General features: G+C 39.6%; 5 protein-coding genes across 28 annotated transcripts; 4 read left to right on the plus strand and 1 right to left on the minus strand.

Moving 5' to 3' along the window:
* Positions 1 to 8,557: 8,557 nt before the first annotated feature.
* On the plus strand, positions 8,558 to 16,062 carry LOC131695536 (chloride channel protein 2-like). The gene is made up of 7 exons (XM_058984063.1): positions 8,558 to 8,679; positions 8,748 to 8,911; positions 8,966 to 9,599; positions 9,675 to 9,773; positions 14,305 to 14,539; positions 14,601 to 15,749; positions 15,817 to 16,062. The coding sequence occupies exons 2-7, from the start codon at positions 8,881 to 8,883 to the stop codon at positions 16,051 to 16,053; spliced, it is 2,385 nt and encodes a 794-aa protein (XP_058840046.1). The 5' UTR covers positions 8,558 to 8,679; positions 8,748 to 8,880; the 3' UTR covers positions 16,054 to 16,062.
* Positions 16,063 to 26,206: 10,144 nt separating this feature from the next.
* On the plus strand, positions 26,207 to 202,812 carry LOC131677666 (chloride channel protein 2). Of its 21 annotated transcripts, none has more exons than XM_058957590.1 (12): positions 110,991 to 111,108; positions 122,150 to 122,441; positions 122,521 to 122,725; positions 183,202 to 183,309; positions 183,588 to 183,753; positions 183,815 to 184,445; positions 193,031 to 193,132; positions 193,198 to 193,432; positions 193,495 to 194,832; positions 194,899 to 194,995; positions 201,186 to 201,465; positions 202,216 to 202,812. In XM_058957590.1, exons 2-12 carry the CDS (start codon positions 122,242 to 122,244, stop codon positions 202,253 to 202,255), a joined length of 3,402 nt encoding a protein of 1,133 aa, XP_058813573.1. In that variant the 5' UTR covers positions 110,991 to 111,108; positions 122,150 to 122,241; the 3' UTR covers positions 202,256 to 202,812. The 21 variants fall into 21 exon arrangements, 20 of the variants coding, with proteins under 20 accessions (XP_058813581.1, XP_058813580.1, XP_058813582.1 ...); XM_058957587.1 differs by having other exon boundaries at positions 110,997 to 111,142; XM_058957592.1 differs by having other exon boundaries at positions 110,999 to 111,142; positions 122,177 to 122,441.
* On the minus strand, positions 133,730 to 134,795 carry LOC131677668 (non-specific lipid-transfer protein-like 1). The gene is made up of 2 exons (XM_058957606.1): positions 134,599 to 134,795; positions 133,730 to 134,529 (listed from the first exon to the last, which is right to left on the minus strand). The coding sequence occupies exons 1-2, from the start codon at positions 134,723 to 134,725 to the stop codon at positions 134,339 to 134,341; spliced, it is 318 nt and encodes a 105-aa protein (XP_058813589.1). The 5' UTR covers positions 134,726 to 134,795; the 3' UTR covers positions 133,730 to 134,338.
* An 18,124-nt stretch (positions 202,813 to 220,936) lies between the features above and the next one.
* Positions 220,937 to 231,558, plus strand: LOC131677669 (lipid storage droplets surface-binding protein 1). Of its 3 annotated transcripts, XM_058957608.1 has the most exons (7): positions 220,937 to 221,101; positions 228,108 to 228,232; positions 228,323 to 228,508; positions 228,565 to 228,772; positions 229,263 to 229,693; positions 230,121 to 230,231; positions 231,298 to 231,558. In XM_058957608.1, the coding sequence occupies exons 1-7, from the start codon at positions 221,098 to 221,100 to the stop codon at positions 231,505 to 231,507; spliced, it is 1,275 nt and encodes a 424-aa protein (XP_058813591.1). In that variant the 5' UTR covers positions 220,937 to 221,097; the 3' UTR covers positions 231,508 to 231,558. The 3 variants fall into 3 exon arrangements, with proteins under 3 accessions (XP_058813591.1, XP_058813590.1, XP_058813592.1); XM_058957607.1 differs by lacking the exon at positions 220,937 to 221,101 and having other exon boundaries at positions 226,716 to 228,232; XM_058957609.1 differs by lacking the exon at positions 220,937 to 221,101 and having other exon boundaries at positions 226,727 to 228,232; positions 231,288 to 231,557.
* A 13,893-nt stretch (positions 231,559 to 245,451) lies between these two features.
* Positions 245,452 to 249,705, plus strand: LOC131677670 (BTB/POZ domain-containing protein KCTD3). Of its 2 annotated transcripts, XM_058957610.1 has the most exons (8): positions 245,452 to 245,758; positions 245,830 to 245,919; positions 245,978 to 246,213; positions 246,269 to 247,285; positions 247,345 to 247,464; positions 247,967 to 247,984; positions 248,418 to 248,686; positions 248,751 to 249,705. In XM_058957610.1, the coding sequence occupies exons 1-8, from the start codon at positions 245,703 to 245,705 to the stop codon at positions 249,330 to 249,332; spliced, it is 2,388 nt and encodes a 795-aa protein (XP_058813593.1). In that variant the 5' UTR covers positions 245,452 to 245,702; the 3' UTR covers positions 249,333 to 249,705. The 2 variants fall into 2 exon arrangements, with proteins under 2 accessions (XP_058813593.1, XP_058813594.1); XM_058957611.1 differs by lacking the exon at positions 247,967 to 247,984.
* The last annotated feature ends 6,054 nt before the right edge of the window (positions 249,706 to 255,759 follow it).

Raw genomic sequence — 255,759 nt, forward strand, 5'->3', positions numbered from 1 at the left:
GAGAAATACGGATTGAAGCTTCAGCCAACAAAGCTGCGAGTGTGCACGGCCGACAACACCCAGTATAATTGTCTGGGTTATTTAAACATCCCGTACACTTTCAAAGGTGTCACGAGAGTAGTTCCGACCGTCGTAGTTCCCGAAATTTCAAAACCAATATTAGGTTGTAATTTCTGGAAAAGTTTTGGCATTACTCCTATGGCCGACCTGGGACACGGACCAGAACCAGTAGGTGATTTCGGTAACGTTAACGAGCTCATCGCTTTTACGTTAGAGCCGTTAGGCACGTTACCACCTCTACCGCTAACAGGCGAGGATATAACGCTGGACGTTCCCACATTCGACGTACCGGATAACGCCCAGGTCCCAACTGAGGATTCGATCGAGGTGGAGCACGAATTGACACCTAACGAACGTCGAGAATTGGTGAAAGTTGTGAAGGACTTTGCATTCACATCCAGCGAAAAACTCGGTCGAACCAATATGATCGAGCACGAAATCGTTTTGAAGGAGGGGGCGAAACCTCGGAACCAGCCAACGTATCGCTGCTCTCCTAGCATACAAAAGGAAATAGATGCTGAGATTGAGCGATTTCGGAAAATGGATGTGATAGAGGAATGCTACAGTGAATGGACAAACCCGCTGGTGCCCGTGAGGAAGTCGAACGGGAAAATACGAGTTTGTCTCGATTCCAGAAGGCTGAATGCGATGACGGTGAAGGACCAGTACCCAATCCGGAACATGCTAGAGATTTTCGGCAGACTAGAACACGCGAAGTTCTTTTCCATCATCGATTTGAAAGATGCGTACTTTCAAATTCCGCTGAAGGAAGAGTGTAAGAATCTGACCGCTTTCAGGACCTCGAAGGGCCTGTTCCGGTTCAAGGTCTGTCCATTTGGAGTAACCAATGCGCCTTTCACTATGTGCCGACTAATGGACAAGGTGATTGGCTTCGATCTCATGCCAGCGGTATTTGTCTACCTGGACGATATCGTTATTGCGACCAAGACGTTGAGCGAACATTTTCGTCTCTTGCGGATTGTAGCCGAGAGATTGCGAAATGCAAATTTGACTGTTTCATTAGAAAAGTCAAAATTTTGCCGGAAGCAAATTAAATATCTCGGATATTTGCTGACAGAAAGAGGTGTAGCAATCGATAGTTCCAGAATCGCACCGATTTTGGACTATGCGAGACCGAAGAACGTCAAGGACGTAAGACGACTGCTGGGATTAGCCGGATTTTATCAGCGGTTTATAAAAAACTATAGTCGGATTACCGTGCCGATAACCGACCTGCTGAAAAAGTCCAAAAAGAAACTCGAGTGGACCGAAGAAGCGGAACTGGCATTTACAGAGCTCAAATCAGTTCTAACGTCGGCACCGATACTGGCAAATCCGGACTTCAACCAGCCTTTCACCATCGAATCAGATGCGTCCGACACAGCCGTTGGAGCAGCATTAGTCCAGAGCATCGACGGGGAAACACGGGTGATTGCATATTACAGCAAAAAGCTCAGTAGAACGCAACGAGCGTATTCAAGTGTCGAGAAGGAATGCCTCGGAGTGCTGCTCGCGATAGAGAACTTCCGACATTATGTAGAGGGGTCGCGCTTCAAAGTAGTCACGGACGCACGAAGCCTCTTATGGCTGTTTACCATCGGAGTTGAGTCCGGAAATTCAAAACTCCTCCGATGGGCGCTAAAAATACAGTCATACGACATACAGCTGGAGTATAGGAAAGGAGCTTGCAACATTACCGCCGATTGCCTTTCAAGGTCCATCAATCTCCTCGATCTAACGTCCCAGGATGACGAATACGAAGAACTGGTAGAACAGATTAAAGCGAATCCAGCGAAGTTCGCCGAATACCGAATAACGGACAACGTAATCTACCGTTACGTTAAAAGTGAAAGCCGTGTCGACGATCCACGATTCCGATGGAAAATGTTCCCGAGAAAAGAAGAGAGGGTACCAATCATTCAGACCGAGCATGATATTGCGCACTTAGGAGTAGAAAAGACGCTGCAGGCACTGAAGCGTCGCTACACCTGGCCAGGAATGGCTGAAGAGGTAAAAAAATTCTGTCGCGAATGCGTTAAATGCCAGACCTCAAAAGCCAGTAACATCAACGCAACCCCTCCGATGGGAATGCAGAAAGAGTTCGTTGAGTATCCTTGGCAGTTCGTTACGCTGGATTATGTAGGGCCGCTTCCAGCATCGGGAAAGGGTAGACACACGTGTCTGCTGGTTGCCACCGATGTTTTTAGCAAATTCGTCCTGATACAGCCATTTCGAGAAGCAAAGGCGAATTCGCTTGTCGATTTTGTCAAGAATATGATCTTCTTACTCTTCGGCGTACCAGAAGTGATTCTAACAGACAACGGTACTCAGTTCACGTCGAAAATCTTTCGCGATCTGTTGGCAGACTTCAACGTGAACCACTGGCTTACACCGGCTTACCACCCTCAGGTAAACAACACTGAGCGAGCGAATAGGGTAATAACAACAGCGATTCGAGCCACGATAAAGCAGCACAAAGATTGGGCAGACGATCTGCAAACGATTGCATGTGCAATCCGGAATGCGGTTCACGAATCGACGAAATATTCGCCGTATTTTGTAGTCTTTGGTCGAGAAAGGGTGTCTGATGGTTTTGAATACCAGAAAATACGGGATCAGCCAACCGCAGGTCCAATGCAGAATGACGAAGCACAGAAAAGAAGAAAAAAATTGTTCGACGAAATAAAAGAACAATTAACGAAGGCTTATGATCGTCATAAAAAGCAATACAACCTTCGGTCAAACTCAGATTGTCCCACCTATGCTCTCGGGGAGACTGTTTTGAAGCGAAACTTTGCGCTTTCAGACAAAGGGAAAGGTTTCTGTGCAAAGTTAGCCCCAAAGTATGAACTCGCCGTAGTCAGGAAAATATTAGGAAAACACTGCTACGAGCTTGAAGATTCGACTGGGAAGCGACTTGGCGTCTTCTACGGGAACCACCTGAAGAAGATGCATTTGCCCAAGAAGTAAAAACATTCTCAGCTATGAAAGTCTTCGGAGTGACAAAATGAACTCGTTTCATAAAAAAACACCTTCGGGTCAATACTGAAACATTGTTATGAAGTAACAACACCCTATTCTCAGCTATGAAACTCTTCGGAGTGACAAAATGAATCCGTTTCATAACAAAATACCTCAAGGTCAATACTGAAACTGTGTTGTACAATAACAACACCCAACAATTTCCAGCTATGTAGCTCTACGGAGTGACCACATTACACTTCCAAAGAAAACACCTTCGGGTCAGTATTGAAATCGTGTTGTAAAATAAGACCCACTTCTTCCAGCTATGAAGCTCTACGGAGTAACTACATGCACGTCATAATAAAACACCTCCGGGGTCATTATTGAACAATAAAGAACAACACCACCCATTCATTTCCAAGCTATGTATCGTGAGAGACAAGAACTTCAAAAAACACTTCAAGAAAGGAAACCCACGAATACTACTTGAATCATTTGCTTTGAGATAGCCAAAGAGGAATCTGTGCGTTGATTTCAAGCAAGTAGTAGGATTGATGAATGATAAGAACGAGCCAAGGCGATGACCTGTCAACAGTAGTTAACAAACGAATGTTTAAAGTGAGCCTGGCGATGACTTCGAAAAACAAAAACGTATATGTTTCCTATAAGAGCGAGAATGAGCACGACTCTGAAGCCATCAAAAGTCGATTCTTGGAGTCATTCTCTAGGAAACTTGCTGGCCTTCTTCGATCACAGTAAAACGTGATCAGACCTCACGAGATGGATTTCGAGCTATGTTTACTTCATCTAAAGCAACTAAGAAATTTAAAAAAAAAATCCATCAAAAAACCCAAACGGAGAAGAAATAATCAATCAACAAAGAGGACTTGCTTCCCCATGTAAATACTGTAAATTAGTGATTAGTACGCGCCTAACGCCCTACGTTAAATGTATTGTTAGTTTAAGTTTCTGTTAGTTAATTGTTCAAAGACTCACGATTAATTCATTGTTCTTCTTCTTATTTTTTATCCAAATCATTTGCATGCCTTCAATTTAGTATCTCTTCTCTTCAGTTTTTTTATCAATATTTTCTCTCCGTTGTATTTATTTTTGTCCATGATTATTTGGTTGCATGTTACGTTTTTTGTAGTAGATGTATTCGCATTTTAACCATCGGTAGAACAATTTCCGGCAAGTTACCTGAAAACACAGAGGAAAAATCGCCGGGTTCCTGGAAAATAATTGCTCAAATGAGCAAAACAACGACACGACACATAAATAAAAAATACTTCCCTAAGTTTTCGGCTGGATTTTCCGTGGTTTTCCGACGAAAATTTACGGAAAACCATTCCGCAACAGTCCGGGTACTACAAAAATAAACAAAGCCGCCATCACTGTAGTTCACTTTGACATTTGTTTTTCATTTTTGTTCCGTTTTGTTGGCAATGCACTAGGAGTGAATGAGTTACGGGAGTGAGTGACGATTTGCTCCCAGTATGCGTGTGAGTGATTGAGAAGTAAATTGGTATTGTTAGTTTCGTCGAAAATATAATATTTTCGATTTGACGTTTTGTGTTTATGATAAACAGTATTTCGGATTATTATTTCTGGAGGGTTTTTCATAGCGCAAGACGAATTTATTGTGGAAAATGAATGCAATCAGAGTTTCGGAGTATACTCTGGAGGGATTGCCATTCAGGATTCACAGGTTTATTATTGTGGAGAGTGAATACGATCAGAATTTCGGGATTAATTCTGGAGTGATCGTTATTCAGGATTTGCAGGATTATTTTTATCGTTTATAATGTGGAAAACGTACATGATCATTAATTCGGAATTTATTCTGGAGTAGATCATGATTCTGGATCCACAAGTCGCGGGTTATTTTACAGATTATTGTTTTCAGTGGTTCGGCTAATTCGTTGCTGAAGTGAAAACAATGTTCTAGTATTGTTATTTTCTGGAATTTTCATAAATTTCAGTAAAGTAATGTTTTTATAATTGTTGAATGAATGTTTTTTGTTGCGTGTTGATGTTTGAATGAGTTTGCTTGTCATATTTATTTTGGAATTTCATTTCAATAGCCAAATTTTTCAATTCAGTAAAATTAAACCCTACGAAAATTTGATTGAATTTTGCAATTCAATCAAATTTTCGTACAATTAGTAGGGGATGATGTAGCATGTTCACCTTTTTCGTAATTTTTGTCATTATTCGTTCACTACGCTCACTATGCCAAAACGCATCACATCAAGAAATATTCAGACGCTTGTGTACAAATATTCCCTTGCATGCAATTTTAGCCTATTTCGGATGAACTTTCAAAATATTCCGTCTCACCGAAACCCAAATGCGCATTAGAATGAAATGGATAGATACGAATGTGTTAAGAGGAAAGAGTATTCTTAAAATTCAAGCGAGAGAAATGGTTGTCGAAAGAGTAGTATTTGTAAAAATACGTACTTCCGACTACGAATACTCGAATCACTTGACGCCTATCTGAGGATCTACAGAACTGCAACTCGTCCATTTCGATCCTGATCGTGGAAGAGGCAGCAGTGTGAAGTTCTTTTTTAGTATCGCGGTGTGTTTTAAAAGGTAGTTTGTTAAAAATGTGAGAAGTTCTTTTAGGATTAAAATTATTAAAAAAGTTCCTTTCCGATAGGCATAGCTAGTGCGGTCAGTGAATTGTGCGGTCAGAAATACAAATTTGAATTCGCTACATTTCGTGCGAACTTGTGTGTGAAAAGAAGGTAAGATTAAATAATTGAGTTGTGTGATAAAAAGCTTCAAAGCGTCGAATAGCCAATCGACGGCTTCTTCTCTTTTATTGAAAGTTTGGAGATTTTTCGCCATCCGTGTTCTAGCGACGCATACGCTCGGCACGCCGCCCGTCTCGTTTACCACCCTGCTGACCCCACGTTCCGGCTTCGAAAGTTCCCGACGCTTTTGGCAAAAGGTCGGAAGGAAGCAGCAAATCATCAACGCGCTTCGTTAGAGCGACGGCCATCTTCATCGCCGAAAAGTTGGCCGAATTCAACACCCGGTAGGCAAAGGCCTAAATAGCGTCATCATTGCGACGCCATTTTAGACGCCGTTCGTCACCATCGCTGAATAGGTTTGCGATAGGAAGTCGGTGCCGAAGCCGCAATACCAGTCGGCACCCAGCTGAGATGCAGCTCTACTAGATCGACGCTGTTCCAGAAATAACACATGTGAGTAAAAATAGATCATTGATCCGTGCACGTAGATCCATACACACACAACACTTAAACCTTCGAAAGCTTTCTTTGCCGCTCGAAAGCTAAAGCCGAGCGCGCATTTGTACTGCTCAGCGCAGCTTTATCCGCTAGCAGGAAATTTTGACCGCACATAGGTAGACAGGAAAGGGGAAAGCTAGAAAGGGAAGGAACACGAAAAATGTAAAGCTTAATGAATATATGAAACCTAGGTTAAGAATAAAATGCCGTATTTTAATCCGTCCAATAAAATGTTTTCCTGTTAGTTAGTGTTACCTGAAATGTTTGTATTTTTTATGTTGATTAGCTTTCCCATGTAGTGAATTTGGTTCGAGAAGATTTCTCACGTTTCGCGTCGTTTCCGTAGATTTGAATTTTCTTTGTGTTTGTTTTACTCCGATGGGCTATCGGGAATTAGTCCCCACTACTACTTACGAAGCGAGAGGGAAAGAGTGTTCGACTGAGTTCTGCCTGTGATGATAACTGATCGTTTTTTTAGTGCATGAGCTTTCGAGTTGGTATAACGATCATTTCTCTTGCGTCTTTGCTAAACATAGTAGTGGCTCCATCTATACGCGAAACGGAGTGCATCTTTTCACATTTTGTGTTTACCTACCGTTCCTTTGCGCCATTTCGGGATCAATTTCTATAACCTGCCCTGAGGTTAGGTTTCATGCTGGGCAATTCTAACCTGACGAGTGGTCCTCTTCGGGGGTGGCGCTAAAGCTACTCGTTTAAAACGTCCTGAGGAGCGTTTTGGTAGACGGAAACCGTAAACGGCCATTTGGCCCGCTACAATTCTCAGAAGCGCTCTCTTCCACCTGTACCATACACCCACGATGGTTTGAAGCGACTCCAAGGCGACACAAAACACCCCTGTCGAATGAGCCAACAAACACGGGACCTAAAGCACGAACATCACACGCACAACTCGAAATGTAGCCGATCAACATCTGAGCCGCACTACGAAATCGTCTGGAGAAACCCCTGCCATCTCGAGAACGACCACCCGGCGTCCCAGTACATGATTCTTCCTGATGAAGACCACCCTGATTCTGTAATCCATCCGTTGATCTCCCGAAGTCTGAAACTGAAATAATGTTCTCCCCCTGCCATGTTTGTCCACCCTACTTCCCCTGACTCTTATACACAGAAGTAACACCCCTTCCCCCCCCCCCCCCCCCCCAAATATCTTCATGAAGCATTTAGCTCTTCTTGCCTTTTCTAGTTTTAACTATTATATTATATGATCTCGTTGAAAATGCCCAACTCTACTACCACATAAAATAACTCTAATTAATGTCTCCGAATCTTTACAAAATTTAATCACGCCCTCTAATTATTTCTACTTTTAAGATAGTCGTAAAAATTTTCCCCCTTAGTTAAACATTATTTGCTCCAATAATCTCATTGCTAAAAATGTCAAACCATATTGCCATAAAAACTAAATGACCCCTCTAATCTTACGAAAATTATACTACCCCCTTGTGTATATGTATAGCTATAAATTAGCCTTAGTTTAATTTCAAAAATCAATATGTAAGCCCCTAGTTTTAAGTAATTTAAAATGTAAAACAAAACAAAATTGGCACCTTTAAGCTAACGCAAACCTGCCTTATCAAATAAACGAATTGAAAAAAAAAAAAGTCAATGTTTGTATGTATATGATTTACAGACTCCCAAACGGCTTAACCGATTGCCGCAAAAATTTGTACATAGTAGGCGTTTGTTATGGGGTGTGTTTGTGTACTATTAGTTGGAGATTATATGCCCGCCAGATGGCGCTTTGGAACAAATTGTGTTTTCCTCCTATTTCGTTGAAAGTCGCAGCAACGCGCGATGGGTATTAGCTAGTTATATATAAATCTATATGAACCGCTAACCAGGATGAATAGAAAATACCGAATGTGAAATTTTTATTTAAAATTATAAGCTATAATCTTCCAAGTTTAGCTAGAAAGCTGCTGGTGTCCTAAAATATTTTCTTTTGATTTCATGAGTTTATTAAAACTTGAGTATATCAATAACGATTGCATACTATAAACTACTATAATATAATTATTTACACTCCCAAAAATCCAGCTGGTTCCATGAATTGAATTCAACTAAAACTATCCCACGATGAGCGACGAAAGTACCGAACCACTTACCGGATCCACTAATAACAACATCGTTGAACCGGTCGCCAAAGAGCAGGTTTCGAACGAGAAAAGCAATGTTTTGGGTTACACACCAACAATGGTAAACCTAAGCTTTCGGAACTAATATGTAGAACTAAATATCATGTTGTAACAGACCCCTTTTATAGATGTGCGGAAAGTATACTCGTGATCTCGGAAAATATGCCAAAGGGGAAGCACTGAAACTAAAAAGTTTCGACTGGAAGCGGAAAAGTATGGACGAACCATGGCGCAAGGTAGCTAGCTCCCTAGTGGCTTTGTAGTTAAACGAGTTAATTCAAATTGTCTTTAATTTACGTCTTAGGAATTGAACGATATGCGTTCGAACGGTTGCTATCAAGTACTCGGTAAGGTATGGCGGAATACCCTTGGCCGAATAGAAGACGAATGGATGTTAATGGTAATGTTAGGTCTGTCTACGGCTGCTATATCTTAGCATGGATCAACTCATCTGGTTTATACATGCCAGTAAGTATTAGTCACCATGAAGTCTTTTGAAGATAACCGTATTCGTATTTGCAGGCCGACTGAAAGTGTTCAGAATGGTTCCGGAGTATGGGTTTCTTCAGTATATAACCTGGGTTTCGCTACCTGTACTGTTGATAATGTTCGGTTGCGTTTTTGTGCAGGCCGTTTCCCCTCAAGCCATCGGTTCGGGATTCACCGAGATACGTGCCATTCTGCGGGGGGTTGTCATCAAAGGATATCTAAACTTTAGCACCTTTGTGGCAAAAGTGGTTGGATTGACGTTAACTCTAGGAGCCGGGATGCCCCTAGGCAAGGAAGGGCCATTCGTGCACATTGCCAGCTGTCTTTCGCAGTTATATGGGAAAATGGTGACCTCGATCGGGTCCGAACCGGAAAATGATAGCCACAGTCTGGACCTGCTATCTGCAGCAGCAGCCGTTGGAATAGGTGCTTGCTTTGCGTCCCCTGTCGGTGGAGTACTGTTTAGCATAGAAGCAACTGCACCATATTTCGCAGTACGAAACTACTGGCGGGGTTTTTTAGGGGCGGTTTGTGGAACGCTGCTGTATCGCTTGCTGTTCGTTTGGTACGATTCGGAAACCGTTACCTTCGGAGCACTGTATGAAACGAGTTTCACTCAGGATGTTCCGTTTTGTCCGCAGGAGTTGCTTGTGTTTGGCATGTTTGGGTGAGTATTGGGTGTTTTTTTTTTATAAAAGTGAAGTGGGGCATTTTCAGCTGCAACTGACCCTATATATTTCAGAATTTTATGCGGCGTTTTGGGTGCCCTTTTTGTGTGGATTCAGAAAGTTTACATCGTGTGGATGAAATCTACTCGTATTCACAAATACCTACAGAAAACGTAAGTACAAAGCGCCATTAAATTAAATGAAAAGTGTTGATATGTTTTATGTACTCAGTAAAATTTTCATGAATCCCACCTTAGCAAACTTGGGGTTGGTTAATGGGGTTATCTTTCAATGTTTTCATCGCTTATCTTAATGAATTGTGGGATAGGGTGTATCATACTGCAGTATGAGTCCCAAAATGGTCACTCCACCTCTGATCTAAAATGCCTATTTTATACCTCACCGCGGAGCCAGCTCGAGTGCGAGCCACCTTTGTGACAACCCTATCACGAAACAACGTGTGTATTGATCAATGCCAAGATAACAATCTTATTGCGATATCGAATCTTCAACCAACAACCATGAAACCTAAAAATGAAGTTACAGTTCCAATTGGCAAAGAACATGGCAATATTTAACGGAGGCTGATTGGAAACATGGTTCTTTAAAGGTCAAAACCCTGTTGTAACCTGCGTGTTAACGTGCTGGAAAAAAATGAAGGTTAAGCTATGCAGGAAGTTCGATAGTGCGACACAGACGGACAAGAAAATTGCACAGAAAACTCAACAAGGTCGATACTCACCCACATGTCGCTACGCCCGACGATATGAACGACTAGCTCCGTGAGCGCCTAGACAATACCTACGGAGTGTGCCCATAACATTATGAAAAACTCATCATCGGAATCGCAAATGCACGGCATGTAGGAAATTAATTCTTTCGGCCAACTATTGGAATGCAGAGTCTCCGATCGATCAGTCAACTTCATCGCCGTACGATTCGTGAGTTTTACCAGGAATAATGTGCAAAAGTTTTACAAAACGATTAACAACATGCGGAGTAAAATCGCTCCGGTAGCGATTATGACCTATGGGCGGAACGGTAGTCGGTTGAAAAAGCATACAGTAGTAGTAGAAATTTAAGCTATTATTGAACAGACAAACAAGTAAAAAAAGCAGAACTATTGTCTATCGTTGATACTTTCTGATGTTCTGTACTGCCATGAACCATGGTCGATGAAGAAGACAGGCTTTCGAGTGCTCGGTGTGTTTGAGAGAAGAATTCAGTATTCAACGCTTAGCGGCACAACAGAGAATGCCGCAGACGCATAAACCACCATCAAATGTAGAAACTGTGGAACACTTTAGTAGCCCCTCGTGCGCAAGAACCACCTACCGACCACCTAGAACTTTGGTGGAGACGAAAACCGGATCTAGGACACCTCAGAATTTTTGGGAGCGTTGTTACGGTGCTCGATGTGAACTAGCCGGAAAAAGCACACAATCTCACATTCATGGCGTACTCCATGGAGCCTAACGAGTATTGATCCGTTGATTGAAACACTGAAACACGCCTGGGCTACTGCGCTGATATCAAAACGGAACTGGACGAAATTCACAAGCACGTTTCGCCTAATGGCTGTTCGAGTCGCGAGTACGTACAGAACGATATCGTCGGAGACGGTATGCGTAATTGCCAGGCTGATGCCCATCTGCATCACTCTGGCTGAGGATGTGGAATGCTACCAACGGAGGAATGCACGAAATGCAAGGAGACTGGTCATAGCGGACTAGTTGACATCGGAGCGTGTGGTCATTGAATACCTCAGGTTCGAAGAAGTTCGAAGGGGTACACCTGGAGTAACAATTGACAATATCGTCGAAGAGATGTGCTAACATATCTGGGATTCTATCAACTCTCCGAGCTGCAGAGAAAGTGGCGAACGGACCAACAAACGCCACCGTGCAGATTAAGTCCACCGCCGGGGACCACTTGGGTAAAGCGCGACGTAGCACTTGGTTCGGGTCATCGGGGCGCCAGCTAACCAGACGTCAGACTCCACCGGGTTTCTCGTGGCTAGGCTAGATCCACTGCCGTGGATTAGCGCGAGTAGATCGCGTCGAAAAGCTAGCAGTGGGTCGCTGGGACGAGAGCTTAATGGCGTCGTAATACATGGAGATGGAAAGTAAGAGAAGTGTCGATAGTTAAATGGCTTAAAGATCGAGCCGAAGATCATGTGAGGCTCCGAGATAGCTGCATAATACTCATGGAGGTCCCACGACGTCATGGGGCAACCACCCGGTTCTATAATTCGTGGGCAGGAGAAGTTAGTGTGCTGTTTGAAATGGAGTATTTATGGCCTTCGCCAATCGTCTAGATGCTAGTACAAGAAGCTGAACAATGTACTCATGAAGCTCTGTTTCAAAGCAGATCAATGTTTGTACGCTAAAGCCAGGGGTGGAAAGGTAATAATTTTGCCGCTAACTTGGACGTTGGAGGGAAATGTTGTAGACAGTTTGTGTAAAAACTGTGCTGTGCTCTGCCGATGGAACTAATTACCAGCTTCTGACGATGGCGGGAAGGCGATGATTTTTTCCGACCACCCGGGACTCCAACGGCAGTGTTTTCCTACTGGTATCGTTGGCTGCTATCCCAGCAGTCCTTTTCGATTAGCAAGGGATGTGAGCAAGGCTCTTTTGTTGTAACCTCCCTAGCAACAGGGCTACTAATCGCCGGGTCCAATCACTTCCCGTGAATGGGACAGGTAGATGTCGCAGTAAACTAACTCAGATAGATCCGTTGTCCTACTTGTTTCACCCTCCTTTACGATTAACTGTGTAGGAGAGCTATGTTCGTTAGGCTGATCCTCCTCAGTGAGGGCGGCGTGATATCACTGGGTCCCTTGTGTTTAGCCGGGGAAACGAGTGTCTCCTTTACGTTTAGCTTTCAGTTTCGGCGGTCCAATACCACAACACTCGAGTTCCCGAACCACGACCAAAACTTTTCGCCAGGATTACTTGCCGTCGCACGCGCTTTTAACTCGCTGCCTAGTGGCCGGAAACTGTCCCCAAAATAAACACCGTTTACGTACGTCTGTTATACGCCGTGGTTCGTCACTTTCTGAGCTTTTCTACGATGGCCGCCTCTAGCACAATGTAAATAAACATATACCAGCCCAATCGCATCTGTCATTGCCGAAGCGCAGCATTATCGGCACAAATTTTCAGCAAAAGGAGAGCGGTCGCCTTTCTAATTCCTATGTTACTAATTCACAAAACAAAAAAAATATCTAACCTATCTGCACGAATAAAACCGTTCACAAACGCGAAAATGAACAAAAAATTACAACTAAATGTGAACTGTACCGTACAGCAGTGAGCATAATTTTACGTAAACAAATACACTCTACGAAGTGTGTATACACAAAAATGGTAGGTATACTTCCACCCAGTGCTAAATTGTTACCCTGACGGGTTACATGATGATTGGACCGCTGCCAAACGAGTTTTAAGATATTTAAAGGCAACAAAGCAGTGTTATCTTCGCAACGATTAGTCGGTTACTCCGACACAGATTGGGCATTTGGTGGCCTGTCAAGAAGCTGTATGGTTAAGAAGGCTATTGGTAGATTTCGAAAAACACCATGAAAAACCAACGATGTTCAAAGAGGACAACCAACGACGTTTTGCTTTCGTAACCTATCAGTACGAAGGAGAAATTCATCCATGACCTAAATGAAGAAGTTGATATTGTTTCAGAACATTATCTTACTGATATTATGATCGCTGACGTCATGAAGAAACCTGGGACGGGACATGCGAAGACGGTCTTCTTTTTCCCTTACGATATTGATGTTATTTTGCAGGGAAAAATCCGCATGTAAAATAATTTCAAGTAAATGCCGATGATAGTGTTGTGCCGATGCGGCATAGATTTCTGCCGATGAGGTATTGATTCGTGCCAAAAATAATAGAGCTTGAACATGACATGAATTATGTTATCATTTGTCTGAACTGTGTAAAACAACCTTAACCATAACTGTCGAACAGAATAATAAAATTGCACGTGCCTTCGGTGCATTTTGCATATATGTTTGTGTGCATCCACACGCATCTAAGCAACATGTAAAATATGTTTTCTGTCCATTCCAAGAAAATGAAAATCGTCAAGAAAGGTCCGGTTCGCAATGACAGGCCATTGCCGGTTCGCGGTGTCAGTTACTTTTTTTCACTTTGCACGTCCCATCCTAGGAAGAAACCACTGGGTCCGGCGAAACATGGGCGTTTCTTCAAATTTTTGGGTCTAGAGTAGTTGTAATGAAGTGGCAAAGAGTTGAGGAGGGGCGTGGAACAGTGCAGCGGTTACCATTTCATTAGCAGATAGTGACAAAGAATTCATCTAAAACGGAAGTCGCCATCTTGGACTTCAAAATGGCTTCATACATCCATTCCTGTCATGTATTATCAGCCTCATATTGTTAAAGTTACAAAGAATGTATCTAAACCGGAAGTCGCTATCTTGGATTTCAAAATAACTTCAGATAACGATTTCCATTTTTGAGGATATCGATCATGATGATGATGATGATGATAGTATCAATAGTAGTACATATTTCAGGCGTAACTCCCAATACATACATAATTTGTCGAAAACATTTCGATGAATCTCTCCAGTAGGTATACTTATTTTCTAGACTTTTATCGAATTCCAATTTGACAAAACAAACACACACCCATTTTTTACTGTTCTACATGTTTATTATAGACGTCTACTATATCCGGTAATTATTTCGTTCATCATTGCCACACTGCAATACCCGAACGGCTTGGGACGGTACACCGCAGGCGAGCTAAACGGCCATCAGCACTTCCATCACTTATTTTCCAACTTTACCTGGAGCAAATCAGAGCTGGACCCCAAGGAGGCACAGATTGTAGCCCAATGGACAACACCGCACACCAGTGCCATTGCCAACTTGTCCATCTTTCTGGCATTTTCGGTACGAATCTCAAACTACATTTTTTCACATGTATTTCTAACCCACCTTTCCACCACCACAGTACTTGTTCAGCATGATTGGTTCAACGATGCCCATTCCTTGTGGAATGTTTGTTCCGATGTTCAAGATCGGAGCCGCCTTTGGTCGGCTTGTAGGCGAATCAATGCACGTGTGGTTCCCATTGGGGCTTCCGTATGGAGTCGGCCTGTTGGCCCCGATTGTTCCCGGTGGGTACGCCGTAGTTGGGGCAGCTGCTTTTGCTGGAGCCGCCACACACACTGTTTCCGTTTGTGCGATGATCTTCGAGATGACCGGACAGATAAAATACCTAGGACCGGTAATCGTTGCGGCACTGGCGGCAAACATTGTAGCTAGAAAATTGCAACCATCGTTGTACGATATGTTGGCATATATCAAACATTTGCCCCACTTACCGGATGTTTCACCATCGTCCGAATCGGACATGTACAACGTCTACGTTCAGGATTTCATGGTTGGGGATTTGCTGTACATCTGGAAAGGAATCACCTACCGAGAGTTGGTTGCCATTTTAGAAGCTAGCGCGAATCTCAGAAGTCTACCTCTTGTGCAAGATCCCGATGAACCAATTCTGCTGGGAAGCGTAGAGCGTGTCCAGCTTCTCAAGCTGATGGACAAATGCATGGGCAGAGTTGCGCGGCAGGAAGCTGCTGCCAAACGGTGGCTAGAAGAACAAGAACAGAGAAATCGTAGACCATCTGTGTTTGAAATTTTTCCTGATTCCAACCAGAGTTCGGAGAACCTGGACGAAGAAGAGAAACCTTTGAAAAAACGTCCACTTCTGAAAAGATTTCACTCTACTCCAAGTGGAAATGCAGCTCAAGAATCGGACCAAATTCCCAGGTCGCGAAGTTACCGGAACCTCTTTAAAAAAAATTCTTCCGTACCCAGATTACATCTCGATCCGGAGATTGGTGCGGTATCTGCCAACAAAGTGTTCATGACTCCTGATCGTCATTTCGATTTTCTACCAGACGAACGAATACTCTGGTTAGAACAACAAATGTCGAAACCCATCGAACTACACCTTTTACAGATCGACCCGGCTCCAGTGCAGCTGGTTGAGAATACTTCTATTTTCAAAGTGCATCGGATGTTCTCCATTCTAGGAATAGACTCAGCGTACGTCACCAACTTTGGTTGCTTGGTTGGGGTAGTTGGTTTGACGGAGGTAATGTTGCGTCTGGATTCTGATTTGACAAACTACTGATTTACAACTTTTTATTTGCTTATTTTAGTTGAGAGCAGCCGTTGAAGCTATCAACAAGGGCTCATTGGCTATGGAAGCTCTGCGGGAGAAACGTGAGGAGGAAGCTCTAACGCAGCGTAGTAAGAAATCGTCTGTTCTGGTAACACCTGTCACTGTAAGCAACAGAAAAAACTCAAACACTATTGGACTTTTGGTGGATTTGCCATATGTGGACGATATTTTGGATGTTGAAAAGTTCAGCGAAACTCAGAGCGTTGAGCAGTAGCGATTTGAAAGTCGGTTTATATCCGTGACCTAGATAAGTGATTAATAGGTGATCTATTGGTTTTAATTTATAAAAAAAATAAATATTATTATCTTAGGTTCTGTGAATTCTGTTCCCAATTCTGAAATCCGCATGCTACAAACTTTTATAGCTCCTATGTTACTATGTTTTAATTGCCGCAAGGCTCTACTGTATCGATTTTGTTGGCTAATTTCGGTTAATTTGAGACTAAGAGAAACGAAAGCAATGAAGTAGAAAGACGCATAGGTATTATAGGGCGAATCAGTTATAAACTTAGAACAGAAAACTAGGCAGGCTCGTATGGCCATGATCGAAAGGGAATGTGAAGAGTTTTTGCCTTCTGTTAAGTAGGAGTTGGGCGTGGCACCCAAGTCTACCGCATGGTCATTGATAGAACATAACTCATCATCATGTTTTACTGCCGACAAAAGAAACCTTACAATAACAGTGGAGGCTCCGACGGCAGGAGATTGTGATCCCATCTGCCTGTTTCCCTGGCGATGCGAATGCAGCACCACCTTCTAAAATCGATGCCCTCATAAAGTACTGCAGAACCATAAACAAGCCCTTTATCATTGGATGTGATGCTAATGCACGTCGTAACAGGACTTGTGAGGCATCACAGAAACTTGCCTGTCGAATTTTCACATCATCTCTAATTAAATGGGTTATCAACCCCTTCGAACCCCATTCTTCCAATATTTCTACAAAAATCGGCAGACATAATTCTTCCGAATCTACTAAACATCCTGAGATCCAGTCTTATGCTCGGGCACACACCTATAAGCTGCAGAGAAGTTAGGGTAATATTTATTTCAAAAACAGATAAAAAGACTTGACACTACCCAAGGCCTTTGGACCTATTAGTTTGACATCAACACTTCTGAAACTGATGGAGAAACTGGGGGACCACTATATTCGAACGGAGCACTTATCGAAAGTTCCGCTAAACATATACCAGTTTGCATATCAAAAGGGCATCCACGGGAACAGCCCTACATACTTTAGTCACACTTATTGAGAAAACCCTCGATTTCAAGGATATAGCAATTTGCGCTTTTCTTGACGTCGAGGGTGATTTTGATAACACGTCCTATATATCAATTCACAAGGTTCTGGCAAAAAGAGGAGTGGAAAAATCGATAGGGGACTGGATTCTTGCAATGGTCAGGAGTCGAGAGATAACAGCAACTTTGGGAGACACGAAAGTAACTATAACAGCCCATAGAGGCTGCCTCCAGGTAGGCGTGCTACCACCCCTGCTCTGTTCGCTAGTGGTGAACGATCTTCTCAATGATCTGACTGAAATGGGTTTCGAGATTGTTGGATATGCAGATGCCATTGTCCTGAATGTGAGGGGAAAACATGAATCTGTACTATGCAATCGGATTCAATTAGCCCTGAACTTCATCATGACATGGTGTTTCAAACAGGGACTCAGCGTGAACCCTGCCAAAACGGTTATTATACCGTTTTCCAATAGGAAAAAAACTGAAGTTGGTTCCCCCAACGCTCAGTGGAACTACAATCAACTACGCAGAAGAAGCGAAACACCTAGGTGTTATCCTAGACAAAAAAACTGAATTGGACCTCGCACCTGACATACGCCAATAATAAAGCAACAACAGCACTGTGGGCGTGCAGTAAACTCTTCGGGAAAACTTGGGGTCTCAAACCGAGGTTGGCTTACTGGTCCTACACGACCATCGCCACGATTAACTTATTCCTCCATTATGTGGTGGCCCAAAGTTAAGCAAAAGACCGCCCAAACTAAACTAACTAAAGTTCAGAAGCTAGCCTGCCTCTCTATCACAGACACTATGAAATCAACACCCACTACAGCCATGGAAGCCATGCTTCATCTACCTTCATTGCACAAACATGTTATGAGGGAGGCGAGACTTAGCTCTGAGAGTTCTAAAGGGTAAACCACTACTTGATGGGGATTTTAATTTTCACATGAGTATAATAAATGAACTCAAACTAAACCCTGTCTTGACTACAGTTCAAGATAAAATGGAGGCTTAACCGAACTTTGATATCTCATATGAGGTCCACATAGTGGATCGTCAGATTTGGGATGTAGAGGGTCCCATACTACCTCATGATACAATATCATTCTATACGAGTGGTTCTAAAATGTGTGAGCTGACTGGCTCGGGAGTCTACGGACCAAGAATTAAAGAAGCGTTATCAAAAATATGAGAAAGTGGCCTGCAGTTTTCCAGGCAGAGGTATTGGTATATGCAATATACACCTGCTCAGAGGTCTGTAGGAAACGAAACTACAGGTCGTCGAAATGTGAGACCAAACTGGTTTGGGAGTGCATCACATCTTAACAACAACTGACACCTCGGAATAAAGTAATGATATTCAGGGTACCTGGCCACCAAGTAATCGATGGTAACGAAGTGACCGATGAATTAGCCAGGCGTGGTTCATCACACATGTTTGTTGGACCAGAACCATTTCTAGGTATATCTACCTGTGCAATCAAACTAGAACTTTCGGCTTGGGCAAGAGACCAACTATTAAACGACTGGTGTAACATAGAAGGCGCTCGACAAGCTAAGCAATTCATACATCCAGATACAACGAGAGCCAAAAAACTAATGGATCTAAAACGTAGAGATTTACGTATAATCACAACTTTATTTACGGGACATTGTCCTGCTAAGTATCGTCTGAAAAAATTGGCAAAAGTCAAGATGACAATTGTCGATTCTGTAACTACGAGTCTTAGAGATCGGAACATATTCTCTGCCATTATGCAATCCTATTTCTTAGAAGGGAGCGATACTTCGGAAGGCATCTTATGACGCCTCACGAGGTATGACATACCTGTCCCAAATGGATCATTAGCTACATTAATAATGTACTACCCGGTTGGGACGATGCATGTGGACAAACAAACAACTCGCTTCCAACTGCATTGGATTCGGGTAATTTGTAACATGTAGAGCAAACATGGGCAGCCACAAAAGATAACCTGAATAGTGGTCGCAATGACGAAGTTTTCCCTAACAAAAATAAAGGTCGAATCCTCGGAAACATGGCAGGAACCATATGTTGTTGGTTTATTTAGTACAGATATTACCTAAATTTTAAGGTTATATAATCACTTTGAAAATCATCATCCTAACCCCTAATAATGTGCCATTTGACTCAGTTCGTCGAGATAGGAAAAAGTCTGTATGTGTGAGTAAGTGTGTGTATGTGTGCGTATGAGTGTTTTTTATAGTAAGGTTTTAAAACCTTCAAAAGCCTGGCCTGTAGTGTATTGGCACTGTGTGGAACTCACGACTCACGTTCGTGTCTAACCACTAAAACTCTTCTTACTCTTTTTACGCCCCCATGGAACTACGTCAAGATATTACTTAGTGGGGGGACACGTTGTGCCTTCGTCGCACCTATTTCTTCTGCTCTATTTCGAAGCCTCATTTGGTTCATGAAATGGCTTGACCTTTGAGCTTTGATCTTAACTCTCGAGTCTTCTCTAGGTACTTTTCTCCATCTATTACAACGCCGTTTAGCTCTCGTCCCCGTGATCCGTTTAGGTGCTGATTCGTTGAGCCATTTAGCTCCTGTTTCCATGAGTCATTCAGCATTCAGCCTTATCACAATCTACTTGGATAGTAGACCTCTCCACTAACGTAACAATTTCTCCCTACACATATACCCCCTTTCTTGAGCCATTAGCTCCCTGTTTTATCAATATCAACTCGGCTATTATCCTACTCCGATTGAGAGTTCCCCGGCAACGGAATTTCTCTCGGTACCGGTGTTTGTTTCGTGAGGCAATTAGCTCCTATTTTCGCCCCAATTCTGTCAGGTAGCCCACAGCGGCGAATCTACCCTACCATGAATTCCCCGACGATATATTGCTCTCGATATGTTAGTGTCCGTGAACCATTTAGCTTCCTGCTTCGCCCTTGTATACTCCTCGGTGGTGGACCTAGTCTACTCAACGGGCCAGCCAGTAGGTGCTGAGGTCTATCCAGCGATTCCGGGTGGAGCGTAGCTTCCGGTTCAATGGCGCTCCAACGACCCACTGCTATTCGACGAGATCTACTCGGTCTAATCCGCGTTTAGTTTAATACAATTATCCAGAGCTTCTGCCTTCGCTTACCGGGATATCACCTGGGATAAGTCACTTGCTTAGACGTTCACATATGTCGTGTGAACTGTTTGGAATTGTTTATATCTAACTAGTGCTAACTTGGGTACTAGTTTAGGTACACTGTCTAACTAGACACCCAGTTGGTGCTAGTTACTGACGAGATAAATTCGAAAATTTTGGGAATTAATTTTGCATAGTTCCTCGATTTAATCGGTAATGATTTCATGTACTTTAACTGATTCTAATTTTTTCTTCTGCTTGAAGAGTTCAACGTTTACCGCCAGAATGTTTTCAAGTTTTGGTAGCCTAGCTTGCTTGTGAGTAGGCTCGCCATCGTCGATCTGTAGCCATTCTTCCTGCTCCGGTTGATTATTTTCTGCAAAACAGATCCCAGGAAAAATTCGTTATCTGAATCAATATATTGTTCCTCTTCGAGAAACTTCAAAAACATTTCGTCCATTTCTGCTGTATCCATTTAAATTCAAATCAAAAACGTAATTCACAAATTTCACGCTGATATTTAGTTACCCATTACAACCAAAAGCACTTATATTCATTCACAAAGAAGTAAAAGAGGCAACTGACCCTAAGGTTTACTCTTCTGCAATCAAAATCAAAAAGAAGTAAAATTTGCTATCTTCATCTGACATTAGAACTATAATATACCTACTTATTTCAATTTTTTACTCGGATACTTTCATTGATTTACGAGAAACCGGACCAATATGGTTGGTCATTTATGAAAATAAAAAAATGTATTCAGCAGAGTTGTATGAAATACAGTCGTGATTCGCTGGTTGGACACTTTTTAACTGGACTGCTTTTTAGTTGGACCTCCGCTGGTTGGACCATTGTCCAACTAAAAAGCATCTGAACGCCAAAATCTTTGTCAAATTTACTTTGACAATCAATCTGACAATATTTAGAGATGTGAACAGATGCATTTACACTGCCAACATCTCTTTTGGAGAGTTTTTGACATTTGTCAGTCGGTCCAACTAGCGAATCAAATTCGTTAGTTGGACAAGGCTGTGGCCCAACCAGCGAATCACGACTGTATAATATGAAACAATTTTGCTGAAGAGATTATGTATCTATCTTTTGGTGTTAATAGATATTTGTGGCGTTTTCTATGATACATCCCTGAAAATCCTTTTTTTTTAAAAAAACTTTTCTTTGTAATTTTTAGAATATCAAATTGTTCTAAGATTTTGTCCGGCATAAGAAATTTATTTTTATTTCTTATATCTGTGGAGTTTTCGAGAGTTTTAGTGCCCAACATTTTGATATGAAATAAAATTTCAATCCGCAAATTTCCGCTGACAAAGCCGTATTCATTCAAATCTATAAAGCAAACGCTATCAAATCCAGGGTTTACCATCCAAAAATTACATCACACAAAAAATTAGATAAAAAGAGGAAGTGTGAAGCACGTTGTTACATACTGTAGAGGGGGTGCTTTAACATAGCTTACCCACTAGAAAAGGGAATCGAACATTGGAAATATTCCAATATTATTTTTTTCAATACTAAAATCTTTTAATTTGGATTAAAATTATAGTAATCTCCACTTGTGTCGCTTTCAGTGACTGTGTTGTAACCTGGCCCGAACAAAAGATTTTTCGCATTCTTCCCGACAACGGAGTAGTGTTCCTCTGATTTATGAAATTAGCCCGCGGATCAGATGTCTCCAACAATCAGAGTACTACACCTGTGTTGGTTTCTACCCTGCAGAACTTTCGAGTAGTCAGTAGTTTCGTATGTCTTAGTTCCTAGATTGCTGGGTTTCTACTGCCAATTGACCAATAGGAATGAGGAATGACAAAACCACTTTGGCCCCATGAATTAGGATTATATGTATCGACGCCGGCAATCATACAGATCAACGATAATTTGCGCGGTTTTAAACGCATATTCATCGAACTTTCTACGGTCGATTTCACACCCTGAAAATAATAAATTATATTCTTAATATTATCACAAGAATTAAAAGCATGTGTTTATCAGAGGTTAATGTTTCAAGGATTATATTAAGTGTGGAATGGTTGGTCTTGTGAAAGCTACCAGGAAAAGCTTGTGGTTGCCTCCAAGGCTTAGCTTTCTAATTATGTGTTGTTTCAACAGCAAAATACTTGTTAACCCTTTCATGCCCAACTTTTTTCTAGTGTGTGTAGGGTTTCAAAACTATTTTTTCTTGGAAACGGTGGGGTCAAAAAACACGAAAAACCTTTTCTCATAAAGGTAGGTGTTTCCCTTGCAGTGCTAGAAGCTGCTCACTGTACCGTATTCCAACTATAAATCTTCGCGATTTTATGTGGCGTACAATCGACACTTCAACAGGAAATTTGCCGTAAAAGAATCTATTTTTGCTTTGACTGTCAGGTTGTCCTGAGAGCACTTAGCTCGGCAGATTCGAGATCGAAATTAGTAATCGCATGTCGAACTCAAGTCGAAGAACTCAGCATTTCAAATGCTATCTATCGTCTATGAGTACCTAGTCTTTCCGGTATTACTGGAAATGAATGCTCGGATGAATTGGCTTGAGCGAGCGCAGCGACTGACTTCGTTGGTCCTGAACCAGTTCTATAACTGTCGATAAGTTGGATAAAGCACAAGATGCGCTCTTAGGCTTCATCCGAACATGCCAGCCATTGGCGGATCTTGAAAACTTGCGTTCAAACAAAAACTTTTCTGCCGGATGTGAGTCCGAAAATGTGACAGAGTTTGCTGCATTTTTCCAAGCACAATTGTAGTATTCTAGTCAGGGCACTGACTGGACACTGGAAACTCAGTTATCATATGGCTCTTATGCAGCGTGCTGAATATTATTCGTGTGATCTTTGTGAATACTTTTATGGAACTTCATTTCATTTGATATGTAACTGCCCTGCAGTACTGCAATTGCGTATCCGGATTGCGGCACAGAGAGCTGAAACTCAAGGATATTTATTGTTCCTAACCCAGTGTGGTAAAGAGCTATAGATTAAGCTGCATTTGAATATATCTTCGGGGGTGTTGTCGTTCTTTTATTTCAATATCCCCTCACAGGTGTTGATATATATGTTCTCTGTGTCTTCATTTTACTTATCCCTAACCTTACCACTTCCCCAATTCTTCCCACCAAATCTCCGATCAACATGGTGAACGTGCCATTTGATCCAATCGCTGCTGATTCCTAATTCCTGAAAAAACTGACTGGTACCGAGTGATGTTTCGGTTAGCCAATCACAGAAGCCCTGGGTCGCTGACGAGTATAGGGAAACGAACTCCGAGGGGCAAGCACTAAATCTTCAATACCACGCAGTGCCAAAAATCTTACACAATTAGTTACTTTAAGTACCATAAAGTACATTAAGGTTCAACTGAGAAAGCTGGGAAAAACGGCCACTTCGAAAACGAAAAAAGCAGTTTTTTTACACACCGCTGCAAAAATCTTCATGAAAATCAATCAGTGATATTCTACCAACGCTCCGAATACATTGATTCATTTTCATGAAAATTTTTCCAACGGTACGAGAAAAAACTGCTTTTTTCGTTTTCCCAAATGGCCGCATATTGAAGCGTTCTCAGTTGAACCTTAAGTACCGCAAAGATTTAAAAAAGTACGCATCACATTCATTAATCAATTCAAGTTCATGAAGTAATTACTTTAATTACTGAAACGATTTTAAGTACAGCGCCCTCGTACTTTAAATACCCAAAATATTTTTATTGCCGTCAAGATGTAATTTAAATACTTTAATTACGTACACATCGACATTAACTAGATTAAGTACCTTATTAAGTACAACAGAAGTATGTTTAAATACTTTCATTACTTACTTTAATTATATTCAAAATACGTTGGTATTTTCAATACGACGCACTCAAACCTACTAGTGCTGGCCCCTCGACGAACTCTGTCTTTTTGGCATGAGAGCCGAACGCCAATGAGGTATGCAATTTTTTCTCAAAGGAAATATAATGGATTTCAAATTTTGTAATTATTTTAAAAATTGTTTAGTGTAACGGTTAATTCAAAATATTTCTTTCCAAAAACTGCAGAATTGAAGAGGTTAAAATCGAAGAAATGGCAGTTTTGCGATCTAGTTGCTGTTTTGTTTTTTCGCTATTTTTGCTTAATGTACTGGATTCTAAGGTGTGGCAATACAATTGCTCTCTCGCTCGGTCTCTGTAAAGCACGTGGACAACAGATATATAGAAATAAAGTCGAAATTTATTACGTAATAAATTTACAGAAATTGAGCGAGAGAGCAATATAGCATTGCCACACCTTAGAATCCAGTAACCTTGATTTCCGGTGCTAACCGCAATATAAAATCCCAAATAAACTATTGTTTTCGGCACCGGCGAAACCACTTAAACCACCGTATTGTTTTGATTTCAAGCGGAAAATTGAATTGCCTTCAAATGGCCTAGGTTTATGAAAATCTATCCTGATCTACCGCATAGCACTTCAGGATTGAATCAAAACGATCATTGCGATGCTACCTGCACAACTATGACCTCCTTGATAGTGCACTGACTGGTAGATTCAGCTTCGTAGGGCATCGCATGAAAATTTTTAACCTACCCTTTTGGACAGTTCAGAGAGCTTGTTTACATCGACCTAAGCCTTTTTTGAATTCCACCACAGTACGAGAGACTGGGTTGGAAAGGCATTAAAATTCTAACACATTGTAAAGAAACTTGCTGAACGGTGACTTTTTCTTCTTCGGCGACGTTTTTCCTTCTCCTACTTCACACAACGATTTTGGACAGGGTCGGTGGAAGCCTTGTTGGGTCTATAGAAAACTCTACGCCTGAAAAATACTCAAAGTATTTATTTTATTTTTAATTGAAATCACCTGTCACTTTAGAGATTTATTACGATAACTTTCAAAAGGATTAAGATTTTTGCTTTTTTTAAATAGTTCATATTAAAAAATTCATTTAATTCCTATTTTGTGTACAAGAAGTGACTATTTTCGGACTTTTCATCTTTCTTAGGCTACCCCTCCCATCATACGCTTCACCCTTTTAACCCTCAGTCTTTTACTCCACACGTGGGTTCAAGTTTCGTCAGCCCTGCCTTCGAAATAGGTGACCATAGACTCGACTTGTCCCTAGCTTCAAAACGACTTCTTACAGACAGATGTAATTGGACATCAGTTCTTAGTGGTTCTGTAATGTCCAAGGAGTTCGAGTAACTTACTTTAACATAAAATATTTTTAGCATTTAATTGTCAATTTCACTGGTGAGGCAATTGGCAAAACTTTTTTTAACAAAGTTTAACAACCTTTTACATTGACGTAAACTGAATCCATCACTGGTCATACTTTACCACAGAGAACAGCGTTAGTGTTTTGAGAATTCTTCAATCAAATGCCTAAATAAGTAAATTATTTTATGTTTTCGAAGATGGAATTCTGTTCCCTGTGACTTTACTTACGAAAATCATTAAAATACTAATGACTACTATGTCTGGTTTCGTATTTAGCGGTGTCTAAATGTTATTGTTTATGAATTATCCAAAGAAATGAAGGACTAGGTTAAGCCTTATTCAAATCAAACTAGTTTACAAATATTCAAACAAATACCCTTCCACAAAACTCATTATCAACTATTGAAAAACAAATGCGCTAAAGATCGCTTTAGCATCATCTGTAACATCAGCTTTCTTACAGCTTATATCCGCGTCATTTCGTAGTAAAATTGTCTCCTATCTCATTCATACCTGCAGCCATAACCGCAGCTCTAGCTGTTATTCCTCAATTTTTGAATGAAGATGGTAAATCAGAAATGCTTACCAAAACAGAACACAAAATGGCGGACTCAGCCAGAAATCGATCACAACGGAACGTGGTACACAGTACTTTCCCCCATCGGCCCGTGCAGACCAAACCCACAATCAACGAACATTCGGGTCTTCATTCGGGTAACAGGGCACGATCGATCCGATCGCACGAATATACCGAAGTAGAGACCAAAGAACTTTAGGTTTTTTTTCTCGGATTCACTTTGCCTGCCTGTACGATGAGCAGTAAAGCAACGTTCGTCGGACGTTGGACGATTGTGGCAATTTCGCTGCCAAATCGCCGCTCGGAAGTAGTTCCGGAATATTCCAGATCAGCTGGCGGTGCATTCTCAAGTGGTTTCCAAATGTAGCGTGGTCGTCTAATTCTGCCGGTTATCGTGTCTCAGTACTAAGCCCGCTTGTCGGACGGTGTGTTTACAAATAAAAGAGAAGAGCCGGGACGGAGTGCTTGTCTGTGCGAAAAATAGATACCGATGCGGTTTGCTTACCGATCGGTGCGAGTGTTGTGTGTGAAAGCGAGCTCTGGATGTCCCGTCATCCGTATACAGTTGATGTGGTTGTCTCTAACGTTATCCGAGAGTGCAGTGCGATGATCTAGTTGTCCGATAGGCCGGATGGAAGAGGCGCGGCGGAATGACATATTATCGCGAATTGGAAAATGTCACCGAGGCCAAGTTCAGTTAATTACCGACAAGTTGTGATGTGATTAAGTGCCACTGAGCGGACCTAGGGAGGTGTTAAGTGGGATAGGCGAAAGGTAAATTAGATGATAAAGAATTTTTTATTCGTTTTCACTGTATGTTCTGACCAATGTTATGAATTCAACTGGAAAGCTGACCTTGGGACCTCTTAAGGTTGCACAGAGAATGCGCAAAATTCGCAAACGAAAAAAGCAGTTTTTTTCCACACCGTATGTCAGATCTTCATAAAAATCAATCAGCGTATGTAGAATGTTGTTACAGTACTGCTGATTGATTTTCATGAAGATCTGACATACGGTGTGGAAAAAACTGCTTTTTTCGTTTGCGAATTTTGCGCATTCTCTGTGCAACCTTAAGTTATTAGCAAAATAAGTACTGTTATAAAAGCGATTCTAAATTCACCATCATCGCTATTATGTACTATTAGATTTCTCCTAAAAGCAAGGTCTTGAAATTTCAGTAGGGGTTCGTGAAGCAGATTGAAGTAGAGATCAGTAGGGTGAATCTAATCTGCGAAGGATCATTCTAAACCATTTTATTTCATCTCTCTTCCACATGATTCTCATTATGTTATATTTTGTATGTTTATATAGGGTAAATGAGCCAGTTATGACGGCATAAAATTTCCTCGCGTATCATTTACAATATTAGTAGTACGACGTACTACGGAACGAAGCGGGAAGCTCTACTAGTACAGCCACTCGAGCTATGGTCTTGTCGTGAATGGAGAACTATACTCACTGAAGCTCTATCAAAGGCAAATTTGGAGCTCAGAACAATGGACAAGCTTGACGACACCAATGCGTACTCTTTGTAGGGTGAGACTCCGTTGTATGGAGAAAAGTGAACTTGACCACATCGAGTGAAAGCAAATCTTTTTTGGTTGCACACAAATGTGTAAAACATGGGCTCAATTGTTTATATCGCATTGCGATTCAAATTTGTATTCAATCTAGATGGGAGGTAGGTAGGGTTCTTTTTAACATTCTTATTTCTAAAACCCATAGTTTCTCGCTATAATATGCAAGCAGTCCTATGGATGCATAGTCTAGGAAGAGCTTTACAACTTTGCCTACGAAGTGTGGGTAATGAAACATGTTATGGATAAATATTATACTTTTTCTGCCAACACTGGCAGCACACCAATAGGAGTGTGGGGGCCCTATTCTCACAGTCACGTCACCTAGGTACTAGAAGGAAATTTTCTTCTAGTCACTAGGTGACGTGACTGTGAGAATAGGGCCATGGTTTGAAACTGACATAATTTCGTATTTTTTTGCTTTTGTGTGTTCAAATGAATTTAAGCATTTGTTGATTTCATAAGTCCTGAATTGAAATAACATTCATGTTTCTCATTTTTTTGAGTGCTGGCAGAAAATATTATTGATGTTCTCCAATTCTCTAACCAAATTTCGAGCAGTTATATTATTTTTAGAGATATTCTATCACAAGACTTCCTGTTCTCATAGTAATTTCCATACAACTTTCCAATGCAATGCGGGACGCAAGATCATAACTAACCGACTTTAAATATTGCATAGTTACTTGGGATTCCAAAAGCAATCAAAAATCGTAATTCTGAAAAAATCACCATGTTGTGCCACCTTAATACAGATTTCCAGACCCAAATCTTATGTCCTTACATTATTGGATTCAGTTACTTCTCCATAACACATATTGTACATTTTATATTGTGCCAGTTTTTTGAGACAAACTGTCACAGAGTGCGTCTAAAGTCAGTTTCTACCCGTTTACCACACCTCCCCCCCTACCGCTGGAATCTCACCAAGGAGTGGCGGCTTGATAGGTAAATTTGTCATCTTTATGATTGCGAACTTATCAAAAGAATTCGATTGTTCCTCATTTTACTCACTTTTCTCAGAAATGGCTCGGCCGATTTCATCAATATCAGACTCAAATCAGAGGTGTAACATCGCCATATTCTGTTATTGAATTTAATTTGGTTCGTGGTTATGGTTGAAGAGTGCGGCCACACAGCAAATTCCTCGCAAAAGTTATTAAACTATTTTCTAAACTGCTTAGATTTGTGATTCTAGCTGATTGACGTACAACCCTCTTTGACGACTTTAGTCACCTATATCGGAACAGGAAGCCTTAAGGAAGTGACAAAGTCCCTGAATTATATACACATCACTTTTTCCAGGATGCCTAACCGGGCCAGGATTTTCCCAAACTTAGTTTCAAGCGAAAACTACAGTTACTGTTATCGAATTTTATTTAGATCAAATTTTTGGTTCCGGAGTTATGTGAGTGGAAGGATGTGATTACTAATGAAATACCCTAAAGTTTTTGCCTTTTCGAGACAAAGAAAGGCTATGCAATTACTCTATAAATCAACTTTCCAACCGGAGAACCGTGTGCCATATATCATTCGAATCAGGTCGTCGAGATTGGAAAATGTCTGTGTGTACTTGTGTATGTGTGTGTATTCAAACTTTTCAAATGCTTGTGACTGTCAAAACGGTCCATCAGGAACGGATCAATAGATTGGTTTGTATTGTCTCTACTTCCGTACTCGCTTGAACCAATATTTTCAAACAATTTTTTTTTTGATTCGGTATATTGATGATCATCATGAAACATAGGGTGAAGTGCCAATATTCACCATACTAAGGAGGGTGCCGCACTAATTCATTAATTACTCGGACTACAATCAATTAAATGCGTCCAAATTGGCATTGCTTCGTTGATAAGAACCAAGATAATAACACAAATGCGCTGAAAACAGTGAAATTCTCGTGTTTGAGCGCAACGAAAACTCGACTCGAGTGCCCCTATTGTTGCGCTACCATTTGACTCAATGCGTTGAACAAAGATGACAGACGCTGCTCTAACCAACGGCTTCAAATGGGTAGGGTGACAATAGACACATGGCAAAAATGGGTTCAACACCCTAAATAGCATAGAGATTTTAGATGCGAAACATTTATTTTCAAATGCTCTCTCATGAGTGCTCGTTTAAAAAATAAAAAGATTCGGGTAGTTTGCAAATCTGAATAGAAGAAATTTTATACATGAGTAAAAATTACAATATTTGAGCTTCAGAAAATATGACGAATTCTAGCGATACAAAGGTAAAATTTAGTACAGTTATGTGTATCATCCATTCGTATCACGAAGTAAACTCAATTACTACAAAAAGAGACTGGGTGTTGTGTATCGTAAAGAGCGCCGCAAAAATGGTTGGGTGTGACCAGTTCAAAACCCGACCCGAGTCCGAAAATTCCGAATTCGAAAAATCCGAATCCAACCCGAACCCGAAAGTTTAAAATTACAAATACCGGACCCGACCCGAACCTAAGAAATTCAAATTTGAAAACCCCGAACCCGAGAAGTTTAAATTTACCGTACCAGAACCTGACCCAAAACCCGTTGGGTTCGGGTCGGGTTCTGGTTTCGGGTCCAAAAACCCGAACCCGACCATCTGTATTGCACGGTACCCGATTCCTCCCCAGCACTATCTTACGGCATCACATGGGAGAGGTTTTTTATGTGCATAGAACACACTATAATCCAATGACATAGTAATTAGTTGCTTCAGAAGGGAGGTAAGCTAGCTGTGGGTAGAGAATTAATGCTCTTCCCATACGATGACAATCTGGGTGGTAAACTCCATATTGTTTACTTTATTGAGCCCTTCGGTTCCCTTGTACCGCTCAACAGTAGGACTCGTCTCCTTTGTGCCGTTTAGCACCGCAATTCCTTTGATCCATTTGGCTGTCCTCTTGTACCATTTTCTCGTTGAATTCTCGACTTGTTCGAGAACTACTCGGTCTAGTCCCCGACGATTAACCTACGCTGACAGAGAATTTTCTGAAGAGAGGGGTTCTCCCGAAACCGAGTCTACTAGCCAGGTGCCTAGGTCAGCTTGGCGACTCCGGAGATACCACCAAGATATCGTAATGACGCAAAACCTATTAAAAACGGGTGAAAAGTTACTTGGATTTGTAGTACTACATCACAAATGATGAACCAAAGTCACTTTGACCACATTGACCACTAATCCAAACAAACTTCCATAACAAACAAAAGGAACTTGTTCCTCTGTTCACTTCTATTCTTTTTCTTCATTTAATAGTAAGATAAAGCAAGTTTTCCTACTTCTGTTGGTATTATCGTGTTCTCATTGCGATAAAGTATATATTGCGGCGCAACGTACGTCGTGGACGCTCCCCTTCTAATATCATCGAAATTGACAGTCAGCTCTTTACTCACATCTAGGTAATATTAAATATGTACGTTAGTGTAAGTACACGGTGCAATACTTGACAGTGTCTTGTATCCGTTAAAATGTAAATGTTCCTTACAAATAACCATTGTACTCTAAGTTCGACCACCGCCATGCGCGGTTGGTTTGTTTCGGTCGTAAATAAATCGATTTTACCAAGAAAATATGTCGACTTAATTACGCGACGTGTCCTTGAGCCGCCAAGAATTGTACGTATATTTCGCTATTCTTCGCCGTTTCTACAGCCTAAAGAGGCACAAATGAGTGTCGACTGGTAAACCTACCATCATGCCTGAACCAACTAAAACACAACGTAGGACCTATCACTGGCGCGATCATAATGGTGCCGTGACCAGGATGTCCAGGAACCCGCAAAAGGACTACGCATCTGGCATAACAACAATCGCCCAATATCACAAATTTATACATTCGTCATTTCATAAATGAATCAGTTATCGAACCGACCCGCCAAAATTTAACAAATGTTGCACAACCGCCATTTTGTAACCTATAACATTAGGTGAGTCACAATGAGTTTCTTCTACTATAATGTTTTAAACTCGGAGCCCAGCCCTCCGTGCATTGATCGGAACCAAGTTCCCCACCCGTCGGAGCCAAGTCCTCCATTGTTCGGAGCCGAGTCCTCTACCCGCAGGAGCATAGTCCTCCACTGTTCGGAGCCAAGTCCTCCATTGTTCGGAGCCGAGTCGTCCACCCACCGGAGCTTAGTCCTCCATTGTTCGGAGCCAAGTCCTCCACCCGCCGGAGCCGAGTCCTCCACCCGCTGGAGCATAGCCCTCCACTGTTCGGAGCCAAGTCCTCCACCCGTCGAAGTATCGCCTTCCATTTGCCGACTTACCTTCCATACCAACTTCCATCGCATTTACTTTGGCAGTATCCTAATAGGAACGCAGGTTTCGGACTCTACGAAGTCAGGCTTGGGTTGCCTCGTGCGTATCAGCGAGCAACCACCGTAATCCAGGTCGTCTCCTAGTGGCAGTTATTTCTCACCGGAATCATCTTATTCATAAACCAATGGTTTGTTGTCGCAAAGCAGTTCCACACCATACATACCATCATCATTATAGATAGGAATCCAGTGTAAACAATCGTCCAGTTATCGTTACTTAAATTTTGGAATTGGCACGAATCATGAAAACCTAAATCATCCCGTAAAATGCATACATTAAGTGCAGCAGAATGTAAGCGGCAATCGATTCCAGAAAGAAAACATCTTACCGAGTGAACCAAAATATCATATCAACAGTTCAAGTGAATGACGTCCCCAACCTCCGTCACAAGGTTGAAGATTCAAATTTCGCAACGCTTCTGAAGCGGTTGGATGATCGTGTATTTAAAACCGTTGGTTTTGGCCGGGGAGTATGTTGCGGCGCAACGTACGTCGTGGACGCTCCCCTTCTAATATCATCGAAATTGACAGTCAGCTCTTTACTCACATGTAGTTAATATTAAATATGTACGTTAGTGTAAGTACACGGTGCAATACTTGACAGTGTCTTGTATCCGTTAAAATGCAAATGTTCCTTACAAATAACCATTGTACTCTAAGTTCGACCACCGCCATGCGCGGTTGGTTTGTTTCGGTCGTAAATAAATCGATTTTACCAAGAAAATATGTCGACTTAATTGCGCGACGTGTCCTTGAGCCGCCAAGAATTGTACGTATATTTCGCTATTCTTCGCCGTTTCTACAGCCTAAAGAGGCACAAATGAGTGTCGACTGGTAAACTTACCATCATGCCTGAACCAACTAAAACACAACGTAGGACCTATCACTGGCGCGATCAGTATATATTGGACAGAAAAAGATGACAATGAAAACTCATTTTATGGAACATGCCACAAAAAAGCCAAAATCTCCAGGAAATCTATAAACAATCTAGTGTGCCTTGCAAGATAAGCGCTTGAAATACGATTATATGAAAGTTCAACTTAAATAGGCACGTGACAGTCACAGTCACCTAGGGTAATGTGCATATTATGGTAGAGAGCCTATTGTGACCATTTTCCAACCAAGCAATTTCCGCCTCATATCTCGTTATGTCGCCACAACTGTATTAAACATTCCACTGATACAATTCTCAAAATCACCGTAGCACCGTGTAATCAATTATTTCAGTTATTTTATTTTCATCTGTACATAAATTTTGGCTCGGGACAATGCAATGTTTGCTGTGAAACTAGTCATTACCAGTTGTTAGCCTTCGTATAATCATTTTCTTTGAGTGCAATACTAGGCACTCTTCCTCTAACAGCTGATAAGTTTCTTTCATGTGCGTGATGTTTACGTTTATTTTGATCCGCTGAACAAAGTAGAACAATTTTTTTACAAATCATGTGTTGGCGTCCATAATTTGGATACATAGTTGAAATTGACGCAAATGGAATATAAGGCATTCAAGCAGAGTATTTTTTGATTAGGTGAAATTTGGCACGCCCGGGAGCCGATGATTGGGTCGTCGATGCACATAATAAAACATTTATTTTCATTAATGCGCAAAATAGATAGCTTAAGAAACAGTATACTGATTAGACCGGCAACAATTTTGACTTTTTTGGAACACTGCTAATTCAAACGGCAATTGGATACAAAGATCATATGCTAAATATGAGCTTTATTCGATAGCTTTAGTTCACCCACAAGAGGTTTCCAGTTTCTATAGTAAAATATATGGAAATTCTGAAATAACTTAAAATCCAATAAAAAATTCCACAGTAACTCTGCATACCTCAAAACTTATGGTCACGTAGCTTATTTTATTACAAACAGCTTTGTTGAAGATCGCATATTGATTGAAGGGTCCACGACAAAGTTATTTAACTTTAAAGACTAACCGTTTTTTTTAATTTTCCTATACTAAGTATGTGCGAGAAAGAGAGGCAACACATAATTTCATATGAGAATATCATTCTACTGCAACATCGGATTAATTTGCAGTCTTCAGAAATGTTGCTTCTTACACCTTAAGCTATATATCTGCAGATTTTGGGATGCACAAGATGATACTGTCATTTTGTACTGAATTTATTGTTTCTATTGCCTATTTTTCATATATTTTCACATACAAACTTGAAAGCTCTTGTGAGTGAGCTAGAGTTTTCGGAAAAAGCTCATATTCGAAAAATAGCATGTGAAGTCAATTGCAGTTCGATTTAACAGTCTTCCGACAAAAAGTCAAAATTGTTGCCGGTCTAATACTGATACTTTATTCCGAAAAAATTTGTAGATAATATAGCTTCATTTAAAAGTTGTTCAAAAAATAATGCGCTAACAGTACCAAAATAGACTCATTACCAAGCTCATTACCCTATTTGGAGGAAAAAATCGAACACTGTGCGCATTTGGAGGCAACCAAATCACTTCTGGGTTTAAGGCACGAGCAGATGCATAAAAATGGAAGATCTCAGTTTACGTTTTTCCCTTTTTTATTTCGACTATGTTAGTCACATTTTCTTTTTTACATTGTAACGACATTCAATTAGCTAGAGATTACTGGGTAAGCCCGTACGATAATAAGCATGTTCTAATGACCTTGCCACTTCTAGTTTTCCGATCTGTTTACTTCACATCCTTGCTTTCACTTGAGTACTATGGCTCTAATTTTCATAAATTTCTCAGTTGACGAATAGCAAACGTTAGATATCGCAATAGAAATATTATACCATTTCAGATTGATTAATTGCTCAAAATTAATAGATAAACATAAGCCATAGAGATATGGCTTATAAAAAATATAATAAATGACATAGTTATATGCTAAAATTATTCACTTTTTTCCATAGTGCCACAACATTCACGATCGAATAAAATCCAGGCTTCAGAACTTGGCCCTTTACTCCCAGTAGAGATGATTAAAATAGTCGTTCATGCACGTATATCCACACGTGACAATTTCCGACGCGATAATCTTCCCTAGCGAATAAATTAAACTCATTTATTAATTCTACCGCTGTTAGCTATATGTACCTAAGTCATCTATAAATGGTAGCACGATTAATGGTAGCACGATACTGCTATAGAACAAGCTTCTCCTATGAAACTCACGTGTCCACGATGTTGTGATTTTTTCACATTTTATAATAATTCTGCCCTACAGCTTAGGATAAAACTTTTCACAAGGCGCCGATCGCACAAAGACAATCGAACGAAACATTTACATACACGCGGCTTCGGTATCATTTCTTGGAAGAAAAAACACCTAGAATCTAGATTTCTTGGAGCACGAATGTCCCACGGGCAGGTTTGTCTCACCGCGATAGAGAGGAGCACAGTCACGAAAGGGTGTTTCGTTCTATTAGCCATTCGGCGAGGGTGAAAGAGCACGAGCAGATCTTCGCAGCTGTCAGCTACTTCAAATTTTTCCAATAGCATTTTTACTACTTACTACCGGTCGTACGAGCTATGCCTGTGCTTACTTTCCCTGTATTATCCAGATCATTTACGCGAGTTTTTATTGGTTCGCGCCGGAACTATTATCACTTCCTGGAACATTTGACGTTGGAGCTGCAAAGTTTAACTGAAGGCATCGATTGTCAATGTTTTTCGCACTGGGGAAAGAATACGGATGCAAGTAATTAAGTTCTAATTCTGTTTATTTATATATCTAATTTCGCATGTTTTTTCAAGTTGTTTCTTGAAAAAACAGCTAATCATTTAACAAATTGTAACGCAGTCATCTTCACGTACTTTTATTAATTTATTTCCATTATAAAGCTATGAAAATAACTTACTGAGTAATGTTCTAATATATACCAATTAATAAATTTTAGTGCCTATTTATTTATTGAAAAGAAAATAATAAACATTACTATTTTAATCAATTAAATTCTCAATCTCTATAATTAAAAGCGTTATAAAAGTTTCTTATGAGCTGAAAAACTCATTAGCTAATTATCCAGTGGTCTTATTTAGCGGGAGAGCTTGAGTAGGGGAAAACGGGGTAAAGCCGCCACTCTAAAATACCAAATGTATTACTTAGAATAGGTAAAGAATTTCACATTCTGTTGTAACACATATAAGTAACAATTAATTTAACAACCGCCAAACATTGTACTTGAATTTTTTTTGCGATATTGTTCATGAATTTTTTAAACCATGAAATATTTGTCGTTTTTTACAGGCGGGAGAAGACGGACTACCTACGAATCGCAGGGAACCGGATGAATATCGCGATCCGTGACTCTACTAAATTTGGTTATGTAGTCCTCCATACACTACGTTCAGATCGTAAACTGAAAAGTCCTCATATTGGGTTTACAGCTTAGATACTAAGCTACCTTTGAAAATTTTCAGTAAGGTATGCAAATTAAACGACAAAGCCACCAAAAAATATAGTGTAAATTTACGTCTCCTGACCCTGACATATACGAGCATCAAAAATGACTTAGTTTTACGTTTGATTTTAATTTTACATGACGTTTAATTTCGTAAATCATGTAATTTTACTCCACATACAGCGTCTGTTCTGAATGGTAAGAAGTGTAATTTTATATCATTGCGCATGTAAAGTATATGTTTCATGTAAAATTGAATAGAACACGGTAATGTTCCGCCATTTCGTAAAATTACGGTTTGTTAAATTGTGTCATGTTTGCAATTACGTCAACGATAAAATTCAGATTTTTTTGGTGTGTAAGTACAAAGTAAGAACAGATACACTTACCGCGTTATAAGTGGGCTGTTTTACCCCTGTAGGGTGCCGCCTGGTTAGAGAACTGACACGTGGGCGTCTGTCCAGGGTATGTGCATAGGGTTCTTTCCAATATTCAGGCCTCGAATGTCAAGTAAGATGCTGTAGGTTGGTTCAGCCGTACTCGCACCACAGGAACACCGTTGAGATTGCCAGGGAAGAAGTTTCTCAATATGTTGTTTGTGGCGGATTCCACTTCTTTACACTTCGACATGCATCTTTTAATATATTTCGTGCTAGCACAAGGTGCGAAATCGTGTAGGCGAATTTCCGTCAGATTATGGAATTGGGGCTCTTGGTTTCGACGTTTTCATATTTGACGTCGTGTTGCACGCTGTTCTTTACTACGAAGCTTTCTGCCTCGGTTAAGGAGTTGAACGTCTCGTACTTGTCTCGTTTTTTTCGTGCCCCTTTTCAAAATTTCGGCAGAAAAGTCGTGTAAGCATTGGAACGTTTACTTCTTTTGTTGAACTGATTGGAATTAATCAATTTCTTCACCGTTATGTTGAACATATTTTTATTTATATTTTTGAAAAATCTTTCGGGAACGGCTCGAGAAAACTGAAATTTTTCAGTTTATCTCGGTCAGAGCCATCAATATAGTGCACCAATCGAACAATTAAATAATGAAAAGTTTTAAATATAGGTCCACAACAAATTTGTTTCCATTATCAGTCGTATTAAGCTACTTGAAGCGAACAGAGCATCTCCTCGAAGGACTGTACAATACCGGATGGTGGGGGAAAGATGACATTCGTTTTGGTTATGCTAGTATTAGTAGCCGAATGGAAGGGAAAGGCACATGGCGCGAAACGAGCGAAAGAGAAAGAGCGATACTAGAGCGTATTCGCGCGACCATACAAAATATCGGTCGGTCGATTAGTTTAGTCTCACCGTCGTTGTATTATCAGCATAAGCAATAGCAGTGTTATGGTTACACTTCGGACATTTTAATAACTAGTAAAGGATATTCTGCTTGGTAAAGAACATTTTATTTATAGTAAGGTTAAAGCTTCAAAAGCCTGGCACTGTGTATTGGCACTGTGTGGGACTCACGATTGACATTCGTGCTTAACCAGTGAAACACTCCTTCCTATTTTTTTCACCATTCTTCCCCACAGAACTACATCAAGCTATTACTCCATGGAGGGGCGGGATTCGTTGTGCTTTCATCGCACTCTTTTTTTTACTCATGAGTTTTCCGCATCTATTTTGGGGTCTCACTTGATCCATGAAATGGTTCGATCTTTGAGCCATTTAGCTCTTCTCATGCTTTTCGTCTTAATCTATTACGTCGCCATTTAGACCCCGTTTTAGTGAGCCGTTTAGCTGGGCATAACCAATCGAACTTCTTCGAACCTAGGACATTCAAAGACCACGTGCTCTGGCGTCTCTTACACGTTCACACACTCCGGGCAAAGGGGTGGTGTAGCATGTCCAAACCGATGCAGGTATTTCCGGAAACATCCGTGCCCGGACAAAAACTGCGTCAAGTGCAAGTTGACCTCACAATGCTTCCTATGCACCCACATCGATACATTCGGAATGAGTCGGTGGGTCCACCTTCCTTTCCACGCGTTGTCCCACTTTTGCTGCCACTTAACTAACGAGTCCACGCTGACCAGTCTACTTGCATTTCACATATTTCTCCGCTGGTAGCATTCCACGTCCTCAGCCAGTGATGCAGATGGGAATCATCCCGGCAATGACGCATACCGCCTCTGCGGATACCGTTCTACACGCGCTCGCGACGCGAACAACCATTAAGCGAAATATGTTTGTCAACTTCGTCCGGTTCCAGGCCGTTATGCCATACCACAGCATTGAGGATGATATATCCGCCTGGAGACGTCTCGTGCTGCATCTTGCTCTTCCTATGTTCGACATAATCCTTGCCAATACGTTAGTTGTCCTCGCAGGCTTTTCGCTTACATAATCGATATGGCTGTTGTAATTTAACCTTTCGTCGACTATCACACCCAGCTGCTTCAGGGCACGTATCGATGGAATTGAGTGTCCGCCGACGATGATCTCGACACGCTGGATTTTTTTCAGTTGCTGATTAGAACTACCTCCGTCTTGTGGCGAGCCAACTGCAACTTGACATCTGTCATCTTGGTTTCCACTATGACTATTGTGTCTGCCGTCAACATATCCACGTCTTGGGGGTCTCACCAGTTATCATCAGGACAATGTCATCTGCAAAGCCGACTATCTCGACTCCCCTGGGCAGTTTCAGTGTTAACACTCCATTGTACATCATATTCAAGAGCGTTGGACCGAGTATGGAACCCTGAGGTACTTCCGCCGTGACCCTAATTGACCTCTGCCCCATGTTCGTCTTGTAGACCAGTACTCGGTTCTGAAAGTATCTTCGGACAACCTTGCACAAATATCACGGGACCCGCATTCTGTGCAGCGCTACGACGATAACCACGCAGCTGGCGCCGTTGAAGGTGTTCAAGGCATCTAGAGAGCTGCCATGGTGTAGAAAAAAGGCTTACCTGTACCCAAATCTGTTCAGGACGACGTTGCAGAAATGCATCGATGTAGATAGTTTCCTCGATAACCGGAAGCGACAGAAGCTAATGAAGCCGGGAAAACCTCTCGAAAACTCTTCATCGTATAGGCCAATATGTCTGTTGTATACGGTCAGAAAACTGTTAGAGAGAGAGAGAGAGAGAGTAATTCTCAACAAACTTACCAAAAACGCGAAGAGTTAAACAGCCTATCCAACATGCAGTTCGGATTCCAGGTCTGCAATAGATGCCAGATATGGAAGCTGCGGAAACAGTACGAAAATAGCAGGGAAGGCAATATCGCTATTGCGCTGTTAGATATAAAGAATGCTTGCAACAGTGCTAGCTGGCAAGCAAATGCCCAATGGTTGCACAGGATAAAAGTTCCTCTGCAGGATATTAAAGAGCTGCTTTCAGAACCAAACACTGATCTATGCGATAAACAATGGAGAGAGAGAAGACGTTCAATTACCGTGGGTGTTGCTCAGGATCCATCCTCAGTGCGACGCAGTGGAACGCGTCTAACGATGGAGTTTCGACAGTCACAACGTTTTCTTTGGAGAGAACATCCAGAAGATACACCACAGATTTATGTGATGGATGTTAGTACCTTCGAAGCTACGTGTTCACCATGTACAGTACATTACGTAAAGAACCCGAAGTATTCAGAGGCAGCTGCTGCGATCCACGAGAACGACTTCCTTGACAGTCGTAACATGGAGGATGAGAAATAGCTCTCGATGATAAGCTTGTGCATTCCAAGGCCGGAAACTGGCTCTCTAACTCCGAACAAATTCTTCGGCAGGTTGGCGAACATAATCACGACGGAGTGAAGAATTTCCTGATGGACAAAGGAAACACGGCAGAACGAGTTCTAGGGTTGGTTTGGCGACCTGATGAAGATGTGCTTTCCTTCGACGTAGCTTTCAGGGACGATTTGCAGACTTTGATTGATGCACAAACCATCCCAACGAAACGGCAAGTACTCCAAGTGGTTATGAGTCTGTTCGATCCGCTTGCGTTATAGCTGCATTCGTGATTCATGGCAAGATTATTATCCAAGAGATTTGGAAGACTAGGATCGGCTGGGACGATAAAATTACACTAGAGATCGCAGACAAGTGGTGCCAGTGGATATGTTTCTTCAAACAAATCCATTTGGTCAAGATTCCCAGGTGCTATTTCCAAACTACACCCCTGAAAGCTAAAAGACGTCACAGCTACACGTTTTCGTAGATGCAAGTGAGTCCGCCTATTGGTGTGTCGCATACTTCCGCATCGTGGATGCCAGATAACCAGATAACCTAGGCTGGCATTAGTGGCATCAAAGGCAAAAGTTGGTACTTTGAAACCACTCTCAGTTCCGCGAATGGAATTGCAAGCGAGAGTGCTAGGAACTCGCCTGGCAAAAACGATTGGTGAGAGTCATAATCTACATATTTCTTGTGGACGGATTCCACAACAGTGTGGACGTGGTTGAGAACGGACCCACGAAGATATCGACAATGTGTCACGTTTAGGGCTGGAAAGATTCTTTCGGAGACGACCTTGAATGAGTGGCGATGGTTACCGACAAAGTTGAACGTTGCTGATCTGGGAACTAAGTGAGGATCTGACCCATCTTTTGATCTTGATAGCAGATGGTACCGCAGCTTAGAATTGTTACTCCTAGGTGACGATGAATCTTGAACAAAACACACTGGGCCAATAACAGCTACACAATAGGAACTACGAACGACTCAAGAGCACTACGAACTCGTCCACACGACGGGGTTTAATGTCGCGCAACTACGACGAGTTGTAAAAAGGGTGGCGCGACAATGTATGTGGTGTCGTATGGCAGCAACAAACCTCAAACACCACGGATGGCCCCTCTTCCTGACTTACGATTGAAGCCGTATATTCGACCATTTACCTACGTGGGCGTAGACTATTGTTGTCCATTTGTGATAAAGGTAGCAAGAAGCCAGGCGAAACGTTGGGTCACCCTTTTCACGTGAGGGCGGTGCATTTGGAAGTAGCTCAAGGCCTGTCTACTGACTCCTTCAAAATGGTAGTACGCCGTTTCATTTACAGACAAGGATCTCAGCTGGAAATATTCAGTGATAACGGGACAAACTTTCAAAAAGCGAGTAAAGAACTGGCATTGGAAATTCAAGCAGTGAGATCTGGCGGGGACATTCACAAACGCCAACACGAAATGGCATTTTAACCCACCAGCGGCACCCCACATGGGTGGCTGTTGGGAACGACTGGTGCACTCAGTAAGAAACGGCAATGGCATCCCTAGGGTTTCCCAGGTCTGCTAACGATGAAATGTTTTTGACATTGGTTGCGGAATCAGAAGCAATTGTAAACACTCGGCTCTTGAGTTACGTCCCATTAGACAGCGTAAACCAAGAAGCTATCACTCCAAACCATTTCCTGCTTCTTAGCTCCAGTGGAGTCGGTCTGCCAGTAAAGGAGTTCGTCGATGCCAAAACTGCTATGAGGGGCAACTGGAACTTAATGCAAAATCTCTTAGGACAATCCTGGACACGTTGGGTGAAAGAGTATTTGCAAACTTTAACTCGTCGCACCAAATGGTTTCAAGACACTAAGCCGATAGAGATTGGAGAGCTTGTCATCATTATCGATGAGAAAAAACGGAATAGTTGGTTACGAGCAGACTTTCCAAATGAACATCGAACACCATGTTCGCTCTAGTTCTGTGCTCATCTTAAACCAACATTTCGTGTGCAAACTCAAACGCGCTAATGCGTACCAAAACACGTACACATGTTCGTTTACTCAACCGAACCCCATGTACGTACGCGGTGTTCGTACACACAGGTTCTTGACACTAGTTTTCTCTTTCTATCGCTCATCATCACTAGTGTTGACTCATTCTGTTTTGTGTGTGCCTTTCTTGTGTACGCACACGGTGTATGTACACGGTGTTTAAACCTAATTTTGCACATCGTTCGCTTGGGTTCGGTGTTCCAGGCAAACCTGTACACAAAGGTAAAGCAAGTTTGAGGTTGAACGGGTGCACGAAATTTTTTTTACACAGGTGCAAACTTATCGATGTTCATGGGAAGACTGGCTACGAGGACGAGTCGTGAGGACTATACTTGGGCGAGATAGGTGGGTACGATAGGTGGATGTGCAAACAAAATCAGGAATCGTAAGAAGACCGGCGACTAGGCTAGCTGTATTAGATGTGCTAAAGAGCTGTAAAGCCGAAGCTAGTTCGGGGCGTTACGGGTCGGGAAATGTTGGCGCACGGTGTAATGGAGTAGATGAAACCCCTCGTTTGATTTCTGACAGACACCGTCTCCTAAAACAGAACGCTAGCACAGTCGATATAACTCTGGTTAAAGAGAATACTTCAAGTCAGCTGGTGAGTAAACTCAAATGTGCTAAATAATTGTTATTGAATTATAAGTAGTAGTAAGTAGCCTTAAATTCAATAAGCTGAACTATATATTAATACATATTATTTAGGAGCCATCCCGAGTTGCTTGTGGAACCATTAGGCTGATATTTCTACTGTGTTTCGGATAGACACGAAGATCAGTTTTTGTAAGATCTCAAATAAATTTATTGATGTGGAATTAAAGAATTACACTTTCAGCTTTGAGCTGTCTTTACAGTAGGACTGCTACTAGAACTGTCTTTTCCCGAAACCCGAACACTAGTCAAAACCACCATCTTTCAATCTGTGCTGTAAAATAAGTGAAAAGTGCTATAGTGACGCCGAAAAAATCGAAAGAGAAAGTAAACAAAGAGCGTCACTCATTGTAGATATGTTATTTTGAATAAAAGCTCTAGATTTTAGTTCCAGTTAGTCACTTGACTAAAATGCTCAGTTTTAAAAAGCAGCAATCATGTTAATTATTGGCCATTTTCTAGAGAACAGGAATACGTTCCAGAAATCATGACTGAATTGACCTGTATACTTTGGCGTAAAAAAATAGAAAGACTTTTGCAAAGGTGATAAATGTCATAAGCGCCAAAATATTGTCTCAATGCAGTACGTCACAAAAATCCCCAAATTGTAAAATCAGCTGTCGCTTAAAACGAGTGTCTGATTCCGTTTTCCACTGAGTCCCACGTAGATTCGTATGATGTTCTCTAATTCTTTTTATATAACAATTTCAAAAATCGAATCAGCGCGTAGATTAACAATTGATGAGTCTTCATGGTATAATTATTTGTATCGATAAGCAAGGGATCAAAATCTTTATTCTACTATCAATTCCGACAATAATGCCTTAGCTTTTGATCCCACACAAATTCAGATAAAGCTTACACTCTTTAAAAAAATGAATATTACATTCAACGTAAATAACATAGCGACGGAATTTGCCATGTGATAATTAAGATTTGACATATTCAGATATGTAACATTAGATATTGTGACTATTTTTAAAACTCAGACTGAATGACCTTGGGAAGGGCGGCTGACTCACATTTTCACATGTTAATAAATGTAAATTTGTGTGAATTGGGACGCTCCTTTTATATGCATCTTGCTAGACGCAAATTTTCATTTTTTTATCTGTTTAATGAATTTAAAATGTATCCCAAGCCGGCACTCAGGAGCGCCACCATATCGGGATTTGCCGTTCCCGTAATAATTCCACGCTCGATGCACCGTGAGTACTTGGTTGAGAAGCGGCGCAATTGTAATCAAGACGCCGCGGATCTTGATCTCCTCCGCGCAGCACATTTGACATCAAATGCACGTGCTTCGCACCCGAACAATCGATCCATATCGTCACTACTAGTCGCAGCAGTTAGGGAAAAACAAGTGCCCACACTTTGCCGGTGAAGGTAGGCTCCTGTTGAATATACGATACCGATACGGCGAGGCGATACCTGAGCACTCGAAACCTCTCTATCTCTCACTCGCTCCCACACTCGCACGCAGCGTGCGCTTAGTCAGCAGTAGTAGTCCCTTCGCAGCTGACCGTCAGCCAGCCAGCCAGTCAGTTAGTCAGTCAGTCAGTCAGCGCGTCCGTCGTCGTCAGTTAGTTAGTCCGGCCGACTCAGTCGGTTAGTGTAGCACTTTGGAGTGGTCTGGAATCACAGTCGACGCGCGCATTTCACCGTTCGGACTGTCATCGTCATCGGCATGCATATTCATTGGACCGCTCTCTAAGTGTCGGTGTTTGCCATTTTTTTCGTTTCTTCCTACCTTTATCGCTTGAGCTAGCACCTGTTGAAGAAACCAGCAACGACTGGTTCATATAGCAAATGCCGGTGTTTCATCCGAACAGCTGATCAGCGACGTCAATTTGCGGTCGAACTATCCCCGGGGACCACGGAAAAACCGATCGGATAATTGCTCCACTGGCTGTTTGGTGTCAGGCCCGTCAGAGTGGTGAGAGGGTATTCAGTTCTGCGGTGTAAATTACATTTACTTGATGCATAATTACTGTTCGGGCTCGATTCTAATTGTGATTGTAATCAGTGTACTTAGAAGTGCCGTAAAGTCTGACAGCCGTGCGCATACATACATGAGTGGAGCTGTCGCTGTCGTTCGGTCGGGTGTTCCGCAAAAGTTGCTGTTTTGAGTTTTATTGTTCCGCGCAGAGCAAGGAAGTGCTGTGGAGTGACCAAGGTTTAGCTACCGCTGAGGTTAGTTGCCGTACTTAAAGCGCATGGAACTGGGTCACTGGCGTCTGCTATTCGAGTGATAAGAAATGTAAACTATTGGACGTGTTTTCTTTTCCGATCTCGTTAACAACTGTAGCACTCACAAACAAAACAGAGAGCTATTCGAGAACCCGGCTAATCTCGACTGGTGGCATTTCGCTGATCTGTTTCAGTGCATTGTATTTTTTGGTGGTTGGTAAACAAGATTAGTTCCGGACGTGATTCGGTACCAGGTAGTATAGCTTTGAGAGCTGTTCTAGTAAAGAAAAGTGTACTGCGTACTGGGGAAATTGCCGACTGTGTTATCCGACAGAACAGTCGAATGATATTTGGTATGTACATTCCAAGCGCTTAAAACTATTTTGTATTGTACAAGACATTTCATCGTGGCGAAGACCAATAGGGTCAGTACCTATTTTCAACCTATTTCTCTTGTCATCTTATCATTGCTAAGGGCAGCACCTGCCATCTTTGTTCAACGCATTACTCAAATGGTAGGGGGTGAAAATTGGAGCACTTGATTCGAGATTAGCGAGTATTTAGCCATTTTTTATACTGGTTCTAAGGAACGAAACAGATATTTTTATACCAATTCACAGGTATCCCATCAATTGATGGCTAAGTAATTAACGAAATAGTTCGAAATCCTCTGTAATAAGCCAAATTGGGTACATTACTTTATATATTTTGCATTTTAGATAGCGGTGCAGTCGTCAGAAAAGCCCGATTACTCTCATAATAACACAAATAATTATAAATAACATGTTATTGTTAACAAAATTCAAGAAATAACGGTTTGCGGGTAAATTTCGTATGAACCGTTACTCGTCGAGTAACGGAGGATCGATCGTAGTAGAATACTAAAGAAAAAAGGTGTTACGTTTCGATTCAGTCTATCATAGTATAGCCTATAGAGCAGAATAAACCAATGGGGGACGGGCATAGCGTAGTTGATAAATCGATTGCCTTGTACGCAGCTCACCTGTGTTCGAATCCCAATCCCGTACATAGGGTTCGAGGTTTTTCTTAAGACATATTTCTAACCTGAAGAGACGAATGACCTTAAGGTTAAAACCTCTATAATCGAAATAAAAAAAAGAATAAACCAATAACATATCAAGCAAAGCGTGCAAAGCACCAAGTGAGCCCCTCGCTTGAAAATCTAGCAACACTTCCCTACCTTGAGAATTGGCAGCTGTCAGCCCAGCTTCAACCCAAAAACAAATAAAAGCAGAAAGTCACACCAGCAGTAGAGAGCAACAACGTTTTGAAACGACATCTCCACTTTGGCATGAGCGGTAGCAACAGTTTGCTCAATGAACCGTCACCAGAGGCCTAGGACAACTAGTAGTCGCAGCAAGAAGCTGTCGAGACGCAAGGGACGGGATTGGACTTCTGCAAACCGTAGGTAAATCTTGGGAGAAGCTGGTAGCATCATTGGGTGTGCTCGAGAAGAAACGCACATGGAGCTGGCCGTAGAACATAACCTACAACAAGCACGCCGTTTTCGGGGTGGCGTAGCCAAGGGGGGGGGGGGGGGTTGGGGGTTAGAACCCCCTCCAAACCAAAATATTTGAATTGAAGAAAAAAAAGTTTGATGCTGACTAGTTTATTAAATATTCAAATAATAATTTTGGAAGTTTATTATCTGTTCATTACCTTGAGAACTTAATGTTTTAAACGTTATGTGCACTTTTTGTAAATTGTGAGAATGGGATCTTATAACTAATATTTTAGTGAGGATCCTATAGTTGATAAATCATGTAAATATCAAGCAAAATAGCTCAATGAAAACGGCTACATAAAAACTGATGAAAAATGGCGTTTTACGTTTGTCTCTAACAGGTCAGAATCGGTTTTTATGTGCATTTGATTTTTTTTGGATTATCACTTATATAAAGTGCCACTAGCTAAGATTGGTAATAAAAAATTGAAAATTCACATTTTTCGCTATTTATGGTGTATATTTGGGTATCGAATTGAGTGGCGCCAAGATTCCATAATTGGAAACCATCAGCTTTTGGAGGTTTAGTATTTAGCAGCATAATTTTGATCATTAATTTTTCCAGTTGCATGCATTACTAATTCCAATCAAATTTAGTGTCTTCAGCAAAGTTTTCAAGAATGTTATTGCTAATAGCTTGGTTGAAGATATGAATGCAACCCGTATTTGTGCATTATAGGCCATATTGCACTACGAATTCCCTTACTAACATTTATAGGCGACAACAAAGAATTTGGGAGAACACCTTGTAGATGACGTTTACTATCCTAGTATGCAAAAGTGACTTCAACGCCACTTTGGTCAAATTTAACTTTTTCGTATTTTTAAGTTCACAATTCGCATCTTTCAGTGCAAACGACTTCAAATAAAAAAATAACCTTTTGAAATGCGAAAAGCAAAGTGTCGAAAGCATGTTTGTACCCGCACCATGCAAGATTTGAAAATTGATTTCCTGAAAAATATACTCGATGGCATTTATGTCACCTTTGCATACAAGGGTAGTTCAGTAATGTGATTAATCGGTAATTAGTTGCAAAAATCCCGCCTAACACCATTTTTATAGATGGGACATACTACTCCCTACATCCTATACTTCGGTAAAATCTCCTTCCATATCTTCAAAAGCACCCAGTGGAGTGCTCTAGCCGGTTCAACCGTATTTTTTCATGAATCTTAGGTAGATCTGGAATCTGTCGTCGACTGCGCACGTCTCCAAGCTGATTCTTGCAATACTTTTGTCGTCTACTGCTTCGCTATATAGGTGTTCGTTATAATATAATTATCAATCGTGAGAATTTCTGCACATTATTTATAAGGTGTACAGACTATCCTGTGCGATATCCGGTTTATACAATGTCCCGGCCTATCAGGATGCTTATGTCACCGATGACGAGCTTAACATTCCGCCATAGGCAGCTATCATAAAATGCATCTTTCTCGGCTTCGTGAGGTCAGCGCACATTGATAATGCTCTAGTCGAAGAAATGGCCTTTGATCCACACTACACACATCCTGTCGCTGATCACCTGCCACTTGATCACGCGTTGGCGCATTTTGCCCAGCTCTTGTGCCGTCCCTCGATCCCCGCATTTCCACACCTTCTAGCCCGTCTATCAAAGCTCTTCAAATGCTATGGTTTCGAAGTTGCGAGTTTTCAGCTCATCTTTTTCTGCTTGATTGTTAGTAAAGTGGTGTTTTGGGCCACTCGTTGAACTTGGCCTAACCTGTCTCGTAGTCCGCCACCCAACATAACTGACACCTGCGACAGGTATTTAGTTCTGCCTACGGTAGGGTTATAGCGCCCATGCCCGCTCACATCATCCCATTTCGCTATTACTGCAGAACACAGTAGTAGCCAGTCGATCGCGGCCTATAGATTAAATGTCATCAATAGACCGCCAACATTTTTGAAAAATCTAAGATTTTCGTCAAAACCCCCTCCAAATCAAATTTCTGGCTACGCCACTGCGAGATAAACCGCACAACGAGCGAAGCAACTCCAGCTTCAGTTGCTGATAAAACGTAGCGTGTTGCTGAACGACGACCACCAGCATCAGCCCAAAGACCTCGACATCGGACAAATTGTCGATGAACTTCAATTCGGTGGATACTCAAGCCCAAAACGGTTGGAACTCCCCTACGAAAAGCTGGGGAACGTCGGCTGGAGAAGCATACAAAAAGACCCTCAATAAGAGAATTCTTTTTCAGAGCTTTCTTTTTCAGACGTTTCTTCTTGGGATGTGGCTAGACTGTCGAGGGGGAAATGAAAACCTCGATCAGCCCGGACAGCTCGTAAAAGGCACACAGGTAATTAATTATTCACAAACATAAACTTTGTTGATTCAGCATAGCCCTTCTCTCTTCGCTCCTTATTTCACTCTACCTTTCCTTCTCTCCTCTCTCTAGACTACTAGCTTCCCTCCCATCTCTCTATTTTCTATCTCCTCTCTCGACGGCGACAATCCGCTTCGTAGCTGGCATACTAAAATCTACTTTACTTGACATTTTTGTCGAGCCTGCCAGTCGCCTTTGCACGGACATGATCACCAAGCGGATAAGATGCTGGAGAGATGTATACCAGTTTATACCGATGTATACACGTTCTGCACACTTTCACCGCCAACCTTTTGCGTCCAACACTCGAACTGCACCGCTGGTAACCATTACGATGTACTTATAAGGCTTTCCTTACTGTGTTGTTGGTCTGCCCGTGCTCCAGGAAACAAGTTCCGAAAGCGAATCCCGAGAAGAAACGTCCGAAAAAGAAAGCTCTGAAAAAGAACCCTAGCACGATTTCGTTAGCCCTTGCTCACGAAATGATTTGTGTATAAGTTACCTCTTATTGAGGGTCTTTTTGTATGCTTTTCCAGCCGACGTTCTACGGCTTTTCGTAGGAGAGTTGCAATTTAACTTGAGTATTCACCTGTCAGGTTGAAATCGTCAGTGCCAATACGTAATTGCAATCACGGTTTGCTCAACGAAGTGATTTTCATCGACAATTTGTCCGGTGCTATATCTTCGGGCCGATTTTGCTACTCCAATCTTTCAGCAACACGACGTTTCATCAGCAACTGGAGCTGGAGATGCTTCGCTCGCTGTACGGCTTCTCTCGTCCCGAAAACAGCGTGCCTAGGTTTAACGGGTATTCCCAAAGACTGAAGTTCCAAGTGGTTTGGATGAAGTCATGGATAAAAGAAAGTCACTCGTAGTAGCAGCATGCAAGTGGCTTGTCAGAGTTATGGCTGCTTCTAGAGGAGCTGCTTGGTGTAATGCCGAAATTGCTAGACTCAAAAAGTTATGTGGATACTCGTTTGATGAAGACTGTACGGAGTCGTCGTAGAAGACGAACTCATTTTAGGTACCTCCAAGTCTTGAACATTTGCTCATAGAGTTTGGTTCCGGCTGTTCGACCATCTATGGAGCTGTCCTTCAATGTCAGCTTCCTTCTCCGAACAGCCCAGATAAGCCATGTAGTGTCGGTAGTGGGTGTTTCAACCGGCTAAGAATTACACTACGGACTACCCGTATCGGTGGTAAAAACCCACCAAACAGGGAACTCCAATTCCATAGTGTCATGCGACCCGTGCTATGGTTAAAATGATTTAGGGGGTTTAAAATATTCCCAATGGCGAACTCCCCAGTATTCTGCATTACGCAGTGGAACGTTCGCTCTATGCATCAGAGGCCGTGTGGCATCCGGCCAAAAATTGAGCAACTGAGTTCCTGTTTCCATGTCGTAGGAGACGAGTGAAAGCAGGAGCTCCCAAGTGTCACAGTTACCCCGACTGTCAGTAACATAGACAAAAAGTCCTATGCCTTTGTGTACCGGTTTGCCTCGAACACCGAACCCAAGCGAACGATGCACAAACCTAGGTTTAAACACCGTGTACGTACACCGTGTGCGTTGACAAGAAAGACACACACATACAAAACAAAATGAGTCAACGCTGGTGATGATGAGTGGGAGAAAGAGAAAACTAGTGTCAAGAACCTGTGTGTACGAACACCGCCTATGTACATGGGGTTCGGTTGTGCAGACGAACATGTGCACGTGTTTTACTAGCGTGTCCAAGCTTGCAATTAGAGCGGGCTGGCTGGCAAAACCAATACACTAATTTCTAATTTAGTATATTGGGTGTTTAGTCACAAGTGGTGACTTTTTATCCTTATTGTTTACATGATTCAGTTAATTATTATTAAGATATAATATGCTTAAGTGATTTTTCCAGTTGGAAGTTTCAAACTATAAAGGGAGCTAATCGTTTCAATTGGTGATTGCAACGATTTTTGTCGAAAGTTGCTTATAATACTGTCCGTCATAAGTATGTTTTTAATCGTAAATCAAACCCAAGTATGTAACTTGATTTGACCACGTTAAATTGAAACCATTAAGTTTAATAATAGGACTATGATTTGGTTTAAGAGAAGAAGCTCTTGGCTTATGCGGAAACACAATCAATTGTGTTTTTGCCGCATTAGTAGAAATTTTCCATTTTTTCAGGTAGGGTAAGGTGGGGTAAATCCGACCTAGTAAATGGTTTTGGCTGTAAAATGCTCGTTTTACATCGTATCAAGTCGTTTTATATACCAAATTAAAGGTTAGACTCCTGGGCAACTTTCCATATATAGCATTTTTTCGGATAATGGGAATATTTTGAGATACAAGCTTTTAACGAAAATGTTCATTTTTACTGTTTTCAAAAATGGTGGGGTAAACCCGACCCCCTATGTTTTTGGTTGATTTAGTGCAGATATTACCTAAATTTTATGGTTTTTCAATGATAAATCAATGAATGTTGTGTTATTGAATTGTAACATGAAGAAAATGGAGTTCAATGTCAATCTTGGAATGCTAAAATCACGAGCAGTAGCACGTAATGATATTCCCATTTGCATCAGAGCAATTGCTTGACGAATACTATAATCATCACGTTTTTGTGTCTTTCGTTTGTAATTATGAACCATTTTTCATAAAAATAATATAAAATAACAATAAAAAAATATTTCAATTTGATAAATAAACATTTTCTTAGCAAAAAAGGCGGTCGGATTTACCCCACTATTTAGAGGTCGGATTTGCCCCACCGCATCATTTTTCATTACGATGCAATTAACAAAAGTTATGAAAAAGGTTGAACCAAATTCATCTACGAACTTTGTAGGACTTTATTCAAAGAATTTAAATCCACTTACATTTTTTATGCAATTACTTTAACAATCAGAAATATCCTGTAGGCAATAATGTACAAAAGTCAAATCAAAAGTTGTAAAAACACACATTTTGTCGTTTGAGCATCTCAATGTAGATTAATAAAATGCTGTCATGCCACCATTATGATTATTTTCGATGCTCTACACGACACCATTGATATTAGTTCGCGCAGTGCTTCTAATTTTCGGTAACAGAGAGAGGTCGGGTTTACCCAACGGTCGGATTTGCCCCACCTTACCCTACTTATTGAACATATTTAAGCTTCGCTGCAGTGCAGATAATTCGAAGACTCCTACCTGTGACAGAGATGCTAATATCATCCCAAGAAAGAGACTTTTTACAGCTTGCGGGTTGTTTACAACATTGAGAAGGCCTTTTCACTCAAGCAATCTAGCTTTGGTGTGTTCCTAGATATTGAAGGTGCTTTTGGCAATGTGTCCTTCCAGTCTATTCTGGAAGCGACGCGTGGTCTTGGGTATTTACATGTATCTCAGGTTGGATAAACGCAATGCTTAATAACCGTATTCTTTGTTCGTTACTAAGACAGGCAGAGATACGGAAGTTGAGTATTTGCGGTTCACCTCAGGGTGGCGTTTGTTATGGAACCTGGTTGTAACCGTTGGTTCCAGTTACAACTTGTGACTCTACCACAAGAAGCCATATTTAGCCCCAAATTGCCTTTTTATGTTTAATCCCTTGATCATACCCTGCAAAACAACCGGACAGTAGTTTGTGAGCGTCTTTCTCTCGAGATAACTCTAGATATACCCACACACACTGATGTGGCACGAAAATAAACATGTATGGAACGGGCATTCGTCAGGTACAATATATACCTCTACACCGTCCACGGTCGGGGCTGTTGACCTGCAGGGGTGGAATACAAGTTTGGGAACTGTTAGATTATTACCTTTTATTCGGCTAAATTCGGGCCGTCAGGTTCTGCTCACGAATAATATTAGCTTCTCGAATGCTTGGCAAGAGGCAATCGGTCTTTCTGTCCGTAGCTTTCAATTTAACTAGTAGTGCGCGCGGAATTTCCAATTATTAAAGTTTGTACATGAGGTACTTATTAGGTGATGTAAGTTAATTAAATTTTTGTTGCTTTTGTTCTAGTTATTCCAAGTTAACGCTATTGAATCGTCTACGTACTAAACAAGACGAATTAAAAATACACCCAAAACGGTGAGCTCAGATTTTCTGTTTTTGGGCTCACAATCTCATTCCCAAAAGCAATCCTTTTTGAACATTGAGCTGTTCGCGCACAATTCGGGATGAGCGCAACGCTCACGCAAAAAAAACGATGACAGACACTCACACACAAGGAAACTTTGTTAGTATTTAGTTTCGTATCTTTCTTCTACACCTTACATTCCCCCCACCCAACTACCACAAGCAATCTCATCACCATTGCTGCTGCATTGCATTTTGTTTTGTTTCATTCTTTTCTTCGCTGCTATAAATAGCTCGTGACCTGAAACTTCTAGTAAAAAAAATCTTATATCAGATTCAAGATTAGAACCGACAAACTTCTAATCGGTAAAAACACCTCTTTATTGTCCGTACCATGACGACACACTGGTGGAGTAGTATAATGGCGTATATAAAGCTTCACACTTATGATGAGTGAGATAATATCGTTTGCATCTCGCCGCCGCGTCGGTATTTCAGCATCGTCATTGACGCATTTTGCTTTGTACCATTTCCCCGCTGTTATTAATATTTTGTTCGTATGTATGTGTTGGGAACTAAGCCTTACTAGAAAAAAAAAGATTAACGGGTAGCATCAAGACTGGAACCGACAATCATCCACTCGCTAAAACGCCTGCTTTACACCTTAGACCATAACGACACATAGAGGCCAGTTGTTCGAATGAGCTATATAAACTTCGCATCATTGCAACAGTGATCACAAATGGGACAGTATGGAGACGATGGTATGTGTTATTCAAGTTATCCCTGCACTACATGAACCAACAGTGTGTAGCTATGGGGTACGATATTGTATTCCACAAGTATGAGGTTGGTTGAACACTAATGCATCGTTTGGGAGCTTTTCGCTCACAGTTCGAGAGCGAAAAAAACAGAATCAATTCCGCTCTCAACGATTCGTTTTGGGTGTACTTATACGTAAACAAAAGTCGCGCGCTCATACGTGTCATAGGTGTGTATTGATGACAAAATTTGTATGGCGTATCATAATCGTGCATGGAAAATTTTCCATAGAAAAAAATCATCAATTATTAACTTTTATTCATATCTTTGGTTTCATTTGATCTATAAATAATCGGCGAGATGCATTTTATAGGAAATAAGTCAGGGAATCTAAAAAAATAGTTATTTTTGGTTACAGTGTTGCCAAATATGCTATATTTCCAGTTAAATTGCATTTTTCTCCTAGTTCGTGCATTTTTAGTTTGAAAATGATTATGCCATTGTGTTTCTCAGATAGTTTTACATATAAAAACATCTTATACATCAAGATAATTTGAGCCAATCCCCAGACACAGTCATTTGAAGCAAAAAATTAAAAATTTCTCAGCACGTTTCTCGCTATATCTCAGTGACCAAACAGAATGTCAAAATTCTCTAAACGCCACTTTGTAGAGATTTTTTAGACAGGTAATGTGTCATATCTAACTAAGTTTACCCCAAAATGACGTTTGTCATAAGATAGCACAACAGCGACGATGTGTAAAATTGTAGTTAAAAAGGAGGCAAGAGAAGAAAAACTGCTATTGTGAGTGACGTGAAAATTGTTAAAAGGGGAAAAAGTGAAAATTATTATTACAAAAAGCCTGTTGAACTTTGAGGACAAAACCAAATCGTGACGTCATATGTGCTAATACCTATTGTAGGTCCATGTCAGGGCCATTTTCTCTTCCATTCTCTTTTCGAAAGCTTTCCAGTTTACCTTCCCTCTGGGAGGCATCCCTGCGGACAGATTGGGAGCGGGATCGCAACCTTTAATATCTCTAACCGGACAGAAACTCGCCATTTTGAGACTTAGAGTGAACTCCGACCGACGCCGAGGTCGCCGGTGATCCCTGGTATATTCGATTGCTATTCATGTCTGGAGACGGAATTAACCGAGACTTCTCGATCCGGTCCGCTTCGTGTTCCGGATTACCATCATTAAACGGAACACACCGGTAGATGGTGACAATATTCAGTCATCCACAGAACTGCCAGTGGGTCAGCTAAATGGTTTTAAACGTGCCCGACAATATCGCACCATAACTAAGATCCGCTGCATCATCAATTGCATGATTTTGCACGTTGCTGATGAGTTCCCGATTGCTGGAAGGTTGGTCCACCGAATCAACAGATGCGCGAGCGGCTAAGTTAACATCAACCGCATGCACGCTGCAACCGAACTCGAGTACGAAGGTATAATTGTGACGTCACAAGCGTAATTAATGTTTAAGGGTCCTTAGAATTAAGGTTAAACTCAATAGTCAGGTTAGGATGATCAGTTCATTACAACAACAATTAATTAACTTACAAAATATTTCTCTTTTTACGTTTACCGAGCCATAACGGTGCGATCAACCTTCGTGGAATTGAGAGTTCGCCCTTTGGAAGTTCGATTTCTGTTGCTTTTGAGCCACCCTTCTTTGTGAGAACTTGTGGTACACCCTCCGGTGCAAGAGAAAGTCGGCGGACGGGTGAAAGTATCTATGTTAGTCGGTTGCACTCTCTCTCTCTCTCTCTCTCTCTCTCTCTCTCGCGAGTGTCTGAGATTAGATTTTATAGCAAACAGCTGTCAGGTAAGACGACCATGTGAGTCCTTTCTCGATGTAGCATAAAAGGTTTACATGGTTTGCCGATGGCTTGTTGAAGAAACTCAATGAGCTTGGATTTCCAACCTACGGGATTGCTGACGATTACCAAATACTAATTATTGGGCTTTGCATTGGAACAATAGAGTGCCCAGAAAAATGATAAATTTTTGAAAACTATCGGCCCACCCCTGAGTCGATTCCTAGTCCTACTAAGCCTGGTACATTGACGGATCGCCGATGGAGGGACATATTGGTGCTACTGTCTACTGTCGTGAGATGAGATTGGAACAGTCTTACTTGCTAGGTAGATACTCTACTGTACGGTCCTTCAACAGAGCTGGTCTGGCAAAGTTATAAACTTCTGCTCCGATAGTCAGGTTGCGATCAAGGCCCTTAGCTCGGACAAATCACGGTCCAAGTTAGTGATCGCGTGCTGAACCCAAATCGAAGAACTAAGAATTGTCAACGCTATCTACCTTGTCTAGGTTCCCGGAGCTTTCGATATTACTGGAAATGAATTGGCCAGAGCAGGTGCAGCGATTGACTTTGTTGGTCCTGAGCCAACCCTGCCAATTTCGACAAGTTGGATAAGAGCAAAAATACGGCCCTAGACATCGAGCATCGCAATTCTTGGAGAAATATTCAAACGTGTCACCAAACAAAGGTAGAAACAACTATCGTTCCCAGTGATTTCGAAAAATCTCCAAATTTTTCGAAACTCCACTGCTGCATGCTGACCAAGACTTTCGCACAGCAAGCTCAATTATTACAAGCGCGCTGAATCATTTTCATGTGATCTTTGTGAATCCGACTACCTAATCTCATATTATATGCAACTGCCCAGCAGTACCACAATTACGATTTCGAGTTTATTGCCGTCCTTACATAGATAATGCCGTGTTTTGACGACTGAAACTCAGAGACATACTAAAGTTTCTTATCCAATGCGGAAAAGAGCAGTAGACTTACTCGCAGGCGATATAAATTACTTGTGATTTTAACTTACCTGCTCTTTTTTTCTCAATTATTTTCGTTTATTTGTTTCTTTTTCATGCGTTTGTTGAGTTGATTTCATTGAATTTATTTGGTTTCATTCATTAAACTTTTGTTTACTATTATTTTTTTTACGCTTTTATATATTTTTCATTAAATCTAAAATTTAAATAGTATTTATTTATCTGCTCTTTTTCTATATTTTTCATTTTAGGTCTCCCTCATTAGCTTAAGAAACGACTTTTCTATTTTTTTCGTTCAACTTTTTTTATGTTGTGAATTTTTCTGTTCTGTATTTATCAGTTTTGAAATTAATGCTTTTCTTTTGTGTGGATTTTTTCAATATTTTCCTATTTTTCTTCATTTTATGTTCCATTACTTTTAACATTTTGCTTTTTTACCCATTTAAACAATTTTGAATTCCATGTTTTCTATATTGTTATTTTTTCATTTGAACATTTTTCCATTATTTTATTTTGATCTTTTTGCGTTTTGTGAATGTTTGCTGCTTTCCATGTCATCAAATTTTATATTCTTTCTACTTTTACTTTGTATAGATTTATTTAATATTTAACATATTTATTTTTTTAATTTTCTATTATTTTTCCATTTCTTCAAGCATTTTATTTTTTGCCCATTTAAACCATTTTGATTTTACATGTTTTCTATGATTTCACTTTTGTCTGTTTTTGGACTATTTCCACTTGTTCTTGTTTTCAATTTTTTTTAATCTATTTTGTCTAAATGTCCCCATTTATTTCAATTGCTTTTATTCCATTGCACTTATTCAATTCTAAATAAGTTCATCTCAAAATAATAACTTGTCCACTTTTTGATTTTTATAGCTGTTTTATTTTTATACATTTATTCCATCCATATTCTTTTGAAACATTTTCCCATTTTCCTGTTTTCAAGCTTATCATTTTTTATTACGTTGCTTATTTTTATATTTCAAACATGTTGTATTATTGTTATTTCGTTTATTTCTATATTCGTTTACTTTTTTGTAGTCTCGATTTTATATTTTTTCTTATTTCATTTCTCTTCCTTTTGTCGTTCTGCTCATGATATTTTTTTCATTTTGATGTTTACCCATTTTTCATTATTTTATCAATTTTTCAATATTTTCTATTTCTTCAATTTTTGTTTAATATCCTTTTTCATTTCCTTCGCTTATTTGGTTGTTTCAATTGTTCAATCTCTTATTTTGCCAATTCTTCAAATTGTTTACATACTTTTAAATTTTAACTTTTCCATTGTCTTAATTTTGTCCATTTTCAGCTGTTTCGCTTTGATTTTTTTCTATTTTAGGATATTGGCAGGCTTTTGACTACTTGCATATTATTAATCGTTTTCCATTATTTTATTTGTCATGTTTTAGCTTTCTCGTTTTGTATCATTTTATCTATATATTTGTTTTTCCTGTTGTGTTCCTTTTTTGTTTTTTTTTTCTCTTCAAATTCTACCTCCATTGAATGTTTCTTTTGTTTTTTTTAGATTTATTACACTCCCATTTGGCTACTATTTTACACATGTTGTTTAATGTTTTATTTAGAAGTTATTCAATAATATTGTACCAAATATATAAATGAAGGACTCGCAACAATCACTTGAATCAGTTCTCTCCGAAACCAAAATAAGTCAGCTACTCTATCGAACAAATGAGATGTTGTATTTTTAGAAGTTGGCGATGTTGTAGCGCGCCGACTTGGCCGAATAGGTTGTTTCTTTAACGAATTCTGTGTAGAATCAGACAAAGATATGACCAAATCCATGCAATGCCAACACCTGGATAAATATGAAAATATTGATAAATCGGCTGCTTTCAAAGCCACTAAAAATTTTGATATTAAAAATGTTTTACGATCAAAATTTGGTCGACTTAGCTTGACGCATTTCTTTGCACGATATTCAACAAATGTGAAACCCCCTAATATGCCTGCGTGCAGAAAGATGCCGATTTTTTTTATTTTGTCATTTTTTCTTCAGTAATAAAAATGTTGTTCAAGCAAGAGCAGCAACACAGAGAAAATTTTGCTCGAATATAGCCTGAATCCGAACTACTTGCACACCAAATTAAGTACATCATTAAAAGTGACCAAATCAACTGTCACCGGCGTAATGGCACCCGGAAGGAATAGTGACGGATATTTTCAAGCGTATGAAGCTATCGAAGTTCACACAGAATTATCTAGTTTGGAAGGCTTTCTGTACCTGTGGTTTGAAAAGCGACAAGAACCCTCCCAACACACGAAAACTCGGCCAAATCGTGGAATGCTGGTCCATTGTCAAGCGGAACCTGAAAAAGATCCAAAACTGTGTAAGTAAACTGGCGCTGGCGAACTAAATGGAAAATTATGGAAAAATTGATTTTTAATAAGAAAAAAATATCATTGCTGTTTGATCAAATTTTGACCATGGACGGCGCCAGTGGTTGAATGGTAAGTGTGACCGTCCAGCCGAGGTCGTTTTGATTTTCTGAGGTGAAAACTCAGTGTCACGTCTTCCTTCGCCAGGGAAGTAGAGTCGTTGGTCCCGATCCATGTATTGATGAACCGATATCTGGTTGTGGAGTCACCTCTCTGGCGTCGGTGAGACGCACTCAGCACGGACAGAGGCCGGCGGAACACAAAAGAAAAAAGAAAATTGACCGTAACACCCTTTGAAATGAAAAAAAAACATTACAATTAACGGCACTAAGAGTATTATTCTATAGTTCTCCACAAAAGTTTCTATCCATTATACATAATAGCAGAGAATTAGTTTTTCCAATGGATTTCGAGCTTAACTGTTTCTGAGTTCGAAAAATCTACAATGATGAGGGGGCCCTTATGCTGACCCCCCGGGCCAATAATTTATGTCTACAGGCCTGGCTATGTAGATACCCGTTTCAACTGCCTTTTTGACACACACTCTCCAGGCTGTACGGTGTCATCATAGACAACAAACTCTTTTTAGGTAGTTCTAATTCTTGGACATTTGCTCGCAGAGATAGATTAATCGAATCAAACAAATGAGTGCTTGAAAGTTTTACTACGTATAATCCTACGGGAAATATCGATACAGAGCAATATTCACTCTTAGGTTGCGCCCTAACATGCCAACCATAGGCGTAGTTCACAAACTTGCTTTCAAACAAAAACTTTTCTGCCGGATGTGAGTCCGAAAATGTTGTAGAATTGTATTTTTCCAAGCACAATTGCAGTATTTCTAGGGCCCTCCCTTGCAGTGGACATTGCAAGGTGAATTATCACCTGGCTACTATTCGGCATGGTATTATTCGTGTGATGTTTGTGAATCCGATTACGGAACCTCATATAATTTTCGACTTTACTTTGAATCTTGCGAAGTATTGAATATGTATCTCGTTGTAAATGAAGAAAGGAAATCATATTCAAACTGTACATTTTTCGAAATACTACAGCCTTTCATATATCGGGAATATAATCTGTACAGTGTACACTAAATTACAGAGTTGGCTTAGTTCATCTTACTCGGGGATATCCTGTTTAGGCGCACCTCCCCTACAGCTAGTGCTGTTCAGCTCATCACCAAACAGTCGCTGTAGCTCGAGGCAATAACCGGGGTTCTTCAAACTCAAAGCTTGCATGGATATCAAGGCAGCGAATGATTCAGTCAACCGAAACCAACTGTGACGATCAATACTAGAATGTGACCTTCCGACAGAGCCGAGTGGGCAATTTCATTCGGCGCTCAATAAATCTAAATTGGGCTTCAAAATATCATTCGAATCGGAATAAGACTTATAGCTATAGCACGGCATTTTAAGTCAAGTTCCTACAACTAGTCGACATTTGAGGTGTTGATGTTGTATAAGAATATGCCATGCCAATGGTCGTTCCATTTTCACTCTATTTTCGTAAAAAAAAGGATTTCAACACGATTGCAAGCAACTTCTTTCTACTTCTACATCGAATTCCAAACATATGATGCTGCCACCCGAATAGAAAATCATAGATCAAACCGCTGCATAACTTCGATTTCGACCTGCTTCTGAGTAGCTATTATGGTTTTCTGCGGCATTTGTCTCGCGTTTCCTTTAGTCATGAAACAGTTTGGAGTGGAAAAAAATTAAGCTAATATGTTTCCCCTTTTAAACGCACATTAAGGTATTTTATTTTTAGCTTTGCGATGGCAGAAATTTCATGCGTAGCGTGTTCCAATGAATTACCGTGCCGAGCCCCGTCCACCGATCACCCCTCATTCAACTATCATATTGACACCAAAATCGTTTTCACTTGTATTGAGAATGAAATTTAGAAATTATAATTAAAGCGGAATGGAAACGGAATGTACAACATCAATACAATATATGTTTCAGTATGTATTTTTTTCATTTCGCCAAATAATTATTTTGAATGTCGAATCCAATGCAACACCATTTTTGCGCAGTCATTTTTGTCATTTATAAGCAAACTTAAAATTCAAGGATAAATAAAACTGTTTAAGGTTAATATTTATAGGTGATTTATACACAAACAAAATGAACAAGTAGCTTAAGTTTTGGTCTAATTTTTCACAAATAGCAAATTATAAATCTAACATTTACGGGAAACGAATACCTATTATTTGTAATGAACGGTGAATAGCACTCTAGAGTTGTTAGACATTTCAGATATTTTGCACTATGTGCAAATTCTTTTGTAGTTTTTTGTATTTTTTCTAAGTTGAAAACGAAAATTGTCTTGAAATATTTTTTAACATATTTTTTTTGATGGCGTTGGATGTAAAAATGGCTGCTAATTGATCGGTATATGGGTCTTGCACGGTAGTCGTGAAATAATGTAGTTGTACAGAAAAAATTTAAAAAATCAACACACTCATTTGGTATAATGGGCTTGAATATAACTTTTTGCTGCTTCGTCTGTTTTATTCCCGATCAGGAAAAGTCCCCCGTATCAGTAGCACTAAACCATGGTAAGCTAAGAATCGGCTGTGAAGCCGATTCCCGTGGTCGTTTAACTTCTTGTTTCAACCTATGTGACAACAATTCATTATTATGAGCGGTACTTGAGATGGATAGAATGCTATAGAAAAATAAGCAAAAATTTAATCAATAATTTGACCTAAAAAGACATTTGAAATTGCCCAAAACCTTACCCTGGCTGCCAGGCAACCTTTTCGGTGTCTCTATTGCCAATCCACTACTGTAACGCCAATCAATCACCCGGGAGTGGTTATCTTCGGTTGGAACTCACCCCTTATCACCGCGGCAGCACAATGTCAATACATCATGGTCGCTTGTTATCGTTGCGATGGAACCTCCAAACAAATTGACGCGTCGCCGTCGGTTGTGCGTCATCTGCGTGCACTGTTGGTGGAAACCGTACTCGGGCGGAACGAAACGGCACACACGCAACGAACCTACTACATACACTCAACTCAATCGGGTACTGTTAGGATGCATATGTGACACTTGAGCTTAAAGGTGGTGGCACGCGAAACCGAACGCTTATCGTTGCTTTGTATTGGCTATCTTGGGCCGCCTTGACAGAGGCATTGTTTCGCATATGTTTTGTGGGTAATTAGCACTTTCAAGATAGTGGCCAAATTTGCGGACAATGATTGCTATTAATAGGCTTCAGTGGACTTGAAAGCGAAGCCTCGGTACTACATTGGCTTGCGGAACTTGACTTTTTGTTTCGAGAGACATCACAAGCAACCGACTCTTATGGCATATTCGTTTTTGACAGTGCACTACACCGGTGTAGTCGGTGCTACACTCATTCAAACTTGGATGTAATCAGTCTTTCTCTTTCTTTGCACTACACCGGTGTAGCACCAAGAAAAAAAGAAAACGCCATTAGTATTAGTAATTTGAAGGCTAGTGAAACGACGCAATTGACCACTAAGAAACCTTCCTGGCTGGGGATCGAACATACGTCGGGCGGCTTATGAGATCATGGGGACACTGCACTTATGAAACTAAAATCTAGTGTTCAATATTCATTAGCGGCGTTAACCCTTATATGCATGATTCTGAGTGGACACGATACATGCCTCTTGTTGATTCGGTATGTTCCCAAATGTCAAAAGTATGCATTCAAAGGTCAAACTTCTTGATTGGAGTTGATAATACTCCCAAGTCAATTTTTTTTATCTCGAAATATAAAAAAATCTATTTGCTACAACTATTTAACTGTCCATAAAAGTCTGTTTTGAGGATAATAACCCTTGTCGTCCCTTGGCTACTGTAGATAAATATTTTGAATAAAGACTTTCACAAGTTCATAGGTTCCACGTATTCATTACCGCCATCTCCGCCGAATGCATTACGTTAATTGATTCAATAAACTTGATAATTTATGCTTAACGTCCATAATCCCAAATGTCTCTATGCTTAACGCCCATTATCTCTAGCGTCCGTATGCGTTTATGCCTAATAGTGCACACCCGCTCCTGATAGTGTTTCGAATCACTTACATTTTATTGGAGCTGGTGTTCTTACAGACGTCATTTGCCAACTCCGATGCATTGTTGATGCATTCGGTGGTGACGTTAGGTGGTAAGATGATTGCACTTTTTTGAAGAAATATTTGATCAAATAGAAGAAGCAGACCGAAAACTTATCATGGGGAAATTTGTTGCTATTTAAGCATGGAAAATACAAATATACTTCGACAAGTGTTACATACACGTATCTTGCAATTGTCCAAGAATTTGAATTTTAACATGAAGGGTTTGTTTTTATGAAGAATGACACAACATTTTTTTCAGTGTATGTATTTTTCGTAGAAAAGCATTCATTCCCTATAATTCGTTCTCAGATAGTTGTGCTGTTTAAAATACAGTTTTCGAAAAAAAAAATTGTTGTAAGTGATGCACGCATAAATTTCTACGCCTTTTCGAAAAATTGCTCTTGTATCAAAATATTCCAATTGCCAGAGAACTGAAAATTAGAAAATTCGAAAAATCGACAGATCGAATTTTTGAAAATTTCAAAGTCCCTTTCAATAATAAATTCGATAATTTAAAATCTCAAAGCTTCGCAAATTTAAATGTTTAAACATTTGCAAATTAAAAAATCGGATAATTCCAAAATTAGAGAGTTTAAAACTAGAGAATTTGTAAATTCGAAAACTCAAAGCTCCGAAAATTCGAACAAGAGGGATTCCATGAGAAACTGGCCGACCGCAAAATATTACCATCGTCGATTCGAACGAAACTTTGCAGTTGTGTTCAGTTTATGAATCTCCATGATTTTTTCCGCCAATTGCAATATTTTGATACAAGAGCAATTTTTCAAAAGGGCGCAGACGTGTATCTTTGACAAAAAATAGTATGAATTATGAAAAAATATGTCAAAAGTTGTTAGGAAAACTTTTTTACTAAAAGCTTCTCCATGATCCAAATACACCGAAAAAGTTTCTTTCGCATCTTTAAAACGATAAACATTAGATTGTTAATATTTTAGAATGGGGAAACGCGAATTGCTCATGAAAAGAGCATAATCACACACATTAATTGTTTTTGTTGCAGCAAAATTCCGAATATCTCGAAAACTATTGCATTTTGGAAGATTGTTGTTAAATGCATTTTGATTTTAAATGATACTTAGAATTATATTCTGTAATAAAATTACAGTTTTGTATGTCAAATAGTATGAAAATTAAAAACAAGTTTTGCTAGAGAAACTTTTTGCCGATAAGTTCTCCATCATGCAATCACAATCAAAATGTTTCTTTTTGCTTTGGCTTTTTATTGACAAAACATAAACAAATTAAAGAAATGAGTCTTTTTGCAACTTAAATTTTTAACATAAATTTTTGTTTTTGTGATAAATGCACAACATTTTTTTCAGTGCATATTTTTCGTACGGAAGTATTCAATCCCTGCTACTCGTTCTCAGATAGTTTTGCTGTATAAAATACGGTTATCAAACATTTTTTCGAAAATGCTGCATGTAAAAACGGTTACGCCCTTTTAAAAAAAAAAAGTGCATGAATCAAAATGATCTTATTGACTGTGGAAAGTGTTTAGTCTTCTATGCCGGTGAAACGTGAAAATTTAGATCGGAAAGATGGTCGGTCACGATTTTAACAATTTTCGGACGGATGTTCGTGGAATTCCTCACAATTTAAAATTCAAAAATTTTATAATTTGTTAGTTTGAAAATTTAAAGATTTGAAAATTCCAGAACTCGAAATTTTGAAATAATTTTGAAATTTAAAAATCTCGAAAATTCCAATTAAGAAATTTGAGAGGTCAAAAATTGTAAAATTGTAAAATTTGATGAATCAAAAATTCAAAAAGTCTAAAAATTCTAAAATTCAAAAATTCGAAAAATTTGAAAATTCACAATATTTAAAAATTTTAATATTCGGAAACTCGAGAATTTGAAAATTTGAAATTTCGAGAATTCGAAAATCTAATAATTAGGAAATTCAGAAGTTCATAAACTTCGAATCATTCATAATTTTGAGCAATTGAAGGTTAAAGAGTTCGAAAATTCCAAATTTTAAAGATTCAAAAATTCGAAAGTTCAAATATTCAAAATTTGGAAAATTTAAAAAATTTAAGGATTCGAAAATTTATAAATTTGGATTGAAAATTAGAAAATTCTACAGGTCGAATTTTTAAAAATTAGAAAATTCAAAGATTCGATGATTTGAAAAATTATAAATTCAAAAGTTAGAGAATTTGAAAATTTCCAAATTCAAAAACTCAAGCATTCCAAATTTTTAAAATACACAAATTCGAAAATTTGAAAATTTGAATTGAAAATTAGAAAATTCAAAAAATTAACGGTTCAAATTTTTGAAAATTCGAAAATTCGAGGATTCGATATTTTAAAAATACAGGATTTTGAAAATTCATGGGTTCAAAAATTTGAAAATTCTTGGAAACGATTTCAGAAATTCGCAAATTCTAGAATTCGAAAACCCGAAAATTCAAAATTCAGAAATCCGAAGATTCAAAAATTCGAAAATTTAAGTATTCGAAAATTCGTTGATTTGAATATTCTCAATTTCAAAGTTTCGAAAATTTGAATATACACGGAAACAAAATATTTTGTTATTTTAAATTTATTTTAATGCACTTATTTGGATCATGAATATAACTGCAAAATTAAGTTCCACCTCAAATACACACAACTTGTCGTGCTTTCTTCGACAAATTTTATTGCAATTTTACATATTGATTAAAAATTACAGTTTCATTAAACAGCAGACAAATGCACCTTAATGTATTTTTAATCCAATATTGCTGTAAAATAAATGACATGTTATATCATACGAACTAAAGTGTAAAATCATATGCTTTTTGATGCCCCTATTGAGTGCATCGAATTCAACTAAATTTACAATCAATTTGTTACATTCATTTTAATTCACATATCGTTATCAATATGTTTACATTCATATTAATTCACATATCGTTTTAATTTTACTATTTTTTGGTGTGTACAAACATCTAAAAATTTGAAGATTCGAAAATTGCAGAATTTAAAAATTAGAGAAGTTGAAAATTCGCGAAGTCAGAACTTCGAAAATTCGAAAGTTCTGCAGCTCGCAATCGAATCAATTTTGAACATTTAAAATGCAAATCTACCGAAAATTCGAATTAAAAAAATTAAGAGGGCAAAAATCAGAACATTTCAAATCTTAGAAAATAACGAAAATTCGGAAATTTGAAATTCTAAAAATTCGATATTTCAAAAACTTGACGATTCGAGAATTCAAAAATTCGGAAATTGGAAAATTCTTTATTCTGAAAATTTGGATATTCTCTAAAATTTAAAGATTCAATAATTGAGAATTCCTAGGTTTGGATAATCAAAAATTCAATAATTGAATTCGAAATTTTAAAAATTCGTTATAATAGGAAAACACGGAAATTCAAATATTCAAAGATGAATTGGAAATGTTTCGTATGGAAATGTACGATCTACCCGAAATAAATTCGAAAGTATTTTCATACCTTATGCCAAATGGTACTTATACCACAGACTAACAGATATAATACTCGACCACAATTCTTCGCCAATGTTAGCGGTCATATTGAATATATATTTTAGTTGGGACAGTGATCGCATTTACGATTATAATCCATGTATGGCGCCACTGATATATGCGCAAGTATACGGGATAGACCAGTAGTAAAAAAGAGTTCTTGGGTCTGTGGGTTAACTAATTTGTAAATGAGTGGTTGGAACCGTGTATAGTGTTTGACGGATCGATGTTTTTAAGGAATTAATCATACTGTTATGTCTGTTTGTCTGTGCTTATGCTTCATGACTGTTAGGTCAAATGGCCAACTACTATATAATGTCTTATGTTAGACGATGTTGCGCCAAAAAACTATGCCGAACAGGATAGTTTTGCTCAAAAGTTGGGACAATTCTTGAAGTGTAAACTGGGCAGACATAAAGATCACAAGTTTGCGTGCAAGAGTTATTTGGCATGAAAATTCAATGAACTGCTCATGTTTGAAAGAAGGGATCAATTTGAGTAAATCGGGTAAGCGATTGGATAACTGGCTTACTTGCGCGGAGCCGCCGCTTTCGGCAGCTCATACTCAGCAGCCTAACACCACATCACTTCAATTACTTCGAGAATGCACAAAGTTTTGGTTTCACCATATAACCTTACTTACATAGCACTGTTTCATTTTTTGAATCCTAGGAAGGGGCGCCACCGCTTACTATGATTGTTGCCAAATGTCTCTCAAAACACACCTGTATTAGATTCTGAAATTTGTTCTACATGCTTCCTGGATAATAGTTCTTTCTGGGGAAAACACTCCGGTATTTTATTTTGTGTGCACGAATCGAAAGCGAAGAATATCGTTTGATGGAAGTGGGAACGAGTACAGTCGTGATTCGTTGGTTGGGCCACAGCCTATGACCAACTAACGAATTTGATTCGTTAGTTGGACCGACTGACAAACGTCCAAAACTATCCAAAGGAGACGTTAGTAGTGTAAATGCTTCTATTCACATCTTTAATTATTTCCAGTTTGATTGTCAAGGTGATTTTGACATGGGATTTTGACATAAAGATGCTTTTTAGTTGGACAATGGTCCAACTAGCGGAGGTCTAACTAAAAAGCGGTCCAGTTAAAAAGCGACCAACCAGCGAATCACGACTGTAGAATTCTGGGGAATGGCTTTCTGGGGAATGACTTTCGGGGGAATAGTATAGACGTGACTGGGGCTGGTTGACCTAAGGGGTAGGTTGGCCGAGTACCTTTTATGGAAAGGCTATTATGTGCAGTAGCGACATCTATAGTGATTTTGGTGGGGAATTTGGTCACCAATGTGCCGACGTCATTTCAGGTATTTTGGTGGTCTCGTTTGTACAGGAGCACGTTTGTTTTTTTTCGGCACTGGTGAGCAAATTTCTGTTTCTGAACAATAATATGTGTAACGCGAATCAATTTACATCCGATTTCCAATAACTTTGTACTGCTGGAAAGGGTATTGAAAACCCAACAAAATGGTATAACGGTTACCAGTGTAACCTTATATTTGTTTGTGTAAATCGTGCTTGTTCTCGAAAATATACATTGGGGTAGGTTGGCTGAGTTCTGTGCGGGGCTGGTTGGCCGAGTTGTAAATTTAGTGTAGAGAAATGTGCACTTTGATATTTGTGAAATGCCAACCTTTTTCAAAGCAAAATTTGATATTATGCTAATATTGATGATTATAAGGAAAATATACACGAGAAATAAGTAATAAAAATAATTTAAAATTATTACCAAATAAAAATAAGAGATTAGAAACATTAAATGTCGGAAATTGTTTATAAAAAAGTTGATTCCGATATTTTATGAATTAAATGCTAAGCAGGTTTCAGAGTCTCTGGCGTGTGCCGCTTCAATCCTGAATTTTTTCCTCCTGAGGAGTTTCTGGCAGGATTTGTCGCAGATCGACCCAACCCCGAACAAAACTCGTCCATTAGCATAGAATCTGCTGCAGATGTAAGCTTCTCTGAAGACGTCAGACCTCTTCCCAAGGCGAGTGCAGGATCTGATTCGAAGAAGTTAAAAAGACTGAAAAGTGAAAAATTCGAATTAAAAAAATTAAGAAGGCAAAAATCAGAACATTTCAAATCTCAGGAAATAACGAAAATTCGGAAATTTGAAATTCTAAAAATTCGATATTTCAAAAACTTGACGATTCGAGAATTGAAAAATTCGGAAATTGGAAAATTCTTTATTCTGAAAATTTGGATATTCTCTAAAATTTAAAGATTCAATAATTGAGAATTCCTAGGTTTGGATAATCAAAAATTCAATAATTGAATTCGAAATTTTAAAAATTCGTTATAATAGGAAAACACGGAAATTCAAATATTCAAAGATATGAAATTTCGAAAATTCAAAATTTCAAATATTCGAAAATTCGGAAACACGGAAATTCGAGCATTCAAGAGTTTAAAAATGAAAAAAAATGAGAATTTAAATTCGAAAATTGTAAAATAGTAATATTGAAAAATTCGAAAATCCGAAAACTCGAACATTCGAAATTTCAAAGCTTCAAAAAATTTAATATTCAAGGATTCAAGAATTCAAAAATGCAAAATTCGGAAATTCTAATGTTAAAAAATTCGAACATCTGAAAATTTTAAAATCCGAGCATTAAAAAATTTGAAAATACGAATATTTGAAGATTTAAAAATTCAAAAGGCAGAAAAGTTCGATAATTTGAAAATTCGACGAATCAAAAACTCAAAGATTTGAAAATTTGAAAAAAGGATAATCCAAAAATTCGAAAATTCAGAAATTCAATATTTCAAAATTACAAGGAATTCAAAAATTCGACAAATCATAACAAAATTCAGCAATTCGAGAAATCGAAAAATCAAAAATTCAAGAATTGCTAAAATTTACAAAAAAATGAAAATTAGAGTATTCGTTGATTAGAAAAACGTCATTAGATTTAGAAAATTCTAAGATTCAAAAAATCGATATCCTAAAATTCAAAATTCCAAATTTTAAATTCTAAAATCAAAACTCAGATTTCTAAAAGTCAAATAAATATATTCTAAATTCTAAGCTCTAAACTTTAAAACCTGAACACAAACTCTAAACTCCAAATTACAAACTCCAATCTCAAAACTCAACACTCAAAATTCAAAACTCAAAACTCAAAACATAAAACTCAAAACTCAAAACTCGAAACTTAAAACTCTGAACTCTGATCTCTGAACTCTGAACGCTGAACTCTGAACTCTGAACTCTGAACTCTGAGCTCTGAACTCTGAACTCTGAACTCTGAGCTCTGAACTCTAAACTCTGAACTCTGAACTCTAAACGCTGAACTCTGAACTCTGAGCTCTGAACTCTAAACTCTAAACTCTGAACTCTGAACTCTGAACTCTGAACTCTGAACTCTGAGCTCTGAACTCTGAACTCTGAACTCTGAACGCTGAACTCCGAACTCTGAACTCTGAGCTCTGAACTCTAAACTCTGATCTCTGAACTCTGAACTCTGAACTCTGAACGCTGAACTCTGAACTCTGAACTCTGAACTCTGAGCTCTGAGCTCTGAACTCTAAACTCTGAGCTCTGAACTCTAAACTCTGAACTCTGAACTCTGAAATCTGAACTCTAAACTCTAACTCCAACTTCCAACTTTCAACTCTCAACTTCCAAATTCTAAATTCTGTATTGTCAGTTCTAAATTCAAACTTGGGCAACGTGTCATTTGAGTCAATTTATTCGGGTGCATGATGGACATCTTAAATCTATTATCCTCCAAAGATAAACGTATTCGTTGCTTTTGATCTTGAAGCTCGGGTTGACTGTTTCTTATTTTTGATTATGCGTCTCTTAATTTGGCGATCCGCCATTTGTCAAAGTCAGTAACTAGTTGCAAACTTTGGCAATTGTGAAGAAAATCAAAGAAATGACAATCGTTTCGATCCTGAAAGATCAAATAACAGTCGATTATTTCTTAATAAAAATAGTTTGTTTTTGCTTAAACAAAATGCAACCTATTCATAGCATAACGAGGAATATGTTTTCTCAGTGTATATACGATAAGTTTCAATACTGGGATAACAATTTTGAGCGCTTGAGATTTGTCATTTCAGCGAGAATAGAGTTTTCACCCTATTGGGCGATAACTTATTGCTGATACTAAAACACTATCCGCTGCTACTACACTCCATCCACAAGATTTTCTGCTCTGCCGCTCATCGGAATCGCGGAGGACACCTCCAAGATCCGATTGCAGAGTGATCAGTACTCGAACTCGCATACAATTACCACCCTGCTGGTTGGTTATCGAACATGTGATAAGGTGATACCGCCGATGCCGACGTATATTCCGCTTGATTAGAACTGCCAGAAGCAGTCGGTTGGTGATCCGCAAACAACCATTGTATCATTAGATTGTATTATTTATTAGATAGGAGAGCTTTGGTCTCAGTTTGTCCGTGAATTGGCCGGTTGTATTTTATCAGTTCCGATTTCGATTCGTACCACCCTTCCTGACCACAACACTGACTGACATCGATGGCTACCTGTTTGAATAACTAATTTACAAATCTACCTTGTTAGGGAGTATGTTCCTGATAGGCATCTCGAACACCGTTATTAATTGAATCCATCTCGTGACTGCAAAATGTTTTCGCTTCATACACGGAATAGCCCTCGATTAGTAGCGTTTCGTGCGATCCCTGTAATTCCGTTACATCATCACTAATAAGCTTGTCTCTTCTATTTTTCTCCAATAGGAAAATCCAGTACGGTGGAGGTTTTCCGCGACGATCAGAAGTTTTGCGCTCGTCCGGTTTTGAATGGTTCCAGCTGAGAAGAGTTTGTTCTCCGTGTGCTTTGCTCTATAGGAGTGAGGGAAATTGTTGTGTCGCTGACTATGCGTGATTACTAGTGAAACGATCCTCGTAGTGTCCAGCAGTGTTTAGTTTATATTATTTGTAAGGTGTTACGTGCAGTAAAAAGTCAATCGTCAAAATGTACAACGGCACGAGTCATGGTGAAATGGACCGACTAACGGTCCCAACGAAGATAATACCCACGAGTCAACCACTGGCGGCAAAGGATCTGAATCTGGATGAGGATGACCATGGGCTGGGTTACACTCACACGCTGGTAGGTCACATTTGAAGTTTACAGCATAAAAATATCATTTTGCTATTATAGTATCGCTGAGCTGTGTCATATAGAGCCAATTATCAAGCCGGTATTAATTAGTTTGGTGGGTGGAGAGTAGTTTCATCTATCGCTTGAACAATGGGTGTGTATGATTTTTTTTTTGAGTATTAAATTTATTCATCAAATGTTCAGATTAAAATCTAAGTCAAGCTGTCATATCAGGAAAATTTTCTTAAACATGTTAAATTCGATGGAATGTTTTACTCATAATCCCAACGGGAATTTAGATCACAGCACGCAAGCTGACAACACCAACCGAGCTTCGATAGTCAACAAGATGCCAAATATTTGATTCGTGCGGCTTCTTGTTTGCGAACTGACAGATCACCGTAGATCTGCGTTCAAGCTCACGCTAGTTCGGTAATCGATGCTAATGACTGTGAACAATAGCCTATGACAGACTTGCAAAAATCCGAGAGAGCTATATGTCATGCAGTCAAGGCGGTATGATACATCAACAGAGGAAACCGACTTTGTGGCGTGGGGGATTGTTTTTATAACTTTTTAGGACTACTCTACCTAAACAAGCTTATCGGACATGTGCTAAAAAGTAGGCCCCATTTTCGGGAATCTGTAACACTCGTACCATGACTAGAACGACGTGTGGCCCAGTGATTTTAAAACTTTACACTATATCGGGTCCGCCAGTAGTTTTGGTGGTCGGCAAGGATTTACGATGTGTTCGGAAAAGGTATATTTATTTAGGGAGTGTATTGACACAGCAAAATATTCCAAAACATTAGGATACGACGGTAGCATGAGTGTTTATCTAAGGCAGTGTGTTGGGATTAGAACACGTGTTCCAAAACTATGAAATTGGTTGGAATACGAAAAGCATATAAATTTGCCTCAAGTGTTCGAGAGAGAAGATTCAAGAAAATGATTGAATTCCTAAAAGGATATAAGTTGTAAATTCATAGTTTGTTCCAAACAATGACCACAAAATTTTCGACATCTTGTGAATAAAAATATGCTATTCTTAAATATACGTACCTATTTAGGCACGGACCCTGGTAAGTTATATTGTTGTACCAAAACACCAAAATACTCCGATGGGTATATAAGTAGACAGTGGTATTTATACATGTTTGAAGCGATCTAATGAAGAACAGTTAATGATGGATGTAATCATACGCGGCTCCAGCCGGATGGCAACAGGGGTACGCCTACTTGGAATAATGTGTCTGATACGCGATTTATAAAATGAAATTTCGAATCTTGTGCCGAGCAGATAGATGCTATAAGAAGTGCTGGTAACTCCTTTTCTAATCTCAAATTACCTTTACCTGGAGCTACTTGCTTCGGTTTTGCGCCTTGAACGGTTAGCGAATCTTGGGAGATGAATATTCTTTCTCTTTCTATTGCTTCTAGGCATAACAGAAGTTAGTCCCTCCTGGGGATCATCAGAGTTGCATTTGACAGTAAACAAGTTAGTCATGATATTCGTAGTGGCCGGTGTGGCGTAGCTCTCATTAGTAATTCTACAAAAGACCGCTTATTCCTCCACAGTGGAGACACTTTTCCAAACCATTCTACCGGAACCATCCAGTGGCAGCACAAGGGAAGGGGGGTGGGTTGATCGAAGGGGGGGTGGCAGCCGAGGGCAGCATTTCCTGCTCAACAAATTGCACTTTCATTTTTTTGTAATTGTTTAAACTTTAGTATTTTTTCTCGAGAGTTGTGCTACTGGAGCTGTGGAGCTGGGTTCTTGGAAGGGCTCCCCGTCAGAATCACCCACTAAAATTGCAGACGAGACAGACAATGTCGCCCACTAAAACACCGCTTAATTGCAGCGGGCCGTGATACTGAATGTGATATGCTTGTATGTCGCGTGTGCTAACATGTACATAACTTAGCGTTTATAAATTCTGTTTTATAACAGTGTGCCGTTCGCATATTCGTGTGTGTTCTTGGATAATCGCGTGCAGACCGTAAATCTGATAGGGTGACGAGCCTATTTACGCCATGTTTCTATTATCACCCTACCCATTTGAAGCCGTTGGTTAGAGCAGCGTCTGCTATTTTTGTTCAACGCATTGAGTCAAATGGTAGCGCAACAATAAGGGCATGCGATTCGAGTTTTCATTGCGCTCAAACGCGAGAATTCCACTGTTTTCAGCGCATTTGCGTTATTATATTGGTTCTAAACAACGAAGCAAAGCTGTTGATGTCAATTTTTACGCATTCCATTGTTTGTAGGCCGAGAAATTAATGAATTAGTGAGGCACCCTGCTTAGTATGGTGAAAATAGGCACTTTACCCTACATAATTTTCTGTGTACGGTTCAGATGCAAGAAAAAAGTGAGATCTTCCATATAACCAGAGTTACCCAGAGTTGTCTAGTGGATATGAGCGTTATTTTTTTATAGGTCCAACTGAATGTTGGAATGAATGGACCCAAGTTTGTAGGACGGAGGATAAAGATTTCCGAACGTGGCCGATCATGATCGGGCGAACGCGGACGTTTGTAGGTTCACGTTTAAGACCGCGTTTGAAAATTATAGTATAGGAATAGTATGCTAACATTAAACATCAGTCGAAAGCAACGTCGTTGGTTCATGCTGGAAATATCCCCATAAAACTCAGAATACCCAGGTTCAAATCGCTATAACCACAAATAACAATCAGCGTGTCATATATTCGTAATAACAATCAGCCAACATGTATGTAATTATTCGACCAAACTATAAAAAGCTTTTGTTACATGAAGCTTTTTACTTCCGAAACTTCTTAATGTATGCTGTATTTTTCTATTCTATTCTATTTTTAGACCTGCACGCTAAATTCGTTGATACTATACAATAGCTAATACAAGATATATTGGCCGTGGGAGAACCTAACAAAATTTGTTATAATTCTGATAAAAGCCTATCACAGGGTGTCATATTTTTGATATACACTAGAAGAATTTCTGTTATGTTTTCTGTTATTTTACCAACTAACGAGACCAGAGTTATAACACAACTTGTTATGATAACAAAGTAACACAGTCTGTAATAATTTTGTAATTTCTTTCTGATCGGGGCACGGATCACATTCTGACAGGGAGTGTGCTACCCCATATCACTAGAGTTCCCGGTAATGTCGCCATGGAATTGGTCCAATTAAAGGCATGGACCTAGACCGCTAGTACCGAAAGTAGAGAACACAGGAAGTTCACGCTTGAGACCGCGTTTGAAAATTTATAAGTGCTGAGACGTTCACCTTATCACCGGGATGTTTGCGAGCTCGCGGGTGTAGGTTGCGTGGATGATCGCGTAGGGCTCAAGCTTAAGACGATTTAGTTTGTAGGGCTTTACCTGGAGTTAGTAAGTGGCTGGCAGGATTTGTTGTCGAGGATAACGGGTTAGGGTAAGCGTCCAGAAGAAACCCACACTTCGGAGTGGTTGGTGGAAATCACCACGGACTATTGTCACATCGTTTACATCTGCCTGTGAGGAACCGCGTTCTATAGAGTCTAAATGGAGCTGCGTAATAGTGCAGTACAGTCGCTTTTCTGCAGAAATGTAAACAGCTCCAATAAAGTAGTTCTTCGTCGACGTAGTAATCTTCGTCAAAATAGCTTCAATGCTTGATGAAATATCCTCACCAAATTCACAGGAAGCAAGTGCGGAAGAAACAGCGATCAAAACGTCCCCGCCGTGACCATGGATGCTGTTACATGCGTTTCGATCCGCACGATAAACCGCGTAAGAATCCCCGAAGCGCTGCATCGATATAATACGATCATTAAGCCAAGTTTCTGCCAGAACGTAAATATCGTAGTCGCCGTTAACAGCAGCCAAGTAAAAGTCCTCGATTTTCGTCATTAGCCCTCTGACATTTTGGTAGTACAACCGTAAACCATCTGTGCCACGTGCCAAGCGTCCCGACATATTGCAAGGACGTGATTTACCCAATGGCATGCTAGAAACCAAAAGGTTTTCAGGGAGTGGGTCGTCATATAAAACAAAATACTCGCCTGAGAAGGGAGTTCGGAAGACCCCCGAACGCAGGTCCGGGACGACTGAGCTGATCGCCGGCTGGTAGCACGACTGCGTCGGAGCGCTCGTGGGCTCCCGTAGTGTGGTACAACGGGCGTCCCGGTGATGATAGCGCAGTGTGAATTTGTTTGTGCAGTCTACGCGATGGTGACATAACACTGCCGCGAGCGTGTATTAAATCAACAGAGCTGTTATGTAGATAAATGAGAGAATGTTATGGAAGACCCCCGATCCATCACAGAAATCAGAACTAGAGGTAAAGCCAAAACTTTGGTGTGCGATACTGTTAATGTGCCAAGAGATGGTGAAGCAGGCACACCAGTACCATGTAATAGAGATGAGACATCAGATTTAGCCCCATCTTTCTTCGGGAAAAGACGACGAGCTTTGGTACGACTGGCTTCGGGAAATAGACGTTGAGTAGTCTTCGGTGTCAACGAATTTGAATTTATAAGGGCCGTAAAATTCGAACGAATCTCCAACTTCAACTCTGTTAGGATTTCACCCTTAAGTTGCTAGACAATTTTTTTTTTGTGTGCACCTACCACCTCTTCTTGTCCAACCTCATAAGCAGTTCGTACAGCTTGCCAATAACGCGTATCGGGCATCAGATTAGTACAGGATTTGCAAAGCCAAAATATCTGCTTATTTCTCATTACATCATCAAAGCAGTTTTCGGCAATCCCGCTGAATTTGGGATGAAGAGTAGCACTTCAAAAACCAGAACAAGAGATGTGCGTTCCCGCCATGTCATTTGCATACGAGTGGCACAGCAATGTGTTCATTTCCATTCAATCACACCACACACACCGCACATAGCCGAAGTGTTGTGATTGCACGTTTATACGAACAATGCCGCTCCATAGGCTTCTGCAGTCTCGTAAATGAGCGGGTTGACACGGCAGAAATAAATTTGATTTTCACGATTAATTAAATTGCAACTTTTTAACGGATAACACTATATTCGTTCGACCGGCACATCACGGGGTCGTAACACAAATAACAAACGTAAACGAAACATGCAGCACGTTAAAAAACGAAAAAATTCGGGAGCGTTGTTTACTCAACACAGCTTATAAACAACAGCGATGACGATGCTTGCGAGATTGTGGGCGTAGGTGTGCGTGGATGATCGCGAAGGACTTGAGCGTTTGTATGATGACGTTTTTGTCGCGTGTGCTAGCGTGTTTGTAACTTCGCCTGTATACATTATTTTTTGTGGCTATTCTTATATTTGTGTTTTCTTGAATGAAAGTCCGCGGATCGTGATTATACTTAATTTTTAGTGTATGGTACAGATGCTAGAAAAGAGTGAGTTCTCCCATTTCACTAGAGTTCCCGGTTGCCATGGAACGTGCTGTCTAGTTTTTTTTTCTATTTGTCCAGCTAAAAGCATGAGTTTGAGCTGTTGGGATCGAGAGTAGAGATTTCCGGACGTGACCGATTCATGATTGCGCGAACCAACCAATCCCAAGAAGGACGACCCGCTATTCTATCATATACACCATCACTCCAACTGTGAGCCTTGCTCACAAAAACTGTCATTAAGCTGTTAAGCAATGTCTACAAACACAGACCACTGATAATCGACCACGCCAGTGTGCACAGACTGTTTGCTGACCGCTAGTTTGGGCTGGTGTAGAGTACAGTCGGGTCGCCTATTACGCGGATTCCTACTGCCCGGATTCCCACTACGCAGGGCCCGCGTAATATGAATCCCATAGCTTATGGAAATTTTGACTAATTGGGTACAGCCCCAATATTTCGTCTGCATCAACAACGTCTACAACCTGTTGTGCTTACTTAGACCTACCATTTAGAGTAATTGGATATCCATTTAGTTGAGAACTGTACCGCCAGGGGTGCTTTAAAAGAGAGTAAATACATGGAGACTCTCATCGTGAATGTGACTTTCATTGGGTGGGTTTAACAGGAAATATATCGAAACACTGATTATTTTGAAAGATGGTGTCACAGGAAGATTTGTCCAGAAAGTCAAGAGCTTCCGGATGGTGGAAATAATAACTCGGGATTGTCCCACCAAAATCATTCCTTATCACAATAATGAGAATATTTAGAGGAGTACTGTCTTTAGTAAAGTTGCTCTAGAAATCAAAGACTACCAGATGGTGACGGATTAGTTTGGGATACTCTCACTATGTGGCACTAGTGACCGTACCACCTTTCAGCACATTATAGAATATGATACATCTCAAAAGTCTAATAACTTAGAAAGATGGTATTTTCGGCAAAGATCTAGAGGTGGTCAAGGGCTACGCGATTATGGACAAATAAAATTGAAACAGATCCGCCGGGCGGCGTTAGTGAACAGGAACTATTTTTCAAATTCTATATCACTAGATCAAATTCAAATTCTATGACGAGGGATTCCATGAGAAACCGGCGGACCACAAAATATGACCATCGTCGATTCGAAAGAAACTTTGAAGTTGTGTTCGGTTTATGAATCTCCATGATTTTCTATGACAATTGAAATATTTTGATACAAGAGAAATTTTTCAAAAGGGCGTAAACATTTCTACGTGCAGTAATTTCAATTTTTTTGTTCGATTACTGTATTCTATACACCAAAACTTTCTGAGAACGAGTTACAGGGAAATAATATTTCTGGACGAAAAAAATATACACTGAAAAAATGTTGTGTCATTTTTCACAAAAACAAAAATTTTTGTTAAAAATTTAAATTGCAAAAAACCTTTTTTTCTAATTTTTTATACTTTGTCAAGAAAAACCTAAAGAGAAAAGAAACATTTTGAATGTAATAGTATGATGGAGAAGTTATCGATGAAAAAGATTTTCTAACAATAACTTTATACATGTTTTCAAATTTCATACTAATTGACATACAAAACTATTTTTTACAAAATATAATTCTAAGTAACATTTTAAATCAAAATGCATTTAACAAAAATCTTCCAAAATGCGATAGTTTTCGAGATATTTGGAATTTTGTTCTAGCAAAAAAAGTTAATTCGTGTGATTATGCCCCATTAAAAAGTTACCCCATCATAAAATGTCAAAAATCTAATGTTTATCGTTTTAAAGACGTAAGAGAAACTTTTCCAGTGTATTTGGATCATGGAGTAGCTTTCAATAAAAAGTTTTCTTAACAACTACTTTTGACATATTTCTATAATTCATACTATTTGCAGCCAAAAATATATTTTTCTTTTTGAATATAATTCTAAACGCCATCTTAAATCAAAATGATTATAACAATAATTTGCGGAAATGTAGTAGTTCTCGAGATATTTTAAATTTTGTTTTAGTAACACAATTCTTTTGTTTTATTAAGACCTTTTCAGAAGTTATTCGCGTTTCTCCATCAACAACAATAGGTTTTTCAAAAGGCCCATAAAATTTCCTGTAACTTCTCTTTGGATATCAAGGCGATATTATGACCCATTTGAAAGTTACATGACACAACATTTTTTTCAGTGTATATTTTTTTCGTACATAAATATTCATTCGCTGAAACTCGTTCTCAGAAAGTTTTGCTGGAAAATACCGTAATCGAATAAAAAAAATTTTAAATTGATGCATGTTGAAATGTCTACGCCTTTTAAAAAATTATTCCAAAGTCAAAATAATCTTACTGATTGTAGAAAATGTTTAGTCTTCCATGCCGGTGAAACGTGTAAAGTTTCATAGGAGTCTAAGATGGTCGGTCACGATTTTCAATATTTTCGGACGGATTTTCGTGGAATTCCTCAGTGTCTACGGCAATATACATCAGCAGGTCGAGTGCTGCCGGAAGGCGAATAGATAATTTCAGATTCCAGCCACTAGGCGACGCACAGTGTCGCCTAGCCGGACAAAACCTCAAAATTTTATTTTTGATTTTTCATGATTTAACATTTTTCTCTGTTTTTTAATAGGTTGAATAGAGTCTTCTCGAAATATTAAGTCCGGAGGACGATAGTTCGATTTTTTACATGACTTCAAAGGTGAAATAGATAATGAATTCTGAAGAAAACTATTTTCAAACATAAGTTCTTCAAATGAATATATCTTTTTAGTTAAGATTCCGATTGGGATCAAACTGATTTCATGTGAAAGGTTATTCGCTGGACTTATAGCTGCCATTCGAATTAGTCGATACAAGCCTTTCTTCTCGCTCAGACATGGAAAACAAATAGTAAATCGAGCAATAGTTTAAAGTTATAATGTACAAAGTGGCTGTACTTTTTTTTGAAACGGTTCGAAAAGATCGTTTCTTGTTCATAATACTTGAAAATTAGTGTACTTTCCGAAAATGAATATCTTGTTTTGCCCCTTTCTGCCCCGAGGTATGAAAAAAGGTGATTTTTCATGATACGTCTGAAGGAGACGCATAGTAGCCTTTGACTACCCAGGGTTCCCAATATAATTTATAGATGTGTCTTATCATTATCAACAATTGAAAAAATGTGTATTCTGCTAAAAAAATCACCGCACCTAATTTTTTGAAAATGAATTTTCGGAAATAGTGCACTTTATATTCGTAAATGTTGAATTTCGAACCACCCTAAGTGCCAAAATTTTGAGGTAATGAAAAACATAAAATAAACATCAAATATGAATTCAGCATCACAAAATTACCCTAATGTGAAGTTTTCATCAAATTCGGGCAACTTTTGAGGTTTCGTCCGACTTTTGTATGGAAGGTGATCACTGTGCGACGTTTGGGAGAATACAACCAAATACAAATAATTTGTATTTAATACAACTTTCAGTACATGTTAGGTGATGTTTTGTCACGGAAGTTTCAAAAAAAATTTGGAAAATTTTTCAACAATATGCAAATGAGTTTTATTTTAAAGGGTAATTTGTTGGCAGATGGAAACCAATTGCTTCGAACATTTTCAATTTGCAGTGGGTTCGTCGATGTGTCAGAAAAGAACATTTTTCAACATTTTGAGGATGAATTTTATATTGAAAGGCAAATTAATGACAGTTGAAAATCAATAGCTTAGGACATTTTCAATATACATGGGGGCTCGATTAATCAAAATAGAAAATTTTTCAATTTCATGGGCGTAATGCAAAACCACTTGAGGCATAATGCAATAACCATCTTAAAGTAGTTGTCTGTCAGAGGTTCTTTAAAACTGATGCACAAATATGCTTGATGATGTTTGTAATACCGTCAAACCCGTCAACCTAGGGGCGGGTTGAGGCTTTTTAAACTTTATGATATGAAAAATACAAGCGCACACAGTCCTAATCGTCAAACTGTTGCAATTGGAATTTGAAATTCGGCCTCGGTTTCGGAAAAAATTGTCGAATCCTATACATTTCTTTTTATGAGAAATAGAAACGTAAAAAACATAACTACTTACACAAAATAACCAAATAGTAAAGCGTCAATATGCTCTGACTTCATGGGAGCACACTGTAGTTAGATTCAAATTATCATCTGTCGCCTATATCGAAAGCCACGCCATTCGCGCAATCCTTGCAATCCGCGCCACCATTGCTACCCTGTAATAGAACACAATTTCTAGTCACAATTTGAGCTCACATTATTGGCACAGTTGATTTGCAATCGCTCAGCTTACATCCAGACACTACGCTGATAACCGGTTATAGCCAGCATTCCGTCCGTGGCAAGCAGTGTACATCACCGAAAACCGGAACGCACCGTGCATCTTGTAACTCCTGTAGATCCGTTCTTCGATAGCCTTAATCATCCGCGGCGGCGCGATCTCGCGGTAATCACGTGACTTGAGAATTCAGTGAAATTGCCCATAAATCCGGAGGAGATGGGGATCGACAGAAATTACGCAACGAACATAAAAATTGCCCAAAATTTGCTCTCCTCTTGTCTTGTATGTCACAATTTATCAAAAATATTGTAATACGCCCTTTCTTCTTTTTTATCCATTAACACATGTTATGTCACGTTCTAGTTCAGTCCCACTCTCGCATATGTCACAAATTGTAACATGTGGTCAAACCATCCACCTCCTCTTCCCATAAATGCAATACTCAATTTATGAATGAACCAATATGATAATTTATATATTGGCGAGACGCACAATAACTACCTTGTATCGACCTCTTGCTAGCAACGGTTGTTAATTCGATTGGCAATGTCTAAGTGGCTTCGGTGACATCTAAAAACTTTGGGAGGTTGAATAGGTCATTAAATTATGATAAGAAAAGCGTGTCTCTTTCGTGTTTATTTCTGGTGAAGCTAAATAACAGCCGATGTGCCGAGTTCAAACCCTGGTCGGTTGCACACTACACGAGATCTTAATTCAGGTCCAAATTTTGCAAGGAGTCGGTCAAGTTCCACTTGAATCGGATTTACTATCGAAGGAGAAGATTTCAATAACAAACCAATCACCGATCGACGACACGTGATTCTTATTTACTGTGTTCATTCTCCGGCATGATAAATAATCACCCACATGCGATTTAAAAGAAATAACAATCCCGTGATCAACGATAACGGCTATTCTCCATGGTGATTTGGCAAATCATTGCTGTAGGATTAAAGAAAATGCACGTGATTCTGTGACCCCACCTTGAGCTGCAGCGAATGCATCCAACTTTTTAGCTGCTTGCTTTAGCTTGACAGTAGTTATCGCGTAAAATGCAAGGCACGGTCCGTATTTTACAGGACCTGATTTCATTGTTATTTTTTTGCCGCTTATGGTGTTCATTAGGAGGGCAGGGCAACCAAAGTAAGCGTCGTTAAGGTTTGCACGCACGTCTTCCTCGATGCACGGACAGAGGTTTGGCTAAACACGTTGTCAATGAGGGCTGCGCTCCAGCAGCACGTGCCTTAGGAGCGTATGCAAATTGAGGGTGGGTTACAAACAGCAATGATTAATCGATATATGGTTGATGCGAGTAGGAGAAGTGATTTTTTAGTAAATTAACAAAATGTGCGGTCAAATATCGAAACTTTTTAGAAACCATAATAGTATTATACTCATGATCCGAGGACAGAAATGCTCGTTAAAAATTATTTGAGTCGATATCTACAGGCCACGTTCAGATCACAAAAGATGCAGGTTTTTAGCTGGACTAATAATCTATTATTTATGACGATACCGGTGGTTGAGTGGTAAGAGTGACTTTTTCTCACCCCAGTAGGCCTGGATTAATTCCCAGCCGAAGTCGTTGGTATTTACTGAGATGAAAGATCTTTCTTCGTGTAATCAAGTTCGTCGTTCATGTGGTTTGATGTTGATTGGGTTTTGTGCAGGTAGTGGTTTTGCGCACTGCACTTGATAATAGAAACTCAGTGCGGATAGACACCGACGGAAAATACCTAATTATAATTTCATTTTGCAATCTAACAAGATTCGAAACAACCGGCTTCAACCGGTACCGTTCTAAGTTTCCGTCGCTGCAATCGAGCCACCTAGTACGGCAGTAATACATACGTTAGCTTAGTTATCGCGAAATATATGTGCAAACTCCAAATTGAACTGGTTTAAACCACTCCCAGTAATCTTTTTTCGTAATGTTGGGAATATGTGTGGAAATATGTGGGTATGTTTAGAAGGTTTAAGGTTCAACTGAGCATACCCCAAAATGCGACCATCTTTGAAAACGAAAAAAACCTTTCTAGATGAGAAAGGTAAAAAACAATTTTTTTCGCTTATCTTCACACAATCTCTATGAAAATGAATCAATGCAATGGGGGGGGGATATTGGTAGTGTACTACTGATCGAATTTCTTTATTCTTTATTCATTTATTTTCCAACTGACTTTGTAGTCTTATTGAAATTTCCTTATAACTAATTGGTAACATAACATTGAACATTATACAACGATTATAACGATTTCATGAAGGTTTGTTCAACGATGTGGAGAAAAACTGTTTTTTTTTGTTTTCAAAGATGGCCGCTTTTCCAGAATTTCTCACTTGATCCTTAAAGCAAACAAAACATCTCGACGTTATTTTTTTAATTCGTTTATTTGGCACGGCTCAAGGCGTTAGCTTCACGGAGCCGTGGGTCTTTTATATATTTACATGATGTAAACAATAAAAATAACAAACAATTAATGCTAAGATCGATCCCGTACGCGCGACTTGCCATTGCGCGCGGAGATCCGTTTTCGTGTCGGGGAAATCCTTGCATTCACGTCAACTATATCAAGGGGGTCATTTGTATCTTTGTCGTCTTCGCACATGTCCGGGTCATCATCGGGGTTACTGCCTTGATGTTCGCGATCAGGTGTTGTTCCTAACTTCTTTCCCTTTCTCCCTCGTTGCTAGAATTAGCTCCCTCGTTGCTAGAATTAGCTGTTGAGTTTGTGGTACTTGACGCGGCTTTCGCAGTTGTCATTATTGCTTGAACAGCAGCCACACAAACTGGCAACCGTTTGTGGCTCAGGGAATGATATTGGAGACTAAGTGTTGGTATTTCTCTCTATAGATGAGCTTTTCTTAGCGGTTTCTGGGCAGGGTTGTCCGTAATGTGCCGTTTGTTCACAGAACTGGCACGTGTTAGTTTGTCCTTGATATGTACATAGAGTTCGCTGTATAATGGTATCTGTTGTGTACTGCAGGGTAAGGTAGGAGGGAATGGGTTGGTCTACACGCATTCTCACTACAAAATCACCATTTGAAATACCTGGAAAGTAGTTCCTCCACGTATCCTCCGTAATTGATTCCACTTCTCCGAAATACGACATGAATCTTTTAATGGCCACTTTGTAATTACGTGGTGCCAAATCATGTAATTTAACTTCCACGTTTCCGTTATCCATATACACAGGGATCTTGATTTTTGCGGTGTCACAATCCAGAACGTGTTTCAAGTTGTTTTGCGAAATGAATCTTTTTACCTGGGCGAATTTGTTGAACGTTATCAGCATCTCGTGTCTGACGTGCTCCAACTGAATGAAACTGACGTCTGAAAACCGATGCTGCATTTTCTCCTTCAGCTAATGTTCCACATCACCAATACTCGGTCTTATGCGGAAAGACCGGAAGTCAATGGCCACCGTGTTGGCCCGAAGAATCACATTTTGTTGTCGAGACTCAGTCATCTTGATAGAATAATAGTAACGGTTCCCTTTGTTCTTCAGAAAAAGCACACAAGAAAAAAGCAACTGCTTACGCTGGCTTGGGTAGCAGCAGAGAGCACACGGGTATTGTGACTGATGCCTTTGGTGGTTGAGAATAGACCCTCTCGACGTTATGAATCAGTACATTTGTTGATTTTCAGTATTTGGATTTGTATTCTTTTAATTTTATTTATTTAATGCGACTAAATGCATAAGCTGGCGTCTTTTAATATAAATGACTATATTTAATTTAATGGTCTAACCACCTGATCTTGTCTTCGCGATTTGTTACTTCGGGTGGAGACTAGAGCTTCCATTCCGGGAATTTATTTCCCGGGAAATTTGGATTTCCCGGGATTCCCGATTCCCGGGAAATTGTGTTTTCCCATTCCCGGGATTCGGGAAAAAAGATTTTTAATTTATTCCAAAAGGCTTAGGTTCTGCGAAAGAAATTGTGTAGGAAATATCTTTACCGGCAAATATTTGGAGTGAGTAGTGAATGCAGATTGTGCTTTTCCAACTGATTTGCAGATCAATGGACTATATATCTTTAGGCTCACTGATATGTTTTCGTGATTTTGTAGGTATATAGTCCAAACCTTACTCAAAACACTGCTAAAGAATGTTGATATTTTCATGCAAAAATGGATTAATTTGCCGGCCGTTGTACCGAAGCATTTCCTTATAGTAGCTATCTCTGCAACCGATGAGCCGATTGATCAGATTTTTTAACAGTGCTTTTAATAGTTTATTTTAATAGTTAGATCTTGAATGAAAGGGCTTGCAATCAAATTAGTAATGGAAAGGGCGGTAAAAAATCGATGCGTGTTTGTTTCAAAACTTGGGATGGTTTGTAGAGATATCATGCTTAACTCAAACGTTATTTGAAATAAGGAATGTTGCTAGAACGTCTGCAGAAATATTTGGTCGGTTCATCGAACGCATATTTCGTCTAATTTGTTATACCGTAACTGTAATATTTGCAAATTTTGTGATGTATAAAAAGAAATACATTTCATCTTTTTCACTCATAACTGCGTAAAACACAAGGATATCAACCAAAATAACGCATTTTCAAACATTTTTATTCTTTTATCCCATAATAATTCAAATATTTGATCGGAACACGAAAATATCGACCACTTGTCAGCGAGGTTACCAGGCTCACATGGCGGAATACATGACTTAAGTTCACAAAACAAGTCACCAATTCTCGCCAAACAGCAAATATTAAAATGGCGAATGAAGAATCTAAAAACGCAGTTATTGTCGCCGCTTCGTCGACGGATTAACGAGAGAAACAGCGATGAATATTCTTTTGCGGTACGGCTTGAAATATGTGTAACCGAAACAGTACCAACAAGAACGTGGAATATTCAAACCGCTGGATATTCGCTTTCGCCAAGAAGATCTGTCCGGACTCTGTCCCGATACAAAAAACGTAGTGCGCCGCGTCTCCTCACGATACTGCAAACGAAACACCGTTTTTGATGGTAGAGTTCTCTCTTGGTCCCTCACCATGCAACAATAACGCTCCAGGGTTAGACAGAATCAAATTCAACTTACTGAAGAATCTGCCTGACACTGAACAAGACGCTTGATGAATTTATTTAACAAGTTTCTTGAGGGTAACATTGTCCCTCATGACTGGAGGCAAGTGAAGGTCATCGCCATCCAAAAACCAGAACAACCAGCCTCCTACCACAACTCGTATCGACCGATTGCAATACTGTCCAGTATTCGGAAATTGTTCGAGAAACTGATCTAGTTTCGCCTCGACAATTGGGTCGAAGCAAATGGTTTAAATTAAAATTACAGTTGACGTAAACAACATTGCGACGTATTTTGCTGTCTAATAATGGAATTTTACATGTTTTGACATGTGAAATAAAATATTGTGTCTCTTTTGACGTAAAACTCGGTTGAATAGAGATGGAGAATTGTGAACAAAGCCCGTTTTTACATGTTCCTGAATGTAAATTTAAGTGAATTGTGACGCTCCTTTTATGTGCATCTTGTGAGATGTAAATATTTTTAAGTGTGCACACTTTAGTTTCCGCAAAGGCAGATGCCACCAGTCTTCTTGGATATTAATGCGGCTTTTGACTCAGTTTCTATCAATATTCTGTCAGAGAAGCTTCACCAGTATGGTCTTTCACAGATTTTAAATAACTTTTCGCTAAACATTGTCTGAAAAGTACATGCACTTTTCGCATGGCGATTTAACCCATTCATGCCCATGTTGTTTGTGGACAACAACGCTTTTAAACAGCTATAACTTTTGATTGAGGAGAGATTTGCTCACAAAAACAAGTAAGGCTCATTAATGTGATTGTTGTCTTTAATTTGAGTATTAACAGTTACAAGGATCAGCTCTAGAACTGATGTTATTGGAATTAGTCTGATTGGATACCCATGGAGCAGTGCTGCCAGGGACAGTTTACGTTGACGACCGAAAATGATTTTTTCAAATATCTTCGTTTTGGTGCAATATTATTGAAAACTGATAAAATTTATCAATTTAGACCGTCGTTGGTTACGTTTTCCATGTAATTGGACTATTGTAATTATTCTAGGAGAATTGTATTGAGCATTACAAGATAAAAATTGTCCAGCTTTTAGCACTGCCATGGAAGCACCTATCTTTATGAAAATAGGCTTTTCGTGTTTCTTGACCCCACCGTTTTCAAGGAAAAATAGTTTTGAAACCCTACATGCACTAGAAAAAAGTTGGGCATGAAAGGGTTAACATCATCGCGATTTAGCTACATGGGTCTTCCCCAGGGCTCATGTCTAAGACCCTTATTCTACAATTCTTACGTGAATGACATTGACGATTGTCTTGCCAATTCATGCACGTTAAGGCAGCTTGCACACTGATAGAATATATTCATAAATCGCTAGAAATTAGATTCGCACAGAAAATTTTTATAAAATATACGAATTTTTCGTACATATAATGAATCGTTCGTAGTTCTATTGAAACACTTTTATTTTTTATTTCGAGTTTTTCGTGAAAACCACGAAACGACTTTCGTTGGCTTATTACGAAACGGTTTCATCAGGCAAACAAATTGTTCACTGCTATATACGAAAGTCTTAATAATATTTACGAGCACCATTCGTCAAACCGTCAACGTCAAAAGAGCTTCAATAGAGGTAGAATATGGAGTCCTTGTTGCTATACGTCAGATAATTGTTGATCATCACGACAGTCTCGGTCTGACTATTTAGTAACCGTATCCGTGTCCGCCGGTTTCGGGAAGTTTTCCTGAACCTCTTTCGCATCTAGTCTATCCAGAATCCGGAGCAGTACGGATTCAGTTGAGGCATCGCGAACTACTGGCTGGTTTTGTATGAAGAAGTTTGAGTTTTTCATTGCAAGAGCAATGACAAAATAATATGCTATTAAACACGAAAAATTCTCTTAGATGAACGAAATGAATTCGTGCGACCAATGAGGTTGTTCGTAATATACACAAACGTTAATAAAATAAACAAAACATGTCGTTTCATTCACGAAAAATAATGTCGTTTTCAATGACGACATTCGAGCAACGTAAACTAAATAAGTAAATATTACTAAAATTATCGTTCATCAAGCGGCCATTTCTTCATACCACAATAAAATCGATTTTGCTAGATCTGTTCCTTTAATAAAAAAAAATCGGTGTTGTCAAACATCGATTCCAAAAGATCGAATGAAAAAACAAGAGGATAATAAATACGAAAACTTTTCTAAGATGAACGAAAAGAATTCGTGGGACCAACGAAATCGTTCGTAACATATATAAACGTTTATTAACATAAACGAAACATTTCGTTTCATTCACGAAAAATGATATTGTTATCAATGATATCATTCGTGCAATGTGTACTAAATAAGTAAAATATACGAAAACTTTATCAAGCTGCTATTTCTTCACACCACAATAACATCGATTTGTCCACATCGATTTTTTCCCAAAAGATCGACTGAAAACAATAAATACGAAAACTTTTCTAAGATAAACGAAATGAATTCGTGCGACCAACGAAATCGTTCATCATATACATAAACATTTATATAAATAAACGAATCGTTTCGTTTCATTCACGATAAATGATGTCGTTATCAACGATAATATTCCTGTAATGTACACTAAATATGTAAAATTTACGAAAACTTCACACTACTTCACACCACAATCTTTCTAGTCCCCAATAGAGGTGAACAGGTTGAAATAAAATCGATTTTGCCAGATCGATCCTTTTAGTTAATTAGACAAATCGTTGTTGTTAAACATCAATCTTAACTTATCGATTGAAAAAATAATATGCTAATGAATACGAAAACTTCCCTAAGATGAACGAAATAAATTCGAGTGTGCAATGAAATCGTTCGTAATATACATAAACGTTTATTAAAATAAACGAAATATTTTGTTTCATTCACGAAAAATAATGTCGTTATCAACGATTACATTTGTGCAGTGTACATTAAATGTGTAAAATTTACGAAAGCTTTCGTTCAACAAGCGTTCATGAAATGAACGAAACCCAATATTTACAATGCACGAAAATACTTCGTTGCAGAAAACGACATTGCATGATCGATTTCATTATATTTACGAATTTATATTATCAGTGCAGGCGATGGGATGGTCTCTGCTACAGGGTCCTAAGCTACCGATTTGCAAGGACCATTGCAAGATACGTTGGACAATTTGTCTGCTTGGGCTTTTCAGCTGGGTATCGAATTCTCTACGGAGAAAACTGTGTTGGTTGTCTTTTCTAGGAAGCGTGAGCCGGCGCAACTCCACCTTCTATTAATGGGTGTAACGATCAATCAGGTCTTCACATTGAAATATCTCGGGGTCTGGTTCGATTCCAAATGTATCTGGGGATGTCACATTAGGTATCTGAAACAGAAATGCCAACAAAGGATCCATTTTCTCCAGACAATAACTGGAACATGGTAGGGTGCCCACCCAGGAGACCTGATCAGGTTATACCAAACAACGATATTGTCGGTGAAGAGTACGGTGTTTCTGTTTCCGCTCTGTTGCGAACATACACTTCATCAAACTGGAGAAAATCCAGTATCGTTGCCTGTGCATTGCCTTAGGTTGCATACACTCGACCCATTCGATGAGTCTCGAAGTGCTGGCGGACGTTCCTCTGCTGAAAAATCGATTTTGGGAACGCTCATGTCGATCGCTAATCCTATGCGACATTCTGAACCCGTTGATGATTGGCTCGTCGAGCATAATTCTCAAACACGATTTATGTCCTTGTACTACATGTGTATGTGTTAGACTGCCCAGAAAAACAATAAATTTTTGTACACTCAATCGGCCCACCCCTAGTTGTACCAGGAGTACTTGCTCCAAATTTGAAGCAAATCGGACAAGTCTAGCTACCGGACCAACGTGCCTGAAGTTTGTATGGGATTTTTCGACAATTTACATGGAAAAAAACCAACTAGCTCGCATTTTCGCAACTAGGTGGCACTGTATGCATCGTATTATCACTGTAAGTAAAAATATGAATAAGAAATTTAATTGTCTAAACTTTGTCGAAGACTGCTAGTCAGTCCGGCTTTGTTGAAAGAAGTTATTGAATTTTTAATGAAGTGATATCTGAGTTAGTTGTGCATGGGGCCTAGCAGCGCATGGTTGTGTATCAGTACTCGATTCCCACGAGCCATGTGATTTTTGTAAAATAATGATTAGATTTAGCATATTAAGAAGAATTGTAGTACATACACGAGTTAAGTTTTTCTTGGAAACTTTTAGTTCCACCTGTGAGGGCGCATGGATCTTAAGGCGGAATTTGATCGAGTGGATCATAGACTTCTCCTTAAAAAACTCGAACTACTCGGTATATCAGTGACGGCTGTGGCTTGGTTCAGGTTCTGTACAAGTTCAAATTGGATCGACAACGTCAGAATCTTTCTCAAACCGATCCAAAGTGCCACAAGGTAGTAACCTCGGTCCGTAGCTGTTTTCACTTTTAATAAACGACGTCTTCACGCTGCTTCCACCGGGCTATCGTTTCTTTTATGCGGATGACACGAAAATTTTCAAAATCTTCAAGTGCCTTTCGGACTGCTTGGAGCTACAGAATATGCTGCATATATTCAAGGTATGGTGCAAAAAGAGCTTTATGTGTTTAAGTGTCGCAAAATGTAGCATTATTTCCTTCCATCGAAAAAGTTCACCAATCGTGTACGATTATGAAGTTAGCGGAAACCCACTTACACGAGTAGAGTACATTAAAGATCTTGGCGTCACTCTGGACCGTGAAATGACTTTTAGACCTCACTACGACAATATCCCGTCAAAAGCAAGCCGACAATTGGGCTTTATCTTCAAAATTGTTGCAGAATTTCGAGACCCTTTATGCTTACGATCATTGTACTGTTCACTTGTACGCTCATTGCTGGAATCTAACGCTGCACAGAGGAGTAATTGGGGTCGAATCCTGGCCAAAATTATTTGCTGCTGCAATTGTTGTTATTATGCCTTAATATGAACTAAAAATAGACAATTACTAGTTTTTGGAACAATTTGGCATCTACCCACCTACCAGTGCAGAGGTCAATTTTCTATATCCTTTCAAATACTCGTAATTTCTAGGTGATCTTTGTGAATACATTTATTTTTCCAGTTGCATAAACATTTGATCAGCGGGAAACGGAGAAGAAAATGGATGCCTGTGCATATTTTCATAGAGATACATGTTGGCAAACATAATATTTGGCCCTACAGCATTTCGGTGTACCTCAAATTAGTCAAAATTTCAATATTTTCAAATCGCTTGGTATTGGTGAATCGGACAAGATCGGAAGAGTTCGAATATTTTTTGTATAGCTGAAATCTTGTATTGCAATACTGCTTCAGCAACTTTGCCGGATCTAGCCGTATAATGTAACTTTTTTATAATTCAAATTTGGAATAAAATGTTAAAACAAGGAATTTTTTTAAGTTGGTGCAATACACAGCAAGTTTACTTTTTTTAGTTAGTTTTAAGCTGAAGTTAAACAAACGGTTGTGTTGAACTACGTTTGTAATAATATTATCTTATTTAATACAGTCATCATCACTAGAAAGCGATTTTGCTGAATATATAACGAAAACGATTAAAATATCCCTTAAAATATCACCATTTGGCATACATGCAAAAATTCTTTAACAATTTTTGATATACTCCTAATTTTGCCACGTTATACAGTAGGTTCTTAGGTATGTAAAAAAAATATAACGAAACAAAAAAATCGAAAAAAAAATATTTTGGTTTTTGGCCAAGAATTTGTTCTAGTTACTCCTCTGTGCGCTGTTGTATGGTGTCCTTACCATGCTAATTGGATCGCCAGGTTTGAGAGTGTTCAACGTAAATTTGTAAGGTACGACTGCTCTGCTTTGTTGACTCAGCTGAATGTGTACACTGCTGAGAGACCCCTTCGTCGCCATAACCTGCTGTTCCTGGAACAACGCAACACGCAATATGGTCAGCATGATCCGCTTCGATTTGTTTACGCGCGGTTCAACGAATTTGCGGAACTATTCGATTTTAATGTGTCGTCCAAAGTCTTTCATCAGCGACTACTTGACCTTTTTGATGTTGTTCGTGACAATTTGTTTTAAGTTTTTTATTCTTTAAGACAATATATGTCAGATGAATGTTTAATATACAAATATAGAAATAAACAAATACAGAAATCAACAAATACAGAAATAAACAAATACCCGCCAGTCCCCCACAACCCCGCATTTCAAAATATGTTAGCATGAAGCATGTTTCAAATGGATGAACGTCATAGTGTTGCTCATCAAGTTCGTGGCAATCGTAACTTATATATATATATATATATATATATATATATATATATATATATATATATATATATATATATATATATATATATATATATATATATATATATATATATATATATATATATATATATATATATATATATATATATATATATATATATATATATATATATATATATATATATATATATATATATACTCACCAAGTGTAATAAGAATGTGATAATGTTTTATTGAGTTAAGTGATGTCGACAATGTTTTATTGAGCGATTAAGATTAAAACAGGTTTTTCTGATGCAGCTGACATTAAAGATACATAATCCAACTTTTGTCAATTTAGTACGCAAAATAAAAATAAAAATAATTTTATGAAATTGAATTATCACGACCACACCTTCCATTGAACTCCTTTTGCTATGATAACTGTCAAAAATGGTAACACACGTGGCAAAATTCACTGCCAGGGAAAATCGATTGTGTCAAACGAGAACATATGTACATTTTTTTAGAAAATCAATTAAAAATTATTCTGAAGTTTTAAAGGTTGAACATATATAATAGAATGGCAACAATTTTGACTTTTTTTTCGGAACACTGCTGATTCAAATGGTAATTGTCATATGTTAAATATAAGTTTTTTTCGATAGCTCTAGTTCACCCAGAAGAGAGTTCAAGTTTCTATAGTAATATATATGGAAACTCGGAAATAAAAACTTAAAATCGAATAAAAATTACACAGTAACTTCCCCTATAATTTCTTTTCACACTTCTGACTTGTGCTGGCAAGTTCTTGCCTACCAGCTAGTGCAATCGCCAAAAGTTAGGCAATTGATGCACGACACGACGCTGCTATAAACCTTGCGAGCGGAATGATGATAAGCTCTCGGTGGTGCGTGCTTCGCGTACATATGATACCGAGGTAGGTACCGTGCTACCAATTGATCGAACGAAACACACGTATCATGCTAAAATTATCAACCACGCGTCCGTCCACGCAGCTGCCTTGCGTTAAAAATTAATTTAACACTTTAATCTTACCGGCGGCGGCGGCACTGTGTCTCGCATAGTCAGTTAAGTTGCGTTGCCCGGAAAGCGATATTACCTGTTTTTTTTAAAGTCAATATTGTCAATGTGTCCTGACAAACAAATCAGAAAAATTGGCGTTGGACTTTTTCATTAAGTCAATGTGAACTATTGTATCGTTAAAAATAATTTGCTTATTGAACCACTATCCAGAATATTATTGTTTAAACACATTGATGGCTTGAACAATTTTCTGTTTGATTGTCAAAGCCAACTTCGCATGAGCTTTCAATACACCTGCAGGTTCAATTAATGCGGTTGCCAAACAGTAAAGCAGGCCAGCTGTCAGAACGTTACGTATATTTCTAATGTTTGAATTGGAGCGGTTGGCCTGCGACTTGTAAAATCTGTCCAATTGGAAAGACTCCGTCTACCCTTTTGTAACATAAGTTTGAATTATATGAAAATTGCAACAGTTAGAAGCCGAATTGATATGCGATAGAATGGTGTGGTGCAGCTGAGGTAGACCAAATTTTGCTTTACCAAATAATGAGCAGCATTATCAGTCACTATCCGGTCACCAAACACCAAAATCGATTTGAATGGAATTTGTAGCGTCATGTAAACTAATTAACCCAACCGGATGGATCGCTTACAAATCCATTCATTCCCTAAACTTGTAACAATATCCGAGTATAACCGAAACACTTCTTTGAACCAGATTTCACCAGCTCGTGTCCACTGTCGGCCAGCATGTGAATTGTTCACTCTCAGCCATGGCCATCCCCGGGCTCCGTCAATTTTTTATCATTTTATCATTTTAGATTTTTCTCCACTGATAACACACAAATTTAGCAAAATGCTTTTTCCCTGTACCTACATACATATTCCAGCGGTTTCGTAGGTGGGCGATTTATCGATTGTGCAAATTTTAGATTTCGGCAAAGCTGCTCTCGAAACACGAAAAACACCCGCACAGTCAACGGTCGGTTATCGCTTGCAGCGGAGTAGTCGGTCACGCGGGGCCAGTGAAATCGAACTGGCTGGCTGTGGAAAATTCCCCCTCACCGAACCGAGAGAGTGTCCTAGTTGAAGCACCCAGCCAGCCACGGTGGCAGCAGCACAGAGTGTAGTGTGATCTTTGTTTTTCCCGCCAGCAACAGTGGTACATAAGGCAATGACCCTAGCCCAGATGAAGCGTCGACGGAGGCGACATATATCGGCCTCCAAGGAGAGGCGGATAAATCAGCTAACGCTGGAGCTGCTGGCGGAGGTTGGCTATCAAGGACCGGGAGAAGGAGTGGATAGCAATGACAACACTGTAGGTGGTAAACGCACTATTTGACATTTTTAAGTAAACAAGTTGTAATTTATTTATTTATTTTTTTTTTTTTGCTTGGAATGGAATGAGCGCAGTAATTAGTTGTAGAGTAAGCTATTTATGTTGTGTAAGCATTTATCAAAACTAACTTTTTCTTTCATCTCAACAAAAGACTGCTGGACCTTCACAACTATCGTAATAAACTTCAACATGCTCAGACATCCGAGTGCTATTTTCAGAATGATATTCGTAACGCTTTAAACCGATATCTGTTTCTGGATTTGTAAACAAACACGTGAAAGTTCTTTTTTTCACCGAACGCATTACTTTGTCGAGTTTTTAACGTTTCCATATGGATCTATTGATAGGTTTTAAGCCGTGGTTAATACACATTTTGGTTTACTTTTATAAATAGTCTACTAGTGTATACTCGTTACTAGACGATTCGGAATCAAAACAAACCGATAAAAGGTGCTTGTTCCACTATTCATCTTAGCTTCTATTAGCATTTCTTTTTCTGCAGATGAAGATAGATTCGTGAATTGAAAAACTCACTCTTACAAATAGTAAAAAACGTTCATTTTAGTTGTCTCAATTTGAAAAATTTATCCCCGCTCAGAAAATTTCGATACATGCAATATTTAAATTTTAAATCAGTTTTAAAATTCGTGTTTTTGTATTGTTTACGCGCCATCTGTTAGATGGAGATTGGTTGATTGGATATTGTATTATTGGGCAATCTGAGGCTAAACTATGTCGCCATCTTTGAAACAGAACTCCTATCCAGTATAATAGTAGCGGAATTATTTTATGCATCAAAAAATTTAATATATTCGTGTCTAATGGTTTTAATTCTCTAAGTTCCTTTGGAAAAAGTTACCTTCTAATAATATTTTATAAGTTTATAAGCGACAGACCACCTATTAAGGAAACGGATATCGGGATATCTATACCGGGAGAAATTCCGCCGCAGGGGAGCTCTCAGTCAGAGTAAGGTGAGTTCACCTCCGTGGACTATCCGAGTAGATCACGACAAGGCTGGTATCTTAATTTAATAGCTCACGGAAATCGTCGCTTAATGGCTTATGGAATCAGCAGCTAAATGGCTTGAGGTAATTTGCCACTGTATAATATGTGAGTGAAGTGGCTAAATGACTCAAGTACTCAGAGGATTGAAATGACGCAATAGATGGAGATAATGACGGAAGGCAAGAGGAAAGTGGAGAGCTAAATAAATGGATCAAAGGCTAAGGTTCCCAGTTAATCGTGGAAATCGTGAGTGTTTTTAGTAGTTAGGCGCATAAGTGAATCTCATACAGTGTCAAAATACTACAGCCCAGCTTTTTGAAGCTGGGTGCTGTATTGTACACCTCCCGATAACGTTAACAGGGTGGTGGATATGGCAAGGATAGTTAAAATACAAACGATGGCCGGTTTTCCTATCCAAGAGGTGGCGGATAGCTCACAAGAAAGCTTCGCGATCGCCAAGATCAACGGTGTATTCGCATATAACTGTTTTGCTCCCCAAGGTGGACACCAGAGCAGTACAATTGGATGGTGGACGCACCAACCGACCGAAACCAAGTCGGACGAACACCGGTTGTTATAGGAGTAGACTTTAACGCTTGCGCCGTGGAGTGGGGTAGCAGACTGACCAACGAAAGAGGTTATAGCTTGTTAGAAGCCCTGGCGAAGCTGGTTGTAAGACTGTGCAACGAAGGTTCCGCTAGCACACTCCGTAAAGACGGTAGGTGATCCATGATCGGCATAATGTTATGATGGAATGGAACATGAAATGCTCACTAGCACACACATAACGACGAGTTATACTGTAAGGGCCGAAGCACTTCGAACAGACAACACCGCTCCAATTCCAAACGCCGATAAGCTCTTTCATGGAGAGCAACGATTTTCAATAGAGTTCAGAACTTTCGGACATTACTGAAGGGATGTACAAAAAAAGTTACGAATAAGGTGTTGACGGGTCATATTGACCCCGATTTCGAACTCAGTTTTAAAACACAATTTCAGCCGAATCTATATAAACTTGTGCCCAAATTGTTTGTTAGAGTATGAATTTTCAGTTTCTGGCCTGGTTGGCCAGTGGGAATCGGTGCCGAATGGGGTCATGTTTGGCATACAAAGATGTATACAGAATCCTTATTCCAAATCAAAGATTTATGGACAGAATACTAATAATAACCACATACGAACAAAAATATAAATGCAGATGACAGTTTTGAACATGATCTTGGGAGTTCCGCATTACGGTTCCGATACTGATTCCGACGGTACAATAAATACTGAACAAGCGACACTGTGGTTAATCAATGAAACTGATCTCAAAGTTTTTTTAATATTCTTGAAAGCTTATATAAAATCCCATCTAAAATTATATCGATACTCTGATACAAATACTGATCCTGGATTCTACGTGAAAATCACCCGTCCGGAAGATCCCGAACATCCGTAAAACTGGCTCATGAATCTAGTTCTAGAATTCTGAAGATTTTTCGAAAACATTTGTTCACGTTCAATTGGTATAAATGCGTAGTTCCGAGTGAAAAATTGATCCTATTGGTCACATAATGACCATCTGGAAAATCCGGTACATTCGCTGAACTAATCAATTCTTAGAGTTTGTCTTAGAACCAGGTGTTTTTTAGTGTTTCTTGAATTCTCATTTGAATGAGTTCGTATTTATAACCTACACATGTATTTGTTTTGGCTACATAATGACATTTCGGAAGACCTGGAACAGATGTGGAACAGACCAATTCATGAACCCTGTCATAGAACTCTGGGATTTTTTCGAAAATAGTTTTCGGAATATCATTCACATAAATTCGTACTTATGACTGAAGTGGAGACTCCATTGGTAACGTAGTGACCTTTCGGAAGATCCGGAGCTGGATCTGGAAGTCTGTAGTTCTCTTGAAAGATCGGTAGTATCATGTACAAATTTGATAAATACATTCTCATTTTGTTTGTTTGTGTTTATTATTAGTATTCTGTCAATAAATCTGCGATTTATGATGACGGTTCTGCATACATGTATGCCAAACATGATCCCATTCGACACCGATTCCCAGTGGACAATCAGGTTAAAACGGTAATATTTACCAGAAACTGAAAATTGAAAGTCTAACAAACAATTTGGGTACAAGTTCATATAGATTTGGCAGAAAATGTGTCTTAAAACTGAGTTCGAAATCGGGGTCATTATGACCCGCTAACACCTTATTCGTTACAAAAAGTTATCACCTAAAGAAGGTTAAACGTGAGATAGTGTTGAACAAGTCCACGAGCTGTGCAAATAAGTAAACGCCAACCCTGGGACAACGCTTACCGTGTCGTATTGGCCAAGATCAAGGGTCCAACGACACCAGCTGAAAAGTGCGCTGACAAATTGAAGATTATCGTGGAGGATCACTTACCGAAGTACGACTCAACCGCATGGCCGCCTACACCGTACGTATATGCAGACAGTGGAATTATTGGTGACGGTTCTCCAACGACCGGTTCCTTACAGTGGAAAAAGGACTTAAAGCGAAAAAAGCTCCACAATCCTGGCGTTTCTGGACATGTCGAAGGCAGTACTATAGAAATGCCTACCAGGTGGATCCAGAAGATGGTGCTGCTACCAAAACCTGGTTAATACACTTGGTAAACTTCTGGAAAGGATTCAATGGAAAAAAGTAGTATTGACAATGTGCATTTCAAATGGGATTGATGTATTGAAGTAATATCATCAAAACTGTGTATTGACAAAAGTATTGTACGTGTAAAACGGCCCTTACACGTTGAATATTTTTGACAATACTAGAGAGTATTGTAATGAAAAAAGTGGTATTGACGATGTGGATTTCAAATGAGATCGAAATATTGTAACAATATCGTCAATACCGTGTATTGACAAAAATTGAAAGTGTAAGGCTTAAGAATCGCTATTCATACATTTTGAGGTTGGAGCCAGACTCAGTTTCATTTCGAGCGGGAGCGCGTCGGCACGCTTACTATTTTGCTGAAATCGGCGGCGGGGCGCACACCTCTAGGCTCGAATCAAAACCCGTCCAATGTAAACAAAATTCATTGTGTAGCAGCGATACCATATTTGACGACATGGCTTTATTTTGAAGGCATTTGAAAGGGTGTGTAGACAGGTTTTTCATTTTGAGGATAAATTTATCCGGGTGTCTTGACTGATTTCTGGTAAAACTCTGGGTCAAGATCAAAAACCTATTCAGAATCCTGGTCGGTGAAGTTAAGATATTTGTTATGAAATGTGAAGACATTTCAAAAATATACCTGGTATCCCTGTCGAGTAGTGTCAAACTTGTGCCAGGTGGCGAATTCTTGAAGTTCAACCAAGGTCTAGGAACAGAAGGAATTAAAATAAAATGTAAACAAGGATTCACTTTCTGGATGAACTTATTGTCAGTCGACATTTCGACGAGTATTTATTCGTGCCAACATTAGGGGCTGGATGTTGTTGGCTCGAATCAAAACTTGTCGAAAGTAAACAAAGTTCATTCCGTGGCGAAATTAAGTTCTACAAGATGACGACACGAATGAATTCATGATGAATGAAATTCTCGGTGGTTTGTTTACTTTGTCAATTGCTTGAGTTCGAGTGCAATGGGTGCTCATCTGTTGCAGTCACTCTCACGAAACTCCCATGTAAACAAACCAACGAAAATTGTCAAACTAAGTTCATCCGACTCATTTTGTTGGGTTAAGAGTGTAGAGTTCAACGGGATGCCGGAGCGTTGCCAGGAAATTTTTGTTTTTTTTTTCAAGATTAAATTTTAGAAAACTTCCCAGTGAGCGCAACCGGAATGCTGGCAGCTTCTAATTCGTATTCCGGCTCCAGTAACACAACCGATTCTAGTTACAATCGGTTGTGTCACTAGAGCCGGAATACGAATTAGAACCAGCCAGAATTCTGGCTCATTTCCGGTTGAACTTTACTGGGTTCCGGTAACCATGCGATACGCTTCAGGAACCTCTGTTTAAGATGTACTAGTACGATGCGACTTAATCGCATAACTGAGTCCTAGGAACCGAAGCGGCGCAAAGCGTAGAAATAGATCGTAGACCTTTGAGCGGAAGGATCACCGGGATTGCCTTCAAAAGGTCTGATAGGTTTCAATACCTATACTATGCATGCGCAGTAACGGTTCTGTATACACAGCGTTTCAGTTTATACTTAGAATTCAATGGGAGGGCCAATATGTTGCATTGATTGACAAAATAAATTTTGGTATCTCCTCGTATCTAAATATGATTTGCCTTATAGAATTTCTCCCAATGAACATGAATCCATAGATTTTCAGTTTTTTTATGTTTGTGGAGTTATTTAGAATTTGAGAAATATTCGACTTTTTTCTAATAGGTACTTTAGGTCTAAACAAAATGATCGATTTCTTGTTGTAGACAATTGAAGACAAAAATTCACCGTCGCTCTGCATACACAATACGAAATCACAAAATAAGGCCCAATGTCTATATTTTTGATCTGGACTACATTTTGTGATTTCGCTTATTGTCCGGACGATAAGCGTTTTTGACCCCAATTTTCGCAAAATAAGCCGTTCGATTTATTGAAATTACTTTAATTTAAACTACTGAATATATCTAGAAATAGATATCTATTACAAAGTTCTATTACAAAGTAGTTCAACCAGCTATTAGAGTTCGATTTGGCCACATTGGTCAACCAAAACTTGAAATATAAAAAAAGCTAACAAAAAATTAGCCCAAATTTGCAAAAAAATATTTGTTCATAACAATTGAAAGACACATAAGTTGACTTACAAAAAAATAAAAAAAAATCCAGTGAGCTCATACGCAAAGGCAATTTCTGTTAATTGAAATTTTTTTTCATGCATACAATAGTTTACGAGTTATCAGTGATTGAAAAATATTTAAATATCACATAAAAAAAACAAAAATATGTTTCGATTATTTCAAGCGAGCAATTTTTTAGAAAATTATTGGAGTTCAAAATTTTTAGAGAGACAGCTACACAAAATATTAAGATTTAATTTTTAATTGAATTTTATAATAAATCCTTGTCGGTATATTTGTCGGAGTGTTTCTTCCAGCCCCGGGGAGAAATACTCCGCCCCACTCCCGCTTCCACTCGACGGCGTTGATTATCTCATTTTTACACTACGCTACCAGCGTGCTGGTGTGATGCAGTGCTAAAACGAAAACGCTTTAAAATGATTGTTTGAACTTTGCGTACCTATTAAAATTCGCCCCATGTTTAAACCGTTAACTCTTCAATAATATGCATTTTTCATCATGCATAGAGCAATGAGCCTATTTTCGTCGTGTTTTTATTATTACCCTACCCATTTGAAGCCGTTGATTAAAGCGGCGTCTGCCATCTTTGTTCAATGCATTGAATAAAATGGTAAGGCAACAATAGCGGCATTCAATTCGAGTTTTCGTTGCGCTTAAACACGAACATTTCGCCTTTTCAGGGCATTTCGTCGCTGTTGTGCGACGAAAAACGATTTTTAAAGTTTGACATTGAATATCGTGAAACTTATAAATGGTAGAAACAATTCAATGAAGACAATTGATGCTTCAATCTATTCTGCAATAATCTCTCAAATATTACGAAGATCGGTTGACTATGTTTCGAGTATTTACTAAAAATGTAAACAAAAGTCGCACTCACACGTGTCATAGGTGTGATGAGAAAATTTGTATAGCGTGTCATAGTCGTGCATGGAAAATTTTCCATAGAAAAAAATCATCAATTATTAACTTTTATTCATATCTTTGGCTTATATTGGTCTATAAACAATCGGTGAGATGCATTTTGAAGGATATTAGTCAGGGAATCTAGAAAAATAGTTATTTTTGGTTACAGTGTTGCCAAATAGGCTAAATTTCCAGTTTAAAACTAAAACTGCATTTATCTCACACTTCGTGTATTTTCCTTTTGAAAATGATTATGCCATTGTATTTCTCAGATAGTTTTACACATAAAAACTTCTTATGCCTCACGATAATTTGAGCCAATCTCCAGACACAGTCATTTAAAGCAAAAAAATGAAAATTTCTCAGCACGTTCCTCGCTATATCTCAGTAATTAAGCAGAATGTTAAAATTGTGAAAACGCCACTTTGTAGAGATTTTTTCGACAAATAATGTGGCATATCTAACTTCGTTTACCCCAAAATAGTGTTTGTCATAAGATAGCACAACAGCGACGATTTGTGTTACTATCTCGGTTCTGAACAACGAGGCAAAGCTATTGGTGCCAATTTGTACACATTCCATCGATTTTAGGCCGAGTAATTAATGGATGAGGTGAAAATATACCCTTTACCCTACATATAGGTATTGCTTAAAATATCTTAATTGAGAGAAAATTTGTTGCGTCCTTCAATCTTCCAGATAAAGTAAGTTAAACTTACCGTTAGCTTCACTATTGCACACCAATACTATAACGACAGTCATCATCATGAGCTCTCTTGTTTATCATGACAACAGAATACTTCTCACCTTCTCTCGCACCTAACCAAAACGTGCCACGATTCGATATTCAAAACCCAAACAAAACCGCGTCTAACCCCGGTTCGGAAAGTCTGTTCAATCATGCATCTGGCTATCCGTAGCAAGTGATGCGATGTTGCCTCTACACAGTTTGAGAATTTTTCAAATTGACCCTGACGTTGCGACAGTGCCGGTGCATTCTGTTTGGGCATTAGGAAAACCAGCGGCTTCCCCCGCATAAGTTAGTGGCACGCGCGTGTGACATATCGACGCGCCGACCATTCGCGGAATGCGAACAGAATGTTATTGCTATGTATGTATACATGCCTTGCCCGGTTATCGTATTCACAGCATGTTGTTTTGCCCTTGACATTGGCCGAAGCGCGTACCGCGGAGTAACGGTGCATCGATGCGACGCCTTGGTAATGCAATGAAGTGTTGTAGCAGTGATTCGGTTATTGTTCGTAAATTAGCAACTAGTCGTAGACAGCTTGGTGGCGAATAGAGAGATTGCGGTATTTCCGCGTATCTGTTGTGTTACCAACACCTAATTATAAACAGTGTACCCTGCGAAATATAATTACGGTGTTTACATATCTTAATTTCATCTGGAACGGTACCACACCATGTCGATGTTTATACTAGTTTAATAAACTTCGTTTTTTCTCGCATGGTTTTTTTTTCTTTTTTTTACCCACAGAACACAAAATATATATTTTTCACATTTTCTAAGTATAAACCTAGTACTACAGTGAGACTACAGTTGTGAAAATATACAAATCAGAAAACTATTGATGGCCGAAATGAATATGAAGAATAGACTTGGTATATTTCGTAAACTAAACTGGTAATCTAAATTGGCAGAGATGTCACAGGTATTCACAGACTACAGACTTTATTCTCTGTACAGCGCCACTCAATTCATCGATGCAACAAATCTACGTTTTCTCAAAGTTTACAACGTCCACGGACAACCCTTGTACTGTAATGGCGCGATAATGATTCCTGGAACAGTCCCGATATAATTATATCTTTTCTTCTAATCCCCTTCAGAATGTGAGTAATTTCGGTTTCTGTTATTGATGGAAAAGAAGCACGCGCTCGATTACGTTTTCGCCTTTACCACAGCTGATGGGCGAGCGTCGTCTATTGATAAGAAATGTGTTCGTTAATCCTGTTCATTCAAATAAACGGTATCTAACTGAAACTAAACAATAGTTGGAATAGGCTTAACAGTTAATTATGTTAGATATGATATCGAATGTTGGAACATCACCAACAAAGGGGCCGCTGTGGTTTCAAAGATACCAAAGTTATTTGATTTCTTGAAGCATAGTTTGGCAAAGAGCCTATTTTGGCTCTATTACGGAACAAAGATGTCACTACCAGAGTTAAAAATAATCGAAGCTCTTTTTTGACGGCTGAAAATGAACCTGATGCGACTCGCGGTGAATAGAAAAAATATTCATTCAAATTGCCTTGTTATTCATTCAGTTGAATATCGTACAATATATTCATTTCACTAATTATATAGGAAAATGTTTTCAAATATCGGTAAAGCATATGAAACAATAATCATCATCGCATACATTGTGCCAGGGCCTACTTTGATGCGTTTGATTCGTTGCTGCACGGCCGCTTCGTGTAATAATTGTAGACGAATGAAAATCTGCATGGATAAATGGGAAGTTTGTTCGTTTGACGTTTTCAGCTGCGTCACTGAATATTGAAAATGAATGCGGCTGAATATGATCAATTTTTATTCAATGAATTTGAAGATTTTTAACTCTGGTCACTACGAACATAGATGGCAGACGCTGCTCTAACCAACGGTTTTAAAAGGTTAGGCTCATTACCCTACAACATAATTTTAATACGGACAGAAGTCATCGGCATTACTATCATTACTTTGTTTGTGGAAAATAGAACGTAATACAAGTTTATTAAAAAGGCATTATTTGTTTTTCGGTAAAAGAACGTAATAATACAACGGGAGGTAAAAAGTACTAGTTTAGCCGTTACTCAGGCTCAATAATTTTACATGCAATGAAGCTTCTTGCAATTTTTGCACATTACTAGAACGCTTACAATTATCGCTCGTATTTATTGCATAAATGTAAGCGATTCTTACGGTGTACTTTTTGGATGCATACTCGTCAAAAACGGCCTCGGAAATCACCGCAGTAAACTTACCGAGGGTATCCTTTATCCACCCGCTTCGTTCTCCTTGACGATTTTCAGTGGAGAATAACGAGAACGGGGAGTGTCTCGATTCCTTTTCGTTTAATCTTGAAGCAACAACAATACCCTTACAGGTAATTTCGATCGGTATTTCTACTGTTACACACGCCCGCTTTACCGTATTCACACTGGTGAATCGAAACTGTTCCGAAACTTGATATACTGATACTACTCATTTTACCACCGTAGTCCTCCGTTTTCTGGTCGCTTCTTTTTTTATCTCGCGTGAACAAAAAAGCGTGATCGCATAATAACCGCATTTTTCAGCTTGAGGAAAGCAATGTCCTATCTGAACAAAATTATTATTTTAATCCGGACTAAGCAAGCTCACATACAAAAACTCAAATGTACACCAATCTTATCCAGAAGGAAACCAAGAACTTCAAGTTTTTACTAAAACTAAACAACTTAGCCTTAGGATGTCTTCACGAAAGTTTTCGTAGTTTGTGAGCCCCTTCTTTTTGTTGAAACAACAGTAAGGGTGTTTTCTATTATACTAAGATCGAAAAATTTAGTTTATAATAATTCTAGATAGAGCCATACTACTTTCAGTGAAGTTAGAGAAAGACAAATTATAGAAAAGTTTACTGAAGACATGTAAGCTCTATCTGTAATACTTTATATTTTACAAGAAATACAAAATCAAGATGAAGGGTATTTTTTAGAAAAAACTGTTTTATTCATATAACCTTATGTGATATTGATTTAAAACTGAAGTAGTCCTCGGACAACTTTAAGATTGTTTTAGGGCGAATACTTTGTTTCATGACCAGTGGTGTACCAAATCGGGTTTTTATAATTTTGGGGATTGGGTTTTTTTTGCAATTTTTTGATATTTTAGTAATTGAACATTAATGTATTGCTATCCCAACATTTTTAATTTTTTTTAGCATTATTGTCATAAAGTTTTGCATGTACATGAATTCTGAATGGTTTTCCTCGATTGAATCATTGTTATAGGGGTGATCCAACATTTCTTTACAAATATTGTGGTTAAATAAGTGATGAAACTTTTCAACACGTTTTGGGCTAAGTCGATTGCGTTTCTTACTGTGAATCCACCTAAACGTACTAAACATTTTTTCTACTGTTTCTGATGTAGTTGATGCCGAAAGAATTTGGATTGCGATTTGTGAGAGTTCTGATAACTGTTCATACTAAAGACGAATGTCAAGGCCACTCCCTTTTTTGCATATTACTCACTTTTACTTTTCACCGAACTAAATAGGTATTTTCTAAATTTTGTGTGAATACCTACCTTATTTCGGTAAAAGTATAGAGACCTCTTAAATGAGTAACAAGCAGAATAAAAGTAGTTCTGGTATCACACGATTATTCTAATTTTCACTAGTCAGAGTAATAATGACTATTGTTCCCAGTATTATATGAAACAAGTTGGAATATGGAATGCACCGAAATCAAAGTAGCGGGAACAGAAATTGCTTCGTAAAACCCGTTATAAATATACTAGAATGCGAAAAGTGGATTTGAACTTCAAGTTTCAAAATCGGACAGGAGCTTTTCGATTATGTCCTATAGAATAAAAACCGTAAAAAAGTACATCCGGTTCTTACAAAGGACTTTTCTTTATCCAACTTTTAATCTTGAATGTAACGTTGTACGGAATTTCCTGTGAGCGAATTATACTGGAGGTTCATACTTGCCGACTTTTTCGGATGAGAATATTCTAAACGATTCTCATGCTCAAGGATCTCTGTCCGATTTTTACGCTTGATGTTTATATTCGATTTTTACATGCTAAGATATCTGGAGTGGGTTCTACAAATTATGTTTTATCCTTGCGACTTTTATTTTCGGTCTCTCAAATGTAAATGCAAGATTCTTTAATCCTCCAGAAGTCGCGCTTATGGCCCACTGAACGAGCAGCCGCTGGTGCCCTGAGACGATTTCGCTAGATTTTCAGAGCAGCGTGCACTCAGTGCACTAGTGCGACTGTCGAAAGGTTAAAAAACATTAAATGAACATCATACATTCAATAAAACGAAAAAAAAAACATATTTCGTACGAGTTAAAATGATTTGGGAAAAAACCCGGTTAAAACCCAAAAATAAAAACCCGGGAAGATGGAATTTTTCCCATCGGTACATCACTGTTCATGACACCACATATCTAACTATCAACTTTGAAAAGTTATGAGCACTTCTTCGTCGAAAATGGAATTTTTTGTAGAAAACCTATATCACTGCACTATACTTTCTCCATTTTTGGGGGTAATGCTAGCTTAGTCCTGTCACTAAGTTAGTGTCGGATTCTGATGAGGCGAAGTCGAATCGCAAATTCCATAACAAATTTACGTCTGGTATCACTGACGGATGCAATCAAAAACTTGGAGACCGAAATAAAGCAGTTGTCTAGCTCAACTCCATCCGTTTTCGATAGTTAACCGTTTGCCTCCAATTGACTCTCGCCGAGCAGCTAAACGGTCCCGTGGACCAGATGTGGCACTAAAAGCATCAGAATGCCTGTCTGGCTCGAAACAGATAGGGAAAAATGTTGTATCCATCCCAACATCTGCGAGGCCGGCGAATAAATTCTGGCTTTACTTGTCCCGTATACGACCAGATGCCACCAACGACGAAATTATCGCAATGGTATGGGCCAATCTAGATATGACGCAGAATCCGGAGGTGGTTAAATTGGTTGCCAAAGGAACGGATATCAGTAGTATGACATTCGTCTCCTTCAAAGTCGGTTTGGATCCTGGCTTGTAAACGATCCTTTGACCTGGCCGGAAGGGATTTTGTTCCGTCAATTCGAGGAATATTCTGCTCAAAAATTTCGCAAACCTCTCGTTGCGAACCTAACACCAACACCTATAGCCTCGCTATGAGTAGAGGCACATCAATAGCCGAGTATAACACTAAATAAACGCGCTATTCAATGGATGGTGGGAGCCATCGGGTTCCCATCTCAGGCGAGTATTACACAATTTTTTTCACAACCCCGTCACCCATTCAGTCCGTGTTGCGCTACCAGCCTGCGATGAGCTCAGTCGTCTCGGCGCTGCGTTCGAAGATCGTCAGGGGGTCTTCCGAACTCCCTTCTCAGGCGAGTATTTTGCTTTACATGACAGTTCGCTTTCTGAAAACGATTCGGTTTCTAGCGTGAGATCGAGTACAATACTTTCGAGCAATCCGTCGTTTCTTTAACAAAACAGCAGCCATCATCGGGACTACATCTACAAAACTCACGCTGCGCTGCCATCACCGGGACGCTCGTTATACAGTCCTACAGAAGCCCCCGAGCGCTCCGACGCAGCTACCAGCCAGCGACCAGCTCAGTCGTCCCGGCCCTGCGTTCGGAGGTCGTGAGGGGGTCTCCCGAATTCCCTCCTCAGGTGACACACTGTCGCATACAGCACATGTTTTCCTGTCCGTCTGCTACCAGAACGTTCGTAGAATGAGGACTAAAATGCAAACCTTTTTGCTTGCCCTCACTTCCTGCGACTACGATATTATCGTTCTCGCCGAAACCTGGCTACGTGATGATATATTAAACGCCGAGCTATCAACGAACTACGCAATCTACCGATGCGATCGCAATTCTTCTACAAGTCATCTGAACTGCGGTGGTGGTGTTCTTATAGCGATAAAGAAAAATCTAACTGGACCTGTACTAAAATTACCTGGATGTGAACATTTGAAACAAGTTGTCGTACGCGTTTCACTGCCAGGCCGATCTTAATATGTTTGCTGCATTTATCTGAGACCGAACAGCGATCTTGACATGTACAACTTTCACTTCACAGCGGTCCAGAATATTCTTTAGCAGACCAACCAACAATACAATGTACTTGTTGGAGGCGATTACAATCTTCCTTCGATGACGATCTCAAGTGCTACATTCCTGAAAATGCAACATCGGAACAAGACATGGCTACCAAAGAAACGCTGGTCGCTGGTGGTTTGTATCAAATCTGCTCTCTTAGCAACGTGAATAAACGGACCCTTGAGTTAGCCTTCGTCAACGACACGGACGTGCTTGAACTGATGACGTACACAAGTTTTCTGGTTCCAGCTGTCGAGAAGCGTCAACAAGTGGACGCAATATATTTTGATTTCTCGAAAGCATTCGACAAGGTGCCCCACAACATTGCTGTTTTGAAACTGGAGCGATTAGGTTTTTCTGGATGGGTAACCAGATGGCTACATTCCTACCTCTCCGAGCGATTCGCTTTCGTTAGAATTGGTACCACACGTTCAAGCGCGTTCGAAACGCCAACCGGTGTACCTCAAGGAAGTCACCTAGGGCCACTTATCTTTCTCGTATTCATCAACGACCTCTGCACCTGCATGAAGTCTGGGAAACTACTCTACGCTGATGATCTAAAAATCTTTCGTTCAATTGCCTCAGGAATGGTGCTTACTAAACGGCATGCAGATCGACGTCGATAAATGTATGGCGATAAGTTTTGGACGCTTGGCAATTGTAAGGCATTTCGAATATAGGGGGAACTGGGCCAATTTGGACCTAGCAAGAGTTTATGAGCTATAGAACTGGAGCATGTCAACCAATTCAAAAATAAATATTTATTCCTGAAAAGTTCATCAATTCTGCACATTTTTTTCTAAGGCAACTTTTTTCAGTGTTGTACTTTTCCGAAATTAATAATAATAATGAAGAAGACGCATGCTAGTGTTTGATTACCCAAAGGTAATTTTCAAATGATTCGGGAAACTTTTTAAGTTTTGTCCGACTTTTGTATGGAGGGCGGTTCCTGTGCGCCGTGACCAGAGCTGAGATTTTTCATCATAAGACGCAAATCAAAATGTCATCTTCTTCGAAAATCTGCCCGGTAACAACGCAAATCAAATTTGAGATTTATCAGTAGAACGACGCAGTATAAGTAAAAACACAAGTCACGACAATAGAGTTGTGGTTGTTTGTCTCCCATTCTCCACTCCACTATAGACACTCACAAGTATCTGTAGACTGTGTACTCAAAAGCAATATGCAGTTTGTATGGGAAATATTGTGACTGAATCATATATTGCAAGTGTTAGCAAACTCATATACGGCATGAAGCAATCTACTTAGAAAAACAGCGAGAATTTGAAAGGAGAGAGAACTGTTCGTAAAGCTATCTAAGCCGTCAGACTCTATACAGTGTGTTGTTTGAAGCTCACCAGTAATGCACTGTAAACCATCTCAATCCTTCTACCTAATAAAAATAGTTTTAAAGCGTTCTAGAAATAAGAACAGGAAGATATAAAACTAGTAAAACTTAGCAATATGACTGTTTTGTAAGAGTTTTGTTGAATCATTGGTTTTATGTTTTGATTCAATGAACGAGTGTACCTTAAAATTAACATTCTTACCTCGGTGATCAACCTACACTCAAACGCTTTCCCTGCCCAGGTCCGTGTTTGGGCGCTTACTCTAGATCTTATGAGCTAAAAGTGTTTGTGTACCCATGATTTTTAAACTACTACCGTATCAACAGCTTAGGAAATAGGGAATAAGAAATATAGTTGATTATTTCGAATATGTAATTCCATTCCTGATTGTTCCCGTCGAATCTGCTGTGATTCAGATTCACCACGTTTGTTGTGTGCTTTTACCCTTACTCATTATGCGATAAGAGAAGAAACACACAAACAAACCAAAAAACGCTCCAATGAACTCGTCAATCAACATTTCGACTAATTGAACAGGACTATCCGGGACTATGTGGCGCATTGACATTGTGCTTGGCGTCACGTGATTTGCGTCGACGGCGGCAGTGGCGCGAAAAAAAGAAGGTAATTGTTATTGGCCAGTCCAAACCACCATCACGATCCAATGTGTGTTTTGTTCTACTATCAAAGCGAAATTTGCGCTGATTTTATCTCCGTAAATATTGATAGTAAAACGATGTTTAACATAAGATCGGCTCGTACGTAGCTTTGCACGGAGCGCGTCACTGGACTTTCGCCGGTGTATCTAGTACTCGACTAATTAGAGCAACTTAAAAACCTATATTTACACCTCGATAAGATCGCCAAACCGAAGGTTTCGCACTTAAAAGCGTACGGATTCCGTTTGCCGAATCTATAAAACACTTCGGATACCGATTGGGGTTTTTAGTTACTTCTGGTAGGATCATTTGTGCTTACTAGTTCCGGGGGCGAAAGCTCATCCAAAGCCGCGCTCACCATGGTGCACATGGAGACGCTAAACAAAGAACGCACCAGGCGTCCCCATCCGCTACTCTGGGATAGTAAATATTCTACCATTGAGGTTAGTGACAATGCACCAAGAGATCGAATTAATCTAAGAGGCACTGGCATGCACCGACCGGGAAGTCGTCCAGTCCAGTTCACAGCTCTGTTGTCATCTATGTGTGTTCAAGATGGTCTATAAGTATATCGCTTTGCAGTAATTTACCCATTAAAACTAATTATTAAATTGATGCGCCCGTCTGGTGTGCGATTCGTGGTTGAGGTCCTGCTCGCTCTGACTTGATACCGACGAGTGAGTGAGCGAGTGAGAGAAGGCCGAAATGGCGGTTAAAGTACGCCGTGTTTCGCGTAGACTGCCAACTGATTGTGTCTACACTGAATAGAGTACCGGTCCTAGTAGATCGAGCATACTTCAGTTCAGTTCTTTGAATTCGTTCGCGGCGGTTTGACGGATACTGATGTGCGATAACCGACTGTATGATCGTGATGAACTTGAAAGTAATATGATCGATATAACATTGAGTGGACATGTACTGGTTAGTGAAAAGTTGGAGAGTGGAAATCGATATAGTTAGTGTGTGGATGTTAAGACATCTATTATAATACCGTCATTGTAGTGATCAATCGTCAGTTGGATATCTGGATATGAGTTTGGGTTCCACAGTTATTAAATATCACAGGAAAGATACATCACCATTTTTTGGTTGACTATCTGAATGTGTTTAATATGTGTAAAATGTTACTCAACTTCCGAAGTTTAGCAAATGTATTAGTTTGGACTACAAGTACACAGATAAAAACATTTTGTAATTTTAAGTTTATTTTCATGCACATATTTGGAGCATAAATATAAATGTAAAATTAAGTTTCACCACAAATACACACGACTTGTCGTGCTTTCATGAACAAATTTCATTATAACTTTACACGTGGATTGAAAATTACGGTTTCTTTAAACAGAAAACCAATGCACCTCAATGTATTTTTACTCGAATAATGTTGTAAAATGAATGACATATAATATTACACGAATGAAAGTATAAAATTGTATGCTGTTTGATGCTCCAATTGATTTTAACGTAATTTTCAATCACATTTTGGATTCAATCGTTCTATGTTTACATTCGTATTGATTTACATGTCGTTTAAATTTCATTATTTTTTGGTGTGTAATTATTTGAAGATTCATCAAGTACAAAGACAGTATATAACCGTAGTGTAACACACGAAAACGTAAAATATAGTAATAAAAATCAAACACAGTGTAATCGTCAATCGAATTAAATATAAATATTACACCTTAATTAATCAAAAATTCCGCTACGAAATTAAACTGAATCAATTGACGTTTCCACGTGATCGTGACGATTGAGCATTTACTCAGATTTTAAACCATATTTAGATCACACCACGTACTAAAGCTCTCCAGTACACTTTGAAGAAATGCGACATCGGTTTTATCCCGTATTTGTCAAAAAAAATCCATGTCATCGGCGAAAGAAATGGGGGGCTCTTTTAATTTAATACTGACATTATTAAAATAGGGGAGAAATATTATTGTGCCGAGATGGCTTCCTTGCGGGAGGCCGGATGTAGCCCAGAATCGTGCAGATAGACAGTCCTGGAATTGCTTCCATCGAGGTGGGAACGAAAGCAGCGCAGAAGTTGTCCATGAATACCGAGTTTGTCCAGCTTCGCTATTGCAATATCATGTTTTAGTTGGTCGAAGGCCGCAGATATATATCCATGTAAATAGCCAGATATATATCCATGTAAATGGTCCAGAATGTAAATTTTGCAAGAATTTTAACTTTTTGCTAAAACTAAACAACTTTGCCTTACAATATGTTTAGGAAAGTTGTTGTACTTTGCAAGGCATTTTCGTTTAACTAGAATGTAGGATGGTTCTAATTTTAGCAAGACTTAAAATTGACCTTTTTAACGGTTCGAGATAGAGTTTGATTGTCTTCGATTGAGTTCTAGAACAACACATTTCAGACAAATTTGCTGAAGACACGCAAACTCTATCTTTTATACGGATGGTCGGCTTTTTCGGTCATAATCCTGTTCTTATACAGCTGTTCTTAGGGTGTTCCTTAAAAAACCCTTTGAAGAACAAAATTTAGAGGGCACTATTTGTTTTTAAACACCAACTACAGAACATTTTTCGTTTCAAAGTTATGAGAGCATTTACATCAAAATTTATCTTTTTCAAATATTATTATCCTCGATTAGGCAATTCACATTAAACACCGTTGCTACCTTTATACTTTGTTGTATAGATCACCACGAAATGACCATATTTTTTATGTCTTGCAATATTTACGTAAAAAATAGTTTGTTTTTAGTAAAAAGAATGTATAACTTTCTAACGAAAGAAGCTAGAAGTTTAGTATAGTGAGACAAATTATTCTCCTTCAAAATATCTTAAAGTATGAAAGATGACTTTAGATTTTAATTAAAAATCATAACTGCAAAAGTTATATAAGAACTATGTATTAACCCAAAACCAGACTAATCACGCATTATAAACTAGTTTCCTCTAAAGATGGTGCCACAAAGCATCGAAACGTCGGACAAACATTAAAATTCGTTCTATGATTTCTCAAAAGACTGACAAAGCCGTTAAAAGAAAGTTTTATGTAGTTAAGAATTTTAGAGAACGTCATCGCTGCTTCGTTCGAGTCGTCATTGTTAAGATTCGTAATCCCGGGCACTCACAAAGCAGAGGTCCGATTCTCGTTGTTGAATTATTGATTTGCCGAAGAGTTACGCTGCTGTAGCTGTCCAGAATACACACCACCACCTGATTTCTTGTTGTTGTAGAGGGCATTGCGACCACATTGGTAGACATCGAGTGTTTAACGAAACACTTGACGAGACAGAGTACGGTTGTCGAGCCACGTCTCGGTCAAAGCGATGACGTTGTAACAGCAGCCTGTGATCGCGAGCAAATAGCTGTCCTTTGGTGAACTTAAGCCACCAACATTCTGATAGTAAACCTCGATGTTGTTGGAGGACAGATGAGATTCAGCAGAGAACCGTTTGAGTGCGTTGGAAGACAAAGGGTCAATGCTACGAACAGTATCGAAACAGCTGACGGTCGCTTGGTCGACGCTCTTATTGCTGTAGGGAAGGACACCACGTATCAGAGAGAAAGGTGGAGTTCCGTTTTAGGCCGGTAGGAGAAAAACAGAAACCATCATAAGCGGAAGGAAGAGAGAAAAGTGGAGCAGTGCAAGAAAGGCAAACCTCCGGCTCATTAGAAAGCGCCAACCCAATGACGCGACGTCATGTGCAGCGCTACTCAAGAACGTCAGAGTTGATCCGGTACTGAGGGATTTAACGGAAAACGCGATAAGAGCCAGGCGTAAAGGTGAGATGCTCTTCTAGTTGATTAACAGCTCGGCAATGCCTCCTACACTTTTTACCAAATCACAAGGTGAAGAGACAGAAATCAAAGTCTTATTTCTGGGGACGGCGATTGTGTGTAAGGACCTGTATGAGATAATGAAAAAGACGAGCTGAGAGGTGCACTGAAGCAACAGTGCAACCTGGGCAAAGTGCACATAACGATCCGGTTAAAGCGGAGAAATTCTTTAAGTGTTTGGGCTAGGGAACTAGGTGGCGGATAGATTGGGAACGGCTGCGATACACGTTATACGCAGATTCCCCATTCAAGAAGTGATTGAACGCTCATATAAAGGCTTCGTCGTCGCGTCCTCGAGTGCAGCTGTTAAGCTACTACATAGTGGAGAAGTATGCTGGAGCAGCTGATAGGTTGAAATCCCGTAGTCATAGGAGGCGAGTTCAACGCCTGTGCTGTGGAGTGGAGCAGTAGACTAACCAGCACAAGAGGGTATATCCTGCAGGAAGCTCTAGCGAAATTAGACGTACGATTGTGCAATGAAGATTCCGATAGCACATTTCGGAGTGACGGCCCCTGACTGACGGCGAACAAGGATTGGAAAGTATACGAGAATTATGCGCGTAGCGACCACCAGGCGATTCGCTGCCGTTTCGGCCAACGGAATACAGCACGGAGAAGGATGACCGGCGAGCGATAGTGGAAGACGAAAGCCTTCAACAAAGACCTCTTGTTTGGGGCATTTCGACCAAGCGGCAGGACCGAGAACGTGGATGCGGCTGATCTGACAAGAAGGATTGTGACAACTTGTGACGCCACAATGCCGCCAAAACTGGCTCCACGCAATAGACGGCGTTCACCTTACTGGTGAGCCACAAACTCACTTATCTCAGAGTCAGAAGAAGGGCTCAGAAAGCAATATCGGAGCCAGATATAGACGGGAAGCTAGGGCCGCTTTAAAACGGAAGATCAAGCTTAGCTGTGCCGAGAAGTAGACACCAATCCAAATGAAGGGCCCGTCGACGCCAGCCGAAATGTGCCCGGGTAAACTGAGGGCCTCTCCGAAGCATGATTCAACTACCTGGCCACCGATACCGTACGACGAAGAAAAAGGAGCAAGCATGGACGATCGGCAAGTGACTAACGATAAGCTCGTAGAAGCACCGAAGCGACTGAAATCAAAGAAAGCCCCCGGTGTGGATGGAATACAAAACATGGTATTGGAAGCTGCGATCCTGGTATATCCGGACATGTTCCTGCCAAAGCCATGGAAGCCACCGGGAGATCCTGCCTCCCATAAGCCTATGCGTTTCCTATATACACTCGGAAAACTCCTGGAAAGAATCATTCTTAACATGCTGACGAAATGCACGGACATCGAGCGTGAACCGTTCAAGATTCAGTTCGGATTATGCAAAGGAGCATCGACAGTGGACCGGACAGTGCTCGAGAGTGCGAAAAGGCAACTATACGAAAGTGAAGAGGAGAACAATACTGCGCTGTAGTCACGATAGATGTGAAGAATGCATTTAACAAATCCAGTTGGGCAGCCATCGCCGCAGTGCTGCGCAGAATGTGAGTCTCCGACTATTTATGTCAGATTCGGAAGAGCTACTTCCAGAGCAGAATGCTGCTGTACGAGACGACCGAAGGTAAGAAGTCAATGCGAGTCACAGCGGGTGTTTCTCAGGGCTCCATTCTCGATCCAACTTTTTAGAATGGTATGTACGATTGACACTACGGCTACCCAGGAAAGTGCTGGGTGAGACATTTGAAGAAGTGGAGGTATCGGTAACGGAGACAATAGACGCAATCGAGAACTGGATGAACGAGGTCAAGCTGCAGAAAGCTCACCACAAGACGGAGGTGTTGTTGGTCAGCAACTGCAAAGCGTTTTAGTGGATTCAGATCGACGTGACGTGACGTGATTTCATCGAACCGTGCATTGAAGCAATTGGGAGTGATAATTGACGACCAGTTGAGCTTCAACAACCACGTCGACTACGCCTGCGAAAAGTCGACGAAGGCAACGAACACAATAGTGAGAATCATGCCAAACGTCGGTGACCCGAGAAGTATCACGAGATGTCGGCCATCTAGTGTTTCGTCATCGATACTGCGATATGGGGTTCGTGCCTGGTGCGCGGCGTTGAAAACCAAGCGGAATCGTGAAACATGCAGATTGTTGCCCGTACGCGTCGCGAGCGCGTACAGAACAATCTCGTCGGAGGTAGTTTGCGTTATCGCCGTGATGATTCCCATCTGTTTTACCCTGGCAGAGGATATCGAGTGCTACAATCGGAGAAACATCAAAAACGTGAGGAAGATGGTGGGAATCGATTGTACAACGTGGTAGCGGCAGGAATAGGACAATACGGAGAAGGGAAGGTGAACCTTCCGGTTCATCCCAAACCTGTTGACGTGGGCCAATCGAAAGCTCGGAGAGGTGAACTTCCACCTGACACTGGTCCTGTCGGGCCATGGTTGCTACAGGAAGTATCTTCATCGGTTCGGGCACGCAACGTCACCTTTGTGCCCGGAGTATGAGAACGTCGAGGAAACACCGGAGCACGTGGTCTTTGAATATCCGAGGTTCGAACCGATGCGGGGCGATGCTTAAAACGTGCATCAACTCGAAGAATGTCATCTACAGAATGACAAGCGACGTAAATAGGTGCAACGCGGTGAACAGAGTGTTGATGTACATCATTACTGCCTTACAGCGAAAATAGCGTGATGACCAGCAAGCAACGTTGTCGGTAGAGCAATCACCACCGGGTAACTCTCCAACGGAAGAGGTTAAATCCATCGCCGAGGACTACTCGAGTACACTACGACAGAGCACCGGGTATGCGTTGTCAGGGCGCCAGCGAACTGGACGCCATGATCCATCCAGAATCGCCAGCCGGACCACGGCACTCTACCGAATGACGCGATAGAAATACAGTAACGACCCGTTTTTATCAGCCTCTTGGCGAATTTTAAGCTGATAAAAAAGGGACATTGATAAAATCGGGACATATATTTTTCTGTCTTTTTAATAAACCGAAGCTCTTAAAATATTCTTTTTTGCTTCTTAGATATAGCCTAGCAACCTTTTCTGATTATTTACTTTAAGTTCCCCTTAAGGGGGTCTGACAGCGCAAAATTAAAAAAAAAATAATATTTTTATTTTTTGCATTTTTTGGATCTCTAAGATAAGAAATATATGTCCAAGAAAGGATTTACTCGAATTCAACTTGGTTCGTCTGCTAAACTACCAACAATTAATTTTCATATGAAGCTGATAAAATCGGGACAAAACGCTGATGAAACCGGGGGTAGATAAAATCGAGTGCTGATAAAATTGGGGGCTGATAAAATCGGGTCTCCACTGTATAGCGAAACCCAAAGAAGAATCGATATCGGAAGAACTTCTGAAGGAACTCTCCGTCGTCGTAAGCTAAATTTATTCGCCGGGGACTAGACTTAGTACATTGCGACGGGACACCACCAGTCGCTGGGTGTCTGAACACCAGCGAACCGGACGCCCTGCTCCACTGGAATCACCGAACTGGCCTCGGCACCAGGATGGTTGGCTCGGTTTCTAGAGAACTTCTCTTACCGGTGAATTCTCCGTCGGAGTAGGCTAGGTCCATCGTCGGCGGCTAGACCAAGTAATTCGCGAACAAGTCGGGAGCTCAGCGAGAAAGTGGTGTTAAATTGCACAAGAGAGCCGAAGGGCTCAGTGAATTAGACAATCTGAATTTGTAAAAATGTGATGTATGATACCAAAATGGTTCAATCTCAATGTTATGTGAATTGGATCGGGCTTTTTGTCTTCTTAACTCCGAAAATCAGTCTGCAAAATTCTATCGAAGACACCAAATCATTGCGATGAAAATATTCTGAGATATTTAGGATTGAAACATAGCTGTTGATATTTGCAGTATTGAGAGAATGAATAAATTTCTGCGGTTGATTTAACTCTTCTATCTTAAAATCGTAATAGCAATTAAAAAATATCCTAGCTAGTTACGGTTTTTGGCAAAATTGTTAAGTACATTCTTGTCAAATTTGTACAGGAATGGTTTTTCAATTCTAGTGAACTAATGATCTGAATTCGCGGGATGCAAAAAATAGTGTTTCCCATACTAAATTACATACAAACTGTAAACGCAATGCGCAAATCCGGGGTGCAACTAATCGCCCCCAAAATTTACACAAACCATTGGGACCACAAAAGGAACCCAAAAGTGCTGATCTGGAAAATGGCATATGTCGAACCAATCTAGTGCACATCGGTATGAAATTCAGGCGAAATCATTTTCACAGTAAAACCCACCCGGAATGCGGTTGCAGCCAAAATTCCGTCACATTTTCCGGTTGGTTTAACTACCCGATCAGAAAGAAATAACAAAATTATAACAGACTGTGTTACTTTGTTATCATAACAAGTTGTGTTATAACTCTGGTCTCGTTAGTTGGTAAAATAACAGAAAACATAACAGAAATTCTTCTAGTATATATCAAAATTATAACAACCTGTGATAGGCTTCTATCAGAATTATAACAAATTTTGTTAGGTTCTCCCTCGGCAAATATAGCTTGTATTACCTATTGTATAGTATCAACAAATTTAGCATGCTGGTCTAAAAATAGAATAGAATAGAAAAATATAGCATGCATTAAGGCGTTTTCGTTTGGAAGCAAAAAGCCTCTTGTAGCAAAAGCTTTTTATAGATTGGTCAAATGATTGTATACATGCTGGCTGATTGTTATTACGAATATATGACACGCTGATGGTTATTTGTGGATTATAAGCGATTTGAACCTGGGTATTCTGAGTTTTATGTGGATGCTTCCTGCATGAACCAACGACGTTGCTTTCGACTGATGCTTAATGTTAGCATAATATTCCTCACATCCGTCAAGGGCAAAACGATTATAGATGCATCTTGTTTCCAGAACGCACACATTGAACTTTGCCAAAGCCTAAGGACTGTTTGTTTTCCTTGTGTCATACGCTTTGTTTTCATGCAGTTTTACTCACTACTACAGCTGCCTATATTACGATAGACTGAATAGCTTTATAGTATCTTTGCAGATTAGGAAAGTGGGGCTATTTTTAGATTCTGAATAGTGCACTTCGGCGCTTCTCTTGTACGTTATCATGTTTTACACGATTTATAGTAATAATGTCGATGCGATATGGTAACATTGAGCGGATAATTTACATACATTATTTAACGGAGAATACGACAAATGTTATTTATGATTCCGAATAGATTCAAAGAAACAAATATCAAAGTTTTGAGGTTTGCATTTTGAGATTTCAAGAAAAGTCGCTTTTGAGGTTTTGTTATTAGCACTTTTAATATGGGGAAGATTAAGCAAACCAGTATAATTATCTCAACCAACCAATAAATTTCTAGAAATACTAATCTTTTACGGTAGGGCAATGTATCAACTGCGAATATTATAACAGATAATCAGAAAATTCGAGCAATTGTTGAGGACTCTTCGGTGTGGCGAATTCTGGAATAGTTCATGTTTTTTCTAAAATACATTTTCCATTCTAAATTTTATTTTATTTTAAGAAGAATTATTCAATGCTTTTACCTTTATTTTATTTAGCTATTTCAAGCATTATTTAAAACACATTTAAATTATAACAGCGAACAATAATACCAGCTGGGATATGTATATAATCAGATTTCTAGGCCATTTTGAAATATTAATAGCTTTATGCAGCATACTCACAAATATTAATACTTCAACAATTTGAACAGGTCGCCTTATTTTTTTAACTATCTACAAAATGAATCAAGTATCTTGATTATTACGAAAATTTGTTAGCTCCATGATTTTTAAGAGGAACGAAAACCATCGAATACAGCGGAAACATTAGAACATTGCGCATTCAAAGCAATTGTTAGTTCAACCGTAAAATGTCAAACTTATCTTACATGGAATGAAAAGATACAACAATCAAGTAAATTCAAACATTTTTTTGCGGGGCTTAAATGAAAAAATTGCAATGCTTTAGTAATTCGGAAAACGCACAAACTGGACAATTTTAATTGTTTATGAAAAACCCGCATAAATTGGAGAAATCGGACTGAAGATCCTCGAAGATCCTCAAAATATATAACGATATTGTAGATGCTTTTTTATTTCAATTCGCGTTTTATTATTTCATCTGGAGTGCTCGATTCTTCCTGCATCTTTTTCAAAATAAGTTTTATATGAAAATTATAATCTTTAGAATATCTTGATGATAACTTTACGATTCCAAAACTTTTTGAATAAAGGCATTGAAATCATTGGCCCCATATTCGAAATTGTGTGTCAGACGAGTGTCTCAGAAAATAAATAATCTGTTAATCAAAATGCAACCAAGTAAGTCGAACACCTTACTGACAAGTTTTCCGACCACTTACATCTAAAACTTCGAAAATTTGCTTTAAAAAGTTGAATAACGACGCATGAAAAGAAACTTCAGCGTATTAGTAAATAGACGGTCATTTGTGTAATGTAACAATCATTCACAGTTGATTGATTGATTTGTTTATTGGGGCTTTAACCAAATGGTCATTTGCCCGCTTTACAGTTTACCGTTAGCGCTCAAAGATAATTGTGAAAGAACATATGTATAACTTATTATAACATCATTGTTATATGCGTACATTAATATCATATTAGCAGTCCAGTGATATCACCAGAAGATATAATCTTGATGTATGTTTGGTTGCCTTGCTGATTGGGATATCACAAAGATAACACAATGAGTAATAAATATCAACATGAGATATAAATTTGATAGCTTTCTGTTATGTCGTTCTGATCGGGTAGGTTAGAGCTTCAGACGATCGCTTAAATGTGAATAATGTAGCGTCTGCCGAAGCTCATCTAATCACTTAAAACGAGATGCTTAAGTAGCTCTCTTATACGAGTTTTTGGTTGCTCGGAAAGGTCATCATTTCGAAATGTCTCGATGGATTTTGAGAAATTTTCACTTAAGCTGCTACTCTAAAATAAAACGTGGATGTCATAACCAAACAAATTATTTTTCATGAGTGTGTCAGTTACCAATGAAATGTGGACTCCATCCTCATTTATTAGTTGTTTTTTGAATACTACACCATTTATGAGATTCATCTGGTGTTTATTTTTTTATATCATCTCTAGCTTAAAATCGCAATCTGTGCTTGCATCTTTTTATTGTAAATGTTGATTGGTTCCTGTTCCGATATGATAAGGTTAGCATATAATCGAGTATTCTTTCTTTGCCAAACAATAGGGTTTGTAAAACTTCTAGTTAAACTTCAAGTACAGATTTTTTGCACAGCGAAACAGATTTACAGATTTTCATTACAAAATATAGAAATTTAAATGAGGCAACTCTGTATATATGGACCAATGTGCATTGGTTGAAACCAGTAAATGCTATCCAATACTGGCTATATTTTTTTTTCTTTTTTCAATCCCGAAGTTTGTCAGCTCGTGGAAAAAAATATACTATCTATTCACACGAAAGTCGCGTAATGGTTACCGAAATAAGCAGCCAATAGACGATGTCGCTAGAGTTTCTGAACAAAGCTTACACTAGCGCGACTTTCTGTAGAAATGCAGCTATAGAGCGGTTAAGCGTTAAAAAACACTCACAAAGAGGAGAACTGGACGAATATTTGCAATATTGCATTATGGTCACTGTACATCACCGGCTGTAGAATTTATTCATGATTTTTTATTAGCGTCTAACATATATCGTTCTAGAAAGTTATTAGTGCGCAGTTTGCGTTTTAGAATTCCAATGTTTATCTCCAACAAGTTAACAGTTGAGAAAAAATATTCATCAACTCGGAAGTTTGTCGCGAAAATCTGCTTTATGTTCGCGACAAAATTCCACGCTGATTATTATTACTCAACAGTGCACCGGAAAATGTCCCCAGCATTCACCACTTATCATGGTTTCACTTACATCTTGGTTCAGTACCGAGAGCCGGCCTTTCATTCATGACAATCGCACCACACAAACTTAACTCACACTGCCACGCGGTCACACTGCCAATCTTAGATTGAGGTAAATTGCTTCAAATTAAATAAGTTCCTGTATAACTCAGCTGCTGTGATCGAGGCTAATCCAGTCACTTTCCAACTGACTGACACTGATGATGATAGCGCCGCGCATTCGCGAGACTTTACCCCGATGCTCGAACCTTTTTTAGTGATTTGCAATAAGTGCTTTCCGGCAGACGAGTGACAGAACAAATGAAGTGCTAGTGTTCGATAGTTAAGTGATAGTGTGCAGAATAAAAAAATGAACAAAATGTGGAAGAAGAACGGTGACGTGCTGAAGGATCGTGGTCGATCTGGCCGCGGTCCAATCAACGATGGTCTCGAGAGAGTACGCGTCAACAGTACAGATTACACCGAAAGGATTTTCCACGACGAAGAGTTCGGCGAAGAAAACGTAGAACTGGTCGATGAAGAGTGGGCCAGCTTCGAGCGGGTGATGAGGTAATTACATTGAACTTCTACCGATACAATTTTTGGCTGGGAGAGGCTGGTCTTTTCAGTGTGTCTGTAACTTCCCCAGAGAGTTTCGCGAGCGTCGCCTGTTGAACGCTTCCATGGAAAACATGCAGCAGAAGAAAAAATCCCGCCGACGGCGGAATCACGCTTTCTACCCGATGCCGATGCCGAGCATGTCGGACACGGTTGATCGGGACAGCATCTCGACTAGCACTAGCGACGAGGACGAAGCTTATGACACGGATGAGGACGGGTACATTACAACCCTCGTAAGCCGGATTCGAATTATTTCGTTTTTCTCGCATCACTTTCTTCTTCCCTGTTTCTGAACGGTGTTTCCACCGGCGCATGGCTTATTAGTGGTCGCTGTAGAATCTGTCCGCTACTCTATAGTGTAACAATAAAAATAATAATTGCTATGATTCCGCACCGAGTATTTGTAGTTAGCACCAGCATCAGCAGTGCGCTTTGAATGCATGCCAGAACGCTGTTTGAGAGAAGGTTATGTTGCACCACTTTGCCTACTTTCTACCTGTACAGTCATTATTCTTTGATTCAAAAGCATTCGCAACGTACAGAAGTTTTTACCAGTGTTGCCACATTTGCAATTTTATCTGAAGTTAGGGAGCAAAAACTTTTTTTTCATTTGCGGAGTTTCAAACAAACAGATTTGCTTGAGGATGGGCATATCATAGTCGGTAAATCAATTGTCCTATACGGAGTTCACCTGGGTTCGGATTTCTCGAACATGAAAGAGTTTATTGACCCCAACAGCTATTTTTATCAACAAGAAAAAATGTGTGTTCTTTTTCTTTACGAATGTTAAATGATCACAAACTATTGGACTCGGCCCTATGGCAATTTGACAACAAGCATGCTTTGACAGTAGTCAACATATGCAGGACCTAGGCCAATAACAATCAAGATTTGATTTCGGCACGGTACGGAAGTTAACATTTCCGATGGAATAGTCTGTTATCATGTTCTTCACTTTTTTGGAAAAATTAGATTTAACAGATTCGCACAATTCAATAATAAAACATTGATTTTTCGGAAATTGTCTGAATTTTCATATAAAATATAAAGAAGTATTCAAATCTTACGATATAAAAACCGATATGGGGTATTGTGTTCTTAATAGCAGTAAAGCTAGCCTATATCACACCTCCTGTCTTCGAACTAAAAATACACTGATACCACCATTTCCGAGTTCTTTTGATGTAATATTCAATTTACGTGCCTTTTTCAGGAGATAAATTTGAAAAATTTATTTCTTTTTTAGATATATATCACAAAAAAATACCAAAACATGGTAGTCCCATCCATATGATTCAATGAAAATGTAATTCTTGAACTGCGTTTTTCTCGGTTTGCTGTTTTTCAATACGGGACTCTTATGCTTTTATGGGAAGTGTGTGTACAACAAAAATTTATAACATTCCATTGAAACAAACTGGATGAGCAGGTCTTCCCCTCTGGCAACACCAAGTATGAAATTTCCCAGTGGAAGTAACGTTTCGGTTGACTTATCATTTTCTCACACAATTGGAACAGAAAGTGGAATATGACGCCGATGGAAAATTAAGCAGAGAAATTTTAACAAATTTTGTTTCAATTTCAAAGTATGTATTACCGAAAATTTCCAGCCTATTTCGCGCAAAGACATCAACATAGAGCATCTTTAGAACACCAGAGGTATTCATTGTGCTCAGTTCATGATTTTCTCTGGCAATTGCAATATTTTGATACAAGAGGAATTTTTCAAAAGGCCGTAGACGTTTCTGCGTGCATTATTTTCAATTTTTTTTGGTTGCTGCATTTAAAACAGCAAATCTATCTCAGAACAAGTTACAAGGAATGAAAACTTCTGCATGAAAAAAATCGTTGAGAAGTATTCATTCCCTGTAACTCGTTCTCAGATAGTTTTGTTGTATAAAAGACGGTAATCGAAAAATTTTTGTTTGCGAAATCGCTTCATGTAGAAAGTTTCACACCCTTTTAAAAAATTGCTCTTGAGTCAAAATAATAGTATTGACTGTTTAAAATGTTTAGCCTTCCATGCCGGTTAAATGTGTAAAGTTTCATAGGAATCTAAGGTAACGATTTCAAAAAATTTCAGCCAGATCTTCGTGGAAGTCTTCATTAAAGCTTTTGTGAAATTGTAAAAATAAGTTTATGATTTTTTTCCGGCAGACTTTAGATGTACAGTTTCTGGCCATATTATACATCAACGAAATGGAATCTTCACTTTATTTGCATGGTTTTTTTGAATGTTTTGGAAGATTCGCCAGGTTCAAAAATTGATGGCAACACTGTAAAACACGGAAACATACAATAAGCTAATAAAAATCAAACACGGTATTTTTTAAACTTATGTATAATAATATGGTGTTGGTGAATTAAACCCGTCTACAACAATTCGAAGAATTCATTTGAATATTTGTTTCTTCGCCACCCGTTATGATTAATGGTTGGAAACTTATAATAACACTGCAAAACCAGATCTCCAAAACATTCGACCGAGGTACGTTCGTGTTCAAATCTTGAACTGTATATTCGCGAAATCGATTGACGCTACGTGTTTGAAGGCAATGGATGGAAGGTGGGCGTAGCGTAGTTGGTAAATCGATTGCCTTGTACGCAGCGCACTTGGGTTCGAGTCCCGACCCCGCACATAGGGTTAGAAATTTTTCATAAGAGATTTTTCCAACCCGAAGAGGCGAATGACCTTAAGGTTAAAACCTCTATAATCGAAATAAAAAAGGCAATGGATGGATCATCTACGTAGAAGGCTGTATATCAAGGCCAGTGTACTGAGGAGACAATTTTTATGAGTTGTGACCTGCCAAATTGTTTATTGATTACGGTGTGAATCATCAGATTTGAATTACCAGTGCAAGTGCCGCCAGGACCTTCCGATTATGTTTCGGATAATATCCACCCATGCTTTTACACATGCGTGTGGAACAAAGATGCTTTTATGATCTGTTACACAAAAAGGTTATGCATTCTTCGTGTCAGTTGCTGAGAAAATCAGTAGCCTCTGGCCAGAGCTTAAAAAATTGACATCACTGCGTGAGTTGACAAGAGAAACGAATTTCATGCTAGCCGCGATGAGTGAACCTTTTGGTTCGTTTCCTCGTCATTCGTTCTTTCGATGCAGCGCGTTCACGTTCGCATTTGTTCAGTTTCAGATGCAAACTGATTTTTTATGCTAGCTCTGAGAGGGATAATCGAGCCTTTAAACTGTCCACATAACAACAAATGAATGCTTTGGTCGGTGAATGAATTTATATTTCCTCTGCACTCAAGCATTCGATTCTGCATGAAATTTCAATCAGTTGGGAAGTGAATGAATGAGCCAGCCGTTGAAACTGGGCGTTGGTTTCGGTCAATTCAACCAGAAATAGGCAACACCAATTCAGTTTCCACTGCCTCTGGCCATACATCGAGTGCAAATGGGAGGCCACATTCTTGCTTTACTATCCCCAACTCATTTTTCAATTTATTGTATCTCTCGTCATTTATGTCTCTTTCTTTGCAGTCTTAAAGTTTTCATATTGCGTCGGGCTGTAGGCCCTCGCACAAATGAACTCTCCTGGAAGGGCCTAACTGATGGTGAAATACATATCGAACAAGATTCGCCATCAAACTTCAATTTTCCGCTTAAAATCAAACACATTGACATTGATCGGACCATATCTGATCTCATTTCAGATCAAGGATTTCTAAAGAACTGATGCAGAACTATTCAGTCGGGACAGATATCTAGCAGGTTCGCCATGACAAGCTCTGTAATACTCTGTCTAAAATAAGCAAATGACATTACTGGCGACAAATCGTTCATGAAGAACTACCGTGTCTATATGCCCGCTCACAAAGTGGAGATTGTCAGTGTGGTCACCGATTCGAAATCATCTTACGTGGATCTATTAAAACATGGGGTTGGCTCTTTCTTGCTTCAGTAAGCGAATATTTTCAATGGCAATCGCACTGGAGGGGACAAAATTTTATGTCCCTTCAAACTCGTATCGGGTATTAGTAAAACTGCTTCGCCTAATTACGTCTTCTTCGCTGCATTACTCTAAATACAATCAAGCTGCTTAACGCCGTCGCAAGCAAGCTGGGAGTGTCATCTAGAACCGTGCATCTAGCTAAAAAACGAGCCGGACAAGTCGACTAACTAGACGATGGTGACTTCAAATCGTGACGATAAGCAAAACAAGTCGGCCAGAATACAATCGCGGAAGCTGTACATGAAGATTGCGTGGTACAAGATGACGAATCCTACGTCAAGGCAGACTTTAAACAGCTTCCTGGACAGAAATGTTATCGGTCTACTGGAACAGGAATGGTGGTAGAGATTTTCCAACACATTAAGCTGTCGAAATTCGCAAAGAAATATCTCGTATGGCAGGCCATCTGTTCCTGTGGCTTGAAGAGATACATTTACATCGCAACCGTATGTTACCTTTGTCGCATGAGACACTATTGTTCCATTCTCTTTTGACCGATTCATACAGATTCTTGTTTGAGCAATCGTTGATCGTAATACCAATTATACACGGTTCAAAATTAGAATGTAACTACAAACCACACAAGCAAATTCGATGTGTAATGTAAATGGAGAATTTTTTTAGTAAATACGCATTAATAGACCGCTATTTTGCGTATGGAATTTCATGCGCTAGTGTACAATAAAATGAATCAACACAAAGTCACAAACGTCTCGATGGACAATTTTAGCAGTGTGTACTGTTTTATATTAAATTTGACAAAATTAAGAGGGTAGCCTTGCGAATAATGAATACGTGTAGTGTTATAAAAAAGTTGGGTAGGTAATGTCAGAGGCATAACCGCAGTGAAGTAGGCTAGGCACTTAGGCTGTTAATTCGAGGCATAACCGCAGTGAAGTAGGCACTTGGGCTGTTAATTCGAATGCTACAATTTTTGCTTTCTTCTACATTAAAATCAGCCAGTTCGATATTTGTTTTGATGCATTGTGCCCGTTGATGTGGTCCATTTTACACCCGCACATGTGCGTTTTGCCCTCCTGTCCATTTTTCAAAGAGCAATTTATAATGATTTTGAAAAATTGAATATTTTTATGTCCCTGAATATTTTGCAAAGTGATTGTGATTTCAGAGTAAAATGTTGGCTAAATGATATCATTAATTATATTCTCCCAATTGATGTAATATATGATTATATTTTCTTAAGGGTGTATTTTACCCCATCTACCCCTACATACTCTTGCATTACATTCACATAAATCACTTGCGATGCGTTTGTGCAAATGGAATCTTGGTCATACCTCGAAAATATCAAACGTGCACCCGAGACACATGCGTGGCAAAAATCAAATGTTAGGTTTTTTTCCAAAGTTTCAAGTGGGTAATTAGCAACTCGATTATTTTCAAGTGGGTAGTACTAACTTTACTACCCACGTTACCCACCGGCCCTGATTATTGAATATTTCATTACACATGTATAGTGGGATCAAAATGCATTCGTCTTGCGAATATTTTTCAGAAATAGGCCACTTTAAAGTAATGTACAAATAAAGTAAGTCAAGGGCCAAATCGGATAACAAATAGTTTTTGGATTTACTGTAAGTTGAACTTACTCTACAGTTAAGAGCTAGCAGAAGGGCATTTGCGCGTGGAATGTCAGCATTAGAGAGTTAAGGTGAATGCCCTATACATAATGTGCTCAAAGCTTCACCAAGCAGGTTTATTAGCGTGGAGTTTTCACAATAACCTTGCAATTGCCACGTATGATAATAACCGACAACGAATGTAGTACCAGAACATTACTTTTAATGGAGCATTTCACTAGTTGAACTGCGAAATAAGTAAAATCATTTAGCCGAACATAAAATAAACCGGTCTTAATGTGTATGTACAAATCCCGTCATACATGCAGCAGTTATACAATTAATCTGGTTCTACGGATCGTTATAAAACTGTATTTATAGTAGCATATACATAGATGATATGTAACAAGTTGTCCCAGTTTACCCCGAGTATCAAATCAACAGCAGAAGCATATCATATCAGTATCCAATAAGCCACACACAACACAACAACCAATGCTAATCAAACCGTCATCGTCAATCGCACTACCGCTTGCCAAAAGAAAATTAACCAAATTATAAATTTATCTGAGCCCGCCACACATAATTTAAAGAGCAAGAGAGTGGGGCTCTCGCACGCGCGCACTTACAATCCGTTTATTGAACTCCGAAAAAAGAGCGTTCTGCTTTTTCTGCGATGTGTGCTGATCATTGTATGCATGAAACTGGCACGCCTGGCGGCAGCCATTGAATATAATCTAACCGAAGAGTTTGAGCTGACACAAAATGTAGCAGCTGCTACGAGGTCAAAAAGCAAACCGACGATTTTTTTTATGTTCCGTTTTTATACCTGGCGAAGTTCATTGGATAACAAAGGGGCAGTCCTAGTAACGCTCGCTGCTTGGTTGAATTGTACGGACCAATCAGCGTAGTTAATTACCACCTTTAGACTTTTGTAACCTTCCGCCTCACATCAAACGATTGATTCCGAGTCAGAATCAGCTGTAGCTGGAATTCCGGCTCAAATTTCGCGACTGGTTTGACGGGGAGAAACTGTACAAAAGAAAACTTTAAAAAACCTGTACCATTCCCGTTGAATGTGGCACTAGTTCTTACTGAGTTTTTTTTTTATTTTAGTTGTAGAGGTTTTAACTTTAGGGTCATTCGCCTCCTTTCAGGTTTGAGAAATCTCTTTTCGAAAAAATCTCTAACCCTATGGGCGGGGTTGGGAATTGAACCCAGGTGAGCTGCGTAGAAGACAATCGATTTACCAACTACGCTATGTCCGTTCCCTTTCTTATTGATTCGAACTATAGTTTCTGTACTGTGAAACAAAAATATTCTCATATGTTCTATTTACGTCTATTTTATTCTGCAGCGATTTTTATGCATTTTGGAGCATATACGTATAGTATGCATTCAATGTGTGGATAGACCAAATATGTGTCCAATGTATAAAATTTACATTCAAAGAAAAGAGAGGCAAACAGCAAAATATGCTATCGATGACTACATAAAGTTCTCCGTGTATATTCATACAGGGTGATTCAACATGAGGTTTTTTCAGGTCATTTTCTAATGATTAACTGGAGCTATCAGCACTGTCAAGCTGTTGTTGTTCGGTAAAGTTTGCCATTTCATATTGGAACGACTAACACTGGCTCATCATCCTCAAATTTTTCAACTGCTTTATGTTAATTAACGCTAAATCAGTGTTAGGCTTTTGAAAATATTGACAAAGAACCCTAGTTTTCGGCCAATATTCTGTTCAGCGATGAAACCCTTATCTGGATCAATGGTTACGTTAATGAGTGAAATTGTCGAATCGTGTCATGTTAACAGGCTGATTACTGTGCGAACTTAATGCCGACAACATTTGTTTCAAAGAGAACGGCGTCACACAAGTCATGTAATAATGACATCTGGGTTCGATTCCCGAGGATCAGGATATGGACTTTTCTCAAGTAATTTCTTTAACTAGAAACAGAGACGAATGACCCTAAGGATAAAACCTCTATAATCGAAACAAAAAATGTTCTTACTAGTTTTAAAAAACCTCATAATGAATCACCCTGCCCTGTATTTAGGTGGAGACGCTGACGGAAGAAAATTAAACATGTCAAATGCCGGAGCCAATTGGGCATGACGTCACATAACGTCACATAACGAAGGTCTTGGTCAGGTCAAAGAGAATAGGGAAAGAGACGAATAGTGTGAAGCCAAAAATACCTTATTAAGCAGACCAATCGTGCAATGTAAATAAACATTACTCATGCCTGAGTTGGAGGAGATAAGTATTGTACATCTATTAAAAAAGAAATTTCAATTTTCGTCAGAATTTGGTTCAATCGTGATTGTGAGGTGCATTCTAGAGTATATGTATGAGTAAAAACAAGCTTTAGAATTATTTCATCTCTTTGTTTCGAAATGCCCATCGTTTGATAAACAAATCCAACGATCGACATACGGTTTGTTTTCAAAATATAATAGGAGTCATTTAAAGTGCTGCCTGTGGAAGCGGTTGCCAAAATTCTAGTGTTGAAATCATTATAAAGGGAGTGTTGCCGTTTTGACTGATTTTCACTCTTCGTCTCTTTCCCTATTCTCTTTGGGTCAGGTTAGTTTAAAAAACCTCATAATGAATCACCCTGTATTTAGTTGGAGACGCTTACGGAAGAGAATTAAACATGTCAAATGCCGGCGCCAATTGAGCACATAACGTCACATAACGTCACATAACGTCACATAACGTCACATAACGAAGGTCTTGGTCAGATTATGGTTGTAATAGATATATTTGCACAAGTATAAAAATGCAACACATCTTCGAAATAATTTCGCTAAATGTACATGTAAGAACTTGATTAAGATGTTGACAGTGGAAACATTCCGATAGAGCTTGAACATTTGCATGGAATGCCAGTGTTTTATTTCTGAAATAGGAGCTGCAATTTTTCCAGCTTTTGTGTTCACCTAGCTATTAATATACCAAGTATATTGTGAACGGGATGCATTTAATTCCGCCAGAGTACCAAGGCGCCAGCATGCTAAGATGTAGTACGATGCCGATGAACTGCGAAGCCTTGATCTTCGCACACGATGAATTGTAGATTCGAGTACAAGTCTTATCTCACAGCGAAATACATGAATGCTAGGAAACATCAATGACCGTCTTAAATTTCGTTTGTTTATTTGTGTGCTTCTACTGTAGCCCGTTTTAAGCGATTTAAAGCGAATCTGTACTGACGTGCATTTATAATCTAATCAACAAAACAGCATTGCTTCGTCATAGAATTGAATTGTGGTAATTTTTATTCTTGGAAGTGTCCTTGAGCAAAATATGCATTTCCGGGCAGTGATTTGAGAACGTAAATATATGCTTGAAGAAACCATGTTTTTGAAAACAAAAACACCAAGAAAATGTGTTGAAAGTCAGACTACAATCATTTCGAATGGCTACTTTCGATGTGACCCAGAATTCCAAAGACAGGAAGACTCCATCAACCGAGATACTATCCATATAGGGTTAAGTGGATAATAAATAAGATTATAAACACATTTGTTTCGGCGACAATCGTCTTCTCCCTCGGGGCAATTCCAACTCGCGATTGTGCCCTGAGCATTGATTGGGAACATAGCACACTGCCCTGTTTTCTTTCCATTACCCCCGAAACATTCGATCATTGTTAAATGTTTTTGTTGTAGACAAGTGCAACGCAATCATTTTTATTTTAATTGATTCAATCAAACTGATTGATTAATTTTATTACGATGTCCAATAAGCGATAGCCGCTGAATATGATTTGTATTAAATCGCGCCCACTGATTGATACGTTTTGTTACGATAACTTTCTTGTTCTCGTTGTCACGCAGAAAAGTTGGACCCTCAATGATGGCGTGCAGAGCACCCTGGATCTTGCTGAAAATGATCAAGGTTTGATATTTCTGTTTGTAGCCTGAAACGGGAAATGCATGATAGGTAGCTAAATAATAACAACAAAATGGGTGATGGTTGAGTGAAAATCAAACCGAAGGTGGATCATTAGAGTGACAGGAAAAAATTACCCCTATCGGCCCATACCTGAGTCGATTCCTAGTCCCACCAGGAGTACTTGCTCCAAATTTGAAGCAAATCGGACAAGTCTAGCTACCTGACAAACATGCCTAAAGTTTGTATGGGATTTTTCGACAATTTACATAGAGAAAACCCACTAACTCGCATTTTCGCCGCTAGGCGGCACTCTATGCATCGTATTATCACTATAAGTGAAAATAAGAAACATACTTTAATTGTCTACAACTTTGTCGAAGACTGCTAGTGAATCCGACTTTGTTAAAATAAATTATTAAATTTTTAACGAAGTGATGTCTGAGTCAGTTTTGCAAGGGGCCTAGCAGTGCATGGTTGTGTACCGGTACTCGATTCCCACCAACTATATATTTTTGTGAGATAATGGTTAGGTTTAGGTCAATAGTATGTTCAGAAGATTTTAGTTCCACATTTTACCGTATAGAGGGCGCCAACACTAACTTTTCAACGGAGAGAGATAGGGATTAAGTGTCTTCCACAAAGTTGTAGAACAAGTATTTTTATATAATTCTTCCGAACATCTCGATACACTATCTCACTTCTATGAAAAGTTAGTACTGGCGCCCTCTATACGGTCACAGGTGGAACTAAGATTTTCTAACCAAAACATAACTCGCATTATGTACTACAATTCTTCTGAACATACTATTCAGCTAAATCAAACCATTATCTCACAAAAATGTATAGTTGGTGGGAATCGAGCACTGATACACAACCATGCATTGCTAGGCCCCATGCAAAACTCACTCAGACGTCACTTCGCTAAAAGTTTAATAACTTCTTTTAACAAAGTCGGATTCACTAGCAGTCTTCGACAAAGTTGTAGGCAATTAAATTATCTTTCTTTTTTTCACTTACAGTGATAATACTGTGCATACAGTGCCGCCAAGTGGCGAAAATGCGAATTAGTGGGTTTTCTCCATGTAAATTGTCGAAAAATCCAATGCAAACTTCAGGCACGTTGGTCCGGTAGCTAGACTTGTCCGATTTGCTTCAAATTAAGAACAAGTACTCCTGGTAGGACTAAGAATGGACTCAGGGGTGGGCCGATTGAGCTTTCAAAAAATCATCATTTTTCTGGGCACTCTATGGATCATCAATGGGCATAACTAACAATTATTGGAAACGTCTCCAAAACTAACTACCTCATGTATTGGAAAACTCCCAAAGTTCTCCTGCATGTTTCTTAAGGAAAAGTCTGACAAACTGCCAAACCATGCTCTCTACAGCTAGCGAGGTAACATTGAAACGTTTCAAATTGGGCCTGACCCTGCGTCAGCGACGGAGCATTCTGTTTGACACTATGTTGTTTGTAACTTGTTAGAAAGTAAACTTCTATTAAAAACAATTCAACTGATAGTTGTTGAGTAAAATTTTTGACATTATTGCCGGGTTAGGGAAATCATGCATGTACAATATATTATACATAGTTAGCAGACATGAGATTTGCCTATTAATAGTAATAAATGGAAAAGGGACGGCGAACATAGAACAGTGTGTAAGTCGACTGCCTGGTACGGATATTAAGAGGTTCAGTTCACAACTCTCTTACATAAGGCTTATTTCTTTTATAACTCTAAAAGGAATGATTCCAATGTTAAAAAATGCTGTTTTTGCCTTTGCCCTTTATCTAAAATATTAGTAGGACAGCGAAGGACGTCCAAGTCCGAGTTTTACGGTTGAAGTTTATAGCTAACTTCTACATAGTAATAAATTAATGGAATTTGCCCTTATGATTTACTTTCCTCGTCCACTCATCTGAATCCTGTCAATAATGTTATTTTTTTCGTAACAACATTTCTACACAATACAACACACATCTTTGGAACAATATTACTTTATATCATATCAAAAAGTCTGATTCACTACATTTTTATTCCGTTTTATATGATACTCAAAAATGTAAGAAGTTTGTGGAATCAAAGCATAACCAGTCGATTATTTTAATGTTCATATTTAAATTTATTCAATAACTCTGATTTTAAAAAGTCGTATATTTTGAGTTTTATTTACATTGAACAATGATGTGTGCTACAATCAGCTACAGCTACATTCAATCATTCTGCAAATTTAGAACTAGATACATAGCTTGCCTTAGTTCTTCATTCGCCATTTATTTCGCGTCATTATCGTCCCAGAATTAAACACATCTTGATCAATTCGATCCACGTTGAGTGCTCCCGTCGTACCGTTGAACGTTTCTCCAGCCGCAACTTTTTAGATAGCATCCACCAGCGCTTGGAAGAGAGCCTCATCTCCGGTTATCTTCAGCTTGCCTTGCTCGACAGCTTCGTGAACCGAAATAGCCTTGGTTCCCACAGCAATGAAATCCTCATCCTTCAGAACGATCACGACATCAGCGTCGGCGACCTTACCCTCGGAGACCTTCAAGTTCTTCAGATCCACCACTGTACCAGCACAAGGAGTAAAACGTTTTAGTTGGAGGTACACTAATTAATGTTTCTCAAATATCTTACCAAGCTCGTGGCTACCGTCGGCAGCTTCGATCGTCAGCTGGAACACTCCAAGAACCTTACGGGGTCCTGCGGCATCGATTCCGGACACACGAGCCTTGATCTTTTCAATGACTGCGTCGCACTTCATTGTTCTAGTTGAGTAGCTAGGAGAGCTGAACTTGTCTTAATGGGATATGTTCGATAACTGATGAATGGGTTAACCGTAAGTGGAAGCATTTATAGGAGCTCTGGCCGGCGCAAAAGTGGTAGACGTGTCATGCTACATTCTCGGTACCATTGACAACATAGATACTATAAACCGGGGGGCTAAACTTCTTAATCTGAACTGACTGTCCGATATCGAAATTACTTCCAGTTGGTTTGCTTTACCCAGATTAACCGATTAACCATTGGACAAGCAGCTGGCGTTGGGAGTCACGATGAGCAGTGTGTAATTTGTTTTTGTTAATTAAATTCGTTCATTTGATACGGCTTAAAATCAGTGTCATTGATGAGCACATGTACTACAGCTTTCGTAACACATTTCACTATCTGACTATATGAGGTGTTCAGTCCGTTTTCACGATGTTTCTTTTCAATGTATGGTGTTGAGTTCTTTTTCTCCATGTGCATTTTATCTATTGTCACCATTAGAGCCTGTGAATTAGAGCAGCGCACTATGTCCGGCCTTGTTATTGCCTACTTTTTGGGGTTTTTATTATTTTAATACTAAAATATGGTTTCTGATGAATTCATACCAAATTGAGAAATTGACTTGTACTCCATTTATAATTATAACATACAACGACAGATATGAGACAGTTTTTAATACTCTGATGTTCCACTATCCTTTTATTGGAAGTATTTTCTAATGCAAAATTTACTCCCTGAGGGGAAAAATGGATAAAAAGAATTCGCACTTGACGAGCATAACAGCTAACTGTACTATACAATATTTCTCCTTAGTAGAGGAACCTTAGTTAAAAACAATTTTTTCTACAGTGAGGAGAAAATTGTTTTAAACCGGTTTTGCGCGTTTACGTCACAAAATCTATAACTAAATTAGTTATGGAATTCGCGTTTCGACTTTCAAGTTTTCTTCTCCCACTTCAGAAATTCTCATTAACATAACCAGAACTTCTTTTATTGCGGGACATCGCGCAGTAGGGGTGTGTTTTAGTTTTTTGGAGTTAGCGTAAATCCAGCGCAAGCTTAGTCCTGTCACTAAGCTGGTGTCAGATTCTGATGAGACGAAGTCGAAAAGCAAATTCCATAACTATTCTTGCTCTAACTTAGATAACGTCATATTTTGTGTTTCGAATTAATTTCGTCAGTTATTAGCAACGACCTAAGACCAGCTAGACAATAAATCCCATATTTCTGGACACGTCCCTCGACATTCTGAACGTTAATAAATAGCCGAAAACGCTTCGGCAGTATCCCAGAAAATCTTTGTCCATCTTTGAGACAAAAGTTCGCAGTCCGCAGCTGAGTCGGTGAATCTGTTTTCCGATCATTTTCGAGGTGTGTTTACCAGCCCTCCTGGCGATCCATCCCAACAGTATTTTGAAACATCACCAACCTATAATATCAACCTCCCCCCCCCCCATCATAACGTAAATGATGCGGCTATGCCCAGCGTTGACCCGTTGAAAGGGCCTGATCGAGATAAGTTGCCATCCTTATAAAACATTGTACCCTAGCGTCCTTATATAACAGTAAGCATTATATTCATGCGTTCAATCACGGGAAATGTTTTCTCAAATGTATGGAAGCAAGCTACTATAGTTCCTATTCATAAGGCTGAAAAGCCTAGCAATATTGAAAATTACTACAGGTACTGAAATGTCTGTCAAAAGTTGTGAAATAATTTGTCTATAATCCGATGTCTTCCAACATAATTGACGCACTTCAACAAGGAATTACTCAAGTTTTCTAGATCCGTCTGGCGAGAAGTCACATCACACCAACAACAATGATAGCTTTTGCACATTGGCCTTGTTGGAACGGAACGCTGTTGATTTCGTGAGCTTCTACACACTGCAATCTATATACTGCGCAGTGATACGGAGCATCTTGGAGTATGCTGTACCAGATTGGGCATCACACAACGCGGTTCAAAGTAACCGATTGGACAGAAAGGTAACCAGAGGGTGGGCTAGGAGGATAGCAAATCCTCCTCACCACCATTCAAAAATTAATTAAAGATGAAAAATGTATTTCAGTAACTCTTAACAAAGTTGTATCTCGATTAGTTTGAACAAATTATTAATAAAATGTTGAAGAAAATTTCCATTTCCAACCATCAGTGACAATAGTCACGATACTCGGTGTGCTTTTAGCTTCTGTTTGAGCCAGCGCGAAGCAAACGACAAAAACAATTGCTTTATATTAGGTGACTTGTCTGGAGAACGATAGAAGCTGTTACTTTAATACTTACCATGGTGATCTGTCGATATGAGTGACTCACAGAAGCAAGAAGTGGTGCTTCGGCCAAATACGGGGGCTATTAACTTCCGGTCTTTTCGCATAAGACTTAGATTTCGTGATGTGAAACATTTGCTGAACATGAAAATGCTGTAATTTTTCTATTCAAATATATCGACAAACGACTCGGTGACGGAGCTTTTTGTACAACGTCTCTGGAAAAAACATGATTTGCGGTGTTACTTGCCATTCTAAAACTGCTTAACCGATTTCTTTCAAACTTTGCATACTCATTCTATGTTAAAAATACCTAACCCCTACGTAGAGTTTTTGAGATAATTTTTCATTTAAGGGGGTATTTACTCATAAAAGGCGAAATTTTTCGTGAAAAATTGTAATTTGTATTTAAAATGAGTAAAACACCCTCTTAATTGAAAATTTATCTCAAAAACTCAACGTAGGGGTTAGGTATTTCAACATAGAATGTGTATCGGTTAAGTAGTTTTGGAATGGCAGGTAACACCGCAAATTATGTTTTGTTACGGTATACTGGAAGATATTTTCAAGACTAGATTCATAAAACCAATTATTCCTTAGACGAAAGAGGCCCACAATTAAGAAGGTTCTCAAGAATATTGTCCAAGAGTCTCTTAAAACTTTTTGGTTTCATCTATGCATTCTTATAATAGTGTTTACGACCTGCCTAAAACTATTCTAAAACTACCATAAGTGATGATAGTTTTTTGTTTTTCTTTTTAGTTTATAATTTAGAAAACTTTCATGGCATGATCCGTTTTCCGATAGGGTGATGAGCCCATTATCGCTATGTTTCTATTATCACGTTACCCATTTGAAGACGTTGGTTAGAGCAGTGTCTGCCATCTTTGTTCAACGCATTGAGTCAAATGGTAGCGCAACAATAGGGGCACTCGATTCGTGTTTTCGTTGCGCTCAAACACGAGAATTTTACTGTTTTCAGCGCATGTATGTTATTATCTTGGTACTTAACAACGAAGCAAAGCTATTGATGCCAATTTGTATGCATTCCATTGTTTGTAGGCCGAATAATTAATAAATCAGTGAGGCGCTCTCCTTAGTATGGTGAAAATAGGCACTTCACCCTATTATGCAAGATAAGAAAAACACAATGCGCCTTGGAACAATTGCTAAAACTATGTTTTTATAAAAAAAGACAAGCTAATACCTGTCGCGCGTTGCTGCGACTTTCAACGAAATAAAAGTGAAACACAATTTGTTCCAAAGCGCCATCTGGCGGGCAGATAATCCCCAACCAATAGCACACAAACACGCTCCATTTCAAATACCTACTATGTATATTTTTGACGGCAATTGGTCAAACCGTTTGGGATTCCATAAATTATATACATACAAACATTGAATCTTATATATATATATATATATATATATATATATATATATATATATATATATATATATATATATATATATATATATATATATATATATATATATATATATATATATATATATATATATATAAGATTCAATGTCTTTTAAAACTGCTCACAAGAAAAACTGCTGAAGAACTATAGAACTGCTCTTATTAAAAATGAAATTTTATGGATGATGCTTTCAAGTGTTTTAGGAACACTCTTAAAACCCGACAATTAATAAAAACTTCATGTTCTTGTCAAAAACCATGATAAAACAAGATTTACTCAGTCAAGCTTTGATGAAACTGCCATATAACTTAAATAAACTCAATTAACCCTGAAGCATGCTCGGCAAAAAAACATATTTCAATTTGTTGAGAATGAAATAGTCGAGAAGACTGTTTATGAGTTCGAGTCATTTTAACCCAATAGCATTTTTATTGACAACCAATTTTATTTTTATGCACGCGATGCGTTCTGTACTAAAACGCTGGTAATCCGGACAACCGTACTATTTTAGCAATCGTATGATAAACTTTAAAAACGTGTAAAAAGCTAATTTTTAATCGGAAATCTGACAAGTTCCTTCGAAGTGAACTGGAGATCTTTCGTACATGGTGTACTAAACAGAATGGTTTGAAACCCGAGTGCTCAATTGTTATGTTCACGCGGAAACGCCATCCGATTCAGTTTTACAACCATCTCTTCGATTCAAGCATTCCAAGACACTCTCACAACAATGATCTCGGAGTCATCATGGACTCAGCACTAACGTTCAAACCACTTACTTCATACATCGTGGATAAGGCATCAAGACAGCTTGGGTTCATCTTCCGAATTGGTATTTTGCTGCAAAGCTATATTTCCTTCTGCAACATCTCCAGATAAATAGTGTGAACAGGGTGGATGTTTGTGTGTTTTTCATATCTACACTAAGTGATTTGATATAATTTTTGATGTTTTTCCTTAAATACGTGAATAATGGACTCAGAGTGGAAGAAAAACGATTTCGAAATTGATTTAAGAATATTTAATGAACCCATCAAAACGAAACCAATAAAAGTTCACTTTTGGTAAGAATTAGCTCTCATTTCGAGCATACACAGTTTTCTACGAAGTGTTTTTATTACGGTTCTGAAAGTAAGATTTAAAAATTCGCGACAGTTTCTCTCTTTTGTCGACAAAGTCTATGCCATCTTGAAGAAAATTAGTTTTCACTTTTAGCTTTTTATACGAATATGGTCAATTTTCTCAATGCAAAAATTACATAAACTTTTGAAATTTTTCTACCAATTTGACGGTTCATACACAAAATATCCACCTCAAGCATGTAGCGCCCCCTATATATTTTCTGCATAAAGATGCCAATAGCGAACAACTTTTGAAACGGATACTATTTAAAATCACTCAGCGCGCAATGGTTCGCTATAATATTAGTCATGGGTGCGTTTCGACTTCATCTCTTCAAAAACCTCTGCAATCTATCCCGACAAAAAGTTAATGTCGGTTTCTGAAGAGACGAAGTCGAAACGCACTCATGACTAATAAGTTAGGATTTGTTTCCTTCATACACAAAGTCTGGTTTACCAAAAAAATTTCGCTCTAGTGAGAAATTTTGGTGTTTACCCAATTTTTCTACTTAGGGTGAAATATAGCATAGTAATATAATATTGTTCTGTTGTTTGGAATCCGTACTACCAGAATGGCGTTGACAGAATCGAGGCCGTCCAACGTCTTCATGGCAAAACAGATTTCAGCTGCCGAACTACGAAAACCGTTATCAGTTAATACAACTCAACACTCCAGGCATCCGGAGGGACTGCTCTCGAACCCTGTTCGTCTCGGATTTACTTTCTGCCAGCGTGTATTGCCCTACAATCCTCGGACGTCAGGGTCTTCAAGCCCGCTTGGGAGCAATAATGCAATAACTCTCTGTTGCGATTTCCATTCAGGAGAACTATGGTCGCCAGAGCGCTGTTACCGAACTGCAGCGTATCTTTAACAGCGTGGCAACGGCTTTTGACTTCAACCTGATGACAAATTCGATAAAAGTTAAAATATTTGCTATCCTGAAAAGAAATTAGCCAAGGGCTCTTTCGGTGAAGATACAACAAATAAACAAATAAACAACATTGGAGGTGTCTATCATTTACGCATCATTTCCCAGCAGATAATGTACCTGGATGCAATGTAGAAGCTGTGGATCCTGTAATCCACTTCAAAAATCCATTTCCCTGATAAACAATTTTCAAAACACTGTGATCGAAAGTTTCGTAGCGCATTTCATATCGACATTATCATCAAACCGATGAAAATTGGAGGTTTCTATCAGAAAGGATTAATAAAGCAGCTCAATCGTATAGAAAATGAAACAAAACAGCTCCGAATAGACGCCCCGAGACTAGAAGAAAGCGAAACACAGCTGATCTTAAACGTTATATAACTATACGAAGAGAACTTTGTTTTCGCAATGTAGCATTGCGTTGTTTAATATTTTCATTGATTCTACAAATAAACATCGCCTCTTCAGTTGTGTAAATAGTAGGAGCAGTGCAAATTATCACTGTATGAACATAAATGGTCTCATGTGCATGCAGTTTTCCTCGCTATCAGCTACTAGCCTTGAAAGAACAAGATAAGCATTCATAGATCATATGCAAAAAGCGCAAACCGGTTCGATCACGATCCAAGCCCAATTATCTGATAACAGCTGGTGTGTGTGTGAGTGTGGGGGGGGGGGGTGATTGAAAGACTAACGATTTGCATATTTCAGCACGATGCAAGCCAATGATGCAATTTACTACCGCACCTCATGCGTTTATTGCAACGGTGGCTCCCTTCCGACTTACTATCATCAATATGTTAATCTACTATATGTATATATAAAAGGCCGACGATTGGTCGATTTTTAGTTCGGCTAATAATTTTCCTGCGCTACGAATTGTTGGAAATAAATCAATCGACTGTCCGCCTCCATCGCGGTTGCATTGGCGCGTGGAAAACCTATCGTTAATTTAAGTCTGCCGCCGTTTTGTTGCGTGTTTGCTTTCTTTCGCAATATTAGATACTCGTCGAGTGTTTATTCTCAACGAGTATTGGTTCCGTAGCAGATTGAACTGGATTCAACGATCGCATCTTTTTACATTTCTTACAAAAGAAATGTATAGGATTCGCTCAAACTTTGAAAACTTTTACCGAGGCCCGGAGGGCCGTGTCTCATATACCAATCGACTCAGCTCGACAAATTGAGACAATGTCTGTATGTGTGTGTGTATGTGTGTATGTATGTATGTACAAAATGTCATGTAATTATCTCAGCAATGGCTGAACCGATCTTAATGAAACTAGTTTCAAATGAAAGGCCTAACGTTGCCATTTGACACTATTATTTTTGATTTTCGATATGTTGTTTACTTTCTGAGACATGGGCGATTTTGTCAAAACACAGCAGATTTTTCGCAAATAACTTTCGAACAATACAGTATTGTCTTACAAGCTGCACAAAAATAGAAAGCTTTTAAAAATACCTTTCTAACAAGCTATAGATTGTCAAAATCCGTACACGAGCGGCGGAGATATTAAACATTTTGTATTTTTAGCCCTCGCTTACCAATTTCCACTAACTAAAAATGAGATTGTTTCATACAGAGTATTGCTTTACTGGCGTTTTAGGGGCAAAACTAAACCGATTTTGAATATCGGGGTATGAAAACACATCTACGTGATTCAAGGAATTCGATGTTAAGAACATTTTGCGAATTACTTTTATAATAAATTAACTATTTCTCAAAAATCAATATATAAGTTCATTTCAAAGACAAAATAATGTGTTGATAAAGAAACAGTGAGTTCTAGTATTTATTCCTTGGATTAGGCATTGCGTTCAATCATGAGGTAAATGTTGGATATACCAATACACAGATCAACAAGTAGTTCACCTAGTAGTGACATAAAAGATTTCTCATATAATTATACTCGTGGCGTTACCGAAAACATACAATTGTTTGAAGCCCAAAAATCTAGCGAAAATTTAGCTCTTTTGCAAGATTTAGGTTATACTGTTTATAACGCAAAAATTACTACTTACATTATTTATGATAAGAATGTAAGAAATCAATATATCATAATAATATACCTATAAAAATAATGTCACTGCATTAACCATCATTTTCAATTCCTCACACGCCCCCCCCACCTCTCTCTCCTCTCTCTCTCTCTCTCTCTCTCTCTCTCTCTCTCTCTCTCTCTCTCTCTCTTTCTTTCTCTCTCTTTCTCTCTCTGTCTCTCTTCTATCGCATCTATCTAGCTATTTCTGTATCCATTTCTAAGTTGTGTGATAAGATCTTCTGCCAATATAAAATATTAATTGTAATTGCGAAGGTTTGAGAAAACAAAACTATTTTTTGTCTGCTGCTACATCAACTCAACTTTAATTCAATTGTATTCAAAGCCTGTATCTACACTATAATTAAGGAAATTCATGGCTATATCAGAAAAATATTTGGCTTAACTGGGTAATATGAAAGTTTGACGATGAAATTTTTCAAAAGAGACATTCCACTTGCGATATGTAAACTATTCGTATCTCTATTGAATTTAGAATGAAATATATGCTCAAAGACTGAAAGCTGAAGCCAGTAGGATTGGACTTGCCATCAACGTTTCGAAGACAAAATACACGAGAGGAAGAAGTTCTAGAGACGACAATGTGAACCTCCCATCCCGAGTTCGGATTGACGGTGACGAAATCGAGATGGTCGACGAATTCATGTAATTGGGCTCACTGGTAACCGACGACAATGATAACAGCAGAGAAATCCAGAGACGGATCTTAGCGGGAAATCGTGCCTACTTTGGACTCCAGAGGACACTCCGGTCGAACAAAATTCGCCGCCGCACGAAGTTGATTATTCTCAAGACGCTGATTAGATCGGTGGTCCTCTACGGCCACGAGACCTGGACTATGTTCGTGGAGGACCAACGCGCCCTTGGAGTTTTCGAACGAAAGGTGTTGCGTACCATCTATGCTGGCGTGCAGATGGAACGTGGCGCAGGAGAATGAACCATGAGTTGTGTCAGCTGCACATTCGTTGTATTGGTACGAACTTTCATGATAAATAACGGATCAAAGACCAAAAATATCCACAAATTAGATCCAGGAAAAGAAGTCTCCCAAAGTACCCACTCTCGATGGGGGATGCAACTACAATGTGTCTTCTAACTTATCGTCGTCCGTATCTGGATATACTGAGTAGTTTGAACCATTTTTTTTTCACAGTATTGATCTGTGTAGGACTTATTTATCCATATTTCCTGCACGAGAATTCCGAACGAAACAATATGATTATTGCTTTCATGAATGAAATGGAAAGAGACTGCATTGCAATCAACTGACTCTACCTGTCTCATTCACGAATCGCATTCTCCCTGTCGTTCTCTGTTCAAGAGGCTTGAAAGCACATGTGACCTTGTCTCACTTAACTATATTCAATTGCGCGTTAAAATACTGGACCAGTAAATTCTATTCTGTACATAAATCTTTTTTACGGGAATATGTGACCAAAAAGTAAACTTCGAATTCCAAAGCAAATTGAACGTTCCAGGTTCCTGATAACTAATTAAGGTCCAACAATAAAGTAGAAACACCAGATAATCTTGAAACGACGCCGTCGAGTAAAGAAGCATGAAAACAAAAAGAATAAAACCAAAAAAAGATGGAAGCCCTAGAAAGTCCATTGCATATTTATAAGCCTTTTCTCAGAAGATTGGATTTTCAAAAACAATACAAAAACTTGCTGATGCAATGGTTCTCAAATTCGTACAATCCCGTTTATTCATTTTCTTTATTCAAAAATGTTTTTAGCTTCAAATATATAACCATTTCATTTTAATTATTTCATTCAGCATCTTTTTATTCGTTTTGTTCATCTGCGTTCATTTTACTTGTTTTATTCGTTTCATTCTTTGGATTCTCTCTGATCAGTTTATTCTTTTTGTGCATTTTACTCATATCATTCATTTAACTTATTTTATTCCTTGTTTTCATTGAATGCATTTTATTCATTTTTTCCAGTTTATTCATTTTGTTCAGTTTCTTCATTTTAATAATCTGACTACTTTTTCAGTTTTAATCATTTCATCCAAATAATTTATTTGATTCAATTTATTTCTTTATATTAATTTATAACCTTTTACAATTGTTTAATTTTTCATTTAAATCAATGCATTTTATTCTGATCATTTTCTTCTTTTTATTCATTTTTTCACTTCAGCTCATTTTGTTTATTTGATTCGTTTGTTTCATTTATGCATTTCAATTATTTTTTACTTTATTCATTTTGCTCATCCATTCTTTTTATTCATTTGATCCATTTCATTAATTTGATTCATTGTTTTCACTGGATGAATTAAATCAATTTGATTCATTTAATTCATTCGATTCATTTGATTCATTTGATTCATTTGATTCATTTGATTCATTTGATTCATTTGATTCATTTGATTCATTTGATTCATTTGATTCATTTGATTCATTTGATTCATTTGATTCATTTGATTCATTTGATTCATTTGATTCATTTGATTCATTTGATTCATTTGATTCATTTGATTCTTTTGATTCATTTGATTCATTTGATTCATTTGATTCATTTGATTTATTTGATTCATTTGATTCATTTGAATCATTTGAATCATTTGAATCATTTGAATCATTTGAATCATTTGAATCATTTGATTCATTTGATTCATTTTATTCATATTTTTAATTTTACGCATTTCTTGTTCAGTCATTCGGTTTATTTCATTCAATTTGTTAGTATGAGTCAATTTATTCTATTAATCTTATAACTATTTCTAAATATAATCTTAATTTTTATGTAATAACCTAATCTAATTTGATTCGTGTATATTATAATTTTGATTTACATTAATTTTTCTACTCATTTTATGAATTTGAAAACCTATTGTTTCATTTTTTGATTTACTTTTTTATTTCGGTCGTTTTGTTGATTTCTATAATTTATTCAGTTTATTCGAGATTTTATTCGTGCGCGACTAGAAACTGTTTTCATCCCACCTCTAGTTGGGTGCCTACTTCTCGTGAGTTCTGCAAACTAATCCAATAGTGAAATGTGTAAGAATTGGTGGATTAAATAGGTTTTTTTCGTGCGAATAAATTTTTCTGAAGATAGAAGCGATCGAGCTGAACTGAAACAACGAAATGGAAATGCACTTACCACGTGATGAAAAACTTGGTTTTGAGTACGCTTCTACCAAATTATCATGTTTCATGAATCTGCTGGGCACATCACTTCGTTATGTGGCCAGATAAAACTTTTTTTCGGGAACCTGCTGGAAATCCACCTTGCCTTAAGTGTCATTCAGAAATTACGTAACGCTGTTAGGTGAGGAGGGGGTATAATCAAATGTTACATTTTGTGACATATGCGGGAGATTGGGCTAGAACGTGACCCAATGTTTTCACGGAAGTAAAAAATTAAACACTGGGGGAAAGCAAAGACATAAGGGAGAGAATAATTGTAAGATAAATAAAGAAGAGATAAATTTTAATGCCTGAAACAACACTCCTAACCCCAAGCTTTAACCCTCCGGCACTCGCGCCGTTGTATTTTGTGCAACACCTTCCGAAACTCTAGCGAAATCTTCTTCCAGCACCAGCGGCTGCTCATTCGGGGAGCGATTCGCGCGAATGCCAGAGGGTTAAAATTAGTCGTAACACTATTTTGAGTTTCTGTATCTCTATGTTCGCCGACAGATCCAAAAAATTTTGACACATATGGATAGTTACAAGTTTTTAGATGTGTTTTGATGCCATAAATTTGAAAATCGGTATTAATTAGCGACAAGAAAAATCAATTTCGTTTTTTTTAACACACAAAATGTGGAAAATGCGTTGTGCATTACATGTAGGCAGTAAACAAATTTTTCGATTATAGACGGTTTATCCTTAGGGACATTCGTCTCTTTTTTTGGGTTGGGAAAATCTCTTTGGAAAAATCCGTAACCCTTTGTGCGGTGGTTGGGAATCGAACCCAGATGTGCTGCGTACAAGGCAATCGGTTTACCAACGGCAGTGAATTTAGAGGGTAACAAACTTGCCAAGGGAAACTTGAATTTCCATTCGTATTATAAACCGATGTTCAATATAGTTGCAACTTAACACATCGACAAACTTGGGGCTATCGATTATTATTATATTTTTAGGATACGTTAGAGAACGATGGAGTTATAACAATTCATATTAGCGTTACGACTAATTTTGAGGCTTGGTGCTTCATGTAACTTTTTTGGGCTTGGGGATGTGATAAAATTCACATTGCAAAAAAATAGTAGCTTTGTTTTTAAGTATTCAAAACTTAAAATTCATGCTTTAGCGAAATTTTTGAATCACCTTAATTACCGTTTGAAAAAATAGTACGATCCTTCAAAGTACAAAATATTGGATTTCCCTAAGGAATATGGTAAAAACCCACTTTGTGCATAATGACACAAAACCTACTTTGAAATGCATGGCGGTCAAGACGGCATGCCATGAAGAGCGGAACGCGAAACGATAAAAACAATTTCAAAATATTAATCCTGTTAAGACAGATGTCTTCCGTTTAATTCCACTATAGAAATAATAATTAAAAACTGTTGCATTTCACTATAAATCAGATACTAGTATTTCAACTATTACTTATAGTCTTCTTCAACTTCAATTTGCAGTGAAAAGCAACCGTTTATCATTATTGTTATTGTTGTTTATTTTTGGCTTTAACCTCTGTGGATCATTCGCCATTTTTTTTCATTGTTATTTCTATAGTGGAATTAAATTTTGTATCTTCAATTTTTACAAGTATCTTCATCTACTAATAAACCTATCCAAATCGCCTGTTCCATTTATCTTCCTTATTTATTCTATTTATTCTATTTCTATCTATTGCGACAATAAATTTCGAATAGTATTATCGTATGTGCGGAAATAGATCATGTAGTAGTACCTCGATTGCGTTATCTTCATAATATACGGGAATTTCGACCGTAATACTGTCACCATCACTCAAATATTTCTTGTTGTTACAGGAAACATATTCTTCTCTATAGTCGTAATTGCTGAGTTTTGCCAGAGCGACATTACGTATAAGTGAAACTGTATAAAATTAACTTACATTTCATCGTTATCCATTTATCTTCCAGCAAGCGGTTCACTTCTCGTATAAGTTTCATTTCACAACCCCGAAAATTCACTATGACCGTTCAGTGACGCCGCATCTCCTCACTATCACTAAAGACTATCTCGATCGAAGTAACATGATATACAGTCGTGATTCGCTGGTTGGACACTTATTAACTGGACCGCTTTTTAGTTGGACCTCCGCTAGTTGAACCAGTGTCCAACTAAAAAGCATCTAAATGTCAAAATCTTATGTTAAATTTACTTTGACAATCAATCTGACAATTATTAAAGATGTGAATAGATGCACTTACACTGCTAACGTCTCCTTTGGAGAGTTTTTGACATCTGTCAGTCGGTCCAACTAATGAATTAAATTCGTTAGTTGGACAGAGGTGTGGCCCAACCAGCGAATCACGACTGTACTGTCATTATTATAGTAATCTGAGTGATGTTTGAATAAACAAAAAAGAAAAAAAGTATTCACGTTATTGAAATCATGTTGCAATTTGCTGGAATAAATGGTAACACTGCATCTTTACAGGTTGGTGGATTCTGTAACAACTGTCAAATCATGCTTTATTCTCATTTGGTGTTGAGTGCTTGTAACTGGCCAGCCGAACCACTCCCCGCTGTTAAGTGGGTGATTTAAGCGCCATTCTCTAATTGAGAGACCAGATGAAGGTTTGCCTGGCCTGATACCTTTCAAGGGAAGGTTCTATTTATCCCCCTGCCACAGTCGAGCCATTGCATCCAGCGTTCACCAGTCGTCCCGGTCCTGTGTGCAGGAGTGGTGAAGGGGTCTTCCAAATCGATACCAACGGCAAATACGAACCTGATTTTGTTAATGCAAGCATTGATCAGCTCCTCGCTTCCAGTCAATCGCGGCATTCAAACCTACACATATATTATCAGAATGCTGGCGGTATGAATTCAGGAATCGACGATTAATTAATACCATGTTCGGATGAATGCTTCGACATAATCGCCCTCACATTGAAAGCGCAACTGATTGACGATACTTTGGGGGTCTGTGTCGAGCAGATGTGGGTGCGAATCAAACTGGCTGGCTACGCACTTTTTCTTTGCGTAGTTTATCTTCCACCAGACCGCACTCGCGATTCGACAATGATTAATTCACATACTGAGTCACTGGAACGGATTTCCGCTCAAGCAAGCCCGGTTGATGAGATCCTGATTGTTGGCAATTTCAATTTCTCCGGATTAAAATGGCGCTCTGCTTCTGACGGATTTATGTTCGCTGATCCCGAACTGTCATCTTTTTATGATGGTATCACCAGTTTGCTTGACTGCTACAGTCTAAATCTGCTGCGCCAAACGAATAATGTAGTGAACGAGAAAAACAGAATCCTTGATCTCTGTTTTTCGAGCAAATCTGACTACGCGCCAAATGTTACCGCAGCACCCCTGGTAAAGACTGTTAGACACCACCCTCCCCTGCATATAGTGCTTGAAGCGATTCGAGTGAAGCATGACTGCAATGCTTCTGACACCGTCAGCTATAATTTTAGAAAAGCCGACTATAATAGGATTATTGACTTCCTGTCGAATATCCACTGGACTGAAATTCTCGACAATGATGATGTCAACGTTGCAGTGCAGACCTTCTCCAATGTTATGAGCTATGCTATCGATCGCTATGTACCCAAAAGAAGTGGCCTTCAATCTAAGCACCCAGCGTGGCACACTGCCGAGCTGAGACGGTTAAAAGCGACTAAAAGAGCCGCTCTGAAGAAGTACTCCAAGTTTGGGGGCTACGTGCTGCGACAACACTACGTTCATGTTAACCAAGTCTATAAAAAGACATCGAAGCGTTGCCATGCCGATTACTTGCGAAACGTGCAACGTAAGTTGAAGTCCGAACCTAAAACATTCTGGAAGCATGTAAACGAGCAAAGAAAGGAATCCGGGTTGCCTTCAACGATGAGCTATGGAGGACGTATGAACTCTAGTTTACAGGAGATTTACCAACTATTCTCTGAAAGGTTCGCGAGTGTTTTCTCTAACGAGAAACTGACACCGACCCAGGTTTCACGCGCGGCTCTTAATGTACCTCAATCATACCAGTCTTTGAACTCTATCAATATCGACAATAATATGGTACAACTGGCGATTGGCAAAATGAAGGCTTCAACTTCGGCAGGCCCAGATGGTATACCAACTATTATTCTAAAAAAATGCTCCACCGGTCTAATTGAACCTCTTTGTCATCTGTTTCAATTGTCGCTAACAACGGGAGTATTTCCCGAACTCTGGAAATCCTCCTTCATGTTTCCAGTTCACAAAAAAGGTGATAAAAAGGTAGTTGACAACTACCGTGGTATTACAACGCTAAGCGCAGTTCCTAAGCTGTTTGAAATGGCTGTGTTGGAACCCATCTCCAGCCACTGCAAACAGTATATCTCCGAGACTCAGCATGGATTTATGCCGAAACGTTCAACATCTACGAATCTTCTGTCGTTCACAACATACGTTACAGATGCCATGTCGGACGGACTTCAAACTGACGTTATCTACACGGACCTTTCAGCTGCCTTTGACAAGATTAATCACGCTATTGCAGTGACAAAGTTGGATAGACTTGGCTTTGGTACTAATATTCTCCGTTGGATGCAATCGTATCTCAGTAATCGTCGTCTATCAGTCAAGATAGGTGATTGTGTATCCGAAGAGTTCTTTGCTTCATCTGGTATTCCACAAGGCAGCCATCTCGGTCCATTGATTTTTCTTCTGTATTTCAACGACGTCAACTTTTGTTTAAAAGGACCACGGTTGTCTTTCGCCGACGACCTCAAGTTCCATAGAATCCGGAATACTGATGATGCAGCTTTCCTGCAACGCCAACTGGTAACCTTTGCGGAATGGTGCGAGTTCAACCGAATGACCCTAAACCCCAAGAAAGGTACGGTCATTACGTTCTCGAGGAAAAAAACGCCAATTCGATTCGATTACTGTCTAGCTGAATCCACGATTGACAGAGCGAATTGTGTCAAAGATCTCGGAGTTTTTCTCGATGAACAACTGACGTTTAAACAGCATATCTGCTATATTGTTGCAAAGGCATCACGCTGTTTGGGGTTCATAATGAGAATATCTAAGCACTTTTCAGATATTTACTGCTTGAAATCTCTCTACTGCTCACTAGATTAAGAAATTATCATTAGGAGCACACTGTGTCTGTTCATATCAATTATAAATAAATAAATTATCCCTAATAGGGGAAGGGAAGCGAGCTATCTGACTCAAAACGTGTCCGATGTACTCGACCTAAAGACCTCAACTGTATACAGGATGTCCGTACATTTGAATACAACGTCCGTCGCCACGGGTTTTCTCATCACTGACAAAGTACAAATCCCACAACAGACTAACAAAATGAAAAGAATTGGGATTTGTCCCAATTGTCCCAATTTGTGTTGTTCTCGGAGTCACACACCTAGAAAAAATAGTGTAAATTTACGTCTCCTGACCCTGACATATACGAGCATCAAAAATGACTTAGTTTTACGTTTGATTTTAATTTTACATGACGTTTAATTTCGTAAATCATGTAATTTTACTCCACATACAGCGTTTGTTCTGAATGGTAGGAAGTGTAATTTTATGTCATTGCGCATGTAAAGTATATGTTTCATGTAAAATTAAACGGAACACGGTAATGTTCCGTCATTTCGTAAATTACGGTTTGTTGAATTGTGTCATGTTTGCAATTACGTCAACGATAAAATTCAGATTTTTTTGGTGTGCAGCCTTAACTGTATTGATTTGCTTTTTGAGATCTTGTTTTATATCGTCTAGTTTGGCATTTAAGTCAGTTTTCATGGAGTCAATTTTTGCGCTAATTTCATCGAATCGCTTGGTTAACATCTGCATAGCAATTTTCTAAGGTAATGCCAACGGCAACATCTGCTTCGGTCTCCTTCCTCATCACCGAAGTACTGCCAGTATTGCTTCTAAGCCGCTTCGTGTTACGTTAATCTCCAGACATCCTCACAACAGTTGATTGACACCACACAACACAGTTGTAATAGTTACCGAGTGTAAGTAGTTGTATGGAACAAACGATCGCCAACACAGAAGACCACTTGCAAATGGCGCCAAATACTCGTTTCTGCTACTTTTAATGATTCATGAAAACTCACAGATCGGCAATGTTTGGTTCGAGATAACACGCGATGGACATCCAGTTAAGTTTAATAAACCAATGAAAGGTTCTGCTTCTTACGAAAAAACAACGGTGTGCACTTATCGCTGTTTGATGCTATAGCGGCTATTAGCTACGTATTACCTTTGGCATGGTTGCCAGATTACACCTCTTCTCTCCCAGATCGTGCAAATGTCGGACGATTCCTGCATACTTAAGTAGTCAGATTTGTGCTACTTAAGTATGTATTCCATCAAGTCGGTGCCTCTCAAATTGATATCAGCCCAAAATATTAGGTGGGATTTTGCATCACTGCCGATTATAGCTGGAAACCCATTTATGCCACAGTATGATACAACTCATTTGGAATCATCAAAAGGTGATGATTAATTATGCGTCAAATATGCTGGACAATAGACGTATTTCCTGTGCATGTTATCTCGATAGTCACATTGACTGTTACAGCACAAATATCACAAGTTATGTGGTCGGATATAAGATACATATGTGTCAATTCACATCCCCAAGGCATTTCACGTGGATTTGTCATGACGTTTTGGTTGAAAGGCACGAAGACGGGGCCTAGTAGTTTTCCAACATAGAAGTTTCCTTTATAGAAATACAGTACTTGAACCAAAGCTATGGAAGCTTTTGCTTCCTGCAAAAGGCAGTTTCTGGACGTTTATGCTGAAAATTAATTTATGCTGCCCTTACCATACTCGATCACAGCATTTCAGCATCAGCACATATTGTACAGTTACAAGAAGAACCCCGAAATGGGTATTGGGGACACGGCCATCATTCGAATCCCACAATTTGCGAAGAAACCAACGTCCACGGTGCCAGAGATTCACTTATAACAGCATCGGTAAAACCAACGAAACTCCGTTCGCGGCTGGCACATTTTAGTGATGCCAGCCATTCAGTCCTCGGCGCGGAGAATCACCCCAACTTGAGGATACCTATTTTAAGACGCTTCTTGCGACATGAGAGCAGGAACCCAGTGGATCAATTCTTGACTGAGATACTTGAACATGCCGGATGCCACACGGCCTTTAAAGCGAGATTACACACAACCGCAGCTGCCACTCAACACATTTGATCTATTTATTATGATTTTCCTATGCAAAATTTATCTTTAATGGAGAAAAATTTGAGAAAAAAACTTATTTTTCTCCACTAAGGAGAAATTTTTTTAAAATTACTTCTTTGCGTAAAGGATCCAACACTTATAATTAAACTAAATATTGAAGAGACGTTTCGAGTTCCTCTCGTCAGAATCCGACACTAACTTAGTGTCACTCCCCGTAAATTCATGTTTGGTTCCGACGTGGTCATGATGTGGGTCGAAAGTCAACAGTGCGGACTATCCGACTTATATAGACCCGAGAACTCTAATACTTCTTCTCGGTCTATTTTGTTAACCAACACTTCTGTGGTTGATGAGAAAAAGTCAAGTTTTAGACGGAGTTCGTAAAGTTGATCGCTTACAATGATATGCTTAAGTGCGAACTTACGGATCCCAAAAGTGGTGGAACGATTTCAGAAAGTTTGCGTATACTTGGAAAAGTCTGGCAAATAGAATAGTATTCAAAGCTTGATTAGTAACGTTATCGGTTAATCCACAATTGGTCGATGTTAAGTCAAACCGGACTCTATGACGTTTTATTGATTTTGGGAAAAAGGAGTTTAAAGTTTGATCGCTGCATACTTTACGCTATAATTTGAAATGAATTGATACCATACAAGTAATCTAGCTGAAGAATTGTGTTGTCTAACGCTATTATTTTCTCATTGTTTAATATTTTTCTACTTAGTCCGCTCTGACTCACCACAGACCAATTGAAGCGCGGAAAAATTTCCAAATCTTGACAACTTGTATACGCCGTTGACGATTGCCATGTGCGATCTTTTCCCAAAGCAATATCAATAAACTGATTTAAAAAGGGAAAAAAAATCTGAATCAGCACATTTCACACTATTGACCGAATTCTTTTATAACCATATCACGCGCTGAAAACACATCCCACGGTTGATAAAGCCGTATCAATATGAAGGCAGCAGATGCTTTTAATTAATACGTTGTATTCGTATTATCACGAGATATATAATTGACCGATTCAACAAATGGGAGCTCTTCGCAGATTGATGTATCCAATCGCTTGAAATCAACAGATGAACTGCTTCAAAACCATTTAGCATGTATCACCACATCAAACAGCATCGGTGCTGAAGAACCGACGATCTCTTTCTGTTGCTGTGTTGTTTATCCTTCCGTATAGTAAACAGACGGTCCAGACACTAAGTAATGATCATGCGTAACAATTTGTTTTCTTTCAACCCAACAGCCTGTCTCTGCAAAAGCAAGCACGTTGAAGTTGTCGGTCATAAACAGGATAATGACGCACACCAGAAAATGTTTCCCCTAATCGAACCATGGAAGCGCATGGTATTTCATTGCCTAAAAACAACCGCGCTCTCCCATCAACACAAAATACCCCGCCGCATATAAGTTTATCCATTACAAAACACCAGATAATGTTGCAAGGTTGCGCTTTTCTCGTCGCATCTTGACCGTCATCCGACCGACGATGATGTATGCAAGCAGTGCAATGTCATGCCGTACCGTGCCGTAGGTGGGCAACATGTGATGGGGCGGGAAAAGCGTGGCAAAACAATACACACGACATAGGCAGCAGCGCTAGCTGTTCATCGTAGGTAATTGCCATTGTTGTGTAGAAGCCACCGCCGCACCTCGACTCGTTATGACGGAATGATGACACCCGATGAGGGGGTTGGTTGTTCATCAGAATGAAACATCTCTGCCTGCCATTGCTGGCCCGTTTGGGAGAAGGACTGGTCGAAGGCGAAACGGGTAGTAGCAGTTTTCCCCCAAAATGAGTCTGTCTCGACCCGTTCGCTCAGTCGAGAGGCGATCGTGGTGCGGTCCATCTGACGGCCATTGTGTGCGCGCTTGGTCAGTCGTCGCGAATCATCCCGGACGGACGGGTAGTGCGGGTGGTTTATTGTTTTCTCTTCCCGTTTGGATATAGGTGAGCATCTCGTCGGCAGGTGTTTGCAGGAAAATGCGATCGATCTGCCGATCCGGATACCGGATCTGATCGGTTGCGGTGAATGTGGTGCAAAGCGCGTGAAGGTTATCGTTATTGCAAAATTATGGCAAAGGATCCGTTTGGCTTGACTGGCTAGGGTCGGAAAAAATATCTGCGAAAGAGAGTGGATAGTGTGAAAAAAGTAAAAATAAATCTGACAAGCGAAAAAGGAAGCCGAGGAAAAAAAAGCTAGTACAGCGTATGAAAATTCAATTGTTTTCCTCCCTTGTACGAGTAGTGTGAGATAATGCCGCTGATGGTGGTGGAGATGATGATGGTTGTTGAATATCTCACGCTATCCGATATAACAAATGCAGGTTGGGTTAAGAACATGTGATCGACTCATTTTTTTCGACTGCCAACGTGAGTGAGAGGAAATATATTAGCTCGCGAGTTCATTTCATCAGAAAAGAAAATCGAAAGTGATTACGACGTGCATTCTCGCTCGACGAGATTGATTGATTCCCATCGTTCTCCAGAAAGGATTTTCAAAAAAACCTTTTCACTATAAACAACAGCGATCAAACGGATTCGTAAAAAAAAAATGCCGCGCGAGTGACAACGGTTACTTTAACCTTTAAGAGGGTCGTCCCAAAACTACACAGAGGAATATGATTATTCGTGGAGGCACACAAAAAACTATTTGTCGTTGACGTAATTTCAAACATGGCACAATTTAACATACCGCTATTCACGAAATGACGAAATATTACATGCAAAATATACTTTCCATGGGCAGCGACATACAATTACACTTATTATGGAATATGGAGTTAAAATACGTGATTTACGAAATCCAACGTCATGTAAAATTAAATTCAAACCTAAAACAATGGCATTTTTGATGCCAATTTTTTCTGTCTGACTTTTCTAAAAGAGAAAGTTAATAAACTAATTCATTACTGTCGTACCAGCCACACATGACACTAGTAGTTCAATAGGCTGGTACATTCAGTGGCATTTCAAAATGTTCCATCATCCTACAATTAAATGAAGTAAAAAAACAAAAGTTAAACACGGCAGGCAGAAAAAGAACATTTCTTTTATCGATACCATATACTCTAAGGTGTAAGCAAAAAGTCATTCTAGAAATCGCAGTACTGCACCCTGCAGCGAATGTCACTCCAAATTATGCAAAAATGACTGTCACCTTTGAACGAAATCGGTTAACTCTATTATTATCGTATTATCCATAGAACTTTTGTGCAATAAACAATTCATACGAAAATTACAAAGTGCACAACAACAGTGATGTCCTCTGTAATGTTGTAATGTAATATTGATCAAAGACCTTCAGTTTGGTGTTATTTATCCTTGAAGTGAGTTGATTTTTTTTTTACTTTGAAGGTACGAAAAGAAAGATAATGTCTTCCGGAAAGTCGTAGAACTTTTTGGCGAATATCTTTTCAGAAAATCAAAAAATATTATTCGTGAATGTTATATAGAAATTACATCCAAAACTAATCCTCTGGAATGCATATATCTTTTTTCCGCTCTCGAACTGCGAACGGTGTGTTTCTGAATAATTTGTTAGTGTTCAGCCTAACTCATACAATTTTGAGCCACATGATTACATGGCGTTGATAAACATATACTACCATCTCCTTACTGTTCCACTCGGTAAGCTTGTGACAAATATTATAAAATAGCAATATAGTTTACTTTTGCTTGCATTTCATACAAGACACACACGCACCGTCGTTGCACAAAAGGTTACCAGTTCACTGTAAATTTTGCTGTAGGGGAATTATGGTTAAAACCGACACCTTAAGCTTAACACTTTTTCTAAGTTGCCACAAAACCAATAAAATTATAATTTTAATGCACAATTCTTCTTCAGAAAAATCTTAACAAGACTTAATTTTTTCAGCGCTTCGAAAAATTAATTTCATTAAAAATTATTGGTTGTAAAACTTGGAAAACAAAGTGATTTTTTGTAGGCACTAAGGGGAAAACCGACACCCTATAGAGGTTTATTTTCTCTCCACTTTATTAAAATCTTTATCTTTATTAAAAATAGATATATGCGTGATTAATAAAGTGTATGTATAATGCAAAATATTTGCTTTTTATTGCTTCATCATGTAGTGAGGAGAAGAAAGTTCGAAAGCGTAGTACTATAAATAAGAGTATTTTATTCTATAGGATTATTTATTGATATGAGTATTTCCAAATAATCCTTGCGCACATCATTGCAACCTCCAGTGTCATTTTATTTTGTAAAAGAAGATTTGCAAGTGTTCTACGTTCTGCTAATTGGATTCATTCACTTATAAGTGACACACACACACACTTCTTAGTAAAACTATCTTTTTCAGATTTGATTTTTCGGACTCTGATTATCAACGATCTATTGGGCTATACATAATATCATTGTCTCATTGTGATAAAGTTCGTCTATGGCAAATCAAGAGAACACTAGAAATTCGGTTTGATGAGCTTTTTGCAGAAATAGCAAAAGCTTCGATAGAATTAGATAAGCAAAAATTCCAATTTTTGATTTTTAAAGAGAGTTATAAGAAATAAACACAATAAAAGTATTTCTGTGTATTTCAGCTATTACTATAGTGTGCTAATAGTGTAATTGAAGTGTCACAAAGATCCCCAGCCTTTTTCTAATGAATCGCAAGTAAACACAACCATCTTAACAGTGTGTCGGTTTTACCCTAACCAAAGGGTGTCGGTTTTACCCCAACAGCGCACATTTTTTTATAAAAGCAATTAAAAATATTGAATTTCTCAAACTCGTCTTCAATGCACCTAGTTGATCATAGGAAAGGCCGATAATAATAGGTACTGAAAAATGGAGTGATTTGAAAAGCTTTTGTTCGGTTAAAACCTTAAAATCTACCAATGAAATTTTACATCCAGACGAGTATGAACGCTGCTGTCGTATGTTTTGTTTATTTTTATGACATTCGGCGCACTAACGTAAATCCAATTTTTCTTCAAATGCTCTACATAAATGTACTAATAATAATGTATCATTATGAAATGAATAAAAATTTGATTTCTAGGAAAAGTTGTGGGGTGTCGGTTTTACCCACAGTGTCGGTTTTTCCCAAAATTCCCCTACGTAATGACAGTTCATCAACAGTTGTTACGGCATTTAATTAGCAAGGGACTGGAAGGTGAAGTATATTTTTCAATATTTAGAGCCATAGTACTCAAGGGAGAGCAAGGAGTTGAAGGGAGAATGTTTAGAAAAGCGTGGAAGGATCATATATGCAAGCTTAGAGCTCACCGGCGACTTAACTTTTTGTCTGCACCTGAGTCTACGGCATGTCCGGACAAGCGTAAAGTAACTTGTTACTTCATGCTGTCGGAACCGAAAAGTTAAGTCGCCGGTGAGCTCTAAGCTTGCATATATGATCCTTCCACGCTTTTCTAAACTTTCTCCCTTCAACTCCTTGCTCTCCCTTAAGTACTATGGCTCTAAATATTGAAAAATATGCTTCACCTTCCAGTCCCTTGCTAATTAAATGCCGTAACAACTGTTGACAAATTGACTCAATAGGTCGTTAACAAAAATGGTTAACAAAAAAATGGTAAAAATGACAGTTCACATTACATTATAATACATTGCGACACAGGTGGCAATATTTCTCAATGTGTGAATAAAATAGTTGGCATTTATTTTACTTTCTGAGGAAACCTACATGACGTCATTTTAATGATTGTATTATAAGACCTACAAGGAGAACTATCATTACGTTGTCTGCCTAGTTTATAGAGAGACATAGTTTACAGGAATAAACAAACAAAATATTATTTCACAGGCGAAAATGTTTTAGTGGAAAAATGGAAGTGATTGTGAACCCGTTCATTCACTTACGTGTATTGGGAATATGTTTCCTAATAAAGTTAAAGAAGCTTGTGCTAGTTTGGAGATATTATTTATTCCGTCCAGATATCTGTCATCATGTCCATTAGAGTGACAAGAAAAAAATGACCCCTATCGGCCCACCCCTGAGTCGATTCCTAGTCCCACCAGAAGTACTTCTACCAAATTTGAAGCAAATCGGACAAGTCTAGCTACCGGACCAACGTGCCTGAAGTTTATATAGGATTTTTCGACAATTTACATGGAGAAAACCCACTAGCTCACATTTTCGCCGCTAGGTGGCACTGTATGCATCGTATTATTTTTTTTTTATTTTTTTATTTATTTTTTTTTATATCGTCTTTGGTGTGAAACACCATACAGACTACTGCTTAACCTAAAACAATTTAAACTACTTTGCTATACATTTCGAAACAAATCACTTAGAACACACAAAGCAATACACATTAAGAACATTGCGAAATTTACAGTAAACATTAATAATATTAGGGCTCCCAGACGTCGAACTGTTCGTGGAATTCCCGAAAACAAATTCCGCGCGGCCATGTACTCGGAGATAACGCAATGCGCTTTAACTTCACATCGATCCCAACCTTGAACGATATGAACGGCATTGATGCTGCATCCTTCCACTCGGGTGCCAACTTTTTTACAATGATAGAATCAATTCCTAACGCTCCCGCAACCATATCGGCGATTTCTTTCTCACTAACGGAGTTCTTGATTCGTGTGAAGAAAAGCCAGCAGAGCGATGAAACAGAAATTTTCGAGTGGTGCGAAACACTACCGGTGCCTTGCTGTAGTTTCGTAGAAGACATCGGAGATGACTGAGCGGGAGGAGAATTATTTTGCACGCATGTATCATCGAAACGTAAACGGGAAATCTCAGCAATAGAGTCCTGAATATCGTTTATTTGTTGCAGCTACAGATGCAGGGCGGATTGGTACAAAACCGTCAGCGTCGGACAACGCTTGCCGTTTATCTCGGAAAGTTTCCAAATGTCGAACGTCGTTCATTATTTCAATACATGGGTTGCACATCCACCAAATATTTCGATGTTTGTTACAGCTGACGACCTCAGGAACGGTCAGCGACACACAGTCGGCGTGATATTGGTCGGAACAAAAGCCTTCACAAATGATTATATTCTCTCCTGGCACTATCACAGAGGCACACTTCTTGCAGATCATCGTTACAGCGTATGTGAGTTATGGCGATCCGTTTAGAAATTGTAGACTAGTTGATTTTCGACGGCAAGGCACTAAAACTTCGATTCATTGACTAATATCCGTAAATATTCTTTCGACGTGTCGGTTTAATAAATAGTAATGCGACAAATTTCACTGAAATTCCGGAGCGGTCCACAGGCACGATCAGTACACGAGCGAAGTTGACAGTTTAATTATCATATATAAGTGAAAATAAGCAAGATAATTTAATTGTCTACAACTTTGTCAAAGACTGCTAGTCAATCCGGCTTTGTTGAAAGAAGTTATTAAACTTTTAACAAAGTGATGTCTGAGTCAGTTTTGCATGAGGCCTAGCAGTGCATAGTTGTGTATCAGTACTCGATTCCCACGAACTATACATTTTTGTGAAATAATGGTTGTTTTCATATTGTTGTCCCGAAATTGCACAATACTTTTAAAAAACAAACATAACAATGCATATCGCTATAAAGGTTCATCTTCTTTCCAGAACACTGAAAAAATTGGAAATAGGTTGAGAAATGACTGCTTAGCTAATTTTTTAGTACCGAAAATCTTGAAACACGGCTTTTTAAGCTAAAAACCAAGATTTTGGGTATATAATATTTTCCATACATTATTTTGTGTTGCATTTGATGAGATCTACAACCTATATACCACCTACACAGAAAAAAATATATTGCAATTTTAAATTCATTTTCATGCATATATTTGGGGCATGAATATGTAAAATTAAGTTCCACCACAAATACACACAACTTTTTGTGCTTTCTTCAACGAATTTTATTATAAATTATTGCTTCATTAAACGGGATACCAATGCACTTTAGTGTATTTTTAATCCAATATTGCTGTAAAATAAATGACATGTATTATCACACGAAAGAAAGTGTAAAATCGTACGCTTTTTGAGTGCATCGAATTCAACTTACTTTTCAATCAAAATGTTGATTCAAGCTTTGTATGTTTACATTCATATTGATGTATACATGTATCGTTTGAATATCATTACTTTTTGGTATGTATACTAATTCACTTAAAAAGTACACAATCACTATAGCACCGTGTTACGAGTGGTAGCTCAATTCAGTCACAGTATGATACAACCCTTTTTCAGTCAAGTTTTCAGAGAAAAAAAGCTTTACAAATTCTCTGACATTTTTTAATTGATATTGCGATCGATTTAGTCTAACTCCTACTTAGCATTGACATCATATTCACATTCATAGAAAAAAAATGATAAGTCGATAAATTGGACGAATCGAATTAGAGCAGGGTGGGGGTAATTCAGAACAGACGCAATTGGTCGCGCTTTCAAAAAAATAAATACTTGCAAAGCGTTTGGCACGTTTAAGTTCTATAGCTAATAAACCCTTACCAGGTCCGAACCGGACTAGATCCCCCACAAATATGATGAGAAATTACAAAATACTCCAATCATCTAAAATGTTAGAAAACAAAAAAGGAATACGATAAATACTAAAAACCAAAAATACAAAAACCCAAATTTCGAGAAAATAGTAAGATTCCAAAACCATCACAAGAGGATGGACATGGTAAATCTTACCTTGAACGCAGATCACTTGGGTTCGACTCCCAATCCCGCACAATGGGTTAGAGATTTTTGTAAAGAGATATAGATATAGATGCCCGTAAAAAGAGGGGGTCATTCGCCTCTTTTAAAGGTCATCTTATTTTGAAACCTCTATAATTGAAATAAAAATATATTATCATATCAATATTACCAGAAAAAGAAAACAAAAATATTGAGAATAATGAAAATTCCAAAAACATCAAAATTATCAAAAATTACAAAAACATCAAAATTATCAAAAAATACCAGGAATACAAAAATGCCATTCTTATGATTAAGAAGAAAATTTACTTTTGAAATAATTAAGAAGTTTACAAAATGGTTGGGATCAGTTTGCATTGCTTGGATCAGTTTGCTTTGCTTGGTATCATAAATTTAGGCTCTGTACACAAATTATGTATTTTTTTAACACTTCTCGAATCCTCCCTCCCGCTAGCTCCAAAAAATGGAGACACATTTTGTGTTCCTGAGTAAACCCCTAGCTAGCGTGATGTCCCGCAAGAGCTTAGTCCTGTCACTAAGTTAGTGTCCGATTCTGATGATACGAAGTCGAAACGCAAATTTCATAACTAATTAAGCTATAGGTTTTGTGCTCTTCACTTTCAAAGATGGTTTTAAACAATTTTCTCCTTAATGGAGAATGAATAATTTTTACCAGAATTGTTCACCATCTAAATTTTCTCCTATTTAAACAGATACGAAAATTCAAAACAGCTTCCAAACAAAATCTAGTAGTTATAAATCTTTCATATCTATCTCCAGTGAAGTCTATTTTTGGCGGAGAATAGGTATCCATTAAATTTGAAACCGGATACAGCATTCCTACAAATTCGTGTGAATTTTAATTTATTTCTCTTAGTAAAGTAGATAAATTAAGCTGTTTTTCTTTGATCGATGTTTACTGATATCCTTTAAAAATTAAGCTTAATGCTACGTTGCACAACTACTGACCCTACCCTATCCCTCGTCGCACCATCATGCTTCGTCATTTACGTATGGCCCTTTGCTGGTTACCAACAAAATCTTCGATAGGGGGTGGGCGTAGCGTAGTTGGTAAATCGATTGCCTTGTACGCAGCGTACCTGGGCTCAAGTCCCGACCCCGCACATTGGGTTAGAAATTTTTCATAAGAGATTTTTATAACCCGAAGAGGCGAATGACCTTAGGTTAAAACCTCTATAATCAAAATAAAAAAAGCTTTGATACAGTTTTGTAAGGTGAAACATATATCAAAACAAATATCTGTTCAAGTTGAATTCCAAATTTGATAACGTTTTCGAATTTTAGAATTTTTGTGGGTATCTTACGAAAAATAGCACAGACAATAAAAAATACTAAGCTGCCTCTTTTGCGTCATATTTTGCACATGGTTTTCGGACGACCCTCAAACAAGCTAATTAATCTGTCCGTAATCTCCCCAAGATACCATAATATTAAAATCCCGTGTGAATGGTGGTAGTGGTGTTAGTGCACATATGTCTAGCAGTGACCGTGATTTTTCCCAACATTCGACACCGTGCAATTTTTAGCAAGGCGACAGACAAACCACGCGGCAAAACCAACAAATAGAATGAAACGGTAAATTAAGCTGAAAAGTGTGACAATAAATGGAACTGGGAAGCAGATGCAGCAACGGGAGGCATTGAGCAAAGAGAAAGTTCTTGGCAAATTATGCGATTAGTTTTATGTGAGTTGGCAACTGACTGGGGCTAGAAAGTCACAGCGCGCGGGACTACCCAAGTGTTTTGGTGTTTAACGGATGTCGTTGGATTGCTGTTGTTGTACTAAAACGATCTACATTTGATTTCTGCACTTATTTCTTCTTTATTGAATGTATATACTATCCACTATGACTAATAAAAATCTTCTTCGTCTGACGATCTGTGTGTTCCGTTTCACATAGTTAGTGGAAATAACGTTCGGTTTACTAAAATTGACAAGAAGCGTAGTCTAACTGAGACGACTTAACAAACACATTGCGTTAATTTTCTTCCAATCTCCTCCAGATGGAAGTGGCCAAATTATGCATACGTGCTCCTACATCGTTTATAATAATAGTAGATTATTTCTAAGTTCAATTGTGCATGGTCACTGTCTATTTCAACGATATTCTTCCAGTTATCAACATTCTGGATGTATGACCACATCGCAAAAAGTGATTGGTGACAATTCTCTAAAAAATACTAAATCGAAAACGACTATCGCCTACTACCAGGTTGGCACTGCAACAATGCCCAAACCACACAAAAAAGACTGGCGAATACTCTATCTGGCCTGACAGCGGTTGGAGAGTACGATAAATGAACCTGCACGACGACGATGATTATGTGCGCGATTTTTCCTTCGAGCCGGAAATCATCTTGAGACGCAAGGACTCGCTCAGTACACAGCGGGAAAAGTACCAGCATCGGAAGCGACAGAAACGACGAAAACAAATCAAACTGCAGCAGCTAGCCTATCTCTCGCAGCCCCATGTCCTTCCGCCTCCCAGTACCAGCTCCGTGGTGTCCTTTAGTGATGACATCCCAGCAACGTCCCCGGCACCACCATCCGAATTTCTTGCGGCTGACGACCTACTGGACTCGGACGATAAGGACGAAATCCAGCGCAGCCCCGTTGACATAGAACTAGAAGAGTTTTACTACGTAAGTCGGCGAGGCTGCTAATTAGGTGGCGCCGTGCTTGTTGAGTTTTACTGCTCCCTTATCAATGAGAGACATTTGGTTTTGCGCTATTCGTTTGACATAGACTTCCGTGTCGTCTAATTCATGTGTTGATTTTTTTTTCTCTTCTATTTTTACATCCCGAATACATGGTTTGATAGCGGAACATCCCACCATTCACCAGCTTGCCTTGCACACGTACACATCAGACATCTGGCGTAAAATGCCACCAGACTTTTCACGCTTTCTACCATGCTAATCTCTAAGTGAATATGTGCCCCTCTCTAGGGAGGGCAGTCGCAGCGCATTACAGACGCAACCAAAATAAACAACAGAATAAATTAGATGTGTCCATTGTCTAATGTCCACCATGGGGTGTGTGATTCAAGCTTATTTCATGTTGTTGACATGTGTGTGTTTAATTATTGCTACTGCTATTACCGATGCTTTTTGCAGGTTCTAAATAGATTGTATTTCTCCTGCGAAACCCGTCTGCTCAATCATTCCGCAGCATTGTATTTATATTTATTTTTATAAGTTTACCATTACAATCAACCTTGAACCTGCAGCAGTGAGGTCTCGGTTGAATGTTGAACGTCGCTTGGCAGCCTTCGGAGGTGATTTCCCGGATTGACGCACACTGAAAATTGTATGCTTTCTCGACGCATTCCGCAGTCGCAGTTCGCTTCTTTGGTTATTTCTGCGAGGTTGGTGTCAAATCTGTCTCGTGTTATAGATACAGACTACAGAAACACAGTCTACATTTTGAGCAGGCCTAGAGAGAAACAAGAAGGCACAATCATAATTATTTCAACACGTAGCTTGCAACGAGCGTCAATTCGGTACATGAGCGTTTTTTATCCTGATTTATGAGACTTCGATCTTGGGATCCACAGTAAGAATGATTGGAAGTCTGGAGCACATGTTCGAAGCAGAAAAAATATGGAAAAAACTTTCTCCTGCGAAGTACGTAGGATTTTATTTCTTTATTAAGTCGTTTTTTTTAATGATCATAATTGTGCCGATCTTTATGACATTTTAGAATGTGCTCCAGAGAAAAAAATAAAAAAATCGAGAAAAACACCACGTGCGTCGCTTACTATCGTTCTAAGGTATCGAAAAAGTTTTGGGTTGTTGGCTCTACGTCAAACATTACGGGAGATAGATTTTCTGCCGTGGACCCTTTGCAAAAAAAACTCGCCAGCGAAAACATGGGGCTCGGGGTATCCTAAAATGTCATTCTTGTTCCCTGGCCACGGGCGATTTCCTGAGTACCAAGTGAAGTGTGGTGGAGGGCCAGCAGTGGGTGTGGGTTGCTGGTTGCTTTGTTGGCCGATTGGGTTGGTCCATGGGTGGTTTCTTCAGCGCAATGGTGGTATTGTAGAGTGCCATAGTGGGTTGGGTGGAGAACACAAGTTGAGGTTTGCTTACTGGGTTGGTGTGTCGTTGCGTTTGATTGGGCGACGAGCGAACTTTCCGGCAGTCGGGGAGTGTGACGAAGAGCCCGCACTGGTTCTTGGGATCATTGATGTGGGTGTGGAGTTTAGGCTTAGATGTTGTCAAAAAATTCGACACCTTTCAGAAAGTTAAGAACGGCATCTTCCCTTACAGGGTCGCTGGCCAGGATGTTGTGGGTTGAGAGCGGGAGGTCGTATCATTCTCGAACGCCCTAGAGATCAAGCCAAGTGGAATGAATGTGTTCAATTGTCTTCCGGGTTTGGCATATGGTTCATATGGGAGGTTGGGTGTTGGATATAGTGTGGGCGTGGACATCTTGGTGTGTCCGATCCGAAGTCTAGATAGGACCTTTGGTTCTCTTCAGTCTTCGCGGTCGTCTTGGGTTGGATGTTGTCGGTGATTGGCGCTTCTTTTGTTATGGTCCTCCCTACCAGATGGTTGACGTCTACGTTTCCCCGTATGTTGCAGTGCCCAGGGACCATTGACATTGCTGTTTTTTCGGTTTTTAGGATTCAGCTAGGGCGATTGCAGCGGCTTCGGTGGAGAAAACGGAGCATTTAGATAGTCGCCGGAGAGAGGTCGTGAATTTTCGGCTTGTGACTCCGAGAATTTTCGGCTCCCTACAGTACGGGATCGGTGTACTGCTAATTTGGATCGGACGGTCGGTTGCTCGGTGGTGGGAGTTGCAGAAGTGTGAATGAAAACTTTTCTGGACTGAAGTGCGGAAACCTACGGATGTAGCCCATCGGGAAACGGCGTTAACTGCTGTTTGCAATTTAAGTCTTATTCGGTATTTGGTCTTTCCGGTAACTGCCTGGACGATGTCGTCGGTGTATAAGAATGTGTAGATTTGAGGTGGCGTGCAGCCCAAGATGGATTGCATGCTGATTAGGAAGAGGATGACGGCCAGGACGGATTCCGTTCTCCTCGGTGAAGAGGATTCCTCCGATTTCGACCCGAAATTTCCGGGTTTGAAGGAATCGTTGTATGTAGTTGAGGTTTACGCATATGCCCCCACAGTCGAGTTGTTGGATGACACCTTCCCGCCATACTGTATTGTAGGCCTTATCGATGTCCAAGGTGTGAAGGCCTTCGTTTGTTGTCTGGCCTAGGATCTCCTCGGGGGATGCAGGGTGGGACCCGATTTCTTTTCCTTTCCGGAATGCGTGTTGTCTGTTGTCTAGTACAGTGGTTTTCTACCGGGGGTGAATTCACCCCCAGAGGTAAATTAGACTTTTGCAGGAGGTGAATTTTGCGGGGTAAATTTAAACCCGTTGAATATTTGTCTTTATCTATGGTTTCAGTGTGTCACAAATTAAGATACTGCTTGAGTGTCTCTAGGACCAGGTTTCAAATAGGAAAAAGTATGATATTCATCCAAATGCAAATTATTCTGACGAAGTAATGGTGATAAATAATTTTCAGAAAGGGGTGCATATGGAGTTCAATATTCGAAAGAGGGTACATGGTACAAAAAAGGTTGAAAACCACTGGTCTAGTAGTTGCGCTCTTCAAGGATTGTAGTAACGCTTCCATTGGGCATTCGCGTCAGTGTTTTAGCTATACCGGGAAGGAGGCTGATTGGCTTGAAGTTCTTTGGTGTGCGTGTCCCTCAAGTCCTTTTGGGGATCGGTATTAGAAATGCAGTCTGCCAGATGTCTGGGAGCGGTGCGCCGTTCCATATTCGGTTGGAGCTACGAAGCAGTGCTTTTTGCCTTGGGAAGGTAGGTTCCTTAGTAACGGGTAGCAAATGTTGTCGAGTCCCGTGGCTTTTCGACGCCCGCGGGAAAGGGCATCGGTGAGTTTGGGTCCGGAGAAAAGTTGATTTTACTCGGGTGTTGGTGCGGGGAGGAAGGTTACAGGAGTTGCTTTGAGAATAGGCTTCTTTTTCAGGAAGTCTGGTGGCAGCGATATGGTTACGGAAAGGACTGCGAGGTGCCGTCTCAGTTCGTTAGCAATTTCTTGGGGGTTTGTGATTACGATGTTGTCAGTTTGGATGGAGAATCTATTGTTTCGACGTTTCCCACTGAGGGCTTTAACTCTTCGGTAGAACTCCTCCGTTGGAGAGTCGGGGTGGATTCGGTCCAGGAAGTCACCCCAACTTTATGCTATGGCTTCCTTGCTAAAGGATTCTTCGTAAAGGGCCCAGTCGGCTTATTTGTAGAGCCACTGGCACCGGCGGGATGTTGCAGGGGAGGTGTGTGTGTAATCAGGATGGGGTGGTGGGCGTTCAGGACTCCAATTATCAGGTATGGAGGCGGGATCAGTTCTTCGTGTTTCTTGCCAACCTGCCAACCTTCTTCGGTCAACTACTAGTATTTCGGTGTCAAATTGGATGTTTTCTCTATGGATATCAATTCGAATGGCCAATCCTATCGTTTGGAAAATGTTTCCTTCAACCCGTAATTCCCATAAGTACCGGTTTCCTAGCCAGGTGGAGATGTTAGTGTTTTCCGGGGTGTGTATTTCTTGAATTACTAGGACAATGGGGTTGTGGCAAGCGATGATAACCTGAAGGTCCCCGAGATTCTACCTTAGTCCGTTAGTGCATTGCATTGGAGCGCTAGTGGACTGCGGTCAGTGCATGAGGCAGACTACGGGCTGACGGATAGATAGGAATCAGTCCTGGAGCAATTTTCGACGTGTTCTTCCTCGGTTTGGTGCTCGATTGGACGCCTGGGTAACCCTAGGGGTGACCGCGGAGCGAATAGCAAGGAGTCCAGGTGGGTTGTAGGTGTGCTCGTATTCTGCTGGGTTACCGAAGCGATTGGGTTTGGTGACGGTGGGGGTTTCCGTCTTTCAGGAAACGTCGCTCCTATGTCGGCTGTTCGTTCGTTGTATGCAAAGGAGTTACGGACGTTCAGCTGTTCTTGGCTTATGGATTTGTAAAGGGGCCTTCACTGGAGGATAGCCTAAGAATTTGGCATCATAAAAGTGAAGCTCCAGAAAGGCGATTTATAAAAAAACCCGCTGGGACACCAGACCTCGACGTTTCATGCATTTCTAAGACTTTTCAACGGAACGAATTCAAATACTGAAATTTCAAAAGATGGTTCATCTATTTTTTTAACTTTAACTATTTTGCAGCCCCCATAATTCATGTCCGATTGGGCTCAAATTACGGCTTTGACTAATGTCCGTTTTGATAATTCAATGGTAATTTTGGATGACCCTAAATCAATTATTCAAAAAAGCCGTAATAGATCCAATCCAAGTTTATTTTAGGGATTACCCCACACAAATAAGTGCTCTGGCGTGTTGCATCTGTTGACCGCGAACTATCAATGCTCTCATGATGACCCAAAATTAGCAATAGGTTTTATTAGTGACTGCCTGAAAATGAGTCACTTTAAGAATATTGACTGAAATAACGCGGCGACTCACTAGATTGATCATCACGGTTGCCAGATGCTAATTGAATTAACGTGTCTTCACTTCAATGTTGCTATTCCGATAAAATCGATGATTTTAGAGAGCGAAATGGATTGATTGGATTAATTAAAAGCGGCTTTAGCCTAACCGGTCATTCGCCGCTTGTTTTGAGAAACTGCATTCCATACGGGCTCTACTTCGTAGAAAGCATACACAAGTATTTTTTTCTGCCAATCTCAGCATTTTTTGTAACTTTTGCCGAGATTTGAACAAGCGTGCACTCGGCAAATTCATTTTTCGCTGAGATCTCAGTAAAAACTACAATTGTTTGTTGAGACTCGGTAAATATTTTGTTGAAAATCAGCAATCAAATGACACTTTTTCGAGATATCAGTAGAAAAATTTAAATTACGGGAAATTACCGAGCTCAACTACGTGTGTACGTCACCACGCTGTTGACGCTAGTTGTAATAGAAGTCTTTTTCAGCAAAGCGCCAATGATAAAAGTTTCTTTTAATCTACTAAAAGTAGGTTGGCATCACTTACCAAGCATTTGTTATACTGTACACATTCTTACTTAACAGATTGTAACTTGAATATTATTTCAATAATGACTTCTATTAGATAGTTCCTTCTTTTTACCATGAGCAGTTCGTTGAAATTAAAATAAAATTCGTTTCTTTCTTATATACGTGGCTTGCTGCTGGATTTTGTTCGTGCCCAAGTAACCAATAAGCCCGAAAAACAGCCCTTAATGCCATTTAAAAACCGCTTTTACCAAAATAAATGTTGAATGTACCTCTTTTTTTTACAATGGAGAAGACCTTTATGTCCTAGCCCAGTACACGTGCTATTGGTAGGGTCCAATCTACCGCACGGGGTGCACTGGGGGCGTGTCGGACTCAAATGGTGACCAGCCATTAATACCGACTAAACTCCATTGGGCTCCGCCATCATTCCTCCCAGGAACTACCTCTCGGTATTACTTCTGGGGGGATGGCTGTACTAAATGTACTCATTCACTCTCACTCACGCGTTCATACATCCTGTATGAGGCTTACTTGGGTGCTCTCTCAATCGCACTTTGATTCACTCTCAAACACTCCCACATGAGGCTGACTTTTGTGCTCATCTTTTACGTTCCATGCGAGGCTGACTTGTGTGCTCACCTTACTCGTTCCTTGCTAGGCTTACTTTTGTGCTCGCCCTACCCATACCATGTGAGGCTGACTTGGGTGCTCACCCTATCACCTGATTCACTCTCAATCGTGCCACTCTATTGTACCTTTGTCACTCCCTCTGGCATCCCATGTGGGACATTTTTCTTAGGCCCCACTTCTGACATACCATGCGAGGCTGACTTTTGTGCTCACCTCTTTCATTCCTTGCTAGGCTGACTTTTGTGCTAGCCTCTACCAACCTGTGAGGCTGACTTTTATGCTCACCCTTAACATGCAGTGTGAGACTGACTTGGATGCTCACCCTTTCACTCCTCTGCCACGCCATGAGGCATCGATAGCTTAGTTCCAACATACTACGCTACGACCCTCCCGTCTTGGCATGAGGCAGTCCACTTATACGCCTATACACTCACTCTTCTGTCTTGCTTCGGGGTGGCTGGGTTTACTGGCAATCTGGATGGTAGCAGCCGAGACTGCGTTCCACTTCTCCACCGTTTGACACATCCGCTGAATAAGGGTATCAGGGGTTGTGTCCCAGCCACAGACGTCAAGCATTGCTCTTCTTTCGACGTCGAACCGATGACATACGAACAGTATGTGTTCGGCAGTTTCATCTACACCTGGGCAGTCCGGGCAGACTGGGACCTCCGCGTGCCCGAATCTGTGGAGGTACTGACGGAAACAGCCATGGCCTGACAGGAATTGTGTCAGGTGGAAGTGAACTTCCCCATGGGGTCTTCCCACCCAGCTCGATATGCTAGGTATCAGCCGGTGAGTCCACCTACCTTTCGAGGAGTTGTCCCATTCACGCTGCCATCTGGCGACCGAGGTCGCCCTGGTGCGCTCGCGGGCTCCCCTATTTCCACGTAGCTCAAAGCACTCCTCATCTTCCCGAATGACCAGCCCGACTGGCATCATGCTCGCTATCACGCAGGATGCATCGTGTGATACCGTGCGGTAGGCAGATATCACTCTGAGGCACATCACGCGGTAGGTGCTCTCCAGTTTCTGTAGGTAACTGGTTACCCTCAGTGCTCTTGACCATGACGGGCCGCCGTACCTGAGGATAGATACGGCAACTCCTGCCAGTAACCTACGTCTACTGGCGCACACCTTTGAGCTGTTGGACATCATTCTCGATAGTGCCGCAACAGCAGTCGACGCTCTCTTGCACGTATAGTCGACATGGCTGCCGAAGGTCAGCTTGTCGTCTATAATGACTCCGAGAGACTTCAGACTTCGCTGTGAAGTGATCGCGACTTCTCCCACATGGATAACTGCATATTGTGCCGACTTGCGGTTGTTGACGATAACTACCTCCGTCTTATGATGAGCGAGCTCCAGGCCTCTCGCGCTCATCCATTCCTCCACCGTGCTAATCGCGTGTTCTGCGGTTAGTTCTACCTCAGGAATTGACTCCCCGTAGACCTCCAAGGTTACGTCGTCGGCAAAGCCGACGATCTTGACCCCAGGAGGGAACTTCAGTCCCAGAACCCCGTCATACATGAGGTTCCATAGCACCGGGCCTAGGATCGAGCCCTGCGGGACTCCGGCGGTAATCGGAACCCTTTTCTGACCGGCATCGGTCTCGTATAGCAGTACGCGGTTTTGGAAGTAACTTTCCAGGATCCGGTACAGACCCACCGGTAGGCTAAGCCAGTGTAACGAGAGCGCGATGGCATCCCAGCTTGCGCTGTTGAATGCGTTCTTCACGTCAAGTGTCACTAACGCACAGTATCGAATACCTCGCCTTTTTCGTTGGATCGCTATCTCGGCAGTATTTATCACTGAGTTGAGAGCGTCCACTGTGGACTTACCCTTCCGAAAGCCAAACTGGTTGCTTGACAGACCGTCCGTACCTTCCGCGTACGGGGTGAGCCTGTTGAGGATGATCCTCTCAAGCAGTTTGCCAGTCGTGTCTATCAGACAGATTGGTCTGTACGCCGATGGGTCGCCTGGCGGCTTCCCGGGCTTCGGCAACAGCACCAGTTTCTGCCTTTTCCATCTATCGGGGAAACGGCACTCGTCAAGGCATCTCTGCATAGCTAGCCTGAACATGTTCGGGTTCACTATGATCGCTGCCTTGAGAGCGTTGTTTGGAACTCCATCCGGCCCTGGAGCTTTGTTCATTGCTAGGGATTTAGCCACTGCGAGTAGTTCTTCATTCGTCACTGGAGCCACCATTTCGACCGTGCCCGCACTGTCTCGTAGTGCAGGTGGCCAGGGGCTTGTGGCTCGAGACGGGAAGAGTACTTCGATAATCGTTGCCAACCGGTCCGGAGACCGTTCTGGGGGTGAGGAGCCCCCTTTGGTCTTGGCCATCACAATCCGGTAGGCGTCACCCCACGGATTCGCGTTGGCACTCTCACACAGGTTGTCGAAACACGCTCTCTTGCTGCTTTTAATAGCCTTGTTAAGGGCTAATTTCGCAGCTCGAAACACTTCACGGCGGTTCTCTCTTGCATCCTCGGTGCGAGCTCTTTGCATCCTACGTCTAGCTCTGAGACAGGCTGACCGTAGAGCTGCAATCTCGGCACTCCACCAGTATACCGGGCATCTACCGTTTCTTGGCAGTGTTTTTCTCGGCATAGTGGCGTCGCACGCGCGTGATAGAACAGCTACCAGCGCATCCCCGCTTAGACTGTCGGTGTTGGCCTCCAGTCCCAGGGCCGCGGTGAAAGCTTCGCTGTCGAAGTGATTGGACTTCCACCCGCGTACCTGACAGGGATCTCCCGCCCTCGGGTGCTGCACACCATAGTTGATCTTAAAGCGGATTGTTAAATGATCGCTATGGGTGTAGCCTTCGTCTACCCTCCATTCCATGTCTGGAGCCAGACTCGGGCTGGCAAAGGTCACATCAATCCACGCCTCCACTCCGTTTCTACGGAATGTACTAGCGGAGCCATCATTAGCTAGCACAGTATCGAGTTTCGCAAGCGCTTCCATTAGCGCTTGACCCCTGCTATTTGTACAGCGGCTGCCCCACTCCACTGCCCAAGCGTTAAAGTCTCCCGCTATTACTACCGGTTTCCGGCCCACGAGGTCCGACGAGAGCCTGTCGATCATCTGGTAGAACTGTTCTATTGGCCACCTTGGTGGGGCGTAGCAGCTGCAATAGAACACACCATTGATCTTGGCAATCGCCACACCCTCGGCGGAGGGGTGTATTACCTCTTGAACCGGGAACCGTCCCGTTGTACAGATTGCCACCATTCCAGACCCGTCCGACACCCAATTGCCGTTGCCGGCAGGGATGCTGTACGGGTCTGATAAGAGGGCGACATCTGTCCTCGACTCCGAGACCGACTGCCACAGCAGCTGTTGGGCTGCTGCACAATGGTTAAGATTTAGCTGTGTGACTCTCACGGCTTCTTCTTATTTAACTCACCGAAGGGACACGAAGGTCCGCCCATAGCATGTTTATGGGCTTGCTTCTTAGCGGTGCAGATAAGGCACTTATATGCCTTAGTGCACCCCCGCTCTTTATGTCCCTCCTCGCCGCAGCGACGACATAGTTTACTCCTATCTATGCCTTTGCATTCGTATGCTTTGTGGCCGGATTCAAGGCACCGATAGCACCTATCCACTGAAGGCGGCTGGGGTATACTAATAGGGCATACCGACCAGCCGATCTTCAGCTTCCCTTTCTCGGTTACCTTTTTGGCATCCGCCTTCAGTAGCCTGAGGTAGGCTACTTGGGTGCCAGAGGGTCCATCTCTCAGTCGCACAGAGGCCCGCTCGATTGTGACGTCGCAGTGCTCCTTGACGGCTGCGACGACGTCTTCTGCGGTCGTGAACTCGTCCAAGTGCTTGCACTGGAGAGTTGTTTCCGCACCTAGCGACCTGATTTGGGCGCCCTCACCAAGGACCTCTTGGGCCAAGGCCTTGTATACTGCACTTGATTGTGCGCCTCGCTTCAGCACCAGGAGCATCTCTCCCGTGTTGGTGCGTCTTACGCTACGCACATCCTGCCCAAGGGCCGAGAGGCTTTCGGCCGCCTTCATCGATTTAAGGACATCGGCGTATTTGTCCTTGTCGGTTTTTAACCACAAGGCTTCGCCTCTGTCCTTGGCCTTCCTCGCAGGCCGCGGTGCCGGCTTTTTCTTGGTGACCAGCGTCCAGGGGTTTGAGCCCCCCTGCCCCGGTCGTGCCGGGTTGCTGGAACCATCGCTCTCCACAGCGAGGTCACTCTCGCCCTCGCTTACCTCACCCAGGCGGCGTTTGACCTTGACGGTTGCACGCCGAGTGGTGTCGGTTTTGGCACCCTCGCCTGGCGACTTCCCAGGGCGCTTCGCATTCGATGCCGTCTTGCGATTGCCCTTTCCTTTTCCCTTCGAGGGGAACTCGGTCGCCGCTCCGATCGACGTGGCTGCTCCGTAGAAGGTAAAGGCCATTGTCTGTGAACCTCTATCGACCTTCTCTCTTTCCTCCCTATTGGAGGCCACTGTCTGGGTTTCTCTGTCGGGCCTCTCCCGACATTCCACCCTCTCAACATAGGCCTGCTGTTCCTGTCTTGCGACACGAACAGTTTTCCGGAGCTCCAGGAGGCTCAACTTCAACTCCTTGGCTATATTCTGCTTTGCGCTAGCGAAGTCGATTATAGAATCGAGTTGCTTCGCTACTTTGCGCATCGCAGATATTGGCCCCTCCGATGCATTGGTAGGGCTATTGCCTACCGCCGCTGGGGGGTCACTGGTGCTTTCGGATGCAGCACTCATCGCTCCACTACTCTCCCCACGGGGGGGAGACCTCGCCAAACAACCTCTAGCGAAGGGGTTTGGCACCTCCGTTTGTTTTGTATATTTATTTTTGCTCTCCATATCAAATCCCACGAGTCGCGCGAGAAATAAATGTCCGCCACGCCAGAGCTCCGCATTAGCGTGGTAAGGGACGCTTACTGTGGGGATTGCCCAGGTAGCCCACAGGCTCCGTTAACGATCGAGCATCTTTTTCACCCCCTCGATCACTCATCCCTCGGCACGGGTCGCTTCACGCCTTGGAATTGGGGTTATGCCCTACCTTGCTTTACGTGGTGATCTCGGCCCGGATCATCACAACCATCCTCCTTTACCAGGGCTTTGGACCTGTAGCTCTGGTTCTCAATAGTTCCATGTACGTATGTTATTACAGACATGCTACTATTGAGATCCGTCATTCGCTAGCGGAGTTTGAATGTACCTCTAACCCAATAGATCGTGCAACTAGCCACACAAGTCTGTGGCCCCAAACGGTTACTGCCGATGAGTACACCTGCTCCCAGCGACGTTACCCTCACGTGTAGTTTTCCTTTTAAAACTTTCAATGGGAGAATTACTCCTCGCGAAGCATGGCTGTTTGGTTGAACGGAACGAAAACTTGAAGAATACGTAGTTTATTATACTGATGGTTCTTTGTTGGAGGGCCGAGCCGGTGCTGGAGTCTATTATCGTGAACCATTAAACCAATCTCATTCGCTTGGCAGATACAGTACCGTATTTCAAGCAGAAATCTTCGCGATTCTGTGGGGCGTACAATAGGCACTTCAACAGGGAATTTGAGGTAAAAGAATCTATTTTTGCTCTGCCAGTCCTTGAAAGCCCTTCGGCAGATTCGAGATCGAAATTGGCAATCGCATGTCGAACTCAAATCGAAGAACTTAGCATTTCAAATGCTATCTACCTTCTATGAGTACACAGTCATTCCAGTATTACTGGAAACGAATGGGCGGACGAATTTACTGGAACTGGCGCTGCGCCTGACTTCGCCTAACCGTTGGTCCAGAACCAGTTCTACCACTGTCGATAAGTTGAATAAAGCACAAGATTCGCTCTTGGGCTGCATCCGAATATGTTCACCATTAGTGTAACTCGTAAACTTGCGTTCAAACAAAGACTTTTCTGTCGGATGTGAGTCCAAAAATGTCACAGAATTTGCTGCATTTTTCCAAGCACAATTGCAGTATTCTAGTTGGGGCATTGACTAGACATTGCCAACTCAATTATCACATGGCTACTATTCAGCACGCTGAGTATTATTCGTATGACCTGTGTGAATCCGATTACGGAACTTCATATCATTTGATATGTAACTGCCCAGCAGTAATGTAATTGCGTATCCGGATTTTTGATTCTCCACGCATAGATGTACAGAAAACTGAAACTCAAGGATATGCTATTGTTCCTAACCTAGTGTGGTAAAGAGCTATAGTTTAACATGTTGTTTCGGCAGGTGTCTGGCTTTGTACTTTCGAGTGACTTCTTCGGTGTCCTCGTCGTCGCCAGTGTGTCGAATTTTTTTCATTCCGGCTCACGTGGTTGATTAGCTGTGAGACGATCAGTAGTGCCCTATAGTTCCCCCAAACGACTAGCCTATCGTGCCCCCAAGCGTATGTTTTATGTTGATGTCCGTATTTTATCAAAAACAAAAATATCTAAAACGCAACAAAACTCGTGTTCAGCATTAATTTTCACGTAAGAAAAAACTCACTTGACATGTTTCCATTGATTAAATGGACTGTACAGAGGACGAAAGACAATGCGTTTTCGCAAAACAACACGCGAAAACATAAATGACGCCGTAACTAATATAACTGGTCCACGGTAACAGCCGAAATGACAGCCGTCAACGATGTTCTGTACCGTGTATCTAATTCACACAAGATGAGCGACCTCTGAAATAACATAGCAAAGACAATGCCCTATACCTAGTACAGTAAGATTCCGTTTTTGGCACGTTCCGTTTTTGGCATGCTCCATTTTTGGCAACAAAAAAGGTCCGTTTTTGGCAACATTTTTGTTGTACATAGTAAATCTTTTACAAAATGCTCATACACATTTAGTTGTAATAATTAATATCACTTTTGACTTTTTTTCCAGACATGGAAGTCATATTTACTACATTTTATGGGGCGGGCATAGCAAATAAAATTATATTTGCTGATTTTCTTCTATCATTTCATTTCATATCACATATTCTTATATAATTACTGTTGTTGTAACATTTATGATGTAACAAATTGAAAATAAAAGCTTTTAAAGTAAGGTTCCATTTTTGGCACGGTTCCTGTTTTGGCAACTGAAAAAAAATATATTGTTGCCAAAAACGGAATCCTTCTGTACCCCCATACCTATTTGACCCCATTCATTGTTCTCTGAAGATCATATTTCTAGTTTTCATGAATGGACCACATTTGGGTTGGGAAAGCAATCCTTTTGCTGAATCTTGTCTATTCTTTCAACAGATTTCGCAGCCGGTTATCGGCGAACAGGATAATTTGTTATGATTCCGACACTGAGAATTCTTTCTGGTTGGGGTTCTAACAGTGAGTGGTGTATTTGGTATTGCAGACATATCCAATTTGTTGTGAGTTGTGTTGTTAACTGATTTGATGATGAATGCTGTTTGCTTTATCTAATTACAATAGATGAGTTTTCTTTGGCGGCTCCTTTGCAGAGTTTTTCATTATGTATCGACTAATTACAGAACTGTCTCGTCAAAATCTAGCCTTGATACGTATATTTTACAAGATATGGGATTTTATTTCGCCTCGAATTTGATATTCTTGGGTCATATAAGAGGGAATTGGTCAAGTCACTCACATTCTCATGACACACACCGTTGGTAAAAGGATTCTTTGGGTTACAAATGTAATAGATTTCACCTCTCAGTATTGCTTCTTGATGCTTACATAGAACTAACTGATAGTACATGGTTACGTATCGTGTAGTCGTACCTCTATTTTGTAATTGCCCATATAGAAGGGGATCTTAAATCAAACATTGACATACTTAACGACATGTTCCAGTGTTGTACGCACAATATTTTTCTGACTTGGCTGAACTTTTAACGCTATCAGTATATAATTTCTATATCATATACAACTTAACTACTGAGAACTGACGTCCAAGTGAAATTTTAAAACATAATCACCAGGTAGGTAGCCACTTACAACTAGACGGCGCTAAGATCGGCCTAGTGATGTATTTTTTTACTCGAATAATGGAAATAATCGATTAATTTCTTAAATAATCGACAAATTAATAATCGATTAGAAGCTTTTGGTATAATCGAGTCAATCGATTAACTGATATCAATTAATCGGCAATATAATTCATGAAGATATTGTGCTAACGCTAATATTAAAACGGCAAAACAAAATATACAAGCGACTCATTTCTAAATAGACCCAGCGACCTTTTTTTGGATCACAAACTAAGATCTACTACTACTTAATCGATTATTGATTTTAATCGATTATTTTGGCCGATTAATCGAATCAATTAATCAAGCTCTCAAAAATTATTCGATTAACGGATAATCGATTATTTGCAAAAATCAGACATCACTAGATCGACCCGCTATCGTTATAAGGCACGGTGTCTTTGTCGAACAACTTTATTCAAAAAATTCGGCATCTGTAAAACTTCGGGATATGAAAGAATGGACTTTTCCCTTCCATTTGAAAGTAAAATTAAAATATTCTGTCGGGGGGTCTAGAACAACTTTTTATTTTAAAGTTTTTTGATTGAAAACTTAAGTTTTTAATGAAATTAACTCGTATTTTGCTACTAATTGGTACTATAGACATTCAAAAAATACTAAAAGTGAGAATCTAATGAACAATCCAGGGCCGGCGGATAGCGTGGGTAGTATGGGTAGTACTACCCACTCGAAAATAACCGAGTGGGTAATTACCCACTCGGAATTTTGGACATTTTCATGAATTTGAAATCTGTCACGTATGTATCTCGGGCACTCATTTGAAAATGTCGATGTACGACAACTTCATTTGCTCAAACACACTGCAAGTGATTTAATATAAATGTAATGCAAGCGTGTGTATTGCGAAAATGAGACAAATCCCTATTCTGTTACCCTCACCCTATGCTTACTACCCACTCGTGCTAAAAGTGTAACGCCGGCCCTGGAACAATCTCATTGTATACAACTTCGTACAATGCTATAAATCGATGTAAAATCACCCGAGAAAGTTATTAAAATTTAATCAGTTTTTAGGTGTGCGCGGGGCATATGGATTAAGAAGTCGAATAACAAGGATGTTGGGTTTAAATGAACAGTAAATTCAGATAAATTTAAATGTATAAAAAGTCCCATTCTCAGCAGAAAAAATATATTTTCAGATTCCTCCGGATCTTGGGCGAAAATGATACTTTATGAACAAGGTGGTGTGGAAAGGTGTTGATCAAATTTATACGATAATCTTACACTTTTTCAAGATCTTGATTAATGTAGTAAAGGATTTTATCATGCCTTTTTCATTTTTTTCTCACTAGGAGATAGCTAATGTAAACTAGCATGACCCTTCTTCCTGATCCTGTCCTGCTTGGTAAAATACAATTGGCTTAAATTCAAAGCTTTATATTTGAATGTAGACAGTTCGAGTCATTGTAATAAACGAAGGATTCTATTACAACTTTGGGTTGAGAATTCTGTTTGTCTTTATCAACATTAAATGAAAAATAATTGAAAGAGAAAAAAGCTCTTCCCTACTTCTTACCTTTTGGGGTAGATTCATTTCATTAGAATGTATAGATGTAGATTATTGATTGTCCTCAAATTTTATTTCCAAATCGAACACACTTCATATAATCATAAAAACCGAGTTTCATAATTTCCTTTAAGAAGAAATTTCAGAGTCGCTACTCGTTGAACATGGAGCACAACAGAAAATAAACAAGAAAATGTCAGGCTGGACCATGCATTCAGTAAATTGTCAAAGTAATACAAGTCTGTTTATTGAAGATTTCCCTCATAATATGGGATAAGAGCAATGACAATATATCAAGAAGACAGAGTTGCCAGCTCAGTTCAGAATCTGAAGACATTAACTGCAACACGTCATTCGGGTAAAGGTGATACTTTCTATATCTACTTTTATATTGAGATCGCTATCTTCGTACAATAGACAAAACCTTTATTTCTCATTTACTATTGCGATTTCTGTTCAATGTACAGCGATTCCCAAAAGTTAACAAACTTGAACATATATCTCATCGAATTATTTTTCTATCCTTCATGAAACTGTCAATCAGGATTCTCAATCGAAATCAAATCAAATGACTGAATATCTAATCGAGGTTGATCAAATATAAAGTAAAGTTTAGGCCAAATATATCCCACAAGATGCTACCGAGCAAAAAGGTTGATTCAAGATTACATCAAGCATACTCCAGAATGAGTGAAGAAATAGAAATAAGAAACAGATATATCTGTGACAGAAAAAAAAAACTGTTTCATTTTGCTGCATTATCCAGCATCTTTCAAAAGAGTCTAAATTTCGTTAAAATTTTATTTACTCTTCTCTATATCTCCTTGCTCCTAAATCATTGGTGCGCATAAAACCGTGGAATCTGGAATTATGTTTTTCCACTTAAAGGTGGGACTTTGCTAGCATTCAGGTTCTTCTGAGCACACTGTTAAAATGTAGCAATCCAATTTTTACAAATGAAAATGTTTTTGCAATAAAACTTCTTAACCAATAGGCCTCGTGCGAATCTAGAAACTTTGATAAAAATTTAATAGCTTTCTCTGGCGATTTTAGATTGCGATGTAGTTTTCTACAAAGTTGTACACAATGAAATTTTCCATCAGATTCTCACTTTTAGTAATATTTGAATGTCGAAAGTACTACCTAGGGGCAAAAATGCGAATCAGTTTCATTGAAAAACCTAAGTTTTCAAAAAAAAAATCTTTAAAATAAAAAGTTTTTTTTTATCTTAAATACGTTTATTTAGGCCCAAATGCTTTAGCTTAACGAGGCCGACAATTCATTTTTTTTTTATTACATGTCACATGTTAGTGGGGGAAGGGAAAGCCGTATTTAGGGGCGACTTGCTCCCCTCTTATGTAAGTAAAGGAAAAAGGTAGGAAGTGGGATACCTATTGTGTAATTGACATCGTCGTTTGCTGATTGATCATTGTGGCGGATATGCACACTTTGTTGTAGTGTTGTAGTTTCCAGCCTGTAATCGCAGGGGCGAGGGGAGGGTCGATATTTCGGATAATTATTGGCACTCTGATGCTGTCATGATGTTCTCTATATCATCTGCATGTGAGGTATGTCATGATGTTCTGGGTAGACGGTTATCAAGAAGGGTATGCACTGAAGACTCGTGAAGCAATGCCATATTGTAGATACAGGGATAGGTTGGTGAGATTCTACTGTGAATGAGAGAGGGGAAAATGTATTAAACTTGGACATCAATAGTTTTCAAAAAGATATAGATAAGAAAAATATAGGGGTGGTCACGGCTTGCCAGGACGTCCCGGACTGGCACATAGGGTGATCTACCTAAAATAAAAAGTTGTTCTGGAGCCCCCGACAGATTATTTTAATTTTACTTTCAAATGAAAGGGAAAGGCCCATTCTATCACATGCTGAAGTTTTAGGGATGCCGATTTTTTTCGAATAAAAATGTTCTACCAAACACTACGTGAAGGGCTAGTTATGAAAAATTCAATTGATTATTTGTACAGGATTTTCGACAAAAAAATTCTCTAGCTAGGATATATGAGACAACCAGGTAGAATTTGATCAATAAGGCTGTTGCAAGCTCAAACATCATTTTCACCATCTCACTCGCGAACAAAAGGATGAATTCAACAACATTGAAAATCAACAATTACAGTTTTAAACCCAAGAGTGTTCGCACTTTGATGCAGAGTCTAATAAATCTCACCTCAAACGACCACCACCGCAAGAATAATAGTAACGGTGCCGATCAAGATGATTGTTATTTATCGATTGTTCTCCTTAGTTATTACACTGTCTTGGACAGATATTTGATTGGCTTGACTTCCCAAAACAAAATAAACTAACCTATTCCATTTTACGTCATATTGTCTTGTCCCGAAACAAATCGCTTCATAGGTACGTAGGACCAAACACAACTGCTCACTATGGTAACAAAGTAGTTCATTGCCACCGATGGCGCATTTGTGACGAGCGTTGGCAACTGATCAAAACGCAAGATTGAAGTAAACAGTGAACTTACATCCCACCCGCTGTCTCTTCCCTGTCTGGTTGGGGTAGTAAAATGATACATTACCGAATAACCTGTTCATCATTTCAAAATACAAAAAGTTCCTATTACCATCCGGGGAAACGTTATACAATGCGATTTTCATGTTGTTATGGGTAACTAAGTCAAACTAAACAAATAGGGTAAATGATCTTGTTATTAGTCAGGATACTATTTTATTAATTACTCGATCATCGCTGCAAAGAAGAAGTTTAATAACAAAACTGGTTTGAAATACATAAAATAAATAAGACTCAGGGAAGGTAATATTCAAATCGAAAGTTCTGTTTCTCACCCTACTATTTTAGTGGATACGTTAAACAGATATATTTAGTACTGCTCTAAATAATGGCTTTAAATGGATAGGATGAACAGAGTAGTTATGATGAATTAGGAGCCAATTACCCTCATTTTTTTCGAAGACCAATTATAATCCTCTGTAGCCAGTCGGAGAAGGTTAAGATATCTATATCTGCAAAATCCGGCTTCGAAAATAAATCGTCTACTACTTACAAATGTTTATGCGATTCATTTTACAGATTTTCTGACAAATATTGCTACTCTCCCCCTCTTCTGTATTTTACTGCCTGCAAACAAATGTTTGAGACTAAAACTAATGATAATTGACAGCGCTCACGTGATGATGGTATCAGAGTTGTACGTTAATGATTATGGCCGACGCCCGGTGCGACCGGCATCGATCGGCACTACTCGCGTTCCCAATCAGTGTTGCCAGATGATCGACTTACATGATGTGTTGCCGCTTTCGCGCGGCGATTGGTTTGTGCTCAGCGATACGTTAGGTAAATGTTTTTTTTTTGTAACTATGATCATTGCATGCACCTTCAACAGAGTTCGGTTGTTTAATCCTCCTACCGTACAGAATGATCTGTTCGTATGCACTCTTTTGCATGATCCTTAAGCTAATCACTAAACGCATAGATGTGGTAGTAAAAACATTGATACAATGTTCGTATAATTTCAGATGTATGGCCGCTACACCAAAGATTTAGGAGAATACGCCAAAGATGAAGCGCGAAGACTCAGGCTTCTTGAACGAAGAAGAAAAAAAGACGATAAATCAAGAAACAAGGTAACTACAAACCGTTTAACCACCCCGCCACGAACAGTCCCCTAGGGTAGCATTGAACCGTCATTCTCATCTCCAGTTATCGGCATCAATATGATGATATATTTTTTTCTTCTTCCCTCGTTTTGGAAAACTACACAAATAATACCGACACACGCTTCCACCGAACGAATTTCCAACAATTACGAAATTTGTACAATTATATCAAAATCCATACCCGTCTCCGCAAAAAACAAAAACAAAAATCTTAAAAATATACAAACAGATGGAAATCGTTTCAGGAACTGTTGGGAGTGCGTGATAACAGATTTTTCAAGGCCGGCTCATGGTTCTGGCGGAATACATTCGCCAGGCTGGGCGAAGACTGGGTGTTTCTGGCCCTACTCGGTATCATCATGGCGTTACTGTCCTACGTTATGGATAAGGGTATCTCGATGTGCACGAACTGTAAGTTTCACGTTTTTCTACCTCGAATCATTTATTTAAAACAGACTCCCTCTACTTGTAGCTCGAGTATGGCTCTACAGAGATCTCACCAACCATCCGGTGGCGCAGTATTTGGCCTGGGTCTCCCTGCCGGTGATCCTTATACTCTTCTCCGCCGGTTTCGTTCATCTGGTGGCACCGCAAAGTATAGGCTCCGGGATTCCGGAAATGAAAACCATTCTTCGGGGTGTTGCGCTGAAAGAATATCTCACCTTCAAGACACTCGTTGCCAAAGTGATAGGCCTGACGGCAACCCTGGGATCCGGTATGCCACTGGGCAAGGAAGGCCCATTTGTACATATAGCTAGTATAGTAGCTCAGTTATTAAGTAAAATCATAACATCATTCCAATCGATCTACGAGAATGAATCCCGCAACACAGAGATGTTGGCGGCGGCGTGTGCCGTAGGTGTGGGAGCCTGCTTCGCGGCACCGGTCGGTGGTGTACTGTTCAGTATCGAAGTCACCACGACCTACTTCGCGGTGCGAAACTATTGGCGAGGATTCTTCGCAGCAGTCTGCGGTGCCACCGTTTTCCGGCTGCTGGCGGTGTGGTTCCAAAAAGCGGACACCGTGACGGCCCTGTTCGCCACCAACTTCACTGCTGACTTCCCGTTCGATCCGCAGGAGCTGTTCGTCTTTGCACTGATTGGGTAAGTAATGCGGTAATGTTTAAATTCGATTGTCGACAAACTGTGTGATTTGTAGTAGGGAAAGCAGCTTCAGATATGATTAGTATAGGATGGGATTCTATTTATGTTGCATTGCGTTGCGTTGTGACGATGATTTTGCCGGTTTGCATATTGACTTTATCATGTTTGACTGCTGATTGTCTAATAAGGGTTGCTTGGGAAGTGACAAATAGGAATTTATACCAATCCGACCCACATTAAAACCTCAACAGCATGATTGCCACCATTGCTGGGCGCCCCCATCTCCATTGTTCCCGTGGAAGGATAAGGATACGGTAGGCGGGCAGTGTTGATGCTCTACCTACTTAGCAAAAGGACGACGATTAATCAGATTCTTCGATAGGTGTCACAGAGTTAGAGGTCGTCAGTATCTATATTTATTCAAGCCCATTTCATCGGATCTAATCACAGAGGAGGAATGGTCGAGAAATTTAGTGCTGATTATGGTCTTGCCGTCCTTAATGATGGATGCCATACACGGATCAATTTAGTCGACGAACTACAATAGCAATCAATCTCTCGCAAGTCTCTTGACAATTTTTTTCCACGTTCAACTGGCAGATTGTATAAGACAATCTCGGTAACGACCATTTTCCAATCAGGCTGGTTACTAGCTTTTCGACGGCAATACGCAGCAAACTGGACCTGACGAAGAAATACACGATTGCCGAATTCAATCAGCTGGTATTCGAACAACAGGATCATCAGGACCGAATGATTTACTGTTGTGAAACGAAACAGTTAAAAAGGCATAAAAATGGAGAAGAAAAACGCATCGGGCACTACGATGAATGGATAGATCAAAACACAAGGAAAGAGGCACTGTAGGACTTCCAAAATGCAAGGTCTGAAGCAAGAAGAGCGATAGACAAAGCAAAGAAAGCCAACTGAGATGTAGGTGAAATCAACCTGACCGCCACATCACAGAAACTATGGAGTAAGGGTCCATCCATAAATGACGTAGCATTGTATAGTGGAGGGGGAGTTTTGTATTTTGTGATGGTGTGACGACAGGGGGTAGGGGGTCATGTCATGCTACGTAGCTTTTTTGAAGGAGAATAGGAGTTGACCTGATGTCACGACAATCTTACCCGCTTCATCTAACTAACATCGTTTTTTTAATTTGTTACGGGAACAAGGGGGGAGGGTTACCGTCAAGCTACGTAATTACCAGGGGGTATTTAGAGGTTTGTGGCGAAATGTTACGATGGGGGAGGATGGTGTTAAAAATCACTCAAAAAATGCTAGGTCATTCATGGGTGTAGCCTAATACCAACGCAATAAGGGCCGATTTCCTGGTTTAAGCGCTAAGCGAGGGTCAAGAAATCGGTCCTAAGTGGAAAAGGGAGGAATAATAAGAACTACATCCGAATCGACGGAACAGTAATCGACGGCTGTAGGCACCGAAATAATACTGTACGTCGATTACCTAACTATACACTCAGGTTTTTTTTACGCGGGGGATACGAGCCGCGTAAATGAAAACCGCGTAAATTTCAAAATCCGCGTAAATGAAAACCGCGTAAATTTCCAAATCCGCGTAAATGAAAACCGCGTAAATTTCCAAATCCGCGTAAATTAAAACCGCGTAAATTTCAAAATCCGCGTAAATGAAAACCGCGTAAATTTCAAAATCCGCGTAAATGAAAACCGCGTAAATTTCAAAATCCGCGTAAATGAAGACCACTTAAATTTAAGAATCCGCGATAAAGGGAACCTCATTGATGAGGACCGCGTAAATTCCAAAATCCGCGTAAATGAAAACCGCGTAAATTTCAAAAACCGCGTAAATGAAAACCGCGTAAATTTCAAAATCCGCGTAAATGAAAACCGCGTAAATTTCAAAATCCGCATAAATGAAAACCGTGTAAATTTCAAAATCCGCGTAAATGAAAACCGCGTAAATTTCAAAATCCGCGTAAATGAAAACCGTGTAAATTTCAAAATCCGCGTAAAAAAAACCGCGTAAAAAAAAAACCGCGCAAAAAAACCGCGTAAAAAAAAACTTGAGTGTAATTGCATTGAGCAAGTTTCCATAGCGTTTCCGAGCACAAGCGCAAACCGCGCTATATAAAGTGATAACCTGGATTGGGCAGCATGGATATTAGTTTTCGACCGCAAACTCCCAACTATTACACGTTTGTGAACAAATCGGTAATTAGCGAAGATATTCGGAGTTCATGTGAACTTCGAATCGAAAATTTCTTAAACACGCTCATGAACTTGCCAAGAACTGTCAAAGTCGCCTAGACCGATTAGAGAAATGCCTCGTAGAAGATGGATTTAAGTTTTGGAAAAGCGTGGAGTAGGTCATATGAGCAAGCATAGAGATTCCCGGCTACTTAACTCTTTGACTTCTGCAGAGCAGGAGTCAGGATCTTTTGGCATTAAATGCGAATCACCTGAGTCTGCGGCATGTCCGGACAAGCGTAAAGTCACTTTAATGGCTTATGCTGTCGGAACTCAGATTCAGGTGATTCGCATTTAATACCAAAAGATTCTGACTCCTGCGTTGCAGAAGACAAAGAGTTGAATAGCCGGGAAACTCTAAGTTTGCTGATATGACCCTACTCCACGCTTTTCTAAACTTTCTTACTCCAAATCCTTGCTCTTCCTTGAGTACTATGGCTCTTAATATTGAAAAATGTTTCACACCTTGCAGTCTCTTGCTAATTAAATGTCGTTACAATATAAAAAAGGAAAAAGAGTCCCACTCTAAGTCGTTAATAAAAAAGAAAAAAAAGATGGATTTAAAGGTGGTTAGAGAAACGCCGTAGATGATGCATTCCTCTGTCCTATGGTTAGGAGAGAATCACAGTGACTAAAGCGACTGACAGATAGAAAATTCCTTTGATCAGCCTTCTTAGTATGTTTGGAACGTAGTTGCGCCCACAATCGACTGGAGCATAAAACAACAACTTCGTGTCCATGAAGCTCCATCTAAAGCACAAACAATGTTCAACGAGATTCAGCGAAACCAATTCTCAGCATCAGCGAAGTGCGGTGGCGCTTACGTTACTAATAGCTTCGGAGAATGTTCCAAGTTTCAGCCGCACAGTTGTCTTCAGGGATACAGCCATTAGGCAAACAAGCACTTGGAACAAGGCAAGTCTCGGCATCCATGGATACACGTGGTGGAAAATACTCGAGCAAACAAAAACATTACTTTCTGCTGCAGCCATTCGGACATTCGAGGGAACGAGAAAGCGGATCGTCTAGCTAGAGAAGGGCGACTGATAGAATGCCGGTTCTAATAAAATATTTCAACAAATCCTCCAAATTATTGCTACGATAAACCGGAGAGGTTATGTCGAGAACGTGCGATAAATTAACGCTGAGAATGAAATCAACGACCAAGACAGGGAAACATTAGTGTGATGCCTTGGAGCGAACTGCCCTCAGCAGACTTTGGATTGGCCATACTATGCTCACTCACGCGTATAAATTGGACCGAAAAGAGAAGTCTCAATGCTGTGTGGTCTCAGCAACAGCGCGATCATCTGAGTGTTTGATACAGAAGGATATGCCGGTTCCGGAAGACTAGCTGACCTTAGTTTCGATATATTTGTGTAAAATTTTATTCCGATATGTTAACGTTGCCCAAAGAAATATTTGTAAATACCGTAAAACATGTGCTACGAATTTTTAGATGGAGAAATCCACACACATTGTGTAGGATTCTATTCTCGCAACAAGGTTTCCGTAGGTCCTGGTTTTGTTTGAAAACCAGGACCTACGGAAAAAGCCTGAAAAGCCTTATTAGCGAAAGACCGTTTCGTAAGCCTGTGTCATATACTGGTTTGAAATCCACAAGCAGATTATGTCCGTAAGTTGTATTTCCGAAATTTATCCAGGATTTATCGCATCATTGTTAACCGCTTTCTCATTCAGCCAACGAGCGCAGTCCGCTAAACAGAACACTAGAGAGTATACTACAGGCTACACTGGAGTTTACGGCCTTTCTATAACGAATGCAAAAAAAACGATTGAAGCTCCTAAAAACGAAGGAATATTTTTGGAACATATGCTGTAAATGAAGGACTTAGAACAAGAGTGGGTTAAAATATTCTATTACATTCTATTACATTCTAAATGGTATATTTATCACAAGCTCAGGCAAACGTGAGTCAAATATTAATTAGTGCAAAAATAGTTCGAGAAAATTTTCAGGGCAAGAAAGGTATAAAATATTAACATGATTATTGCGCTAAGAAAATAATACATAAGTCCATAACAGCAGGGTCGGCGGTACACATTTTTCCCGAGGGGTTAAAAATATTCGACGTAATTTCTACCCGTCGTGACGAAAGTTCAAACATGGCATGTGTAGTAAAAATTAAAATTTCCGGATAATAGCTTGCGGCTATTTGGAAACACCTTTTGTACTGAAGCCCGCATGATAATATTGATTAATGGGAAGGTATCTCCGATGACCGACATCCCCCTCAGACTCGATACAGGTCGATTTGAATATGGTCGATTGCCTAATATAATGATGATAAGTCTCCTTATCGATACAAATAAAATCCGTTTAATAAAACCGGCTCCGGGTTTGTCTATTTCCGGGCCAAAGATAAGCCATTTAACATCATGTATCGCGTGATCTAACTAAACAACATTCAGCCATGTACGAAGAGGTGTCTTGTCTACGTCACCGCCTGGGAAGTAGAGTTTTATGGTGTAGTCCCCAACAGGGGTCTTAAGTGCGAAGTATGCGATAGGCTCCTTCCAGAACTCACTGTTTCAATCAGTTAAAATTCTGGTATGCGAACAATTGCGTTCAGCAAAAATGCAAGAGTATAGGAGAACAACTCATTTTCCATCAGCCTCATTTCGAGCCTATCGCTGGATCGGCTCTTCTAAACTCTATTGGACGTGGCTCGACTGCCTGTTCGCCTTTTTGTGTTGCGGGCTCACAGTGGATCCACTCCATACAAAAGCTGAACAAAACCTCAAAAGTAGTTTAAAATGTCATCTAAGGGGAATTTTGGTACGCTGAACTCGATTTTTATTAAATGAGGACGCTAACATGAAAATTGGACAGCCTAGGGTGGTTCTAAAAGTTTTTTTTTTTTTTAAATTTCGCAAAAGTGAATTTTATTAACTTCTCAAGATACTTCGTAAGTGAACAGAAACATTTTGATTTCCTGGGATAGTCCTTAGTAACGAGTTAGCTAGGGTGGTTCTAATTTATCGAAATCTGGTGAATAAAAAATGATGTAATTTTATACATTTGTTTGTAGATCTTCAGTCCAATCTGAATATCATCGTAGAAAAAATCATCCCTTCATAGCTCTTTAAGAGATAATCCTTATGTACTAATTTATTAACGTATGCGTTTAGAATAGTTGTAAAAGATAGCATATCTTAAGGTGTTTGATAGAATGCCTTAAATTTTTGTTTTATTGGTTTATTTATTTATAGTTATCGCCAAAGCTATTAAAAGATAACAGGTTTATTTGATTATGACGAAGATCTCAAATCATGCCCTACTATGCTCTATTCACAGTTGGTCATACGATGCATACTGCAGCTAAGCCTCTCAATACTTTTCCATTGATATTCAATTCCAATGATGATATGAATATCTCTCCTTGTGGGTACTGACTTGGTTTTTCGTACGAAAATATCCTGAGCATACTTTGCACTGTATGTGTATGCTTTGAAATAGAGGCGTGAGCGTTTTTGCATGAAACTCTCACCAATTTGGAAGTGAATTATTGAGGGAGATTTTGAATTTGACTGTTGATTATGATAGATTCAATAGGGAGTTTGCACTTGAAAATAAATGTTGCATTACTGGCCAATAACTAAAAATCGGGTAAAAAGAACATTTCCCACACTCACGTGTTTACCTTTCATCGGCCACCAGTAAAGCTAACGACCAATACCTACCAAAGAGATAAGATTCAAGTGAAGATATAATAATAGTTGCAGTTAGTTTGCCTCGTTGGCTTCTATATATTTGAATTTTTCTATACTGTAGATAACTGTAAAAATGTAGAAACACGAGTCATAATTGCAAGACGGTTAAGGCATACTTATATTTGTATCAAAGAAATCGCCCCAAACCCTGAATTTACAAACAGCGTTCAGAAAAAGAAATCCACCGGTGAATAATAATGCAAAACTTCATGAAATCAAGATATACCATGCGTCTCCATGAAAAAACTAATTTTACAAATGTCCAAATATCAACCTTCGGCGCGAAACGGCGCAAGATGGAACTATGATTTTTGAAAACTAGATAAAATTCTACGTCAGTTGTACTAGATGAGATCCTTTAACACGCTTTTACCGATAAAGAGATGACACTCTGAATGTAAATAAGTCCGCGTTGAACAACATAGTTATATTGATTTTATTGGTAACTTTTGAAATACTCATTATTTTTCAAATCGAATCGAAATACACCATTGAATTCATGAGATGATTTTCTATTAGAAATGCCAATATGTGTTGTTAAATTATCATTGTAGTACCTATTAAAGCGAGATGAATTAGAATGAACAAAAACTTTTTGTCACTCAAATTCTTGCAGATTTTCAAGACCCTGTACGGTTCAAAAAAATGTAGCACTTATATTTTTCAATCGATTGACTCAAAAATTTGGCGAATACAGCTTTAGGTAATGTACATTTAGGAAAAATATAAAAGGTATGAAAATCGACAATAAATTTTGGAGGTTTTGACCGGCCCGGCCCCACTGTGGGGCGGAGCATGAACTGCGTCATTACAAACAATTGAGCCATACAGCTACCCATTGTAGAAACAAAGCACGGTGTTGAGACTCTGCATGAACTCTCGACATATATCGCATATAAATTATGTGGGGAAAAAATTAAGCGCTCTTTTAACAGTTATGTGTAAAAAAAACACCTTTAACAGGCCGACGAGGGTACCCGAGTAACCATAAATTGAAAAGCTCATAACTATTGCTTTCTCGGATTTTCCGGAGTAATGTTCAAGTGCTAGGGTATGATTTGTAAATTTTAATAATGGCTTAGCCATATAAGTATCAAAACTCTTCAAATTGTCTCGGAAGTCTGTTATTCATTGATACGAGACCATGTGGCAATTCGACGTCGGAACGGGAACCTGCTTCGGAATGCCCGTTCCCGGGGTCAAATCACCAAAACATTCCGAAACCACGAGATACAGCCTGCCTGAATCTTTTAATGGTTACGTTACAAGTAAGTGGTATTAGTTCTTGTAGCCAGCCGAACATTGGTTTTCATTATCCATATATATGAGGATCAACCAGACATTATAAGTTATTAGTCAAAGCGACTGATTTCACGTGGGGTAATTTGTTAAACGGTATCAGCACTGAATGCCTGACACGGTAGAACTCGTAAAGGCGACTTCCGTGAGTATAACCTCCATTTTCACCTTCAGCAAATGTTTCATATCACGAATACCTTATGCGTCTTATGCGAAAAAGCCGGAAGTCAATAGCCTCCGGAGCACCAGCTCTTGCATCTGCGACTCACTCATATCATGAGCTAGAATGCTAGAGTGAAAGTAACATTACTTATTTAGATACGTAATCAAGTTTGTTGAAGCGTTGCTGAAGACAGCCAAACTTGAAAACGTCATCGAAAGCCAACAAATACTTTTGATCGACTTTTTCGGATTAAAGACGAGTGTGTGGCGGTGACGAAATAGCATCGGATAGACTAGCAAGTAACCTTCCAGGATCATCGCAGTAAACATCTCAAGGGACACCGGGGGTGATCGGGTTGGTTCCGGGTCGGTTTGAAATTAGCAGAATGCGCAATTGGCTTCCTGTACTAGCATGAGCTACGAACCATAGTAGGCACTATTGACGAATCATGTAACAAGCATGAAGTCATTTTCCACTTAATGCTAACTTGTTATCCTTGCAAATCTTGTAAATCTGCCAATAGTGTTATCCATTGCTCTGGGTATCAGGCTGCCCAGAGTTTTCGATAGAGTTAGAGTTCGTTGTATTATTTCAAATCTTCTAGGTTTTGTTAAATAAGTAATATTAAATCCAGACAGCCGACTAACGAGAGCTTAAACATGGTAAAATCTCATTTTTTCCTCTTTTTCATTCCGACAAAACACGGCAATAAAATAGAATGTGATACTATTTTTTTACTATGTAGAATCAATTGACACATTATCTAATATATTCTACTAAAAAGAACAGTTAATTAAGTTATGCAAATAATATAAACAATAAAACTACAAACTATATGATTTTCCAACGAACGAACAAAAATATAACAAAATTTATGCAAACGATATTCGTTCTGGATGTTTTATTCCTATTAATTTGAGTAAGGATAGGTTCATATCAATACTACAATTCGCATTAACGTAATATAATAATCATCATTGAACTTTTACTGACCGGAAATAAAAATGAAAAAAATATCCCAGACTTTTAAAGCTAACATTAAATAAATATAAAACAAAACTCGTTTTTAACATGTTATGTAAAAAAACCCCGGCGTAAAAAAGCTTTTGCAAATGCCGTGTCAAATAAACGTTTTATGAAAAAAACTCCTTCTTTACAGTCTCGTCAGCGGCCTTGGTGGTGCGCTATACGTGTGGGTTCACCGCAAGTACGTGTTCTTCATGCGATCCAACAAAGGGATGAACAAATTTCTCCAAAAGAAGTATGTATGAACCGTTTCACTCTAACTCCATCGTTCTTAACCACCCCTTTCCTACTTCGTTCTAGTCGTTTCCTGTATCCCGGAATACTGGCACTCATCGTAGCAACACTTTCATTCCCTCTTGGTTTCGGCCAATACATTGCCGGTGAACTGAGCACCCACGAACAGGTGCTACAGCTGTTCTCAAATTTCACCTGGAGCAAACACGAACTCACCGTAGAACAAGCGGCCATCGTTTCCAACTGGCGGACTGCCTACACGGACGTTTTTGTCAATTTGTTCATTTATTTGTTATACACAGTAAGTCCTGTCTCTTACATAGCTTTTATCAAAATCTGTTGACATGTCGAATCTATCCACAGTTCTTTTTTTCCATCATCACGTCAACCATTCCGGTTCCATCTGGTATCTTCATTCCTGTGTTCAAAATTGGCGCGGCCCTAGGACGTCTAGTCGGCGAAGCGATGCACCTATGGTTCCCCTACGGAGTTCGCTATGGTGGAAAGCTGGCACCGATTATTCCCGGTGGTTACTCCGTAGTGGGAGCCGCTGCATTCTCCGGTGCCGTCACTCACACCGTATCGGTGGGAGTAATCGTATTCGAGATGACCGGGCAAATAACGCACATTGTACCGGTGATGATCGCTTCGCTGGTTTCGAATGCGGTGGCAGCACTGTTACAACCGTCCATGTACGATAGCATTATCCTAATTAAGAAGCTGCCCTACCTGCCGGATCTACTGCCCAGCGGGTCGGGAATGTACAATATCTACGTCGAGGACTTCATGGTGCACGATGTCAAGTACATTTGGAAGGGAATCTCGTACCAGAAGCTGAAAGAAATTTTAAAAGCGAATAAGGCTTTACGGAGCTTACCCATCGTAGATAGCCCCGATAACAAAGTACTCCTCGGAAGCGTGCAACGCTATGAACTGATTAAAATGATCGACAAACACATTGGTCGTGAAAAACGACTAGAAGTAGCAGCCAAGTGGATGAAAGAAGCAGAGGAAAAGGTACGAGAGGAGCAGGAGCGACTACAACGAGAAGCAGAAGAATTGCAGAAAACACGCCGTCCATCGCGCTTTGAAGTAAGCCCGGCTCCAGATATTCTGAAACTGCGCGAACGAGCCAACAACGAAATGTTGCCACCTCAGGCGAAGAAGGAAACCACCTTCCAATATAGTCCCGTTTTCGGTACGCAGCCAAAGAAATCCATCCTCAAAAAGACAAATTCGTTTACAATGAAGGGATTTACCCCCCTGTCACCACATAGTCCTGTCCAGACGCCTTACACGACGATCACTGGAACGGAGAGTCGAATACGATCCGCCTTCGATATCATTTTCCGCAAATCAGCTACCCTACAAGATGTCACACCGGATCCGGAAATCGGATCCATTGGCACACCAAGTATGATTATCACAGAGGGAGTACCACTCACACCTGGAATCTCCAAGAAAGTTCAACTGCCCCGAGAACGGGTCATCGATATGTCGCACGAGGACCAAAAAGCGTGGGAGCTAGAAGAGATGAGCAAACCGATCGATGTAGACCATTTGCACATCGATCCGGCACCTTTCCAACTAGTCGAACGTACATCGATTCTGAAGGTTCATTCGCTGTTTTCGATGGTTGGTATCAACCATGCATACGTGACGAATGTCGGTCGGCTCGTCGGTGTTGTGGCATTGAAAGAGGTAAGCTTTATGTCGGTATATGTGATGATGAAGCGAAGCCTGATCGAATTGCTTCTTTTTTTGTAGCTTCGGGTGGCCATCGAAAATGTAAACAGCGGAACACTTACGCCGGAATCGGTGAAACAAAAGCAGGAGGATGAAGCTAGAGCCATGGCTCACAGAGGTAGGTGCAGAACGAGAGTGTCTTTCGATTCTAATTGTAACCGAGTCGATTTTTTCGACGTGCTCAGTACACCTGTTTGAAATGTGTACGGTCCGATCAGTCTACTACATTATTAGAAAGTCAAAATAATAAATATTATTTATTTACAAATTTGTCCGCATGTCACATTTGTCAGTCATACTTCATCCTTCATTCCATATACAACCGTAGACTACTGTTTTCCAAATGGTCTGGCGAATCAAATCATGTGGTCGTAACAATAATTCTAGTTTTTGTCCAGCAATTTACGAACAGTAGTTCTTCATTTCATGAAAAAGTTCGCTCATTATTACTTGTTTCAATCATTCTTTATTCTAAATTACATAATTTTACATCGCATAAATATCTGAATTCTTGTTATTATCTACTAACTTGATAAATATTACGAATTTTGACTCCCGTGATGTGTTAGCTTGAGGAATTCTATTACACGTGGACGCAGAGAGTATATCAAACACGTTTGATATCTAGCTTAAGAATCAGAAAAAGATTTAAGCCCGATTCAGCCGATACATCAGATTCCGTCAACATTGAACATTGAATGCGTTACTTGTGTAACCAATCGTTGGTGTAAACAGTGCTAGTATTTTATTCTTATATCCATACACACCGGAAGAAGCTAAACTGCCAACCAGAAACCATGATCAGGATTTACAGTGACGTTTTAGTTGTCGTTTGACCAGGGGGCTCAGCTCTAAAGCGCTATTACACCTTTCCGATCAGTTTCAGTGACGGCCCAGTACCGCACACGGGCACAAATATCTATCTATCTATCTATCTATCTATCTATATATATAAAAGTCAAAGTTTGTATGTATATGATTTATAGACTCCCAAACGGCTTAACCGATTTCCGTAAAAATTTGCACACAGTAGGTATTTGGTATGGGGCGTGTTTGTGTGCTATTAGTTGGAGATTATCTGCCCGCCAGATGGCGCTTTGGAACAAATTGTGTTTTCCTCCTATTTCGCAGAGTGTCGCAGCAACGCGCGATGGGTATTAGCTAGTTCTCCATAAAGATGACTTTATGTTTAGTAATCCATTTGCTTCCGGTAATCTTTCGTTGAGGTTGAGGAGTTAAGCTCTCACTCTCCTTATCACTTTGCTATATTGCTCCCTAAGAAGAAAAAATTGAATGAAAAGCAATGTTTTTCCATGAAGGAAAAAATTGGGTAAAACCAGATCATTCCTCTGATACTATATCATTTCCTCGTCCATTACCGCTTTCCATTCGATTGGTTACGGGTCTCCACAGAACGCAGTTTCGCTGTTTATGATGCCAACAATGCGAAATAACCCTGCCATAAATAAAGCATTAACACAATAGGCAAATTCGAAGACGTCAGATTGGCTCAGAGCTCCCAAAATCATATTAAGTACGATTCACACGATACACCATGCTTCCGTCACCGGTACGGAACGTCAAGATTCCATTTTTTCATTTATTTCGATAATCTAATGTGTGCTTTTGGGGCAAGACGGGCAGTCTTGATTAATTCGATTGATTCATCCTTATAGGAAAATGTTTCGCGTATAGAAACGAAAATCTTACTATTAAACGTGAAGAATCGTCCAGTTAGTTTAGGTCTGCCATTCAGTAGACTGCAGGATGTACGAGAATGTGACAGAGGCTAAATGCGGTATTCCTACAATTTGGAAAAGGTAGACAACTTCGTGCAGTCCTACACACTGGTTGTGTGCAATCAAAGAATGGCAATGGTCCTTTTAATATTTAACTTACCAGTTATGTTGTTATCATCATATTTCCAACATGTCCGTCTTACCCCCACCATATGTCCGTTTCACCCGCAGCCTGGAAAAACTGCAGATATTTCTTCGTTTTCTATTACATTGAAAAAAGATACTTATTGATTTTCGTAACATAATCCCTCTAATATTACATGTTGACAAACACATGCTTTTTCTATGTTATATTTGAGTGTATCCTTAACATATCCGTCTTACCCCCAGTTTCCCTACGGCACGCGTGAACGGGCACAAGAGAAACGTATTAAACTTATCCTGACGGAACGATGACGTCTCGCTGACGTTGACCGAAGTTGATGAATTGTCTAAATCGTCCTTTAGTAGTTGTCTTGTCTTGTCTAAAGCGGACCCTACACGAAACACATTGATAGTAAAAATATTAACGAGGATACTTCAATACGTCAATCGTATTTAAATTCTACGGCATCAATATTTTCAAAATTTCCTTTACACCATCAATCTTTGGATCAATAATTGGTTTATTGTCAATATTGCAGGTCGTGTAGGGCCCGCTTAAGGTACGAACAAATCTGTTATTACTCCCATAAACACCTCATATTGTATCCATTACTTTGACAGTATATCTGTAATCGGTGGCCTTCGGCTGGCATGGTCGACTTTAATCTATTTCAAAGGCTTAATGACGGGTCGGCTAATGTGCACTTCGTCAATAGGATTACGAATAAAACAGCATTCAAGATGATAAAATAGGAGGTGAAAACATACGCCGTTATTGAGTGTGTCGGTTTCTTGCTAGTGAAATTGGCTTCCGGGCCTCTGTAGAATAACATCAACAAAAACAACCATCGAAACGAAGCTTGCAAGCACGTGGCATAAATAAGTATGGTGGCCAGGCCCGCAAAGAGTAAATATTTACACCACAAACCAATCCGAACAAAGAACGGCACCACGTGCTTTTCCTTTCTTCTTCACCTTCTTCCTTTTCGTTCGAAAAAATATGACTACCAAACTCACACATAGAAAAATGTGCACGCTCCAGAAAGACGTATATAGGCACATTTTTTTCTTTGTATTACTGCGGTTGTCATTATTCTTCGATGAAGCCGATAAAGCAGGAGGATATGAAGTACAAAAGCATAAACAAATGACGTAGTGGATTTCTCTGTTGATATAAGTTTTGTTGCGGTTCGGTCATAACTATTTTTTATCGGAAGTTTCGAGATAAAAAAGTGTCCCTAAGTGTTCGAATCGGAAGATCCGAGATGAAATTCGGCGTTTTCTCTCCTTGTCCGGATGTTTATGTTTACTTCCTGGGGCCCGGCGACCATGCTTAATTTTAATGTTCCCACCTTCCATCCTCTCCATCTTGCCCTCTATGAGTTGAATCATGTACACTATTTTGTGGTATAAATTTAAGGCAATGTGGTATATACAGATGCTAGATCGGGCCAGAAGATCGTAGGGCCTTCGTGCTGCTGCTACAGAGGAAGCAGACGCTTCTGTAGACACTCCTTGAGGTAGATCTTCCCGTTTACAGTCCCAGTAGTCACGAACGGCGCACTCCGTTTGCCACATGAGCAGATCGCTTGCCAAATCATGCATTTATTGGCGAATTTTGAAAGTTTCAGCCCGGAAGCTGCCAGAAGTCCGCCTTGACGTAAAAATCATCATCCATGATGGGACAATGAGGCTTCGTCAACATCTGGGTGTGCAGTTTCTGGACTCGTGACTTTTCCACCGTATTTTGCCGCTCGTCACGATTTGAAGTCTTCTGCACTTTGTACGTATGCAGTCCTTCCCGGTGCTTGGATCTATGAACGAAATACTTCGACAGATTCAAATTTTCGGCAACACCCCTGACCGAAGCATTAGTATTCCGCTTAAACGCTTTTTTTAAAGAGAAAATACCTAATGGGCTATTTTCCAATGCGTTTTCTCCGTGGTGCAATTTGATGTGGCACATCCTTTATCTGTTCTGAAAAAAATATGTACAATCCTTCGGGAACAGTCCTTTAAATTTTCCTTTGTTCTAAAACATCGTAAATTTTAGCTAACTTCAGTTTTACAAAAAAAACTTCCACTTCACTGTTTCTATGTAATTCTGACGTACAGCTCGAGATATATATTCATTCTCCTAAAATTGAGATAGAATAATTATTTTCCCAAATAAATTTAGCTGGAAGCTCATGGTCTTTAGCAAAGCTCTAGAAAATATTATTGTGAAGAACTTTTCTAAAAATACTAAAGCTCTACATAGCATCAGTTGCGAGATATATAGGGTTACTTGCGATGGATCCTTTTAAAACAGTTACTTGCGATAGACCCCTTAAAACAGTTTTTCTAATATAACGTTTCACGATTATTTTGTATATTAAAATGGTCTTCTACAAAGTTGTTCTTGGCGATAAAATACACACTAATAAACAAATATCATTGCTGAGTCGAAGATCCTTTCACAAGATTAGGGAAATATTTGTAGCGTTGCCCAATACGATTGATGGCTAATCCTTCTTTATGACTTTTGTTTGCTGTAATTCGAAGGACTACATACTCATATTCTTTGTATGTTGTAAGAATCCCAAGTAGCAATAGCGATTTTAATGCACCCTTGAAGAGCCTCTTAAAACTTAGAATGCACTTGTAGCGTTATATAAAACTTTAAATGCTGCTTGGGATGCGGCAGATGGTAATATTGAGTATTGGTTTTATACGTAACCTATCTAGCAGTCCCGTCAGACAAAGGTTTTTATATTCTATCAAAAGCAAAAATTTTGTATTTTCAACTGTAATCAAAGCCATCTGCGAATTTTTGCAATTAAGGATGTTGCTTAAGGTGTAAGTTGACTTAAAAATATACGAAAATTGACAATAACCATTTTGTTTCATGAGCTATCGATTCATCGTCTTCATCAAAAAAGTGTAATTTATCGCCCTGAACAACTTTGTAAAATAATTAATAAAATAATCGTAAAAAGTTATTATTAGAAAAACTGTTTTAAGGGATCTATCGCAAGTAACCCTACATATCTCGCTACTGTTGCTATGTATAGCTTTAGTATCTTTAGCAAAGTTCTTCAAAATAATATTTCTAGAACTTTGCCGAAGGCCGCGAGCTTCTATCTAAATTATTTGAAGAAATTTTTTTTTTCTCGCTTTTAAAGTAAATAAACACTTAATTCATTATATTACAGTATGCGTCTATTTGTATCTAGAAACTTCTTCGAAGAAGTCCAATCTTCAAAACTAATGGTTCGGCAGTTTTTAAATTTTGATAATGAAAACGGCATTTTGAAAACCTGTGCATTGCCTGCTAAAGATTCTAAGGTTCAATTGAGAAAGCTTGGAAAAGGGGCCGTATTGGAAAACGAAAAAAGTAGTTTTTTCTCACGCCGTTGGAAAAATTTTCAGAAAAATTATTCAGTAATACTCTAGCAATGCAATGCAATACATTGATTCATTTTCATGAAGATTTGGTATTACAAAACACTGCTTTGTTCGTTATCCAAAATAGCCGGTTATTGAGGCGTTCTCAGTTGAACCCTAAGTGGAAAAGTAGACTATCGTTATTGTGTTAAGGCTCAAGAAACCTTTTTTAAGTATGTGTAAGAATTGAACGCTTGGTAGTATGCGTAGGAAAAATTATGTTCAGCTTTGTCACCAGTTTTTTGATATAAACTCCAAAAGAAGAACATCAGTCGATTTATTAGATTTTCACGATTGAAATGATGCAAAATAGTTGGTGGAAAAACAATTGACCAAGCGGAATGGTGCTTTTGAAAAAGTGGCTGTGCTTTTTTCATTACGCTGTTGTGTGGCGTGCCCTAGCACAATGTGATACTGCGACAAAAAATCACAGCCACTTTTTCAAACGCACCATTCCGCTTGGTTAATTATTTTTCCATTAACTATTTTGCATAATTTGAATCGTGATAATCTAATGAATCAACTGATTTTCTTCTTTTAGAGTTTTGAAAAGGTTTTATAAGGGATAAACCGGTGGCAAAGCTGAACACAATTTCTCCTACGCATACTACTAAGCGTTGAATATCTACACATGCTTAAAAAAGGTTTCTTGAACCTTAAATCTAGAATAAGTTGTGAACCTAAAGTAAAACACTTTCATCCGCAAAAAAATATAATTGTAATTGTATTTTTAAAACTAACGTGGCACATTTTATGCGAAGCAAGAAAAGTTCTCGGTGAATTTTACAATTTGTACAAGATTTCTTGATGATTTAAACATGACGAAAGTTTTTACTCTCATCATACTTAAATGACAAATACTCATACGATACGGTAAGGTGGATTTGAGTTACACCAACATTAGCTCAAATTAGCTGAATCCCAGCACAATCCGTTTCTACCGAATATAGCTGCACAATGATTCATAAATACCTCGTTCTCGTTCTTACCCAATTGCAGAGACAGGGCTTGACAGTCCATCCTCGGATGATCCACTCCTGCCGAAGGGAGTCAACGATGGTTACAGCGACAAAAAAGTAAATAATACCATAACGTCTATGGACTCAGCACTTTCCAATTCGGATAACTGTTCCGATATCGAACTAGACCACATTAGGTTTACAAACGCTAAGAATAGCTCTACTACTACCGGCCAAAACACAAACAGCAACAATCACAACAACAACAACAGTAGCGGTGGCAGCAACAACAACTCACACAGTCACGGTGGCGTTCAACAGTAGTGTTTTATTACTCACCATAGATCAGCTATAGCGGTTCTGTGAACCGAACACATACATAAACACATCTTTAAAAAAACGCATATCATCGCACAACTCAGAGCGACATTCTAACATAATTTACACACATCTGCCTCACGATGGTCAAACAATTCTATACGGACATAAGTTATACACACAAACAAAGCTAACCAATAGAAGGTGAAAGTGTGGCAGTTGGGCTTCGCATTGGGCTGGGAACACTAGAAAGGTACTTGGGCGAACCGATTTAATCTCTTGACTATCTAATTTAACATATGCTGTAGTTCTGCATGCTTGGGCTACAAGATTTAATGAAGATAGATTTTATCGAAAAGTGCCTGATACTAACCGTGGTAAAAATATAGCTATTCTCATGCATGGTAGTGGTGCTTGAAAAACAATGTCGCTTGACTGAATCATACATTACAATTAAAAATTCACACAAAGTTCTGCACTCCTTCACTTATATAAGAAAGCTATTCCGCTTGTTTGATCGTCCTTCTGGATAACCTCAATATTGTTACACTATTTCTGCTAAATCTCGCCCAAAGGCTACATTCTATACACATCTCAGTTTAAAGAATCGAAACAGCATATGGCTACATAAAACACAGTATGGACTTGACTTACTAACTTCACAGTATTCATTTTTATAACCAATTTTCATCAAAAATTATCCAAGATATTTTAACATCATAATTCTAATTTTTTTTCCTCTCTTGCCACAGATATTCAAAGATTGAGATAACTCGGGATCGTGATCGATGATAATTTACGAGAAATGATGTGATTCTAATTTTAAACCCTAATCTGTTAAGACCGACAATGTGAAATCACGTAAGGAAGCAAGAAAGGAAGAAAGCGCGGCATAAATAGTGCTCGGGAGTTGCTCTGAGCTAAATGAAACAGGAAGGATGACAAAGATCCACAGGGTACTATAATCTGGTTTGTTTCTTCATCATTGTTGCTGCACTTGTTATGTTAAATTTTACCCATCAACCAAGACCCACACGTTAGGAAATTATATTAAATGTGAATGTTGATATAGTTTTAAGGTACACAGCTATTAACAAATTTTAGGAGATTTCTCTTGTCCAAGACGAATATGATTTATGTAAATAAAAGACACTGTGTTTTTTACCTCGGAGGCATCTAACTACAGCTATCAGTCGTGGTTTACTCACTCGGAACAGCTTGAAAGCTGGTTCCCAAACGCTACTTTAGCAAGAAAAGACAATACTGTCCCAAATAGCAGACCTTTCAGTAGAAATGTTTCGCTTACTTAGCGCTATATATACTGTGAATAATAAAACGAATTAAAAAAATATTTCGCCTTCTTAATGACCCCGAAATACACCCGGTCGCTTTTCAATTATCAAGTGAATTTGAAATCTATATCCTAGGTCAAAATACTTTATTTGGCTAGCGGACTTTTCCCTGCTCTAAAAATAAACATTTTTAGAGTAGGGAAAAACCCGCTAGAGTTGATTTTCAACCATTGAAACATTTTCTCCAACCGGCATGAAACCTCCTCATCTTTTGCAGCAACAGATTACAAACATAGAAATGATTCATTTCAGTGCTTGCTTCAACAACAAATAATAATAATAATAATAATAATAATAATAATAATAATAATAATAATAATAATAATAATAATAATAATAATAATAATAATAATAATAATAATAATAATAATAATAATAATAATAATAATAATAATAATAATAATAATAATAATAATAATAATAATAATAATAATAATAATAATAATAATAATATACTATTGCTACATTAGAACGGACACTGTGACTAAGGCTGACTAGACAAAGAATTAACAAACAATCGTTTGGTAACGCTACGGTATAAGTTAAAATCAAAGACATCAGAACAACGATTGAATAGACGACACATACAGGCGAAGGACTTATTATAGCCATTACACTAGTTTACAGTGATTTGTATCCTCACAATTTTTTTTATCATTTCCGTAGTAAAATGACCCGCTGAAAACGAAAATGCGATTAAAAAAATTCTGTATGGAACAGATTTTGAGATATTGCGAAAAAATCCGTTTTTGTATTTTAAAAACATTGGCCCTTCACTTCATCACAAATATCTCCAGTTATACTCTACCGATTTTAATGATTTTAATATCATTTGATCGGCAATTGCAAGACCTATCAATTATTCCTAGAACATTTTTGATCACTGTTACAATTAGATCTCTATTCAGTAATTAATTAAAAAATTATTGCTATTTCTTGCAAAATCTTGGAATTTTTTTTTATTTGACGGTAAATTACTCAAAGAAGAACGATTTATTAAATATTTTTTATTCGTGGGTATTGAAATATGATCAATTACGAAAATAATGAGCGGTTGTTCATTTGAATCTAAATAAAAATATAGAAGTTATGAGTATTTTTGTAAAACATAGAAAAAGTCAGTTTTTTAGAGTTTTGCGTTTCTCATATAGAAAGGTTATGCAATCGGTCAGAATTTCGACTTTTCAACCGAGACCCGAAGGGCCGAATATCTTATACCATTCGACTCAGTTCGTCGAGATCGTAAAATGACTATATGTGTGTGTATGTGTGTGTATGTATGTATGTACATGTGCATGTGTCAAACAATCTCACCGACTTTTCTCAGAGATGGCTGGACCGATTTGTACAAATTTAGTCTCAAATGAAAGGTACTACCTTTCCATTGGTCGCTATTGATTTTTTTTTATTGATCCGATTTCCGGTTCCGGAGTTACAGATTGAAGAGTACGATCACACTGCAAATTCATAGATACACTGGTACCACCATGATGTCCAAATGATGCAATACATATTAAAATGTGTGCAACATTGCTAGGATTTGCGTGTTTAGATCATTGATGACCCACCGAAGTCGCTTTGACCACATTGGCCACCTATTATGGTTCCTAATGCCCCGGGGAACTTACCAAGTCCCTACGTTAATGTCATATCTATTTCTCAGCGAATTCTTTACCGATTTTTACAAACTTGGTCTCAAATGAAAGGTACAACGTTCCCATTGACTGCTGTTGAATTTCTAAGTGATCCGACTTCCGGTTCCAGAATTGCACGGTGATAAGCACGAACACGCAGCAAATCCCGATTTCAACGTATACGGCGATGAATGTAAAAAGGTGAAATTTTTTTCCAAAATGTGACCACAACTGCTTGGATTTGTAGCTCTAGGTCACTAACAATCATTCAAAGTCGCGTTAGCCACGTTGGCCACCATCGACGGTTCCGGAAGCCCCGGCGGAAGAATCCAAATTCAGAATAACAGGTACATCCATTTCTCAGTGATGACTGGACCGATATGACCAAACTTATGTGTTACGGCACTTAAAACTGTTATTGAATTTTATTTCTATTCGACTTCCGGTTACGACTCCGATGGGTTATCAACGATCTGGACTCGCAAATACAAGTAATGTTGCACACATTTTAATATGTATTGCATAATTTGGACATCATGGTGGTACCAGTGTATATATGAATTTGCAGGGTGATCGTACTCTTCAATCTGTAACTCCGGAACCGGGAATCGGATCAATAAAAAATCAATAGCGACCGATGGAAAGGTAGTACCTTTCATTTGAGACTAAGTTTGTACAAATCAGTCCAACCATCTCTGAAAAAATCGGTGAGATTGTTTGACACATGCACATATACATACATACATACACACACATAGAGTCATTTTACGATCTCGACGAACTGAGTCGAAGGGTATAAGATATTCGGGCCTCGGTTGAAAAGTCGAAATTCCGACCGATTGCATAACCTTTCTATATGAGAAACGCAAAACTCTAAAAAACTGACTTTTTCTGTTTTACAAAAATACTCATAGATTCTATATTTTTATTAAGATTCCAATGAAAAACCGCTCATTATTTTCGTAATTGATCATATTTCAATACCCACGAATAAAAAATATTTAATAAATCGTTCTGCTTTGAGTAATTTACCGTCAAATAAAAAAAATCCAAAATTTTGCAAGAAATAGCAATAATTTTTTAATTAATTACTGAATAGAGATCTAATTGTAATAGTGATCAAAAATGTTCTAGGAATAATTGATAGGTCTTGCAATTGTCGATCAAATGATATTAAAATCATTAAAATCGGTAGAGTACAACTGGAGATATTTGTGATGAAGTAAAGGGCCAATTTTTTAAAATACAAAAACGGATTTTTTCGCAATATCTCAAAATCTGTTCCATACAGAATTTTTTCAATTGCATTTTCGTTTTCAGCGGGCCATTTTACTACGGAAATGATAAAAAAAAGTTGAGGATATCACAACTTTTTGAAATTTGTAAACTAGTGTTATAGCCGTAGTTAGTTCTGGTAAAAGGAATACAAAAGAAAGTATATCGAACGGTATGACAACGAATGCAAATTCTTTTATTACATACACGAGTATATAAACCGATAGTGCTAACCTTTTCAAATATAGTAATATGTGTTCAACCACTTTGAATTTTATTTGATTTTCTACGGAAAGGTAAACACATCGTTTGACACTATCGGTCTTCCTTAACAGTGAATTTCGCCACATGGGATAGAATTTTTGACAGTTATTTCAGCAAACGGATAAGGATCAAGTGAAAAGACTTGAAAAGATAGATGCATCATCTTCTTTCAGTGAAAATAATTCAACTAGCAACTCAGCTATAAGTTACAAGAAACGCTAACTGTTCAAGGCTCACATACCTTGTTGTCATTTCGTTAACTTCTTGTCAAAAAATAGCCGAAGCCATTTATATTTCGTTGAGTTTCTCAACCGGTGATTAAAACATTGTTTGATCATTCACACTTTGAAAGTGCGGAGTCCGGGTTGGTGGGTAGTACGCTATATTTTTATTTCCGACGCGTCAAAATTAGCATACATTCACAAAAAACCCGATTTTTAAATATCTGATTGAAGCTCATTCCTGATTTATTCCCGCTAATTACATGTACCTACCGCAAATCTTGAACAGTTTTTGTTCGAAGCTCCTCCTCTTTCTTGATGTAAGTGAACTGATTTCATTCACTGGCCTGCCCGTTTGACTTCAAACGCAAACTGAACCAAGTATAAAACCAAGGGTCGTATGCGAGTGCGACATCTTTCGTGTGTTACACACGTTTGCTGAGAAAGGGTCACTATACCGAGCGTGTCGGTGCTGGAGCACTCGTCAACCTGTCAGCAGTGAATAGCTTTCCATCGAACTGGAGCTGGCAGAAAATGCTGCCCGTGACAATAAAAAGCCGTGCGCGATTTAAAAGGAAAACTTTCTTTCCGAAACAACGAAAAAACCGCCCTTTTCAGGGCGTTTATTTGATAAGGCACGTTTGCGTTAGCTTAAAGGTGCAGTAAACCGGCGTGACTTTGATCACTCGAAACTTTTTTCATAGATCGCTTATTAAACCAGAATAGTCTACCGAATCATTTTAATTTGAAATGATGTTTACTCTAAACTTATAAAATACTGATTTGCTATACTTTTTGAGTATATTGTTCGGTTTTTGGGTACAGAGCCTACAAAAAACCGAAATTTGACTTTACCTTATTTTTACGAAGCTTCGTAAAGTGTCTATTTTTTATAAAACAAATAAATCTCAGATTTGAGCAAGAGTTATAAATTACAAGTGAGTTTTTATTTTTCTTTAAATTGGGATGTGAAAAATTTGGTTTTAAGAGTTTGTTTGCTTTAAATACATTTTTGTGAAACTAGTTGGCAATTATTTCAAATTATTTTATGCTAAAAGTCGCTACATTTTTTTATTGTTCAATATTCCAACGTGTTAAAATGGATGAAACTTTTTGTACATTGATAAAGCACTGAAATGAAACAATTTTAGAGGTTTAAAGGATTTCAGAATCTTTTATTCTAGTTGGACAAAAATTATACGAATTTTGGTTACTCGAATTTTACAGTACATTAAATACTTTGTATAATACCAATTAACATCTACTAAACAATGAGTATCTTTCAAGAATTAGTTTAAACAATCATTTGAATGAAAAACATTGACATCAATAACTTAATGTGGGTGAACATGCAGGTTATCAAAGTCACCCCGGAATACGAAAACGGACTTCAACTTGAAATCATTTTTGGAAAAATAGATGTAAGCGGACAATTTTAGGTAAAACCATCCAATCTTGTTCTCCATACATTAGTACATGGTTTAAAAATATTAAACTTGAAAAAAATGTGTTTCGTCTATAAATATGTAATGATTACTTCGAAAAGTGATCAATGTCACTCCGGTTTACGGTGCCAATTTTGCTTTGTTTTACATTTTAAATTACTTAAAACTAGGGGATTGCATATTGATTTTTTTTAATGAAACTAAGGAGATTTTATAGCTATCTTATACATATTCACAAAGGGGTAATTTAATTTTCGTACGATTAGGGGGGTCATTTAGTTTTCATGGCAATATGGTTTGACATTTTAAGCAGGAAGATTATTGGAGCAAATAATTTTTACTAAGGGGGTCAATTTTACAACTATCTTAAAAGTAGGAATAACTATGGCGTGATTGAATTTTGTAAAGATTCGGGGAGATTAATTAGAATTAGTTTTATATGGTAATAGAATTGGGCATTTTCAACGAGATTATGTAATATAATAGTTAAAACTAGAAGAGACAGGAAGAACTAAATGTTTTGGGAAGATATTTGTAGCGGAGGGGTGGGGGCAGGGGTTATACTTCTGGGTATAAGAGTCAGGGGAGGGAGGGTGGACAAAGATGACAGGGGAAGAAAATTATATAATTTCAGTTTCAGGCATCGGGAGATCAACGGCATAGATTACAGACTCGGGTGGACTCATCAGGAAGAATCATATACTGGGACGCTGGGTGGTCCTCCTCAAGGCGGCACAGGTTTCGATTTCGTAGTACGGCTCAGATGTGGATTGGCAACACTTCGAGTTGCGCGTGTGATGTTCGTACTGTAGGTCCCGTGTTTGTTGGTTCATTCGACAGAGATGGTTTGTGTTGCCTTGGAGTCGCATCAAACATTCGTGGGTGTATGATACAGGTGGAAGAGAGCGCTTCTGAGAATGATAAAAAATAAGAAGAGGCAGTTAAATTTGCATATTGATGGTTTTTAATCAGGTGTTAACGAGAGACATATAGAGGAGATCGCGGCTTGCCAGCACATCTAGAACCGGGACGTTGGTGGAACTGTACTCGGTGTACGCCCAGACAATATGCTCGATGTCGTGACAGCCGTCGCCACAAGTGCAGATACCACTATCCACGAACCCAATATGTCGAAGATGTGCATCCAGAGTGTAATAGTTTGCCATAAGTCGGGATATCACACGAATGAAGTCACGACCCACATCCATCCCCTTGATACCTTGGTGACTATCGAACTTAGCCACCTTTCTAGCTCCCCATTGCTCCACGAGTTTTGCCAACTTTCGAGGGTTCTCTGATGAGTGATACTGAAAAATTCGCTGAAGCAAATTGGTCTTTCATAAACTTCACCTTCTAGGGCACCCACCTTAGCTAAAGAGTTCACCTTCTCATTACCCGGAATGGAGCAATGAGAAGGGACCCACACCAAGGTAATCAGGAAAGATTTGTTGGATAAAGCACTCAGAAGCTCCCCTATTTTCCCCAAAAAATACGAGGAGTGATTTCCATGTTTCATCGAGCGAATAGCGTCAATGGAATTGAGGCTATCCGAAACGATGAAGTAGTGGTCTGCGGGTAGTGTGTCAATGACCCCAAGGGTATGCTGAATAGCAGCTAGGAGTTTGTAGGAGGCGGTGAACTTTTGATTGAAAATACCGAAGCCAGTGGACCCTTCGAGGTTTGATCCGTCAGTATAAAACATCTTAGAGCAATCGACTTCTCGGAGTTTATTCTAAAAAATGTTTGGAACCATTTGTGGGCGTATGTGGTCTGGAATTCCACAGATCTCGTCTTTCATGGATGTGTCGAAGAAAACAGTAGATTCAGAAGTATTTATGAAATGCACACGGTTGGGATTGTAAGAAGAAGGATTAATATTCTGCGCCATGTAGTCAAAGTACAGGGTCATGAAACGGGTCTGAGAATTGAGCTCAACAAGCCATTCGAAATTTTCAATCACCACCGGGTTCAATATATCGCATCAAATGAGTAATCGATATGAGAGTTTCCAAAATCGATTTTTCAGCGGGAGAGCGCCCGACAGGACTTCGAGACTCATCGTATGGGTCGACTGCATGCACCCTAAGGCGATACGCAAACAACGAAACTGAATTCTTTCGAGTTTAGGTCTCCTGGGTGGGCACCCCACCATGTTCCGGTTATTGTACGAAGAAAGTTGATCCTTTGTTGGCATTTCTGTTTTGGATACCTAATGTGGCATCCCCAAACACCTTTCGAGTCGAACCAGACCCCTAGATATTTTACTGTGAACACCTGAGCTATAGTTTGACCCATTAATAGAAGCTGTAAATGTGTTGGTTCACGCTTCCTAGTAAATACAACTAGCTTAGTTTTCTCCGTGGAGAATTCGATACCCAGCTTAATAGCCCAGGCAGACAAATTGTCCAAGGTATTCTGTAATGGTCCTTGTAGATCGACAGCTTTGGGTCCCGTTACAGAAACCACGCCATCGTCTGCAAGTTGCCTTAACGTGCCGGAATTGTCAAGACATTCATCAATGTCGTTGACGTAGAAATTGTGTAACAGAGGGCTTAGACATGAGCCCTGGGGAAGGCCCATGTAACTAAATCGTTATGTCGATAAGTCACCATGCGAAAAAAGCATGTGCTTTTCCGACAACAAGTTTAGTAAAAAGTTGTTTAAAGTCGCTGAAAGACCATGCTGGTGCAGCTTCTCTGAAAGAATGTTGATAGAAACTGAATCAAAAGCCCCCTTTATATCTAGGAACACTGATGCCATCTGCTCTCTATCTCATTTAAATTGTGTATCTAACAGTAAGCCATTTGCTTCAACCCAATCGTCGAGACGGGATAGGATCATTTTCTCGAACAACTTTCGGATACAGCACAGCATTGCCATCGGTCAATACGAATTGTGATCGGAGGCTGGTTTTCCTGGTTTTTGGATGGTGACGGCCTTCACTTGTCTCCAATCGTGTGGGACCATGTTAGCCTCAAGAAACTTATTAAATAAGTTCAACAAGCGTCGCTTGGCTGTCTGGCCCTGGGGCTTTATTTTTACACGACAAGAGAGTGGCGGAATCCGAACAAACGGCAAAATCAAATATCCAACGGTTTGCATATTCCACACTCTCGTTGTTCGGTTTCGCAAACGCCGGGCCGTGCCCCAAAGAGTGCTCATCGATGTTAGTCCGTCAACGAATCGGCACCAGTAACTACGTTTCTTGGCTTTCATCTCCTCATTCGCGTTTCCAACGTCGCGTATTGTGGATAGCTAGCGGGTAATCCGTCGTCCCGGAAGGTCTTATACGCAGCGGCCTTCTCCGCGTACACGTTTGAGCACTCTTTGTCCCACCACGGATTAGGAGAACGCTTTTGTATGTTCGCGCCGGGTACTGACTTAGGCTGAGCTTGATTCGCGCTATCGAGAATCAAGCCAGCCAAAAAGCTGTACTCTTCCTCCGGAGGAAGTTCTGAAGTAGATTCGATGTTGTCGGATATCGCGGCAGCATAGCTCTTCCAATCGATATTTCATGTGAGGTCATACGAAATATTAAATGATTCCAATGGTCTTGAGCAGTTGGTGATCGAGACTACAATCGGCAGATGGTCGCTACCGTGGGGATCAGGGATTACACGCGCAATCTAACTGTAGCGAGGTCGAGCAAAGGAATAAATCTAATGCACTTGGGCAGCACGGTGGGGAGGGATCCATGCCATTTCACCCGTGTTTAAAATTGACGTATTGAAGTAGTCGCAAATATTGTGAATTGAAGAAGAACGGTTATCAGCATAAAGGCAACCCCATTCCGCACCGTGAGAGTTAAAGTCTCCTAAAACTAGTCTCGGTACAGGCAGGGATTCTATGATGTCATGTAGCGGATGGTGCCCAATCGCGGTATTGGGGGGAATATATATGGAAGCTATGCAAAGATCTTTGCCTTTGATTGTTACATGACAAGAGACAATTTCAATGCCTGGTATCGAGGGAAGGTTAATTCTGTAGAAAAAATAGCACTTTTTGATCCCCAAAAGTACTCCTCTATAGGGGGTAAGTAGCGAATAGTATTAAAATCGTGGAAGTTTGGGTTTATATCGGAAGTTAACCAAGTTTCACAAAAAGTGAGTGCACCCGCTTCTCAAGCTATTTATTAAATTTTGAAAGAATCTATTTTTGGGATGATACTTCTGCAATTCCACTGTAGAACAGTGATCAAATCCGTGACCTCGTTGGATGAGTTAAGCATCGAAGGATACAATCGCTGCAAGGGGGGCCATTTCGCAGTCAACTGCTTTAAAAATGTTCTTACTGTAGGTAGAAGAGCTAACAACAGACTTTTAATACTTTTAATAGGATCAGTTATATTGAAAGTTTTTATAATCCAGTCCACAATGTCCGAGAGTGTGATAATTCCAGTGCCGCGATTATTCTCTAACTGAAACAAAGGAACATTTGAGATTTTTGATCTTGCGGGAAGTGCTGGGAACTCCTTCTCCCCGAGACCAGGAGCTACTTGCTTCGGCTTGGTTGCAACACTTCCAAGAGATGTCACTTTCGGAGCCCCGTCTAGGGACACCTTCTGGCCTTTACAAGGAACTTTAGGAGACGAAATGTTCCTCCTCTTCCTATAACTTCTAGGCACCCTAGTAGATGTTCCCTCTTGTGGGTCAGGCTCGCCCTCGTCAGGAGGCAAGTGAGCATAGATGTTTGTTGATGTCGGTGGCAAAGCTTTTTTAGCATTGCTGCGAAAGAACGTTCAGATCGTCCCACAAGGGAACGTTTTAGTTTATCCCCGCTTAGTTTGTACGCGGGACATGGAGTCGTGGAATTTAGTGCTCTCTAGAATTGTTGAATTTTATAAGATTTACAAGTTAGAATGCAAAGTGCTGTGTACTAAATGATTGAATGAAATAGTTTAATTCATTGTGAGACAAAATTTCGCTTGTGAATAGTGGAAAAATTTAGTTTAAATAGAAGATACATTTCTTAAAAGCAGAGCTTACGAATGTGTGTGTGTGTTCCGACTTTAATTAAGAAATCTTCGTGTTGGTGAACGAATCACTAACAAATACGTGAACGCCAAAGATCTGTGCTACGTGAAGATGCAGAGGAACACCAAACGGATGAGTCTACTTTAAATATATTCATTTTGTGTTGGTGGTGGGTTGTAGTATTGAGCAAGCAATCGTGTTTTTTGATATTCGAAGGTATGCCGCAGCGTAGTGATGTGTACATGAAGCTGGTCTTGCAAAATCAGTACTATTGATGGATTGCCCTCCAAAACTTCAATCCCACATGAATGCATGAATCGTCATTCTATTTTTCCCCGACACCCATTTATGCCGCAGTCAACTCGCAAACGAATTGACAATTGAGTTCTTTGCGACTGGTCTCACGAACACTGGTGAGGTTTCCTGGTTGGGGGCAATCCCGTTTACTTTTGCCGTCTTTGTTGTTTTCCACCAGCTTGTGATGTGGTATTTGTGTGGTGTGGCGTGTGCGTGCATGGGCCGTAGAAGGGTCTATGGTGGTCATGTAAGGGTCGCTTGTAGTATCTCATTCACACGATCCGTTGGTCTTCCGCCACCGGAGCATTGCGTCAACGGTGCGTCAAAATTATGTACATGCAGGGTTCAGGAGACGTTCAGACACAACAGCAACGGCACAGAATATTTTGACGTACGGACGTGCATCAAATTTTTCTGGCGGAATCGTGATGTGACGTTGACGTTGTATTCCGTTGGTGGAGGCTGAAGTGTCGTGTGAATACTTTGGTTTCTTTCAAGCATACGCTTTATTGGTGTGAAGTTTGAATCGGATTGATTAGTTGTCATTTATATTCGATATTTATTTCGTGTACTGGCCGGTCTTCTAAGCGATCCTCTGGTGCTTTTGTGTTGATACCAAGCGCAGCTGCCGTACAGTGTACATGTGTTTATTTTTCCTGCTCTCTCTGAGCTTGTTTACTTCGCATTTATACATCGAGTCTTTTCGCACGCTTTTTGGCAGGCTGAACATGTTCCACGCACACACCAATATATACTCTATACTGCGAAACTCTGTCAGCTCGCTTTATACCTGTCGACTAGTGAGTATGTAGCGGTATCTTGTTCTGTTTTTTTTTTTTGCATTTACGTTGACGGTTGGGTGCAGGTTTTGATGCGTGTTTGTAAGCTGATTGTTGACTGTTGGCTTGTGTAATTGACGATCATTTTTCTCACACTCCATCGGAAGAGTACTGACGTAGGAACGTGAACGCTATTAGAGTGTGTTGGTGATTTCGTTACCAAGTGGGTAGGCATCCTCTGGGTTGTAAATATGCTGAAATGATAAACTGGTTAAGGTTGAAGTACTGTAACCTGTAAGTACTGTAACGCGGTGTGGGGGAGGAATGCTTTTCTCATTTTCGATTTTTGCCCGTTCTCTATCCAACCTCAAGGAGGTTCGAGGGAATTTAGCCAGGCCTGCGTGGGAATATATTCCTTAACCGTGTATGTGTGTGGAGGGGGAGAGGGGTTGGTGGTATGTGCTAAGCTTGGGGTGTTTTTGTTTTGTCTACTAGAAGACTAAGACCGATCATGGTCCATATCGCCTTCGTGGGTTGTTCAACGGGAGAATCGCTCGATTTACTTGATGGTCATTGTTCGGATTATGAAGAGGGGTTGATTAGGAGGGAATAGAGTATGGTGGTAGAGTCGGGAACCCTTTTTTTCGCACCATGCGCGGGAACTTCGTGAAAATCAATCAACAGTACTGCAACAATATGCTACAAGGGCTGATTGATTTTCATAGTAATCCAGCGCGCGGTGTAGAGGGGAGCTGGTCTTTTTTCGTTTTCGATTTTCGTACCATTGTTCGTTCATCCTTAAGAAATCATCAACCTAGCTGGGCGTTGGGGCAACTCTCTAAAATCTGGGACTGTGACTGCGTCGATATTGATCTGCATTCATGCATCAATGTATAGCGCAGATCAGCAGGTTGTGCTAAAGTTGTTTCAGGGACATTTTTGCAATCTCGATTGGTTCTGGTCAGTAGTGGAATAGCACGACACGAGCGGTTTCTTATGTTTATGCTCACATGTAATTTGTAAACTGCTTTCTTGTCGTTCGCTATTAAATACGTTTGGCTATATGTGTGTGTATATATGTGTGTGTACATGTGTGTATATATTTTTAGGGATAACTATGAATGAGTGCGTATGTGTATGTATACATGCATCTATTCATATGTATGTATGCAGGTATACTACTATGTGTGTATATATGTGCACGCACTGGACGTATGAAGGTACACACCAAAAAAATATGAATTTTATCGTTGACGTAATTGCAAACATGACACAATTCAACAAACCGTAATTTACGAAATGACAGAACATTACCGTGTTCCATTTAATTTTACATGAAACATATACTTTACATGCGCAATGACTTAAAATTACACTTCCTACCATTCAGAACAAACGCTGTATGTGGAGTAAAATTACATGATTTACGAAATTAAACGTCATGTAAAATTAAAATCAAACGTAAAACTAAGTCATTTTTGATGCTCGTATATGTCATGGTCAGGACGCGTAAATTTATACTATTTTTTCTAGGTGTGTAGATCGCGATCGGCGGTGTCGTAGGTGCTATAACTCGATATATGGGAAGACTAAATTGTGGTTTGATTTGAGATTGTTAAAAATACTCTTATCCAGTGGTTCCAGTACCCAATTCTCAAACGTTTATAGATATCAGGCTAGCTCACAGTTTTAGCAATACTCCCACGGCCGGCTGTGTGGAGTTCAAATTGCTGTAGTTTAGGGAAAAGTAAATCACTCTCGATAGCCGGCTATCTAGAGCTTAAACACAAGAAAAACATAACTAAATATTATTTTGCTCGGAGTATACGTGTACTCGGAGACTAACCATCCCACCATATAAAACATTCATTTCGTGGTCGCATTGCCTGCTTGTGGCGAATCCTAGACCTGTACCTGTCCTCCAGTCCAACTCCGTAATACCTATGGAAGCGTCGCTGAGTCGGTGGCCTTCCTTAAGTAGGTATTACATCAACATTTCCTACCTTATCCTAAGTATCGGTGAAGATGGTCGTGGCCGGCAATGACGATTCTCATACTATTGGTTTACTGAACTCACAAGAGATAAAGTTCATTCCCGATCATTTATCTCACAAGCAAGATGAGTTGAACTACCTATAGGCAACATGATAATCGTTAGTATGCAATCTACGAATAGCACCGTGCTTCGCAACGCAACGCAACGCAACGCTTAGTTTGTACGCGGGACATGCCGAGATATCATGCAGAATCTCTGCACAGTAAGGACACTTCTCAGCATTCTTATTGCACGAATCATCCACATGATTCTCACCGCATTTTCCACAGCGGGCCTTATTGCTACAATGGGTGGCTGTGTGACCCAATTGTTTACACTTTGTGCAATTCATGACCCGCGGTACAAACATACGCACAAGCAGACGAATCTTGTGCAAGAGGACGTAATTTGGCAAAGCGGTACCAGCGAAGGTCACCCGATAAGAATTTGATTGGGGGTACGTTTTTGAACCCCGCAACTACTACTGAGTGCAAACACAGCTTGCTTGTAACACAGTGAGTGCAAACACAGCTTGTGACAGCTTGCACTCCAGTATTTTCACTGGCTGAAGTAAGCGGTCTCTAAAACGGCCAACCCCGCACTGCAGCAGATCCTCGCATGTCAAACTCTCATCGGTGACAACGCCTTCAGACTGTACTTTTACAGCTGCAATATACACATAATAGTCCTTCGAAAAGCAAGCAATATCGTTTGCCAGCTTTGAATTAGTCAACACGACCCTGACCCTGTCTGAGCGGACCTTTCTTATTTCGGTCACAGCCGCAAACCGTTCCGTCAGGTCTTTTGAAATCTGTAATAGATACGGCGATTTTGTTTTGGGCCGAAAGAAGACCACAAAGGGACCGGTCGAGAGCTCTGGATATTGTTTGGGTCGGGGGAGAGCCATCGACGCACGGGGCTAGCACCCGCACAGAATAAGCCGTAAATGTGTCAAAAGAGATAGATTTTACTTATCTGTAAATTTGTTTCCCACGACACACCAGTCCAGCTTATATAGCTGTCTATTATTCAATCCTATCAATGCGAACAAAAAGCTGAGGAATGCGGCCTAACGGTTAACACACGCACAAAAGAAGAAAAAAGACCACAATCTCGAGAGATAGAGAATGCGCAAGATAACCTTGAACGCGGATTAGCACTATTCTTTATCTTACACTGACGGGCTGGAAAAAAAAACATGCTTCTCGATAGACCGCTCGTAAACGAATGAGAAACGAATTTGATTCGCTAGTTGTACCGACTGTCAAACGACAAAAACTCTCCAAAGGAGACGTTAGTAGTGTAAATGTGTCTATTCACATCTCTATTTATCGTCAGATTGACTGTCTAAGTGAATTTGACATGAGGTTTTGACGTTCAGATCATTTTAGTTGGACAATGGTTCAACTAAAAAGCGGTCCAGTTAAAAAGTGACCAACGAACGAATCACGACTGTAGCAGTGAGAACTGACATACAAGTCAAGTTTTCAATGTGTGTAAGAAATAAAACTGTCGTTTTGAAATGTCACTAGCAAGTAGCAGCTTGTCACTAGCCGGCGCTACGATCGGGAAGCAAACGCTATACGGGCGGTGCATGCAAACTTTGATACAAAGGAGATTCATGCATGCGAACCTGTATGCGATGGTAATTTTCAACGTATTTTCATTTAAATGCTTACACAGGTTTTTCAGAAAAGTTTGTTCTAGCTTATATGTCTGTTCTCTGTGACTGTACTTCAATGGAAGGTATGGTCGTAATAATTAAATTTCATAAAATAATGCATCGGAAGAAACCAAAAACAGCTCAATGAGACAATTCTTTTATCTGAATGAATGACTGAGTGCATAGGAAGCCAATCTGATATATGGAACAGAATTAAAAACTCTTCATGTATATTTTTATAATTAGACACTTTTAAAGACATGTTTTCAGACTCTGTGAAGAAATGGAAAAATATCACCTGGTATCAAAATTTTGCACGGGAAAAGGAAATGCATTTTACTAGCTTACTTCGCAAGAGATGCATTTTAAGCTTATCCCTGGGCAGAATCAATCCTGCCGAGTGTATGTCGATCAAGTTGTTTTTATTTTTTTGTATTTTTTGTGTTTCGAATTCATCTCGTCAGTAACTAGCACCATCTGGGTGTCTAGTTAGACGATGTATCTGAACTAGTACCCAAATTAGCACTAGTTAGACACAAAAAATTCCAAACAGTTCACACGACATATGTGAACGCCTAAAGCCACATGTCCCGAGTGATGTCCCGGGAAGCAAATATAGCTCTGGTTTGCTGACGAGACTAGTGCTAATTTGGGTACTAGTTCAGATACATCGTCTAACTAGACACCCAGATGGTGCTAGTTACTGACGAGATGAATTCGAAACACAAAAAATACAAAACTTAATTAAAATTAGGTCTTGTGCCCTTAACGCGCAAAACGGTTTAGTCCAATTTTTATTGCATAATACCAGGCGTTTGGTTTCTTGAACCAAAAGACAAGAGTTCGTCTTCGCTTTCTCGTCAGCAAACCAGAGCTATATTTGCTTCCCGGGACATCACTCGGGACATGTGGCTTTAGGCGTTCACATATGTCGTGTGAACTGTTTGGAATTTTTTGTGTCTAACTAGTGCTAATTTGGGTACTAGTTCAGATACATCGTCTAACTAGACACCCAGATGGTGCTAGTTACTGACGAGATGAATTCGAAACACAAAAAATACAAAACTTAATTAAAATTAGGTCTTGTGCCCTTAACGCGCAAAACGGTTTAGTCCAATTTTTATTGCATAATACCAGGCGTTTGGTTTCTTGAACCAAAAGACAAGAGTTCGTCTTCGCTTTCTCGTCAGCAAACCAGAGCTATATTTGCTTCCCGGGACATCACTCGGGACATGTGGCTTTAGGCGTTCACATATGTCGTGTGAACTGTTTGGAATTTTTTGTGTCTAACTAGTGCTAATTTGGGTACTAGTTCAGATACATCGTCTAACTAGACACCCAGATGGTGCTAGTTACTGACGAGATGAATTCGAAACACAAAAAATACAAAACTTAATTAAAATTAGGTCTTGTGCCCTTAACGCGCAAAACGGTTTAGTCCAATTTTTATTGCATAACACCAGGCGTTTGGTTTCTTGAACCAAAAGACAAGAGTTCGTCTTCGCTTTCTCGTCAGCAAACCAGAGCTATATTTGCTTCCCGGGACATCACTCGGGACATGTGGCTTTAGGCGTTCACATATGTCGTGTGAACTGTTTGGAATTTTTTGTGTCTAACTAGTGCTAATTTGGGTACTAGTTCAGATACATCGTCTAACTAGACACCCAGATGGTGCTAGTTACTGACGAGATGAATTCGAAACACAAAAAATACAAAACTTAATTAAAATTAGGTCTTGTGCCCTTAACGCGCAAAACGGTTTAGTCCAATTTTTATTGCATAATACCAGGCGTTTGGTTTCTTGAACCAAAAGACAAGAGTTCGTCTTCGCTTTCTCGTCAGCAAACCAGAGCTATATTTGCTTCCCGGGACATCACTCGGGACATGTGGCTTTAGGCGTTCACATATGTCGTGTGAACTGTTTGGAATTTTTTGTGTCTAACTAGTGCTAATTTGGGTACTAGTTCAGATACATCGTCTAACTAGACACCCAGATGGTGCTAGTTACTGACGAGATGAATTCGAAACACAAAAAATACAAAACTTAATTAAAATTAGGTCTTGTGCCCTTAACGCGCAAAACGGTTTAGTCCAATTTTTATTGCATAATACCAGGCGTTTGGTTTCTTGAACCAAAAGACAAGAGTTCGTCTTCGCTTTCTCGTCAGCAAACCAGAGCTATATTTGCTTCCCGGGACATCACTCGGGACATGTGGCTTTAGGCGTTCACATATGTCGTGTGAACTGTTTGGAATTTTTTGTGTCTAACTAGTGCTAATTTGGGTACTAGTTCAGATACATCGTCTAACTAGACACCCAGATGGTGCTAGTTACTGACGAGATGAATTCGAAACACAAAAAATACAAAACTTAATTAAAATTAGGTCTTGTGCCCTTAACGCGCAAAACGGTTTAGTCCAATTTTTATTGCATAATACCAGGCGTTTGGTTTCTTGAACCAAAAGACAAGAGTTCGTCTTCGCTTTCTCGTCAGCAAACCAGAGCTATATTTGCTTCCCGGGACATCACTCGGGACATGTGGCTTTAGGCGTTCACATATGTCGTGTGAACTGTTTGGAATTTTTTGTGTCTAACTAGTGCTAATTTGGGTACTAGTTCAGATACATCGTCTAACTAGACACCCAGATGGTGTTAGTTACTGACGAGATGAATTCGAAACACAAAAAATACAAAACTTAATTAAAATTAGGTCTTGTGCCCTTAACGCGCAAAACGGTTTAGTCCAATTTTTATTGCATAAAGTTGTTTTTAATTTCTGGGAGGAGAAGGGGCATTTTCTTTGAGCCTTATGGCTGGCAACGTCCTTGATTTGCAGTACTTGATGAATTTTTGCACTCTAAAACTTCTTTTAATTAAATTTTATTGTTTCCCTACCGTTAGAAAATTCATGAATCGTGAAAGAACCGATCGTTTAATAATAGTATTCAGTAATTTTCTTGCTACAATCGAATTTTCCAAACCATAGGATCAGTACATGTCAAATTTGTGCGGTTAATGCTTTTCATGCACCCGTTTATTATCGTAAGATAAAGCTTCTACACTACAAAAGATGTGTATGGTCCATCCCAGGAAAAAACTTTATGCAGATTATTTGCTTTAACTCTAATTTCTCCTTGTAGTAATAAAATCCCGTCATTTTTAAATGATGTGGAATGGTAAAACTTCTAGGTATGTTGGGTCTACCCCCACAACCCCAATGTTTATTTCAAAAGAAGCAAAAACAAATCCGATTAGACAGATAATCAATTGCGGTAGGCATTCTCATAGACGGAGCGCTTCCTCGGATTTCACGCGGTGCATCCGTCCAAAGGTTATAATTTCACTGCATTTCACCAGCTCTGCATTTGCAGCATCTTAGACAGCGTATGACCTACGATGACTGAGTGATAACACGCCGCGGATCGTGCCGGTAGCTGAATAGAACGCGCGCTCGACAGTGTGCTGATAAGCCGTAATCAGAGCACTAATCAATTACTGGAGGTATTTTCGAAATTTTCTTCATCTGGATGATGTTGGAAGAATCAGTCTAGAAGCCACCGTCCAACCGATCGGATTAGTTTGCCGGAGTTAACCGAAACCAAAGAAGAAGTGATACGTGACAGAAGCTGTTGAAACTTGGATTCTTCTATACTGTGTGGTGCCCCCGGAACAGGGCCATTACTTAAGCCGAAAACGATGGGTCAGTTGCAAATTGCACGCGGTTTGATTTCTCGCGTGTTTGATCGCACTCTATCTTTATACTTGCCTGGGGTGATTGAGGTCATAAAAGGTGCTTTCGGGGATGTTGCTTTGTTCGCATCGTACTGCAAGTGAGAAGAATGTCACATTTAACGAAACGATCACAAGGAAAGAGTGGGAATCCTTCTTGTTCGCAGCGAATTTTCGAAGGCACCAACAAGTGATATTGCTATCGGTTAAACACAATGTTTGGTGGTGCAAAGTGCCAGTAGGTCATAAAGCAGAAGAAAAAAACTGAAAAATATTGATTGTCGGTTCTAATTTTAAAAGTGATACTGATTTGTAGAATCGAAGGGGAAGCCAATATTCCCGTGATCATAAGGAAGATTGGAACATTGGCAAATACATAGTAACAAGATTCACATGTGGCAAAAATATACACTACCTATCGCTGGGAAATAATCGAAGGTTTTCTCGAATGTGCTGTTTTTTAAGTAAAGTGGGTATACCGGATATTTTCAGAAAACTCTTTGAAGTGAGAAGATATTTCAAACAATTACTTTTAGACAGCCGACCTGCGTGGCATTCGCAACCCTATTCAAAGCACAAGTTGTTTTACGAACTTGGGAACTTGCAATAGGGATAAATGCTTCGACGACCTAGTTTCCCAGGACATGTCCTGGTGTTCAACTGATGGTCCTGGTGTCCCGAGATGTCCTTTATTCAGTCTGGTCCAATTCGCAGTTACGACCGACCACAACAATAACTAAAACGTAAACTCACGCTCAAGTAGAATACGAGAAAAAAATTACACTCGTATCTTCCAATTGTACCATCCGGTATCTCTATTGAATCTTTCAATGTTGCCTCTTTATTTCTCTTGTCAACTTCCTTTTTTACATGCAAGTTAAAAAGAGAACAACGAGGAGTTCACATGTAAGTAGTGGTGATGGTGTTTTCATGATTTAAACCCATTTCAAATACCTATGTCGAACACCTTGAGAATGGGGGTATTGTGGGCTTGTCGATTACTCGAGTTAGCTATCGAAAAGACAGATTTTGGCATATTCTTCAACTTTCTGGTCGCTTTATAGATCATGTTCATTTTCGGTATTCACCACGAAATTATTCGAAAAATCCTTCGCTTCAGCTTCGCCGAGAAATTTGCCATTAGGTGAAGCTGGGGCACGTTGCCGAGTTTGGCGTTCTTGGAGACAACTGAGATATGCAAACGATCCATCTCCTCCAGCGACCGCTCCGCTGGATTCGGGACAGAACACGACATCATCCTTCAGATGGTGTTTGTGAAGGAAAGCGGCAAATACCGGTAAGGACTTCGTGCTCTTTACCTGACATTTACCGTTGATCGCAAGTTGCATAGAAAAGAAACCAGGCTTTGACATCCCCTTCTCACTGATTGTCAGCCGCAAGAGGATCAATTCCTTCCTGGGAACGTGAAATAGCCGATCCCCTGCCAGTTATTGCCGCCCAGCATCAGCTACGTTTCGTCATCCACGATCACAATCACGTTGCGGCTCGCAAGGGAAGACATCCTTGACGAGAAGCTTCAGCCACCGATTGCGCTTCTGCCCAGTGAGCAAATTTTCTGGCAGAGACCGCTCTGCTAAATTTCTGTAAGTCTTAGTTTGGCAGCCCTGTCAGATTTCTGCGCGTACCCTGTCGGGTTAGTTGAGCTAGGGCGAACTCGGTTTCGCTCGCGTTTTCTGGCAAATTTTGACATGAACCGAGCTAAACCCTGGCATAACTCGGACATAAACTGTGCAAAGAACCTGGCAATTCCTACCTCGTAGAATTTAGCACAAATCGAGCAAAACATCTGACAAAGATGTGGCAGGAAGCGTGCAGAGATCTTGGCCGTACATTTCTGGGTCGATTCTGGATAAAAGTGAGCAGCATCGGTTGGTTTAACCGCTTCTGTCAGAAACGGTTGTTGCATTTGAGCGAATTCATTGCCAGAATTCTCGCACAAATCGCGCAAAATGCTCGCAGAAACTCTGCCAGCATCAATTTCGCTTTGCTCAACTTTTGCTAACTTTCTGCTTGCCACGCTGACCGGGTGATACGGCCGGCCTCGATTTTCGCTGCCTCGTTGGCCAAATACTTTTTGATCGTCTGGCCGGTCGCGGGCCAAGGCCTGGAAGGATTTCACCACTTTGTCTTCTGCCCTCCGCCTCAGCATTTAGTGGCCCTTGTGGTCAGGCACGACCACCGGGACCCGGCTTGCACTCGATGCTCTCAACTTTCTCCAGAAGCCCCAGGATCTCGGTTGTATTCGGCCGACTTTCATGGGATTTCAGTTGCCTGATGTGGTCAACCTATTTCTACCCAGTTTTTGAAATTGTTTTCAATAGTAAAGGCTAGTTTATAGTTCAGAAAATAGATTTGTTCCGGAATTTGATAAGGGGAAATTTTCCGCCGAAATCTCTCCAAACTGTCCAGTAAAAGTTCTGCTGCTTCCAAAAAAATACCAACAGTATCAAAATACCATCGAATTTTAAACATAATAACAATACTATTTTCCCCGTCAGAACCATTTATGCACTGACCCGGTCAAACCATTCGGAATTTGATTTGGAATCCTGAATGGAGTCAGTATGGATTCCAAATCAAATGCAACAACCGATTCTGAGTCGGAATCGGTTGTTGCATTTGATTTGGAATCCATAATGACTCCATTAAGAAATCCGAACCGGTTCCGGAATGAGTTTAACTGGGGATAACTGACCACGTATATGCCCGGTCAGCGTGGCAAGCAGAAAGTTAGCAAAAGTTGAGCAAAGCGAAATTGATTCTGCGAGCATTTTGCGCGATTTGTGCGAGAATTCTGGCAACGAATTCGCTCAAATGCAACAACCGTTTCTGACAGAAGCGGTTAAACCAACCGATGCTGCTCACTTTTATCCAGAATCGAGCCAGATATGTACGGCCAAGATCTCTGCACGCTTCCTGCCACATCTTTGTCAGATGTTTTGTTCGATTCGTGCTAAATTCTACCAGGTAGGAATTGCCAGGATCTTTGCACAGTTTATGTCCCAGTTATGCCAGGGTTTTGCTCGGTTCCTGTAAAAATTTGCCAGAAAACGCGAGCGAAACCGAGTTCGCCCTAGCTCAACTAACCCGACAGGATACGCTCAGAAATCTGACAGGGCTGCCAAACCAAGACTTCCAGAAATCCAGCAGAGCGGTCTCTGCCAGAAAATTTGCTCACTGGGTGGCACCCCTATCCCATTTGTATTGAACTGACATAAGTCAACATCTCAGCGGGCACACAAATTATGGGCCCCACTGACAGTTCAAATTGTTCTGCTTGTTTCACTCGAAGCTCGATTTTCACTAGTCAGATACCGTACGGCATGACTCAATTTTTAGACATTTGTTAAAAAGCGAAAATATTGGATAGCTAATTGAAGAAATGTGTTGTTATGGATAGGTCGGTGAATAACAAAAACTTTACACCAAGATGCACCAACAAATTTAACGAACTCGTTTATCACAAAATTGTGTCGAATGAAATTGATTCTGTTTATTGTGGATCGACCGTAACGCGATATTTTAGATGCCGGCATAGAAATCATGGCGGCGTAGGAGATACCTGTAACTGACACACAATTCAAGTTTTCAATGTGCAGCAAGTAGATACTTGCCGCTAGTCGGCGCTACGATCGGTCAGCAGACTACCAGCAATCGCCCGGTCAGCGTGGCAAGCAGAAAGTTAGCAAAAGTTGAGCAAAGCGAAATTGATGCTGGCAGAGTTTCTGCGAGCATTTTGCGCGATTTGTGCGAGATTTCTGGCAACGAATTCGCTCAAATGCAACAACCGTTTCTGACAGAAGCGGTTAAACCAACCGATGCTGCTCACTTTTATCCAGAATCGAATCAGAAATCTACGGCCAAGATCTCTGCACGCTTCCTGCCACATCTTTGTCAGATGTTTTGCTCGATTCGAGCTAAATTCTACCAGGTAGGAATTGCCAGGATCTTTGCACAGTTTATGTCCGAATTATGCCAGAGTTTAGCTCGGTTCCTATCAAAATTTGCCAGAAAACGCGAGCGAAACCGAGTTCGCCCTAGCTCAACTAACCCGACAGGATACGCACAGAAATCTGAGGGTTTGAGACTCGGAAAATATTTCACTGAAAATTAGCAAACTAATCTCACTTTACTGAGATATCAGTTTCTAGATTTGCTGACTTCGCAGCCAGCGATGCCAGATTTACAGACATGTCTGTATTTTACATACTTTTGATGTCTCCTACAGACGTAGCCAGAGATCTACAGACTTTTAAAAGGGTAATAGTGTTTAGTAAAATTGCACTAGAATAACTATTTTCGAATACGAGTGATTCCTTCACAATAGAATTCTACTTTCAATCTATTTTTAAAGTAAAATTTTAATGAAACTAGGGTTTACACAAACATCTACAGACTTTTACAGACATTTTAGTTATTCTTCTACAGACATTTCAAAAAACATGTGGCATCGCTGTCACAGCTGTTGGGAAATTACAAAAGAGATTATAACTACTAGAGGTCGCATGTCGCTGTTAACACTGAAAATTTATCATCTCGCTCTTACATATGCTAGGCCCATTAGTTTGACACATATTGCCCCGGGTATACACCTGTCAAAGTAATGGGATACAATATGCTAGAGCGAGACCCCATGCTTCAGTTCGTGAATACATGGAGTTTTGCTCCCTCTAGTAGTTATAATCTCTTTTGAAATTACCGAGCCGAATTGAGTGTGACGTGGTGTGACATAATTCAATCCGCTGTAGTTGGACCATTGTCCAGCTTCTGAATGCCGAAATCTCGTTTCACATTTACTTTGACAATCTGGCAATAAATAGAGATGTGAACAGATGCACTTGCACTACTAACGTCTCCTTTGGAGAGTTTCTGACATTTCTCAGTCGGTGCAACGTCTTAGGCTGTTCGCCATGCTATGATGTAAATTTGTTTCAAAATTACAAGCCGTCGAATAATTTGGATCTGTCAACTTTTTCTAAATGTTGTTTATTTTATTTTGTTATTGCTTGTCAATTATGTGACACATTGTTTTTTCTGGTGTCAGTCGTCACACATACTAATGAAAAAAATTTAGAACAGAATTCTCACAGATAACAGACATTTAGGCTCGATTTGAATCGTGTGTAAATACTTGCTACTGAGATTCCGAATCAATCAGACGTCTGAAACACGTTTGACAAACGTTTGTAGATGGCGCAGTGATCGATACAATGCAGTTAGAGTGCAGCTGTCAAACACGTATAGCAAACAGTTGCACAGATAGCAATAGTGAAACACGGATTTCCATCGTTTATCAATTTGAAAGTTTACACAGGTTTTAAAGAAATTTTGTTCTAGCCTAAACCACAGAGAACAGACATCCATGATCGAACAAAAATATTCAAAAAACGTGTGTAAACATTTAAATTAATATACGATAAACACTAGCGCCGCCGCACCAACCTATCCCAACTATCCGCCAAATCCATTCCGGAACCGGTTCGAAATCCTGAATGGATTCTGTATGGAATCTTGCTCAAAGAAAACAACCGATTCCGACTCTATCGGTTGACGCATTTGAGCTGGAATTCATGCTGGAAGTCCGAACCGGTTCCGGACTAATTTGACTGGGTAGAGGAATAACCGCTGTCAATTCTGTCGAACACAGCCACAAAAAAACATGACGACAGTAGCGCACCTGGTTTGGATATCCCAACTACCTTCGAAACCGTTAGAGATTTTACACAAGTTGAATGCTGAAGATGGACGTCTGTTCTCTGTGCCTAAACGTCTATTATCTGTCGAATAGAATACCGTGTTTTAAATTGTGGACAATTTAAAACAGAATAGTCGAACTTTTTAAATCTGATCCAAAAAAGTGCTTGAAAAACAGATCTGCATTTCAGCATTGCGATCGATCTGTGTTAGTCGGTGATGTAAAATAGAACAGCCCATATAGAATACATCAGCGTTGCGAGCAGCCTTATGGTCCAACTAGCGAATCAAATGCGTTAAAGGCTACAGTTTACAGTTCGGGAAACGGGTCACGGTATTTGTGTCCCTGTGTATTTAACATGTAGCCCGAGATTTCGAATCCCGTGACGGGACATGAGTCTACACAAAAATGACAATTTTCATGAAGTGTAAACCCAACCGCGGGAAACATCACGGGATTTTAAAACTCTCCACACAAAAATCCGGCCGGGAAGAATTCAACATAAATTGTTCCTGACGAGGAAAATCTAGGGGCAGATCACTTGTGATGCATTTTTAAAAATCAGCTAAATTAAATTCTATCAAAATAGAAATTCGTAATGTATTTTGCCTTGCGTGCAATGTATTTTGCGTTGCGTATAAGACGTCAAAACCCTACAAAAAATTAGCCCTACATTCAACAAAACGTCGAACAAAGTGAATCAGCGTAGGACGTTTGTTAAACTCTTCTGCGAGGCAGTGCAAAGTTGATGCAAAAAGGGAAATTAAATGCATATTTTCTAATTTGATGCAAATTTATTATACATTTCTAGAGTGATCTGCCCCTAGAGGAAAATGGTATTTTATTAGGTTTGCTTTTGCTCGGATCTGTATGAATGTTTGGGAAGATATTTTCAAGGAGTTATACCTTCAGATAAAATTTAAATTATGTTTTCGATTTTTTGATAAATAAAAAAGCATGTAACCCCTTAATTGTACCCTTATAGTACGATAAAAGTGTCCAGGTAATGACATTACTAGAATTGCATGTGAATTCCGTCATTAGTCACCTTACACAATCATTAAAAGTGACATTCCTGCTCAGCAATGACTTTACTAACGTCTCGTGTAAGGGCCTCTTAAAATGTAAACACTCAAAGGTCGTAAATGCTCCCACCATTCTTTCCCCTTATCTTGCCCTTTCTTGCCTAAAATGATCTCTTAGAAAATGATCATATTCCAAGCAACGGCTTACTATTTCTCCGTTAAATTCATCCTTTCAGTACAGCAACAGTTGAAGCGCCAAAACTCGGGACTCCCCCGGATGGAGTCGATTTCGCGTTTTGGTAGTATCCCGGTGGTCGAGACTGGAATCAAGACCGCGGGTACCGTTTATCACAGAGTTAAGGTATGTACCAATTTATGGTTAAGGCAGCATACGATCAATGTCGTTCATTATCTTACGGTTTACCCTTGATGTGATCATTCTGTTTTACAGACCAGTAATGGGCTATTCAACTGGGGCTTCGAAACAGCCGAAGCTGTTACGTACGCTCTAGTCGATTCACTTAGACCAGCAGCAAAGTTGATCGAAGGCCCACTGCACCGTCTGGACAGTTTTATGTGCCGAAGCTTGGATTTTGTTGAAACCAAGGTACCTTCCATGTACCTGCCGCCTGAAATGGTGAGTACTGGCGTGTTATAATAACAGCTTGTTAATTGGCAAACTTTTGTTTACAGATGTACTGGAACACCAAGGAGTACATGTCAGATCACCTGGTTAAGCCGGTACTGAGCCGAGCCAATTCGATGAAACATCTCGGCCATGCAGTGCTGGACTCGCGCGTTTCCAACTACGCTGCCGGTCGGCTCGATGGAGCGCTGAGTGTATGCGACAAATATGTGGATCGGTTCCTACCAGCCGAACCTGCCGAGGACCAACCGGATGGTGAGTATAGCGATTGAAACGGAACGGCATAGCTGCTCCGTGTTGTCCTAGTGCAACAGCAACAACTGCGCAATGTTGGCTGATATAATTAGTTTACGTTTACATTTTTGGTCTGACTTGTGTGCGCTGACCTTTAGTCCGGGGTGTTTAGTGAAGCGTGATACTGATACTGTATAGGAATCGCGTTATCAATTCAGCGTGGTTGCTACTCTATCCTTGTATGCAAAAGTGACGTAAACGCCAATTTGGTCAAGTTTCAGCCCTTTGTATTAATAAGTTCGCTACGGAAACCCGCATCTTTCGATCCAAGCGACTCAAAAATAAATGACCTTTTAAAACGCGAAAAACAATGTTGTTTTTAACTGCATCCTGCAAGATAAAAATCGATTTGTTGAAAATTACTCGATTGCGTTTACGTCACTTATGTATAGAATATCAGTGCAGTAGGATGCCTTTGAATCAATACCTAACAATGACCGTTTGTTTTCAGGAAAATTAGCAGACGACTCCAACGAAACCCACGTCATCCAAACAATCCATCGTGGACAACGAATCTCACGCAAACTGAAACGCCGTCTTACATTCCGAACCCGTCAGGAATTGAGTGCCCTAAAGAAACAAAGTACCGAAGCCGTGCATGTTGTGTTCTATGTAGCTGAACTGGTCGCCACAAATCCACGGTTGGCCTTGCAGAAAGGCATCGAACTTTGGAAGTATTTGAGTGCTGACGAACCGGAAAACCAAGAGCGACCGAAGACGCTAGAACATCTGGTGGTTCTTCTTACACGTGAATCGGCCCGCAAGTTGATACATCTGATTAACTTCGCGACCAACTCGGTGACCAAAATTCCCAGAACGATTCGCTCGCAGACTCGGGAGCTACTGCATCACTTCCTGTTTGCCACTGATCGAATTATCAAGGTTAGTTTCTAACTATAAGTTGGTAGGTTTGAATTAATAGCAATATGGCACAGACAAGTATGTATATAAACGAATGCCCATTGAAACACTAGCGCCGCCATACCAGTGTATCCCAACTAAAGGAATTACTATGCTGATCATTTTGAATTATTTTTAATCAGTAATTGTCAATTCAGTCAAAAAAGTTCACATTTTGACAGCATAGTTATCCCATGTGTATAGGGAATCCCATAGCACATGAGTCAGTTATACGTATAACGGCAAATAAACTAATAAGTCTCGTGCCAAAATGAATGATCCAATTATTGATGTGGCGGCTGCCTTAAACCATCTTTAACCGAAACAACAAACAACACCGGTTCAAAACAGTCGGCAAAAATTCTTTTTTGAGTTTTAGTCTAATTTTCTTATAATCGATTTCTTTCAGGCTGTGCATCTGGAGAAAGCCAAGGACGCCACACTGTCGGAAGCAACTGGTTTGGTGCATAAGATTCAGCACACCTACGATGAGCTGCAAACGCAGACTAACTTGGCTTTGGTAAGGCATCGCAAAACTCATTTGCTTATAACCAAGGAAAATTGCATAAAAATCGAAATTCTGTATCACACAACCAGCAGGGTCAGTTTATCATCAGCTCATATTGACACCCGTCATTATTTATTTCATTGGATACATTTGCAATTACTTATTTCAAATTAGTTGTTTAAGTAAATAAGTCGGTTTTCTAACATCGTTATTACTGGCAATTGTTACAACAATACAATGTAGGTAATTATTCACAAAATTTCTTGTAAGTCGCTAGCTCGAATAAAATTTCTTGTAATTTCTTAGATCGGCTTGTTAAGGATCAACTGAGAACGCCTCGAAAAGCGGCCATCTTTGAAAACGAGCAAAGAAGCTTTTTTGTAACCCTTAACACCATCTTCTTGTACAGCAATTCTCGACAAACATGATTACGGCGTAAAAGTCAGCTGTCCGGACAAATCGTTACTACCCGAACACAGTTCACAGCAGTTAAAAAAGAAATTCAATTCAAAGTGAAGTTTGACAGTTGGCTTTTACGCCCTAATCATATGTTTGTCGAGAATTTATTTATTCGGGAAATTGCTAGAATACAGCTGATTGATTTTCATGAAGATTTTGCAAACGATGTGCAGATAACTGCTCTTTTTCGTTTTCAAACATGGCCGCACTTCGATGTTTTCTCAGCTGAACCTTAAAATACTTAATACCTATATGTACTACATACTGATTTACATAATAATTGTCCCATTTGTATGGGGAATCCCATAGCACATAGGACGGTTATGCGAATAGCGACAGAGGTTCTTGCAAACCGATGCTCAACATAATTTGAAATATGATAAATACAAGTTCTTAGAAGCCATAAAACTTTTTACAAACAATAAATGACAAAGAGATTGTTTCCAATCTTGTAGAATATTTCCTACATTTTACGGCCAGCATAAAAACTTACATTTTTATCTCGGTTGTAGTGCCAAAATCGAGACAAAAGGAAACCGTCTGCAACCGAATGTTTCTAGTAGTCCCAGTAGTTGAAATCTCGTATTTCTATACATCTCTCCCCGCTAGGAACGTTTAGCAGTCTTTCTGTCCGGCCGGTTGGAAGCGGAGAAGATCACCACCAGCGACAACCCGCGGCGACGAATCCAGAATCGAGCTAACCATCACCCAATGCATTCTAGCATCAATGGCGTTTATTAGTGTCCAGGCAGCAGAACTGATACAGCAACAGCTTCAAGAGGGAATAGCCGGACCATTGGGTGGGGATGATGTGCGAGAGTGGATCTGATCGTAACGTAGGTTGAAAAGCTACTCAAGCCAAAGCAGGACTTACAACATACCATTTCGACACAGATCTTTCATTAGGGCCTAAGTCGCAATGTACTCAAATGGAGAAAAATCAGTTTCAATATTCGGCGAAGGTTTTCTAAATGTAGTTTTTATTGTAGGTATAAATTACTTTATGACCGTGTTTTTCCGGAAGCATTTTTCGTTAAACCTTATGACAATATAACAAAGAATTTATTCCTATGTGCTTTTAGTGGGTAGAAACTAAAAAAATGCTTACGCCCAATTTGCATCCCAGTCGTGATTTCGCCCTTCAGCAACCACCATTTGCGGAAGGGCTAAACCGTGTACATAATTTTCAGAAGGGCGCGGTAAATGGGCTAAACTGACTCTGTCTTGCTGGGTAGGGCTGGGTAAATGGGCGAGCTTGACAGTATACTTTTTAATAGGGCTCAGCAAATGGGCGCATAGAAACCCAATGTAAAAGAAAGGGCGCGTGAGTCTTTTCTTCAAATTTCATGAAAATATCGAAATATTCGAATGTTTATGTGCAACAACTATCGAGTAGACTTGATCATAGTAGATGTTGCTTATCATTTATATAACAGAACCGCCGTTTATTCTTTTATTTGTGAATAATAACCGTACGCCCGCTTCTGTCTAAAAATGTAAGTTTGGCCTTTATATTCCATATGAGAAGAAGGGCCTAAGTCGAAATCTCGAAGAAAATGCATGTTTCGCCGTTTTGTTTTCTTTAATTATACATCGAACTAAAAACCATTTTAACTAATTTTCACCTCAATCTTGTATTATTTTTGTTGCATAATGTCGTAATAGCGTAAACGCAGTTTGTTTACATTTGCGATTTAAGCCCTAATGAAAAATCTATGTCGATTTTTTATCGATTATGTATAAGATAATAATAACCCTAGCATATACGAACATACAATTCATTTGAAAATCACAAAAATAGTAGATGCGATCTGAGTGAAAAAGTGATTTTATATTTCATTTATTTGTAGTAGAGCTAAGAAAACTGAATCTGAACTTTTAAATTGAATTATATTTATTTTTATCCGAACCCTGTATTGACCACGAGCTCGAAATTATTATTTTAAAATATGAGATCTGTTAGAAAAAATAACTGAATTGGAGAACAATCTTATATTTTTCAAACATTAAATACTACTGAAAACTAGTTTGTCATCGATGTCGCTGTTTTGTAGTCTTGATCATTGGAGTACACGTAACAGCTCCGGCGGCATCAGTGGTAGGACGGCTGATGTAAATCTTGGACTCTAAAGCACCTTCTCCGTCGCTTGATGAACACTGCTCCGGGGAGCTCGAATCGCACAAGGAATCCAAGCTAGCGTTATCGGCAATCACCTTCTCTTCCTCTCGGATAAATAACTTCTCCAATGGAATCCCTAAAGGAAGCTCGGTGTCGTCAATTGCGGGTATCTCCAGATTTAAATCTGCGTACCACTGTACCAACTGTGTCGATATGGCTGTTCCATTATCGGCTGCTTCCTGCAGTAGTTGGTCCAAAGTTTCCACCAGAGTAATCGTATCGGACGCAGCGGATTCGATTGCAACCAAAGATTCACGATCGGTTTCGAGAAACTGTTTAACTGATTCCACCTTGCTTCTGTTCCCTTCACTGTAACCACAAGCGAAAGCAGCTACTTTACGACGAACAACGCTAATTTTTGCATCGATTTCGGAGGCATGAGTTTTGCTAATATCACTCATGTTTACCAGATTTTTGAGAATTTAAATAATAATTATTATTATTTACATTGTTAACCGAGCCGCAATCTTTCGTATTTTTAACAGCTTTCAATTTGAAATTATATACGTAAACACCTCATTTGATTACTGCGGTACGCGATACCGGTAAACCATCCCTGCAGGGAAGAAAATCTGGTAGCCGGCAGAAAATCTACTAAGAAGCCCGTTTTGAAACCGTCCAACACAAGTCCAATAATGGACGCTTGTTGAACGATCCATTTGGAAATATTTAAAGAGACTATAGAATAACAAAGAGGTGCCATATTTCGTTTGGAATTCCTATTTTACTGTCAATGTCATTCCAAACGAACAAGAGAGTTGTCAATCGTCAAAGTTTAGCATTATGTGGCATTGTTTTTAAGGAAATATTGTTATGCAATCCGTTGAAATTACCAAATATTTAAAGATAAAAGTTATATCCTCAAACCAAATTTGTTACAAAACCATCGTGTTTAGAAACGCCAAAGAGAAAATGGCATGATTTGATGGGAGGACGAAATTCAGCATGAGGGTAACGAAAACCAAATTCTGCAAACATTTAAAATGAAAGTCGTTCCGTTATGGGTCTGATTGAGCCAAACAAAGCACAGCTCTTTCGTTTCCAGCAAACTGACGAGACAGAAACATATGTACAAGACTTCAACCACGCCTCTTTTTGTTGTTGATCCGTTTGCAATCGAGAAAATCGCAATTGTTCTTGGCTTAATGAGGTTTAGCTGCTGCAAAATACCATTCATGTGGATATAGCTACACGGAAACGAAAAACTACCTAAAATTGAGTTCCTTTGACTCAATCTCGTGGTATCGTGGGGGAACTTAAAATTAGGTAAACGGTGTTGAAGGTAGTTTCCATTTAACCACGGCAAAAATTACAACTCATTGATAGGTTTTTTATACTCAAATTTAAGTTGAATTTACCTAATTTTGAGTACACCCCAAACAACTCAAAAGTACGTTCCTCCACGGAAGACCTCGACTGAGTCGAATCTCTCGTTTTGTTTTTGACAACACTAATAAGTGCGAACGCGACGCACAACTCAAAAGTAAGTTAAAAGAACTTATTCTGCAGGATGTTTTATTTAACCGTGTATGTTTCAGCTGGTCGAGACCCAGTTAAGCTCAGCCGGAAATGAACCGGAATTCTGGCTGGTTCCAGTTCGTATTCCGGCTCCAGTGACACAACCGATTCTAGTTAGAATCGGTTGTGTCACTGGAGCCCGTGGACGAACTGGAACCAGCTAGAATTCCAATTCATTTCCGGCTGAACTTTACTGGGGAAACTTGCACATTTGCAGTGTTGCTTGTGATCCGTAGCTTGGTTGGTAGTCGAATTGTTTTCACTGAATTATTTAAGATGGCGTCTCTTTGTTATTCTACACTGAGAAACATAAATATGCATAGTTAACATACTTTCTATTCCCGTCTCTTTTCTTCTGCTGTGATTTTTATGCATTTTCATGCATATACTTTTAGTAAGCATCCAATGAGTGGATAGACCGAATATGTCCAATGCATAAAATTAACAGCAGAAGAAACGAGAGGCAGATAGAAAAATATGCTATCGATGCATAAATAAAATTCTGTGTGTAGTCTCTTTACGAGGGTCTGCCCCAAAGGGAAGAAGAGCGTGTCCGGATAAGAATAAGAAGAGTGGCAGATTTGACAAGCGCAAAACAGATTCAAGATAATCTGCATAAGGTGTATGCATGTGTGTACACTGAAAAAAATCCAAACGTTAATTCTATTTGCTTCAAACCGCTTAAAATTCATATGAAGAAGAAATGCTATTGTTATCACGCACACACATACCTTCCATACCTTCTATGTGTCAACTGCATAAACTATGTATGCACACACATAAGTTATATGTGCGTATTATTATAGTATGGGGTTTTATGTGCCTAATAGTTATGAAATGTGAATGTAAGATTAATATTTCTTGTAAATACACACATTAGGTTTATGTGCCAGCAAATAGTGTCTATATGCCCCCGTTAATTGCAAAAATCTATGTGTAAAATCAATAGGCATAACGTTTACTTTTTTTTGAGTGTACAATAATATTATTGGTGGCAAACGCCTTGAGAACCTCAAAGAGGCTGAAAGCACTAGTTTCTATATTCAAAACATTGTTTTAATTAATGTCGATTTTAACAACTTCTTTTTTCTGGAAGTAAAGTAGTATTGCCAATTGTAGAACCAAAACTTTCGCTTTACGTATGCCTATACCTTATCTGGTATCATCTTGGGTTTTCACGTCATTTGCAGTTTGACAAGACCAAAATTTGACAAGACCATAATTTGATGTTGGAACGGTCTATCCCTGAGAATCATCATAGGAAGGGCAATCCCTCGTCTCTTTAGGTATTAAGATTTCTGACAGCTCATTTACAACCACACCCAGTGAGCTAGATTTCTGTAAGTCTTGGTTTGGCAGTCCTGTCAGATTTCTGCGCGTATCCTGTCGGGTTAGTTGAGCTAGGGCGAACTCAGTTTCGCTCGCGTTTTCTGGCAAATTTTGACAGGAACCGAGCTAAACCCTGGCATAACTCGGACATAAACTGTGCAAAGATCCTGGCAATTCCTACCTGGTAGAATTTAGTACGAATAGAGCAAAACATCTGACAAAGATGTGGCAGGAAGCGTGCAGAGATCTTGGCCGTACATTTTTGGTTCGATTCTGAATAAAAGTGAGCAGCATCGGTTGGTTCAACAGCTTCTGTCAGAAACGGTTGTTGCATTTGAGAGAATTCCAGCATCAGCATCAATTTCGCTTTGCTCAACTTTTGCTAACTTTCTGCTTGCCACGCTGACCGGCAGGGTTGCCAAAATTAAATCTGTATTTTTGTCCATAAAAATCTTTTCATCTGTATTTATTCTTCGAAAAATCTGTGTCGATATCTGTATCGAATCAGTTGAGTCGTTTAACTTGGATTTTGCTGGATTATCTATCGAAGATATTAATTCCTGTGGTTTAAATCAGCCAAGCAAGGACCTGTCTACGTCTTCATAAAAAACACTACAAATCGTTCTGATATTTTACATCCAGAAACTTTAACTTTACCGATGTGCACAATGGAAAAATAAATTTCTTCATTTAAATACTTTTGATGATATATAATGTTATATACATTAGGTCGACCCATGCAGCTATCGAATTGAGAATTAACAAAGTCACAGAGCATTACAATTAAAATTTCTGGAAATAGACTTCAGCCAGGTGTTTGCTGGGTGCTAACCTGAGTGTATTACAAACCTTTACTTTTCAGAATGTGCGACCACTCTCAAAAGTAAAAATATATTTTAATATAGAGGGCTAAGCTGAGAGAGACACAGAGAATGTATTACTGAAACAGAAAAAAATATTTCAAAAAATAGTTTTTGTAACATCATTTCTCAAAAATCTGTATATCTGTACATACACACAAAAATCTGTATATCTGCACATACAGATTCTTGGTCTGAAAATGGCTGAAAAATCTGTATAAATGCAGATTATTCTGTATTTTTGGTAACCCTGATTGTGACCACAGATAACCATTTCTCGAATAGTACAGTTATAGTTTTCTAGTTACACTATGCCATGGGCAAAATGTGATGAGTGTGTATAATAAACTACTTTATCGACACTTTCAAATGCGGCAGATGTAAAAAGAACTTTATAAATGTTTTTTTTCTGATTCACCCAAGAGCCTCCCCCCCCCCCCTCATCAGTTCGAATAACGTTTTTTATTCTATCGATTTATGGTAATCTGGATTTGATTGCATGCCGTCCTCCATGTTCGGTTGTTGACATCTTATGGTAGTGGTACTGTCGCTTTTACCAATTGAGCTATTTCTGTAATCTTGTGGAACGTATTTTGGTCTTCATAATAATCTAGCCACAATCGACTTGAGGAAGAGGGTAAATCGACATGTCATATACTAATAAACTGATTACGAATGGTTGGAACTTCAAATCAAATTTTTCCTTAATTTTCCTTGAATTGGTTTAAGAGGAGGTTTGCGAGCCTTTCGGTGATGGTGAGCCGTGTGTTTGATACAATACATTCATATATAATATATAAACCGCTAAATCTGATTGGTTAGGCAAATCGAGAATCTGGATGATGCATCCGTTATTAGAATTGACCATCCCTTCTCGTCTTAACAGGTGTAGCAACTTCCGACAAGTGTGTACTTACGTTGTTAAGGTTGGACAGAGAATGCGCGAAATTCGCCAACGAAAAAAGCAGTTTTTTCCACACCGTATGTAGGATCCTCATAAAAATCAATCAGCGTATGTAGAATGTTGTTGCAGTACTGCTGATTGATTTTTATGAAGATCTGACATACGGTGTGGAAAAAAACTGATTTTTTCGTTTGCAAATTTTACCCTTTCTCTGTCCAATCTTAAAAAGACTCGTAATGTATACGAAAAATGTAATACATTTACATTGATCCACCTAAGAAAAAGGTATAAGCTCGGGTATTAGAGGAGGATTTGAAATTCTTGAGTTGCTAGGACTGCAATACATGGTATTAGCCCTTCTTTAGAAGTCCATCCTAAATTAGTGAAGCTCCTTCCTACTAACAGAACTTCTTAAACGGCAGTGTTACGATGTGATATATTTTGCCATATACGAAATTTGATTATGATTAGTTTTACCATTTTGCTGAATGTGCTTATAAACAAATTGTTGCTATAGATGAAATGTGAATTAATCTAATCGACCTTCGCTGAGTAAAACATTATTGACAGCCTTGTAGATTCATTTCACCTTTTACAGAAAGGTATGAAGCGTTAGATTTTGTCCAAAAACGAAACCTGTACGCCAGAAATTAAATTTGGAATTTCTTTTATCCAACCTAAATAATCAGATTTCCACTTGGTAAGAAATAATAATAAAGAATTAAAGCACTTTATCAGTGGATAAATTATTATTTTTTTTTCCAATAAATATGTGCAATAAACAAAGATTCGTTATTTCATTTTAACAACACATTCAATTCAATATAAATGAACTATAATCAAACGATTCGACTTGAGGTGAACATTATGGTATTCTTGTAAGGAAATTGTAACGATACACGTTTTTCTTTAAAGCAAACCTTACAGAACCATATGAAAACGACTACCATCATTGTGACCAATTCAAATCGTTTCGATATATTTTTTAATAATCCTGCGGAAGCACCTCAATTCTTTTCTAACATACAATATTATATTATAACCATTCCCTATAATGTAACAATAACTCGTATCTTCATTCTATAATTTCATATAATTTTACAGGAAACCGCATATATCGTAATATCATAAATAGACCTTAACGTATGTGGTTACCATAGCACTTATGATTTTTGTATAATATGGAGGATTCCAAATAAAGTTTTTATTTATGCGGGTATATACTTCGCTATATCTTCATTCAGGACTTTAATTCAATTTGCATGAAATGTTTATGTGCATGAAAGGAAGCCAGAATAGATTCGGCAACACTGTTTTCTATCCCGTTTGTAAATATATAATGAACGCTCATGACTGGCAAAACGACCAATCAGAGGCTGATTCAATATTGAGGTTAGGACTGGATCAAATTAGCTACGCGATTGTCTTCTCTTCTCTTAGTATATAATTTGTTCTAGAAAAACTCTAGAAAGAGAACTGCGGAGACTCCATTTTGGATCGATTGGATTCGCGTTTAGCTGTCAAAAAACGAATCCAATCGAACATTGCCTATCCTTATAACATTGGACGTGTTGCCATACAATGCCGGGGCATACGTTGCCAAAAATGCTGTTTTTCTCTCCGCAGTTCTCTTACTAGAGTTTTTCTAATTTGTTCCACCATGATGCGATGCAGGACGTCCATCGTTGGACCCGTGTAGCAAGGAATATGGAAATATACATGTAAGCTAAACCGTTTGCTGTTATACACGAATTTAACGCTCACATTCATAATAGCTATGACATATGATTTACAAGTTTACAAACTTTTGGATAAAAAAGTGCAATTTCGAAGTCTTGCAAGATGTACATAGAATAGTTAGAACTGCGGAATCAGTTTCTTTCTATTAATATCGTTACTTGTTTGATTTAAGAGGTAAACATGATGAAAAATGAGTTTAAAACAAACTGGCAAGCAGTCTCTTGAATTTGTGGGAATCTATAAGGGCCGATTTCTTTACCCACGCTTAACTTTTGAACCAGGTTTACCAGTGCGTTAAACCTGGTTTAAAAGCTAAACGAGGGTGCAGAAAGATGTCGCAATGTCATGTTCCTAACTGTCGCAGCAAGCTGCTACATGGAAGAAAGTTGCAAGATTTGTCAGATGGTATTTCATTCTACAGATTTCCGTCTGACGACAAACTAAAACGGAAATGGCAAAGTTCCCTTGGCCACAATCTTTCAACCGATACAAAATCTTGTTTATTTGCTATTGCCACTTTTCATCGGGTTGCTTTATTGCACAGAACTAGGGGCAGATTAGAAAAACTCTAGTAAGAGAACTGCGGAGAGAAAAACAGCATTTTTGGCAACGTATGCCCCGGCATTGTATGGCAACACGTCCAATGTTATAAGGGTAGGCAATGTTCGATTGGATCTAGGATAGGATCCGCCAGCTGGCTTCTTCTTATATTTTGCCCATCCCTGCTGAAAACGACATACCCCCACTCGACCAATGTTGCCAAAATATTTATTTTGTTACAGTCGTGTCCAAAACTTAAATTGTTCTGATTAAAATATTCTATATTATGTATCAATTTCACGCTCCGGGAAAAATCAATGATTTAGTCTTTATATCCGCATTTAAATGATCATTACGGGTTTTCCATCGGAATACAGCAAAGCAAAATAATATATATTTGTTGTTGGCCATTACGAAAAATATTTCGATGCTCTTCATTTTTGTAAGTTGCTTTCTGAGTCGAGCAACCTCATTCACAAGATCAATCTTCTCTGTTCGCATTTAGTTTAAATATTCTAAAACTACTTTTTTGCAAGGCTTAATTTTTGTTTAGTTTGTATAGGTGTATAGGTTGGTTCCAGTACTGCATGTGATTTTTTCGGAGAAAACAGCAGTAGAAATTGATGATTGATGCAGTTGAAAACTGTAAAATTCAACTGTATCGATAATACTAAAAGAACAAGAAGCGATTTCCGGGATAACTATCTCACGGTTTGCTCCAAAGTATTGCGAATCTTTTCTTAAATCCACATTGCGACTTTTCAGCCATGCGCCACCGGGCCGTGCGTTGAATTACGCGCCCATCTAGTTTGCATCAGTGCAAGTGAGAAAACATTTTGACGTTTGTTTTTGTTTCGACCGCACACGTGTGTATCCCATATAGCAACAACTCGACGAAATGCTATATTATCTCGCGATAGACAATACTCCCAATTTACTCGGCGCTGGAACAAAGACAATGAAGTTGAAAATATTTTCATACTTAGGCTAAATGTCAGTTACTCGGTTAGACTTCGAAAAGAGACATTTCCGCATTAATCCGCACACCGCGCTACCGGATCTCTCGGAAACCTGTAGAGCTTCAGTTCTGGATAATATGTTTGAATTCGTCTGCCTTCACGCAGAAAAAAATAGCATATTTAAACCAAAAATATGTGTTATTGAATCCAATCATTTATTGTTTATCACTTTAACAAACAAACTTATTGGCTTGAAAATATTTTTTTATTAGAACAACAACAAATTTTTGCTTTCAATAAATGCATTTTTAGTATCAATAATTTTATTTTAATTTCAATAAAATAATTATTGAAAAACGGAACGATAATTTTGTTTTATTAAAACAATAAATAAATTTTATTGAATTCAATAAATAATTTTATTGTCTCCCGACCAATAATTTAATTTATTGAATTTGATGCATAATTTTATTGAACCTACAAATCTTTTTTCTGCGTGTTGCACTTCATAATTACAGACGGACGTTATGGAAAGAAAGCGGTATTTCGAGAAAACAAAAAAACAACACAGTAAACAATTAGGCAATCTATTAGACGTTTGTTTGACAATTCAACGGTGGGTTCTGTCAACAAGTCTACTCCTGCGAACAGAAAAACTCGTCCGACAAACAACTTTGTTAGTCCGATTCGTTTGATGTTGGATCGAATCAACAATATTGTCGGACGTCGCTCCCCTCGGAGTAACGTCAGAATAAGTAAACAAGAAATAATCAGCTGATCAAAAACGTCTCATGGATTGCCTAATCGTCGTTTTACGTTTTATATCACAATACGACAACACTTCCAAGCAGCCCTTTAGTACTTTTAGTATCCAAGCCGAACGTTTGCCTATGTCACTTTCGTCCAATCACGAGCTGGTGCAGAATTGGTTCAAAAACAGGGGACAGAGCTGGCGGATCCTATCCTAGGATTGGATTCGTTTTTTGACAGCTAAACGCGAATCCAATCGATCCAAAATGGACTCTCCGTAGTTCTCTTTCTAGAGTTTTTCTAGGGCAGATCACTTGTGATCTAGGGGCAGATCACTCGAAGAATGTATAACAAATTTGCATCAAATTAGAAAAAATGCATTTAATTTCCATTTTTGCATCAGCTTTGCACTCCCTCGCAGAAAAGTTTGTTTAACAAACATCCTATGCTGATCCACTTTGTTCGACGTTTTGTTAAATGTAGGGCTAATTTTTCTGTAGGGTTTTGACGTCTTACACGCAACGCAAACAACATTGCACGCAACGCAAAAACATTGCACGCGACGCAAAATACATTATGAATGGCATCTTATAAGAAATTCTACCGAGATATTAGACACATTTTTTCTTAACGAAGGACATTTGACATGCCAGCGAAGCCAGAGGCAATAAATTGATCGGGCTGCAAAGGTATTATCTAGAAAATGTGCAACGGCACTAATGCGTCGTGTAGGTACGAATGAAGCGATACAACTGTCGCAATTTTTATTGGTTTTTAATGATTGGTGGGATGTTTTAAATTCACGATGTCCTAAAGAGACTCTGCTTTTGAAGAAGCCATATGGGTTACACCAAAGTGAGCAGGATGAAGCACTGGATGCGATCCAATGTCTAATGTCTACATCTGTTCCAGCGAACAAAACACATATGCAGGTAATATCTTGTTAAGAAGAAATGTTTAACTTCTATATACTTGATTCACAAGTTTACAGCTGTTCCAGAAAGCTTTGCTAATGTCAATCATATCGCTACGAGCACTATTCAAAGAAATTAAATCTCGATTCGGTATATCGTATATATAATGACTGCTAAGCTTAATCAAGATGCATTAGACAACCTGTTCTCAATGATTCGTATGCGAGGCAGAGGTTATGATCACCCGTCTCCGATGGAATGCCTACGACGGCTCAGGATAATAATTCTTGGCAAAAGCCGTACTGCGGACAACGATCATGTTTGCGATGAAGTTTTGCAAGAAAACAAAGGGATATTAAATCCTGACCATTCCAAAAAAAACACCTCTTAAGCTGCCGTTATATGCATTATTGTCCCATGTATATAGGGAATCCCATAGAACATGGGACAAATATGCGTATAATGGCAGTAAGCTTGACACTGCATATTTAATTTATAAGACAATTCCATATTAAATTTACAAAAGGGCGAATAAGATTTGTAAACAAACTTTCATTTTGATGGTTTCTCTTAATTTACTATAATTTCAACGCAGAAAACAATTGAAATTACTTCTACGAAGGGTAAAAATTTACATTAACGCATATTTTTCATGAAATTCCACTCTGTAGCAGACTAATGAGCGAAACAAATTTGTTTACAAAAAACAGTTTCGCCCTTTTGACGAATTAATATTGAATTCAACACAACGCAACAGTTGAATTTAAGTAAAATAGTATCTTTGTTTTGTGCTGAACAAATGTTTCAATTTTATTTTTCAAGAAATTTGTGAACATGTTAAAAAATTGATCAAACTACTCAATTTTCATATATTTTCAAAATATTTTCATAACTATTTACCAATACACATGCAAGGTCTGATTGTCACCTACCTTCTATATTTCCATATCCTTGCCCGTGTTGAACAATTTTGAAACAATTTTTTGGGTTTCTCATGGGAAGGTAGGTACTTTTTTACCGTGATAATTATGCGGCATTCCGAACCGGTTCCGGAATTGAGTTCTTTGCGACCGGTCTGACGAACACTAAAGGGCCCCTTACACGTACAATAAAAGTGTCATTACTAAGTAATGACATTACTAAAATTGTATGGAAAATCCATCATTACTCACCTTACACGATCATTAAAAGTGACATTACTGCTCAGTAATGACATTACTAGCGCCTCGTGTAAGGGGCCCTTAATGAAGTTTCCTGGTTGAAAACAATCCCATTTACTTTTGCCGTCTTTGTTTATTATTTTCCACCAGCTTGTGATGTAGTATTTGTGTCATATGACGTGTACGTACATGAGCCGTAGAAAAGTCTATTAAGATTTCTGACAGCTCATTTACAACCACCGATGCAAACTCAAGTCAAAGGAAATTGGTTTGTTTTCATCAGGAAATACCTAACCTCAATCGATTTTTGCACGGCAAAATATTTTGTTTTCATCACGAAATAATTCAGCGCCTTTTCTTTTTCAACGGGAATAGAAAGGTCAATGGTTTGACTGCCACTGATAAAATGAAGTACCCATTAATGCGTAGAAAACTACGCATTTTCGATCAAAGTGGAATAACCCATGAAATGGGTAAAGAGTTTGTACCCATAAATGAGTACAGACCTTGTACGTCAACCTGGATATGTTTTACCCATTATTTTTCGCAGAACAGTTACAACAAAATGCGTAAAAAATGCCAATTCATGAAAATCGCGCCAGAATGAAAAATACTGTCAATAGAATTATTTCTGAGTTTAAAAACAAAAACATAAAATAACATTCATTTCACATTATAATCTCATATAAAAATATGGGAATCTAAATAGACATTCCATTCTAAAACAACTTAACAAAATAAAACCGCCAACTGGATATATTTTTGATGGCTGGATCTTTTGGCTGCTCAAAAATGCCGAACTAGCGCATATTTGCAACTTCCTTAGTAGTCTAAACAGCCGTTGTTTTCGGAGCATTGCCGAAATGTTCCGTTTCCGACACGGACTCCGATGCACGCCAATAATTTGCAAGTTCCGCTACGATCCTTAGTTTGCAGGTTAACTCGCTTGAAATAATTCTTAAGGATTTTTCACCATTTATTAAGATCAATATACCCAATGGCATTAGTTCATCGAGTAGTTGTGAAATGATAAAAAGTACTCATTGTTAGAAACAAAAAAATACCCATTTTTTGACAACTTGAATAACTTCCGAAAATGGGCAATTTGAATACATAAAATGGGTAGTTTTTTTTACTGTGTGGGTTTTGTCCAATTGACCTTTCTATTCCCGTTAAAAAAGAAAAGGCGCTGAATTATTTCGTGATGAAAACAAAATATTTTGCACTGCAAAAATCGGTTGAGGTTAGGTATTTCGTGATGAAAACAAGCCAATTTCCTTTGGTTTGATCAGAGATGCCAGATTCGCAGACAAATCTGCAAATTTGCAGACTTTAAATTTAAGCTGCAGATTTTTTCGATGACGCAGATATTTGCAGATTTTTTAGTTTGGTTGAAGATATTTGCAGATTTTTTAGTTTGGTTGCAGATATTTACAGATTTTTGAATATAAAGGCCTTTTGTTACACTAGCTTTCCTGACATTTTTTGTTCCGTCAAATCGATTCCGGAACCGGTTCGAAATCCTGGATGGATTCAGCATGGAATCTAGCTCAAAGAAAACAACCGATACCGACTCTATCGGTTGACGCATTTGAGCTGGAATTCATGCTAGAAGTCCGAATTGGTTCCGGACTAGTTTGACTGGGTATAGGAATAACCGCTGTCAACTCTGTCGCACTCAGCCACAAAAAACACGATGACAGTAGCGCACCTGGTTTAGATATCCAAACTACCTTCGAAACCGTTAGAGATTTTACACAAGTTGAATGCTGAAGTTGGACGTTTGTTCTCTGTGATTGGGGCAGAATGTACATGTTCGTCCGCATTTTTTTGACCGGGCACCTTTTGAAAACTGTGCCGAGAATAAAAGATTTAGTTTCCATATCTTTTCCATTGGGCCGTCAAACGTCACGAAAAAAGTTCATTTTACGGAGTTCATTACTCTTTGTTGTGAAAATTCGTGAAGTTGTTTTCGCGAAAAAAGATCCGTAATTCCAGTGATATTTTATATTCGTATAGCTACTAAAACATGAGCAGCTTTTTCTGAAACTGACGATCAATCGATTTCCTGCAAGAAATCGTCGATGCGTCTACCAGAAAGTCGTTTTTACGTGGAGCAAATTTAAGCAGCTGAACGAAAACCAACAAAATCGCTGCTGGAGAAAAATAAGATGGCCTATTCCAGCCACATCAGCGACATCGTCAATCTGAATGTTGGTGGGACCAGGTATGTTTCATTTCCTGAAGATATAAAATATGAATTTATAACTTATTGTAACTATTTTCCCTTTGTATAAGATTTTCCACATCTCGTCAAACTCTGACGTGGGTTCCGGATACGTTTTTCACTTCACTGCTCAATTCCGAACGTAACGGACGGATCTCAAGGTTAGCAAACGCACTTGAACCTTTTCTTCAGACATATAATTCAAAGAGTTCTTTGTAGCCTGCGCGATGAAACCGACGCCATTTTCATCGATCGGGACCCCAAACTGTTCTCGATAATCCTCAACTACTTGCGAACCAAGGAAATTGACATTAAATCATGCGAAATTCGAGTGCTACGCCACGAAGCTGAATTTTACAACATATCTCCACTAATCAAGCGACTCATGCTTTGCGAAGAGATGGATCAGTCTAGTTGTGGAGACGTGCTCTTTTACGGTTACCTCCCTGCTCCAAGTTAGTATAAATGAGCCGCGACTTTACTCATTATTTAATTCTGTGCCGTTTGCAGATATTCCTATCCAGGAAGTTGCACTGCCTTCATCGTCGACCAGTTCTGTAAGTTGCGTAACGGCGTGTAATACCTCATCGAATGGATCGGCTCAGTCAGCCGGCCAGCCAAAATCGCAAACCGACTCGTTTCCTTCAATTTCCTCGCAACCAGCTCTATCGGCTGCTCAGCAACCAGTGCCCGGTCCATCAGCTGCAACTTCGGGTGGTGGGCTGTGTCATTCGTCTTCTAATCCACGCCCAGGTTCGATGGTACGTGTTCCAGAGTTTTCACAGAGCTCCGGATCATCGGGTAGTAGTGCTGGCGGAGCTAGCGGATCGCGCCATGCTGGTCATTCTCGAAATTCTTCGTGGGATCTTCGGGTGTCGTACAGTGGCAATGGAAGGAACTCCCAGTGGGTTCCAGGACATTCTCGTACCGCTTCATTAGATATGATGAGGCATCATTCTCGAAATTCTTCCGTTGATCTGAACAAATACATCCGAAATGATGTTGGTCTTGTGTTTGGACCGAGCCAATCATCCGGTTGGGCAGATCCGATGCGGGTTCAAATTATTAAAGCTCACCACAACTGGATATTGGTTGCATATGCTCATTTTGTTACCTGCTACCGACTGAAGGACTCCTGCGGGTGGCAGCAGATTTTCGTATCTCCGTACGTCGAGCACACTATCGAAAGAATTGCAATCAATGCAAAAATGGGCCTGGCAACGTCGGCTGGCGAACAGTCGCACAGCAAAATGGTAGCAATCTCGTACGGCAGTCAGATTCGGCTGTGGGGAATCTCGGAGGATGGAAGCAAGAGCGATGTGGGCATCTTCAATTTGAATGTTCGTGTTGAGTATCTGTTCTTCATCGGCAGCCAGCTGGTGGCGCTTTCGTCGTCTGGCAAAATCGGCGTCTGGCACGCGATGACCCAGCACTGGCAGATACAGGATCTGGTTCCGATTCTCTCGTTTGATACGGCCGGCTCGTTCCTGTTGCTTGGCTGCAACAATGGCTCGATTTACTACATCGGTAAACCGGTTCGAGTCGGCTCGCAGCATTGTCTAATTTGAGTGTTGTTTATTTTTTAGATATGCAAAAGTTTCCACTTCGCATGAAGGACAACGATCTGCTTGTTACTGAACTGTACAAAGATCCGTCAAATGATTCCATCACGGCCATTTCGGTTTACCTGACACCGAAGACTACGAGTAAGTAACGTGGATTAGAATTTAGAAATTGTAATGATAACATTTGATTGCCCTTTTCACTTTAGAATAGGAATAGGTCTGTTGGCATAAAAATTTTAAAGATTTTAGATCGTGCATGTTTAAGAAACCGATCTGAAAAAATTGGTTAAACATTTTTCAAGTACATACCAAATAGGTTCTATAACATTCACATTATTTTCTTTCCTAGGATGATTACAATAATAAGCAAAGAACTGCTTATGTTGGGTTTACTTTTGGTTCGCATCACTATACTCGCACATGCAAAGCACATCAACACCACTACTTGCATACTACACTCTCTCCGGACGGTAACAGAGTAACACACCGATATCAATTCAAATTTACACATCCTAAATCTTACACTCGAACAATCAAACTTATTGAATCCTACTAAAAAGACATTGATCTAATTTTCAACACAAACAATCCTTCGTTTGTTTCTTTTCCTTTCCGTGATCATACTATAATTTGAACATGTTAGCACCAGGAGATAAAGAAGGTAATCCGTTTTACTGTTTCGTAAGAGCTCTTTTCAAAGCAACAAAAGAAACGTTCTGATTCGTATCACGCTTGACGCCTTTTTTGACTAAGTTTTATGTCATTGTTACGTCCGTTTGGCGCTTGCTACACTCCACCACCAAACCAGTGCGTATCGAGTTTTCATTCTTGCTATCAGCAATGTTTCGTTTTACATATCTATGTAGATTTTCTTTCGCAAACACAAAACGCAACATTACTAAAAATGATACACGACAAGTTTCAGAAATAAACTTCAAGTAGTGGTGCTGGCATGTGTTTTGATTCACTCGTTTAGATCTCGTTTGCGCTAGCTTCCCGTAGGTGCTTTCAGCTTCAATAAATTAACAACTGGTCAGAATTTGGTTTTTGTGCTATATCGCTTTTCTCTTGTCGCATTTCACCCACCGTTTTAGGTCTTTCCGGAAATTGGATCGAAATCGCATACGGCACCAAGTCCGGTTCAGTGCGAGTGATCGTTCAGCATCCGGAAACCGTCGGTCACGGGCCCCAGCTGTTCCAGACGTTCACCGTGCACCAGAGCTCGGTCACGAAGGTTACCCTGTCGGAAAAGTTTCTCATCTCGGTGTGCAGCGAGTACAATCACGTCCGTACCTGGCAGGTCACACGATTCCGCGGCATGATCTCAACCCAGCCTGGATCGACACCGGAGGCTTCGTTCAAGGTAATTGTATCTATTTGTATTTCAAGGTAGCACTGCAAAACATAAATATTTTTCCATCCCACAGATCGTTTCCCTCGAAGCTGTCGATTCTACCTACAGCTATTCTGCCGGTAACGATTTTGGCCCCTTCGGTGAACAGGATGACGAGCAAATTTTCGTACAGAAAGTAGTTCCGGACACGGACCAGTTGTACGTGCGGCTCGCGTCCAACGGTGAACGCGTCTGTCTGATACGGTCCGTCGATGGAACCACGGTTACGTCGTTCTGCGTCCACGAGTGCGAAGGATCATCACGGATGGGTTCGCGACCACGTCGATTTATTCTCTCCGGCCATTGTAATGGTGCAATTCAGATGTGGGATCTCACGACGGCGCTGGAAATTTTTAAAAAGAAAGATCAGCATAAAAAACTAATAGGAGGACCGACAGCGGATGAACTGATTCGGTTGTTGGACCAATGTGATCTTAGCAACAGCCACTGTTCGACACCATGCATGTCGCCGTGCCCTTCTGCGGTCTCGATTGGGGCGGCCACCGTTGCTAGACTGAAACCGTTCAATGTCGCGTTTCTGAACCAGTCAGCAGCAGCCGCCGCAGGAGCAGCAGGACCTTGCTGTGGTATCCCGAACCCGGAACAACCGAACTGATCAACGCTAAGACGACGTAGAGGCATTTGAAAGTGGTTATGCTGTTATCTGCAACTGTAGACATTTGACAGACAAAAATTCATCTCCTTATTATCCTGAGTATAGTTTAACGATGAAAGATAATTCATACGTATATATTCTCTTATTGTGATTTTATTCTTATAACGGTTGGAAATAGTTCATCACTAGACCGTTTGCTCCACCATGGTAGAGCGATTCTAACTATCAACGTTAAGAAAAGTTGTTTTGAACTATACGCATTCAACAGTACTATAAACAATAGCTATGACATTACTAGATATTTAAAATTTTAGCAAATTCAATATGTAGAAAAAGAAATATATTTTTATTGAAATGTAGTTTAAAACTACAATCGTTGTTTGCATTCATTTATAAATGTGCCTGCCCCTAGAAGGGACTTGAGGATATAGAAAGAATGAAGGGTTGTATACAAAACATAACCGCGATAATATTGAAATTGTATGGTCTTTCTTGAGTCTGTATTTATTTGTTGTACATACTTTTTAGCCCCAATCATGTTTAGATAAACTATGTATGGAGTCGGGGATTTGTGCCTTTCCGTGTCTTCTCGTCATTTCATGAAGAAAGGAGAAGCAAGAGGAAAGAAGTAGAATTGGAAGAGTGGGAAAAATAACAACTCAAAAACAAACAGCAGGTAAGTTAAGCTCAGTTCATATCGCCAGCTAGTAAGCCTGAACCTCTTTACCACATTGGATAAGACACCTTCGTATATCTCTATGTAAGGACGACCGAAAACTCGGAATCGCTATTACGCTACTGCTTGCCAGTTGCATATCAGGGGCCCTATTCTCACAGTCACGTCACCTAGTGACTGGAGTAAATTTTGTTCTTGTCACTAGGTGACGTGACTGAGAATAGGGCCCCAGATGATATGAAGATCCGTAGTCAGATTCGCAAAGATTGCTTGAAAATGACTCAGCTCGCTGAAAAGTTGCCATGTGATAATTGAGTTTCCAGCGGCCGGTTAAAGCCCTGTGTAAACAACCCAATGGGTCACGCGCCTCGTCGAGACGGCCAGAACTAAAAAACCCATCATCTTAACGATCATCACAGCAGGCCCACCATTCACTGGCCCCGGTTGTTCTAAAAACGCGTTTGTTTGACGACACGTTTGTAGATTTCTCCAATAATTACGATGTTCGGACGAAGCCCAGGACCGTATTTTTTCTCTTGTACACCTTGTCGAAATTGGCAGGGCGGTCCTCAGGACCAACAAAGTCAATCGGTGCACCTGCTCTGGCCAATTCGTCAGCCCATTCATTTACAGTAATACCAGAATGTCCGGGCACCCAGGCAAGGTGGATAGTGTTGACAATGCTTAGATTTGGGTTCGGCACGCGATCACTAGCTTGGACCGTAATTTGTCTGAGCTACGGGCCTTGATTGCAACCTGGCTATCGAGGCAGAAGTTTATGCTTTGTTGAAGGGTCGGTTGTACCCCGCACATAATCGCGAAGATTTCTTCTTGGAATAATAATAATAATATAATAGTACAGTATCTAGCGCTTCCCTCTATCAAAGAACCATCAGTGTAACAGACTACTTGCGTTTGTTGTTGTCTATCCATATAGCCAGACAACCGCTCCTCTCGAAAGTGAATCTTGGAATGCCCTGTGAAGAAAATTGCATGTAAGTGTAATATCGCTGGGAGTAACAATATCTTCACCCCATGTAACCATTTGTGACCACAGTCGTGTATGACTTGTAGCAAGATCAACATGGTTATTGTTCCAAAGTTCAGTAACCTGCAGTCGGTATACACATTAGACTGGTTCAATTTTTGACTTTTAGCTCCACCAGGTTCTACTGATTCCTTTTATGGCCCTTAGTAATTGTGCAAATTTTGGTACCGATCGGTTGTGTTTACGGACCCTCCAAAAATTTCAAGGTTTATATAGAAGTTTGTATGGAAAATCGGTAAACATTGAAAATCAATTCTTAAAAAATCACCTCATCAATCAATTAATCCGAACACTATTTATTTTAGGTATTCTTCTACTGAACACATTCGGGGAACATTGTCAGTTTATGAAAATTCACTGTGATCTGCACAGAATCAAAGAACTACAAGAGACGAACCCCGGTTATTTATTCGCTTCTTCGTGAAAAGAACCATTGAAGTTTTGATTGGGTTAACTGATAATTTTAATTCAAAGGTTGTTCCGATGCTAAGTTCAGTAATTAGTATTTGGTAATCGTCAGCAAACCCGTAGGTTGGAAATCCACGTTTCCTAAAAAAGCCTGGGGATAGTCGCAAATACTTAATTTCCTTATCTCTGCCTGTGTCAGTGACGAGCAAAGAATGCAGTTACTAAGCATTGCGTTTATCCAACCCAAGATACATACAGATCAGTGGCGGATTCAGAGGGAGGGTCCTGGGGGTCCGGACCCCCCCCCCCGAAAATTTTTATCTCCTTGAGAAATTTTAAAATACTTTCTATTTTAAATTCGTTCTTGTTGTGTACCCAAAAATGGGTATAATTTAGTACAACACTAAATTATACCCTAAATTAGGTTACGCTCTTTTGGCGTACCTTTGCAGAAAGCAAAATAAAAGCATCTGCATTAGAGACGTCAGTCTCTCTCTTTGCAGTACGTGATTACAAAGTGATAAGTAGTGTTTTTATAAATCTTTATAAAAAGAACTTTCCCTTCGTGGTCCCCAAGTGGTTCCTGCATCTACTGAAGCTGTTCCTGCTCTACTGGTCCACCTCCCGAATGGACTGGATCTTACAGTTCTAAATTCCAAAACATTCCAAACCAGATTCGACAACCAAAACTAATTTTAATTAAGAAAGGGTATTACATAGTACGTATTGTACATTTAGCATTTCAAAATCGAAATTTCGGAGCCCCTCCGAATTTTTTTTCTGGATCCGCTCCTGATACAGATACCCTATGACCACACGTCGCTTTCTTGAGGAGGTGGAGATGTTGACGGCGGAGACAATAGGCATCGTGGAAACCTGGATGGCTAACGTCAAGTTGCAGCTGGCTCACCAGAAGACCGAGGTAGTGCTGGTCAGCGTCGGGGGACAATCCATCCAATCGATGCGTGCGCTGAAGCACCTGGGTAAGATGGTCGACGATCGGTTAAATTACAACAGCCATGTCGACTATGTATGTGAGAAGGCTAGTCTCCTGGCGGGTGTCTCATCCTCAATACTGAGGTATGGTGTAACGGCCTGGGCTGCTGCGCTGAACTCAAAGCGAAACCGGACGAAGTTGACAAGCACGTTTCGTGGAATATTACCAGCGGAGAAATGCACGTAATGCAAGGAGACCGGTCCGAGCAGACTAAGTGGCAGCAAGAGTGGGATAACGCGGAGAAAGGAAGGTGGACCCACCGACTCATCCCAAATGTGGATGCTTCCGGAAGTACCTACATCTGTTTGGACACACTTCGTCACCCCTTTGTCCAGAGTGTGTGAAAGTACAAGAGACACCGGAACACGTGGTCTTCGAATGCCCCAGGTTCGAAAAAGTCCAAAGGGGTACGCCTGATGTAACAGTGGACAATATCGTCGAAGAGATGTGCCACGACGAGCATATCTGGGATGCTGTCAACAGAGTGATTACGAGTATACTCCCTGAATTGCAGAGGAAGTGGTGTAGAGACCAACAAAGTAGCGTCATTGGCTAGAACGCCGCCGTGGAACCACAAATCGGGTTTCGGGAGAAATTCCGCCACCTGGAAACTCTTCGACGGTGTAGACTAGATCCACCGCCGAGGACCAGTTGAGTAGTACGCGATGTAGCACCAGGCCTGGGTCGTCGGGGCGCCAGCGAACCGGACGTTAAGCTTCACCGGACTCGCCAGACCAACCTCGACACCTACCGGGTAGCTCGTGAGTAGGCTAGATTCACCACCGGGGATTAGACCGAGTAGACCGCGTCGAATAGCTAGAAGTGGGTCGTTGGGGCGCCAGTGAACCGGAAGCTACGCTCCACCCGGAATGGCTGGATGGACCTTAGCACCTACTGGCTAGCCCGTTGAGTAGGCTAGGTCCACCGCCGGGGACTAGACTGAGTAGACGAAGCGGGGAGCTTAATGGCTCACAGGAACGTACATCGGTATCGAGAACAATCTACCGCCGGGTAATTCACGGTAGGGTAGATTCGCCGCCGTGGACTACTCAACAGAATCGGGACAAAAAGGGGAGCTAATTAGCTCACGAAACAAACGCCGACAACGAAAGAAACTCCGTGGCCGGTGAACTCTCAGTCCGAGTAGGATAATACTTGAGTTGATCTCGACAAAGCTGGGAGCTAAATGGCTCAAGGAAGCGGGTATCGGTGTCGGGGGAAATTCCTCCGTTGGGGAACTATCGGTCGGAGTAGGATGAGTTCACCGTTGGGCACTATCCAAGTAGGGCGTGAAAATGCCGGGAGCTGAATGACTCGCGGAAACATGAGCTAAATAGTTCAAAGAATCAGCACCTAACCGGCTCACGGAAACGAGGGCCAATGGCGACGTAATAGATGGATACAAAAACTAAGAGAAGAATCGGGAGTTAAATCAAAGCTCGTAGGTCGAGACATTCCACGAATCAAGTGAGGCTCCAAGATAGAGCAGAAGAAAGAGGTACGACAAAAGCACAACGATCCCCCCACGAAGTGGGAAGAAAGGCGTGAAAAGTTAGGATTGTTTCTAGTGGTTGGCCACGAACGTGAATCGTGAGTCCCACACAGTGCCAATACACAACAGGCCAGGCTTTTGAAGCTTTTTAAACCTTACTATAAAAAACACGTCGCTTCCAGAATAGACTAAGAGAACACATTGTAAAAATCATCCTCAATATGTATTGATAGATACTGATCCAAACTAAATTGCTTGAGCGAGAAGGCCATTTCAATGTTGTAAACAACATCGAGGATTTCCCACATTGATATGCATGTTGCATTTTGCACAGTAGATATTCAAATAAACTAACGTTCATGATGTGATGATCGATAATCCGTTCCAAAGCTTTTGGAAGAAAAGAACTTAAGAACTCTTGGCTTCTTCACGCAGAAGAATCAGGCCTTTTCGAATCAACAACACGTTTAGTTGAATCTAAACGTGGCGAAAAACTGAAATGGGCGTTTTTCGAAAGCATGTATTTGGTTTAGTTCAACAAATACTGTTTACATTTTAAATAGAAACATTGTTGAATCAAAATAAAATTTGTTAGATCTAACTGATCCCTTTGGTAAAAATCAACAGAATCTTTGCTTAATTTCAACTAAATTTGAATTGTTCTCTCCTTTGGTTAATACAAAAGATTTGTTTTTGTTTCTTCCATCTTGTTTGTTCGGTTAAAGTTATCATGATTTTGTTGTTTCAAACGATATATTTGTAGAAACTACTGAAAAGCCTACAAATGAATTTGTTGGTAATTTCAACCAACAGTATTGATTAAATTAAACCTGAATCTTGTTTGTCACTATATCAAACGGAAAAATTGTTGTTTAAAACCAAAATTTGTTTATTTTTACTAACTTTTTTTTCTGCGTGTTCATAGCTTAAGCGCCCCCCCCCTTGGGAATAAGTCTAACAGTTTTTACTCGCCATGCTTTCGGTATATACCACTTAACAAAACTTGAAAGCATAATCTTTTGCAAGACATGTTTGTGAATGTCAAATCCCTTTTGCAGTAGCAGGGGAAAGATTCCATCTTTTCCAGACGATTGGTATGGAGCAAAGCTATGCGCACACTAAATTTTGATTGCCGAATATCAGCAAAATTTTGCTGAAATATCAGCAATACTCTCAGCAAAAAATATTTCGCTGAATTTACAGCAATTCAAAACTGTCAAAATTTGCTGAACTGTCAGTTTGATTTGCTGGAACTCAGCAAAATTGCCATTCTTTCACTGATTGTTTCAACAATCAAATTCTATAAATTTGCTGATTTTCGTCAAAATAATGGGCTTTACTAAAAATCAGCGAAATAAAAATTGCAAAGCTGAACTCTTAGCAAAACCAGTTTTGCTGAAATGCCGAGTGTCATACTATTCGATTCAGTTCGTCGAAATCGGAAAATGTCTGTGTGTATGTACATGTGTGTCATTTAAACTCACAATTTTCTCAGAGATGGCTGAGCCGATTTACATAAAGTTACTTTCAAATGAAAGGTATAGCGCTCCCATAAGCTGCTATTGAATTTTTAGCTGATCCGACTTCCGGTTCCGGAGTTACGGGTTGAAGAGTACGATCACACTGCAAATTCCCATATAAACTGGTACCACCATGATGTCCAAATGATGTAATAGATATTGAAATGGGTTCAATATTACATGGATGGTCTAGATCACTAAAGAATTATCGAAGTAGCTTTGACCACATTGGCCACCTATGACGGCTCATGACTCCCCTGGGGAACTCGCCAAGTTGCTAAGTACA

The sequence above is a fragment of the Topomyia yanbarensis genome, chromosome 1, assembly GCF_030247195.1.
Source record: "Topomyia yanbarensis strain Yona2022 chromosome 1, ASM3024719v1, whole genome shotgun sequence".
Taxonomy (NCBI): domain Eukaryota; kingdom Metazoa; phylum Arthropoda; class Insecta; order Diptera; family Culicidae; genus Topomyia; species Topomyia yanbarensis.

Coding starts and splice junctions, on each gene's coding strand:
- LOC131695536 (XM_058984063.1), top strand. CDS start 8,881: ATGGATCAACTCATCTGGTTTATACATGCCA. Junction 8,912..8,965: donor CATCTGGTTTATACATGCCA/GTAAGTATTAGT, acceptor TCGTATTTGCAG/GCCGACTGAAAGTGTTCAGA. Junction 15,750..15,816: donor GGGTAGTTGGTTTGACGGAG/GTAATGTTGCGT, acceptor TGCTTATTTTAG/TTGAGAGCAGCCGTTGAAGC.
- LOC131677666 (XM_058957590.1), top strand. CDS start 122,242: ATGAACAAAATGTGGAAGAAGAACGGTGACGTGCTGAAGGATCGTGGT. Junction 183,754..183,814: donor TATCTCGATGTGCACGAACT/GTAAGTTTCACG, acceptor CTCTACTTGTAG/CTCGAGTATGGCTCTACAGA. Junction 193,433..193,494: donor TCATTTATTTGTTATACACA/GTAAGTCCTGTC, acceptor ATCTATCCACAG/TTCTTTTTTTCCATCATCAC.
- LOC131677668 (XM_058957606.1), bottom strand. CDS start 134,725: ATGAAGTGCGACGCAGTCATTGAAAAGATCAAGGCTCGTGTGTCCGGA. Junction 134,530..134,598: donor CGACGGTAGCCACGAGCTTG/GTAAGATATTTG, acceptor GTGCTGGTACAG/TGGTGGATCTGAAGAACTTG.
- LOC131677669 (XM_058957607.1), top strand. CDS start 228,053: ATGATCATATTCCAAGCAACGGCTTACTATTTCTCCGTTAAATTCATC. Junction 228,509..228,564: donor TGTACCTGCCGCCTGAAATG/GTGAGTACTGGC, acceptor TTTTGTTTACAG/ATGTACTGGAACACCAAGGA. Junction 229,694..230,120: donor CCACTGATCGAATTATCAAG/GTTAGTTTCTAA, acceptor GATTTCTTTCAG/GCTGTGCATCTGGAGAAAGC.
- LOC131677670 (XM_058957610.1), top strand. CDS start 245,703: ATGGCCTATTCCAGCCACATCAGCGACATCGTCAATCTGAATGTTGGT. Junction 246,214..246,268: donor CGGTTACCTCCCTGCTCCAA/GTTAGTATAAAT, acceptor TGCCGTTTGCAG/ATATTCCTATCCAGGAAGTT. Junction 248,687..248,750: donor CACCGGAGGCTTCGTTCAAG/GTAATTGTATCT, acceptor TCCATCCCACAG/ATCGTTTCCCTCGAAGCTGT.